Here is a 240,283-nt window from a genome sequence, read left to right as displayed (position 1 = left end):
TGCACGTGTCCGCGGGTTCGGTGAATTTTGGGGATCCCGCGGGGTCCCCGCATTGATGGGCAACGGTCCCGTGCAGGAGCCCCGGGCCCGGCCCGGCCTCCCGGGACACCGCGGGGCCGGGGATCCCCGGCTGAGCCCCGCGGAGCCGGGCGGGAGCGCCGGGAGTGCTCCCCCGGAGAATGAATGATCCCCCCGCAGAGGAGACGGCGTGCGGGGCCAGCGCCGCTCCTCCGGGGATGGAGGGGATGGAGGGAACCGCGGGAGGAGCTGCCCGGGGGCGGGGGTGACCGGACGGGGGGAACGGGTAAAAATGGAAGGGGGGAAATTTGGGGTATCGGGCAGCAACATGATTGTGGATATCGGGCAGCAATATAATTGTGGATATCAGGCACAATACAATTGTGGGTATGGGGCAGCCCGTGAGGGTGGCAGAGCTGGCACAGGGGGCACACGGGAGCTGTGGCTGCCCCAGACGTGGCAGCGCTCGGGGCGGGCTGGGTGAGGCCTGGAGCAGCCGCGAGGGTGGAACTGGAATTGTCCCCGTGCTGGCAGGGCTGGGAGCACAAGATCTTTCAGGTCCATTCCAATCCCTCAGCGCGCTGTGATCCCACGATTAGCTCAGATCAGGCCAAATTATAAACCTTGGGTTTTGTTATCTCACAGCAGAGCCCTGCCTAAGTGCTAAATAACGCTGATATTATAATAATTAAGTTATTAAATAAACATTTCCCAACTGTTGCTCCCAGACCTCTGGGCAATCAAAGGATATTGTTTAATTGAATGATGTGATCATTGCTCTGCTGGCAATGATGCAAGGGAAACACGGGGACAGCTCTGTCAGGATGGTGAAAAGCTGCAGGAACACTGCTCACCCAAATGTCATTGCTGAAATAAAACCATGGGACTTGCTGGTTGTATTTATACTTATATTTTTATATCCTCATATTTGTATATTTATATATGTATTTATATTTAGCTTATATTATTATTTTCATTTATACATTTATATATATAAATATACAAATATAAATACATAAATATATAAATATATTTAATTTTGTAGTTATATTGATATTTCTATATTTTTATATATCATATATACTTATATTTATAATTTTTATATTTTTATAATTTTAATTTTTGCATTGATATTTCTATATTTTTATATATCTTACATATATTTAGATTTATATTTTACATTTTATATTTTTGTCTTTATATGTTTATAACTTTATTTTGTATTTGTTTCTATATTTTGATATTTCATATATATTTAGATTTATATTTTCTATTTATATTTTAATATGTAAATGTTTGAGATAATTTTTGAATATATTTATATTTATATTTATATTTATATTTATATTTATATTTATATTTATATTTATATTTATATTTATATTTATTTAGCCCCACTTGCTGAAACTCCAGCAGCACCTCCAGCCACGCTCAGCACCGAAACCAGGGCTCTTCAAAGGGCTCTGTTATTTAATGTGTCACTAACCTGTGTTTTGCCAGCACCTCCTGGGAAAAAAAAAATAAAATAATGTGCTGGGTGGAGGTGCTTCATAAGAGGGTGACTCAAAGCAGCACCTGAAGGATTTGTCTGTGCCCAGCAGAAACCCTGGGCTGGCTTTGGGGGTTCCAGGAGCTCTGGGTGTTCCCAAGCAGGGCCAGGATTCCATCCCAAACCCCTTTTCCTGCCCAGGAATGTTCTCCTGCTCTGGGCCACCCTGCAGAGCCACAGAAACACCCAGAAAAGGCAAAAATTGGCTCAAACTGGCCAGAATGGGGGCAGAGTTTGGGGCAGCACTTGCCAGGGTGGGTTCATCCAGATCTGGGAATTTCCATGGCTTGGAACCACCTGGGGATGGGATGGGATGGGATGGGATGGGATGGGATGGGATGGGATGGGATGGGGATGGGGATGGGTCTCAAGGTCCCTTCCAACCCAAACCCTGCAGGATTTTTTGGATTTCCCTGGGTTTGGCACCTCGCTGGTGCTGCTGGAAGGAACCGGGGGATTGCAGAGCCCCATGGTCAGCAGCTGGGAAAATCCAGCTCAGTTTTGGTTTCATTCTTTTATCATTTTTCCCCTTCCCTTTAATTTTCTATCATTTTTTATCATTCTTTGTTATCATTTTTTCCCTTGAGGAAGCAGGAAAGCACCCGAGGGGGGATAAACCAGGCAAGGAAGGGTTTGGCTCCTGCCTCGTGATCTTGCAGCTCCCTGGATCCACCAGCACCCATCCCAAGGTCATTAAATCTAATTAGTCCTTTACCTAATGAGCTCCAGCCCCTCCCTGGGATGGCCAGGGTCCCCCTGTGCTGTGGCTTCACTGAATCCCCCTGAATTAATGAGAGACATTAATTAACCCTGGCAGGGGGAGATGGGAATGGCCGCCCAGGCCCTGTGGCACAGCTGGGGATGTTCCTGCAGGGGATTCCTGCAGGGGATTCCTGGTTCCTGCCAGGAGAGGGGAGAAATAAGGGAGCCCTGATGAGCCCTTTCCTATTGGGACAGGCAGGAAAAGGGCTCTGGAAAGGGAAATGGGGCCGGTTCTGAGGGCAGGGACTCCATGGCCACCCTGATGATGCCAACCATAATAACAACACACTTTGTTTGTTTGATTGATTGATTGATTGATTGATTGATGGGTTTGCTTCCAGCTGCTTCACCCAAACTCGGGGTGCAACAGAGATTGGGGTATCCAGGCCCTTGGATTTGGTTTTGCACTCTTTTTTTTTTTTTGGTTTTGCACTCATTTTCTTCTCCCTTTAGCAGCACCCTGCACTCCCCAGCCTTGGTGACTGTTTTCAGGGCTGCTCTCTAAAAATGGCTCTGATTTTTAATGTGAATGTTCCTGAGGTTGGCTGCATCCTTTGAGGCTCTGTTAGTCTAGCAGTCATGGAAAGTTATTTTTTCCTTGGTAAAGTCACCATTTTCCAGTCAAACTGAGTGTTCTGGGATGACTTTAAGATACTTGCATCCCCATGTGTCTGTTTAGCCCAGAAATGGGTTTTACACCTTTAAGACTGGTTCTGAGAGCTTTTCAGAAACTGCATTTGCCCCCCACATCCCCCCGTGCAGCACAGACAGACAGCAGGACAGAGCTCTCCTTTGCTTTCAGCTGGTTTTAGTTTGCTGAGGCAGAGAAGTTCCCTGGACTGTGGTTTTTCTTTTTCTTTGGACCTTTTGAACCTGCTCTGCACTGAACACCCCAAAGAGCACGGGGAGCTCTCCCCTGTGGCCACGCTGGGTCTGGAGGGACTGACAAGAGACTGATAAGAGACTGAGTGAGCTGAGCTACAGCCCATGGAGGGGCTTTCTGAGTTTGCCATCTCTTCAGAGCAGTGAGAGGTTCTATTGTTTAATACTGTCCATTTTTCATGCTGGTGAATGCTTTGCCTGTTAAATAAAAAGGTTTTTTTTCCACTCTTCTCCAAGGAAATCTTTTCCCCAACCAGCTGGAGGAGGGGCAGCTTGAATCTGCTTTTCTAGAGGAACCCCTTGGAGGTTTTCCCTCAGATTTGCCCTAAACCAGGACACCAACCCCAACCCACCCCAGGGTGCTGCTCCCGGGGCTGGTGGCATCACTGGGGGTTGGTTTGTGTGTTTGCACAAAGCCCCCTCTGAAACAAGAAAAATTCCTCTGGTTCAACACCCACACAACTCCCCAGGCCCCCAAAATGCCCCTCAGTGACTGCAGGGGCTCCTGCTGGACTGGGATTTCCTCATCATTTTCTCATTTCTCACATCAGGTGAGGCTGCAGCCCCTGACCCTCCCTCAGGCCTCAGCCCTGTGGGACTGCCTGAAAACAGAGCCAGACAAAATGAAGGCAAATTATTTATTTATTTATTTATTTATTTATTTATTTATTTATTTAAGGGGTTTCAGGTACATCTCAGGAAGCCCCAGGGGCTGCACCCAAAACTGGACCATGGCTCACTCATGGGTTTTCACACTTTGATAACTTTGGTCCATTTGCATGTTGGGGGTTAATCCTCCAATTACAGCTTCAGCTAATGAAGCCATTCACCCCAAGTTTGCTCCCCCAGCTCCCTTTTGTTGAATCTCTGGGGGCCTGAGGCAGTGAGGTGTCCTTGCCTGCCAGGTCTGGAGAGGAATTGTTGTGTCTGCCCCAAACAGGAGAACAGCAGCTGGCACTGCGGGTGGGCTTTGGAGTTACACACTGAAGAACCCAGGATTATATTACAAATTACAAATTGCAAATACAAATAATAAAAAATGTATTAAATGAATCTATGAAATGCTGAGGCATCAGCTCCACCTCAGTCCTGCTGACACCCAGCAGGGCCCGGGATGCACCCGGGGCTGGGGTGGCTCCCCTGGGGCTCTCACCCCGCACCTTTCCTGGCTCAGGGCGTTTGTTTGTCTGAAAGCAGCAGAATCTTTAACAGTCCATCCCAAAATGGTTGGGTTTTACCACAGAGCCCGTGATGGGGCACGAGCATCAGCAGTGGGCTGTCACAGACATCTTTTATGGAAAATCCTTTCCTTAGGATTTTTTTCTCCTGAGAAGCTGAGAGGCCTCAGGAACAAAATGTAACCAATGGTTATCTGCTGCTGTGGAATGCAACAGGTGCATCTGGGATTGGGCTCATGTGGTTGTTTCTAATTAATGGCCAATCACAGCCCAGCTGGCTCAGACTCTCTGCCCGAGACCAAAGCTTTTGTTATGATTCTTTCTTTTTTTATTCTTAGCTGGCCTTCTGATGAAATCCTTTCTTCTATTCTTTTAGTATAGTTTAAATTTAATATATATCATAAAATACTAAATCAAGCCTTCTGAAACATGGAGTCAGATCCTGGTCTCTTCCCTCATCCTCAAACCCCTGTGACACGGTCACAGCGGGTGCCATCAGTCCCATCCCGGCCGCGATTTTGGCAGCTCCGGTGGGAAGGGGGGCAGGAGCTGCCCTGCCCTGCCCGGGCACGCTGGGCAGAGCCGGGCACAGCCCCGGAGCCTCCGAGGTGACTCAGCGGCACCGAAACGCCCGCGGTGCCACCAGGGCCGGGCCCTCCGGGTGTCACCGGCCGGGAAGGGTGACCCGGGCCAGCCCCGGGTGGCTCCGTTCAGGGAACCTTTGGATGGTGCCGGGAATCTCCAGCCGGGCTCGGAGGCGCTTGCGGCGCTGCTGCCGGCAGAGCGTGGGAGGGATGAGCTCCACAGGGCAGCAGCTTCTCCTCCCCGCACCTTTCTGCCTTTAAAGGAGGTTTCTCCTCCCCAAGCCGTGTTTGCTCCCCGGCTTTGTCCCCTCCCTGTCCCGGCAGCTCAGGGGACAAAGGAGCCGCTGCCGAAACCCGGCACCTCCTCCCAATGTCACTGTAGGACACGAAACAACACGACGCGCACACAGCGCTGTCCTCAAGGCAAAAAAGAGAAGTTTATTTTTTGACTCTAACATTTATAGATTTCTGAAAGTGACAGTGGATTGGAGGGTGACAGTGCCACCTCTCCAATGACACTGGACAATCTAACAGTCTATCAAATTTCTCTTCTTCCATAAAAGAATGCAAAACAATGAGTTATTCACAGAAAGTGTGTGAGAAAGCTCGTTACAATAATGTGAACATCAGAAGGCTTAGAAAATCTTAAAAACCCAGGGCGACAGGTTCGTTCCTGCAGTCACAAAAACCTCATTTACCCGCATTTGGGGGTTTGTGGGCGTCAGCAGCACCAACCAGAGCCAGCCCGAGGAGCGAGGATGCTCCTGCACAGCCCCGACTCGGGGATGCGCGGGAGGGACCGGGCCCAGCCCGGCCGGGCTGATCTCCTCCATGGAGAGGCGTCAATATTTTGCAAACAAAGCCGCAGCCGCGGGTGCAGCCCCGGAGGGCGGAGGAGATGAAGGTGCCGAGCGGAGCATCCGCGCTCGGGGCACGCCGCGATTTCCCTGGAGACGGCGGCAGCGCTCGCTGCTTCCTTAGGAACCAAACATTTCATCCGCCTTGAGTAGGGCGGCAAATATGCGGGACGGGCCCGGACAGGCGGCCCAGGGGTGCCCCGGGGCGGGATCGCTCCGGCAGCGGCTCCGGGCCCATCCCGGGATGCGCTGCGGGATCCGGGCGCGCCCACGCGCGGCGCTGCCATCCCCAAATGCTCCAACTCCTCGTTCTGCAGGAGCACGGCCTGATTAACTCAGCTGCAGGATGATTTCAAATTAACAGAATAAATGATTCCTGTCTCGTTGTTGCCCCAAACTTTGCTGGGTTGAGCGGCATCCAAAGCTCCGAGCACTGAGGGGGGTTAGGTTGAATTGGGATTTATTTTTTATTTTTAACTCCCTGTCGAAGCCTCTCCTCCAGAAGCCATTGGCTGGTTCTTTTCCTTGCTTGCACCGTGGGGAGTTTTAGCCTGACAGGTTCTGCAGGACACGGGGAGAAGAAAAACTTCCCGGTGGGAGCTGTGAGGGATCTGGGCGTGATCGGGAATGCGGGGCTGGGACTGCCCGGGCATCCCCCGGTACCTCCCTCCTGTCCCCTCCTGTCCCCCGGCAGGGACAGTGGGGCTGCTCTGGGGAGGGGACACCCGGGGCACCCACAGGGACACGGGGACATCACACCTGGGGCACCCACAGGGACACTGTGACACACAGGGACAATTCACAAACGGGATTTATCCCGAGGGGGGACAGCACACCTGGGGCACTCATAGGGACACCAGGACGTTTTACCTGGGGCACCCACAGGGACACGGGGACCTGTCTGTGGGAGGGGACAGCACACCTGGAGCACCCACAGTGACACCGGGGGTTGTCCTGAGGGGGAACATCTCATTTGGGGCACTCGCAGGGCCACTGGGACCTGGCCGGGGGAGGGGACATCTCCCCTGGGGCACCCACAGGGACACCGGGGTTTGTCCTGAGTGAGGACAGCACACCTGGAGCACTCACAGCGACACTGTGACACACAGGGACAATTCACAAACACCGGGATTTATCCCGAGGGGGGACATCTCCCCTGGGGCACCCACAGGGACACGGGGCCATCTCCCCTGGAGCTCTCGGGTTTCCCCCGGGCCCGGGGATGCTGTGCCCGTCCCCGCGGTGTCCCTGCCGTGAGTCGCGGGGCTTTGGAGCGGTTCCCTCCCGCCTCTCCCAGCTCCCCGCGCTGGTTCCGCTCGAAGCTGCTGAGAGCAGCAGAGGTGGCTGCAGGAAGGGCCGGGCAGTGAGCTGGGCTCCTGTGCCACCCTCGGTGCCTGATGTCACCCCTGGCATTGGGCTGGCTGCCATCAAACGTTAGCGGTAATTACAGGATGCTGCTGGGTTCGCTCATTAAATGGGATTAAAAAGAGCGGCCGGGAGAAGCCGCAGCGATGGAGCCGCGGGGTGTCCCAAACACGGACCCTGCGCTGGGAAACTCAAACTCCTCCAGGCCGGGACACAGCCCCAGAGCCAGCGGGGCTGAGCACGGGATGCACCCGGGGCTGTCCCTGGGGCCGAGCCCCAGAGGGCTCCAGGCTCCACCCTGAGCCCTTTCCCATCCCAATCCCCATCCCAATCTCCTGTCCCAGCCCTGACTCTGCCCAGGGCAGGTGCTGAGCGTGGCTGAGGCGCTGCTGGAACCACACCTGGGAAAGAACCAGCGGGGCTGTGATTAATGACAGTAATTATCGGGTTATCTTCGTTAGGGCAGGGATCTCTCCCTCTGAGGCACTCGAGCCCGAGCCCTTTAATGAGAGGGTGGCCCTGGCTGCCCTGCCCTCCTCCTCCTCCCCCAAATCCAAACATCTCCTTTGTCCCTCCTGCAGCCCCACGGCAGGGAAAGGTGGGAAAGGAGTCAGACCCAACATCCCTGGCAGGAGCAGCCAAGACTAAACATGGTGATCTTGATGTTTGTTTATTTTTAAAGCTCAGCCTCTCTCCATATGTCAAAGCTGAACTTAAACCACAAACACCTGAATTTTTCCAACTTCTACTCAATATTTGCCCTGTTTAATGTCACACACCCACTGGAGAAGGGCTGTAGGGAGTGGCAGAACAATTTCAGCATATTGCCCCTGTGGGGTGGGCTGGAGGGGATGCAGCAACCCCAGGAGAGGCAGAGCTGGGCTCTCTCACCATTCCCACCTCTCCTGCAGCTCCAGGGACATTTGTGGGTCCCCCGGGGCCTGGAGGGCTGCACCAGCCTTGGCTGGGCTCTCCCACAGCCCCATGATTCACCCACTCAGGGTTTGAGTTTCCCAAGGGAAGGGACCAGGCTGAGTCAGGCTGAGGAGTGCCAGGGTGGGGATTCCTTTCCTCCTTTCCAGAAGGAAAACTCTGATTTTTGGAGCATTGTGAGGTCCTGATGCTCCCAGAGGGAAGGGAAGGGGCAGGAGAGCTCTGCAGCATCCAAGAGTGAGGATCAGGGAGCAGGAATGCTCTGATCCCTCCTGGGCTCTGTGGCAGCAGTGGGAGAAAATCCCTGTGGGACAGGAGGGAGGTTGCAATTCCCACTCCACACCTGGGACCTGCAGGAACAGCACTGAGCACGGGAGGATCCTGCTCAAGAAAGGCTCAACAAGCACCAGGAAAACAAAATCTTCCCAGAGGCACATCCAGACCTCCTCACACACCCCAAAACCTCTTTGGGTTAATGCCTGAAGGTCCCCAACCTGCCTGGGGTTAAAGCACAGCATGGGGGCTTCCCCTCCATGTGTCCTTTGTACCATTTGATGGAGAATTTTCCCTAAAAGCATCTTCTCCTGCTGAGCCATTCCCCTTTGGGAGAGGAGGGGGATCCCAGGCTTTGGATAAAGGGTGGAGCTGGTTCCTCCCCAGCTGCTGATGTGAAGGCTTGGGATCAATCCTGCAAAGATGTCTGCAAATAGGGATTTAACCATTATTTTTTTCCCTCCTGGAAAGAAGGGAGTAACCATTCCTGGAGGCTCAGGTGGCTGCCCCTGGCTTTTCCCATCAACTTGGAGAGCCAGGGGCGACGTCCCGGAGGTGATTTTGTCCTCAATGCACCCAAGACCCTTTTCCAGCCCTCCTGGTGAGCTCAGAGCTTGTTTTTCCCTGGATCCTTGATCCCTCACACCTGAGCTGTGACTCACCCCCACCTGGATGGGAACGTGGCCGTGCAGCAAACGAGTCAAGGCCAATCCTGATTTTCTTACCAGGGAACAGAAACGTGACCAGGGGTGGCTCCTACCCAGCCTCAGGACATCCCTGGGTGCTTTGGGAGCCTCCTGGGGCTGCGGGGCAGCTCCAAACCTGCCTGGTCACACCAGGAGTGAATTCAGGAGCCTGGACTTGGTGGCTTTGAGCTCCTTTCTGTCACTCGGTGCCTGGAGGGTCCCTGGGCTGTGACCTGAGCAGGATCCAGCCCTGGGCTGGCCCAAAGGCCGGGAGGGAGCCCTGCAGGATTCCCCCTGCAGGATTCCCTGTGTGCACCCAGGGCCTGCAGGCTCCTGCAGCATGGCCAGGTCATCAACCCTGCAGAACCTGGAGGAAAATGCGGGGTTCCATCCAGCTCTGGGGCACTGCAGCCCCAGGATGTCCCCACCACGTCCCTCAAGGCTCCACCACGGTCTTGCCATGTCCTGGAAGGTGCCACAGACTCAGGTCCAGGGAGGAAATTCCTTTTCCTCCACTGGGAAAAGTCCAGGGAATGCTCTGTGGCACTGGAGCACTGCAGCTGGCTGTGTTTATGGGCAGCAGCTCCAGCCCTGCTCATCTGAAAACATTTCTGGGGAATTGCAGAGACAAAGCAGGAGAGTTTGGTGGGCAGAGGAGCAGGGAAGGGCCCTGAGCTGAGCTGGGAAAGGGAATTCCAGGGCAGGAGCAGCACAGAACAGCCAGGGCAGGTCAGGGCTCTGTGGCACCTGCAGCAGCTGGGGGGGCAGCAGGTCCCTGCTCTCCCCAGGTTTAATTAGTCCCCACATTAATTAAATCCTGGAGCCCAACCCAGTGCAGGGATGTCAGAAATCCCTGACTGTGGGGAGCTCCTGCCCACAGTCAGGTTCAAAGCAATCCCACAGCTCACCCAGCCTCTCCTGCATCACAAAGGGCTTCTTTCCCCCAAATAATGTCTTTGGCAAATAAATTAATTTTTTTTGGAGAGGGGGTTGACTCTGTTGTTCAGCTCATGGTTCAGCTCATCACTTTGAGTAACTTCATCCATTTTGAGGCATCTCCCCTCAGTCTTCTCATTCTTAATTTAAGTAACAAACTCCCCTAAGTCTTTGCTGACCTCCCAGCCCCAGCCCAGGGATTTTGGAGCCTGGAGCTCTTTGCTTTGTGCAGCACTGAGAACTTTGGAGCCTCTCTGTGTGGCCTGGACCAGCTGAACTTTCCAAAGCACTTCCCTTTTGTTCTTGTCCCTCCCCACCTCTGCTGGGGTCGTTATTGTCACCCTCAGTCCCTCCCAGGCCCATCTGCTCCCCAGCACTGTCAGGATGCTCCCACCTTCTCTTCAGCCCCGGCTTGTCCCTAAACCACAGCCCTGGGCAGGGAGCCACTGCTTGCAGCTCCTTTATTATCCAAAATCCATCTCTGGGCCTCTGCAGAGCACCCAGGACAGCTCTGGGGAGCTGCTGCAAGAAGTTTCAAAGCTCCCTCTGAGGTGCCACCTCCTCAGTGTCCCTGATGCTGAGCAGGGCCCAGGCTGTGCTGCTGGCAGCCCCGAGGATCTGCCCCAGCTGAGGGGGGGAGCCCAAGGTTCCCCTGCCAGGAGCCCCAGCAGCTCCTGAATCTGCTTTGACAGGAGATCAGGGCCAGCACAAGTGGGGCACAGCAGAATTCCCAGCGGGATTCCCAGCATCATTCCCAGCAGCATTCCCAGCAGGATTCCCAGGAGCATTCCCAGCATCATTCCCAGCAGGATTCCCAGCAGCATTCCCAGCAGAATTCCCAGCAGGATTCCCAGCAGGATTCCCAGAAGGATTCCCAGCATCATTCCCAGCATCATTCCCAGCAGCATTCCCAGCAGGATTCCCAGCAGCATTCCCAGCAGCATTCCCAGCAGAATTCCCAGCATCATTCCCAGCAGGATTCCCAGCAGCATTCCCAGCTCAGCTGTGCTGCCCAAGGGAACCAGGCTGCCCTGGCAGGGCTGGGGGCACCCCCAGGCTGTGGCTGCAGGGCACCAGAGCTGCTTTGGCCAGCAAAGGCCCTGAGCAGGGCAGGGAGGCAGCCCTGGTGCTCCTGCAGCTCCCACACCTTCCCCAGCCCTGGCCACAAATGGCAAAGCCAGAACACGGTGGGGGCTCAGCCCTGGCCCTGCTGAGAGCCTTGAGCAGCACAGCCCCACAGCCCTGGGGCAGCTCTGGCAGGGCTGGGGGGTTTGGCACTGCCCAGGCTGCCCCAGTGACTCTGCAGCCACCCTGAGCAGCCCAGCTGCAGCTTGGAGCAGGTTCTGTTGGCTCTGCAGGGCTCCCACGGAGCTGTGCCTGCTCTCTGATGGGGTTCCAGGGCAGCAGAGGTGCAGGGTTGCTGCTCCAAGGAGCCAACTCCAGAGCAGCCCCTCCTGCACCTCCCAGGGCCAGGCAGAGGCACCAGCCCAGCCCAGCCCCTGTGGGGCACCCAGCAAAACCCCCGGGGCAGGTCCTGCCCAGCCCAGCCCCTGTGGGGCACCCAGCAAAGCCCCCGGGGCAGGTCCTGCCCAGCCCAGCCCCTGTGGGGCACCCAGCAAAGCCCCCGGGGCAGGTCCTGCCCAGCCCCTCCCCAGCAGCAGCTGCAGCTGCCAGGAGTGACCCCAGCCCAGAGGTGAGAACACAAACACTGCACCTTCACCCTCTGCTAATTGCCAATCCAGCACTAACACCAGGCACCAAAGGGCTGGGGAGTTATTCAGCCTCTCAATTATTATTATTATTATTATTGTTATTTCTGGGCTGGGACTGTGCTGGGGAATTCAAGTTCAAACAGAGACGAGGAAGCCAGGGAAGCTTTATTAGATTCCAGCCTCACCAGGTGTCAGCAGAACTGAGCCAGGGGAGGCTCCAGCATGCACAGGTGGGGAGCAGGGCTGGGGCAGAGCTGGGCTGGGCATGCAGGGGGGCAGTGCAGGGCCCTGGGGCTGCCCTGGCTGGAGCTGAAGGGTTCCCAGAGAAGAGGGGACAGGGATGGGAGCAGCCCCCAGAGAGGGGACATCCATCAGAGGCACAGAGAGCTCGGGATCCAGCCTGGGAGGGAGCCAGGACAGGCCCTGGACACTCCATGGAGGGGACACAGAGCTGGGGACGGGAGGGGAAAGGAGGGGACGGGAGGTTTGGGAAGGGATGGGAAGGGAAGGGAAGGGATGGGATGGGATGGGATGGGATGGGATGGGAAGGGAAGGGATGGGATGGGAAGGGAAGGGATGGGATGGGATGGGATGGGATGGGATGGGGATGGGATGGGATGGGAAGGGAAGGGAAGGGATGGGGATGGGATGGGATGGGAAGGGAAGGGAAGGGATGGGATGGGATGGGAAGGGAAGGGAAGGGAAGGGAAGGGATGGGATGGGATGTTGTCCTTGCAGACCCCTGAGGCCCCAGCCCCACACAGACCCTGTCAGGGCAGCAGGCAGTGCCCAGCTGCTCCCTGGGGCTCCCTGAGCAGGCCCAGGGCTGGAGAGAGCAGCAGCTCTGGAGGGAAATGTGAGGACACCTCGGCACTGAGGCTCCTGCCTGGTTCAAGCACTAGTCAGGCCCAGCTTACCCATTTGTTCTGTTTATTTAACTTCAAAGAGGTGCACACTAAAGCATTAGGATTTACTGGTTTGGATTCCTCTCTGTACAAGTTCTTTCAAACAGCTTGAATGCACAAGGCTTTACAGATAGAAGCGCTGAAACACAAATTTCTAAATTTCAAATCACTCCATGAAGAAAAATTGTAGAAAATAAAAAACAAAACAAAACAAAAACAAAACAAAAAAAAAAAGGAAAACAAAACAAAAAATATTCCAACAAAAAACTGCAGCACTCCTTGGGAAAGGGACAGACTGCACGAGGAGGGACACAGAGGGGTGGAAGGCAAGCAGTGGAGGCTCTGCCCAAAGCTTCTCCGTGCTGGCAGCTCAGGGGATGGAGTTCAGGAGGTCCTTGAGGAAGCTGTCGGGATCATTGATTTCTGACAAGAGTCCTTTGAACAGAAGAAGGCAAGAGAGAAGAATCAGCCCCTGTTTGTCCTGCCCAGGGGGATTTGTGCTGGGCCATGTGTGAGCCACTGACAGCTGCAGGGTTATTTTAGGGCTGGACACGAGCAGGGCAAACCCTGCTGGGTGCACGTGCAGGAGGGACTGAAATGTGAATTTAATCAAACACTAAATCCACACGGAGCTGCTCCTGGGCTCCCCAGCTCTGCTCCCTGTGCTGGGCAGTGAGAGACTGGCCTGGGGCAGATTTTGAGAGAGGAAAGAGCAGTTCCAGCTTCCCTGCAGGTTTTCAGCATCTCCTGACTCCTGGAGGTACCAAAATCCTCAGGGAGCAGCTCTGGCTGCACCCACCTGCTGCAGGTCCCATCTGCTCACCAGCCCTCAACCACAGACCCCACAAACCACCCTCCAGCTGTGCTACAGATGTTTCACAGGGCAGGGGGGAGGTTTTCCTGCCTGGGGCTGCTCAGGTGTGTGTCCCAGCAGTCTGGGGCCAGCCCAGGCTGGGCAGTGCTGAGCCCTCCTCTCCCTGTCCCCTCCCCAGGAGCTGCAGCAGTGTCAGGAATGCTGCTGGCTCCAGTCACCAGCTGCACAAGGCAGCCTATAAAAGGGCAAGCAAACACTCACCAGCCACATCCAAAAACTCAGAAAACGTTTCCACTGGCATGAATTCCTCCTGGAAGGTTTTCAGGGCCTTGTCTGCAGCCTCGTGGATTGGCATGTCGTTGTGTCGGATGAACTCAGCCAGAGAGAAGGACCAGCCTCCCTCTGTGTTACTGGTAGGCACCTTCTGACAGGGGACAAACACACCAAATCAGGCCAAAAAGAATGATTTAATAATGATTTAATTTAAAAAAAATTACTGCAAACCCTGGTGCCTTCTCCCATTGCTCCTGGATTTCCATCCCTGCCTCCTGCAAACAACCAAGAGAGGAAGGAATTCCCTGACTGCAGCTTCATGATCCTTTTTTGCAGGATGAAACAAGGTCCCAGGCATTCTCTCACCCTGAGCACTGAACCCTCTCTGGAAGCTGCAGGTTTCTTTCTGCCCCTGGCTCCTTCCTCACCCAACAATTTCCCTGGCACAGCCTGGAATGTCCTTCCTTCCATCAACAATGAGCAGGAAAAGTCAGCAAATACACAACACAAGAGTGCTGCCAGCTGGAGAAGTCTCTCAATTCTTCAGCTACTGCAAGGGCTGCAATGAGCACAGGCAGCTTCTTGTGGCCTTTCTGCTTTTACAAGGGGCAGAAGAAAAAAAGAAGGAAAAATCCTTCCCTGTGAGGGTGGGCAGGCCCTGGCACAGGTGCCCAGAGCAGCTGGGGCTGCCCCTGCATCCCTGGCAGTGCCCAAGGCCAGGCTGGATGGGGCTGGGACAGTGGAAGGTGTCCCTGCCATGGCAGGGGTGGAATGGGATGAGCTTTAAGGCCCCTCCACACCCAAACCATCCTGGGATCCTGTGAAGTTTCATTTCCAAGGACCTTGGAGAGAGGGGTTTCAAATTTTGATTTCTATTTCAAACTCATGGCATGGCTCAGGTAGGAAAGCTGAAGTGGGGCTGAGCTGGAGGTGCTGCAGAGGACCTGCAGTGCTCTCCTTACCTTGAACATGTTGTAGATGAGATCCACGAGGGCCCAGAAGAGCAGCCCCGAGCGGTACGTGGCGTATTCCTTCACCGCCTTGTCTGCCAGTCTGGGGAGGGAACGCAGGCTCACTTAATCCCTCTGCCATGGTGGGGAACCCAGGGCATCCCTCTGGCTGCCCTGGAGGACTCCAGACCCTGGCAGGGGCTCAGAGGCCTTGGCATGGAGTCAAAGACACCTTTGATTTTAACCCATGGAAACAATTCCCAACTTTGTACAAAGATGTACAAGCCACAAGAGTTTGAATAGAATGACAGTGAATTTGTCACAGGGTGGAAAAGTAGAATTTTGGGGTTTTTAGAATGGGGTTCAGGAGGTAAGATGGAGGAATCTGGGCATGTCCTGTCCTTCTTCTTCTTCTTGTCCTCCATCTTCTGCTGGGATGGTGGCACTGTTTGGTTGGTTTAGGATAGAGACAGACTGTCTAACATTGGTGATAGGTATTGGAAAATTATTGTAAATAAAGTACACCTAATTCTCAGTATAAAAGGCCAACACCACCCCAAGGTGGTCAGTGTGCCACAAACTGACCTGCTGGACAGATCTCAGCAGGTCAGAGAAAGAATGGAACAGATGAGAGAAAATAAAGAACCTTGAAAAGCAGAGCCGAGGAATCTCGACTTCTTCTTCGAGCATGGGGCTGGGAAAAAAGAGACTTTCCAATACCTTGGGAGCCATTTCAGCAACACCAAACCCGACACCATGGGGCTTTGGAACCCCCTGATGGCAGCAGGAGCAGCCAGGGCCCAGCAGTGACAGCAGGGAGGGCTCTGAGTGGCCTGGCTGGGTGCTCCTGCCCAGGAAACTTTGGGCACCTGGGGCTCTCTGGGCACCCGCTCTGCTCCAGGGCAGCTCTGCAAGCCAAACCTCCTTCCATGGAGGGAAACGAGCACTGAGGGAACTGGAGGGCTGAGACTACCCAGGAAATCAACAGCAGAGTGGGAAAAACAATGCACAGGCCTTGTTTGTGTGTTCACTGCTGGAGAACAGCAGATTCCTGAAGGAAAGACCAAATCCAGGGGGTACCAATGACAGAACAGCTTTGTGCTTCCAACTCATAAAAGCATTTCTGCAAGACTCTGAGGGAAATCTCTTGTCCTTGAAGAAATGGAGGAATTTCCATTTAATACATCCTTGGTTCTTCTCCTGCCAGGAAAGGACTTCTGGAAATGCAGCACCTGGGTTTGGAGCAGTAGGAATGCCCTAAAAGGTGCAGAGCTGTGCTGGGACAGCAGCTCCCAAAGTCTGCAGGATTAATCACAAACAGGTTCTGGCAAGGAGGAACCTCCTGCCAGCAGCTCTCATGGCTTTGGAATTTTTGTGCCTGTGCTCCTCAGGTGCCCCATCACGTGCTGCTTCCTCCTCAACACTCCAGAGCTTTGGAAAAATCAAAACCATTTTTTCTGCACCCAGGACCAGCTCAGCTGCTGCTGCTGTGAGTCAGCAACACAAACAGGGGCTCCCACTGCAACTGCCCCAGACTGGGCTTTTCTGGGGGAAAAAGGAACATTTTGCTGCTCTTATTAAAAGGCTCCACTTGTGTGTCTGTGCCCTTAAAACAGACATCTTAGTAGGTGGCAGCCTGCTCGGGCAGCTCAGCTTAATTATTTAAAGGAAAACCAATTAGTAAAGGTGACTAAATTTCCACGGGATGAAGAGAACTCCGAGCGAGGCTAATTCTGGCCTCCCAAATCCTGCAAGCCAGACTTTTCCTTTCATGTGAATGGGTTTGATCTAATTGCAGTCTGCTCCTTTAATTGAAAACGAAAAGGCCCTTGTGGGTTAGGGCTGGGAGTTACCTTCTGGAGCAGCTGCTCCATGGAGGAGCTGCTGGGTTTCACTCCTGCAGCTGGACAGGGACTGCCAGCACAAAGCCACACACTGGGCAGGCCTGGCTTGCAAAGGGAAGGGAAAACAATCAAAATGGTCTTTTCCTCCTAAATTCCAGAGGAAAGCTACACTAAAAAACATCTACAAGATTTTTTAGCCAGAATTTGTGGTTCAGTAACGATGAGCACTAAATTCAGTTCTTTGGGATCTGTAAATTATATTTACAAAATCCCAGAACTGGGATCCATTCTGGGAATTTCATCTTTGGTTTAAATAGGAAGTGTTACCAAAACAAGGGAGGTGCTGATCATTCCCCCTGGTACCTGTGCTTCCACCCCTCCTGGCAGAGCCAGAAGCCCTTTTTGGCTCAATTCTCCCCAAATCTGTGACCCTGGCTGGCCCAGCTGAGGAGCTGCATGAGCACCTCCCCGTGGGGTGGGATTTGCTGCCTTGGGATGAGGGCATGGAGAGCCCTCCTGCCCTTCCCAGGATTTACAGGAGGTTTCAGATCAGCAGATCCTCAGCTTTTTAAGATGCACTGGGGTCCCTGCAGTGACTCCTGTCCCTTTTTAAGATGCACTGGGGTTCCTGCAGTGGTTCCTGTCCCTTTTTAAGATGCACTGGGGTCCCTGCAGTGGTTCCTGTCCCTTTTTAAGATGCACTGGGGTCCCTGCAGTGACTCCTGTCCCTTTTTAAGATGCACTGGGGTCCCTGCAGTGGTTCCTGTCCCTTTTTAAGATGCACTGGGGTCCCTGCAGTGGTTCCTGTCCCTTTTTAAGATGCACTGGGTTCCCTGCAGTGGTTCCTGTCCCTTTTTAAGATGCACAGGTAGCAGTGAGTCCTTGGGTGTCCCCAGCCTTCATCCCAGAGCTCTGGGAATGGAGCTGCTCCCAGACAACACCCTGAACATGGAATGCTAATTTGAATGCTTTGCATGCAGACATTACCCTGGTGTCAGAGCCAGTGGCTTCCTCTCTGCCTCAGCCTACAAATTCAAGATATTGGCATTTATCTGCAGAGCCTTTCACCATCCATCACCCTCTTCCTGATTTTCCACAAGAATAAATAAGCACAGAGCTTGGAAATCAGAATTGCCACATTGCTGTTCCTGAGAGGCTTTATCAGAGGGAGGCTTTGTGCTCCCTTAGTCTGCAGAGATTAAAGAAAGCCCTTGAATAAACCTTGACATAATTCCTGAGCACTGTTTCTGAGTGTGCTCCCCTGAAATTCCAGACATTGGATGCTTTAGCTGGAAGTTCCTGGCTCTGCCTGTTCCAGTGTGCTTTTATTACAGCACCTGGGGAAGGAACAGAACATCCAGGGAGGTTTAAAAAGCAGCAAACCCACCCCAGGCTTAGCCCTGCCCCCCCTGAGGCTCCAGGACATCCCCTGGGTCTGTCAGAACCCCCAGGAAATGGGAAACAGGAGCCAGGGGAGGCTGAAAGCAGCACAGGGAGCAATGGAGGAGCCCTTTCAGGGCTCTCTGCCTTTTCCAAGAGCACTGGTTCATGCTGGGTTTGTGCAACTACAATGTAATGACTTTATCAAACACCTAATTACTGTCATCAGCATAAAAATGCCCTTTAAGGCGACTTAGAATAATAATGAATTGATTCCTAATTATGACAGCTATTTCAAATCATCCTTTCAGAAACTGGAATTCCCTTTCCCTCTCTGGAAATATTGTGCCTTTGTCAGGCAGGCACAGCCACTTATTCTTGTGCTTCAAGTGCCTGACAGCTGCTATTGATTTTTTTCTTTTTAAAAAGCAATGGCATTTGAGTTCTATTTCTATTTTTCTATTTGAGGGAGGCTGGAGCACTGATCAAAAGGGCCCAGAAGGAGCTTCTTTAGGGAGGCAAACAGGGATGAGGCACAGCTCAGCCAGCTCATGGCTGAGTGCTGAGGTGGGGGAGGAAGAAGGAAAAGCTTCATTTCCATGGATCAGCTGATTGATGCACTCCAGGGAACAGCCAGAATGAAATTCCCTGCTCAGACCAGCCCTGGGGGGCATCTGCAGCCACTCAGGGCCAGGCTGGACAGGGCTGGGAGCAACCTGGACTCTGGGGCTGTCCCTGGGCTCTGGGGGTGTCCCTGGGCTCTGGGGGTGTCCCTGGGCTCTGGGGGTGTCCCTGGGCTCTGCTGGCTGTCCCTGGGCTCTGGGGGTGTCCCTGGGCTGTGCTGGCTGTCCCTGGGCTCTGGGGGTGTCCCTGGGCTCTGCTGGCTGTCCCTGGGCTCTGGGGGTGTCCCTGGGCTCTGGGGCTGTCCCTGGGCTCTGCTGGCTGTCCCTGGGCTCTGCTGGGTGTCCCTGGGCTCTGCTGGGTGTCCCTGGGCTCTGGGGGTGTCCCTGGGCTGTGCTGGCTGTCCCTGGGCTGTGCTGGCTGTCCCTGGGCTCTGGGGCTGTCCCTGGGCTCTGCTGGCTGTCCCTGGGCTCTGCTGGGTGTCCCTGGGCTGTGCTGGCTGTCCCTGGGCTCTGCTGGGTGTCCCTGGGCTCTGCTGGCTGTCCCTGGGCTCTGCTGGCTGTCCCTGGGCTGTGCTGGCTGTCCCTGGGCTCTGGGGGTGTCCCTGGGCTCTGGGGGTGTCCCTGGGCTCTGCTGGGTGTCCCTGGGCTCTGCTGGGTGTCCCTGGGCTCTGCTGGGTGTCCCTGGGCTCTGCTGGCTGTCCCTGGGCTCTGGGGGTGTCCCTGGGCTGTGCTGGCTGTCCCTGGGCTCTGCTGGGTGTCCCTGGGCTCTGCTGGCTGTCCCTGGGCTCTGGGGCTGTCCCTGGGCTCTGCTGGGTGTCCCTGGGCTCTGCTGGCTGTCCCTGGGCTCTGGGGCTGTCCGTGGGCTCTGCTGGCTGTCCCTGGGCTCTGGGGGGTGTCCCTGCCATGGCAGGGGGTGGCACTGGGAGGGTTTTAGGGTCCCTCCCAAGCCAAGGCAGGCTGGGATTGTGCAGCTCCACAACCCTGAGTGCAAAGGTTACTCAGAGGGGCCAACGCCTGGTGTAAACTACACACACTCCATTGGCTGTGAGTGGGGCTGTGAGCAGGTGTGACAGTGACACGAGTGGGGGTGACAGTGACACGAGCAAGTGTAATAGTGACACAAGTGGCTCTGTGACAGTGACAGGAGTGGGTGTGACAGTGGCAGGAATGGGTGTGACAGTGACATGAGTGGGTGTGACAGTGAACCCAGTGGCTCTGTGACAGTGACACAAGCCCTGTGCCAGTGGCCCATGGGGCTCTGTGACAGTGACACAAGTGGGTGTGACAGTGACATAGCAGCTCTGTGACAGTGACAGGAGCAGCTCTGTGACAGTGACACAAGCCCCGTGCCAGTGACCCCAGTGGCTCTGTGCCAGTGACCCCAGTGGCTCTGTGCCAGTGACCCCAGTGGCCCTGTGACAATGCCCCCAGTGGCTCTGTGCCAGTGACCCCAGTGGCTCTGTCTCAGTGACCCCAGTAGCTCTGTGCCAGTGACCCCAGTGGCTCTGTGCCAGTGACCCCAGTGGCTCTGTGCCAGTGACCCCAGTGGCCCTGTGCCAGTGACCCCAGTGGCTCTGTGCCAGTGACCCCAGTGGCTCTGTGCCAGTGACCCCAGTGGCTCTGTGACAGTGGCCCGTGGGGCTCTGTGCCAGTGACCCCAGTGGCTCTGTCTCAGTGACCCCAGTGGCCCTGTGACAATGCCCCCAGTGGCCCTGTGACAATGCCCCCAGTGGCTCTGTGCCAGTGACCCCAGTGGCCCTGTGACAATGCCCCCAGTGGCCCTGTGACAATGCCCCCAGTGGCTCTGTGACAATGCCCCCAGTGGCTCTGTGCCCATACCCAGCCAGGGGAGGCACTGACCTGCTGGCCCCTCCCGGGGACACCACGCGTGCGTGGGCGGTGACGAGCAGCCGGCGCAGGATGTCCCCGCGGATGGCGCGCCAGCGCTCGGGGGGACACACGTGCAGGGCCAGCACGGTGTAGTAGTGGGGCCCGTCCACCTCGAAGGCGCTCTCCACCCACTTCTCGCGGGGCTGCTCCAGGAAGCTCTGCAGGTTCTTCTCCTCCCGCGAGGTCGCCCGGGTCCTGCAACACAGGGGGAGCCTCAGAGGCTGCTCAGCTCCAGGGGCTCAGCCTCTGCCCCCCGGCAGCCCTGGGTGCTGCCCAGGCACCCTGCACAGGCAGCCAGCTGGGCACCCCCAAATTCACACCCTGGCTGAGGATCTGCCCCCCTGGGTACCACCAGCTTTTCCCAAACTCTTCCCCTGGTTAAAGATTTTCTCCCAGTGGGCAGCACCAGCTTCCCCCAAATTCACACCCTGTCTGAGGATTTGCTCCCAGTGGGCACCACCAGCTTCCCCCAAATTCACACCCTGTCTGAGGATTTGCTCCCAGTGGGCACCACCAGCTTCCCCCAAATTCACACCCTGTCTGAGGATTTGCTCCCAATGGACACCACCAGCTTCCCCCAAATTCACACCCTGTCTGAGGATTTGCTCCCAGTGGGCACCACCAGCTTCCCCCAAATTCACACCCTGTCTGAGGATTTGTTCCCAGTGGGCACCACCAGCTTCCCCCAAATTCACACCCTGTCTGAGGATTTGCTCCCAGTGGGCACCACCAGCTTCCCCCAAATTCACACCCTGTCTGAGGATTTGTTCCCAGTGGGCACCACCAGCTTCCCCCAAATTCACACCCTGTCTGAGGATTTGTTCCCAGTGGGCACCACCAGCTTCCCCCAAATTCACACCCTGTCTGAGGATTTGCTCCCAGTGGGCACCACCAGCTTTTCCCAAACTCATCCCTGGCTGAGATCTGCTCCCAGTGAAGCAAACACATTTTCCTTGGAGTTGTGGGTGGCATTAGAGGTTTGACAAACAGCTACTATTGCCCCAGTGGAAGGTAACACCACTGTAGAGGTATTTTTCCCCTTTTTTGAGAAAACATGAGTGGTGCCAACTCCCATGGGACACCACATAGCCACTGCAGCTCCTGCAGCCACACCTGGATCCATTTATAAAATTCCTCTACTGCAAAAGCAACCCCTGGGAACATACAAGCCAAATTCAAAGCCAAAAGACACTGCACATTACTGCCAGCTTATATAAATATTTTATCCTTCTCCTCCTTTCCCTCAGAGCTCCAGTGTCCCAGGAGTCCTGACAGCCCAGAACTGACAGTGGAAAGCACGTGTCACAGGAGACTTTGGGAAGTTGCATCACACTTTGCCACATCTGTGGCTCTACTGCAGCAGCAGAGGCTGCCAGCCAGGTCAGACCTGTGACTCTGAAGTGAGATAAAACTCTCCCTATCAGGCACCAAGCAGCATCCCAGCAGATGAAGCTGTGTGACCTTTTCATCTGCTAAAAGATGCAGCTGGGAGCCAAGTAGTAGCTCTTTATTTTCTCCATTTAATATTAAAAATTCTGTCTGGGAAGTACAGAAGGCTTTTTTCCACGTCTGCCCAGCGGGTTTTGGGCTCTGTGGTGCCAACAGCAACCTAACAAGATGAAACAAATAGTTCCATTTATATGTCTCCCAAAGGATTGGGAAAACAATAGCACAGGGATCTGGAGATAGATATTAAAAACAAAAGAGAAATTGTATTACAGCCAAAACCTTGATTAGTTCCAGGCGGGAAAGTGAGAGGGATTTCACTGCACTGCATTTGGAGTGACCTTGGTGTGTATTTTAATATTTATACCCTCATCTAATTAGTATTACTTACTAATATCTAACTCCTCCAATACAGGATATACATGGGCAGCCCATTTTTGCAGCATCAGAACCAGCTCATGTCTTCCAAAGCATCTGGGTGCCCATGGATGTGGCCACACAGCCTCAGTGCAGTGCCAATACACTGCTGTTTATTGGCAAAAAAATAATAATGGTAACCCCCCCAAAAAATTAAAAATATCAGGAAAATCTGGTGGACCTGAACCCTCCTCCAGGACGTCAAATCTGGAAACCAACCTGTGTTATTTGAACACTGAATAAAATTGTATCAGGGTTAAGTTTTCAACTAACAATTATTTCATCGCAGTGTCTCTTCTGCCTGCTCAGGAGAAAATTAAGCTGGCAGAGTTTCTTTAATGTAATAACCCTGTTGCTCACCCCAGAGGTAATAATTACATCTAGAATGGAAAGAGAAGCTAATTCCCAATTGCTTTTACTCAATAGGTTCCCTGTTATCCGGCATGTCCAGGCTTCACTCCCAACAATGCGAATCCTTAACAACCTACTTAGGGTGCGCAACCCTCCCAAAACTTTATGTGATTTCCCATCTGTGCTGGCCCGTGCAGAGCTGTGGGAGGGTGGGAGGGGTGGCACTGACGTGTTGAGCACGTAGAGCACGGTGTGGATGATGTAGGGGATGAGGTGGATGTTGCTCTCGCGGCCGCCGCCCCCGGTGTCGATGCTGAACGACTGCTCCATGGCGAAGCGCAGGAACAGCAGCTTGATGTCGTGCACGTTCAGCTGGTACGTGGGCTCCCTCTGCCCCGTGCACTCCTGCAGGTACGTGTTGTGGCTGCAAAACACCAGGGGGCTTTCAGAGAGCTCCTCCTGCCACAGCACAGCCCCTCCTGCAGGTTTGTGTTGTGGCTGAAAATCAGCAGGGAGCTTGCAGAGAGCTGCTCCTGCCACAGCACAGCCCAGGAGCACAGCAAGCGTGGCACAGAAACTCACAAAGGCAGCCCTGCTACCTTGGAGTAACCTCCCCAAAGGGAGGCTTTCAGCTCACTCTGGCAAATCCAATTCCATCTGCAGATATCTGTCCACACATCAATACTATTTTCCCATGCCCAGGACCTGGGATACAGCTCCTGGCTGAAATGGTTCCAGGATGTTGCCACTCTTGATTCCACAGAATCACAGAATGGTTTGGGTTGGGAGGAACATTAAAGATTATCCAGTCCCAACCCTTGCCATGGGCAGGGACACCTTCCACTGTCCCAGGTTCAAGTTCTGTCCAACCTGGCTTTGGACACTTCCAGGGATGGGACATCCATAACCTCTCTGGGCATCTTGTGCCAGTGCACATCCCTTCACAGGGAAGACTTTCTTCCCAATATCTGATCTAAACCTACCCCCTGTCAGGTTCCAAACTTCTAATGTGACATTACAAACCCAGCACAAGGTAAAGCAGAATCCTGACATCAGCATCTCCATCTGCTCCAGACAGGTGCCCAAGCACCTCAGTACCATCCATGAGAAGCCTGGAAATCTACACCAGGGAATCCACTGGTGTCAGAAGGTTTCTTTTGTACAGTAGGGGCTCACTGGGCCACAAATGAATCAACACTGCATCTTCAGCTGAGACTGGGGGCTAAGGAGGCTCTGAAATTATTTACATGAAGCCAAGGAGCAAACAGACACCTGCACTTTTTTAGGAGATTCACTCCTGATGGTAGAACCTGAAATGGCTCCGTTTTACCAAGATTCAGCTGCACCACCTCTGATCCCAAGATTTCAGAGGAGTGTGTGGCAAGGATCTGACTCACCCAGATGCAACCACCTGGGGAAGAACCTGCCTGTACTCACCGTGCCAAGCACGTGGCAAAAGCAGATTCTGGCACGTGGGGCCCCCACACTGGCAGGAGCCCATTGCACTTGGTGTTGGCATTTTGCAGGGCTGCGCTCTCCCACTCCTCACGGCCCCGAGCGAGTCTGCACAAAGAGACAGAGCAAGTCAGGAGGATGCAAGCTTTTGTCTAAGGAAACATCCCAAAAATGACAATTCCACAGCTTCTCTCAATGCTGCACCTGGCAGAGTCCAGGCCAGAGCAGTGTTAAAGCAGACCCTGATGGAGAAGCCCTGCAAAGTGATCAACAACCCAGCCCACCCAGAGTCCCACAGTGATCCCAAACCAGCTGGAAAGGCCTCCAGGCCAGGCTGTGGGGCTGTGTGGCTGTGGGCACACGTACCTGACAGCTGCCAGGTGGCAGTCATAGTGCACGATGTTGAAGTGGGACACGGTGCTGTAGCCCTGCTGCTTGCGGGGCTTGTTCTCAAACTCCTCGAGCGCCACGCGCTTGGTGAAGGTGTAAATCCCCAGCACCTTGGTGGGCTGCAAGGACACACAGCTGCCTTAGCAAGCACTCAGCTCTGCACAGGGCACATCTCCTGCTCTTTCCACCCCACAGCTGCCTTAGCAAGCACTCAGCTCTGCACAGGGCACATCTCCTGCTCTTTCCACCTCACAGCTGCCTTAGCAAGCACTCAGCTCTGCACAGGGCACATCTCCTGCTCTTTCCACCCCACAGCTGCCTTAGCAAGCACTCAGCTCTGCACAGGGCACATCTCTGCTCTTTCCACCCCACAGCTGCCTTAGCAAGCACTCAGCTCTGCACAGGACACATCTCTGCTCTTTCCACACCACAGCTGCCTTAGCAAGCACTCAGCTCTGCACAGGGCACATCTCTGCTCTTTCCACACCACAGCTGCCTTAGCAAGCACTCAGCTCTGCACAGGGCACATCTCTGCTCTTTCCACACCACAGCTGCCTTAGCAAGCACTCAGCTCTGCACAGGGCACATCTCTGCTCTTTCCACACCACAGCTGCCTTAGCAAGCTCTGCAACTCATCTCCTGCTCTTTCCACACCACACTGAATTGAACCTCTCCCAGTCCCAACCTTGTGGTATTCACATACTCTTTGAACAGAGAGAGACATAATTCTCCCTCCCAAGATTTTTCCTGGGGAAGGCAGTGAGAAAGCTCAGGGAAAGAAGAAATCAATTCTTATCTTCACTTGCTGCATCTGTTGTTTGGCACATGTGGAATGTGTTATGCAGATTGTTTGCTGAAAAGGGATTTGTTAATTGGACACTGGTGATGGTTGTTTTGACTGATTGACCAATTAGGTCAAAGCTGTGTTGTGACTGTTGGAAAGGGTCACAGGTTTTTGTTTAGTATAGTTCAGTATAGTATTAGTATAGTATGTAGTATAATATAACATAGCTTAATAAAGCACTTGTTCAACCTTCTGAATCACAGAGTCAGGGCATGTTATTCCCCCTTTCAGGGTTCCTTGCATCAATATCGACCTCAAACTTAAACTGGTCCTGTGTTTTTCCAGCTTTCACTTTCCTTTCCCAGCCATCTCTGGAATTACAGATCTGAAGAACCAACCCTGAGACTTCCTGATCTTCCAGTGCCAGCACTTGTGCAACCAGCTACTGGCAAGTCCCCATAGGAGCTGAGGGCTCTGAAAATGTGTTTCCCTTCACCTGGAACTTCAATCTCCTGTCACCATTACCTGGAACTCTCAGCTCCCCCTACCTGGAACTCTTACCTCCCATTACCTGGACCTCTTAGCTCCCATTACCTGGACCTCTTAGCTCCCATGACCTGGAACTTTTAGCTCCCACTATGCAGAACTCTTAGCCCCCAGTACCTGGAACTTGTATCCCTCCCGGCAGATGCAGCAGGTCAGTCCTGGCTCCTCTATCAGCTCCTCCATTTGTTTAAGCAGCGCAGTCTTGGTCACCACCTGGCCCTTCTCATTTGTCTGGAAGAGGGAAAAGCTCAAGCAGGTTAAAAACAATGACAAACCACGCCATGGCCACCACTGGCACTGGAATGCCCATCCCATCTCCCAGCAGCTCTGTTCCCTCCTGGCAGCACCAGGCAAACGGGAGGGCTGGAGCTCTGCAATATCCATCAATAAATCCCTTCACACACTTCCTGCTGAGGCAGCTTGAGCAGGGCAGGAAGGAAAACCCCTGAAGGAGCAGAGCACCCAGCCATTACCGTCATGCCCAGGGTGCCCAGGGCCTTCTGCCTCATGGCCATGGCCATCCTCTTCTTCTCGGCGCGCGTCTCCTTCCGCGCGGCGTCGATCTTCTTGTTCACCTCGGGGTGCTCCCTCAGAGCCTCCAGGAGGTTCTCTGCCAACGTCCCAATGCCTTCATCACTCGACACCTGCTCCAGTTTGTGCAGGTTGGAGATGGAGTCTGTTCCTATTAGCACCTGGGGGGGATGGGAACACAGCACTGCTCAGGAGGAGGGGACTCAGGACAGTGACTGTCCCTGCTAATCCCAGGGCACAGCTGGGCAGAGCACTGAGCTGCAACAACTGCTCCTTCTTTTTAATGCTCCTGGGCCCTAAAACCTGTCTGTAATTCTGGGGCAATTTGCCTCTCCACTGGTCATCACCAGCTCACATGGGGATGTCGGATAAAATGTTTATTTTGTGATAAGACATTGTATTGATGCCTTCAAACACCAACGATCACGTCCTGAGGAGCTTATCAATAATTACCTTCTCTTCACACTGTATGTCAATCTCACACCACACAGCAGGAGGAAATATTCAAATCAGAATCTCAGACTTTTCCAGATGATGCCTGAAGCTGCCCAGCAGAGGCTCAAGGCATCAAGACAAAGACACAGAGTCATGTTCCCAATATTGTCATGTGACACACAAAACTCAGAGGATGCTCTGCAAAGGCAGAACTTGCCCAGGGAATATCTGAAAAGCTTCCACACCTATGCCTACTTTGAGATTTCCAACGGAATCAGTAATTCTTATAAGAATTTCAAATTCTTATAAGAGGTAAGCCCAGGAGAACTGGATTTTCTCTCTGCTTTGTCCCCCAAACAGAATTCTTTTTAGACTAGAACCAAAATCTTCCAGCAGAAAAAAGTTGTGAGCAAAACTGTTCCAACTGTGATGAGGATGGCAAAACAAAACCCAACAAAAATGAGTGTAGAACCAGGTCTTAGAGGAATTTCTGCTCAGCTGCAGCCCCAGAGCAGAGTGCCAGTGCCCTGGGCTCACCTGCGTTGCAGGGTGCTGCGTCGCCAGGCCTCGGAGCAGGCGCAGGATAAAAGGAAGTGCAGGTCGAGATAAGAACCTCTTCCATATGTCTGCATCCAAACTGCATGGAACACAAAAGGCAGCAGCTGAGGGAGTGTCCCAGACAGCAGCATGGCTCCAGGCTGCAGGGAACACTCCCTCCCTCCCTCCCCCGTGTCCCTGCTCAGCTCATTAATGAAGGGACGGTCACACTCCCACTCCCATGCTGTGCACAGCCACAGTGCCAGCTCTGAGCCTGGGGATTTGTGTTCATGAGTTGGCTACCAACAGCAAAAACTCTGTTGCTGTGCAACGGGAGGGAACGGGCAGGAAACACAAGGATTGAGATATCCAAGAAATCAGCTTGGATGGGTATCAAATGGGAAGATTTCAGGGTTTTTAGGTCATCCCTATATGTGCACTGCCTCACCAGACCTCTGCATCACAGCTCTGAATGCTCCTGAATGGGCACTTGTTCATGGATTTCTTGGGAGATTGTGGTGATGGGATGAGGAGGATGTCCAGGGCAGTCACACACATTAACCACACACATTAAAGAGTGACTCTTACTTCTTTGCACTTGGAATGTGCTTTTTCATGTAATCCAGGGCATTCTGTGTAATCCCCTTCTGCAGGATGAGATCTTTCAGCTGATGGCCATTGCTGTTGTTCTTTATTCCTGCTGCTATTTTACAGAAGCAATCCAGGAAAACTTTATCATCTCCACTGTGCTCCTCATCATACCTGAACAAAGAGAAGAGATGGTAACTCTGCCTGTAATTCTAACTGAATGCTGTACCTGCCCCAGCTCAGAGACTCAGAAAAGCTATTCAGGCCCCTGTCATCTCAAAGTACTCTCTGGAGACCTATTCCTCAAGCTAGAGCTCACACTTTTATATCAAAACTAGCTTGAAAGTGAAAGAAGAAATGAAGCTGAAGCCTGGCATTAGACTGGAGCAGCATCAATGAGGAAATGAAGGCAGAGATGTGTCAGTAGAAGCCATTTCAGGTGCTTTTAGCTGAGCTGTGCCAACGTACTTATCAAAGTTACAGTAGGGCTTGAAGCGATCCACCAGGATCTGCATCTTCTCCATCTCCCCGAAGGACAGGTAGGGGATGATGCGCAGCAGCCCCTGCAGCACGCTCAGGTTGGAGCGCACAAAGGTGCTGTTGATCTGGTCCAGCAGCATCACCAGCTGGTCCTTGTCCCCTGTGAGGAGGAGGTTGCCCTGTGAAGCAAAAGCAGCAGGATTTATATTCAATAAATTGACAAGAAAATTCTCACTCTGGGAGCTGGTGGGCTACTCCTCTTGTGAAGGGGTAGTCACTGATAAAAATAAAACTCAGTCTCGTCCCAGAGGTCTCGTGGAATGGCTGCACCAACCCCTCTAGCTGACACCTGGCTTATTCCACGTGCTGTTAAAGCATTTTCCAGCCAAAAGCCTAATAATTCCAACCCAAAGCACACCAGATTCCTGTTCACCCACAGCTTCAAAAGATGAGTGAGAAGCTCTTCTTGTTCTCAGTCTAGATGAGATACAGTTTTATTCTCAATTAGCTGGAAAATCAATCATGTTTTCAACACATACAAAAACACTCCAAAAAACAAGGCCAAGCTGTGTCTTTTCTTGTCTCTCACTGGCCCATGGCCCAAAACAGGCAGGAAAGGATCCAAGCAGTGCCTAACAACCCTCACCCAACCATGCAAGACTCATCCTGACACAGCCTCGCAGTGCTTTTGGTTCAGGGCCCTCCTTGAGCCCTTCCCCAAGGCCTGCTAAGACCTGCCAGAAGTGTAACGAGGGTCAGACTCCATCAGCACTCCCCTCCAGCTCCTGGAGCTCAGCATCCCTGTCAGCAGGGCTGTGCAAGCCCTGAACCCCAGGCAAAGGAGCCACTCACCTTGTCCTCGCTCAGGGGCTCCGCGTTGGATTCATCCAGAATGATCTCCATGATGCTGAGCACCTGCTCTGCCACTGCTGCTCCCCCACTGTCCTTGCTCTCCTGCTCAGCCACCAGAGCCTGCAAGACATGGGGGTGCTCAGAGGAACAGCAGCAGGAACTGGTTTGAGGTGAGAGCACGCAGGGGAACAGCAGCAGTCACTGGTTTGAGGTGGGAGCAGTCCCTGAACAGCAGCAGTCACTGGTTTGAGGTGGGAAGGGGCACTGGAGCACCAGCAGTCACTGGTTTGAGGTGGGAAGGGGCACTGGAACAGCAGCAGTGACTGGTTTGAGGTGGGAGCAGTCCCTGAACACCAGCAGTGACTGGTTTGAGGTGGGAGCAGTCCCTGAACACCAGCAGTCACTGGTTTGAGGTGGGAGCAGTCCCTGAACAGCAGCAGTCACTGTTTTGAGGTGGGAGCAGTCCCTGAACACCAGCAGTCACTGGTTTGAGGTGGGAAGGGGCACTGGAACACCAGCTGGTTTAACTGCCCCCACACTCCCACCCATAAAAGATAAGGAATGTCCAAAGGATAATTTGCAGTGCCAGCACAGCAACATTTCCCATCTCCTGTAGTTGTCACAAGGCAGCAGGGCAGTCAGAAGTAGCTTAAACTCATTGGAATCCATGGAAAAAAAAACTTCTGGAAGTCAAGGTTGTTCTTACCAAGTTGAGAGTCCCCAGCATGACATTCAAAGTGTTCATCTCTGGCTTGACCAGCTGCTGCCGGTTTATTTTCACCTTCACACAGTAACTGAAGAGTTTTAACAGCACCTGCAAAATACAGCAAAGGGATTCTCTGTGGGACTTCACACCGAGGGGGATTTTGCTGAAACTGAAGTAATAGTTTAATACAATAATAGACCTGATATCCAGACTGCTGGGATACAGTACACCCCAGATTTTTACATCTGTATGCATATATGTATATTTATATCTCTTAGCACAGCTTTGGTTTTCAGATATGGCCAAGGGAGAAAACAATTCCTCCAAGAAGACAGGATTTAGTCTTACCAACTTCTCAGGTTCTAGACATTTCAAGTTTTGTAAGGAATTGTTACCCAGAAAGAACAGGAGAGGGAAAGAGCTGCTCCAGCTCAAGGGAGATTGTCTAAACCTCAGGGATGTCTGTGGAATTTTCCTCCCCATAGCTCCTGACCCCGGTGCCAAAGGGAGACTCACGGTTAAGAGGTGCCGGCCCTGTTTGAAGTCCTTGATGCCAGTCAGTCTGTTGAGCATGCACTCCAGGCCTCCACATGGGGCCATCACCCCTGCCATCTTATACACTTCTTCCTCATCCTCCTCCTCATCTGCAGGACAGACACAGCGGTGAGGACAGGAGCAGCCACAGCGGGACACGCTCGTGCAGTGGGAGCAGAAATGGAGAGCAGAGCAGCACACATTTCCCAGCAATGCCAGTCACTTCAGTTGTATTGAATTCAAAAAGAATTAAGAGCAGAGATATGAAGAAGGGCTGGGCAGAATGGTCCCCGTGCCAAGCAAGTGCTCACATCTGAAGCACAGCTTTAAAGCGCTGCTAAAATCCTCCTTCACTCGAGGTGAAGCAGGTAAATGCTGCAAAAGCAACGTCAATCAACTTTAAGCTCACTGCTGTGAGGATAATAATGTCATTGCTCTGCAGCAAACCTCAGATTTCAAATCTAATCCCAGCTTTCAGCAGACAAATGCATTACCAGTGGTGGAGTCGAGGGACTCGATGAATTCCTCCGTGGCATCTCCCAGTAACCCCCGCATGCGGTAAATGATCCTCATGGGCTCCCCCTGCAAGAGCAGAGCTTTTTGTTCATTCTGTCTCTGGGCACTTGGACACAAGCCTGGTTCTGGTTTCAGTGTGTACAGACACTCCAGCCCCAGCTCTCCCTTGTGCTGTTCCACCTGCTGATGGTAGCACGGGGAAATCTTTCACTCCCTCATTCTCCCCTTCCTGAGATGAATTAAAAACAACAGTAGAGCCACCTGCAAAAACATCAGTAACTCATCCCTTGGTCTGCCCAGCTTTTCTTGGCACTGCCAGTTAATTGACAGACTGGTGATAAACAGTCTCTTCCATCTCCTCCAGCTTTCCTTCAGCACCAGTGAAAGATGCAGCCATGGAAAATGGGTTCACCTGCTTTCCATGGCAACCTCTCCTCTGAGGGTATGGCACAGCATACCTGGGAAATACAGGGAACAGGCACAGCCCAGGAAATGAAGCAGGACAGGCTAATTGGATGAAAGCTTTCAAACAGATAAAATCTGCAGTGATGGCAAATGGAAGAGGAGTAAAAGGCAATTTAATGAGCTTTCAGTAAGACAGTACATCACTGATACAGCCAAGAAGCTGTGCTTTTACCCTGAGAAAGGGACACTTTTCCAGATGCATTTCCAGCTGGAAATACTGACAGCATATCACCAAACTTTCCATTTTTAATCCATAGGTCTGAATAAAAAGCAGAAAAGAAAAATCCCAGATTTGGGAGCAGGAGACCTTGCAAGAGAAAACCTGTCAGGGATCGTGCTAAGCCTAATGTGGAATAAGCAGTGCTTAATGTCACAGCAAATACATAAGCACAGGGAAAGCCCCGGGGGGAAGATCTGCTCAAAGGCCACGCTGGCGACCAGCAATTAACACCACAGGGGCCCTGGTAAAACGGCAGATGAACAAAAAAAGCCACTGAGAGACAAGGGAAACAAAAAGGGGCCTGAGGTTGCGTTTCTTGTGAGCCTGTCGCTCCCAGGGAACGGGAGCTGCGGCTCCAGGAGGTGCTCACAAAGGAAGACAGATGAAAGCTGTTCATCCTCAGGAATGCTGAGCAAACTCTGCCTTTCAGCAGCAGAGCTGCTTCCCTCCCGGGAGAGCTGCACGCCCAGCATCCCACGGGAACAGCTCCTCCAGGGGCAGCATGGGGAACATTCCCACCAGCCACTCCATCAGAATTCAAATCAGAACTCACAGATTAACACCAGTGCCTCGTCTCCCTTTCCAAGTTGGTACCTTGTTAAAAAATTATCACTGTCACAAGGTTTGGGCTTGATTTTGCAGTACTGAAGGCTTTGTTCCTGAAATAAAGCTTAATGAGACCCATTTTATCATCATTCACTGCTAACTGGCACTTTGTTTGAATTCTTCCCACAAATGGCTTCAGGAAATGGAGGTTTCAAAGGTGATTTGAGGGCAGGAGGAAATGAGGAATGACCAAGAAATGCTGGGCTAATCATTCTTGTTTTATGATCTCAAGGGCCTCTTGAGAAAATATATTTGTAGTGGGCAAGCTTGAGCCTGATGATCTCAGTGGGAGTTTATTTGAATGGTCACAAGGAAAGAAGGGAAGAGCTTGTTCTGGACCACATCCACCTCTGGAACAAGCTCAGTATGACATGGTGGACTGGACCCTTAAGACTGCTGTGTCCATTTCTTCATGTGAAAAACACACAACACATACAATGAAAAACAAAAAAAGGATGAATCTGCCAAGTGCTTGAGATCCTGATGGAAAACCTGAGAGCAGAAGTGCAAATATGGAGAAGCACTGGATGCTCTGTGCATAAATAACTTGGGTTCACCCCTGAAGCACAGACTGATGGAGCAGTCCGGTGTCCCTGTGTGCACACACACAAAACTTTTGTGTGCAGATGGAGTGTGAAATGTGCTCTGAAAGGCACTGAAACGTTCAGCTCTCCCCAGGGGAACACAGGGAAAGCTGTTCCTCAGGAAGAGTCACGTGTGACACAGGACACAGCTCACCTGGGGCAGTGCTCTGCAATCACTCACGTTGCAGGGCCATGCACAATCTGTCCTAACAGAGCACCAAAAGTTGCTGAGCAGTTACACCCAATAAATTATATGCCAGGAAATAAATCCTGACACGTGTGGTTTTGATTTTTCCCCGGTTTTTTTTTGTTGATGTGAAGGACAGGTGCTCTGTGCTGTTAACCTGTACAAAGGTAACACACACCTCGTTTGTGGGACACCACACCTTCTTGTAGACCTCAGCCACAGGCAGATCCAGACTGATGATCTTGTTGTTCACCAAAAGCTGAAAGGGAGAGAAGAACAAGTCAAGAACAAGCTCAGGTTGTTACATCACCACCCCAGCAACCACCAGCTGCCCAAAACCAGCATCCCACAGGTCTGTGCAAGCAATCCCCACCTCCAGAAATTCTCACCTCCATCCCGCTGTCATCCTCCAGCAGAGCCACCAGGTCACAGTCCTGGCAGATCTTGTTCTTGATGTCCCTCATGAGGGGCCCGATGCCAGGCTCGTTACTGCTGTAGGGATTCCCTGGCATCCTGCCCTGCAGGAAATCTTCCTGCTGGGGATCTTTCTCCAGAGTGACAAAGAACTCAGTGACTTCATTCTCCTCCTAAAGAGCAGCAGCAGAGACAGAGTGAGTAAGTTTTTCCTTAACCGTGCTCCTATTCCTGCATTTTAATGGGAGAATGTTCCTAAACCTTCAGTCCTTTCCCCCCTGGTGCATCTGCTCTGCATGCCACACTCAGAGGATGGCCAGGATCACTGAGTAACCAAATTCCTCAGGGAACCTGAACCCCCCCAAAGGGATACACTGGGGTACAGGTGTCCACTGGCTAATGGTGAATCATGACTGCAGACACTGCTGCTCCTGGGAAAAAGGAACCAGATCTAGGGCTGCTAGAGGTGTTTGGTGGTGATTCTCCTCCTCTATCACAAGACCCCACCTGGAGCACTGCACACAGCTCTTGTGACCCTCAACAAAAAAAGGACATGAAACTGCTGGAGCCTGTGCAGAGGAGGCCACAGAGTTGCTCAGGGCACTGGAGCACCTCCCCTATGGAGACAGGCTGGGAGAGTTGGGAATGCTCAGCCTGGAGAAGAGAAGGTTGTGTGGAGACCCCACAACACCTTCCAGGGTCTGAAGGGGCTACAGGAAAGCCAGAGAGAGACTTTTCATCAGGAGCTGGAGTGACAGAACAAGGGGAAATTTAGGTCAGATATTGGGAAGAGTGGGCAGACCCTGGCACAGGGTGCCCAGAGAAGCTGTGGCTGCCCCTGGATCCCTGCAAGTGTCCAAGGCTGGGCTGGCCAGGCCTCAGAACATCCTGGGGTCATGGAAGGTGTCACTGCCATGGCAGAGGGTGGGACTGGACAATCTTTAAGGCCCTTCCCAAAGCACTGGAGGCTCTGTGCAGGCAGTGTGCCCCTGCCCCACTCACAGGGTAGATGATGCTGCAGAGCCTCTCAAAGATGAACACTGGGGTCCTGTAGTCATCGAGGCTGTAACGCTTGGCAGTCTCTATGCACACAGCCATGAACGCCTTGGTCTCTGACTCTGTGCCTGCCAAGAAAAGGAAGCTTTGAAATGGACACTGCAGTCAATTTTATAGATTCCACTTTAACTCAGCACATGCAGCAAATCCTTCTGCAGCCAGCCCCACAATTCGGTGCTCTCTCCTTTTGGAATTCACTCTGGGAAAGATGAAAGGTATTTCTTTGGTAGGGTTACTCTGCATGGCTGGGCTGCACTAAAACAGCCCCATAAAAATGAGGAGGCTGAGATTCCTGGAAAATAAGAGGTGACTAGGAATGCTGTTCAACTGCTCTGTGCCAAGAGAAAATACTGGAAGCCATAAACCCCCCTAATTACAGCAGTCATTTAGAGGAGTTGGGTGGCTGTTCTGCTTTTCCATCTTGGTTGATCCCAAGGCTGGATTTATGGAACAGAGGTGGTTTTTACCCGTTGTCATGTCCTCCAGCATCTCCAGCAGCATGTCCTGGGTCTCATCAATCAGCTTTGTCCTCTGCACCACCAGCTTCCTCAGGCACAGGTAGCCATTGAGCACTGTGCCCACCAGGCGGCTCTTGAAGTGCCTTTTGATGGACTCCACCTCCACAAAGGAAGAGAGAAGACCTAGAAAGACACAGAAATTCAGGCAGTGTGGAAACCCAGGGCACTGGGAATATTTCTGAGTCTGCTCTGGGGTGCCCTGACCTCCAGGGCAGCACTGACTCTGACCCTCATTCATGGAGAAAGTTTCCTGGACTTCAAGATAGACTGGAATCCACAAAAGTGTGAAATAGATTCTAGAGAGCAGTGTAGGTGGATCACTGGGTGAGAAATTGAGGTTTTGGATTTTTAGTATGTTGTGGATGGCAGCAAGATGCAGGGCACAGGGTGTTGTCCTGGGTTTCTTCTTCACGCTTCTTCTTCCTCCTTCTCATTTTGTGATTGGGCAGAAAAGTCTGCATTGGGGGCTCCTTGGGATCAGTTATTGGGTTAAAAGGGAAAATAATCCAGGTGTCAGCTCTTAATTGGATAATTTAGTCTTAAAAGACCTTGTAACAATAGATAATTAGCCATTTGTGCCTTGCTGCTGAACTCATGGTTGTGAGACTGTTTTACTGATAAGAAATAATAAACACCTGAGTCCCAACATGAATTACTGTCTCACGTGCCTTCAGTCCAGACCCAGAGAAACCCACAACTGGTACCCTGGCAACTGGGACCCCCACAAGGCAGGTGAAAGAGAATTTGATTTCTAAATTTCATAGCAGCAAACAGAGCACAGTATCATAAAAATGGCTTGTTCCAGCTCCCATCAATCTGGGATTTCCTGTGAACTGGGTGGTTGCAGGCAAAAGCCTTGGCCTGGCTTGTAAATTGTAACATATGAAAAATAGTTTGGGAATGAGGAAAGGGCCTAAGGAGTTTCCTGTGTGCTTGATACAAAATTCTGCACTCTTTGGCATTTTCCTGTCACAAGCTATTCCAAAAGCAGATGATTGCTCCTCTTGTAATACTTCTAATACCTCTGATGATGTGAAATGACTTATCAGTGACATCAGCAAACTGGTCACTCCTACAATAAAGCAAAGAATCAGCAAACACAAGGATTCTTTCCCATGACACACTGATCAACATGCTGCTTCTTGCAAGAAGCCAGGCTTTATGGATTCACCCATTAATGGCTGAAGAATGTGAAAGAGGATACAAAAAACAATGATCTAGTTCATGAGGTATTTCCATTTCCAACACATTTTTGTAAAAGGGTATACACCCTAGAAGATAAAAGAAAAGCTCCCATAGAATAGGGAGGTAAGAACAACAGGTAGGAATAAAGCAGCAGTGTTTACAGTGGTGCCAGGGATTAGGTAATAAAGTGAAATGATGAAGCTTGCCTGGTATGTTACCACAGTTCAGCTAAAAACTCTTACTGACCACAAAAAAATATGGAAAGATCCATTTAGAGATTAAGTGCTAAATCGATGGCAAAAATCCAGTGCTGACAATGGCAACACAGCTGAATGAGATCTCTCTGAAATTCTGCCACAGCTGTTAGAGAACAATGATCACCAGCTCTAACTCTGCTGCAGGCCCACTGAATACCTGTGAGACTCTTCAGGGCATATCCCTGCTGCAAATCCGTGCTGAGAGTTGCTTCCTCCAAGGCCAGCAAACGAGCTATTTCCTGAAAAGAATTAAAATCATTAACAGCCTGTCAGGCCAAGATGGCCCTGCAATGCCAATAACCTTTGGGGTGTCTAACACAGGGTGCAAAGAAATCAGAAACTGAAAGCACAACTGCAACAGCAGGGAGGGAAGGGGGAAAGGAGAGGAAACCTGCCACAAATATCCCTCTCATTTTCTCCCTGCACCTCCCTGCTAGCACTGCTTGGCTCTAGTGGCCCTCCAGGAGCACTCACAGCCACCACTGATATGGAGAGTGCCACCTGCCCCTCTGGAGTGCAGCAGGGACCCCCACAGAAAACTCCCACCACTCTGAACACTGTAAACCCAGAGTGCTGCCTCTCCAAAGGCTGTAATTCCCATTTCTCCAGCAATGGCAGCACACCTGATCCTTCCCTGTCCCTAAGGGTTCTCAGAGCCCAGCCTGGGAGCTGCACAACAGATCCAGTGCCAAGGCAGTGCAGCAATATTGACAATCCCAGAGCAGTTAATTCAAGTGCTGAGGAATTCTCCAGCTGGGGCTAAAACCCCCCCGTGGGCTCCCTCTGTTCAGAGGTACCAGCACTGAAGTGTGAACTTGAGAACCTTGGCAGGGTCAGCAACAGGGCACTGAACAAAGGGATGGAATTTCAAAGGCAAAAAAAGCCAAGCTAACAGGTCATTTCCTGCACACAAATCCATACCTTAGTGATGAGGCTGCCAATGTAGGGCAGAACCCCTCTGGCTGCCAGGTACACCTTCCAGTGGGCAGGTTTGATGAGCTTCTGATACAGGGCCAGGTACTCAGCAGCACATTCACCAGCAATACTCAGCTCATCCAGGTAGCTGGGAAAGAGAAACACAAGCTGATAACCCAAAGAGCTGACATTCCAGCCTAAGGACACTATGGAAAGGAGGAAAAAGCCTCCAGAAATAAATCCATCCATCCATCCATCCATCCATCCATCCATCCATCCATCCATCCATCCATCCCTCCATCCATCCATCCATCCATCCATCCATCCATCCATCCATCCATCCATCCATCCATCCATCCATCCATCCATCCATCCATCCATCCATCCATCCATCCATCCATCCATCCATCATCTCCTAGGCAGTGAGGTGTCCTTGCTAACAGCATCACTGATATTCATTACTTGCTGGCTAAATCAGTATTTGTCCCCAGAAGGAGTTGACTGTGCTATCAGCATGAGCTGGGCTAAGTTATGTCACAGCAGGTGGAACAGAGTTCACTCTGTTATTCTGCCATTGAAGAGGCAGGGGAAGTGTTGGCCACAGAGCTGAACAGCTGATCCTTACTTCTGGAAAAAGTACAGACTGCAAGAGCTCATAGCCAGCAAACCCCAACTCTCCCCAAATCCATACCCTCCCAGCTAATTAAGTTGAAAAATCCAGCTCAAAAAGACCCCTGAACTGCAGGTACACAGTGAGAGGTGTGAGAAAAACTGCAAGAAGGGAGAGATTCTGATGGGAACTGAAGACAAACACTGGTGGAGCTGCCAGGTGTGGCAGCACTGCAATACCTGGTGAGGAGATCCAGGACCTGCTGCTTCCTGCTGGGGATGGTGGCCAGGGCCTCCACGATGGTGCAGGCAGCCTGCCTGGCAGCCTGGGTGGCAGGAGTGAACAGCACCTGGGCCAGGGGCAGGAAAAGCCAGGTCAGACCCATGGGCACAGATGAATTTGTGACAGCTCACAAGAAAGCACAACACAGGGGCTGTTGGGTGACCTGGTGGCAGCGTTTTCTTGTTCTCCCAACACTTGGTTCTGTGACAATTCCTGCTCTGCTCAGCACCAAAGTGTTTAAAGAGTGCACGGACCTGCTGGTCCACACACACAGGAAGCAAAGCTTTGCTCCAGGACCCTCAGAAGTGCAGCCCATCAGGCACAGGAGCACCGTGGCAATCAAAGGTTCAGAGTTTAGGAACCCACAGACTCCCAGATCAACGTTTGGTGCAGCATTTCTAAGGGAGCACAGCTGCAAACCTGACTTGGAATCAGAGGCAGTGAGTGCCAGCCTGCCCAGACACCCCTGCAGAGGAGCTGCAGCAAAGCACCCCCAGTGTGTGCCTGAACCCTGCCCCGGGCTCTCCCCACCTTTACCTGTCTCAGCCAATTGTTGTGTCTCAGCTTGAGATCCAGGGGACAAGTTCTCTTCCCACGGCGACTCATGAACTGCTTCCACTTCCAGACGTATTTTTCTGACAAGTAGAGCTGGTGAAGCTCAGCTTTGCTGGGAGTTTTCCCGTTGGCATCTGCACCTGCAGTGTTGAGCAGAGCCCAAGAGAACTGTCAGCAGTCATGAGCTGCAAACTGCCAGAGTAGTTTTGTGTTCCTACTGGAACTCTCCAAACTCCAGCTGGGAACTGAGTGCTTCCCATCTCCTCCTGCTGCCATTTTCACTCCTGTGGAGCCATGCTCAGTTCCAAGCCTCATGCAAATCCCAGAGCCTCTCTCAAGGAATCCCATCAGCTTTCCAGCTGGCTGCTATCAATTTAAATAAGCAACAAGTTTCATTTTTTACAGTCCCTGATTCTCTTTGGGCACAGAGCATTTTCTGTTTAAGGTTTGAGGCACACAGCCCAGAAAAGTCAGTGCTACAACTCTAAGGACTAAATGTGAGGATGGAATCAGATGTCACAGAAGGACAGAAGCCAACACAACTCCACAGAAGCACATTCCTTATTAAATGTGGGGACACACATGTTCCTGCACAGAACTGCAGCAGGTCACAGGCACAGGGGTTACCTCTGGCAGGGAGGCACTTCTTCCAAGCTTCATATGATGCCTTGGGGTCCCTCTTGAGCCACAGCTGAGCCTGTGCATGGATTTCATTGCTGTAAGGCTTCACAGTGGTGAGAGCATCCATGGGCACATCCTAACAAATCAAAAAGCTCTGTGATTCTTCAGAAAGCCACAGTCTGCTCCCAAAGAGCAACCCCTGGGGCTGGGCCATGAAGAGGCAAATGCAGCTCTTGGACAGCAGGAGGGTAATAGAGTGTCTGTTAATGGGGAACTAAGAGAGATATTCCAGTTCCTACTGAAATATCAGTAAACCCATCTCTGACATCCATCTGTGATTATCAGACAGGCAGATCAAAGCAGAAAAATACCTTCTCTCCTATAAATCTAATCCTAAATGAAAATCAACAGCAATCAATCAATATATTTTAATGAGAACTGTAGCTCTGTATTTAAAAATCTGAGTCAAAAGTACTTAATTCTTTCAAATTTAGGTACCTGATTCTACAAAGCTGCTGAAAGCCTAAAGCCTGCCCAAAATAACCAAGCTGTGGCTTTGAAGTAGCTCTTTCCCTATACCTCAGATCTGAGGGGACCCTCAACAGTTGTGGTCAAAGTCACCAAAAGCCAGTGAAAAACAGAAAGGAGTCATCTGTAATTTGCAGTGTGTAATGATCAGAGTCACAGGGCTTGTGCTTCCCTAGGAACAGAGACCAGGAAAATCGAGTCCTGGCTTCCTCACACACTAATTCCTCACTGAGATCAGCGTGCCAGACTTCAATCAGCAAATTCTCAACGTTTTGCTCAGCCTGAAGGCAGTACCTTGTTTTTCTTGCTGGTTGGAGCAGGTGGCTTGATGAGCTTCTGGAGGATGCGCAGGCACATGAGGGTGATGTTTTCAACAACCACCGGGGTCTTGATGTTCACTGCCATCAGGAAGAGGCTGAGAGCTGAAAGCAGACAGGGCTGTTCATTATCCTGGGAGAGCTGCAGACAGGACACACCTGCACAGCTCTGGGCAGCACCTGAAGTGGGTTCAGAGGTGGAAATGCTGCCCTTGCCGGCCCTGCACTCACCGCAGCGCAGGCGCAGCTCCCAGCAGCTGTCCTCCTTGGAGATGGAGTCTGTCAGCAGCAGCATCTCGTACTGGAGGCTGCTCGCCTGCAACACACACAGCTCCAGTCCTGGGGTGCCCCACTCCCTTCCCAGCTTTAATCAACTCAGGTTCAAAACACATGGATCTAGGTTAGCTTAAGCCCATGCACACCTGGGGGGACGTGACCGGCTGGAGAGGTACAAGCAAAGCCAAGGCAGGGAACTGCCTGAGGAAGCTTCAGCAGGGACCTGCACACAAAATTTTGTGCTTTACTCTGACATTTATGTCATTTCCTGTGGAAACCCAGGGCACTGGGAATATTTCTGAGTCTGCTCTGGGGTGCCCTGACCCCCAGGGCAGCACTGACTCTGACCCTCATTCATGGAGAAAGTTTCCTGGACTTCAAGATAGACTGGAATCCACAAAAGTGTGAAATAGATTATAGAGAGTAGTGCAGGTGGATCACTGGGTGAGAAATTGAGGTTTTGGGATTTTTAGCATGTTGTGGATGGCAGCAAGATGCAGGGCACAGGGTGTTGTCCTCACACTTCTTATTCCTCCTTCTCCATGGGTTTGGGTGGCATTTTGTAATTGGGCAGAAAAGTCCCCATTGGGGGCTCCTTGGGATCAGTTATTGGAGTAAAAGGGAAAATAATCTAGGTATCAGTTCTTAATTGGATAATTTAGTCTTAAAAGACCTTGGAACAAGAGATTGTTGGCCATTTTGTGCTTTCTAATGAAAAGCTGCCCAACTCACAGTAGTGAGACTGTTTTACTGATAAGAAATAATAAACACTTGAGTCCCAACATGAACTACTGTCTCAAGACTTCAATCCAGACCCAGAAAAAACAACGACTGGTGCCCCCACAATTTCCTATCGAAACTCAAACTTTTTTTTTACAAACAGACCATAAGAGAGAAGATGCAATGATTAGAACACACCAGCAATGCAGAGGGGCAGAACAAAGAAATAGGAAAACACTGGAGTCTCTCACCAAGTCTGGATTTGCCCTGTGTCCCTTCAGAGCTGCAGAAACCTTCCCAATGATTAAATCATTCATTTGCTGTGTGGCCTCTGGATTGTCCCTGATTCCAGGAGGAAAAAGACAACACTGTTATGCTCTGCTTGTACCAAATGCCAAAAGCTCCTGGGATTTCAGCTCAGCTGGTAACAAGTGCACAGGGAGGTGGGGGTTACACTTTGCTGGTGCACAACAGACCCATGGCAGGGGTGGGACTCTGAGGTCCCTTCCAACCCAGACCACTTTGTGATTCTAAGGTAACTCCCTATGAGGCTTTCTCCTCCTGAGGGGCCTCTCCTGATGCCTTTTTAGGACTACCCTAAAATAGAGGCCAGACAAAATGAAGGGAATAAAAAGTATTTACTGAAGGGCCCTCAGGTACATCTTGGGCAGAGGAAGCCCCCCAGGAGCTGCACCCAAAAATGGCTCACGGGTTTTCACACTTTGATAACTTTGGTCCATTTGCATGTTGGGGGTTAATCCTCCAATTACAGCTTCAGCTAATGAAGCCATTCACCCCAAGTTTGCTCCCCCAGCTCCCTTTTGTTGAATCTCTGGGGGCCTGAGGCAGTGAGGTGTCCTTGACTGCCAGGCCTGGAGAGGAATTGTTGTGTCTGCCCCAAACGGGAGAACAGCAGCTGGCACTGCGGGTGGGCTTTGGAGTTACACACTGAAGAACCCAGGATTATATTACAAATTACAAATTGCAAATACAAATAATAAAAAATATATTAAATGAATCTATGAAATCCTGAGGCAGTGAGGTGTTCTTGTGTCACAGACACATTTTATGAAAAATCCTTTCCTTAGGATTTTTTCTCCTGAGGAGCTGAGAGGCCTCAGGAACAAAATGTACCCAATGGTTATCTGCTGCTGTGGAATGCAACAGGTGCATCTGGGATTGGGCTCATGTGGTTGTTTCTAATTAATGGCCAATCACAGCCCAGCTGGCTCGGACTCTCTGTCCGAGACACAAACCTTTGTTATCATTCTTTCTTTTTCTATTCTTAGCCGGCCTTCTGATGAAACCCTTTCTTCTGTTCTTTTAGTATAGTTTAAATATAATATATATCATAAAATAATAAATCAAGCCTTCTGAAACACAGAGTCAGATCCTGGTCTCTCCCCTCATCCTCAGACCCCTGTGACACGGTCACATCCTTGCCTGCCAGGCCTGGGGAGGAATTGCTGTGTGGGAGAACAGCAGCTGGCACTGCGTGTGGGGTTTGGGGTTCTACACTGAAGAACTGCAGGGTTATATTACAAGTTACAAAAACAAATAATAAAAAATATATTAAATGAATATATGAGGCAGTGAGGTGTCCTTGCCTGCCAGACCTGGAGAGGAATTGCTGTGTGGGAGAACAGCAGCTGGCACTGCGTGTGGGGTTTGGCGTTTTACACTGAAGAACTGCAGGGTCACCAATACATGGAAAACCCAAAAGCTGAGGCCCTCAGGCACCACTCCCAGGATGATGCTGCCCAGAGCAGCTCTCACCTGGTCAGGAGGCACATGAGCTGCCGCACCTCCTCGCGCATGGCGGCCGCGCCCCGGCGCAGGTTGTAGTCGAAGAGCTCCCGGATGAGCCCCTGTGCCACCAGGATGTGGCGGATGGCGCCGTTGGTGGCCAGGGCCCGCAGCAGGGTGATGCAGTGCTCGGTGACGGCCGAGGCGCAGCCGTAGCACTTGGTGGACGAGGTGTGGCCGCAGCCCAGCACGGACAGGGCCCGGTACTGGCTGGCCGTGAACGTGGGCAGCGCCGAGCTCCGCGAGGACTTGGTGGCCGCCTCGCGCTGCTGCAGGTCGTACTCCAGCAGCTCCTTCCGAGAGGCAAACACTTTCTGGGAACACACAGGAGCAACTGTGAGCCAGCACAATGCCACCCCCAGACACAGGTCATCTTCACTGAGTATTTCAGGGAGAAAGATTTTGGAGAGGAATGAGGGATTTGTCTTTACAAGCAAGCTGGTAGATAAAACCAGCACTGAGAAATCAAAGAAACAATGAGAAGGATTCCACTGATTGAAAAAAGATATTTGCCTTTACAAATAAACTTTATCCAATGAAATTGGATGTTGAAAACAATGGGGAAACCCCCTAAATTCCATAAGAATTAAAATTAAAAGGGAGGGTTATACACTAGAAGGAAATCTTGGCTATCAGGCATTCTGGGAAGTCTGAACCTCTCAAGTACCTCAGTCAATGGGGAAAGAGAGAAGGGAAATGTGGCTGGGAAATTGGGATAAAAGGGAGACTGCATCCTCCAAAAACTGGAGGGACCCCAGGGAAATGCCCCATGGCCTCTCTCTTTATTCAAATAAAGCCCAAAAGGACTCCTCTGTCTCCTTTTTGGACATAAACCTCTGGTGTTTGTGGATTAATTTTCCTGACATTTTCAATGAGTATTTCAGGGAGAAAGATTTTGGAGAGGAATGAGGGATTTGTCTTTACAAGCAAGCTGGTAGATAAAACCAGCACTGAGAAATCAAAGAAACAATGAGAAGGATGCCACTGATTGGAAAAAAAGATATTTGCTTTTACAAATAAACTTTATCCAATGAAATTGGATGTTGAAAACAATGGGGAAACCCCCTAAATTCCATAAGAATTAAAATTAAAAGGGAGGGTTATACACTAGAAGGAAATCTTGGCTATCAGGCATTCTGGGAAGTCTGAACCTCTCAAGTACCTCAGCCAATGGGGAAAGAGAGAAGGGAAATGTGGCTGGGAAATTGGGATAAAAGGGAGACTGCATCCTCCAAAAACTGGATAGACCCCAGGGGAATGCCCCATGGCCTCTCTCTTTATTCAAATTAAGCCCAAAAGGACTCCTCTGTCTCCTTTTTGGACATAAACCTCTGGTGTTTGTGGATTAATTTTCCTGACATTTTCACTGAGTATTTCAGGGAGAAAGATTTTGGAGAGGAATGAGGGATTTGTCTTTACAAGCAAGCTGGTAGATAAAACCAGCACTGAGAAATCAAAGAAACAATGAGAAGGATGCCACTGATTGGAAAAAAAGATATTTGCTTTTACAAATAAACTTTATCCAATGAAATTGGATGTTGAAAACAATGGGGAAACCCCCTAAATTCCATAAGAATTAAAATTAAAAGGGAGGGTTATACACTAGAAGGAAATCTTGGCTATCAGGCATTCTGGGAAGTCTGAACCTCTCAAGTACCTCAGCCAATGGGGAAAGAGAGAAGGGAAATGTGGCTGGGAAATTGGGATAAAAGGGAGACTGCATCCTCCAAAAACTGGAGGGACCCCAGGGAAATGCCCCATGGCCTCTCTCTTTATTCAAATAAAGCCCAAAAGGACTCCTCTGTCTCCTTTTTGGACATAAACCTCTGGTGTTTGTGGATTAATTTTCCTGACATTTTCAATGAGTATTTCAGGGAGAAAGATTTTGGAGAGGAATGAGGGATTTGTCTTTACAAGCAAGCTGGTAGATAAAACCAGCACTGAGAAATCAAAGAAACAACGAGAAGGATGCCACTGATTGGAAAAAAAGATATTTGCTTTTACAAATAAACTTTATCCAATGAAATTGGATATTGGAAGATAAAGAAACAATGGGGAAAACTCCTAAATTCCGTAAGAATTAAAATTAAAAGGGAGGGTTATACACTAGAAGGAAATCTTGGCTACCAGGCATTCTGGGAAGTCTGTACCTCTCAAGTACCTCAGAAATGGGGAAAGAGAGAAGGGAAATGGGATAAAAGGGAGGCTGCATTCTCCAAAAATTGGGGAGACCTAAGGGAAATGCCCCACGGCCTCTCCCTTTATTCAAATAAAGCCAAGAAGGACTCCTCTGTTTCCTTTTTGGACATAAACCTCTGGTGTTTGTGGATTATTTTCCTGACATTTTTAACCAAGTGTTTCCAAACTTGAAATCCTTCATGGCAACAGCAGACTTGGGAAATCCATGAGGAATATCAGCCTAACTCTCATTTACAACAGAATTCACAGAATCACCAGGTTGGAAGAGACCTTAAAGATCATGGAGTCCAACCCAGCCCCAACACCTCAACTAAACCTCAACCAAACCAATACCACATCCAGGCTTTGTTAAAAACATCCAGGGATGGGGACTCCACCACCTCCCCAGGTGGCCATTCCAGAACTTTATCACTTTATCCTCCCTGCTGTTTAAACCACATGCAATGTAACACTGGAAATGTGACAAATCTGTAGTATTAAGTACTATGAATACTGTCAGAGTAAGTCAGAGTAATTTATTCTTTATAGAAAGAGCCAAATATATTTAATATGCTTAAATATCACAGCCAAAAGGACATTCATGATGTAGCAGGTTTTCCAGTGTTTATGTGACTTGTGGAGCACAAATAAACATATTTAATTTATAAAACACTTCTGTAGGTCACCCTTCAGACTGGTGTGTTTTCAAACACTTGGATGCATGCAAAAATTCAATTCTCTTTAATTAACCATCTGTTCAGTCTCCTGCTCTTCATGATGTAGCTGCTGAGAAAACCAGTTTCACAAGCTAGCTGAAAATTTAGTAATTAACACATAGCTTTTAGAAATTATTATTATTTCCCTGAAAATATGCAGCTGATCACCTGCTGTTAATGATATCATTAAATGAAGAATGGCAACATCTTGGGGTTTTTTTCCCTAATAAACACCTGGCCCAAATCCAAACCAAAGCACGTTGTACCTGGATGATTTTGGAAAGTTCATCGAAGGAGTTCTTGCAGTCCCCACAGTACTCCTGGGCCAACTGCAGGATGTACCTGTTCACACTGGCTGAGGTAGAACTGATCCCTCCACTGCTGCCAGACTCATCCTGGAACGGGGAAAGCAAAGAGGAATCAAGGGAGGCAATCACAAAAATAACAACAGCAGAGCAGCACCCGAGGCAAGGACTGCCTTGGGCACAGCCCAGGCCAGCGTGTGCCCAGCCTGAGCTCTGTGCCAGCTGCACCTGGCCCTGCTCACCTGGGGCTTCTCAGGGGCTGCCTCGTTCACTTTGCACAGGAGGCTCTCCAGCTGCGGCCGGTGTCCCATCAGCTGGTGATACACCCTGTCAGCCTTGTCCAGCAGAGTGTTGATGTTTGTCACTGCCTGCCCAGGGAAAAGGAAAGCAAACTCTTATTTCCTTTTCAGAACCACAACCACCAAGCTCCAAATCTTCTCTTTTGCTTTTCTTTGGGGGGGTGAAATCACTGAATTGTGACCCTGCAGCCTGGTTCTGCCCTGAGAAGCACTGTGGTGACACTAATGAGCACACCCTGTGACACTACACTGAGCACACTGATCCTTTGGGACAGGACACAGAGTGCACAGGGCTCTTTGTTCATTAGCAGGGGCTCCTCAGGTGGGATGGGAAGCCAACAGAATAACCCAAACCCATCCCCTTCTACAGCAAGGCAAGGAGATGCAGCCAGTTCATTTGTGAGGCACTGAATGATGCCTTTTGAAGAATTACTTGTCTGGTGGAGCAAGACACAAACCCAGAATGCATCAATCAGTGAGGAGCCTTGAAGGAAGCCTGATTTTGACAGGGGATGAAGCCCTGATTTTGACTGGAGATGGAGCCCTGATTTTGACAGTGGATGGAGCCCTGATTTTGACTGGAGATGGAGCCCTGATTTTGACAGTGGATGGAGCCCTGATTTTGACAGGGGATGAAGCCCTGATTTTGACAGGGGATGGAGCCCTGATTTTGACAGGGGATGGAGCCCTGATTTTGACTGGAGATGGAGCCCTGATTTTGACAGGGGATGGAGCCCTGATTTTGACAGGGGATGGAGCCCTGCAGTGCCCACAGTGGCCCAGAGCCCCAGGAGCTCCTGCCAGCCCCACCTTCTTGCGATCCTCCTCGTTCTCGATGGGGTCCACGGCGCAGCAGGGCTTGGCGTAGAGCATGAAGTCGAAGCGGGCGTATTTACAGAAGCCACAGGCATTGCACAGGAAGGGATCCTTCTCATCATAATTGATGGATCTGCAAGGAAGGCAGCAGCTCAAAACCTGCAGCTCAAGGCAATGGAACAAACTGGACAGGCTCAAGTAAAAGAGATGGGTGACTTAAAACACCTCGGTGACCAGACTGCCCTGGCGAAGGGAAATACTTGAGAATCAAAACCTACAGATCAGGCAACAAAGAAAGTTCTCCCAGCAGTGCCACGTTATGGCTGGAAAAAGCAGGAAGAGAAATTGTTCCTAACAATTCCACTTTAATGACAGTAATTCCCAGTCAGGCTGGGGCACTGTGTCCTTTAGGAGAACACAGGTGAAGGAACTGTTCTGGTTTGTAGGGTTTGGCCTTTGCACTGGGATTGACTGCACTTCTCCCCACTGCAGAGCAGGGCAGCAGACAGAACTGATTTATAGCTCCCAGAGCTCCAGAAGGGATGTGGAAACCTTTCCACACACCAGCAATCACCAGGAAAGAGCCTGCAAAACACCGCGAATCCCATGGGAATTAGAGAGGAATAGGGACAACAATAAGGGGAAAGAGATACCAGATAAGGAGACAAAAGTGACAAAAGAGAAGGATTTCTAAGGCTGTAGCAGAAGTGTGAATAGCACACAGTAAATTACCCCTGAGCCTGCTCTGAATGAGGAGAGCACAACAAAAGCCATGAATAGAACTGTGTGTCCAGCCCAGCCAGGGATCCTGGGGGAAGCCCTGCAATCCCCCAGCTGAACTCCAGCCTCCAGCCCAGGCAGGCCAAAAATAACCTGCTCTGGGGAATTCTGTGCTGTGAACTTCGAGGGCTGGATGTGAAACTTCAGCTGGCTGAGAATTGTGCTCCCAGGCTCCCTTTGTTAGCCTGCATTACATTAAATCCCTGTAAGCCTGTTTTATACTTCCCCACTAATTTGATTGTGTGCTTGTATTAACCAGAAAGGGGGATTTCCATGGCAGGGGGTGTGGGGCACCCGGGAGGGCTCTGGGGGACACTCACACCTGCACTGGGGCACTGCTACACACGAGGGACACACAGTGACACCCACAGAGCTGCACTTGGGGCACTGGTAGATGTTCGGGGGACACAGAGACTCTGGGGACACCCACAGTGACACTGGGGACACCCACAGACCTGCATTTGTGGCACTGTTACATGTTCTGGGGACACACAGTGACACTGGGGGCACACACAGTGACACTCAATGACCCTGACCTGCACCTGTGGCACTGGTAGACGTTCTGGGGACACACACAGTGACCCTGGGGACACACACAGTGACCCTGACCTGCACTTGTGGCACTGGAAGATGTTCTGGGCACACACACAGTGACTCTGGGGACACACTCAGTGACAATGGGGACACCCACAGACCTGCACTTGTGGCACTGTTACATGTTCTGGGGACACTGGGGACACACAGTGACAGTGGGGGCACACACAGTGACACTCAATGACCCTGACCTGCACCTGTGGCACTGGTAGATGCTCTGGGGACACACACAGTGACACACAGTGACACACAGTGACACACAGACCTGCACTTGTGGCACTGGTAGACGCTCTGGGCACACACACAGTGACTCTGGGCACACACTCAGTGACACACAGTGACACAGTGACACTCAGTGACCCTGACCTGCACTTGTGGCACTGGTAGACGCTCTGGGCACACACAGTGACACAGTGACACACAGAGTGACACAGTGACACTCAGTGACACACAGTGACACTCAATGACCCTGACCTGCACTTGTGGCACTGGTAGATGCTCTGGGAGCACACACAGTGACACTCAGTGACACACAGTGACACTCAGTGACACACAGTGACACAGTGACACTCAGTGACACACAGACCTGCACTTGTGGCACTGGTAGACGCTCTGGGCACACACAGTGACACTCAGTGACACACAGTGACACTCAGTGACCCTGACCTGCACTTGTGGCACTGGTAGACGCTCTGGGCACACACACAGTGACACAGTGACACTCAGTGACACACAGTGACACACAGACCTGCACTTGTGGCACTGGTAGACGCTCGGGGCACACACACAGTGACACAGTGACACACAGTGACACACAGTGACACACAGTGACACTCAGTGACACACAGACCTGCACTTGTGGCACTGGTAGACGCTCTGGGCACACACACAGTGACACACAGTGACACACAGTGACACTCAGTGACACACAGACCTGCACTTGTGGCACTGGTAGACGCTCGGGGCACACACACAGTGACACAGTGACACACAGTGACACTCAGTGACACACAGTGACACACAGTGACACTCAGTGACACACAGACCTGCACTTGTGGCACTGGTAGACGTTCTCGCCGCAGTTGCCGCACACGCCGGGGTTGGCGGGCACTGAGGCGCTGCAGCGCGGGCACTGCAGGGTCTCGGTGGAGGCCTGGTAGTTCTCGTAGAAGTCGGCGAACTCGATCATCAGGTTGGAGGCCACGATGGGCAGGGGCAGATCGATCTTCACCTCCGTCTGCCCCGGGGTCAGCTGCACCTTCTTGGCCTTGTGCCAGCGAGCCGGCCTGCAGGAGGGGGAAGGGAAGGGACCCAAAGGAAAGGAAGGGAAAGGAAAAAAAAGAAAGGAAAGGAAGGTTTTCCAGAGGGAAGGTCCCTCCCCACCCACGTGTGAGGAAAAGCAAAATGCAACCGTCTCGGCTCCAAATCTCCTTTAACTGGGATGAATGGAGAGCAGTTCTAGGATTCGTTTCCTTAGCTTCTGTATTGACATGATATGTAGCCAGAAATACATTTTAAGCCTTTATCCTCTTCATAGAGAGAGACTGTTTGGGATTAAAGAGCTGTTGATGCCTCATGGAAAAACTTTAATTCTACAGACATTTTCTAGGGATTTTCACCTCCATTTTTTTATTAGTAAGGACATTTGCATGAAAACAGGATATTTATTTCTTAAAGATCTCATCTGCTCCCACTGCTTATTCTCAACCTGAAGTCAGAATCCTCTCTTTGTGACATCATAATCCTCTCCACAGCAGCCACTTGTGATGTCACAGAGGATTAAGACTTCAAATAAGCAATAAGCAGCGGGCACAGATTAATCCCTAAGCCAAAGAGATCTGATTCTGGTGAGAACATCTCAAGAAGTAAGAAGGGGAAGCACATAAGCAGGACTGGCTCCAGACTGAGCAGTGTGTTGAAAAGGAGCCATTTCTGGTAGGTAAAGCAGAGCTGAGAGTGAGACCATCCAACTTCTAATTTTAATTCTACTCTATGGCTTCAAAGAAACAATGTTAATGCTTTCAGCATTCCTGGACATGCTGCAAAGTCCAAATCCCTTTTGGAGTCAAACTACCCATGAAGTGCTCGCAGTATTACTGCTGGTTCCCACACAATTAAGTCAGGTGCTTAAAAGCGAGCCTGGACAAAATCAGAATGCACAAGTTTTATATACATTCTTCAAGCTTCAGAGGAAATCTGGATCTTTGCTTCAACAACTGTAGGGGATTCAGAACAATCCCACCCAATGTAGGCTGAGAGTGATGAGTAATAGTCTAAGGAGGAACCTTGGGGAAAAACAAGAAGCCAAGGGAACGAATCTGATTCAGAGACTGCACACAAAACTTGATGAACATACTTGTTCTTCAGCTCCACGATGGCCTGCACGGTCCTGTTGTTGTAGTAGAGGTTGATGGTTCTCACCATCTTGGTTCGTTTCAGGTCCCCAATCTTCACTGTCACCTTGCTGATGGTGTGGCTGCCAATGAGCTTCACCACCTGCTGCGTGGTCGTGTAGCGTGTGTCCACTTTGATGGACGAGAGCTTGATGTACTGGGGAGACAAAGCAAGGACACACTGCCTGTCTGAGGGCACCCCAAAACCTCAGGGGCACAGCAAACCCAGGACTGGGATCCCTGCTCTACTGGGGAGACAAAGCAAGGACACACTGCCTGTCTGAGGGCACCCCAAAACCTCAGGGGCACAGCAAACCCAGGACTGGGATCCCTGCTCTACTGGGGAGACAAAGCAAGGACACACTGCCTGTCTGAGGGCACCCCAAAACCTCAGGGGCACAGCAAACCCAGGACTGGGATCCCTGCTCTACTGGGGAGACAAAGCAAGGACACACTGCCTGTCTGAGGGCACCCCAAAACCTCAGGGGCACAGGAAACCACACCTGGAAAGGGTTGGGATCCCCACCACTGGAAAGGATTTAATACCTGCAGTTAGTGCTGGTGCCATGCAGAGCAGCTGGAGCTGTGGCAGGAGGGTTTAGGCTGGATATCAGGGCAACGTTCTTCCCCCAGAGGGTGTTGGCACTGCCCAGGCTCCCCAGGGAATGGGCACAGCCCTGAGGCTGCCAGAGCTCCAGGAGTGTTTGGACATCGCTCTCACGGATGCCCAGCATGGGATTGTAGGGATGTTTGTGCAAAGCCAGGGTTGGATTTGATCCTTGTGGGCCCCTTCCAACCCAGGATATTCCACGGCTGTGTGATTCCAGGGTTACTTACACAGAAAGGCACCTCAGGGTTGTTGCAGACAAGGCAAGGATCACTCTCCAGGTAGTAGCCATCAAATTCCACGAGCCCAGACAATGTGCTGGAATGAGGGAACAACACTCACAAATGGACTTGGGCATTTGCTGCTCTAAACCCAGGCCATTCAATCAGAATCACTTTAATTTCCCCCATTTCCCAGTCCCAGTGTGTAACAGAACTGTTACAATGTAAATCACACTGGAAATAACAGCTTTTAACTAAGCACTTTTACTGTAATTATCAATGGCCAAGGTGGGACCAAGAACATAACCCTCAAAACTGCAAATCTCTATTCTCCAGCTGGGCCTAAGATTTTATAACATTTACTGACAGTGAAAGCAGAAGAGCTGAAGCCAAGCTCTGCTGGTAGGGCACAATGTCAGGTGTGCATCTGGCAGAAAGGATTCTGCTGCTCTCCCAAGCCCAGCAGGCACAAACCTCAGCAGGGCCCATCCCCACCACCTTCCCTGGGTCCTCCCCATGGATGGAGCTGAGCTGGAAAGCCCTGCATGACCTGGATCAAAGACTCACTTGTAGATGTTGGAGTTGGGGTGGTTGGTGAGAATGTGGTTTTGGGTCCGGAGGATCTCCACGGCCTTTTGGGAATATTCCTTCAGCTGAAATAAAACCAGGCAAAGTCAGTCTTCAAAACAATGCTTTTATTGCTACACAGACACAAACATCCTCATCTTGTGGTGTTCCAGGTGCCCCAAAAGAAGTACACACCACACCCACAGGAATTTATGTGTTTAAATCATTACCCAGGACTGTAACTGATCCTAAAATTTGAGATTTACACAGTAAAGCTGTGTAAATTTACACAGTAAGTGCTGTTTGTCAGTCAATCCCTGAAAATGCCTGCCAAGATTTGTACAGCAATCCACACTCTTTAAACATACTCATGCAAGTATCAATGGGTCTAAATTATTTGTTCTCAATCCCACTGATCCCCTACAAGAGGCCACAACTTCCTTTGTTCAAAAATCATGGTTACAAAAGATTTCTAGGACTTGCAATATCAAAAATCTATAAACTGGAGCTGCCAGATCCACAAAAGCCTCCTGTGGGAAAGAGATATTTTTCTCAATAAATAAAAAACTCACCAGCACAATTTTACCCCCAAAACAATAAAACAAAAACCCACACTTCCAAATTCTTTAGGGTTCTGCTTTTTTTCAACATTGAAGTTCTAATAAGATGAAAAATTTCCAGCAGAAGCTCTTGTGACAGAAAATCTGTGCCAGCTGTATCATAAATGAGCACCTGGGATGCTGTACCTCCCTTCTGCAATGTCACTGTACCTTTTTCTCAGTCTGTTGTGTTTTCAGGGAGAAGTATCCCAGGAGATCTACAAACTGGGCAGCCTTTCTTCCATAGGCTGGGAGCTCTGGCCAGATGGACCACATGAGATCCAGCAGTAACTCCTGCTGGGACTTGTTGGAGTTCCTGTTGGGTGGATTACAGACAATCAGGGTTCTTGTGCAGAAGGAGAACATAAGCTCCAGCCCACCAAAGTGGGAAACCATCATCTTGCAGAGCTCACAGAGCTAAATCCCACCATCCCTTGAACCCATCTGTTTTCCAGCACTCCAAAACAAAAGCAGCTGTCCTGCAACAACTGAACAGAGCTCTGAAGGAGTCCGGCCCCCTAAAGCACTCCTTTCCCCACACAGCTCCCTACTTTTCATGGTGGGAGTCTGGGATCTGCCCCAGAAATTCACTTTGCCCACAAACAGCTGCTCATGGTCATGACAGGGGTCAGATTTTGCAGGCAGAAAGAAAGTGCTCCTTGCAGGCGACAACTGAGATTGATCATGGGTAAGTCACAACTTCCACCTCCAGCCCCAGTAACTGCAAAGCACGAGGGCAATTCCAGAGGGGCCCAACACCTGCAGGCTCCAGCATCCTTCAGGGAGAGGCTCTGGCCCTGGGGCAGCCCCAGGCTCACCTGTAGATGTGCAGGGCCAGGCAGTGGGCCTGCCACCTCACTGAGGAGGAGTTGGATTCCAGCAGGAAGCAGCGCAGGAACTGGATGAGGGTCTCCTTGTCAGCAAACTTGTTCAGCTGGTTCACCAGGGCCGTGCACAGCTGGTCCTCCTGGCTGCCTGAACCCTCACCTAGGGACACAGGGAAGGCTTTAGGGGGAAGATAAATGCAGCACCTCACAGGCAGGCCACTCTCCTATTTCAAAGAGTCAGGATAATGGGGACAAATGATAATGTTTCAGGTAACAAGAAAGTTTAATATTCCTGTCTTTTTCAAAACTATAACCCAGCACTCCTGACTAAAAGGAAAAAAAACTGCAGGAAAACTTGCCAGTGAGGACGTGAGAAATGTGCTACACATCCTGATAAAAAGAAAGGACTGACCATGAGGCAATGAAAAGACTCACAGAGAACCATCTGATGGTGAAAGCCAAAGCGGCTCCTTGAAGAAAAGCCAAGAGAGAATTTATGCCCGTGACTTTTATAGGGAAGCTTAATTACTTTCCCAGGACTGTGGATATTCATTAAGCAGCAGCCCTGGCTCCAGCAGAGCTTCCAAGGCAGCCAGAGGAAACAAGTCTGAACACAATCACTGCAGAGCACAGCTAACTGGGTGTGCATCCCCAGGATTTGTTTTAATCCTCATGAGCCTTTCAGCCTCCTACAACCCAGGACAGGCAAGTTAAGTGGAAGCTGCTTCATCACTAGATTAGGTAACACCATTAGACAACTTCAAACCCACTCAAGGCAATAAACACAGTGGGTTTGGGATGTCCTCAGCACGTGGCTTCAGCCCAACTCCCAGGACACACTGCTTCACCTGAGTCCCCTCTGCACACAGGAAAACTGCTCCTCTCCCCTGATTGTGGCTGTGGGTGCCCTTGCCACGAGCCATGACCCTTTCCCAACAGCAGGATTTATCATCCAGCTCTTTCTGAACAAAGTAAGAAAGGCTGTGAGGAGCAGACTTGCTCCCTAAAACCACAGGACAGGGCCCAGCTGCCCCTCACCCTCTCGCTCCTTCTCCTTTTCCTCCTTCTTGCTCTTTTTGGTGGAGGATTTGCTCTGCGCTGCCGCCTGCCCGGAGCCTGATGCTGCAGGAGCAGAGCTGGAAGAGGTGCTGGAAGCTCCAGAGGATGAAGCCACAGACAGCACTTTGCTGCCACACAGAGCACAAGACAACAGCTGCAGGAGAACTGGGGACACTCCTTCGTCTACCAGGAAGCTGACTTGGAGCAGGAAATAGAGAACCGCTGTGGAGGAAAGGGGAAAATGTTTGAATCACACAATCATGGAATATCCTGAGCTGGAAAAGGCCCACAGAGATTGAATCCAACCCAGGTCCTGCACAGACACCCCAACAATCCCACCCTGGGCATCCCTGGGAGCATTGTCCAAATGCTCCTGGAGCTCTGGCAGCCTCAGGGCTGTGCCCATCCCCTGGGGAGCCTGGGCAGTGCCAGCACCCTCTGGGGAAGAACCTTTCCCTGATATTCAACCTAACCCTGCCCTGACACAGCTCCATGCCACTAAAGCCTGAATTAAAAAAGAAAAGAAAGAAACAAAAAGGAAAAAAAAAAAAACCCAGCCTAAACCAAAAGCTTTTGTACACAAGAACCAAGCTCCCAGAACTGTCCTGTCCCTGGACCATGGAAGCCTAACACTGGGGTACACCAGGCACAGTGGCTCATCCCAAATTACTCTCTGGCACAATGGCAGCACAGGCAAGAGAACACAGATCTCCTGTTCCTCTAAGTTATCCATTACACCACATTTTGCTCTTTAGCCAAGGACCAGATGCAATTAGGGCACTGGGATAATGAGTACTGGAAACAGTTCAGTCCTATCAAAACCCTCATCTGTGCTGAGCTTCCCCATGTGAGCCATCTCAATCCCAACCACGACACCACTGCTCCCCCAAACCCTGTGAGACAGAACTCACAGTCATCCTTGATGCAGAATTTCTGCCAGTTCACCGTTCTCTGCGTGGCAATCTCTGCACAAGCCTTCAAATGTTCCATCTGCAGGCACAAAGGGATGGGATCAGAGCACATCAGCGCCCCTGTCCCACCAACGCCACCCCGAGGCCCTTTCCCTGCTGCTGCCCGTACCAGGGAGATCAGGGTGTCATACTGCAGGGCAGAGCCTGAGCTGGCTGTCACCACACTGGCCCTCAGGAAGATGCCCTGCTCCTCCAGGAGCTTCTTGATGCCGCGCACGTGCGAGTCCAGCGTGTGCAGGTCCCGCAGCTGCCGGTACTTGTCCTTGGAGCCGCAGATGAACAGCAGCAGCTTGCGCACCTGGCGGCGCACGAACGGCGTCTGCTGGATCATCAGGTACTGCAGGGGGAAGCCAGGGCACAGTGAGCTCACCAGGGACACAGTGACCACCAAAAATGAGGGTATTCTTCCAAAAGGTAAACAGATAGGAGATGAGTTCACCCAGCTTTAATTCTGTAAGTCCAGAATAGACACTGCACAGCAGCACTGCACCACTTCCTGGAAACCATCCCTTGTCATCTCCAACCTCAAATAAACACCCAACCAAGGCTAATTAAGAAATCCTAACTCATACTTGTGTAAATGTAAGATAACTTGTTATGTAAAGTAGGAAGCAAACTGAGAACACAAACACCAAATATCTCCCTGGTTTCTTTTTTAAGGCCCAAGTACCAACAGCTGAGCATGATGTTACATTTTTCCATCTCACAGCAGGTTTTCTCCCTAAGCTTTGTGGCAGCAACCACTGAGTTTCAAGAAATAACAGCAACCTCATTTTTCATGTATGTTTTCCTACAGATTCCTGTTCAACAGGAATGCACAAAGCCAACAGTTCACCTTCTTTCAAGGGGATTAAAAATACAAGATGGAGCTGAGATCAGCTCTGCAAAAGCTCATCTCTCCCATGAAAGAAATCATTATTGGAGTTTTCTTGTGGAAATCTGCAGGTGTATCAAGTTCTTGCTTACCTCAGACAAAAAGTAGAACCAGGAGTGATCAAAGATGGGTGGGGGGATGCGGGAGTTGGTGTCTGCAATCTTCTTGATCTGGTAGGGCAGGCGCAGCACCATCTCTGTCAGGAGCTGAGTGTAGGCCTCAAAAACGTCTGCAGCATGACCCTGGCAGCAAGAGAAATCCCTCAGGCTCTGAGCACACCCTGTGTGGTGCCATGATGAATGACAGGGTGCTTTCGCTGATTTTTTAAAAACAAGGGATTTCTGCCCCTTTGCAGCCCAAAGAATGCTCCCAAATGATGGAATAAGAACCTGCACAAGGCCTTGAACTGGATGGCAGCTGTGAGGATGCCCTAAGCTAGTCTGGAGTAATAAAGCAGTTCAACTCAGGAGCTTTCAGCTTAGGAGACATTCTTACATTTAATGAGGCTTTTTGCACTGCACCTGTACAAACACCAAACCATGGCATAATGGCACCACGGCAGTGGAACAAGCCTGGGAATTACTGTGGAAATTCCCATCCACCACTCCACTTCCTTGGTATCCTAAGTTCAGGAATTCTGCCTGCCAAGCACAGGGAGTCATGGGCTGGAGCAGCTTCCCTTCAGGATGATTAACAATTCCTCCAGGAAGAGCTCCACAGAACTCCTGGGTTAGGAGTGCACCAAGGGATGCAGGGAGAGATGGGAGAGGAGCTGGGCTGCCCTGTGAGAACTCGGAGCACTCCCAGTTGTAACTTTGTACTACAAGATGGATTTTGGTTGGTCTTCTAGGGGCAAACTCCTGGTGCAGGGCTGCTTTCCCAGCTCTGTGCAGCCTCCCCTCAGTGCAGGCCCTGCACAGCTGCCAGCACAGGGCAGGACTCACCTTCACGTACTGGCGGAGGAAGAAGGGGCTCATGTCAGGGGGAGAGGAGGTGGTGTGAGGCTTCAGCAGCTGGCTGGTGGCCACAGGCTCCTCATCGTTCTGCTGGCTCTTCCAGTACTCCAGCAGGGACTTGAGCACGTGCAGACAGTAATCAACAGCACCAGAGCTCAGCAGGGCAGCTGCTGTGGCACTGGAGATCAGGGAGGAAGCCTGGAACACAGGGAAGGAGCTGGATCAGGAACACACCTGGGAACCTGCAGTGGGGAGAGCTGGGGCAGCCCTGAGCAGCTGCTGACAGTGTGGGCAAGAGAGCAGGTCTGGATGAAACTTTGCAGGCAGCTTTTAAGTTTGGGGTTTGTTTGAGGTTGGGGTTTTTTGGTTTATTTTGTGTTTATGAAAAGCAACTCAAATATTTACAGAGACTCTTTTGAACAAGTGCTTAGTAAAGGAAAACAAATAAAATCTCCTCTTAAGTCTAATCTCCCCTCGACACATGTGCCAGAGGCCACTCTGCTGTGGATTAGACGACTAGGGCTTTCTTCCCTTCTTTTTTTCCCCCTTCTTTTCTTTTTTTTTGTTTTTAAGTTGGGATTTCTATTTGTTTATCTGGGATTTGGCCAGCTGGGCGTGAATCCTGGTAGAGAAAGAGTCCCTGTTGCAGCTGCCGCTCACAGGCTCTGCTCCACCCAGGTATTGCTCCACCTGCATTCTGCAAGACGAGGAGCTTTGATTTCTGTGGGAAGCTCAAGTGAGTAACAAAGGCTGGAGAAAAAGCTACTGTAAATAAAACTATTAAAGCAGCCCTGTAAATCCAAACAAACCCCACAGCTCATAAGCTCATTAAAATTTGATGCAGTTCAGACTAAATTTTTTAACCTCTATGCTTTTTTATTAATCTCCTTCCCACCACACATACTGCTTTTTATGCCTTATTACTGCACCTTTTAGCAACAAATATCTAAGGAATCCTCTTAGCGACTTTTACGTTGACACAGCAGCATATTGCTTTCCAATAATCACATTACAAATCCTCTTTAACCCCTTCAGCACTGGTGAGATGCAAGGGGAAAATCTGCCAGACCGTTTTAAGTACCATCATTAATGTGCTGCCCTGAGCTCAGTCTGGAACCATGCACAAAACAAGAGCATCCAATTGTCTTTACACGGCTGCTTCCTCCAGCCCTAGTTTCAGAACTCTTTTTCCACAAGAGCTCAGTAACACTACAGGTTCCCTATAAATTTTTCCAAAGCACTCTCAAGGATGTTTCAGTTTTACACCTGTTATTTCAGTTAGCAGCTTTGTTTTTGATGAACAAAAGCCCCCCAAGCACATCATGGAATCCCAGAATGGTTTGGGTTGAAAGGGACCTCTAAGTTCATCCTATTCCACCCTCTGCCATGGGCAGGGACACCTTCCACTGTCCCACATGGCTCCAAGCCCTGTCCAACCTGGCCTCAGACACTTGCAGGGATCCAGGGGCAGCCACAGCTTCTCTGGGCAATCTCCACCCTTACAGGTGTGGGATCTCAGCACATCGTTCCCGATGTCCAGAGATGCCAGGAGAACCCTTGGGGGGTCTGGAAAATCATGGAATGTTGCCAAGAGTGTTTGGTGGCTTGATTTTGATCCATCCACAGAAGTAACAAGAGTTTGAGGACAAGAGAATCACTTTAGAGTAAAAGGTGTAAAAGAGACACATTTAGAGGGTGAAATATAGACTTTAAGGTTTTTGGTACAGGGGGGTTATGGAGACAAGATGGAGGGATCAGGGCGTGTCTCGTCCTTCTTCTTCCTTCTTCTTGTCCTCCATCTCCTGTGGTGATGTTGGCACTTGGGGATTGGTTTATGGTGAGGGTGCACTTGTTAACGTGGGTGAAAAGCATTGGAAAATAAAGGTAAATATTATGTACGTAGATTTTAGTATAAAAAGACATGACCGCCCCGTGGGTGGTCAGAGAGTGCCTGTGACTGCTTGCAGATCAGACCTCTGTTGGGCAGACAGAAAATTTTGTAGATAAGAAATAATAAACAATCCAAAGACTGAAAAGCTGAAGAGTCCAGACTCGTCCTTTGAAACGCGTGCCACCCAAGAACCACACTACCCGTGTCGGGGCAGAGACAGACAGCCGAACCCGACACACAGGGAAGGATTTCTTCCCAATATTTGATCTAAATTTTCCCTCTTTCAGTCTGACCCTTTCCCCCTTGTCCTGTCACTCCAGCTCCTGATGAAAAGTCTCCCTCTGGCTTTCCTGTAGCCCCTTCAGACTCTGGAAGGTGTTGTGGGGTCTCCACACAACCCTCTCCAGGCTGAGCATTCCCAACTCTCCCAGCCTGTCTCCATAGGGGAGGTGCTCCAGTGCCCTCCATGGCCTCCTCTGCACTTGCTCCAACAATTCCCTGAGTTCTCATGTTGAGAACCCCAGAACTGTGAGCAGTGCTCCAGGTGGGATCTTGTGAGAGCTGAGTAAAGGGGGAGAAAATCATCCCCTGACAAAGCAATTTGGAGAATGTACCTCACAAATGGAAGTCTTGGATCCTGACTTGGTCCTGGACATGAAGACACTGAGCAGCCTCATCACCACCAAGTGCACCTCGTTCACAGGGGAGCGCTCGTTCTTCTTGGACACATCCTGCAGGAAAAGACACATCCTGCTGCTCAATCCAGAGCTGAGCAGTGTCCCAAGCCTCTCAAGTTCAGTGCTCTGATCCTCAGGAAGCATTCCTAATTTAAGCTCAAAGAGTAAGACTGAAAAAAGCAGCACAAATGCCTCAACAGAAGGGTAGGCAGTGGCCTGGCTGCCAGAGAACATTCCCACACAAATGAAAAGCTACATATGTCAATCATGCATTTACTGATCATGGCTCTTCTCAGAGTTTAATTCCAGCAAAACAAATTTTCATTCTGGCTCACTTGTGGATGTCAGACCCAGGAAACAGTGGGAGTCCCACTCATGTCATTTTCTACCTTACATGAAAGGAGGCAAGAGGAATAAACTGCCTGACCACATCCACACAGCAATGCTTCTGTGATTTAATTCCTCCAAGGAAAAAAACCTTATCTAGAAGGAGCAAATTCAGAGCATGAGCCCACACTGCACTTTACCTTTTTGTCCATGCCCAGCTCTGCAATCAGCTGGGATAGAAGGTTATCCAAAGCTCCCTTGTCTTTCTCATCCTCCCCATCCAGGTCTGTTGTGAGCATCAGAATAACCTGGGAAAAGCAGTCAGAGAACTATTAGAGGGCAGGTTCCACATTATCAAGATAACTATTTATCTTTCACAAAACAGCACTGATTTTTATCTTGATTTATATGTGTTCTTTCCCAAATCCAGCCTGTGCCTCACATCCTAATATGAACATTCAGCATAAACCCACAAGACCTTCCCAAACACAGTGGAGCTCAAGGATTGGAGCCCTCAGGCTCCTCAGTCAGCTGTAAAGTCACACTGAGAAAGGGCACAAGTCCAGCAAAAACCTGTGGGTAAGGAATGCTTTGCAACAGATGGACTCACACTGTGACTGGGCAGGAAGGAGAAAAGCAATGCAAATAGAAATCAGTGACTGAACTGTTTGATTTGGGTTAAACTCTGAGCCCTCCTCACTCACCTGCATGTAAGGGATGGCCCGGACCCCCCCCACGTTCCTCAGCTGGGGGAGGTTCTGCAGCAGCCTCTCCAGCAGCATCAGCCTGACCATGTGCAGCCTGGGGATTCAATAATCAGCAATCAGACACAGCCCAGAACACACCACACCCAGCAGGGTCTCCAGGAGAGCACTGCAATCTGCCCCAGAAACCCTAAGGCATCAAATCCTCTCAGGGAGGACAGGACTTGCTCAGACTTCACAGGGGAGTGAAGCCAAAGATGCAGAGCACCCCTGACAATGGAGCCCCACTGCCCAGGCCTGGCCACCTGGGGACTGCAACTGCATGGGAACATCCTGCAAATCAGCTCTGGAGAAGGGACTGAGCACCTGCTCCCACACAATGAAAAGTGCCCATATTCCCAAAGGACACTTCCACATGCTTTTGTCCTAACAGTGAATTTCACAGGCTCCCAAGATTTCAGTGATTCCATGTTAACTAGACTCATGCAGCATTTTTTCATCACTTCCTAGAGGGCAGCAGTTTTGTGGGACACCCCCTGGGTGTGTTTATCACACCACATGATGATTGCACAGAGGGAGCTCTGCCCAGGCTCCCCACAGAACGGGCACAGCCCTGAGCCTTGCCAGAGCTCCAGGAGCGTTTGGACAACATTGGGATGCAGAGGGTGGGATTGTTGGGATGTCTGTGCAGGGCCAGGGGTTGGACTGGATGACATTTGTGGGTCCCTTGCACCTCAGGACACTTCATGATTTTGTAATGGCAGTTTGTTCTAGTCTGTGTTTCTGACTTTCCACTTTGGTTACCCAGCAGTCACAAATCCCACTCCTGGCACTGCAGCCCCTTCCTCTGCAACCTTCCCCCAGAGCACAGCTGTTCTTCCTCAGGAGAAAACAAAGTCTCTTGCCTGTTGCTGGTGTGGACGTCCCCCTCTGCCTCCCCTTCCCCCTCGGAGCCCTCTCCCTCCTGCTGGCCCGTGGTGGTGCTGATGGCTCCCGTGCTGGAGCTGACGCTGCCCGGCCCCGCCGCGTGGCCCTCGGCCGCCGTGTCCCCGTAGGCGCTGCTCCGGCCGGACACTGGGGAGGACAGGAGAGCAGGGAAACACACAAAACATCAGCAACTCAACAGGGAAACACACAAAACCTCAGCAACCCAACAGGGAAACACACAAAACATCAGCAACTCAACAGGGAAACACACAAAACATCAGCAACTCAACAGGGAAACACACCCTCAGCAACTCAACATTCTTTGGAATGAATCGTGGTTCAAAGGAGATGCTGGCTTTGGTTCTCTTCTGAAAGCCACAGAGAGGGTGAAGATGCTTTTGTAGAAATCTTTTCTTTGCCACCCTCATCTTTGTAGCCCAAACTGGTCCCACAGCAGTAATTCAAACTCAGTCAGACAATGCTTGGATGGGCAGAGTGGGCAATCAGATAATTTTTTTAATAAGAGTCTGTGATTATTTTACCTGGGTATCAGTTCCAAACTAAAAAGAGAGTAATTAATCCTATCTCATTCAAACTTAACCAGCAGCAGAGTGAATTGTCTCAGTCTTGCTCTAGGCATTCTGAGAGGCAAGGGCTCTGGGGAGACCTTGCTGTGGCCTCCCATACCTTATGGAGTACTGGGTACTCATGGTACTTATGAAAAGCAGGGAGAGGGACCTGTTATATGGGCAGAGAGTGACAGGACCAGGGGCAGTGGCTTTAAGCTGAACAAGGGCAGGATTAGATGAGATATTAGGGAGAAATTCTTTACTCAGAGGGTGATGAAGCCCTGGCACAGGCTGCCCAGAGGACCTGGGGCTGCCCGATCCCTGCAAGTGTCCAAGGCCAGGTTGGACAGGGCTTGGAGCAAGCTGGGATCGTGGAAAGTGTCCCTGCCTTGGGGTCAGTACAGGATAATCTTTAAGGTCCCTTCCCACCCAAACCATTCTGGGATTCAATGATTCTCTTATTACAGCCCAGCAAAATCTGCTGCAGATTCCACACTTGAAGAGAACCACAAAAGGCAGACAACATCCCATCACAAAAGGCAGACAACATCCCATCTGTGGGCACTGGGGCAAAACCCACGAAATGACAGATGGCAGCAACCACTGGGAACTGAGATTCTCTCTGTGTCAGGGATCACCCACATGCTCCCATGGTGGGCAAGGCTGTGGCAGCAGGGAGGGAGCAGGGGGTGCAGCAGCAGTGCAGGAGGGGCTGCAGCAGGGAGGGAGCAGGGGGTGCAACAGGGGTGCAGCAGGGGCTGCAGCAGGGAAAGACCAGGGAAGGAGCAGGGGCTGCAGCAGGGGCTGCAGCAGGAGGTGCAGCAGGGAGGGAGCAGGGGGTGCAGCAGGGGATGAAGCAGGGAAGGAGCAGGGATGCAGGAGGGAGGGTGCAGCACAAAGGGTGCAGCAGGGAAGGAGCAGGGGCTGCAATAGGGCTACAATAGGGCTGCAATAGGGCTGCAATAGGGCTGCAATAGGGCTGCAATAGGGCTACAATAGGGCTACAATAGGGCTGCAATAGGCCTGCAATAGGCCTGCAATAGGCCTGCAATAGGCCTGCAATAGGGCTGCAATAGGGCTGCAATAGGGCTGCAATAGGGCTGCAATAGGGCTGCAAGAGGGCTGCAAGAGGGCTGCAATAGGGCTGCAATAGGGCTGCAATAGGGCTGCAATAGGGCTGCAATAGGCCTGCAATAGGCCTGCAATAGGCCTGCAATAGGCCTGCAATAGGCCTGCAGCAGGGCTCACTCACCGCTGTGCTCCCCGGCCACCGAGTCCACGGCGCTGCCGCCGCTCTCCGAGCCCACGCTGCCCCCGTGCTCCGCGGGTGACGTCCGCAGCGTGGAGCCGTCCGTGGCCGCCGTGCTGCCCTCGTCGTCAGAGGCTGGAGCTAAGAGAATAAAGAGAGCTGTTACAAGTAAAAACACTGCCTGGGAACAACTGCAAACGACGCTCTCGCTACCAGGGAAAGGCTGCAGGGACTGGGTTTGGGGTTTGGGGATGGCTCCAAAGGGAAAGGGAGCTTGGGGTGAGCAGCAGGAGAGTTAAAGCAGTGTAGGGGAGATATCCCGAGAGGAAAGCTTCTCTGTCAAATACACAGGCATGCACAGTTACTTAAAGAACCACGTCTGGTTGTTTATAAATGCAAGGGAAATACAGCACATGCTTTGTTTTGTCTGCTTTAGTTAAGGAGAGGAAATAACTTCCTCAGAAGTCTACAGTGAGAGTCAATCAAAGCAGGAAAAAGCTGTAAGTACACTCTCAAATATACAAGAAGCCAATAGTAATAACTGACTCTTCCAAACCATATTTGCAGACCAATTTTAAGGCATTACTTAGGTCAGAATGTGAAAAAGAAGCTGCCTTGCAGTGAACAGTTACCTGATGCTGTTGTGTCCGAGAGTGTTCCAGCGTCGAGAGAGGAGGAGCTGGGAGCTTGGCCTGACAGTCCCAAGCTCTGCAGCCCAAGGGCACTGCTGCTGCTCCCTGCAAGCAGAGAACAACTTATGAGCATCCTTCTTTGAGAGAATAAGTTAACTCTGACATTTTCTGTACATTTCATAGTTCTGCTATCTTTGCTTCACTGGTGATGACACCAACAGCTTTGCCTCATTTCTTTCCCAGTTTTCCCAGTTTCCATTCCCTTTTGCCTGCCAACAGTGCCCACATCTGACCTTGCTGATCTTGTTGCAGGCTCAGGGCAATAGCCAACTCCACCATTGTCTCATCATCTGCATCTGGAGGGATATCCAGCATCGGAGGGAATCCCTCTGCTCCAGCCAGGAGAGCCTCCAGAGGAGAAGGATTCCCATTATTCACGTTCTCAGAAGTCTCCAGAACCATGGATTCGGACTATGGAGAGGAAGCACAGTGAGAGCTTTCCCCAGACCACCATCACTAAGGGAGCACTGCAAGGTTCATCAGAACTAAATTAACTCAAGTCCTAGCACACTTCAAGGGCTCCAAGGAGAAGCTCTGGACTCACCACCATCTCAAAGTCCCCGTGATCCACCTCGCTCTGCTCCTGGCTCTCCTGTCGGATGTGCTCTCCATTTGCTATCCCAGAGCTCTGCAGCTTGTCTTCTGCATCGTCGTCATCATCATCATCCTTATCTCCTGAGTGGCAAAGCAGGAGTTCATAAATGCACAGCTCCTCATCCCATCCCAAACCAGGCTGCTAATGCTGGGAAAAAACCCAAACTGCCCTCAGTTACCAAGAGACTCCTGACACCTACTCGGTGTCAACTTGACTCCTGACACCTCCTGACAATTTGCTTCAATACTGAGAAACCTCTCTTGGATACAGCTCTGATAATTTTGACCTGCACACATCTTTGACTGATTTTTTAGAACCTGAAAACATGCATAGAAATATAACTCTAGATTACTACTCTCTAGATAGAATGATCAGATTTCCCTGTCACTGAAAGGAGAATATCTCAGAGAGATCTCCTTTGTGAATCCCAAAATATCAACCTAAAGGTGAGAGTTTACTAAATAAAAAGGCATTTAGGGGGCAAGGGAGAGCAAAAGAAAGGAAAAAAGGCTGATTTTAGTCTTTTTCAGTCTCAGTTTCTAACCAGACCAGTTTATTTCCCTGTCCTTTGTGACCAGTCCAGAAGGCCATGCTGGCTGAAGCAGGGCTGCCCTGGCGTACCCATGGGGGTGTTGCTGCGGGGGGACGATGGCAGGGTCACGTGGCGCCGCTTGTTCCGGGGTCTCAGCACCCTGATCAAAGCTTGCTTGCAGGAAAAGCTCACTGCTGGGTCCTGCAGGGGGAACAGTTCATCATGACACTCCTTCAGCTCTACGTCCTTTTTCACAGCATTTGGGATGATGGCTAAAAATGCACTTGTGACTCTCGTCAGTCATGGTTCATGTAGGACATGAGTCACCTCCCACAAAGCAACACTTGTAATTCCACATGCAGCACATGACAAACATTACCAGAACACAAGGAGAGGGAGAATTCTCCTCCATTCACTTCTGGCTGGGTGGTTTTGGCTGTATTTTGTGTCTGTACTATGTATTTGCATTCTGCCCACATTTAATTTTTTCCCCACTATAGAATCATAGAAGCATTTAGGTTGAAAAAGCTCTCTGAGATCAAGCCCAACCATAAACCCAACACTGCCAATCCCCCTAACCCATGTCCCCAAGTGGCACATCTACACTTTTAAATCCCTCCAGGGGTGGGGACTCAACCACTGCTCTGGGCAGCCTGTGGCAGGCTGGAACACCCCTTCCACAAAGAAATGTTTCCAGATGCCCAACCTAAACCTCCCCTGGTGCAACTGGAGGCTGAGGCAGAGAAGAACAAGGTGACATACTGGGCAAAGTAACATCTGCATGTAGATCTTGGATGCAGTATGGATACAGTCCAGCTCACACGTGCAGTATCCATGGATAATATCCACCAAAGCATTGACTGTGGCTTCAACGTGAGTGAGACCTAGCAGGAATAAAAGCAGGACTGAAATCAGCTCTCTCTGTATTTCAGCACAGAGTGAGGCACTGCAGGAAGCATCTTTTGTTTGCAGACTTCAAGGCACAATGTTAACAGCACAAATACATTGATATTCAATCCAGACTGAGCCAGCCTTGTCTGTCTGATGGAATATTGTGAACTCCATACACCAGCACCGCTGAATATCCTCTAACAGCACCCACAAAGACAAATGTGGGTAAATCAATCATCAGTCCCTTCTTCCTGGCACAATACACGTGTCCCTGAACAAAAGCTTTGATCAGAATCTGCAGCCCCACATCACAAAGCCCTCAGTGCAACACCAGCATTGGAAAGTCATGTTCTCTGCTTACAAACTTAAAACAGGCCCCTTCAGAAGCCACAGGCTTGCCAATACAAAGGAAGAGCTCTCCCACCTGGCAGGCAGGCAGGGGCCAGGAAGGCGTTTTTGGGTTTTGATGCATGGAGCTTCCAGAAGTGGTTCACCAGCTGGGTAATGAAGGTGCAGCCCTCTCCTTCCACGTGTTTCTGGGCCTCCTGCCCTTCTTCACTCTCTGCACAGATTAAAAAACACCTCTCAGAAACATGCAGGGGAAAACCTTAATGAGGGTAACACCAAGTTTATTTGAAATGGCTTTGATGTTCTCATCAGCAGGATATCACACACCTACCAAATGTGTCAAATACAGTCTCTGCCACTCTGAACCCAACACCCCAGCACAGCTTCAATTATCACAACAGAAACTTAGAGAAAATTACAGACTTATCTACCTGTTTCCAGCTGTGGCAGCTTTGATTCTGTGTAGTGGACCAGATTGTTGGGTCTCATAATAGCAATGGACCGAGCAGTGATGACCAGCCTCTGGAACACCTCAGGATCGAGGTCCTTTCCTTCTTTGGTAGAGGAAGTCAAATATTGAATGGCTTTGCTTAGCAGTGCTTGATCCTGTAGAGTGAGAGATAGCACAGGCAAAGAAAAACAACTGATTGCAGCATGAGAAAGCAGCTGAAGCACAACCACAGGACAGATCCTGGGGAAATCCAGCACTCCTCATCTAAGGAAGGGCAACCAATGCTAAAAGGTCACAGAATCACACAACCCTGGTGAAACACAGCAGCCAGCAGGGCAGGCAGCAGGAGCTAAAGGGAGATGAGACAAGAGGATTGTGCTGTGTGGAGGAAGGGCTCTCTAGGGCTCTGCTGCACCTCAGCCATGACCTGGCAGGTTCCAGGAGCCCCAAATCCATGCCCTGGGCAGTACCTTGTGGTTGTGGTAGGCTGAACGGCTGGTGTGCAGGCTGGCCAGCAGGCTCTTGGTCTGCTGCTGCACGCTGGAAGGGGCTGGCATGGACAGCAGCACTGTAGCCAGTTCCTGAGCTGCAATCTTATTCTTCTCCTAAGGACAGACAAACCCCATTATTCAGTATATTTACCATCACTCAGTGTACCTACAGCTCCCTTCCCTCAATACCCTTTTGATAGCCTCCCTCCATTTACTATTGACATTTAGGGAACACTTCACATGTCTACACAAGAAAAGTCCTTTTGAGATTTATGGGCTCCCACCCTGCTGTTTCTGTAAACGAGGTCACTCCGAAGCACAAAAAGCCCACCAGCGCTAAATGCAAATGCCAATTGTCATTCTAAACTAGTTTCAAACGCTTTTGGCTAAGGCAACTTTCAGATCAGTGCTCTGAGCAAAAGGGATGCGGCTCTGCTCCTATCAGGCCCCCGGGGCCGCAGGAGGTAGTGCTGAGCTGGCCCCTCCTCCCCCGGCTCCAAAGCTCAGGAATGTATTCAGAAAGTTACTTGCCTTCTCGTTGACTGGTCCCACAGCAAAGCAGCTTTCCAGCGCTTCTAAAGAACTCACAACTAGCCTGGAGGGAGAGAGGAAAGCAGGCTTGAGTACAGCAACCCTTCTCTCTCCTTAGCACTTTGCTTTATGCAGGCTACAGTCATGAGTAGCTCAGAGACAGCTAACGAATGCCAAGTACAAAATCAAAGCATGATAAAACCTGCCACAGGCACCATGCATATCATTTCATTGTGTTACAGACCAGAGTTAAACCTGGCTCACGCTCACAGACAAACTTAGGACTGCTTTAATAATCCACAGCTGAAAGACAGGGGCTTTTCTCTCCCAAAGAGGATAAAACATTTCCTTACGCAGCCTGCAGCAGGGATAACTTGGATTGTCTTGACAGTCCCAATTCACCATGGCCCCCAGACGTACAGATGACTGCAGATCAAGGCTGGCTATGACACATGGGAAAAAGCGGAACCGACTTTGCTCAGGGAGCAACGTTCTACTCGCTTGCTATTTTCACACAGGTTGCTCTTTCCAATTTGGAGTTTCAGCACAAAATATTCCAGAGGAAAATTAACTCAGAGCACTGGGTGTGACCCCAAGCGAGGGATGCTGAGGTTCAGGCAGGCTGGGAAAACACTTGTCCCGAGGGAAAACCTGATTTACAAGTGGCAGCAAAGTCCCTGTAGCAGCACTCCATGCCCCCAGGTGGAACTACCTGAAATGCCATCTGACACACCAGAAGGAGCAGGAAGATACAGGAAAAAGCAGGGAAGAGAGAGCATTAAGGGGAAAAATAGCAGTGTAGGATTGGAAGGTAGAAGGAACAATTGTCTGGTCTGGTGGTGATAAAGAACATCCCCCTCCCCACAGCCACCCTCATAAAGCTTGGAGGGAACAGAAGTGGGATAAAAAGGCACAAGGAAGGAACAAAGCAGAGAGGAGTCTGTCAAATAAGCAACAGTTATGCTGTGTACAGCAAAAAATCTGCAAACCACCTCATCTTTACATTTGCTAAACCATCTGCCATGCAATGACCAGAATGTAAAGAAGCAAATGTCACTTGGAAAACAAAAAAACCCCAGTCACCAAAAGCCACACCATGTGTTCTGTCTCTGACACACACTCATTCGTGCAGAGAAAAGGATGCCATACTAACCGGTCCAGGGTGGTTAGGGACTCAGTGTCAGAACTTTGGGGGAGCAAAGAAAAAGGAAAAAAAAAATAAAAATGTGTAAAGCTCACAGAAAAACTCCCTAGAACACATTCTAAGCAAAAGGCAAATTAAATGGGGAAATCAGGAAGCCGGGGAGCGTCAGTCTAAGCAGGGTCTCTACCTGGGCAGCACACACTGGTCTGGAGCAAAACAAAGACAGAGATGAGCCAGGGCACCTCACACAGAGAAGCCAAGCACCACTTAAAGCATCACCCAGGCTTAAATTTGAGTGCAGACACCACATTTGGATAGAAAAGCTGCCTCCTGCCTGCCATCAGCTGTTCCTACTCCAGAGAACCCTTCAGAAGGGAACACCAAATAGGAAGAATATTTTTTTTACATCTGAATTTTTAGAATATAATCCCACTGCTCTGAAAAACCAGAGAGCATGTCTGTGCTGAGAGGGACATCTTGTGGGGATGTCACAGCAGAGGAGGGAAGGAAAGGGAAAATAAACACAGGAAAAAAATCCCATGAACTATTAGACAAAATAGTAAAGGACGGCTGAACAGGTCCTTCAACTGGGCCTAAGTGGCACTTCAAGCCCTGAGCCTCTACCAGAGAATTTCAGTCAGACAAACTTAACCACCACTTCCTCACAGCTGAGTAGTGATTGTTTCCTCTGAAATGGTCATTTTTCAGCAGTACCACTTCCTCTTTGCTAAACCATCTGCCATGCAATGACCAGAATGTAAAGAAGTAAATGTCACTGCTTTGATTTGAGCTGTTTCCCTCCTTTCCTTGCTGCTTTTACAACCCTTATGATAGAGATTGTATGAGTTCAAAGGAAAACACAGCATGGACATCAGAAAGAAAGAAAGAAAGAACACAAGTTCTGTTTATTCACTAAATTTACGTCCAGGTCACCCTTGGGGTTTGGCTCTCAGCAGGGATATGGGGGAAAACCCAACACCTTCCCCAGCACAACAGCTCAGCCTGAGGCACGTGGGCTACAAGGCAAGTTGTGGGAGCCACAAGGCTAAAGCAGGGTCACACACAAAGCCCTCCTCAAAACTGAGCTCAACTTCAGAGAGGCCTGACCTTTGTGAGCTCCAGAGACCAAAAAGGGGCCAACTTGAAATGAGAGAATGTACCAGGGCAGCAGGAATTGCTTTGAGCTCCTCGAGACTGCTGAAATATGAACTAGGCAGCACAAGCAAGCACACAGATCTACCCATCTACTGCACCAGATCAACCAAGAGCCACCACAAACCCTCCTACCAAGATAATCAACCCCTGTTTTCAGCTGTTGCTGTGTAAGGCAGTGAGAACAACTCATTAATACCCTCCAGTTCTCCAAGTCAGGAAAAGCACCCAAGTGCCCACCACAACAACAACAACCCATTTCCAAGGAGAAATAAGGGAAAGACTGTGGAAATACCTCTCCAGGACAGTCCCACTGGCAGCAGCAGGGGCAGCTGACTCGGCGTCCCCAGTGCCGTTCCCCTGGTTGAGGTTGGGGGGACACACGTTGCTCACGGAAGCAGACGGGAAGTCCTCGGGGGGCTCGTCAGGCCAGCCAAACTGCTCCTTGGTTTTGCCATAAATTTTTATGGAATCCATCATGGTGACTCCAGCAGGATCCACAGAAGCCCCAACTGTAGCGATGAGAGAAATTTCTTAAAAACTCTGAGAATTGTTGCTTTTGGATACAAACCAGCCTCGTTTCACAGGACCAGGACAGCAATTACACTGCCATTAACACACAGCCACTGACAGTTGTCACAGACACATTTTATGAAAAATCCTTTCCTTAGGATTTTTTCTCCTGAGAAGCTGAGAGGCCTCAGGAACAAAATGTAACCAATGGTCATCTGCTGCTGTGGAATGCAACAGGTGCATCTGGGATTGGGCTCATGTGATTGTTTCTAATTAATGGCCAATCACAGTCAGCTGGCTCGGACTCTCGGTCCCAAGACACAAGCCTTTGTTATTCCTTTCTTTTCTATTCTTAGCCAGCCTTCTGATGAAATTCTTTCTTCTACTCTTTTAGTATAGTGTTAATATAATATGTATCATAAAATATTAAATCAAGCCTTCTGAAACATGGAGTCAGATCCTGGTCTCTTCCCTCATCCTAAGACCCCTGAGAACACCATCACAGACACTGCCATCTCCTTTGCAAGGCCACTTTCCTTCTCTCACCTCAGCACAAAATCATTGAGCTGAACTACAGAACGTTCACTCACAGCAGCAAGAAACTGGGCCATAAATAAAATTCCCAAATGCTCAGAGTTCCCCCCTCAGACCGTGTTTGCAGTCAGGGCAAACGAATGGACTGTGGCAACTGCCAGCTGTGAGGTGAAGCAGCTTCATCCACCCAAAGCAGCCCAGCAGCTGGGCAGAGCAAGCAGGGCAGCCAGCCTTACTGAAGATGGTGAGTTTCTTGTCAGCCTGCAGGGCCTCCTCGCGGGTGAAGGGGAAGTCGAACCAGCGGGCGCGGGTCATGTTGAGCTGCATGGTGCGGCCGAAGATCTCCAGGTAGGAGGGGGCTCGCTCGATGGCCTGCGTGCCGATCTGGATGCGCATGCCCGTCATCACCATGGTGCTGTTGTTGTTGGTCACTTCAATGGTGAAACCCCCAGGCTGCAGAGAACAAACCACAGCTCAAAAACGCCCTCTGAAGCCAAGGACACTGTGCAGAGGTGCCTCCACTGTTTACTGAATTACACAATCAGAGAATCACAGAATGACTAGGTTGGAAGAGACCTTCAAGATCATCAAGTCCAACCCATGCCCTAAACACCTTAACTAAACCCTGGCACCAAGTGCCACATCCAGTCTTTTTCTAGACACATCCAGGGATGGTGACTCCACCACCTCCCCAGGCAAACTATTCCAATATTTTATCACTTTCTGTGAAATACTTCTTCCTAACTTCCAACCTGTATTTCCCCAACACAGCTGTGTCCTCTGGTTCTGCTAGTTCCTGGAGGAAGAGACCAACCCCACCTGAGCACAGGCACCTTTCAGGAGCTGTAGAGAGTGATAAAGTCACCTCTGAGTCTCTTTTCTCCAGGCTGAGCACCCCCAGGTCCCTCAGTTGTTCCTCACAGGGTTTGTGTTCCCAGCCCCTCTCCAGCCCCTTTGCCTCCTCTGGATGTGTCTCAATGTCCTTCCCAAACTGAGGGCCCAGAACTGCACACAGTGCTCAAGGTGTGGCCTCACCAGTGCCAAGTACAGGGGCAGAATGAGCTCCCTGCTCCTGCTGGCCACACCATTCCTGATACAGGCCAGAAGCCATTTGCCTTCTTGGCCACCAGGGCACACTGCTGGCTTGTGTTCAGTCTGTTGTCAACCAGTACCCCCAGGTACAGTACATGTGCGGGGTCATTTGAACACAGCAGACTCCTTAAGGCAAGGCATGGTGACAACATGAACAGTAATGTCACCCACAAGCCCAAAGAGTCCCCAGACTGCCCCACTCACCTTTGTGTTGGCCACGTACATGCCCGTGGAATTGAGCCGGTGCTTTATCTGCTGGGCATTGTACACCTGCAGCAGGTCATTGCCCCCGAACTCCACGTCTGTCAGCTGCTGGTTGTGCTCAAAGAAGTCAATGGGGAAGTTCACCTGGCTGGATGTGCGAGTTGCTAAAAGGGGAAAGAGATCTTTATGACAAAAGATGTTCTAAACAGGGAAAGCTGTGGTAAAAAACCTGCAGAAACAACTCGCCTCCTTTGGAAAGTATTTCTGTATGCATCTGTTGTATTTTTTACTACTGAAACTTATGAAGAAGAAGGTGAAAAAGAAGGACTAGTCTCTGTCTTAAAACTTCTATCTTGTTTTCATATATTACTATATTTTAAAATTTCAAACTCTAAGTTTTCTATTATGTGATACTATACGCTTTTATTTAAACTATGCACTAATAATCTTAGTTTTTTTATTTAATTTTGGAGGCCTTCTCTACAGCTTCAGGTCAAATGTAGTGTTCTTTTGAGGGTCAATGCCTATCAGTGCAGAAAGCCTAAAATTCTCAATAACCAGGGTTCCAACATCCATCTATGGAAACATTTTATCCACTTAGCCAGTACTTATGTAATTGTCAGAATGAGTGTTGTAAGTATTTAGATGATGTAGATCAATCATTACATCTCCATTAGTGTCCTGGATTGCAAGGTAAGTGTGTATTCTATTTGCCATCTGTTAGAGGTGGGGCAGTTCTGCTCATTGGGCAGTTTTCTTTATCTCTCCCACAGCCAATCCTCCCTCCAGGAGATCTCTGCTGTCCATGGCCACTGAGTGTCCCTGCAGGGCTGATCCAATTCCATCATCCCATGGGGAGATGCTGCACCCAGGGGAGGAGCCAAGCATTCCTACCTGGGTACAATCTGAGATTTGGGACACCAGGGCAGCCTTTGCCCACTGCATTCCCAGAGGAGCAGCCTTCTTCTCCACTGTATTCACAGAGGAAGACCAGGCCCATCTAATCTTCAGAGGAACCAGGCCCATCTAATCTAATCTAATCTAATCTAATCTAATCTAATCTAATCTAATCTAATCTAATCTAATCTAATCTAATCTAACCACTGAATCTTCAGAGGAAGACTACACCCTTCTACAGGATCCCTGCTCCAACAGAACCACAGCTGGCACTGCAGGAGGGCTGAGCCACCATTGAATGGGACTGCTGCCACCATCCTGACCCACAGGGGGTCAGGTCCTTTCTGACTCTGTCAGTGGTGGTTTGTGTTACTGCATTGTTTATTTTATTCTTTTTTATTTTCTTCCCTAATAAAGAACGGTTCTTCCTGCTCCTATACCTTTGCTTGAGAGCCCTTTAATTTCAAATTTATAACAATTCAGAGGGAGGGGTTCACATTTTCCATTTCAGGGGAGGCTCCTGCCTTCCTTAGCACACACCTGTTTTTTCAATCCAAGACACATTTTGGTGCCTTGATCCTGTTCTATTAACAGGAGAGAACTGCCACACCTCTAGCAGATGGCAGACAGAACACACACTTATCCACAGTCCAGGACAGCGAGTGACAAAGGTGACGTGAGGAGCCCTTACTGATGGCGGCTGCCTTGCGCTTGCGCACGGGTTTCATGATGCTGATGACGCTGCTGGGCTGCAGAGAGGGCTGCAGCCAGTAGGACGTGTTCTCCACGTTGGCCATGTAGATCCTCAGGCTGCCATCCTCACACAGCAGGATCATGGTGGTCCTCTGCTGCTCGTTGCAGGCCGTGTGACGGATGGCCACCATGTCCTGGATCTGCAAAGCAAGGCGAGGCAAGGGCTTGGCAACTCTCGCTTGGAGGAACAAACTCTTTGTATCAGAAAAGCTGCCAAGACTGGAGATCTGGTTGACAGAACAACAAGAAACCAAATGTTAAGAGTCAGAAACACAGGGAACCCTGACTAACCTTTGCTTTGGCTGGCAAGGTCTTAATCTCCTGGATGAGGAAGGTGTCTGGCTTCACCATCACCACCAGTGGGACACCCGTGGTCTGCTGGACACAGCACACCAGGCCAGGGTGGTTCATCACCTCAGACCACTGACACAGGGCTGGAGAAGTCTTACTGCCACCGTTGGAACTGCAAGAGACAAAGGGCACAATGACATTCACCTAAGGAGCAGCACAAGGAAAACTACACGAATTTCATTGTGCTCAAATCAGTTAAAACTTTGTCCTGAGCAGGGGTTCAAGCACTGCATCAATGAATAGTGTCTGGTTTACAGGTGAGCAACCTAAAACAGTCACCACAGTGGGCAGAAACCACAAGCATCCCAGTCCTCAGCTCTGATCCCTACCCTGCAAAGTCAAGGAAAATCTGGCTTAGTGTTGCATTTTATGCCCCAAATCAAGGAGGCAATTTTTAAATGGCTTTCAGCAATGTTTTTATCTGAATGGATGAACAGTTTCATGTTTCAACACACCCAGCAGCAATAAGCAAAGACCAGTGCAGGAGAATAAGTGTCTGCTCACTGGAAAAAGTGGAAACAGAGCTGTTGCAGTGTGGTTTCCTGTCTCACCTATCCTATCCCCCTCAGGTGTGCCAACCTTTCCCCCTCCCCCTTTGCCCTCCTGCCTAGGAGCTTCCCATCAATCTTAAACCTTCCAGCAAGGCGTCCTGTGATTGGCAGATGCCCCCCAGGCCTGGGCTCATTGGTTTGTCCCAGCGTCCACATCCCCTGGCCCTTCCCCTGCTCACACCTGGTTGGCCCTCACCTGTCCGTCCCCTCCCCCTGTCCCCGGGGCTTAAAAAGGACACGAGACCATGTGGTCGGGGTCTCTGCTGTGGGTCGGTCTCTGCCGTGGTTCTGTCTCTGTCTGTCTGGAGCTGTTACCACATTCAGAAATCTACCATGCTACAATAAACTCTGGATCTAAGCTCCACGGCAGAACCCGCTTCTTTTCTCTTCACTGTTGTCTGAACCTTTTCCACCAAAGGTAAACTGAGTTCCTATTTTGCCTGGACTTGTTCTGAGCGCCCAGCTGCAGCACCCAGCCGGCCAAAGGCATCTCTGGGGTGAAAAACGCCACAGCTGCCGCCTTTGGTCCAGCAGCGAGGCCAGACGAAGCCAGGCAGGACACACCCCGAAACATTGGGTGTCGAATATTTAATACAGAGCTGCAAAAAGACTAAGCCAAACTCAACTGGAGTTTAGGAGCTCTTGGAACCTGACCTCCTTCAGAGCCCACTCGTGCCAGTGGCTTTGTGTCAGGCCAGTGAAGAGCCTGTGGCCTGAGTGCCCAGCACTGTGTAGCAGAACACACAATAAAACTGTCTTTTTCTTGCCACATTCATAGAGTAAGAGATTGGTTTCCCTCAAGGGAGTCTGAAAATCAGCCTTAACATGCACAATGCACAAGGTCCACTGCAGCAGTGGTGCTGAAAGGAAACAAAGGCTCCCTCCTCGGCCGCCTGGGTGAGGGCGGATAATCCCATTGGTTCCAGCGGCTGCACCTCGGGCAGCTCACTCTGGGCAGCTCCCCTGCTCTGCAGACACCTTTCTGCTCTGAAATCCTGCTGGGAGGACAAAATGCATGCGTGGCCCACTGCTGAAACAGCCAGCTTTGGTTTCTAATTATCCTGCAGCCGGGATATCATGGAATTCCTGACCCACAAGGATCATCCAAGTCCATTAGGACACAAGGACCATGAAAAGTAGCAAGAAATATCAGCCAACAGGGAATTTTCACCACACAGTTTGGCCCTTCAGAACTGGGTTGTTTAATAATAAGCAATATTTATTACAAAAAGAAGGCAATAAAAATGCAGGGAGTGTCCCCCAGGATCCTCACCTCTTGATGTTAATTGGGAAGAGCCGCTGCACTTCCAGGCTGGCCCGGCTGATGGTGGCTGCAAAGGATTTGCCTTGGCAGTAGCTGAAGAACAACATCTGCAGCACGTGGGAGTAATAGACTGACACCCCCCCTCCTGCCACCTGGCCATTGCTGTCCTGGGGGATCCAGAGAAATGCCAACATTTAACATAAACACAAATATCCCCACACACTCTGTCAGGCTGTTAAATTTGCGATGGAATTATTCCCAAAGCCGCCCCTCCTCCCCAGCAGTGAGAGAACAGAGCCCTACATGACAATTTTCTAAGCTGAACTCCTGGGTGAACTCATCCATCAGACACTTCAAAGGCTCTGGGAGGGGATGCTGAGCCTGCACACCCGGAGGCTGTAGGTAACACCCAGAGCTGCTGCAGCTGTGAGCCTCAGCTCTGTGTGACAGTGTCACATGGAGCATCCCCTGGATGCCCAGCTCATAAAAGACCTTCCTGAGAGCCTCCTTCTCATCTATTCCTGTTTTGAAGCAGGCTAGGGCAAAAACACTGGAGAGATTTGAAAGGTCATCCTCAAGAGAAGAAACAAAGGCTGACTGCAGCTTTCCAGCCTCAGCCATGGTGATTTATCCCTTCTGCTCCTGCACCTTTGGAGTGCCTTGCTCTGAGAACAGCACTGCTCTGAAGCCATCTCCCTGCTGAGAAATCCTGCTGGGCATGACTTCAGAGCCAGCCATGGAAAACATGCTCCATTTTCTAGATGAAAGGATCAAGGGGTTTAATTTTCACCCCCACCTCCTTTTACTGTAAGGATATTTCTCTCTTTAGAGGAATGAGAAAGCTCCTTGATCTAGATCAGGGGGCTTAAAAGGAGAAGGAAAAAAAGAAAGAAACTTCTGCCTTCAAATGGAAGATGCAAAAAAAGAGAGAAAGGGAAGTCACCAGCACCTTCAGGTCCTCGTGGTTGACTTCAAGCACATTGGTGACATAGAAGGGCCCGTGCTGGGCACTGCTGGCCTCCTCCATGAGCTGTGTGTAGATGTAGCCAGCAGAGGACATGATCACAATGATGTTCTTCCCCTCCTCGTTGAACAGGAAAGTGACATCCCTGATTTTGGAACTCGGTAGGAGGAAGTAGAAAGTTGGACTCAGGGCATCTACTGAGAGGTCATAAATCTGTGGGAAGAACATAGGAAATAATTAACCACAATGATTATCAAGGCAGTAATTAACTGCTACGATACAAAACAGTGCAAATGAGCAAGAGCTGAGATGAGGGAATCCCCATGAGATTGGGGATTTTACAGTTACAGTTTGGGGCTTTTTTCCTCTTCAAGTTCTTTGGGTTTGCTTTTCCTTGCAAGAAATATCCCAAATTTATATTTCCAATTCATTTCTAAGAATTTTACCACATTCTCCCACATGCAACTCCCCGAGGATCCAGACTCTGGTGCCTGCCAGAAGCTGTATAATCAACAGCTCATGGCCAGACATACCTTCACAAAGTCTGCAGTGACAATGGCCAGCTCTGTTTGGGATCCTGGCAGCCACACGGCTTTGATGATGAAATTCCCAGTGGCCAGTTGAGGATGAAGCACCAAATGATCAGAGACTGAGCCAGAGCTGCTGAATGTTAACACATGGCAATCCTGGAGTAATGGAGAAAATTGGTTAAATATTAAAACAAAGTCTTCACAAATATTTGAAGCCAAGAATGGACTTAAAAGTCAGCATTTCTCTTACGGCAAAGAATGATTCAGAGAATTTAAATCTCAATTTCCTGCACTGAAGATAAATGACATGAAGATTTGAAAAGAAAAAGCTACAGAGAGCACAGCTTTTTTTCTCAGCTAAGTAACACATATGTAGATTCTGCACTGGGAAAGCTGAATCTAAATTTGGGGGAATACAAAAAAGAGGAGTCCTTGCCAAAGAACACTAATTGTTACAGACTAGTTTTAACACACTAAGTTTGAGTGTGTTTTCTTTAAAGACAAGAGCCAAACACTGGCTCTTGTCTTAAAAGAAAACCAGCTTAAATACATTAAGAAATACTATTTCAAGGCACTGTCTCATTCATTATATTGTTCATCCAGGTCCTGCTTCTTTTACCTTATCTCTCTAGCAGGAAAGTGCATCAGGAGCTGAATTAGTGACAGAACTTTGGAGGCAGCTCCGTGCTAACTCCTCAGAGGAAACAAACACAGCTGGCTTTCAGCTGATGTTTGCAGCTCCTTGGAAAAGGGTTTGGCAGGCACTCACCTTCAGCCCACACACAGCCAGGTAGTCCTCCTTGCAGGGATTCCCAGTCAGGCTCAGCACAGTGAACGGGACGGGCGCCGATGCCAGGCGGGTGAGGGTCAGCTTCCTTTTGCTGGAGTCAGCTTGTTTCAGCAGGGCTGAGAGCTGGAGCACTGTGATCTGCACCACAGAATGAGCTCAGTTATCTGACTGTAACTGGGGGGAGTCAGGCATTTCAGTTCCAGATCCCAGTTACAGAACCAGAACCACAGTCTGAGCTTGGTTATCTGACTGTAACTGGGGGGAGTCAGGCATTTCAGTTCCAGATCCCAGTTACAGAACCAGAACTACAGACTGAGCTTGGTTATCTGACTGTAACTGGGGGGAGTCAGGCATTTCAGTTCCAGATCCCACAGTTACAGAACCAGAACCACAGTCTGAGCTTGGTTATCTGACTGTAACTGGGGGGAGTCAGGCATTTCAGTTCCAGATCCCAGTTACAGAACCAGAACTACAGTCTGAGCTTGGTTATCTGACTGTAACTGGGGGGAGTCAGGCATTTCAGTTCCAGATCCCAGTTACAGAACCAGAACCACAGTCTGAGCTTGGTTATCTGACTGTAACTGGGGGGAGTCAGGCATTTCAGTTCCAGATCCCAGTTACAGAACCAGAACTACAGTCTGAGCTTGGTTATCTGACTGTAACTGGGGGGAGTCAGGCTGGATTTCAGTTCCAGATCCCACAGTTATTCAGTTGATCCTGAATCAAACCACAGAATCATCAAGGCTGGAAGAGATCCATGAGATCACTGAGTCCAACCATCACCCCAGCACCACCATAATCACCCCTAAACCACATCCCCAAGTGCCATGTCCAGACACCTCCTGAACAATTCCAGAGTTGGTGACTCTACCACCTCTCTGTGGAACCTATTCCAATGTCTAACCAACCACTCCTGCAGACAAATTTTTGTTTATAGTAACTAATTGGAACCTCCCTTGGTGCACCTTAAGGTCATTTCCTCTTGTCCTTTCACTGAATCATGGACACCCACCTGACTCCAGCCTCCTCTCAGGTGGCTGCAGTGAGGTGGGTGATGGCAGTGAGCTGTTCTCACTGGTCCTGCTGCAGGAACTCTTTTTCCCTAACAGTGTTTCCTACGAGAGGTTCTCCATAGCTACACAACACTTCACACCAGATCTCAAGATGGGCAGAATAAACCACAGCCCTGCCTTTTCCTCAGCACTGTTCCCTGTCCCCAGGGAACACAGTGGCTCCAGCACTGTTCCCCCTCCCTTGGGAACCCACTGGCTCCAAGCACTGTTCCACTTCCCTTGAGAACCCCAGATTCCAGCACTGTTCCCTTTCCCTGAGAACCAGCAGCTCCAGCATTGCTCCACTTCCCTCAGGAATCTTGGGATGCAGCACTTTTCCATTTCCCTGGAAACCCAGCGCTGTTCCATTTCCCTGAGAGCCCAGTGGCTCCAGCACTGCTCCATTTCCCTGAGAGCCCAGTGGCTCCAGCACTGCTCCATTTCCCCTGGGAGCCCAGCAGCTCCAGCACTGCCCCATTTCCCTGAGAGCCCAGCAGCTCCAGCACTGCTCCATTTCCCCTGGGAGCCCAGCAGCTCCAGCACTGCTCCATTTCCCCTGAGAGCCCAGCAGCTCCAGCACTGCCCCACTTCCCTGGGAGCGCAGTGGCTCCAGCACTGCCCCACTTCCCTGGGAGCCCAGCAGCTCCAGCACTGCTCCATTTCCCTGAGAGCCCAGTGGCTCCAGCACTGCTCCATTTCCCTGAGAGCCCAGCAGCTCCAGCACTGCTCCATTTCCCTGAGAGCCCAGCAGCTCCAGCACTGCTCCATTTCCCTGAGAGCCCAGTGGCTCCAGCACTGTTCCCCTTCCCCCAGGAGGATCCAGGGCTCTGCTGGGGCTCACCTTCCCCTTCTCGTGGCTGACAGCCAGGTGCTGGCGGCGGCCGTGGGGCGAGGACAGCACGCACATGGCCACACGCCGCAGCACGTGCGCGCTGATCAGCTGCCGGATGGTCTGGCCCTGGTCCCCGCTGTAGTTCATGCGCACGTTCTCAAAGGCGCCTTCCTGCGAGCCCAGGGTGGGGACCTGAGCCAGGGAAAGCATCCAGAGGGTGTCACTGCAATGTCTCTGTTTCAAAGCCACTCCCCCCATCCACACTCTGTTAATTCCTTTTGTTCATACCATCAGCTGATCAGTCATTTCTACGGATTTGTCCAAAGTGTGGAGCTCGCTGAGAGCCTGCTGGGCACGGCTGCTGCTCCCCATGGCTGAGGCCTGCTGGAAGTTGACCTGGATGGCATCCATCAGGAAATTCAGCATCTCCAGCACCAAAGGTGCAAAGGAAAAGTTGGCCTACAAGAAACAGATCAGGCAAATGAGATGCTCCTGATGGGAGCTGCATACAAACTGCTTTTTAAAGCCTGACACCCCTTTTTGACCCTCTCATCTCAGCTTACAGCTAACTCAGCCTGCCCAAGATCCTCACAATAACCCATCTCTGTTTAGCAGCTGACAATTTTACCTGGGACTGCAGCTCCTCTCGACAGCCCTCCACGTTTCTGCACAGGCTGCTCTTCTTGGGCTTCTCCTCATCAGGGCCCTTGCCCTCGCTGATGGTGACCTTGGCCTTCTCAGCTGGGGACGTGCTCGCGTGGCGGATGACGCTCTCGGGCACGCGGGGCTCGCTCTGGAAGGCTGATTCCTTCATGGTAGAGCTCATCCCACTGCTGGGAGTTCTCTTCACCAACGCCTGGGAACGACAGAGTAACACTAAAATCCCAAACCAGGCTGAACCTGGCTACTGATGAAGTGAACACAGATTGCAAGAGAAGCAATTTGAGCAGAGTTCTAAAGAAATAACATCCTGCACGTGACTCTCCACCCAAGGATTAAGAATTTTCCATATTTAAGATATAATTATTTCATTTGCTGCTAGTGGAAAACACAGGAAAAGGTGTTCTTTGCTGTGCAGCAAATTTTTTAAAGGCAGGTGGAATCCCAGGAGTCACTAGGACACAGATTTACCAATGCTCTTATTTGGTGCAAAAAAAATTAATTTCCAGGCAAGCTATAAATTCTGAGGGTTCATTATAAAGTCAAAGCCTTCAAGTCTTAGCACTCCTGCATACACAAATCCTGACATAACTTACTGCAGAACAGAAAATTGCAAAGGACTTGAAAATCTGAAGACATAAAGAATTTACCAGGCAGCTGCCATCCTCCTTGGCTCCACAGTCACAGAAGAAGGACCCGTACTTGGCGTAAGAAATCTCATGATCCTTGTGACAAACTTTAGCACAAACCGTGCAAACACCAACCCCATCAACCATCTTGCAAGTGTGACAGTGGTACCTGCCCAAAATAAGCCAGGTGAGTTTTGACAGGCAGTGCCCTGAGGCTCACAAACTACACTGGTTTCCTTCCCAATGGCCAGAAATACCAGGCTGAAACTCTGAACACAAGCTTGAGATTCTTACCAGTGTTGATTCATGAATTCTTTCTGTGTGATGGTGAAGGTACAGAGCTTGTTACAGAGAGAATCTTCATCCTATCCAGAAGAAAATTGTTTTAGGAAGGTGTCATAACTGCAGTTACAGTGAAGTACATGTACAGAATAAATTCCCAAGAAACCAAAGGTACATTTTAACAGCAAATTTTAGCAACACTGCTCTAGAAGGCAGCTGGTATCAAACCACATGGAGAGAGGAGATGGTGACACACTGTAGTAACGTGAAATAGTTAACATGACAAAGAAACAGTAACAAAAATATTGATACAAAGAATAGAGAAAGTATCCTAACAGCTTTTGTTCACCACCCAACAGAACTTAAAGTATTAATCAAAGTTGCTTGCTGATACAAAAACTAGTAACTGCCAGCCAACCAGTAGGAACAAACCCATTTTATTCTATTTCTTCCTTTTAATTAAAAACAAATATATAATATTCATAAAAATTATTAAAATAAATATATAATTTTTTTAAAATAAATATTAAATTTTTGTTGACATCACAAAGTCAACACATCTAGTCAGGAACGAGAGATCCTCTCCTCCAGACCTGACATGTAGGGTCCTTCACTCAGTGAACACAAAATCTCAACTGATAAACTGAGTGATGTGGGAGGTGTAAAATAAGCCCTCCTGTCGTTTGCAGCATGCACTGTGCCTGCTGCCTACCGAGTCCTCAGCCTGGGAGTCCTCCTCCTCCACGGCCAGCTCCTCCACCCAGTCCGAGTCCACCTCGATGGCGCGCTCCTCGCCGTCCACTGACAGGTGGCTGGGGCCCTGCCCGCTGCTCTGGCTCAGGGCGTTGGTGACATCGGCCAGGTAGGACACGATGTGGCACGTGCACTCCAGGATTGTCACGTGCTGGGGAGCAGAAGGCAAGGAAAATCAGAGCCCCAGAGCTCACAGCCCACAACAGCTGCTACAGGGCACAAACACAGGACAGATAACCCCTGGCCAAATTGCTATAAAATTCCCACCAGGTTTTGTCCCACCAAACCAGGACAGCTGAACTCGTGCCTGGGAGTCATTCCTGCAAGTGCAGCACCAGCACAAGCCTTACCTTCCCTTGCATGACGTTAGCATTCATTTTCTCTACCACGTTCTTTTGAGACAGATATTTCTTGCTGCAACACAGAACACTGGGAATTACTACAGAATGGTTCAGGATGGAAGGGATCCTAAAGCCCATCTCATCCCACCCCTGCCATGGGTAGGGACACCTTCCACTATCCCAGGCTGGACCAAGCCCCATCCAACTGGCCTGGAACACTTCCTGGGATGGGGAGTCCAAAGCCCCTCACTCCAGCTGACAGCCTTTGGGAAGTAGAAACTCAGTCCTGACCAACTGCTTCAAGCATTCAGTTTGCTTTAGATTAACAACAGGGAATGCATAATTGCAGTAACTAAGCCATCCAGAGTAAAGAAAAAAAACCATGATTGTTTGGAAAACATGGATCTGCCTCCCTCAGACACTTTGTATCCCAAACAAGAAACAATAAACTAAGAGAGAAGGGATTATCTGTAAACACAAATTTCCGTCCCTGAAAAACCAGAAAATAAATTAAAAACCTCCCACAAATGAAGCATCAGCAGTGCAGAGTTCACTCTTACCATCTGCCCAGCCAGTCCACAGCAGCACCATGAAGCTGGAGGTGTCCTGCCCCTTGTCCTGCACTGGCCAAAGTTGCCATGACGACCATCAGCTCAGGAAAGCCCGTGCCATCCCCATTGGCCAACATCTCCGTTGCCATTGGAATCAGAGTGCTGAGCAGAACAGTGCACACGCCTTCCCCCACTTGGCTGAGCAAAAACAGGAGAGTTTCACACAGATACCACAAAGAACCAGCAGCAACTCACACGAGATCGTTCTAGAGAGCAAGAGGAACGCGGAGCACACACAAGACAGGACTGGGCTGTGCTTTACCTGTTCTCCCGGACAATGTAGGTGGTCAGGAGCTGCAGCAGCTGCCTGTTCTCCTGCACCACGTCCAGCTGGTCCGAGTCCTTGGGTGGGGACATGGTCATCCTGGTCAGCCAGGCCTGCAGCCTCACGGGCTCCACACAGGCCAGCTGGGCCAGGGAGCCGCAGAGGCGCAGCAGGCTGGGGTTGGGGCTCTTCTCAGCTGGGGGGAAAGTTACTGTCAGTGACAGATGCTCCAAGGAACACGTGTGGAAATGGCTTTCCTTGAAAGCATGAAGCTGTGATCCCACTCCCTCCCACAGATTTTCTTCCAAGCACCTCCAATCTCAGGCAATACAAGAACAGTGTGAAGTGGAAAAGGCAGGAGGGAGGGGATCCTACTGGCACTTACTCAGCTGGAAGAGCTTGGTGAAGAATTTCAGCACCCTGTTACAGAACTTGGCTGAGAGGTTCTCGTTGGCCGTCGCCATCATGATCTGCACCAGCTCTCCACTGTACAGAGGGGAGATTTAAATCAGCTTTGTAAAGAGCAGCCCATTCCCCTTTCCCACTGGCTCCACTTCTCCCCACCCTCACGTTTCAGACTGGCAGGAGTTTGTGTTAACACTGCTCAGCAGCCAAAACACAGAAACCTTTCAGGCAAACAGCAAACCCAGCTCAGACCAAAACTCATAAATGGGCTCCTTAATAGTATTTCAGTGTTCTCTAAATATCCAGTCACAGAAGGGCCTGAACTGGCTCCAAAACAGATTTTCTTGCTTATCTTTCCCTTCCATACTAACAATGTACAGCCACCAGGCTGCTTTTATTCTAAACTGTTCAACAGGTAGAGAGAAAAACCAGGCAATGGTCAGTTTTGTGATGGAGAAAGCTTTCCTCTTGCTCACCTCAGAGCACTGTGGTTGTGCTAGGCTGTTTCTATCACAGCTGTTCTAGCTGTTCTAGGCTGCTGCCAGCACAATCTATCTTTATGATTCTAAGTCAGGCTACCCCCCCTCCCCTACCCTTAAAATTATCAACCTGTGGCCCCACAGAAGCACCGAGAGAATCTGGGATTTTGCAGCTTGGAGCAGCATCTCTCAGAAACCTGCTCTGGCAGAACAATCATCCTGCAAGATTCCCCACTGATCTTTACTGTGAGGCCACGCTGAGTATTTGATTTGGACAAAGATCCAGGTCCTCTCCCCCTCAAGAGTCTCTTCCCACCCTCCTGAACTGCCTGAAGGATAGCCTGGCTCTACAGAGTCTCTATTTTCCTGCACAATGGCATTAACATCACCTTGGTGTCTACACTGACAAGCTAACAGAACAAAGATGAGAAATGAAGTCCTTGGAATACAACTTCCATGGTGACTTCACCTTTCTGAAAAGAATTCCTCCATGGCTTTTCTGGCCTGGCTGCTCTCCAGCTGTTTCTCCAGATGCTGCAAACATTCCTCCAAGATGGACTCATCCAGGCCACTGAGGATTACAAGAGGAATAGATAAGGATCAAATACATGAGGATGAAATAAGAACATCTAGAAACAATTTCAACAATCACAACAGTTCTGAGAGGCCAGAAGTGATCTATTTGCCATTACAGTTCCAGTAATTTTTCCTAATTGAAAGCAGCTCTTCTTCCAACAGACAGGAGAAAAACAATTGATGAACAACTTTACATAAACACCAACAAATCCACCAAGTTAGAACAAAGGGACCCATGATGCTGTAAGGCAAGTCCCAGCCAGAAACCTAAAATAACCCAGAACTTCCAGACACCTCTCACACAAATTCCTATAAAGACCTGCTCCTTTTACACTTTAAGTCTCTTCTACTGTTACTCCTCTCCATTCTCTCTTGCTCTCACCCCCACTCCACAATTCTGGTAATGTGAAAGAAATATCTCATATTTATAGTATACAAGTACAGAAGTTTTCAACAGATAAAAATAAGCCGATTTTTTCTGTTCCAGAAGCATGCCTGCTGTAGCCAATCTGTGCACACAGCTTTGTTACCTGTTTGGGTCAGAGTGATGGGCCAGTATGTTATAGCACCCTGTGATCAACTTCTCATAAACACGTGCAAGGAACTCATCGGAGTCTGCCGGGCCCAAGATCCTTTCCAGGGAGTTGCTGCTGATTTCTGCCACACTCTCTGTGCTGGTCTCCAGAAGGAGGGGCAGCAGGGAATGGATCACCTGGGGTGGGTTGGGATCATCTGACCAGCTTGAAAAGAAAAGGACACAAGTTAATTCTTTGCATGATGTATCCCAGACATCCCTACTGGAAACCAGAATTCACATTAAGTGAGGCACAACTCCGGAGGGAAGTCAGTGATTAAATCCTTTTTGGAAAGGTGGGATAAAAACACTGGCCCAGCCATTTTCCCCCTTAGAAAAAAAATCACCCTTTGGAAAAATCACCCTTTGAAATTCTACATGTTACTTTTGCATATATACAGTTACAGCATCTGCCTAGACAGTCCCACTATCACATATGGTGGCTTTGGGGCTTGTCTGCAGTGTCAATGGCTACTTTTTGGTTTCAGAGTACTTTAGACCAAGTCCCTGGAAAAAAAATGGCATTTCACTTTTCCTTAAACATTAAAAACTTCACACAAGTGAATGATAACAAAACACAAATGAATTAGTTAGATCCTATTGTGTCAGTTTATATCCCCCTTTCTTCAAGTCCATATTTGACAAAAAGGTTGCCCTCAGGGAGCTGGACTTTTGGAGATACCAAGGAAACAGAAAGCCTGACTGTCATTCATTTGGTATTTGGAACTGTGAACTGCAAGGTTTAGGTCAGAAGCAGCACCAGGTCAGTAAGTGCTGCACAGACACAGCCCTGGAGCACACAGAGCAAAGCACCCAGCAGTGTGTGGAACACACAGGGTAACACAAGGCCTGACTTACATGATGAGATCCCCGGTGAGCCTGACCAGGGACAGCAGGGTGTGCTTGAGGGAGGCTGCCAGGGGCAGGCTCTGGCTGCAGAGGGTGCCCAGGTGGGCAGCCTGCACGGCGCTGATGTAGCTTTCTGCAGGGATGGTGTCGTTGGCAAAGGCGTTGCGCTGGGGAGGGACACACACACACACACATCAGAGCCCTGGACCTGGGACAGAGGCACACACTGCCCCCATTCACAGCAATGCCTGCAGCTGCACTCACACCACAGCAGGCCCTGAGGCTGGACTCACCCATGAACCAATGTTGGGGAACTCGTTGGTGTGGATGTTGTTCCAGGATTCACACAGGGTCTGCACAGCTGATGGCAAGTTCTGGACAAGGGTTGGACCTGCAGTTACACAGAACAATCAGGCACTGAATAAATTCAAAAGTCTACAAGTAAAAATCATCCCTAAGTGTTTAAGAGCATCCCAGCTTTTTCACTTCATTAAAACTGCAGAAAACATGGCACAAATACCAATTCACAGAAGTCTTCAGCATATCAATATTTCATAGTTCCCCTTGTTATTCTATGCCACAAGCTCCAATATGGTTACAAAAACATTTCACTGATCCAGAGGAGCTCACAAGAAAATGATCCTTTCAAGGTTTGCCCAGCTGTTTCAGCTGGTAGGATACTGAAGAGACTTTGCAGTGTGCTGCTGGCAGCACAACTCACTGGCTTGAACAGTGCTGGAGATCACTTTGAAATCGGGTACTGGAAGCACTGTGGGAAGATTCCCCCCCAGGGAGGCACCCTGAGCCCTCACCCAGAGCGTTGGACTTGCAGCGGCCGGAGCCGATGGCCAGCACGGCGGCGTAGCCCCGCAGCTTCTCCTCGCAGGCTCTGCCGTCCGAGGCCGCCTCCTCCGAGAGGCTCCGCAGCAGGTAGGACCTGCAGGGAGGGAGGGGATTCACCTCAGCTCTGCAGCTCACAGCTGAGTGTGTCCATGGAGTGACAGATAAAACACAAACTTCTCAAGTTCTGCCCCACACTTCATCTCACACCACTAAGGGACTTCTGGGCTTTTATCCCCTCTAAGCTACTTACCAGGAGAAGTGCCCAAAAAGAAAAAGCTGATTTACTTTTGCTTTCTTCTACACAGTTTTTTAACGAGAGTTGAGAAGAATTTAGATTTTTTTAATCTAAGAATTAACCCCCCTTCTCTTTCTTGATGGTCTGACAGCCTCAGTACTATGCCAGAGAAATAACCTTAAGTAGCACTATCCTAGAGGGTGGTTTTATCTTTGGAGGAAAAGCTGGTTTTGCAAACTTGCAAGGAAGCCTTGGAAGATCAGACAAGGAGGCTACTCAGAAACAACCAAGTCCCATGCATGGCTTGAGAAGCTACTTGCTATTCTTCTTTTAAAGCAATGGACCCTCTAGAGGACACAAAGTAATTACTCCAGACTATAAAACTCCCAGGCACTTCTAAGAAAACAACACACAAAATGCAGAGGAAGCTCAAAGCACAGCCGGAAATTGTATTCCTGCTGGAAATCCCAAGGACTGTACCTGGTAAAAGTAGCATAAGTGTCAATGAGCTGCAGTGTAGCAGGGAGGAGGTTCTTGGTTATCTCTGAGGACTTCTGGGGATCAGTTTCTGCAGCTGACTTGGAAAAGTGCTCATCTAGAGAAACCTGGATCTTGGAGATGGCAGCATCAAGGGTGTAAATGGATTGTAAACTGGGGACTTCGTGCAGCTGGAGAATGGTTGTGCAGTCAACAGCACAGAAAGAAGAGATCTGCAAACACAGAAGACAGAACAGTCAGTGCAGATCATCCCACAGAAACAGGAGTTTGCATGTCCAGCTGCACTCCCACAGCTCACCTGTCGAGCAAAGTATTCCTCTGCTATTTCCACGTCGTACTTCACTGAGATGCACTTGCTGGAGGTCAGTTCAATAAGAGGAGCAGCATGCTCAGCCTTCATGCCCTGCTTGATAAGGTGATCCTACAAATGCCAAAACCCAGATCCATCACACCTGAACAGTGCTCAGCAATGAACCAGTTTAGAAAAGACAGGCACAAGTGCCCCCAAACAAATCCCACGTGCAGTCAGCAGGGAGGGACTGACACTGTCACTGTCACTGTCACCACCCCACACCCATGGAGCTGAGGCTGCACCTTGATCCACACGACGTAGGACGGGATCTGCAGGCGGGAGGACCAGCGCAGGGTGTGCAGGAGGTCACAGTCACTCATCTCAGGGGTGTTCATGGCCAAATGGTGCATGTAGCTTCTGGAGGGAGGCAAAATCCCCAGAATCCGCCACAGGATCAGGAAGTAGTACTGAAGGGCACAGGCTTCCTAAACAGAGCAACAGTTGGAAAAATTAGTACAGAAAGATTGCAGTCTGCAGCATTACAGCTAATGAAATATCTCCTCAGGGACCCCACACTCCTGCAGATGTGCCAAATCAGATGAACACATTCTGGACTGAGTTTCTGTCATATTAAACAATAAAATATGCAACACAGGAGTGAGAAAAGAAAAAGGAAAAATTATACACTTTTCTCCTGTTCAATCATGCTCTAGCCACATCTCCTGGAATTACCATGGACTTACAGCAAGTCTGAAGCACATTATGAATTAAAAGCTCAAGAGATGTGCAGTCATCACAAACACTATGGTTAGCTATGAGATTTTTAAGTTCCTCATTACTCCAAGCACAGTCCAAAATACTCCAGTTAAATACTTTGCATGAAAATACTACATTTGAAAACTCATTATTCCTCAACACAGGCAGCATGAGAGTCTTACCAGTGCAGTGACATTTTTGTTCTCCCTCCTCCTGAGTGTATCAAACTGGGAGCCAGCAGCCAGTAATGAGGTGAGGGCTGCATAGAGCTCATCGTACTTTGTAGCCCTGGAGAAAAGGACCTCACATACCTGCAGGAGATGGGAAATCAGGACCCTGCTTTGCAAAGCTCTTTAAGCATTCAGAATACCCACAGCCCAAAAGCTTCAAAATAAACTTCAGAGAGAGGTTCTGTTGGGACTGAGGATCAATGGACTGGGGATAAGGAGCAGGCAGGAGAGACAGCCCATAACCCTGATGGCAACAAAACCCAAGGAGAACCTGGAGCAAAGTGATGAGAAAACAACTCTAATGTGTCTTTGTCCGAATCCCAAGCATTCCTGCAAGTACTAGAACAGCTCTTCACAGACTTAGCACAGTGACTGCCCTGACATCCAACTAGGGGTAAGAAGGAATCCCATGTTATCTTACATGGCCACTTTTCTCCACTTAGTGAAAGATTCCTGGTTCCTCTTTTTAATCAAGTCTTTCCTTTTTGGCTGTTTTCCCTGGCACTTGGCACACCCCCATGGCCCTCCAGAAAGTCCCCACCAGCAGCACCATACCGTGCTATCCAGACGGTTCAGATCATCCTCAGAAGCTTCTGGAGACAGGATGCAGTAGAACCTGGGCTGTGGAGCAGAGTCTGGAATGTGAGAACAAAAAATAACCTTCCAAGTGGCAATTTAAACAGGCCACATGGTGTTATATCCTCACTCATCCCCACAACCTTGTGCACTGTATGAGCCCTGGCAGATCCCAAACCATGACACATTAGAGGTGCTCTAAGCTGTGGGACAGGCAGCCAAAGCTTTCCTGCTCCTACAATCCTGGCAAAATAAACACACTCTTATTTTTAATTACTTGTTGCATACTCCTAGGAGAGAACAACTTTGAATTTTGTTTAATAAAACAATTCTTGCATTATTAGATGTAGTTTTACCTATTGTAACTATGGCCATTAAAAGAAGGAAAAGATGCCCAAACCAAGGCACAGAAAAGGCTCTCATTTATTTATAAAAGCAAATCTTGCAATAAAAAATTCCTTACATTTTTTTCTTACCTGATGAACAGTGTTTGGTCCAGTTTTCTTCCACTTCTTTAAAGCCATGATAAAGTGGGACAGATGTTCGTCTGCTGCTGTCCTGGGATCCACTCACCCAGCCAATGGGTGGAGTCAGCAAATTATATTGTACCTGAATTAAAAAAAAACCAAACAAAACCAACCCATGGCATCCTTGTCACTGAGGGGTGGGGGGAAAGTATCACCCCACAGGGAAAGAAACACAACATAGAAACAGTCCTACTCAAACCACAATATTCCACTCTTCTGGGGGAAGCCCTGGACCCTCCCTGATGGTTTTTACTCTGGACTGAGCAGTTTAAATCCATGGCCAAGCTTCCACAGTTGGAAAATCCAGGCACAAAGCATCATATTGTCCCATTAATGAGAACAGTGACAAAAACCTCCACGGTCAAACACTAAATCAAGGAAGTACAAAAGGTATTCATGAAAGAAACAGCCAAATACTCGAGATTTTAAAGATATGGTGGGACAATCATCCTGTCCTTGCTAGGATTTATTAAGACACCAGCCACACCAGGAATTTACACTCCAACTGAACCTGCTGCTAGGAACCAGCCATAATTAATCATTCCTTGGAACTCTGAGGTTTGGTAACAACATCAAAACTGATTTACTCACAAGGGTCATGGAGGGAACACATCACATTACAGATTCCTGCTGGGTGACCAATTCAATACCCAGCTGTCAAAGCCTTACCTGCTCAAACAGGTACACGGGGGCCTTGGAATACTGGTGCAGCAGGTAGTCAAACACCAGCAGCAGCCGTGCCACAATGAGAGGCACAGAACACTGCTGGGTCTCCATGTTTGCTGTCAGCTCCACGATGGTCTGGATACAGAGCATCATGATGGATCTGCGGCCCCTCTCTGAGAAATTGTGGAAAATGAGCAGCAGCAGCTGGAGATGCTCCACATTCAGATCTTCTGTGTCACTGGGGAGAGTCCCCTGCAAGGCGTTCTGCTTCAGGGTGCCCACAAACCTGGCAACAGGAGAGGAAGTCTGCCAAGTTTAGATCCCTCTTTAAAATCTCTTTAACTAGAAATAATTTTATTTTTCTGCTTACTGTTCTAATAGTGGCAATTTCACAAATGTTCACTACATTATGTATTGGAATGAGACTGTGTGAGCAGTAAAACCTACAGAAATGAAATCAGTGGCAAATATATTTAGTGGAGAACAGGAACAATCATTCAAATGGAGAAGGGGTGACTCAAACCTGTTCATTAGAGCTTTAAACCAACTAAACCCTATCAGTGAAAGCCAGGTAATGGCAGAGGGGAGCAATCTCAGCACCATCCTATGAGGACCTATCAGAAACCTGCTGAAAAATAAAGAGATCCTCCTTCCCTTTTTACAGCCAGCCTTGCTGCAATTCAGCCTCCTCCCCTCTAACTCCTGAGTGCAGGAATCATTTCCTGGGCTCTGGGTGAAGGATTCCCCAGCACAGCAGGCTGACCCTCTACTCCCCCCAGGGATCCCAGATCAGTGAACACACTTGGAATGCTGGGGCCAGAGAATTCTCACTTGAAAATAAACGAGAGAGGTAAGAGATGACTGATTTCCAACTTTACATGAAATGATCTCACCTTTCCCAGACTTTAAGGCACTCTGGAACATCAGGATCTCCCTGGGCAGTGGCTTTATGCTGCCAAATCAGGAGGAGTCGGGACAGCACAGACAGACTTTGAGGGTGGATGTAGAGAGGCCACGGACCTTCAGAAAAAGGGGCAACTCCCAGCTGCTGGAGAAGTGTGTTCTGGAACAAAACAGGCTTGTTGGAAAGAGGCAAGTCCTGTCTGATGCTTTCATTAATGATAAGTATGATCTGAGCATACATTGACAGTAAACAGCAGGGCTCTCAGCTCTGCTCACACAGCAATGCCTCTCCTGGCTCAGACACAGGGCAGAGCTCTGAGAGACACCCAAAGCTGGCACTTCACCACCTAAACACAACAAAGTCTCAACACCAAGGCAGAAAAGATGGCATTAATGAGTTTTTCTCATTCACTGCAATATCAGAGCAGGAGAGACTATGCTACTGTGTTCAGTATCTGTGCATCTGCAAGAACAGCCCTTTGGCTGATCACAGCAATATTTACTTCTTTTCAAACGTAATAAAAAGGCAGATGGATGAAAAGTCCAACTGCTTTTAAAAATTAACAAACAACAGAGTGGTTTTTAATACAGTAGAAAACAGCCCACAAAGTATAGGAGTTGAATTCAGTGATGGGTGAAGTGGATTCATAACCTCCAAGACAGGGTTAAGTCAGGGGTCAGCCCATGACCCAGCAAAGAAACCTAAAGGCTACAAAGTCAGGACACGAAAGCAAAAGGATTAAGTTGATTCTCTCCTGAGAAATTCCAAGGCCTTTTGGCACGAGTCCTGACATCAGAGCAAATCTGTAGGGATGTCTCTTGATAAACTCATGCATAGAGGCAACTCTCCAAGACAAAATACACAAACTCATTTCCTTCTCAGCTTTCATCACCTTCAAAGTCCAATGGATTAGTCTGAATTCTAAATGTTAAGTTTACACTGTGCAGGATGTTTTGTGCTGGATGACTGCAAAGGTCATTCAAATCATGGGACTCAAGATATTCCAACCTGTTTTTGCAGAATATATTCAAGGCCAAATGGAACAACCAACACACTACTCAAGGTGTGGAGAACCCATACAGAGGCATAAACAGACACCAACACTTCTTCATTTTATTTATGCATTCAATCCCAGCTCACCTGCAGGGCAGGGGACTGAAGATCTGAGGTCACCAAGGAATGGTTGAAGTGATACAGAGCAGCAGCAAACTCCTCATCTGATGTGCCTGTAAGACAGAGATCCAGAGCCCTTACTACCTTTGCTCTCCAGTACTTAAAACTTTGACTTGAAACTAAAAAAAAGAGACACCTCTGGGCTATACCAGAGCTAGGTTTGCTCCCTCACCCTTCAGGCCATCCTTGTCCACCTCCTTGATGATGCTCGCCAGCGTGGCCATGTGCTGCTCCGACAGGGACACGCTCAGGTAGTTGCGAATGAAGTTATTCCTGGAGTTCAGCATAGAAGAAGTGATAAAGTTCAAAATGTTTGAAGCTAGGCTCAAAAACTGAAAAGAAAAGAGAAACACACTATAGAAACAACAAAAGCAGAGGGACAACATTAAACAAAAACTAAACCACCAGCAAAATAAATCAAGTCCCTTAAACCTCATCCCCCTAAAGTGGAGGAAAGGTGCACTCATAGCAATCCAACTCCCTGCACTGTGGTCTGCACCAGGACTGATTCCAGAACTCTCTGAGAAGGTTGGAGGCCTCCAACTTCTCCACTGCAGTTCTTATTTTTGTCTTTACCCAACAGAGTTGGAGCTAAAAGCATTCCATCAGCAAGTCACTCACTTGCAGCTCAGCCCCCATTTTCCCTCTCCCTCTGTAACCCAAACAGATACAATCTCCAGCCTCTGCTTCCCTGGCAGCAAAACTCCTGAGACACTCCAGAGGAGAGGGAGAGGGAGAGGGAGAGGGAGAAGGAGAGGGAGAGGGAGAGGGATCCTTCTCCACAGTCACAACGCTCCCTGATTCCCCTGAGCAGTGCAGAAGCCCCTGCTGTTTCCAGCCCAGCAGTGCCTGGCAGTGTCAGGGTGCCACAGCAGCCCAGCAGTCCCTGGCAGGAGCAGGGTGCCACAGCAGCCCAGCAGTCCCTGGCAGTGTCAGGGTGCCACAGCAGCCCAGCAGTGCCTGGCAGTGTCAGGGTGCCACAGCAGCCCAGCAGTCCCTGGCAGTGTCAGGGTGCCACAGCAGCCCAGCAGTGCCTGGCAGTGTCAGGGTGCCACAGCAGCCCAGCAGTGCCTGGCAGTGTCAGGGTGCCACAGCAGCCCAGCAGTGCCTGGCAGTGTCAGGGTGCCACAGCAGCCCAGCAGTGCCTGGCAGTGTCAGGGTGCCACAGCAGCCCAGCAGTCCCTGGCAGTGTCAGGGTGCCACAGCAGCCCAGCAGTGCCTGGCAGTGTCAGGGTGCCACAGCAGCCCAGCAGTGCCTGGCAGTGTCAGGGTGCCACAGCAGCCCAGCAGTGCCTGGCAGTGTCAGGGTGCCACAGCAGCCCAGCAGTCCCTGGCAGTGTCAGGGTGCCACAGCAGCCCAGCAGTGTCAGGGTGCCAGAGCAGCCCAGCAGTCCCTGGCAGTGTCAGGGTGCCACAGCAGCCCAGCAGTCCCTGGCAGTGTCAGGGTGCCACAGCAGCCCAGCAGTGCCTCTCCCAGCCCCCCCAGCCCGGCTCTGGCCGTACCAGCTCGGGGTCCTTGCGGCTGGCCAAGATGTTCCCGTTCTCCCCAGCACTCTGCTTGTTGGGGCTCTTCACCCTTGGTGAGCTCTCCAGAGGAGGGGGTGGAGGGGGTGGTGGTGGGGCCACTTTCTCCTTGCTGGGAGAGATTGTCTCTTCAAACCATTGTCCCAGGATTGGCTCACTGTCATCATCTAGCACACAGGGCAATAACAACAAACCCATACTGTTAAAAGCAAACACCTCACAAAACTACCCAGCCTGAGAAAGGCCTAAAACAGAATTTCACTGAGCAGCCTTAAGGTGTCTGCTAGCTTCATTTCTTCTGTCCAAATCACAAGGCAAAGCCCTTTCACAGAGGTCCAGCAGGAATTTACACAATGAAATTATTTCCACTCTCCTCTTAAGCAAATACTGTCAAATCCCAGCCACTCAGGCTTCAGTTTACACAAAAGAGTGCAGTCAGCACTACTCCTGCCACACAGACCTTACAAACTGCTCTGTATTCTCAGTGTTACAAGTCATAGTCTGAGAAGGCAACAGCACAGTAGCCAGATTTCCATCAAATGTGAAAAGCAGTGTAAAATCCTGAGCTGCTGCAAACTCTCCTACCTTGGCTGCTGTCCTCCTCAGTGCTGCTGAAATCATCCTCATAGTAAGTGTTGGAGTCAGTGGAGGCACTGGCATCGCTGCTCATGGAGCCCTTCCTCTGGCGCTGTAGGACACAGGCCTAAAGAACAGCACAACCAGGAAAATTCTGGGATTATAAAATACAGTCATTTGAAAATAAGAGTAACTTCATCATGCCTTTTAATTGTCTTCTAGCAAATTTGTCTCAACCAGTTTATTAACAGCTTTTCAAGGTTTACATTGTACTAAAAAATACACAGGATGGTTGAAAATAAACAATCTACACCAAGCTGGTAAGCAACACTTGAAGTAACAGTTCCAATACAAAATCATCTGTTACCAATGCAGCCTTTTCATCTTCCCACTAAAATCTCAAGTACCACTGAACTTACAAAAAAGTGCATTTCCATTAGCACAAGTTTGTCAAATTTACATTTCTGAAAAGAGGAAAGAGAAAGGCCCTGGCTGACAACCTTTGAAAGAAGAATTGTATGTTCTCAGCACAGCCCCAGTTTGTTAAGTGCTGACCATCTGGAGTGGCTCAGCTCCAGAAGTTCTCTAGCTGTGTGCCAGTTCCTACCTTTCTGTAGGAAGTGGAGAGCAGAGTCAGCAGCAGATTAGTGAGTGGCACAGAGTCTATGAGCCGCTGGATCCTCTGGATGGACGTGCTCTGAGCCATGATATCCAGCACTGCTGGAGGGCCGTCGCTCTCCCAGCCCTGGAGGACGGAATTTCAAATTGAATTGAAAGAAAAAGGAATTGGTAGGAGAATTCCAAGTGTGCATCAGTGGAGAAGGCAGAATGTCTCAGGACATTGCCTGTGCTACCTGCATACCTTGTGCAACGCCTCCACCTGCAGATCTTGGAAAAGAGATGACAGCAATTTGATGGCATGATTTGCCAGCACCACTGACAGCACCCCAAACCCTTGATGCCTGCAGAAACAGAAAGGACAGAATATCATTTCAGGGGGAAAATAATAAACAAATAAATATTCAATAAAGTGACTGCTTTGCTAAACTGGAGACAACAACTTCTCTTCTTTCCAAGACTCGGGACTTGAATTGCAAATAGAGATAAAATTTCACAAGACCAACAAGACCCTGCAGTAGCTGCTTGCTGGGGCTGGTCAGACCCCTGGCCAGTGCTCCCTGCAGGGGTGTCACATACCCTTTCCCAGGTCCCAGCTTGGGAGACCCCACGCCCTCCTTAGTGCGAGCAATGATGTCTCTGACGCGAAGAGCAGCCAAGGGATCCTTCTCCTTCCCCTTATCAGCCAAGGCCGTAGGGCTGAGGTTCAAGATGAGGAAGAGGCTGTTCAGCAAACACCAAGCCCCGAGCAGCTGGAAGTTCTGATAATGCTATCGTGCCCAAAGTCATGGGGAAGCGGGGAGAAAAAAAGCACCAAAAAGACAAAACACCATCAATCCAAATGCCAAAGGACACCGTGCAAAAAGGGTGAAAAAGGTACTGAGATGGAAATCTTACCTCCCCCCCTGCACGGCGTGAATTGCTGATGGCTTGTCCAATCATTTCATAGATTTCAAGCTACAAATAAAGCCAAAACCATAGTAAGGCACCCCACCAGACAGCAACAAAAATAAAAACTCCAAATGCAATTGTATCCCTTTAACTCCTTTACCAGCAATGGCTATATCCCAAAATCATAGCTGTGTATCGCAATGCAAATAAACACAAATTCCGTGCTCTTCACTTGCTGAGGAGGAAAGCAATGAACACCCTGAGGTTTACTTACACATTTCTGTACAATAGTAGCAGCATCATTTTCATAATCTTCTTCTTTGGAGCTCGTTGACCCGGTTCGTACCTGCTGGGTGCTGCCCACGTGCAGGATGGCCATGCAGGTGGCCACGCTCACACCTCAGGGAAAACAAGTGCAGGGGACATTCTTAGGAAGAGCCAGTCTTGGGACAAAATGCTCCTATTTAGCACATTAAGACACGTGTATTGAACATGTCCATCAACTTGATGGAGCTGGGAATGCTCGGTATTACAGCAAAAGATTAAAAAATCTTTAGTACCCTCCAAAGAGTGAAGTTTTCCACTACAGAAACACATGGGAGCAGTTAAAGGAGGTAATGTTTTACCATGTAATTCAATACCATTTTTAAGACAATCTTTAGACTTGAGTGCCACAGTTCCTTAAAGTCTCCCCCATACCAATTAAACACTCAGGATTCTGGTGTGCTTAAACCACTCCTGGGAAACAAGGCTGATTTGGAGCTATGACAAATTAAGCTGAAGCCTAAAGTAAAAATGTATTATGCTCTGAATATAATAAGAAAGAGCAGAAATTACAGGCTGTTAAGAAAATGTTGAGTCAGTCTTTCTTAGATACTGACAGGAACAGTCATTCTTTCAGTCATTTCTTAGATACTGACAGGAACAGTGGCAGAACATATCAGTAACAGCTTCAATATTAACCCGATCATCACACTGCACTGCAGAGCTTCAGATTCATGAGAAATAAAGGCTACTTGTGGGCTGAGCCTCGAACACGCAGGTCACAAAGCACAGCCAAAAGCTCCAAAAAACTACTGGAGATCCACTCACCTGCATAGAGACAGCTAAGAGCAAGAACAGTCACATCCTGAAGACGTGTGGGCGTCAGGGGCTCCAGCACGGGCAGGGACAGCGTATCCAGAGCCATGGTGACATCGATCACCAGCGAGTGGAACCTGCGGGCAGGACACGGGGTGAGCCCTGGGCAGACACAGGGAGCTCCCCCTGGCACGAGGGGACACCCCAGGCAGGTGGCACTGACCCGTTGCGCACGGCCGTGGCGTCGGCCACGGTGGCCGGCATGATGAAGAAGGAGTTGGCGGACACGGCGTCCTGGAAGCGGTTGATGTAGCGCAGGAAGTAGGGCAGGTTCAGGCACACGCGCAGCAGCTTCTCGGAGCCACCTGCCAAGCACAGCAGCGGGGCTGTGTCACTGCTTCAGGCAGCCCTAAGGGCCCTCAGTCATTGACTTAATTGCTCTTGGTGGTGAGGAAATGCCATCGGAGGTGAGGGAACAGGATAAAGAGTGCTTTACAGCAGCAGCTGCTGCTGAAGTTTGCAGCCCACACTTGTAAACGGGGGTCACCAACCTCTATGTCCACGTTACAGGACACACCAGGTGCAGCTGGTGGGACTTGATGACCCAAAGATCTCTTCCAACACTAACAATCTTGTGATTCTAATCCACATCTACTCAACAATCCATCCCATGAGGTATTTCATACTGTCCACCTAATTTACCCCTCCAAACACAAGTACACTGAGCTCATCTCTGCAATAAAAACTCCATTCCAGCCACAACCTCCCTTGGTGATTGACCAGGCAACTCAGGGAGCCCTTTAGGTCACAGAGTTTATTCCCACTCAGAGCTGTGAGATGTAACACTGGAGAGACACTTTTCCAGTCCTTTTTTGGCCCCAAGCTAGAAAGCTGATTCTCACCAAGTTCTTGCAGGCTGGCCACATTCTGAGCAATGAATATGCTCTTGGTCTTTGTTGCAGAGGTTTGATCTGTGGCAGCTTGATCCTCGCTCTCTCCTTCCACCTAAAGCAAGGACATACTAAATGTATTATGGAAGCACTAAAAATACACAGTATTTCTCTAAGTAAGTAATCTTAATTTCTCTAAGTATTTCTCTAAGTCTCTGATACAGATCAAGGTGTATCAGCAGCACAACTCCTAACAGCCATGGATGTCACTGAATGCTGCATTCCATGAGGAAACAAATCCAGTATTGCCAATGCAGCACAAACAGTATTTGGTTGTTTGCCACTTATCCCATGCAAGCAGGATTTATGTACTTAAAGAAGGTTCTCTTTACACCTGTATTGAAAAGTACCACTTAGAGCCCTCTGTCCTCCCCTGCACTGCATCAATAATGTTGAAACTCAGACTGTTTCTGGTTTAGAGGTTTTTTACCTGTGTCTCTGTTGTGATTGATGGTGATGATGAGACTCTGGGGTTAAAGACTGATGTCAATTGGTTGAGGAAGTTCATCTGCACTTCCTTCTGTCTCAGCTCTGGGCTCACTGGGGAGGCCAATTCCTTCTGGTCCTCAACTGCAGGGAAAACAACAACCCCCATTTCAGAGAGCAAACCTCAGATTTTCTGGGCCAAACTCCAGTGCTGCAGTGAAACACACACAGCTGAAGTCCCTCCCTACCATCAGAGAGGGTTTTGACAGTCTGAGGCAGCTTAGCTGATTTCATCATCGCTGTGAAGGTGATGATTTCTGTGCGGTCCAGGCGGCTGCAGCCCGTGCACAGCCCCTTGATCAGCAGAATGAGGTGTTTCTACAGAAAACAGAGACATCAAGTACCATTTAAACTCTCTCAAGTCCAATCCCTCCTCCATATCGTTTACTCTAAGCAGATGGATTAAGAGTAATGCAACTTCAGCTGGTGAGGCCACTGCAACAGCCCTGAGCTGTTCTCCCACTCTGATCTCCCCCAAGGATGGAGACACATCCCTGACTGCAGGTAATCCAGGTCACTGACACTGCCTGTGCTTCCCATGGAAAACACCTGGAAAAGCTCTCTCTGCTGTGACACACGACATTACAGAACACTCCTCACTGGCCTTCCCTCTTTCAAATATATTTAAGCTTTCCACAAGACAGAAATACAAGCAGGCAAGAAAACATCTTTAAAAACTCAACATATAGCTGTGACCCAGGCTGTTGCACAAAACCAAACCAGAGTGCAGGAAACAAACTGAATTAACCAAGGCTTCAGGTCACCTTTATTTCGAGTTGTGAGTGAGCTTTGATTCTGACTATAGAATGCAAAGGGGCAGGAATCAGAGTCTATCAAAGTGTACACCTTATTTTAAGAGCTTCATTAATTTTGCTTTATGCATTCAACATTAGAGCAGGTATTTCAGAATTGGAGCCCAATGTCCATCTCACACTGAGGCTGGCCCAGAGGTCCAAACCTGTCTCACCTGTGAAACAGCACATGCTTCGTCTGGGTTCTCAAGGCGCAGCAGGGAGAATTCAATCAGGACTTTACAGGCAGCTGCCACTGACTGCAGCTGGTTCCTGGGTACTGAAAAAAGCACATCCTTGGACTCACAGTAAGTTTTAAACCAGCCCAGTGTAATAAGCTCCCAATGGTGTCAATAAAGCAGGATGCTCTGCAGTGTGGGTACACACTCAGTCTCTCCTGCCTAACACAGATGCAATACAAACTCAGTCTCATTACAATGTAACCCAAGAAATGTCAGCAAAGTGAGGATAATTCCTTCTGCCAGACAGGGGAATTCAGACAGATAAGGCAGTTTCCCCAGCAACATTATTTAATGCTGACAGAAGCTCTGAAGAACATGAAACAAGTTCACAAAGCCCATTTTTTTTGTTGAAATTGCTAAATTGTCAGCCAAAATAACAGAAAATATTTTGAGTCACAATGTTTTGATCATTAACTCCAACACAGTAACGTAACTACAGAAGCCCTGAACAGTTTGGGTTGGAAGGGACCTTAAATCCCATCCTGTCCCACTCCTGCCATGGCCAGGGACCCCTTCCACTTGATCAGGTTGCTCCAAGCCCCATCCCACCTGGCCTTGGACATTTTCAGGGATGGCAGTGTTCCAACTGCTGAAGGATAATCTAAAAATCCTGAACACTGATTTAAACACTTGACCAAAAATTCAATCAGGTCAATGAGTAAGCAGCCAAAAAGGCAACGCTGTCCAGGAGTTGGTGGCCAAACACTCCCATCAACAAGCTTCCCTCTCCATCAGAGCTGACATTTCATGGTACAAAAGCCAGCAATGCTGGCCCTAAAGTCTGATTCAGCAAGAGGGCAAAAAACAAACATAAAAATCAACAGTTCTGATTTACTTTTACTGCATCCAGTCATTCCACAGGAGCAATAGAAGCAAAGGAACACTTACTGAGGCCACACACAGTAGTGATGTAGTGTGTGGAAAGTGCAACGAAGGAGGAGTAGAAAGGCTCATACTGCTTGTCATGGTGCAGGATCTCAGATTCACTGCAAGGGAGAAGGGGACAGAGGTCAGCCAGACCCACCCAGCACCCCAAAGTGCCCCATGACAGGGACAAGGCAAGGTGACAGCTCTGGGAACACAACCCTCATCTCCCCAGGGCTGAGTCCTCCAGCAGCAGCCACATCATGGCATCAGCACCACTGCCCACACAGGAAGTGTAAGGAAATATTGTGCTGCCAGTGTTTCTCCTCCACAGCACCAACAGGTCAGGCTCTACCAGCCACACTCCCTGCCAGAGGCCCATTAACCTTTAAGTTGTTCTAAACTCAGCTGCCCAGAGAGCTGGGCTGTGTGTTCTGCTAAGGCTGGCAGGATCTGCCAGGCCTGGAGCACGGGCATTCCCCTCCCGGCACGGCACCAACTGGAGCCTGCGCAGGGCTGCAGATCAGAGGGATCAAAGCAGAACACAGCACCCACAGGCACAGCACCCACAGGCACAGCACCCACAGGCACAGCACCTGGGAGGGTCTGGGCAGGTAAGGCAGAGTTCCTGAGGTTTCTCAGCTACACTCCCTGGCCTCAGAGATCAGCCTTCTATGGCAGAGGTGACACCTTAAAGGTGTCCCACCACATCCCACCTGCACAGACACGGAGAACACAAACTGCTCTGCCTCCTCACCTTCTTTTTGCTCTTGTTTTTCCTATGACAAGACTAAGGGATGTGCATATTTGCCTCCTAATAAACCAATTTACTTTCTTTCACGTTTTCATGCAGTGAAACAAGCAAGCTGGAAGAACAGACTATCAGACTCAGCTTCACTCTGCCTCTCCAAACCCAGCCAGGCTCCTCCAGCTCTGGGCCAGAGGTGACTGCTGGAGGGCAGGTGGGGAGCAGAGGGCAGCAGCCCATGGCACAGGCTGTACCCAGCTCCAGCCACGATTTCACCATTCCCTGCTGACCTGAACAAAGCCCAGTTTATGCCCAGTCACCTTCCCTTTCTGCACCCTAAGCCATCGTTTCCAGCTGTAACAGGAGGTGCAGCTAGAACAGAAACAACTCTGAAACAGAACCATTTCTTCACTACAACAAGCAGAAATAAATACTTGTCAGCTTTGTAGCTTGATTTCCTAGGTCTGAGTTTTTATTTAGTCTGCCTAAAAAGCTGAAATACAAATAGAAAAATAGAAAATTAAGAGAGGTTTTACTGGAATATATTCAACAGCATCACACGACCGAGTTCCAACACCTCAGGCCTCAGCTCACCCTCCCTGCCAGAACTGCTCTGTGAGGAAGGAGCCCAGGGACTGAACATGCAAAGCAGCCTCTGCTCTCTCCTTTTCACACATTCATTCTGCTCACCCTCCTCTCAGGCCCAACTCCAAGCCAGCAGCAGTAGATGTATGTAAGCATTGTTAGGAGAACAAATGAGAACAATTTGGGAATAACAGAGTACAGGAGAGGCTGACAGCTCCTAAATTACTGCATAGGTCAAGCTGTGCACCACACAGTGCCCAGAGGGTGTAAAGAACACAGAGGTGCAGAATCCAGCACCAGATAGGGATTGAGCAATGGGAGGTTTGAGTTAAACACACTGTGGATGTTATGATAATGCAAAGTAGAAGGCAGCAGTCAAGTCATTGTCAATCCTTGCAAATAACCATGGACAGAAGATAACAGCTCAATCTGGGATGTGCTGGAGCGTTATTCTGAGCACACAGTGAGCTTTAATAATGACTCTTCAGCCTCTGGACTGTGCTTTATTGCTTGGAGGGGTTTTGCTTCCCAGGGAAGCTCACTGCTCAGGCTGGGAGAAATCTCAGTGGCACTGTACACATTGATGAGCACCAAACCCCAGCTCCTGCCTCAGCTCTGCCCCCAGTCCTGACAGCCCCACACAGAGCCTGGCCCAGCCCCACACACAGCCTGGCCCAGCCCCACACACAGCCTGGCCCCATTCCTGACAGCCCCACACACAGTCTGTCCCCAGCCCCACACACAGCCTGGCCCAGCCCCACACAGAGCCTGGCCCCAGCCCCACACACAGCCTGGCCCAGCCCCACACACAGCCTGGCCCCATTCCTGACAGCCCCACACACAGCCTGTCCCCAGCCCCACAGTCTGTCCCCAGCCCCACACACAGCCTGTCCCCAGCCCCACACACAGCCTGGCCCAGCCCCACACACAGCCTGGCCCCAGCCCCACACACAGCCTGGCCCAGCCCCACACACAGCCTGGCCCAGCCCCACACACAGCCTGGCCCCAGCCCCACACACAGCCTGGCCCCATTCCTGACAGCCCCACACACAGCCTGGCCCCAGTTCTGACAGCCCCACACACAGCCTGGCCCCAGCCCCACACACAGCCTGGCCCCAGCCCCACACACAGCCTGGCCCCATTCCTGACAGTCCCACACACAGCCTGTCCCCAGCCCCACACACAGCCTGGCCTCGGGGCAGTGGGCACAAAGCAGCCTCCTCCTCCTCAGGAAGGCCCTGCTCCAGGTGAGTTCCCCCTGTGGAAACCCCTTCCCCAAAACCAGCCTGGACAGACTTCACAGACCGGGAGTTCCCCTCCACTGCACATTTCCAAGCCAGCATTTCCATCATTTATGTCAAGTAAGGGCCTAACTTCTGTCACCTGCTAACAGAGGAATACTGGTAACCTGACGATGCTTAAACTTACAAATGAAATACCAGAGTAGTTAAAAAATGAGTTTACTGTTTATTTTGAAAAGGGTAATACTGGTGATTTCCCTGTCACTGCACCAAGTTTATTTAAGGGGAAATCCAGCCACTTTGGGTTTGGCTGACACCATCAAGAGCTGAACAACTGCCTCCTAAAAATAACTTAAAGACATAAAAGATTTTCTGTGAGAAATCTAAAGATAGATTCTTGTTCAGCACAGAAAGGCACAGCTCCAGACACGAACAAGTTGTATTTATTCCTTTGTCATTTAGCACACCACATCAAGGCATGAAACAAAAAATACCATCCTGCAAGAGCCCAAATCCTGCCAGACCACCAGACACACAACTCCAACCCCAGGCAGAGCTGCTTGGAGGCAACAAATTACTGTCTCAAGTGGAAAACAGAGCCAAGGTTGCCTCTAAAGGAGGAAACAGCCCTCTCCCAGAACTCAAGTGGATCCACTCCAGTGTCCCTGGGATACTCTGATGGAACTCTCCACTAATGAACTTTAGGCACAGGACAGCAGAGCTGCTGAGGGACAAGTGACACTGGAATGGTCCCTAAAACAAAGAATGACCAAAGAACAGCCCAAACCCATCGACACCGAGGGTGCAGCTCCCGGGGGAACAACTGCTCTGTGTGCAGGCACAGAACTCCTCCAATTCACTCTCTGAACCTGAAGCATCATCCACTGCACACTCAGCCATTGTACATTAAACAAAACACCTCAAGGCATTATTTCACCACCTTCCTCAGTGCACTGGTTATTTTATGTTTTCTAACAACTTATTGTGGCCGGGGTTATATCTCTGTAACTGAGCATGATGCTGCAGCATTCACATATCATGTTTTAGATCATAAAACAAACTGTAAGTTGAATTAAGTAGCTGCAGTGGGTACTCTTATGCACTGACTCCAATCTGTGTGATTAAGAGAAGGCAGACTTGATTTGGTTCTGCTTTATTTCGACTTAAAATAGGAGAAGCACTGCAGTGGAAAAGACTTAGAGGGAAGTCTGGTCACCTCCGAGCCCGGTGAGACAACACTTCCTACGGCCCAACCGGGCAAACCGTGACACGCCTGGACAAAAGCAAAACCACAAGAACAGTCCCGAAGCCTCTCGGCGGGCGCCTGTCCGAGGTGCTGCGGCCGGGCGAGCACCCTCAGCCCGTTATGGGGCCCGAGGGCACCTCCGAGAGCTCCGGCCCCGGGACAGCGGGAGGAGCCGGGGACGGAGCTCGGGGCTTTGCCCGGGCAGCCGCAGCCCCGCCGGGCACCGACCCCGGCCCCGGGCCCCTCACACCGGCCGGGCCCCGCCTCAGCCGCCCCTCAGCCGCTCCCGCAGCGGCACCCCCGGCGCTGCCCCTGAGCGGGCGACGCCGAAGGGCGGCAGCCCCCGCCCGCCCTCGCTCACCTCTCGATGACCGAGGCGAGCAGCTGCGGCAGCTCCTTCATGTCGAAGGCCGAGTAGGACGCGGAGAGCAGCGGCCGCACGGCCACGTCCCAGCCGGGCCCGGCCGCGGCCCCCGCGCCGCCCGCCGCCATCTTGGGCTGCGCTGGGCCGGGGGCCGCGGCGCGCACAGCGCCCCCTGCCGGCGGGGCGGCGACCGCGCAACGTCGCGCCGCCCCATTGGCCCGCGGCGCGGGCGCGTGCGCACTGCGTGAGTCAGCAACTTTTGGCGCGCGGCGCGTGCGCGGCGCGGGGAAGGCGGGGCGGGGCTCCGCGCATGCGCTGTGCGCGCGCCCCGCCCCCGCGGTTGCCCCGGGACCGGGAGGGCTCGGAGCGGGCCGAGGAATCATGCAAAAACATCAAAAACACCGAACAGCGGAAAAAAACCGCTTCAAGAGTCCCCCAGAACATTTAAATAAGAAAACAATTTCCCCCTCACGTAAATACCAAAAAAATCCCCGCTTAAACAGTCAAAAATCCCTACTTAAGTAGCTCGAAACCCACCGAAATAGCCCCATTAAATCACTTAAACACCCCAAAACCCACCTCAATGGTCCCCAAAAAAACACTTCAACAGCCCCCCAAGACCCACCTGAATATCCCCAAAATCCACCTAAATAGCCCCCAACCTCCACCTAAACAGCCCTGCAAAATGACCTAAGTAACGCCTAAAAAACACCTAAATATCCCCCCAAACCCACTCAAAGAGCCGCAAATGCCCACTTAAATAACGCCCGAGCCCCTTAAATATGCCCCCACCCCCTCAAATAGCCCAAGAAACACTTCAGCAGCCCAAACCCACTCCCTGCTCCGCAGCTTTATTTTGGGATCTGGACACTGAGGGGTGTGGGGGACACGGCCACTCCCGGGGGACAAACTCGATGTCAAACTGGACCTTAACAATTCAAACCCACAGTGCTCAGAGCCTTGAGCGCGATGGAAACGCTGGGAGGCTCCTCCCCCACCTTGACCACAGCTCTGAACACAAAAAAAAAAAATGCAGGAAAATTTAGAAACAAATGGGAAGGAACTGATGTTGTCATAATAAATAAAGAACACGGAGAGGCTTTAGGTTCAAAATCCTCCCCTCGCTCTGCAGCTTCGTCAGTGGCTCCACGAGGCCGCTTCCCACTGCCAGACACCCAAATCCCAACATTTTTCCTACAGAAATCACCCAAGGTCTCTTCCTCACAGCTGGAGCAACCCTCTTTTCTCTGCCAGATGTGGGGCACAGCTGGCACAGCCAACAACCCTTCCATTCTGCCAGATGTGGGGCACAGCTGGCACAGCCAACAATCCTTCCATTCTGCCAGATGTGGGGCACAGCTGGCAGCAAGGGGGAGCCCAGGATGAGCAGGACACACATCCTCAGGGTTCCCTTCACCAACACCAGGGAGACACTGATGGAGGGGCTTTAAGGGAGGTTTGGGAGCTTCTTTTTCAGTCAGACCAGACTAAAACAGTCTCTATTTTTCATCTCTTCCGTTTCTCCTCGCAGGACACACGTGGGCAGTGCGGGTTTTGTTCCTCCAGCAGCTTTTCCTCACAAATATCTTCCAGCCCAATGGAATAGAGGCCTGTGGATCCATCCCTGGGTGGGGGCTGGGATCCCAGTCCAGCTGCTCTCCAGGCTGGGCCTCCCTCAGCGCCAGGCCCTGTTCAGCAGCTTCACCTGGGCCAGTCTCTTGGTGATCATGGTGGCAAAGACCAGCCCGAAGAGCACGCTGCTGATCAGCACGTAGTCATAGTCATCCTTGAGCACATCAAACTGCTTGGAGGGGTACACCCGGGTCTGGAAGATGTCCAGCCCGTAGGCTACAACCTGCAGGGGGGAGATCAGGAGCTGGGGGTGCAGCTTGGAGCATAAAACCCCAAAATGATCCCCTCAGGGTGACAGTTTGAATGGGAAGGAGTGATGGTTACACTGGCAGCACTTGTTATGGGAGTTACAGAATTCAGGTCCACCCCCAAATTGCACCTCCCCTCCCCCCTGCACTCACCAAGCAGGTGGACTCGAGGCCAGAGGGGGCTGTGTAAATGCCCCTCATCCTGGAGATGGTCTGGTTGTAGTTGATGAACCTCTCGGCGTGGATCTGCACGTCTGGTGAGTACGGGATCAGGTTCTCCTCCCTGCAAGGTACCAGGAGACATCAAACCCCAGGCAGGCAGCACACAGCAGATGCCACCAGTGTCTCCTGATTATCAAAAGCTACCCTAAAGCAGCAAATCTGGGAGCTTTTCCCAGTGCAGGTTCATCATTGCTGCAGGATGAAAATCAAATGTATCAGCTGGGTCAGGTTAAGTTTTACAAGTAAGTGTAATTCTAGAAAATCCATTTCCTCTGAATGCTGCTCCCTGAGAACACAGACACCAGGCTGGTTCAACCACTGACCTGCTGTAATACACACAAATGCATCCCATCATCACAGACTGGGGACAGAAACACACATTCCTTCAGGTTGGGAAAGACCTCGAAGGTCAAGTCCAACCTCTGACCTGAAGGAGCTGCCCTTCATTCTGTGCCAAGACTCCTCTGAGTCCAGGCAGGACAGGTTGTTCCTCTTCACACAAAATCCAGCCCTCTGCAGAGCCCAGAAGAAAGGTTCTCATCCCTCCCTACCTGCTCTGCTCCGTGGGGATCTCCGGGCGCCGAGGGTCCAGCAGAGCCTTGGGAAGGGACAGGATGGCCCCAGAGGGAAGCCCAACTGTGCATTAAAGGAAAAGCATCTCAAAAATCACAGAATGCCAGAAAAGCCAGGGTTGGAAGGGCCTTCTGGAGATCACCCAGTCCAACTCCCCTGCCCAGGCAGGGTCACCAGGAGCAGGTGACTCAGGAATGCATCCAGGTGGGTTTGGAACGTCTCCAGACCCTCCCTGGGCACCTGTGCCACTGCTCTGCCACCCTCAAGGAAAAGTTCTTCCTCGTGTTGGGGTGAAACTCACTGGGTTTTTGGTTCATGGCCATTGCTGCTCTGGGCACCACTGGAAAGAGTCTGGCACCTCATGGCCATTCCTGACAACATTTTCTGACAGCCAACACAGACACACTCCTGGTGCTTATCCCTGCACTTGCAGGAGTCCAGCACAACCCCCAGACATGACTTTTTGGCAGCAAAGCGCATTTTGTTGGATTTCAGAGCTCCCCTTTCCCCGAGCAGGCACTCACCGAGCAGGTGGCGGCTGGTGATGCCCCTCTCAGTGATGGTGGCCTCCATGGCACTGATGGCAGAGGGGAAAATGTAGGATTGCTGGAGGACCTGGGGCAGGATGGGGCGGTCCAGGGAGCTGAAGGCTGTGGCATTGTACTGCTCTGTGCCCTCGTAGAGCTCCAGCACCGTGAACTCGTTGCGCCGGGCCTTGGTGTTCCAGTACTGGTACTGCAAGCAGGAGTTCCAGGAGGATCAGGGAATATCCAATAATCACAGAGGGTGCTCACTAAACTGCCTCCATGCCAAAAAGATTTTTGCTTTTTATACCTTTTCTATATATTTGTAGCTCTGTAGATTGCTATTATATAGTTACATGGCTTGTTAAGTCACTGTAGCACCTTCCTACCCCTCCCTTAGACTTTAGAACAATAAGCAAACCTTGCTGGAATCTTATGTAGTCTTTGCTATATAGTGAACCAAGGACATCTCATTTTCTCCATCACAGACATAATAAATGGGGAGCCAGAAGCTAGGGGGGGCTTCAGTGGGAGCAGAATTGAAAGGGGGGATTACTTGATTCTTCTAACTGGATGATTTCTTTAGGTATGCTAATTTGTTAAACTTACAAAACTGCCAGAGTCTGCCATTACATGTGTATTTTGCCATATTTGCACCATGAAGGACCTTCATTACAGGTCACTGCTTTTTATCACCTTAATATAGTCCAGCATGTGACTTTAGGGGCATCCCCAAAGAAGCAGCAGCTTACCACCACCCAGTTCTCAGAGTGCACCATGTGCACGGGCCCCTTGGCCTTTTTCTGCACAGAGGAGTGGATGATCCTGCCCGTGACCCCATCCATGAGGTAGATCCCGATGAAGGTGCGCTCGTGGTGCGTGTCCGTGCTCTCGGTCACCACGGCCAGCAGGTTGGGGTTCAGGGACTGGGGATGAAGGAGAAACAGCTGAGACCCCCTGTCAGTGCCACAGACACCTCCTTCCTTCTCTTCATCTGGCACTGGGCATTAGCATAAATCACCTCAAGAAATCAAGCTGCTATTTCCACAGTTTCAGACTTTGACTGACTTAACTGCTGCATTAAAACATCAAAGTGAGCGTTCTTCCACAGAGACACTGGTGCTCAGAAAGAAAAACTGGCACCACAGGGCAGCTCATCCCAATGTAGGGAATGGTACTGGGATCTTCCCATGGCACAAACCCTCAACAACAAGCCAGCAGAGAGCTCAGCAGCACCTTGTAGAGGACGCTGCGGTCGCCCATCACGCGGCCCTGGGAGTGCACGTGCTCGTTGGACCTCTTCCCCTTGACAGCCACAATCCTCTGCACCTCCGTGGGGATGGCCACCTCCCAGCTCTCCTCTGTGCTCAGGTCCTGCAGGGAAAAAGCATGTGGGAGCTTGGATCTCATCTTCCAAGGACACCATCTCCACAAGCAGGATGCAGATGCCCTTGCTTTGGGGTTTCCCAAGTTCCTTCGGCGCGGTTTGAGGCTGAAGGTTCAGCTGAGCAAAGCTCCATGAAGGGAACTGAGACCTGCCATTATCCACTGGGCATTCAGGGAAGTGCAATGGGCCTTCCATACCTTTTTCAGCCTAAATCCAGAGAGTTTTCCTTGCTCAGCATCAACTAGGTAAAAATAGATGGAATGGGCTATTTCTTCTAACTGGCGAAGGACATTTTTAGTGGCTGGGAAAGGTGTAACCTGGAAAAGAAAAATTAGGTTAGAAACAACTGATACAGACAAAAAACCCACCCCAGAATGAACCAGAAGGATTATTTCTAACATGTTTATCAAGATAAGGTCTGTCTTACCAGAATAACCTCATAGTTTTGTGTGAAATGTGGCTCAATGGCATTTTTTCCATCTTGTTCCAAAAGGGAGGGGAATAATTAACCAGAATGTAAAGAAAACTGCCTCCAGGCAAAGCACTTTACCTTGTACTCATCATCAATCAGGAGCAGCACTTTGGCATAGTCTTGGTCCATAATAGGCAGAAGCAAAGTCTGGAGAATGGGACGTTTCAGAACAGGAGGAGCTACTTGGCTTCTCTTCCCAAAGATGGGGTTAAACACGTACAGAAAACTCATCTTGGTTTCCTGAAAAACAGGGTAAGTTTTGCCTCTTTTTAAGTCCAAAAAAAGGGTGGTTTTTTAACTGTTGCTTGCTAGTGTTGATTATTCATACCCTGTGTTCAGCTACTCCATCCTGAAAATATTCTGTTTGGAAATACACATTTGTCCAAACATTTATCCTGCATTTGTCTACAACAACCACAATCATACTTAGGCTTCCGTGTCTGCTTCCCTCCAGATCTTTCTCCCCTGCCATCCCCTCATCAGTGACAAGCAGATGATGCCCAAGAATGATGCCAGGTTTTATTGCCCTGTCCAAGGGCAGATTTCTGTGCCCATGGAGGGGCAGGAAAGGGCCTCACCTTGTCCTTGACAAGCAGAGTGCACTGTGGAGGGTGGGGGAAATGGGCTGTTGTTCTCTGCACCATCAGCTTGAAGGAGGAGCCTGGTCTCACATTCCTGAGGTATTGCTTCCATAGGATGGTGCCAGAACTGCTCTCAATGCCAAAAAGCTGAGGAAAAACACATGGGAAACACAGGAAAGCCAAAGTTTAGGAAACACCTCTCCCATTCAAGCACTACATCCCTCTCTGTTATACCCCAAAGAAAGCTGAGCCTTAGTCTCCCTTTAGATCCACCACAAACATCCCGTGCATCTCCTCATTATTTCTGCCCAAGCCTGGCTAAAAACAGGGCTGAGAATTCAGAGCTGAGACTCTTTGCTCCAGCCTGGAAACAGATTCCTGCCCTGGCCTCCTCACCTTGCCCGAGGCAGTGACCATCACCATCATTTTCTGGAGGTTGAACTCGTCTCTGGCCAAATTGTCAATGTTAATCTCATTTTTAATCTGGCTCCGGGGCTTCCTGGCATCATAGAACATCTTCCAGAGATGGGCAGTCCAGGCTTGCAGCAGGATGAGCTGGGATGAGAGTCTTTTCAAGAACATTCCCAGCAAACCATCTGCAAGGGGCACCACAGTGAGAGCAGGAGGGAAAACACACCCATCCCACCCCAGAGCTGAAACTGTGCTGTCAAACGCTGCCATGCACAAACCTGGGCTGGCTCCTTGCCTCCCCCTCTGCAGTAAGTTACAGTTGCCATTTCTGTCACAGACTCTGGCATTTACCAACCTTTCCCACTCTACACTCATTCCAAAATATGCCCTGATCAACTGAAAGCAAACCTTCATGCAGAGGATTTTGTGTTCCTTCTCACTGTGCCCACCTACAGCTCCCCCACCTCTACAGAAATCCCTCAGAGCAATTAAAAATCCTTAATTCTGCCCAATCAGGGTTTGTATTCAAATTCTTAAAGTAACCAAAACACCAGATTTCAACTCTGTTTCAGCCCCTGAGGAGAGCAAGCAGAGGGGAGCAGTGGCACCAGAAGCTTTGGGCAGGAGCAGAGCACACTCCATGCAGGATGGGGTTACCTTGGATGGCTGCATCCAGGACAGCAAGGAAAGACAAAACAAAGCAAAAAAAAAAAAGCTATTGGAAATGAATCTTCCAGAAAGAGCCACAGAAAACATTCAGGAGACATGGCCCAAATCCCTCCTGCTGCTGCTGATTGGTTTTTTTAATGTAACAATGCAATGTATTCATGTCATCTGGATGGGATTTCCAAAGTTTAGACAGAAAAGGGTTTCTTTCTGCTCAATTTAATTGGCATCAGTAGAGATTTAAATTAATCTCTCAGCTCAGAGTAAACAAAAAACAATAAACACATTTATTTAGGAAGGAAAACAAACTCACAGAGGTAATTCTGTTAAACTCACCTGCTTTTTTTCCAAATTCTCCCTCCAGCTCAGCCTGTGCACCTGTCAGAGGCAGATCCACCATCTCCAAGCTTACCACCTCTGCCAGTGACTCCTCTCTACTCCACACAACTTTTCCTGGAAAGAAATAAGAGCAGAATATTGGAAAAATCAACTTAATATTTGAGAACTAACTCACTCAATATAAGAGTATCTTTCAGCACAACCCTGAAATGCAATCACCTCTAAATAAAATGCAAAACAGTGTATAAATATCTACTATAATTAACTTAATTATTTCATAAAAGACAAATACTTCATGCAACAGGAGCCACTTCTGGGAAGAAAACCTCAGGATCAGTAAAAGCAATCGGGTGCTTTAAAAGGGATCCAGTCATTGAGTCTATTTAAAACAAGAGATTCACAGTGTGAACCCCTGGATTCCTTTAGAGCCCCACAAATTCCTGTTGCTGAGATGGGACTTTCAACCCTTTCTGCAAATTAACATTTTTGCCACGAGGACCTTATCTGAAAATCTTTGAGGGAGATCCACACCAGAACTTACACTCTCATCCTACAAAAAAAGTTTTGAAATTTGCAGAAAAGCCCTGAAATCCAAAGGCTCTGCCCACACAAAGCAGGGCAGAATTGTTTGTCCAGGTGAGGGTGAAAGTCTCCTGTGTCTTTTGTGGGACTCAGGAGAGTTAAAATTAATTTCTTCAGTTTCCAAGGAAAGTGATGATAAAATACAATCCTTGAGGACACAGAATTTTGTCCTGGTGACTGTTACAAAGGGAGGAAGCTGGGTTTGGAAGTCACCTGGCTGCTGGAGGAACATGAGCATGTGGTCCTCTGTCTGCACCAAGGCTCGATAGCCCACGGAGTCATCCTTCTTCAGGAAAACTTGGATGTACAGCTGGGAAAAAAAAAAAAACAAACCAAACCAAAAAAGGCAAGGAAAACAGCAAGATTAATGATCACATCATCTCCTTGAAGACAGCAGAAATCAGGTGAAACCAGAGCAAAGTGATGCTGGAATCCCTGGAATGCTTTTCCTTGGCTGCCAAAGCAGGGAAGGGGGAGCACTGCAGGGACTGAAATAACCCCTCCCTGCTCACCTGCTGAGGCTTGGCCCCTCCTTGCTCCAGGGTAAAGGTGATTGTGGTGTCCAACAGTCTTTGCCCAGTCTCAACCAGGTAGAGGTTTATGTTATAAGTTTGATTGGAGCAGGTTAAGGAATCCTGTAGCAATGGGCAGAAAACAAGGGTTACACCCACACCACACCAAATCCTGCAGCAGCATTCCATGCCCTGCAAAAAACTGGGGCTTTAAGATATTTTTAGGCTGTATTTTTAGGTTGTACAGCTGGTGTAAGACCTCTGTCATTCTGCTCCTGCAGGTGAAGGAATAAAATGGACTGACAAGAACTTGGGAACAAGAGCAGCCCGTACCTGCCTGCGGGCATCCTCCAGAGTGCTGCCAGCTTGGAGCCCATCAGAGCTTCCAGGTTTCTGAAGTGAGGATGAGAGGAGATGTAACATGGCTTCAGACACCAGTAAAGGATAAAAAAATTAAGTTTTCAGCTGCCTGACAAATCTCAGCTTGCCTGTGATATCAGGCAGGAAACAGTTCTGTTCTGTTCTATTTTGTTTCTGATAAAAATGAATGTTTGATATCCCCAAGAACTGAAGTCCTCTGTGGATCAGGAAAGCCAATACTTGTCACATGCCCACCTTCCTGAAACAGGATATTCACTGAGCTGGACATAACCAAGCCCTGCTTGTGTTATCACTGAAACTTATCAAATCCTCCTCTTCCTCAAGGGGCTCCCCATCCTGGGCCTGTGAAACCCCAGTGGGCTGGTCCCAGAGGACAGGAATTGTGCTCACCAGTTCACTCCTGCAGGTCAGCACAGCAGCCACTGTCTTCTCCCCAGTTGTTGCAAAACTCACTAGAGCTGCCTGGAAAAGGAAAAACAATAGCAAGAAATCATTAAAAAAAAAAAAGCCCTCAAGAAACCCCTAAACCTCACTAAAAAGTACTCGTGAAGTAAATAAAACCACAGTGAAATTGAAAGCAGGTGAACTGTCACAGCCAAATTTTAAACTGTGCTGTTTCTCCCAGCTCAAAACCAGGAAAAATCCTACATCTCATAAAGATGGGAGCAGTTACCTGCTACAGATTTTTGAGCCATGCTGCCCAGAGTTACTGAGAGTTGTAGAAGCTGCCAGCTGGCCCAGCAGGGTGAAGGATGTTCAGGTGCACCTGGCCCATCTCTCACCTGCTGGAAGTCCCGGAGGTGGCTGAGCAGCCCCTGCTTGTACTGCAGCAGGGAGAAGTGACTTGGGGACAGCTGCAGGAAGAACTGAGTCCGTGAGGCACTGGTCACACTGGGCTGAGTGGCCAAGATCCTGGCCTGGAAGTCATCTGCAAACTCCAGCTCCAGGGACTGCAGGGGAGACAAGCACATGTGCTGGGCAGTCATCCTGCAGTGGGACCAACAGCTGCCTCCCCTCAGCAGCAGCCAGAGATCCCCTGAGTCAGGGGACAGAGCAGGAGCAGGGAAGGCTGAGGCTCCATTGGAGCAAAGCTCAGAAGACATCAATCCAGAAGGAAGAGCAGACAAAAAGCTTTCCCACCCTTCCCTCAATTTACAGAGCGTGACCCCCCCCATCTCCAGTCACCCCCCAGCTCACCAACAGACTGGGGAGATGTCACCATAACAGGTCAGAACAGGTAATGAGTGACAGAGACTCTCAAGACATTCACAGAAGACTAATTCACTTTATTAAGAAAGCCAGTGCTTTTTATACCCTATACAGGTGGACCTGATTGGTCCATTAATTAAAACAACATCACCACTGGCTGATTAAGAAGCCACCCTTTGGTAAACAAAGGTTTGGGCAATACAGCTTATTACAAACAGCAGGTGCAATTGTTTAGAATTCTCTCTCTCCAGCTCCCTCCTGTTTCCCAGGCCAATCCTGGGTAAACTTATTCAGCTTTCTCTCTCTCTGACCAGGCTGCCACCACAGGGAACCAGTTCCAGCTGGAACCAGACCAGCTGGGTCAGGAATGACAGGAGTGCTCACCTGCAGGGGGATGTTCCTCATGTCCTGCTCCGTGTCCAGGGCACAGACGTGCAGCGAGCGCGTGGCCGTGTCCACGCACACCAGCACAGCCTCCCCCACCACGGCACAGGGGCCCTGCAGGCCCCCCAGCCACGGGGCTGCCACCCTCACCTGCAGAGAGACACAGCCAGCTCAGCAGCACTCAGCCTGCACTGCACCCACGGGCACACAAAGGCAAGTTAAGTCAGTTATTTTTAGCCACAGCTGACAAAAACTACCTGTCAGCCTGAGGGTTATGGATAATCTTGGCTAACAGCTGCCAGCCTGGCTCAGTTTGGCTTCCAGGGCATTCAGCCATGAAATCCCTGGTGTGGAGGCAATGCCTCGGGGAAAGGGAGGGTTCTCTGTGGCACAACAATTCATTTCTCTGCCCACCACACCACAGGGTTGGAAGTGCATTTGTTCCCATCAAATCCAGTATTCTGGCTCCCCTACCTGTCTTGTGATTTCCCCATCCTCTACACTGAAGGTCAGCACACTCAGGTGGCTCTGGGGAACGATGCCAACCACGTAGATCACCCCGGTGCCACGGGAGTACAGCAGCTCGTACTGAGTGCTCTCACTGCAAGACAGGCATGAAGCATCAGCCTCTCACTCACACTGCAGTCTGCAGCAGCACAAGGCAGGTGCAGCCCCGTGCCAGGGGCTCACACCTCTCCTTAGAGGTGTTCTCACCTTTCAGGCAGCTGTTCCACCCACTTCTGGTGCCCGTTGGACAGGTAGTGCAGAGACAGGGCCGCCTTCTTCAGCACTGCCACGTACTTCACTGCCTCAGGGAGCCCCACCAGGGCAGCCCCCTGGAAACTGAGCACAGGTACCAGCAATTAGGGAATTCTTTTCCTAGGCTGAGGGAGCTGGGAAGGGGCTCAGCCTGGAGCAAAGGAGGCTCAGGGGGCCCTTGTGGCTCTGCACAGCTCCTGCCAGGAGGGCACAGCCGGGGGGGGTCGGGCTGTGCTCCAGGGAACAGGGACAGGAGCAGAGGGAACGGCCTCAGGCTGGGCCAGGGCAGCTCAGGGTGGACATCAGCAGGAATTTCCCCATGGAAAGGGTGCTCAGGCCTTGGAACTGCCAAGGGAGGTTTGGAGTCCCCATCCCTGGAGGTGTCTAAGGAAGGCCTGGATGTGGCACTCAGTGCTCTGGGCTGGGGACAAGGTGGGGATTGGTCACAGCTTGGACTCCATGATCTGGGAGGGCTTTTCCAACCTCAGTGATTCTTTGCAAGGTTCAGGCATTCACAAAGAATTCACCTAAAATTTGTTCTGGAACCTTTACATCTGACTAATCTTTCTCTACAGTGCAAACCCAGACTGAGTCCATGACCTGTTTTTTCCTTCCCAGAGCAGCCCTCCAAGGAGAACAAACCCTGCAGACAGGAACTCCCACCTGCCAGTGTCCAGGGAGGTCTCCCAGTTCAAGCCCCCAATGTTGGTCTCCCAGGAGCGCAGAATCCGCCCAGTGTTGGACACGGTGATGGCATCTGGAGAGGAGGGGAGGGGACAAACACAGCGCTGGCACCCAGCACAGGCCAGCAAAGGGATGGGCTCTGCACACCCAGCCTGTGCTCCAGGAGCCCTGCCAGCCCTGCCACGTGCCCCTGTGAGAAACAGCCACTCACTTTACAGAAATTTAGAAAGGTTTATCAAAAATACAACAGAAGGCTGAATAGAGAAAATGTTACAGTGCTGGGAGCAGAGCATTTTCCCCACCACGTGCTCACCCACACAATGGGGGTTTGGCCTTTTAACCCTATAGCCTTTCCCAAAGTTCTGTCCATCAACTCCTTCCTCACTGTCCAGTGGTGGAGATCACGTCCTCAAATCCTGACTGGAGCTCAGGTGTTCCATAGTGACAACTCCCCCAAATGTCCCAACCCGGCTGTCCTTGATAACCACACGAGGGGGTAAAAGTATAAATCTATAAAACTTTTCTTAGCGTGGACACACGTTATTTGTCTGTTAATTGTGAGCGTCAATCAGGGCATTACTCATCTGTCACAGCCTTACCCTGCCCGTGGATCAGCATTGCATCGATGGCTCCTTCCGGGGTGCCCTTGTCCACATGGCGCCACACTGCGAGAGACAGAGCAAGGGAGGGCATTTGTGCCCGCAAAGGCGTTCCTGCGGTACTAACAGGGGTTAAACCCGGGCTGCTCACGGAGCCAGCCCTCAGACAGGGCTCCGAGCCGCCGGCCGAGCCCTCCCGCCCGCCGGGGCCGCACAGCAGCGTTAAACACCGGCACCCGCAGGGACCCTCCGAGTTAAACCAGCGGCAGCCCTCAGTGACCCTCAAAGCGGCCACTCACGGATTTCGCCGCTCCGCGAGTTCAGGGCGGCCACCACGTTCTCCTCCGTAGCCACAACGAGCTTCTTCGAGCCCTGCGAGGCCTCCAAGGAGGCGAACTTGAGCTTCCCCACGTACTGCTGCCTCCTGCGAGAGGGAACGGCAGCGCCGCTGAAATGGAACCGGGGCCTATCCGCGGGAAGGGGGAACCAACCCGGCGGGACCCCGGCGCTCACCAGTCGAACTTGCCCACTTGGTCCTCGTAGACGGCGGCGGCCCAAGGCAGCAGGAGCAGGACGGGCAGCAGGGCCCGGACCGGCAGCGGCCCCGCCGCCATGACAGCGGCCCCGGCGCCCGGGGGGCCTTCTGTACCGCGGGGCCGCCCTCGCCGCCGCCTGCGCGGGGAAAGGGCGTCAGCACCGCGGGGAGCGGGCAGGCAGCGCGCGGGACAGCCCCGGCCGCTCCCGGCAGGCCGCGCGCGGAGCGGGGGCCTCGGAGCACGGCGGAGCCATGCCCAAGTCCAAGCGGGACCGCAAAGGTGGGAGCGGGGCTGGAGCGAGCCCCGGGCACCCCGATGGGCACATCCCTCTATACCGCCGGTCCTGTCCCATGCCCTACTCCTGCCCCCTCCTCCGTCGCTTTCTCATTTCTCGATCCCATCCCTCATCGCCCCCATCCCTCTCCCCACCGCCTTCACCATCCCCTTCCCTACTCCTGCCCCCTTTTCCGTTGTTTTCTCATTTCTCGGCCCCATCCATCACCCCCTTCCCTCTTACCGTCCCCTTCCCTTGTCCTTTACCCGATCCCTATCTCCTTGCCCATCTCCGTTCCCTTCTCCATCACCATCCCCTCCCGGTCCCCTCTCCCATCCTCCATTACCCCCTCCATTCCCTCTCCCATCCTCCATTCCCCCGTCCATTCCCCCTCCCATCTTTCATTCCCTCTCCCATCCTCCATTCCCCCTCCCATCTTTCATTCCCTCTCCCATCCTCCATTCCCCCCTCCCTCCCCACCGCTCCCTGACTCTCTCTCCCTCCTCTCCCCGCAGTGTCCCTGACGCGGACGCCCCGCAAGGGGCTGGAAGCCAAGCAGGCGCTGATCGCCGAGGTGAGTCTGGCCCCGAGCCCTCTCCCCTGTCCCCTCCCCCTGTCCTGCCCGTTCCCCCCGTGCCCGTCCCGGTAACGGCTCCCCCGCAGCTGCGGCGCTGTGTGGACACCTACAAGTACATCTTCGTCTTCTCCGTGGCCAACATGAGGAACAACAAGCTGAAGGATGTGAGGAACGCCTGGAAGCACAGCAGGTGGGCAGGGGGTGCTGCGGGGTGGGGGTGCCCAAGGGGGGGGCTCCAGGGCTGACATCTTTCTCCTTCTCCTCCTCCTCCTCCTGGGCAGGATCTTCTTCGGGAAGAACAAGGTGATGATGGTGGCGCTGGGCCGGGAGCCGAGCAGCGAGTACAAGGAGAACCTGCACAAGGTACCTGCTGGGCTTCCTCTGGGTGTCCCAAAGCTTCACCTGGTGCATTCCACATCCTGGAATCACATCCCAGGGTCACTGTTCTGTGGGAGTGTTAACTGAGTCCATCCATGTCCTGCCACGAGAGCTCTGTTGGGTGCAGCAGTGCAGGACTGAGCCCCTGCAGGTGAGTCCCTGCTGCTCCCCAGTCCTCATGGCTGCTCCTTTCTTTCAGGTCAGCAAACACCTGAGAGGGGAGGTCGGGCTGCTCTTCACCAACCGCACCAGGGACGAGGTGGATGAGTGAGTACCAGCCTGGCACAGCCTTTTTGTTGCCACAAGACCCAAACAGGCCCTGCTGCTTCCCTTAGAGCAGGGATGGTCTCATGGGCCTTTGTCAGCCCCTCCTGTGACAGCAGAAATCATGGAAGGGTTTGGGCTGGGAGGGACCTTCAAGCCCATCTCATTCCACCCCCTTGGGCATTCCAGGGATCCAGGGGCAGCCAAAACCTCCCTAAGCAGGACCAGATCCTGGGGAGGCCGTGCCCCAGTCCCTGTCTGAGCCCAGGGCTGTTCCTGCCCCAGCTGAAGCTCCTGTTGCCCTGCTCTGTCCCAGGTGGTTCTCCAGGTTCCGGGAGCTGGACTTTGCCCGTGCTGGGAACAAGGCTCCCTACGGGGTCAGCCTGGACACGGGGCCCCTGGAGCAGTTCCCCCACTCCATGGAGCCGCAGCTGCGGCAGCTGGGGCTGCCCACGGCGCTGAAGAAAGGTACAGCAGGGCCAGGCTGGGGTTTGCTGTGCAGCTGGGATCCCTGAGGGACAGTGCTACACACAGAGCAGCATTTGGGGCTGGAGGAAACTGAGGGACACCTTTGTCCTTGTGGGCTGGGGCTAGAACTCCTTCTGTCCTGGTGCTGTTGTTCCCAAAGTCGTGTCAGAGGCTGAGTAAAGCCCCCAGATTTCTGCAGCATGCCTTCCCTTTCCAGTGGAAACAGCTCAAAACCCACTCAGGAACCAGGTGTGGGGTTTTGGAGCTGATCTCACCCCTCTCCTTGGGGTGCTCTGATGCTGCATGGGAAGGTGTCAGCTCCAAGGGGTGGTGTTGGAGGGAGTGCTGGCTCTGCCCCACGTTCCAGGGGAGCCCCCAGTGCCTGGGATCCCACTTCCAGGGGTTTTGCTCTGCAGGGGTGGTGACGCTGCTGTCGGATTATGAAGTGTGCAAGGAAGGGGATGTTCTCACCCCAGAACAGGCCCGTGTGCTGGTGAGTAACACAGCAGCCCTGCTTCCTGACACAAAAGAATTCATTAACACATCTCCTAAAACTCAGCAGCAATTATTTTGGTTCTTGCTTTACTCCACTTCCCACCTGGAAGCAGACTTTACTGTTTTGCTAGACTGGGCACAGAGACAGTAAAGCAGGAATGATGGATTTGTGTCCTCTCCTAGAAACTCTTTGGCTATGAGATGGCAGAATTTAAAGTCACCATGAAGTTTCTGTGGAATTCTGAGACGGGAGACTTCCAGAAGCTCGTGGGAGATACCACAGAGGTGGAGGAAGAGGAGGATGATGATGATGACAGCAATGAGGACTAACAGCTTGGACACTAGACAGTTCTATTTTAGGGACAAAAACAGGAGGATATTTCCATTCCCTGGGTACACCTGGACTGGGATGATCTTTATAGAAAATGACCTACCTATGCATTTTTATATTTATATAAATATCTATGTGAAACTTCAGATGGTTGCTGCTGTTGCTCTTTTTTAGTGATGGTGGATCCTGGGATCTGAGGAAATGCCAGCTCAAACATGAAAACTGGGCAGGAAGGGCGTAAATGTAATGGAATTTTGATAGAGCACAAAGGGAAAGATGCTGAGGGTTTGTTATTCTGACACAGAAGAAGATATTCAGCTCAACCCTTGGAATTTTGCCTTATCCCTGCAAGTGTCCAAGGCCAGGCTGGATGGGGCTTGGAGCACCCTGGGATAGTGGAAGGTGTCCCTGCCTGTGGTAGGGGGTGGAACAAATGAGATTTAAGGACTGTCCAACTCAAACCATCCTGATATTCTGTGATTCCAAGTCCCAAGTGCCGCCAAAGAGATGACAGGTTCCAGACACAGGTCAGAGATGGGCTCTGCACTAGAAAGAGATTTTATTCTTCTATGTAATTATTTAAGATTTCACATTAAAGCAGAACAGGGGCCTTCACCTCATCAAGGTGTTCATTTTCCTGATCAGCTGCATCCTGAATCAGGGGCTGTGCTGGGGGAGCTGAGGGGCTGCGAGGGAGGATAAGGCACGGGTGTGGATCCTACAAAGCTTCACTGATTCAGGAAAAACCTGCAGCCCTCCAGCCGTGGATGGGAGGGCAGGGTGGGCAGCACCTCTCCCCAGTCTGCAGAGCCTGGGCTGGGTGTGCCAGCCTTCCCTCCCTAGCGGAAGTAGTTGGGGCAGTCGTGGGCACTCAGGTTCCAGGCCTCGTCGAACGCCTGCACCACGGCTGGCAGCAGGGGACCCTCCTCGCTGTAGTTGAGGTTCTGTTCCAGCTGCTCCATGTTGGACATCCCAATGATCACTGCATCTCCAAGAGAACCCTGGGAACAGATGGGAGGTGTTGCTGATCCCAAAAGAAAGTTCATTTCCTGTTGTAGTGCATTTTTATATTTTGTAATACTTTGAAGTAGTTTTGTTTTGTATTCCCATATTTTTCCCAAATGGTTTATCCCAGACTGTACTCCCCTCCCTTTACCTGTGTTATCCCTCTCCTGGGATGAGATCATCCCCAAACCCCCACCCTGGCTCTCTGTCAATCACTCAGCATCCCATCCCTCCATCCAGAAGTTTCAGTCCAAGTCATCGAGTGATTGGCCAGGGGTCAGCCCCCCAAGCCTTGCCCCATACGCTGTCCTATATGTCCATCCCCCAGTACCCATCCCTTAGAGTTACTTATTGGTTGGTAAAATGTTATCTACTTTTGGTTTCCACCTCCCTTTAAATGTGACCTTGGCACATCTCCCGGGGCTCTGGGCAGGAGGCCCCTGAGGTGCAGGAGCTCCTTTGGGACTCCTAGAATAAAACCTTGGATTAACCCCTGCTAAGAGTCGGCCCTTTCTCTTCTACCGCTGTCTCTGGTGTCTCTTCTGCAGCAAAGGCGACCAGCCCAGGTGCCCTCAGTACCCTCGGGGCACACACAGAGAGTGTCTGCCCCCAGCCCAGGTGCCCTCAGCACCCTCGGGGCACAGAGAGTGTCTCCCCCCAGCCCAGGTGCCCTCAGCACCCTCGGGGCACAGAGAGTGTCTCCCCCCAGCCCAGGTGCCCTCAGCACCCTCGGGGCACAGAGAGTGTCTCCTTGCCAGCCCAGGTGCCCTCAGCACCCTCGGGGCACAGAGAGTGTCTCCCTGCCAGCCCAGGTGCCCTCAGCACCCTCGGGGCACAGAGGGTGTCTCCCCCCAGCCCAGGTGCCCTCAGCACCCTCGGGGCACAGAGAGTGTCTGCCCCCAGCCCAGGTGCCCTCAGCACCCTCGGGGCACACACAGAGAGTGTCTCCCTGCCAGCCCAGGTGCCCTCAGCACCCTCGGGGCACAGAGAGTGTCTCCCCCCAGCCCAGGTGCCCTCAGCACCCTCGGGGCACACACAGAGGGTGTCTCCCCCCAGCCCAGGTGCCCTCAGCACCCTCGGGGCACAGAGAGTGTCTCCCTGCTGTCGGCCGTGTCGGGGCTGCCCTCCCCGGTGTCTGCCGACTCGGGACTGGCCCAGGGTTCCTGAGAGGCTCCCAGAGAGACAGAGACAATTTCCCGTGCCACTGCGGGCCAAACAAAGCGTTTCTTTCCACTAAAGAACATCCAGGAATTAAGCAACTGACACCACAAATTCTGCTCACTAGGCCAGGACATTCCCAAGGCACCCCAAATCCTTAGAAGCTGCCAAATCCTACTTTATGATGGGCTCCAGGAACATTTGGGGAACATCAGGAATTCTAAGCATTAGTTTCCTAGTCCAGTGAAAGTTGAGTCCTCTCCTTGCAGGGAAGCCAAGACCCCTAAAATCTTCCACTTGAAGCTTCCAGTTCTGACCACATGGGAAAAGGCAGAGCTGCCTCACTGCCACGGCTGGGCAGAGTCTGTACAGCAATATTCCCTTTGGAATGCCACAATCCCACAGGATTAAAAGACACCTACGCTGAAATTTCCCTGTTTGTGAGTGCTGGCAGCAGTGCCCAGTCAAGCTCTCACCTGCAGTTTGGAGTGGTTGTAGAGCCAGCGCAGAGCAGCAGACGTCAGGCTGGGTGCAGTGGAGCCATAAGCCTCTTTCAGAGCTTTTTCTACCAGTGCAATTCCCTCAAAATTGTGTTTTTTCCAGTACCTGCCAAAAAACCCATTGTAATTGCCCTTGGGACCTCTAGTCAGTGGTACATCTATATTCCAATCAAAAGGCTTTCAGGAAGCCTCACACAACTCTGTAGCCTCTGAGGACTTCTGCAGTCTCCCTTGGGAGCTGTGAGGAAGCTGAGCCTAAAAACCACCCTGCAGAGCTCAGTCACACACCACAGCCCCAACCACGTGTGCTGACATAACCCCAAGCTTTGGTCAATTCTGCTTCCTCTCAGCTGACTATTAGAGTGGTTTTTTTTCATGCAGCCATTCCTGCTTGTCTGTCAGCTCAGGACATACCTGTCCCTGTAAGCCTGAGCCCAGTCATTCCCAAAAAATCTCCCGGTGGGCTGGCGCGTGTCTTTGTCCTCGTACTTGTACTTGCCGGTCAGCAGCCCCCCTGGGAGGGAAGGGAGCAGCAGGTTTGGGGATGGGCTGGCTCTGCAGAGCCCCCATTCCTCAGAGCGTTGTCCCAAGCCTTGTCCCTGTACCTGCCAGCGGGTTGTAGGCGTAGAAGCGCAGCCCGAAGTGCCTGAGGCAGGGGAACAGCTCGGCCTCCACCTGGCGCGTGGTCGCGTTGTACATTCCCTGCACGGGGTGGGAGACAGCCTCACACAGAGCTCAGGGCACAGCAGCTGCCTCTTCCCACCCTTCCCTGGCAATACCCATCCCAGAGAGCAGCCTCAGGTCACACAAGGTGATGATTTGCTTGGGAACAGACTCGCCGAAGGACTGCCAGTAACTGAAGTTCCATGGCAGGGGAGTCGCTGGCTCCAGCAATGAACACTCTGAGCTGTTTCTGAGCAGTGACCTCGCTCAGCTTCCTGGACTTCCTCACTGAAAGGGTGCTCAGGCCTTGAAGGGGCTGCCCAGGGAGGTGTTGGAGTCCCCATCCCTGGAGCTGTCAAAGGAAGGCCTGGACGTGGCACTCAGAGCTCTGGGCTGGGTGACAAGGTGGGCACTGGGCACAGCTGGGACTGGAGGTTTTTTCCAACCTCAGTGAGTCTGTGACTTCCCAGACTAACTGCAGCAGATTCCTTCTGTGTTTATGTGGCACACTGGGGCTGGATTTGGGGAGCCCAAATCCAAGCTTCCCCCCTCCCTCACCTGGTACACAGTTGGCATCACCCAGTTGTTGTACTTGCAGATGGTGCAGATTTCTGCCACCTCCCACGCAGCGTAGTTTGACAGGCCAAGCTCTTTAAACTTCCCCTGCAGAGGAATAAAAGGGAATTCACTTCCAGTGTTTCAAAGTTCATCTGGACCCAGACAGCACAAGATGGGTAGAGTGAAAAGGACAGTCACCAAATTTTAGTCCAGAAGGGTTAATTCCTGTCCACCTTTTCTGACAGACTATGAATTATTAAGACGTGACAAAAATATTCCCCATTTTCTGTTCATTTGGAATTCACACCTTCTAGTTTAAATGATATAACCAGGTAAACGAAACTCAGGAATTCTTTACCCATTACTAGCAGTAATCTTAACCCAGACTGTTAACAGGGCTGGAAGCAAAGTCCAGATGTTCCAAGAGCTCTTGGGAACAAAGTGCACCACGTGAGCACACAAAGAGCAGTGGCTGCTCAGCTCTGCCCTGGGCTCTGTCTCCGCAGAGCTGCACAAACCCAGCGCTGCAGATGGGCACAACAAGCAGCCCTGGTTTAAACAAAGCAGTGGGGAGGAGGGAATCAAGGACTGCCCAGGCCTGGACTCTGCACTTCACCTCTTTGTGCAGCTCGTTGCAGGCACGCAGGGTTTCCTCCACCGGGGTGCCGTGGTCAGGAGCGTGGAGGTAGAAGAGCTCCACACTCGTCCTCTGCAGCCTCTCCAGGGACGTGTCCAGCTGGGAGCGCACACTCTCCGGCTTCAGCGTCTTCCCATCCCACGGGTTGGCCTTGGTGGCCAGTTCCACTGGCAGAGAGAGGAGGAATGAGCAATGAGGTTTCCACCTTGAGGAGGGGAGTGGGGACAAGTGATATAAGTGTTTGAGGTGTTTCAGGGAAGGTGCCTTTGCTCAGGAATCCCATCAGCCTGGCAGAGGGGGCTCTTCTGTGCAGGGACTGAGGGTCTGCCCCAGGCAGGGGAGGTCTGCTCCTCAAGGTTTTGGGATTCAGCACTAGCACAGGGGTCCCTTCCCCTCAGGCATGGCATCAGCAGGGAAAACTCTTGTCCTAAGGGGATGGGCCTGGGGCAAGTCCATTTTCCTTGAGGAGGGAGTCATCCTGGCAGAGAAGATCCCTGTCCTCAGGGAATGGACTCTGGGGACCGCCCTTGTCCCTGGGAACGGCCTCAGACTGGCAGGGATGACCCCTCTCTTTCTCCTTCCCCAGGGAAGTGCCATCTCCTCAGGGCGGACATCAGCCTAACAGGGAAGACCCTGCTCCTCAGGGAAAGAGTCCTGGGCAAGTCTTGCTTCCTCAAGGACAGTGTCAGCCTGGCAGAAGAGCTGAGCCCCTCTCCTCAGGGACGACCCTGCTCAAGGGAGGACCCTCTCCTCAGGGCACAGCTCCCAGCAAGTCCCCTCTCCTCAGGGCAATCCTTGTTCAGGAAAGACTCCTCTTCTCACAGAAGGAGTCCAGGCCAAGTCCCTTCTCCTCAAGGACAGTGTCAGCCTGGCAGAAGAGCTGAGCCCCTCTCCTCAGGGACGACCATGCTCAAGGGAGAATCCTCTCCTCAGGGCACGGTTCCCAGCATTTCTCTCCTCGGGGAAATCCCTTCTCCTCAGGAAAGACCCCTCTCCTCACAGAAGGAGTCCTGGCCAAGTCCCTTCTCCTCAAGGACAGTGTCAGCCTGGCAAAGCGGCCCCTTCTCCTTAGGGCAGCCCCTCTCCCCCGAGGGCAGCCCGCCCTCCGCCGCCCTACCGGGCTCGGTGCCGCCGGCCAGCAGCGCGCCCAGGATGCGCTCGGACTCGCCGCCTGCGTACATGAAGGCGGTGTCGACGAGGCGGTATCGGCGGCGCAGGAAGGCGCGGAGCATCTCGGCGCTCGCCTCGGGCCCGGCTCGCCGCCCCATCTCCATAGCGCCCAGCACCACGGCGGGCCGGGCCCCGCCGCCCGCCACCGCCGCCATTGCCGCCCGCGCCGCCATCGCGCCTGCGCGGCCCCGCCCCGCCCGGCCCCTCACACGGCGGGGCCGAGCCCGGGCACACCGAGCTCGGGAGAAAACAGCGACTTCGGGAAAGGCAGGGCTGGGAACCCGCGGGGAGCGGGGGGAAAAGCAGCGACTCTGTGAAAAGGCTCGCTGATTTCATGCCGTGAAAAATTGCCGGTGTCCGGCAACTTCCTGAGAAAGCGGCAGAGGAGCGGCGGGTTTGGGACAGCGTTAAAGGAAACCCGGCAGGGTTTGAGAGAGCAGCGAAGGAAACTGGGCAGGGTCTGGGACAGCGGCGAAGGAAACCCGGCGGGTGTCTGAGGAGTTGTGGATTCGCAAAGAACAACAGCCCAAGTTTCAAAAAGAGCGAGTTTTCAAGGAAAAATACAGTTCCGAACCGCGTCGGTGAGGAGGCGAGTGCCGGGTGCTGCGAGGACAGGTTGGGTTGATTTCGGCTTCTTTTATTTATTCTCCCCCCACTTTTTTTTCACTGTTCCTTTTTTTCTGCTTCTTTTATTTTTTTTTCCCCGCTTCCATTTCCTTTTTTTTTTTTTTCCCTTCCCCCCCTTCTTTTCCTCCTTTTTCCCCCTTCTCTTTCTTCTTTCTTTCTTCTTCTTTCATTTCTTCTGTTTCTCCTTTGAGGCCAGACGCTGCCAGGCTGGCAGCAAACCCAATAAAAGTGAATTATCCACTAACGATGCATTTTTGCAACATAAGCCAGTACCCGGAACATCCCCAGACCTGTCCCTCCCACAGATCTTTCGTTCCCCATTGTTATTAAATTTTCTCTGTGTTATTCCGGCAGTTCCATGGCTGCGCGGCGCTGGAGGGGTCTCCCCTCTGGGAATCTCTCTGATTGTCCCAACGGCTCCCGCTGGATCATGGATGTGTTCCATGAGTGTGCCCAGGACAGCCGGGATGTCGCCAGCATCGTCCTGGGGCTGGGCTCCATCGGCTGCTTCATCGCCGCAGCCTTCCCGTGAGTACCGCTCCCGAATCCCCGGGGACCGCTCCCGAATCCCCGAATACCGCTCCCGAATTTATGGGGACCGCTCCCGAATTTATGGGGACCGCTCCCGAACCCCTGGGTGCCGCTCCCAAATCCCTGAGTACCGCTCCCGAATTTATGGGGAACCGCTCCCGAACCCCTGGGTGCCGCTCCCAAATCCCAGAGTGCCGCTCCCGAATCCCCGAGTACTGCTCCAGAATTCTGGGGGCCGCTCTCAAATCCCTGGATAAAGCTCCCGAACCCCCGGGTGCCGCTCCTGAACCCCCGGGGACCGTTCCAGAATCCCTGGAGACCGCTCCCGAATTTATGTGGACCGCTCCCAAATCCCTGGGTATGGCTCCCAAATTCCAGGGTACCGCTCCCAAATCCCCGAGTATCGCCCCCTCATCCCAGGCAGCCCTTCCCGCGGGATGGCAGACACCCTCTGGCAAGCACAAGGTGCCAGAATCAGGAAATCCCCGCGGCACAAGCAGCGAGGGCTCGGCAGATCTCGGCAGGGTGAGGGGAGCGGGCAGCGCAGCCCCAGAGCCCGGTGGTGGCCGCGGTGTTGTCGCCGTGCTCGCTAGCCGGGAATGTCCCACGTCAGGCACGTGCAGGGCCGGCAGGACAGGTCACACTGCAGAAGGAATGTCCCGTCCCCAGGAGCCCTGGGGCACTTGGAAGTGCTGACACAGGGGTGGCAGAGAGGCACACGAGGAGTCACGGCTCTTTCGCAACCAGAGGGGAGGATCCTGCAGCTGGGATCATCCTCCCTGGGACCATCCTCCTGCTCCTCCCACAGGGCACGCGGTGAGGCCGGTGGGGCTCAGGAGTTCTGCCTGGGGCCAGGGGAGCGTGGGGCCTTGCTTTTCCTCCCGTGACTGCTTTGGGACCCACAGAATGCTGGGGATGGCTCCCAGGTAGCGCTGAAGGCGCTGAGGTGATGTTTGCTCCCCTGCCCAATGCCCTGCAGGCAGTTCTACCAGGCCTGCAGAACGGGCATCATGGACCAGGCTCTCTCCATCTATTTCCTGCTGGGATGGCTGGGCGGAGACCTCCTCAACCTCATCGGCTCCTTCCTGGCTGATCAGCTGCCCCTGCAGGTACCGGGCCGGCTCTCAAACAGCCCAGCTCCAGGGAGGAGGGAGGGGCTGGCAGCTGCTTTATCCAGCACTGGGAGCCCGAGAGCCAAACTGCCTGGGATGCTCCCTCTTTGCCCCCTAGAAATCCTCCCCTCTCCCATCCTGGGATTGCTCCCTTTTCCCCTTGGGTGTGGTCCATTCTCTCCCAGGGATGCTCCCTCCATCCTCCCCAGGGATGCTCCCTCCTCCCTCCCAGGGATGATCCCTTCTTCCTCCCTGGGGATCCCCCCCCCCCCCTCCATCCTCCCTGGGGATGCCCCCTCCATCCTCCCCGGGGATGCTCCCTTCTTCCCCTCTTGGTGTTTTCCCTTCTCTCCCAGGGGTGCTCCCTTCTTCACCCTGGAGTTACTCCTCTCCCTCCCTCTGGGGCTGTTCCCTTCTCCACCCCAGGACACCCTTCTCTCCCAGGGCTGCTCCCTTCACCCCAGGACACTCCCCTCTCCCCCAGGGACCCCGGGAGGGCAGGGAGCAGCCCTGTGGGAGCCCCCCAGGTCCCCGTGGGTGTCCCCAGCATTCCCCTCCCCACAGGTGTACACAGCCATTTACTACGTGCTGGCAGACCTGGCCATGCTCTCCCTCTACTGCTACTACCGGGTGAAGAACGGGGGCAGAGCCTGTGAGTTGGGGCACGGGGGGGCCTCTGCTGCCCTGGGCACTGGGAGGAGAGGGGAGGGATTCCAGGGCACTCTGGGACCCAGGGAGATTCCAGGCACTGTTAGTAGATGATGCCTCTTGTTGCTTGCTGGGTTGGTGGTTTGGTTTTGTTTCTTTTTCCCTTGGATAATTTGAGCCCCTAGGAGAGCCAAAGCCAACAAACAGCTACAGGCTGGGCCTGGGGCTTCTGCAGGCCCTGCAACCCCCACCCCCCCACGGTGTCCAGGCTGAAAACAATCCCCCCATGAGCCTCAGGGGGCACAGAAACAAATAAATATCCCACAGTTACGTGGTGACTCCACCTCAGAGCTGGGACTCGCAGAACTCCTGACTCGGGCAGTGCTGCAAGGGAAAGGGGGAAGTTTTCCTGCTGTCTTGGGGCCAAAACTTGACAGGGAAGTTCCTGTCTGTCCAACTGGAGTGAAAAGGGAACCTGAACAGCTCTTGCAGGGTTTAAACAGACAGAGAAAACAGAAAATCCCCTTTCCAGCACTGCTGAACCCCAAACAGGCTCCTTGGGACTGGGGTGATTGTTTAACTTAGAAAAGACATGTAAAGTTATTGCCAATTGGTATTTGCCCCATCAGATCCATGGTTTTGTTAAGTTGGAGAGCTTGCTTACTGAATATAATCACTAAAAATTACTGAAAAATAGTAAATTACTACTAACAAATAAGCCACAGCAGGGCTTGCTCTGGCAGGGATTTGAGAGCGACTTAAGACAGTGAAATCTTCTAGTGGGGATGATTCTATAGAGCCCTGAACCCAAAGAAACCAAGATAGGAGCAGTTTCCTCCCTGATAAGGCACAAATTGGGCACATCAGTGGCAGATAAATCACAGCAGCCACTGCCCCATCCCTTGGTGAGATAAGGGACAGTTCAGAGGTTGCTCAGTCCCTTGGTGAGATAAGGGAGAGCTTGGAGGTTTCTTCACCCCAGAGGGTCCTGGCGGCCCCGGGGCTGTTGGGGTTGCTGGGCTCTTCCTGATCAGGCTCTGTCTGCCTCTCTGCAGTCCCTGCTCCCATCAATGCAGCCTTTGTGTTCCTCTCCGTGGGGTCCCTGTCCAGCCTCTCCCTCCTGGGCAGTGCCAGCGCTGAGGCTCCAGGGGCTTTCAAAGGGAGGTCTCTGCTGTCAGCTCCTGGGGATGAGCTTGGACCAAAGGTGAGCCAGTTCCTGAATCTGGGAGATGGGAGAGAGCTCTGGGTGGGGATGCCCTGCTGGATGCTGTGATCCCAAAAATCCACCCTGGACCCCACCACGTGTTCTGGGGTTAGGGGCTGTTCCCCTTTTAGGGCCAAATTGTTCTCCAGGAGACTGTTAGAGTCTAGGAAGATGGCACAGGAGAGTGAACTTTTTCAAAGATTCCTCCAAAATTCAGGAACAGTTTGCTGCAGGATTTCAGACATTTCAGGGCATTTTCACTTCACATTTCAAGCACTTCTATGGCTCTGCTCAAGAGTCAGCAAACCTCACATTTCCCACATCTCTGTTTGCAAACAGACTTTTATCTCAGGTGGCTGAATAGGATGGACAAAAAATGTGGTTCCTGTGTTCAGGGAATTTGTAAGACTTCTCCCCTTTAATTCTTTTTCCAATTATCCACATTTATATATATTACTGAAAATCAAACAAGCAAGAAAGTGCAGCAAGGTAACTCAGTTGGCTGAACTGAAAGTAGGTTTGTAGAATAGTTTTGCTCTGGCAATAGAAAAGGACCTCTGAGCAAAGTAAACCCAGTTCCCGTTATAACAGCCTGAGTGGGTATTTTCCCGTGGCAAGGTGAAATGTTAATTACCAGCTGTAATTATCAGCGGGCTGTCAGAGGAGGGCAGCGGGCACACGCGGGGTGGGTGTGGCCGTGCTGGGGCTCTGAGCACGGGGGCTGGCCCTGTCCCCGGCCCTGCCTTGCAGCCGTTCTCCAGGACTGAAATCATTGGATTCACCATCGGCTCCGTGTCCTCCGTGCTCTACCTGTGCTCCCGGGTGCCCCAGATCTGCACCAACGTGAGTGCCCAGCCTGGCACCCCGGGGCTCCTCACCTGGCACTCCCTGGGGGCTGGGGAGTCTCCTTTCTCCCCTGGAGGGTTCTCTTTTCTCCCCTGGAGGGTTCTCCTTTCTCCCCTGGAGGGTTCTCCTTTTTCCTCTCTGCACAGAGGTCCCAGGCCCCATCTCTGATCATTCCATAAGGGACTACTTCTCTGTATTTATTTTTCTCTCCTCCCTTTAACCTACCAATATTTTCAGGGTGGGGCTTTCATTTTGTCTGATTTACAAGCCAAAGGGGAACTAAAAGACTCCCAGCACTGAGTCACCACTTCTCTTTCTTAACGCTGGGGGTGAGCATGATTAATATCATGATTAAATTAATAGTTGTGGAGAGATTTAGGAGAGCTGCACCCAAGCTCCTCTCCTCTCCCTCTTTTCCCAGTACAAGAGGAAATCCACCAGTGGGGTCTCCTACTCTCTCTTTGCCCTGGTGATGCTGGGGAATTCCCTCTATGGGCTCAGTGTCCTCCTGAAGAACCCGGAGCCAGGCCAGGCCCAAGGTGACTACATCCTGCACCACCTGCCCTGGCTGGTGGGCAGCCTGGGAGTGCTGGCCCTGGACGTGGCTGTATCCTTTCCCCAGGGCTGGGATCCATCCTGCCAGGGCTGGGAGGGCTGGCCAGGAGGGTGGGGTGCTGCTGCTATCTGGGGGATCTGTGCTGCTGCTCTGGCTGGGAAAGGCTCAGCCCCTGCTTTGCACCGAGCTCCCTGGCCTGCTCCCACCTCTCCTGGCACAATCTCGGGGTGCTGACCCCCAGTGCATGCCCAGCTCCCCCTGTGAGTGTGCAGAGCCTTGACCTCTCCCCAGATCTCCTTCCAGTTCCTGGCCTACAGGAAAGGACGGCCTGGCAGCCTCGAGGAGAGGGGTGCTCTCCTGGGGGAGCCAGATGAGAGCCCAGAGAGCTGACAGAGGGACCTGCCCTGCAGGGAGAGGAGGAGGAGGAGGATGCACATGAGCAAGGTGGCCTCAGGGCTGGCCACACCAGCCCCTCCATCCTGGTGGCTCCTGGCAGAAGAGGCCCTGAGCCCGTGGGTGACACGTTGTGCTGCCAAGGCAGTGGCAGAGGATGCTGCTGGGACGCCTGGTGCCTCTTTGATAGCAATGATGCTTTCAGGATCAAAGGGAATTTTTGGATACCTCAGCTGCTCTTCGCTGCTCCGGTGCCCCACAGCTGAGCCTGGTCACTGCTGTGTCTGCCAAGGGTGATCTGGAACTTCCTTGGTGCTGAAAAACGTGGGGAGAGCCTGAGTGGGGAGGGCACAGGGAGACTGACCTGCCACAGACACAACCCTGTGGCCTCACAGCTCCTTCAGGGGGACACACAGGGCTGGATCCAGTGGGGAAGGAGCAGCAGAACCCAAGTGTTCAGTCCACACCTGTTTTAATTAGCATGGCTCACCCATCTATAAAACACATCTTTCCCCACCTGCCTCCCTTGGTTTCATTTTGCTGCTTTACTTGGCAGCTCCTGCCTCTTTCCTAATGAGTCTCACAGTCCCATTCTCTGATTTCTTGTTTTTTGCCTCACCCATGTTTTAATTGCATGGATTCCTTGGGGAAGTTGCTCCATTGCTGTTCCCCAGCAGAAGAGCAGAGCTGCTCACTCTGGTTTTCAGTTCCTGCCCCCTATCCTTAATGAATTTATCCTCATTCTGACAAATTTATCTTCAATCTGACGCATTTATCCTCAGTCTGATGAATTTATCCTCAGTCTGATGATTTTATCTTTAACCTGTTGAGTTTATCAGCAACACTGATGAGTTTCTCCCCCCCTGGGACCCTGAGCTCAGCACAGTGCTCCTCCAGCAGGGAAGGTCAGGAAGCAGGGCTGGGCTGGGAGGAGCTGTGTCCCCAGCAGGAGAGAGTGGAGCTGGAGCCAGGCTCCCTCCGTGGGCTGAGCTCTTCCTGCTGGGGATGAGCAGCTCAGTGTCCCTGGGAAAATGAGGACCCAAAGCTTGGAGACCCTTCAGGAAATGATCACAGCTTGGCCTTGTGAAAACAAGAGCTTTCCTTTTCCTGCAGTTCCTATCAGCTCTTCTTTTGCTTCCCTTTCCCCTCTCCAGTTCCCTTCCTGATTCCCCACATTGTGTCCCTTTTGGCTTTATCATTAATTTATGATTGCTCAGCCAGTCCGGGGCATTTGTCCTTCCCAAGGAAGTTACTCTGCCTTGTCCTCACCCTGAGGACACCAATCCATGGATCTCACATTAAATGGGATTCCAAGTGCTCAGTGCCCCCCAAGCTGCAGCACCAGGTTCATGGAAACACAAACTGGGCCAGGTCTTGGACTGACCCAGCTGTCTTCAGAAAGGAAATGTAGCTTTCAGTCTCTCTGAGCCACTTGACCCAAGTGAGTGAATTTTTACTGGGTTAATTCACAGCTCCTGGGGATGAGCTTGGACCAAAGGTGAGCCAGTTCCTGAATCTGGGAGATGGGAGAGAGCTCTGGGTGGGGATGTCCTGCTGGATGCTGTGATCCCAAAAATCCACCCTGGACCCCACCACGTGTTCTGGGGTTAGGGGCTGTTCCCCTTTTAGGGCCAAATTGTTCTCCAGGAGACTGTTAGAGTCTAGGAAGATGGCACAGGAGAGTGAACTTTTTCAAAGATTCCTCCAAAATTCAGGAACAGTTTGCTGCAGGATTTCAGACATTTCAGGGCATTTTCACTTCACATTTCAAGCACTTCTATGGCTCTGCTCAAGAGTCAGCAAACCTCACATTTCCCACATCTCTGTTTGCAAACAGACTTTTATCTCAGGTGGCTGAATAGGATGGACAAAAAATGTGGTTCCTGTGTTCAGGGAATTTGTAAGACTTCTCCCCTTTAATTCTTTTTCCAATTATCCATATTTATATATATTACTGAAAATCAAAGCAAGAAAGTGCAGCAAGGTAACTCAGTTGGCTGAACTGAAAGTAGGTTTGTAGAATAGTTTTGCTCTGGCCATAAAAAAAAATTCACAATTCTGCCCCTCCAGATTCACTGGCAAAGGAGCTCCTCACCTCATCCTGCAGCAGCATTTCCTGTCCTGTAGAACATTTCATATCGTGTTTTAATCCAAACCATGAGCCAATCTCTCATCTCTGCCACTCACAACACTGAATAATTGTCACATATGGACTTTTCCTAAAGCTGGACAAAGAACCTCTGCCATAAGGAGGAAAGAGTGTGTGTATACACATATTTCTATATATAAATGTATCACAGAGTCTGTCCCCACAGTGCACCTGAAGCAGGGTTAGGTTCAAAGCTGATTTCCTCTGACTTTCCCTGGGCTGGGCAGGATGGAGCAAGGGCAGCAGCTGCACCCAGAGCTCACCCCCCAGCCAGCTCAGGGTGCCTGGGATTCCTGAGGCTCTCCCTGAGGTTCCCATCCCTCCCAGGCACTGCTGCAGCCCTGTCCCTGTGTTCAGGATCTTGCAGAGGCAAATGTTAAAGCAGAAAAGGCCAGGCAGGAACAACCCTCCCTGAGGGAGAGGGTAACTGGGAACCTCAGCAGGAGTCTCCCCCTCCCAGAGCTCACAGAAACATCTCCAGCTTCAGGAAAGGTTCGTGTTGGGACAGAACTGACAAATCCCAGTGTTCCCTGGGGGATCCCAGCCTTCCCCACCCCGTGTCCCACAGGAGCTGCTGCAGGCTCTGGGTGAGCCCTGGCCACGTGCAGGAGGCTGGTGGGCACAGGTCATGGTACAAAAGCAAATTGCAGCACATTAATTAATCCCTGTTAATGCCAACAGCCCCCACTGGCAGAGGCTCACACAGGGCAGCTCCCAGAGCCAGGAGGAGCCCAGCAGATCTTTCTGTGCTTCCCCAGCATTAGGCTTGGTACAACCACAGCCTGCAGCAGGCAGGGAACCCAAAGCTGTGCCAGGTCCCTCTGCCCCCCAAGGGCTCAGGAGGGGACGGTGGGGGAGGTCACAGTGACACAGGGAGGAGCTTTGGGGTCAGCAGGGATGGGAGGGAGGAAGCAGCCACCCCAGCACAGCCCCTCTGCCCAGGGCTAAACACAGGAGCCCCCAGGCTGCTTCCAGCACAGCTGGGCAGACCCTTCTCCCCTGGGCACACCTGCATGTGCATGTGCTGGGTGCCTGGAGCACCAATCCCAGCACCTTGGAAGGGCAGCAGAATGAACAACCCAGGGCCAAGGAGCAGAGGGACATCACAGCCCCTTCCAGACAAACATTTCTGGATGTGGGACAAAAAGCAAACCCCAAGTAACCCTGCAAGGAAGGAAAGAGAAACAAGGAGGACACGATCACACAAACATCTTCCTGGGATTTTTTTTTGTTGTTTTTATTGTTTTAGTCTTTTTTTTTCCTTTTCTTTTTTTCCATTTTTTAGTATGGAGGCTCAAGTATCAGATGTAGATTCAATTTAAGCTTTACAAAAAAAAAAACAAAAAATCAAAACAAAAACCCCTTTTGCATTCCATAAAAATTGACAGAAAAGCGCCTTGGAACCAGGCTATAGAAGAGCAGAACTTTCAGCAGGTCTTGAAATCACCATCTCCTGCACATCTGGGTTACTCAGTATTGTACAACCCCCAGGAACACCCTCTCTTCCCTCCCTCCCTCCCTCCAGCCAGCCCCTGTGCCCAGCCCCCAAACATACGTGGAATAGATTATTTTTCTTTTTTTTTTTTTTGTTTTTCCAGTTCTTCCTCTTTCACACACCACAGTATTTAATAAATTTTTGTTTTACATTTTTTACACCAATGTAACAAAAGGCAGGAGGGGTGAGGGAGGAAAAGACAAACAATGATCTGTGGTGATGCATATAAACGGGGGAGGGTGGGAAAGGGGGGAGGAGAAAAAAAATAATACATGGACTTCTACAGGAACATAGCCTAAGGTCTTAATAGTAAAATGTGGTGCAAAGTAGGCCTCAGAGACTGAAAAAGTTTGTACAGCTTTATTCATGGGAGAGGATGGCGCTGCATGGAGAGTATTGGATGCAAATCGTGATGTGACCAACAGAAAAGGGCAGGGATGATTCTCTAGGAAAGGAATCTAACGAGTGCATGGCATGGCTGGTTAGCACTGACAGGACTTTAACTTTGCTGCTTCCTCTTCAAAGCCTCCACCAGGTCGTTTTTAAGAGCTTCTTGTTTTGATTTGTCTGCAAAAGTCTGCACAGACCTGTGGGGAAGAAGGAAAGGGGGGTCAGAGGCAGCGCAGGGCAGGGCAGGGCAGGGCTGGGAGTCAGGAGGAAGGAGAAGCCCCTGAGCCCAGGCTCAGCTCTGCCTGCTGGAGCCCAGGAAGCAGAAGTGAAGTGACCACTCAGTGAGAACACAAAGCCAAACTCACTCTGGCAAGGAAGGCACCAAAGGCTTCCCCAGCAGCTCCGCTCAGCCCCGGCTGCAGGGAGAGTCCCAAGGTTTCTGTTACAGACTGCAGAGCCCAGCATCCCACAGCCAGGGGGGTTACAGCTCCTGCCCCTGCTCCTGCTGCTGCCCCAGATCCAGAGAAAACCCAGCCCCACCCAGAGAAGGGCCGGGCTGGGGAGCTCTGACCCTTCTGTTCACCCAGGGTCACCTCAGAACCCCCTCCAGCCTCTGCACCAGTGGAAATGGCAGCTGGAGGTTCTGCTCTCAAATTTGCCTTTTTTGTACCTTCCCTAAGGAATGAGTGATCAAAGCAGCTGAAGAACAGAGACACTGTCACAAGGTTATTGCAGGGATTCCCTCTGCCTGAGAGTACAGAGGAAAAGCTCCACCTGTCAGGAATCACCTGGGATCACTGCCCTGGGAGATGCCTGTGGAGGAAGCTCTGATTTCAATAAGACAATAAGAAATTTCCACTTTTAAAAAGGCCCCTCTTAAATAAATTGATAGAATGGGTTCTATCCAGGACCAAACTTCTCCAGAGTGGCTACCACAGAGCAGGTAGGATTCAGCTGGGTAGAGTTTCTCCCCACCTAAACCACATTTCACGGCCTTTACAGCACCTGGGAGAGTGGAAGATCTCCCTGCCCATGGCAGGGGGTTGGAACTGGATGAGTTTCAAGGGCCCTTCCAACCCAAACCAGCCTGGGATTCTGTGATTCAGAGCAACCTCATTTTCCCTGGTTGCTGTCTCCTGTAAGCAAGGCTGCTCTTTGTGGTGGTGATTTTCCAACCATTTTTGTAACAGTATTTCCATTCTCTTGTCTCTGGAGACTTCTGCTGCTTTAATAAAAACATATACATTTATATTTGCATTTGTCACAGGCTGAAGAAGTGGTTCTTGGCCACTATCAACAAGTAGTGAGTTTCCCCCTTCGTCAGCTGAAGTGTTTGAAACAACGTCTGGAACTGGTTAGGAAGGGAGTGGAAGGTTAAGGAGGCTCAGGGTTAGTCACTGCCCTGACACTCGGAGCTCCAGAGCAACGAGCACAGCACCAGAGCCCTCTGGAGGCTGTGCAGAGCACGAGCAGGGGAGGCTGGCCACGTCTGAGTGAGCCTGAGCAGGACTGAGGCCCCAGCTCCAGGGAAGCTCAAACTCCAGCAGGCTCACGGGGAAGGTGTGAGGTGAGCACACCTTTACTCTCAAGTCATGGAAGAACCAGAATCTTTTTTTTTTCCAAACTGTGACACTCCCAGGATTTCATTCTGCAGGGAGTACACTGGGATTCCAGGGAATTTCTTCATGAAGTGGAATTCCACGGGTGTACAGAACTGCTGGTGCCCAAGGGACAGAGTGCTGGGGCTGCTGGATGGAATCAGCCCAATCCCACAGCACTCCACGTGCTCCTTTCCTGCTCCCAAGCCAGAGTGCAAAGTGGTAAATCCTGCCCCAGTTCCGAGCATGAGGATTCCATGAGGGAGGAGAAAACACAAAACAAGAACCCCAGCACTGAGCCAGCCCCAGGAGGCTGGGCTGGCTGCTCCCTGTGGGATTAGGGGTTAGTTCTTCCCGTTACCATGCAGGGGCTGGGCTGGTGAGTCCTGGTTTAGTGCTGGCTCACACCTCACAGGCAGCAGGGGTACCTGGACTGGTTTAGTTATCAGGCTGGATGTAGATCTGGCGCTGGGTCAACACTTGAGAAAGTTCCCTCTGCAACTGCTTATACTTTTGGTTGTCAGGAATAGCATCGATAGATCTACAGAGAGCAGTGGGAAACCGGGGAGCAAACAGGGAAAAGAACAGTCAGAAGAACTTGGTACCACAGAGCTGGGGCTCTGGGGAGCTCCAGGGACGAGAAGGGGACACACACAGGAGAGAAGGAGCAGGGACAGGCTGGAGGAGCCAGGGGCTCAGGGTGGTTCCTGCACACAGGGCCAGGACTCTGAGGGATGGGGACAGAGCAGAGATCCAACCACAGCAGCTCAAGGCAACGTTCACAAGAGAAAGGCTCAATTACAGATTACCTCTGATGTAATTAAAGCTTCCTGCCTAAACCCTGCTCAGCACAAAGGAAACTGAGGCTGGTTTGACCTGGGCTTGGGGCAGAACCCAGAACCCCTCCCACAGCTCCTGCTGCTCCCTCTGCCCATACAGCAGCACCAGTATTGAATTAACACCATTTTTCTCTCTTCTTCCACATCTCAGTGAGTGAGGGAAGAGCAGAGCATTTATTTGTGCCCTTTGGTTATTCTACATTACCACACTGTGCTGGGAGGTCTCTCTGTACTTTAAAATGAAGTGATTTGGCATCACAGTGATTTCCTCTGTGAGCATAAGAATTACCAGCTTGGGATCTCCATGTCCAATTCCTGTCCAGGAATGAGCAGGGGCTGAATAGCACAGTACAGTTTCCCCACAGAAAGGCACAGGGAATTTAATCTCTTCTCATACACTGTATTTTGACCAGTGGTGTTGAGAGAAAGACAGAATTTAAAACAAAATCTAAATACCACAAACCACTCCTGTCATGACTTAATTCTGGGAATATTTTTAAGGACAGTAGAAAGAGAAGACAGAATTTAAGGACTGTGAATAAAACAAATGAAAAATAATCCAAAAATACAAGTGTTAGTTGGGCTGTTTTACTCCTGGTGAGGAAACAAGGGATTAAAACATTGCTTCAGATTTCTGCCACAGAAGAGTTCCCTGAACTCCACACAACAAAAATTGTCCCACAGCACAGGGAGGGGAAAACCAAGCAGCTCAAGGCTGGGGTGGCACTGCAGGGATGCAAAGGGTCCCTTACCTCAGCCCATTGACGATGTCCTTTGTCTTTCCAAAATAAATCTCATTCAGTGTACTTCTGATTTTGTTTTCCATGTCCTGGAAAAGAAAGCAGCACAGCAGCTCTTCAGTGCCCTCACTGTGTGCAGGGATGTGCAGCACCAGGGCCACTCTGAGCACAGCCCCTGGAGCACTGCCTGCACTCAGAGCCCACAGACCCCTGGGCCCAGCCCCTGCTCCCATCCCAGCACTGGGGCTTTGTCAAATTCCCTGAAAAATCCCTTCCCCAGGATTCTTCTCCTGGGAAGCTGAGGAGCCTCAGAGAAAAAGGAAAATAATATAATCTGATTGCTTCTCCTGTGTTTTGCTGCTTTGGAATGTGGTTGGAGATTGTTTATCCAACAGGTGCCTGTTTGATTGGTGTCATGTGAATTGTTCTGAGTTAATGACAGTCACAGCCAGCTGTGTCAGGACTGGCAGCAGTCACGAGTTTTCATGATCATTCTTTGTAACTTTCTGTCTGTATCCTTTCTCTATTATTTAGTATAGTTTTAGCAATATAATATAATATAATATAATATAATATAATATAATATAATATAATATAATATAATATAATATAATATAATATAATATAATATAATATAATATAATATAATATAATATAATATAATATAATATAATATAATATAATATAATATAATATAATATAATATAATATAACATAACAGCCTTCTAAGAACATGGAGTCAGATTTCTCAATTCCTCCTTGGTCCTGGGGACGCAGCAAACACCTCAGGCCTTTGTTCCTGCTCTCCCCTCGCAGCCCATCTCCCCAGCTATGGGCGCTCTGTGCACCACGAGAGGGCAGCGTCTCTCCAGCTCTGCACAGAGGGAGCTGCACCAGCCCAACCTTCCCGTGCAGCTCCCGGGCCTGCACGGCTCCAGGAGCCCAGCCAGTCCTGCAGGACAACCAAGAGCCAGAGCTCTGGGCTCAGGGGTGACTTTGAATCCTTGACTTGTTCTTTACAGCTGCACAACAGAGCTGAGAGAGATCTTGTAACAAAGCAGCTTTTTTTCATTGCTTTCACTCCAGCAAACAACTTTTAAAAGGGATCACAAAAGAAGCAGCTGCCTTTCTTTAATTTCCCAGTTCCCTAAAGATGCATCAGAGTTGAGAATTTTCTCCTTTCTTGGCTCTAACAATGAAGAAAATCTGGGACACTTTCAGTCAGGACAGTGCAGTGAAGCAGCAAAGTGGTGCTGCACCTTTTGAGCAGCTGCACTCCTTGTGCTGAGCTTCCAGGGCTGAGAGCTGCCACCAAACCCAACACCAAACCCAGCTCCAGGGGGTTTCATGAACACTTGATCCACACTGAACTTTCAGTCCAAGGGACAGTGCTGTAGCAACCTGACTCGAAATAATTCTCCCCAGAAGTGGCTGCAAAAGCAAACCTGAGGGTAGGGAGTTGTTCCTTGGTGCTCAGGAAGGGAGCACCCATTTTCTCCCCACTGCAGGGCTGAGCAGGAGACAAGGGGCAGAGGGTGGCTTTGTACCCAGACAGCTGGGAGGGATGGAAGGAGGTGGAAGGACCACACACCCAGCAAGAACAGGAATCCCTAAGTTATTTGTAAAGAAAAATGCAACAAAATTCCAAGGAATGGGAGCAACTGCGGGCAGCAGAAGCTGCACTCACCTCTACCAAGCGGCCGATGTTGGCTATGTGTGGGGAGGAGTCACTCACAGTCTCATCCTTCTCCATCTGCAAAGGAAAGCACAGATCCATCCATCTCAGGGAGCTGGGGGCAGGGCAGGGCCCAGCAGGGCTGGGAGAGGGGCAGTCACCACCTCCCCCATGTGCAAACACAGGAGAAGGTGCTGAGAAACCCCCAGCACTCCCCACAGGACAGGCTGGCAGGGGAGATGTGGTGGAATAAAAAGCCAGGAATGGCAAGAGCCCCTCTGCAGACAGGCCCCACAAGAGCCACCCCCTCCCAGCACAGAGCAGCCAAGTGTCCTTTGCAGGAGAAATTCAGAGCTGGAACAACTCAGGGGTGCAGTGACAGCACAGCCCCAGTGCAGAACCTGGACAGGACTCAGCTCCTGAGCCAGCTCAGCTCCTCCAGCCCAGCCCCAGAGCTGGGAGCTGCAGCACTCCCTGGATTCCATCTGGCTGTGCCTGATGGAGCACCCAGCCCTGGCCCTCCATGGCCTGTGTGCTGTGGGGGCACCAGTTCTGGGTTTCCCTGGCTCTGGGTTGAAGACACTTGAGATGATAGTTCATGTTCAGAGCCATGTGTTTATTATTTCTTATCAGTAAAACAGTCTCACTGCTGTGAGTTGGGCAGCTTTTCATTAGAAGGCACAAAATGGCCAACAATCTCTTGTTCCAAGGTCTTCTATGACTAAATTATCCAATTAAGAGCTGACACCTGGATTATTTTCCCTTTTAACCCAATAACTGATCCCAAGGAGCCCCCAATGCAGACTTTTCTGCCCAATCACAAAATGCCACCCAAACCCATGGAGAAGGAGGAAGAAGAAGCATGAAGAAGAAACCCAGGACAGCACCCTGTGCCCTCCATCTTGCTGCCATCCACAACATACTAAAAATCCCAAAACCTCAATTTCTCACCAAGTGATCCACCTACACTGCTCTCTATAATCTATTGCACACTTTTGTGGATTCCAGTCTATCTTGAAGTCTGGGAAACTTTCTCCATGAATGAGGGTCAGAGTCAGTGCTGCCCTGGGGGTCAGGGCACCCCAGAGCAGACTCAGAAATATTCCCAGTGCCCTGGGTTTCCTCAGTGTGCTCAGCAAAGTCCATCCTCCCCAGCTCCTGAGGTGTAACTGTGGCCAGGACACAGCCAAGTGCTCAACTGTGAACATCAGACCCAGGAACCTCAGCAGGATTTGCTGAGACAGCAAGAAAACAAAACTGGGAGACAAATGCAGTGGGAAGAACAGTCTTCAAAGGGTTTCACTAATCCCACTGAATTCTCTCATCCATCTGCTCCTATCCCTCCCTCAGGGCAGAGTTTAAAATCTGGGCCAGCCACAGGTTTGTTCTAATAAGCCAAGGCTGGAACAGGCTTGGGGAAGCGTGTAATTTAGCTGGACCCCTGGAGGCAAGAGATAACCTGGAAGAGGGGGAGAAAGAGCAGCAGGACGTTTCATTTTGCCTTCAGACTGTTTCCATGGAATGGAGACACTGCCTGGAGAAGGGCTCCAGCTGCAGTGCAGGGACAATGCAGACCTGACCTACACAAACACACCCATGGGGAGCTGGAGCCATCAGCAAACTGCCCCAATGTGGGGCAGCTGGGAGCTGGCAGAGGGGCAGGCACTGCCACAGGCTCCCTGCTTGCCTCCTCCACACCTGGACAGGCTCAGCTCTGGTTAAGAAGCAGAATCTGAAAATAGATTTTTTTTTTAATAAAAAAACCCTGTATATTATTACATCTCCATAAAAACTGCTGCCAGAAGGAAAACATTTTTATGTGCTCTGGAAGGCCAGATGTTACAAGAGGCTGTTTAATGGAGTGCAGAGTCAAGATCAGCCATGTCCTACAAACAGTTGGGTTTTGAGTTGTTGGGGTTTTTAAAGGTTCCTTCCTGTGGCTGGCAGTGCTCAGGCTCAGGCAGCAGCAGCACTTCTGCTGCTCAAATAGAGCTGGGTTTGCTCTGAGGGGAAATTCCCACTACAGGCTGAGTTCAGGAGCAGCTCATCCTCCCTCTGGCACTGCCCACTGCCTGCTGGGCTCAGCCAAACCCAGGGGGAGCCCAGGCTGAGCCCAGTCCCAGCTCCTCAGTCCCAGCCCAGTCCCAGCTCCTCAGTCCCAGCTCCTCAGTCCCAGCCCCAGTCCCAGCTCAGTCCCAGCTCCTCAGTCCCAGCTCCTCAGTCCCAGCTCCTCAGTCCCAGCCCAGTCCCAGCTCAGTCCCAGCCCCAGTCCCAGCTCAGTCCCAGCCCCAGTCCCAGCCCAGTCCCAGCCCCAGTCCCAGCCCCAGTCCCAGCTCCTCAGTCCCAGCTCAGTCCCAGCCCCAGTCCCAGCTCCTCAGTCCCAGCTTCTCAGTCCCAGCCCCAGTCCCAGCTCTGTCCCAGCCCAGTCCCAGCTCAGCCCTAGTCCCATCCCAGTCCCAGCCCAGTCCCAGCTCAGTCCCAGCTCCTCAGTCCCAGCCCAGTCCCAGCTCAGCCCCAGCTCCTCAGTCCCAGCTCTGTCCCAGCCCAGTCCCAGCTTCTCAGTCCCAGCCCAGTCCCAGCTCAGCCCTAGTCCCATCCCAGTCCCATCCCAGTCCCAGCCCAGTCCCAGCCCAGCCCAGTCCCAGCCCAGTCCCAGCTCAGTCCTAGTCCCATCCCAGTCCCATCCCAGTCCCATCCCAGTCCCAGCCCAGTCCCATCCCAGTCCCAGCTCAGTCCCAGCTCAGTCCCAGCCCCTGGCTCCCCTCCTGGCTCCCCCAGCCATCTGCTCCAGGCTGACTCACAGGGACACTCACTAATCTCACTCCTCTGGGCCATCTCCAGGGCTCCCTGCTCTCTTGGGATGTTTCCTGCACAGAATAAAGCAGCTGCCTGGGCTTTCTGTAAACATTATTTGGAGGAATAATATAAAGAGGGACATTTAAGCTGGATAAACACTTTGTTTCATCATGAAAGTGTCTGAAAATACCAGCAAAGGTAGAAGGGAACTCATCCTCCATTTTGCTCTGAAAAGCCAACAACACCCACAGCTGCTCTGGCCACGGAGCAAAGTGAAAATCCCTTTAATGAAACACAAACAGCAGTGTGTGCCAAGGGCTCCCAAAGCCACAGGCAGGCTGAAGGCTCCAGGTGGAAAATATGTGGAATTATTTGGATATCAGTAAGGCAAAATTTGGCCTGCCCCTCCAGTATTTATTTCAAACTACAAGCAGTAAGTGAAGGCTGTGATCTCTGCAGGGTTGGAGCCTTGTAGGAATCAGCTGAGAACTGAGCCCACCCCTCCACAGAGATTTGCTCTCAGCAGTGTAACCAAATTTCCCATTCCCTTTGCCAAACTGTCCAGCCAAAACCATGGGCAAACCTGGGCATGCTGCACAACCTTCACCTGCCTCCACTGCTCTGCTCCCTTCTTCTCACCTCTTCCAGAACTGAAATCCACAGGGTCCTCAAAGCCCATCCCACTGCAGCCCTGCCATGGCAGGGACACCTTCCCCTGTCCCAGGTGGCTCTGAACCCTGTCTGGGACACTGCCAGGGATCCAGGGGCAGCCTGAGAGCAGCCAGGGCTTCCCCACCCTCAGGATAGAAAGAGAAGTGAGGCAGAAATAATTCCCTGGACAAGCCCTGGCAGCACATCCCTGCTGTCCCTGCACTACAGAGACTCCAGGGCACTGCAACTGCTGAGGGGGAGCTCAAGGACCACAAGAAGAAACCATTGGTGGAAAAACAAAGTTACAACATCTGGAAGTCGGTGGGATGGGCTTTTCCATGAAAGCTGCCCTTGATGGAAATGGATGAGTCTCCTGATTGCTGAGCACAGGGATTTCCCTGCATGATAAATGGAGAATGGCTCTGCTGGGGTTTCACTGAGCAGCAGCAGATGCCAGGGCAGCTCTTCCTGCAGGCAGGGATTGCTCTGTCTGCACAGCCCAGCCTTCATCCAGCTCTGCAAAACCTTCTGCCCTCGCTAGAGAGTGTTCCAAGTTCAAAAATCAATCTCAGTGCTCCTTTCATCCCAAATCTCAGCCCTCAGGAATCAGCCTCCTCATCATCACCCTCAGGAATGGATTATTTTAGTTCCTCTATTTAGTTCCCCATGAGTTTGCATCCTGCCCTTCCCACGTCTCCCCATGTAAATAAACTCCAGGACTGAGCCAAGCTCCTGCTCAGCACACGCCCCTGGCCAGGGCACAGAGCCAGGGTCCGTGCAGGGGACACCCAGGGGAGGCACCTGCTCCTGCTGCAGAGCCCTTCAGCAAAGCAGGGCTGCCTGTCTGCCAGGAAAGGGGAACCCTTCACATCTCCTGTGCACCAGGGGAACAGGACCCACAGCTGCTCTTCCTCCAATCAAGGGCAGCCTAATGAAAGCCCCGAGTGCGAGCGACACAAGCGGCTCCAAGGTACACACAGGGCCAGGAGCCCCAGAGCTGCCAGGGAACAACATCTGCCAAACATCTGGCCTCAATCAGGAGGGCTGGGAGGTACCTGCAGTCCCCAGAGAACGTGCAAGGTAATTGAAAAGCTGCTGGCACGTTTCATTTCCCTGCTCCCTGCGTCCTCTCTGGCAGTGTTGATGTAGAACAACGTTTATTCCTAAAAATTCCAGCCAAACCCCCTGGGCAAAGGAGAGGCTGTGCCACACAGAGGCACTCTGCAGCCAGGACCTAATGAGCTTCCAGGGTGAAGATGTCACCTCAGCTTTAACTGCCCCAAAGTTTTCAGGGCAGGATTAATCCATGGATCCTGAGTGCCTCGAGCTGGCTAAGAACTGATCTCACTCCCTCCAGGTAAATTCATCCCTGCACACACATGAAGCAATTATGCACACAGGTAAATTGTACAAAGGAGTGGATGTGACAGCACACAGGGGTTTGTGCTGCACACTCCTGTGTGTGTATAAACACCCATTCCTCTACTGGATCAGGACAGGATCTGAAATTCTGTAATTGAACTGATACAGCAAAAGCCTGAAATTCCAAAGTGCACCAGGTCAAGTAAATTAAAGCTACACTAAGATGAGTTTTCAGCTTCCCAAAAGAGGCTGAATCTTCTCTGTCTCCCACTTTCCTTTTTCTGTCCACTCACAAATGTAAAATGTTTGTTTCTTCCTAGAAATAGAGACAACTCATATTGTAGCAGACAAAAAACTGCACTGGGGAAATCAAGGAAAAGTAGTTCAAGGCACTGGAAGAGAGATGTCAACTCCCAGTACATAAAATAAAACAGACACAGGCCAGGGATGTGACCTCTGAGCAGTATCTGCCCAGGAGGGACCAGCACGTGGCCCCAAGGCAGCTGTAGGAACACTCCAAGAGAACCCCACAGTCCTGCAGTGGTTTGGGTTGAAGGATCAAAGCCCATCCAGTGCCACCCCTGCCATGGCAGGGACACATTTCACTGTCCCAGGCTGCTCCAAACCCCATCCAGCCTGGCCTGGGACACCCCCAGGTATCCAGGTGCAGCCACAGCAACAAACACGAGGTCTTGAGAGAGGAAAAAAATCCTTCTCAAAAACTGAGGGCAACATTTAGGAACAGCCCAAGTGGGAGCCTTACAGGAAGGACCCTGGGGATATTCAAGACAGGCAGAGTTTTTCCAAATGGCCTTGACAAAGGCAACAAAACCCCCTGGTTGTGTGGGGTGCAGGGCAACAATCTCACCTGCAGAAAACAGCTATTTCTAGAGCCTCATGCAGCTCCAAGCCCATCTCCACCACGTGGCATTCCCTGAGCTGCTCCTCTCAGGTCAATCCCTCCATCAGCACCCAGCAATGCCCTGTGTGCAGCCACGAGGCCAAAGTGGTTTTGGAGCAATGGCTCTGAGCAGAGCTCCCTGTGCAAGCACTGAGGCTGCTGTGCCATCAGCTGGGAGCCAGGCCATGAGCAACACCTCAGCAGCTTCCTCTCAAACACAAGGACATCTGCTACTCTCATTTAGGATCAAAGGTGGCCAAGTAAATGCTGACTTGACCAAAACTGTGCAAATTTACCATGGACAAAGTTTTTTCAAAACATCACTGATACCTGTCAAAGTGAAACTGTAACAGGCTATTCAAGAGGAAACTAAAACCAACTCTTGGTGGCTCATTTTGCTGCAGGCTGCATAAAAGGCTGATCAAAAAAGGAGAAGTAAAACTTGCAGAGCTTGGGTGATATGGCACACTGGATTCAGAGCCAAGTCCAAGCCCTGCACTCAGTTTAGTTCAGCTGCAGGTGAATTTCAGCTGGGGACAAACAGCTCCTCCTCACCCAGAACAGCTGAAGGCAGTGTGGAGACTGCAGGTAACTGAAAGGTAAAGCTTCTGCAGTTTCCAGTTTCCCAGTGATCTGCAGCATCCAGAACAGACCCAGAACAGCTGAGGGCAGTGTGGAGACTGCAGGTAACTGAAAGGTAAAGCTTCTGCAGTTTCCAGTTTCCCAGTGCTCTGCAGGATCCTGTCCCACCCCAGGCTGGGATGTGGCCCAGGCCCCTGTTTGTGCATCCTCACCCAGCACTGCTCCTGACACTGCACCAGCCCTGCCTTCCTGCACCACATCTGCATCCACTGTTCTGCTGTGAAATGATGACAGGGGCATCAATCTCCCCCTGCAGCTTGGAGAGGGAAAGTCAAAGCAAGCAAGGGCCAGCACTCGGGCCAAGGTGCACTGAGGACAGCCCTTGTGCACAGGCCCTTGTTTGCCTTGGCCCAGCTGCTGCTCAGGGCCATGGCCAGAGTCAAGCCCTTGGCCTGCACTTCACAGCTCCCATTTACAGCATCAGCAGGGCCTGTGATTAAATATTTGTCCGGGTCACCATAACTCGGGTGTAATTACTGCAAAAAGAGTCAAAAAAAGGCTCAAAACTCTCTCCAGATGCCTTTTTCCTTCACTTGCTTTTCCATCAGCTTCTTCAATGTCAACAACATGGGAAGAAAAATCACCCAGGCTGGGGCAAGCTGTGCAAGAGTAACCCAGTTTCAGTCCCTCAGCAATCCCAGACCCTCCTTGGCTTCACCTGGCTCAAACCTGCTCAGAACCAGGAGGTTTTTAACAGAGTCTGCATTGTCCTTTGTATGGAAAGCCCCAGTCTGCCCTGGGAAGGCTCATAAAGGAGTTTCAGCTGCTGCCAATCTCTCCAGTCACTCATGACCTTACAATGTGCCTCCTGTCCTGCAGAGTTTATTACTCTGCTCCAGCCACTGCCTTGCAGAGCCCAGAGCAAGCCCAGCTCATCAGCAGGGAGGAGAAGGCCCTGGCAGGTGGTGGGGCAGCAGCAGCAGCCTCATCCAAGGCAGCCCAGCTGAGCAGATCCTGCCTGTCAGGGACTGCAGCACTGCTGAGATCTGCCAGCCTGGTGAAAACCTTCCTGGTGAAAAGCAGCTCTCAGGAGGCAGACAAAGTCATTAATGCTGGCACAAAACCCCCAGATGTTTAGGACAGATTTATCTTATTGTTCTAGGAGATTTTTTTTAAATCAGTGTTCTGGTACTGCAGGGAGAAAGCACTAAAGGAAGACACCACATAATTGATGTCCTTAACAAAATCTTACTGTCAGTGCAAAATACAGGTTTGTTCTCAGTGGTTTAGCTGGCTTTTAAAAGAGAGTAAGAAAAGAAGTCATCCTGTATTTTTATAACCCTGTTGGAATCTTCCAGTGAGAAAATGGGCAAATCTTACAGATAAAAAAAATCTGCAACACACATGGAAGAACAAAAATTCAGGAATACCAAAAGACACACTGAGACTTACAAGCAAGTCTGAACTCCTGCTGGATGTTTTGTATTTTTAATTGCAAGCCCCAAAGTGTCAAGCACAGTTCAAGGGGCTTTCTGCTGATTACCCACTGCATTCCCCATTTCACTGGGCTGCAGAACAGCAGCAGAAGAGATGTTCATGCAACAGCTCACAAAGCCAAGGCTCTGTGCCTGCCTGGGGCTGCCCAGGAGTGAGGAGGACACAGCCTTACCTGTCTGGTGAGGCTCCCCCCCAGGTTCATGGTACCAGAGCCAGTTTTGTTGGTCTGCAGCCACAGCATCACTGTGGAGGTCAGCTTGTAATGGGCAGTGCGGCCACTGGACTTCTCCTGCAAGTGCAAGGGAACAAAAAGGGCCAGAGGCAGGAGGTTAAAATCCCTCCTAAAGCTAAATGGGGGCTGGCACACCCCACAAGCAACAGGCCAGGTAAGTCTAACCCCACTCACGCAGCACAGCCTCTTACAGACAATTCTAAGTGTGCTCATTCCTCTAATTTTCCAAAGCAAATCTAGGTAGAGCAATTCACTCTCCTAATACCTTGTTTTTATTACCTAATTAGTGATATTTATCTGTAGCTCTTTATGTTAAAAAAACCCCACATCTCGGGATCACATGCACAGAAAGTAACATACTTCCAATTCTTCTGGGATTCTTTTTGATTACAGCCCTGACTTATCTCTATCCAAATTGCTTCGGGGCATTTTCAAAAATTAACAAGGGAAAGAAGTTTACAGCCCTGACACAGTATTGCATTGTTCAGTGGAACACCTGTGCTCCTTAATTGTCTGGAATTAAGTGGGTTTTGTTTTCACTGGGGTGTATCAGCTGCCCCAGAGGCTGTACCTGAACCTCCACCACGTGGATGGAATCCCAGCATCCCTTAATCTTCTTTGATCCATCTCCAGCTTTCTTAATGAGGATCACCCCAGCAAAGCCATGATCCAGATCCCAGAGGTAGACAGAGGAGACTCCACCTTCAAAATACCTGCAGGATGCAACACAAAGGCAAGTTAAAAGCAAGCAGGACCCAAGCCAGAGTCAGATATCAATAATAATAATAATCTTATATAAGCAGAATTTCTAAGTCCTAATACAGATTTGTTTTTTCTTTCAAGACAGCACACTCTCTCAGTTACACACCCAGAAACACAGCACTTCAAATCACTTCATAATGCAGAGACTTTATTGCAAAACAACTGCACATGTCTCTGAAGGAGAATAAAGGTCTGGTGAGAAGCAGAGCTATTTACAGATTTCTACAGGACTTGAGCAAACAATTCCTCTGATTCCAATTACCTACAACAGCTGGTAAAAGCACGAGCTACAAAGTGGGCTGAGAGTAAGGCTTTATTTTACAATCTGGTCGTTTTCCCCCTCTTCTCCCTTGCTATTGGCAAAGTCTGGAAGTTCTTTACAGCAAAGTTCACTAATTAAGACAAAAGGGAGCAAGTAAGTAACTTTATGTTGCTGCCTCAAAAGTCTGTGTGAAGCTGACGTTGATTTACTGCAAAGGGAGCTGAACTGGAACCAGGGATCTCAGAAATGTAGAGATGCTGTTGAGGTTTTGTTATTCCAGCATCAGGTATGGGGAAGAAGAGAAAATAAGCCAGACTGCCTCAATCTCAGGTGTCTTTTGCTGAAAGTTCACTCAGAAAACCAACCAAGCAATGGGATCTGCAGAGCCCCACTCCCTCCAGGTGACACTGGTGCAGATGGAAAATGCACTTCATAAAATAATGGTAAACAACCCATCTGTTGGAAGAAAGGAGTAATTCTGTCTTCTAGAAAACTGGAATTGCAACCACAGCATTTTACCCTTTCCATTCTCAAGTTACCAAAGCCATGAGGAGGATGAAGGAAAAGGGAAGAATAAATATTCCTTCATGGCACACAACTCTCACACTCAGGGGGGACCATGGCACACAAGGATCATGTGAAAGGAGGAGAGGAAACTTCATAAACTTCATCAACAACACGAAATGTTGGTAGTCAGACTTTTCATTGCCTGCAGGAGGGCAAAATCTCATCATGCAAAGGCATGAGGAGGTGCCAGGACTGGCAGCTCCCAGGCAGATCAACCTGTCTGAGTCCTGCCTCTGTCACACACACGTGGCAGTGACCACTCACTCCTTCTGCCACAGAGCAAATCATCCCCCACGGCCAACATGAAAAATCATCAACCCTGCCCACCTTTGTGCTTCCCTCCTTCCTAACCCTGGGCCTTCCAGTTGGGAACGGTGCTTAAAAGGCAATTTACTGCAATTTGGAGTTCCTGGATTACCCCTAAGCAGTGTGGATTAAAGCACACCAACCCCTCCCTTGCCAGCAGTCAGGAGAAAAGACACTGGAAGCGAACTCCAGTGACACTTCCAACACTTCCAGCACATTCCCTGCACCCACAGATCAGCTCATTACCTTGTTCAAGAGGGCAGAGTCACCAAAGAGCCCCAATTCCCTTTAACTGCAGACACCCAAGCCTTTCCCAAACCACTGCTGACCTCAGGAGGGGTAAATCATTTCCTATAAACTCACCACAGCCTTTAATTTCTAACGGGTGGCTCTGCCTCTCCTCACCAAGCCCAGCCCAGGCAGCTCAGGACCCACTGTCCTGGGGCATTGCCAATCACTGATAACACAGCCCTGGAAAGCAAAGCCCAGCCACACTAAAGCCAGGCTTCCAACAGGCAACTTCAACCTAACAAACCAACAAACACCCTCTTTACATCCCCTGGGGAATTCACAAATGGATTTTGGTTAATGCACTTAAATTCCAGTCCTGCAGTGAACCTCAGCTCCAACCTAAGCCACCCTTCCTTCAGCAGTGGGAATCAGAGGCCAGAGAGAAGCAGCTATTGTCCCTTCTCAGAGTCAGATTCTTTAAAAAAATATATATAATATATCCTTTTTCATCTACAGAATCAGTGAATTCACTCAAAATGAGCTGGCAGTCACTGAGAACATTACAGTGTGCACAGACAGTTTCCCCATTACCCACTTTATGACCTTGCTACAAGCATGAAACATTAATTAAGAGAGGGACCGAAACAAGGTTTTGGGAAATTTATTCTTACCTACTGTACTTTGATCCTAATGACACGAAACAGGAAAAAAATAATTTTTATGTGGTTCACCTTTATGAGATTTTACATAAAGGCTTTTGTGGGTATTTTAAGAATGTGCTAAAATGTTGTCTGAAACCACATAAAACCATGTGAAAAACCTCCCGCCAGAACCAACAGTGCACACATGGAAACGCTTTCAGGGCCTTTGGAGATCTAATGAATCAAATATAGAATTAATACTGTTTTAAATACCAACATGCAATTTCAATAAAGCTGCTCTGCCATGGCCAGGCCCAGGAACTGGAGGCTGGAACAACAATGCCAGTGACTGAATCCAAGGCACGCCAGGATATACATTATCCAAAGGCTCCCAAATCCCCTCCTCCTTCATGGGGAGGAATATATTGTATATATATATATACAATATATACTGCCTTTCACCTTCAAACAGCACTGAAGTGGGATTTCTGAACCTCAGAAAGTCACAGTTGGATATGAGGGGAACATTCCTGGCTTTTTAAAATAAAAATAAAGAGGTGCCACAGGCTAATTGGTCCATAATAGAAAAGGGGATGATAGATTGGGAGGAATTTCAATTGACATTGGTGGATTTGGATTTGCTGCAGGAGGGCTGGGCTCCCTCCAAGAATCTCCTTCGCCATGGACTGAAATGCAGCACATACTGAAACGCAAGCAGGAGAGGAACCAGCTTGGAAAAGGCCCCAGGAAGGCACAAACTGGGACCTTCTCTGCTAAAGAAACAGAAGGACAAGGCAGAGCAGAGCCCCAGAGGCACACACAGCAGAGTGCACTGAACACAGCTCCTGCACTGACCATCTCCTGCCTCAGTGTCCTGCTGTGATGCCCCTCCCCTGATCCTCCTGCACAGCTGTGGCTGCAGAAGGCAATCTGTCTTCTTTGGGATCTCAGAATCCTCGAGGCTGGAAAAGCCCTCTGAGGTCATCAAGCCCAACCATCAGCCCAGCACCACCATGTCCAGCACTAACCCACAGCCCCACAGCTTTTCTGAACACTTCCAGGGCTGGTGACTCCACCACTGCCCTGGACATCCTGTTCCAATGCTTTACAACCCCTTCCCTGAATTTTTTTCCTAATATCCAACTTAAATCTCCCCTGGCACAAGCTGGGAGGCCATTTCCTCTTATCCCCTGGAGAAGAGACTGACCCCCACCTGGCTACACTGCCTGTCCCAAAGCAGCCAAGCAACCAGCAGATGCTTTTGGGATGGTCAGGAGGCCTCAAGTAGGAGGAATTCCTATTGTGGTACCTCAGAAACACCCCAAGGGACAAACCATTCTCAAGGGACAGCTTCAGAGCAGAGCAATCACTGCTCTCTGCCTAAGGACACCCATCAGTCCAGGATGTTCCAACCAAGATCAATCAGGCTTTACCTACAGACAAAACTTTGTTACAAAACAATGAAAAATCGGTTTATGGTTGTCATATCCCTTTATTAACAAGGAAAACACTGATATCATAGCTGATAACTATGATAAATGATATCATCGTTGGGTTCAGTTAGAAGGACCTTAAAAGATCATCAAGACCAAGTGACATCCCTGTCCTTGGAGAGGACAGCCAGTGCTCTATCTCTAAATAACATTTCATAAGGCTGTCCAGGAAGGTGACTAAAAGGCAAAAGGCCCAAAGTAATCATTCATTCTCTTTGCAGAATTCAGAACAGCAGTTCACTCAAAATCAATTATAGTTTTAATGTCATGATCAAACACTGAGGTTTTATATCTGTTACTCATCAACCACAGAACTCCTGGAAAAAGCTGTTTTATACAAAAAATGTCACACTTAAGACTGACCTACTTTGCAAATGCAAGAATAAAAGAAAATATTTAAGCTAAGAGTGATCCAAAGCTTTATGAAGTGTTTGAAGTTGAAGCGGGTGGAGACACAGGATGGAAACTTGTCTGAGGAGCAGGAGCTGTACCCATGAAATAGAGGCTGTGGCCAGAACAAAGCTGCAACTTCAAGAGGGATGTGATAGGGGAGGAAATCCCCCAGCTTCCAGCACAGCCTTCAGGGAAGGAGGGCAGATGAATCACTTTGTTTTGGCACTGAGGGACAGCCCAGGAAGGCCCCATGACCCTCCTGATAATGCTCCTCTCCTCCAAGCCTCACCAAAAGGTCCTGGACACTGTGTGGAGAAAATGACTTTCCACCACACAGCAATGAAAAACAAGCTCCGACTTTCAATTACACCTCAGAACCAAATCGTTCATCCATAAAAACATTGGTGTATTTTCCAGTAAGTAGCTGAGAGCCAGAGACAAAAAGTCTGTGGCTTATGGCTCTCCCAACCCCCTGATGCCAAAGCACCAGCACCTGGAACCTCAGCCTGGCTCTGCAAACCTTCCAAAGGCTTGCACAGGGTTTCAAACTGGCTCATTTAAAGCAGAAAAATATATTTTCTTTTATTCCCTAAAGGTCACATAGTTATTTCTTCCAGCTACAGAAGTTCAGCACAGAAAAGGAAAAGTCTCCAACTATTTACATCAACAGACTTCCAAGAAAGCTGGCATTTAAAAATCCTACCCCAAAGGAAAATACTGAGCATTCAGCTCACATGTTTTTACAAGAGTGACAATGACTGAAGTCACAGCGTGAGCAGCTGGTGTCTCACAGCAACCCAAAACATTTCCTAAATGCTGAGGTGAGGAAGCACATTCCAGCTCTCCTGGGAACAGGAGCTGGAGTGCCAAGTGACGTGGCACAACTCCCACCCAGCCCTTCCCCTGTCACCTCCAGCCAGCACAGGAATCACAACAGAAATATGAAGGCAGTGGCAAATTTGAGCAACCCACCTTTCATCAAACCCAAAACACTGCTCAGGTGTTCAACAAATGCCCTGCAACCTCACACCTCAAGGAGGAGGAACAGACTCTTCAGGAGATCAGCTGAACCTCAATAATTGTTGTGAGTGATGAGGCTCAGGATTCTTTAATGAGAGGACAGGCTGGTACCAGGAATGAGCAGGATGTGGCACTGCTGGGAGGCCAGGGGATTTACAGCTCCTCTCTCCTTCCCTGGCCCCAGGAGCACAACTGTGGAGCCCCTCCACAATCCCACCCAGAGATGAAAATGAAGGTGCAATGTCTGTGCACAGCCCAGGGGTTTTGCACCCCACCTGATGAACTCAGCCCAAATTATGCTTGGGGGCTCTGTACAGGTATTTTACAGGAATTCTTTCCAGCATACACAGGTGCAAAAATCCCTGGAGCAAACATACCAATCCACTTAGGTATGTGTAACTTCAATGCCAGTTGTACTTAAAAGCACATCTGGACCACAGTGGGATGACTCAAACTGCTCAGCAGAGCTGTGAAGTGCAGGAACTCTGCAAGGAAGGACAACAGTACCCAAACAATGGGATCCTGAAGGCTCAAAGTCTCCCAGAACTTCCCAGTTTGTGCTTTCTAGCACTTTTCATTACTTAATGGAAAGTGCACTGCTCACGTTTTCCTTCCCATCTGACTGCTCCTGGCAGATGGAAATGAATGACCAAATCCCTCTGGAGAAGTCACCTGGAAACAGCTCCATCAGGCACCTCATGAGCAGGACAAGGGGTCACTCTGGAACGTGTCCAAACCAGGGAGTGCCTCATTAACAGCAGGAAGCTCCCACTGCTTCCAAACCCTTCTCCCATGGCCATCCCTGAAGCACAGACACTGCTTCAGCCACCCCCAGTCTGCCACACTCCACACTCTGCCAGCTGAAATCCAAACGTGGACAGCAGGGGAACAGGCAGCAGAAATCTGCTGTGTTGTGGTTTAAGTTTGGCAAAATCTTTGGAGGCTGCAGATCTCAAAAGATCTCATGTGACATCAATTCATGTAACACAATTCTGTATCAGGCCTGCCACAAGAAGGCTGCTGCTGTTTAAGTTACTCTGTCCTCAAATTCCATCAATAAAGCACTGCACATTTGTGAGGGCACGAGGTAAATTTCCATTTGTATTATTAGAGAGAACCAGTTCAAAAATTCCAGATGACAATAAACTGACAGTTTCAAATTTCATCTCCTTTTTGAATGTAAGTCATTTCTTCCTAGGGATTTACAGCCTTCAGAGAGCAGTGTTTGAGGACAGTGCTGCATCATCAATGCTGACCTCCTAATCCAAGTGTTCAGTTTTTATGTAATTACAGAGAACCGTGGGAACCCAAGGGAAAAACTCCTCCTCCACCCAACGTCTCCGATTCAGAAGATAAGAATGCAGTGTGTGCAGAGCTGCTCCAAAATGGAACTCCCAAAGAAAAAAAATCAGATGAAAAGCAACTGATTTAGTTTTCCAGCATGCCAGTACATTTAATTTTCCCCTCTTTCTAAGAAGATTCTCTAATGTTTATCAACAACCTCAATATTAATTCTGCTCTGAGCTGCCCATGGGCACGCTGAGGAGGGGATCCCAACACTGCTCCATTTTCCATATCCAAATAATTTCCTTGGGAAAACAGCGTGGCTGTAACTGTAAAAGCACACAGACATGAAAGCAGAGAAAATCTTGGTGGTTTAGACCTGTCTTAGGAGATTTCATCTCACCCTTATTAGGCTGGCCCAAGGCAGGAATCTCCCCTGCTGCCCCAGCCCATGGTGCACATCCCCAGGCAGTTTCCTTAGTGCTGGGATGCACAACAAACCCATCTGGATTCAATCTGCAGGGCCCTGGCTGTGCAGGCCCCAGGAACTCCCATGCCCAGGAGAAAGGCAGCACAAAGGGCTGCAGCAGTAATGAGGAACAGGGAGCTGATGGCAATAAAGTCACTTCAAAGCTTTCCAGGGGCTCCCAGCTCAGGCAGCCCAGGTTTGCATCTGAGCACAGGCACAGGGCTCATAAAGGGCTCACAGCTGCAAACCCCTCAGTGAGCTCCAGCCCCATCAACCTGGCCTGGGACACTTCCAGGGGTTGGGCATTCACAGTTTCCTTCTCTGGGCACCCTGTGCCAGGGCAGGCTGTGCTGAAAACCCCCTGGTCACACCTCTGACATCTGTTCTTTACTTGGTGGAGCTGGGGTTCTTCCTGCACAAAGCACAGCAAAGCTGGTCACGGATGCAGCAGTTGCTACAAACCCTGTGAGAAGTGCAGAGTAATTTGTGAGCTGGCCTGAGCTCCTCTGAGAGGCTCTTGGTGTCTGCCAGGGGAGGAGAACTCCAATGGCACCACAGCAGATCTCAGAAACAGCCACAGCCCAAGGACAGCACTAACAGAGGTTTCCATTTTTTCAAGCACACAATCCAAAATAAACCAGGAAAAAGGGTGAAAACAGCTGAAGAAAGTTGAACTATCCAGCAGTTTATGGGACATCTGAACATGCTCAGTAGAGATGATGGCACAAAATGAGACATCCCTGAGCCCAGCAAAGCCAGGCTGTTCCACAAGATTAAACAGAGTAATAAAAATAAAAAATACACTCAGCCCTTAGCACTCTAAAAATGAAAGGGCAAACTCATCTGTCACTGGGACTTCACTGCTGTGCCTGCCCAAACTCTGGCCAAAGGCTCCTCAAGCCCCACATTCCTGAGGCACAGGGCTCAGAATTCCTCCTCCAGAGCAGGGAAAGGCACTGGATGCTCAGCTGGCTGCAAAGAACACCTGGGTTCTATCCACAGGACAGGAATATCCCCACACTGCAAAGAGCACAGCCCTGGCTGCCACCTCAGCATTGCTAACACTATCCAAAACTGGAATCACTATCCTGGACCAGATTCCAATCAAAATTCAATAATAAGAGGATTACACACAACAAAGACATTTCAGAGGTCAATCCTCTCCCAGACCTCCTTCCACTCCTACCAAATTCCTGGTCCAGAGCTCTAATATAACAAACTGTAAATGGATCAACATCAAAACAGAGACAGAAGCAGAAGTTCAAAAGGTTTCATTCTCACTCTGTTGAGGAAACTCAAAATCTTAATCAATACAAACATTTTCCAGCAGCAGAATGATTAAGATGATGTTTTATCTTTTTCTAAAGCTGTTAAAAATCAAAAGACCAATAAATCCAATTTAAGCCATGGAAAAAAGAAGGAAGAGCTTTCTAAATGTATGTCAGTCACTAAACCAGTCCAAAGTTGCCAAAACTCATCCTGTTTGCAGACAGATCAGCAGCATCCTTCCCAGGGGAGGTCTATTTAATCACTTCAGAAATTATTTCTTCCAGACAACAAAGAGCCATTAGATTACTTAATTAAAGGCCTGATTATCTCCAACCCCAAACAAGGGAAGGCAGAATCTAAAATAGGGAGATTTAAGCAGCTGCCCTGGTCCTCATTACGCTTTGATTTCAATCAAGCACACACACGTCAAGCAAAGGGCAATAAATTACAACCATGTGTTGGAAGAAATTATCTTCACCATATTGGAAGTGGAAAGCCAAGGCTCTAAGTGAGTGGTGTAAGATATTAGAGTTCCATCTGGGAATAATAACCTACTGAACACAAACATGCCAGAGCATTAGCTCCAGGCACTGCTGGAGTTAAACCTGGCAGCAGGAGATGGAAAGGGAACAGTTGTTTTTTGGGAAAGTGACATGGATTTTGGTAAAACAGATAACCAAGAAACATGCTTGTTGTTTAACACAGAGGACAGAGAGGGAACTGAAACCTGGTGTAATTCCTCTTTAACCCAAATACCTCCAGAAAGGAAAGGTGGGGAACTCCAGAGATACTAAAGGTAGTCTGCACTAAAACAGACACTTAAGGCCAGTTCAGCACTGGTTCACAGGCACTGAAGGCTCAGCAGAATTGTTCTTCTCCAGTTTAAATGATTTTATTACATGCAATACTACAAGACTTCCCCAATCTCATTTTCACACTACAGTCACTCAGTGGCCATTAAGCTTTTGGGGACAAAATTGAATATTAAGGTCTCTAGCAAGCAAATCTGAGCGGATTATTGCACACAAACTGTTAACAAACCCATACCAGGCTGTTTCCCTCAAAACACCCACGACAGCAGGTGCCAGCCCCTTGGGAAATGGCAAACACAATGCAGTGACTCACTGAACGTAGGTGGAGACTTACCACACCTGATGAAAAGAGAAATCTAAAAAGGAAAGGTGTGTGGGCCAAATGGGATTGACACAAGGAAGAACTGAAGCAATCTGAAGTGCTGGGAGAGGCCTGAGAGGAATCCTGTGAGATATCAGCACTTTCTGTGTAAAAGGTAAAAGGGGAGCTGATCCAGGGGAGGTTGGGACCACAGGGGGAGAGCAGAGTGGGCTGGAGATGTTCCAAAAGGGCCCATTTATCTACAGATGCTGGGATGAGCTGCACCAGGTGTGTTTGGAAGCTCAGGAGGGAAGTGAGCCCTGTGCACAGCAACTGCTGAGAGACCTGGGATTGTTCAGCCTGGAGAGAGGAGGCTCTGGGGTGACCTGAGTGGAGCCTTCCAGGGCCTGAAGGAGCCAACAGGAAAGATGGAGAGAGACCCTGGACAAGAGGGAATGGCTTCCCACTGCCAGAGGGCAGGGTTAGATGGGATATTGGGAAGAAATTCCTGTCTGTGAGGGTGGGTAGGCCCTGGCACAGGGGTGCCCAGAGCAGCTGTGGCTGCCCCTGGATCCCTGGCAGTGCCCAAGGCCAGGCTGGACAGGGCTTGGAGCAAGCTGGGACAGCAGAAGCTGTCTAGCAAGTCTGGACACAAAGGCATGACTTACTCTGAAAAAGCCAGCAGAAACTCTCATTACAGGAATAAAAAGCCTGAACAGTCCAGGAAATTCAGGCAGGCTGGATCTGGTGTTCCATGTGAGTGCTGTGATTAATTCTGTATTCACTGTTACCTCTCTTTCATAAAACAGCAGCTGTGGCTACAGAGGCAGCTCAGGAACATTCTCTGCCCCACAGAGGGACAGAAGAGCCTCTTAAGGGACTGCTGGTGAGGAGCTGATGTGTCAGATTTGAGGCTTCTCCCTCAGCACCATTTTCATCCTCTTCATCTGCAGCCACTGCACTTAAACTGGCATTTTAAAAGAATTTGTAATGTGAAGTATCAATTAGCCTGGTGTCCCCTGTGAAGGATCTGTGTGGGCAGGCAACCTCACCAGAGAGAGCAGAAACAATGAAAGCCTCTGCAGGTCAACTCAAAATGCAGATTTTCTGCACACTGCCTACAGACTGATCCCTGTTCCTGGAGGGTGAACCTGGCAGAGATCTCCCCATCTAACAGTAACCAGAATTTCCACAAAAGACACAGTCCTGAGGGCTGCCAGCATGCTTAGCTCTTTCATTAATCCATCAAGGAGCCCGAAGTATCTCCCAGTGCTGGAAAAGCTCTGCTGTGCCTGGCCCTGGAGCTGGGAAGGACACTGGTTCCTGGCCCAGGATGCCCTGAGCCCTCCCTGCCCACTGCCAGAGCAGTGACATTGCCAGGGCAGTGACACCTCCATGGACCCTGCCTGGCCCAGCCCCACTGCTGGCTCTACAGGCACTGCCAGGGGCAGCTCCCAGCTCCAGCAGCCAGGCAGTGCCATCCCTGCCACCCATGGGGTGACATCCCTACCATTGCCACTGCCACCCATGGGGTGACATCCCTGCCACTGCCACTGCCATCCCTGCCACCCATGGAGTGACATCCCTGCCACTGCCACTGCCATCCCTGCCACCCATGGAGTGACATCCCTGCCACTGCCACTGCCATCCCTGCCACCCATGGAGTGACATCCCTGCCACCCATGGGGTGACATCCCTGCCACCCATGGAGTGACATCCCTGCCACCCATGGGGTGACACCCCTGCCATTGCCACTGCCATCCCTGCCACCCATGGAGTGACATCCCTGCCACCCATGGGGTGACATCCCTGCCACCCATGGGGTGACACCCCTGCCATTGCCACTGCCATCCCTGCCACCCATGGAGTGACATCCCTGCCACCCATGGGGTGACATCCCTGCCACTGCCACTGCCATCCCTGCCACCCATGGAGTGCCATCCCTGCCACTGCCACTGCCATCCCTGCCACCCATGGGGTGATATCCCTGCCACTGCCACTGCCATCCCTGCCACCCATGGAGTGACATCCCTGCCACCCATGGGGTGACATCCCTGCCATTGCCACTGCCCCCCTGCCACCCATGGGGTGCCATCCCTGCCACTGCCACCCCTGCCACCCATGGGGTGACATCCCTGCCAGTGCCAGCCCTGCCCAGGCAGTGACATCCCTGCCATTGCCACTGCCAGCCCTTCCACCAGAGCCCTGCCCAGGCAGTGACACCCCTGCCACTGCCACCCCTGCCACCCATGGGGTGACATCCCTGCCACCCATGGAGTGCCACCCCTGCCACTGCCACCCCTGCCACCCATGGGGTGACATCCCTGCCACCACAGCCCTGCCCAGGGGCAGCTCCAGCAGCTGCTCCATGAGGAATTGCTGCAGCCATTCCCAACCCAACGTGTTGGCAAGAGCAGCACTGAGAGAAGCTGGTATTTGTTTCCACCTCTGAATTTCCACCCTCTGATCTCCAAGTAAAAATTAAGCTTCTGCTGTCAAAACACAAAAATCCAATTGTCTTGTTCAGAAAACTGCAGAGCCCAACTGCAAGAACAAAAGCCTGTTCCTCTCCACACCTCTGTTGGAGGTAAAGAACAAATCCTGATTTTAAGCACAACAAACCCTTCAGGCACTGAGGTTAAGTTTCCTTAACTTTCCAAATTCTTTCCACAAATGCCACAATTTTTTTACACTGTTCAGCCAAACATTAAGCTACCCTTGTCCTCTTTTCCTCCTCCACTTTTGGGATCACAACAGGCACTGAAGGGTTCTGTGCTGGCACCTGTGCCCATGGTCTGGCCTGTCCTCCTGGCTGTGATCCCTCCTGGGTCCCCTCTGACCATTCCTGCCTGTAAAACCTGCACTGACAAACAGAAAGGTGGAATTTGGAACAATCACCTTTCCCTTCCACACAATACATGAAGACTGTTATATAAAGGTACTGCTGTACCCCACGCTGAGCAGGGCTCAGCAGATTCACCTCAGTCAGAAACCTGCCCTGTGCCTTCCTTTCAGCCAATTCAAGCTGTTTAAAGAAGTTTTTGTATCCAGCCATAACTTCATGGTCATCTGAGCAGAGGGGGATTTAAAAAGACAACCTTGGTTCCAAAAACCTCCCCATTTTCATCTCAGGGTATTAAAAATCTTATTGGTCCTGCTCTGTTCTGCATCTGGGGAGTAACTGCAAATTTGGCTTTGCTGAATATGCAAAATTCCTTTCTTCCAGTCAGTTCAGATACCAATAACAACTGTTACTTACAAGAGAAGTTGGAGAGCTATGAAAATAATGCACAAAAAGAAGTAAAGATTTGATACCTGTAACAGAAGTGTGATGTTTTAACACATTTGGACAGGCTGCATTTACACTGAGCCACAGAACCCAGCAAGAAAAGTCCCTTTTAATGTGCTTCTGTCAGCACTGTAATGTGATAAACTATATCTAAGGCTGTGTTTTATCTCCCTTTTCAGGCAACATGAAGCAGCAATGAAGTTTGTTCACTTTGTTCACAGGCTTTAGACACCTCCCTGAGAGTGTGTCCCAATAAAGGACACACTGGTTCATTTTGCTTCCCAACACTCACTTGCTGTGCAGTTTTAGCATCACTTTCCACCCCAGCATTGCTTAGGAGACCACAGAGCCCACAGCTGAACTTGATCACATCCCAAGGATGTGGAGGTAAGTTCAGTGCAGGACCAGCACAGCCCCAATTTACAGAAAATTGTTCAACTGGTAACTCACCCAGACAGTTTCCTCTTGCTGCTTTAAAAAGCCACTGCCTAATCTACATTGAGCCCACACAGGCCCCGTTAATTCCTTTGTTTTACACCTCTTTCATAAGACAGGGCCTGAAACAAGCACCCTGCAGCAGAAGCACATCAATCCCTGCCCAACTGCTGCACTTCAGTGCCTGTCCTTTCACTGGGACATGTGAGAGCTGCTGCTGCACATAGAGATTTTTTTTAAGAGTACAGCCTTGAGGGAATGGAAACTGCAGATGGTTTAAGCCAGAACTTAGAGATCAAAGAGAAGCCAGGTCATGCCAGGACAGAGACAGCATCAATCTGTTCAAGGGGGAAGGGGTGGGAAAGCACCTCAGCACCTGCCTTTGGCACCAGCTGAGAGATTTCATCACGTCTAGCACCACAAACCCAGCACTGCCTCCCCCCAGCCTGCCCCAGGGACACAGACAGACAGACAGACAGGGCTCAGAGGGTAGGACTGACATACAAGTCTCTGTACTGGTCGAAGGCATTGTTGGCTTCCACCTCCAGCTTGCGCAGGCGAGCCGAGGGCATGGCACCGTCCTCCAGGGGGGGGTCGTACTTGTTGCTCCACGGTGACCTGCAGGGACACAAGGGACAGTCACACCAGGGGACAGAAAAACAGACAACAGTGTCTTAGGCTGGAAATGGGGCTGTGTGTTCCATTCCTATCTGTGGGGCAGTTATCTCTGCTCATTGGGCAGTTTTCTTTATCTCTCCCACAGCCAATCCTCCCTCCAGGAGATCTCTGCTGTCCATGGCCACTGAGTGTCCCTGCAGGGCTGATCCAATCCCAGCATCCCATGGGGAGATGCTGCGCCCAGGGGAGGAGCCAAGCATTCCTACCTGGGTACAATCTGAGATTTGGGACACCAGGGCAGCCTTTGCCCAGTGCATTGCCAGAGGAGCAGCTTCTGCTGCCCTGCATGGCCAGAGGGAGCCCAGGCCCATCTGCAGCAGCCCTGGAGCTGCAGAGGAAAATCCCCCCTTGTGCAGGATCCCTGCTCCAGCAGAGCCACAGCTGGCACTGCAGGAGGGCTGAGCCCCCATGGGATGGGGCTGTGCCACCCCCTGACACACAGGGGGACAGGGCCTGTTCTGACTCTGTCCATAGTTTTTTTTTTTATTTGTACTATAACATTTGTATTTTAAATTTTCCTAGTAAAGAGCTGTTATTCCTACTCCCATATCTTTACCTGAGAGTCCCTTAATTTCAAAATTATAATAATTTGGAAGGAGGGGGTTTACATTTTCCATTTCAGGGGAGGCTCCTGCCTTCCTCAGCAGACACCTGGCTTTTCAAACTGAGACAAGGAGACAGAGTCTGCTCACAGCCCCGAGGCTGCCAGAGCTCCCAGGAGGATCTGGACAACACTCCCAGGGATTGTTGGGGTGTCTGTGCGGGGCCAGGAGTTGGCCTGGATGGTCCTTGGGGGTCCCTTCCAGCTCAGGGTATGCCATGGCTCTGAAAGGTTTAATATTGATGGGTCTGAGCTCATCCACAGATGCTGAACTTCCACAAAAACCCAAAAGGTGCCCGGAGCAATCTACCTGTAAGAGCTGCACTCTCCACAGCCATTTCAAACACTGGCAAAAAGGGGACACTGAGCCCTCAAAACTCACCTTGGGGCCATTCCCTGGCTTCAGGTTTTCTATATTAAAAAAAAATTGTGTTTCAATCTGTTCCTTCTTATATATTCAACAACAAGGCTTCAGCTGTTGAACATTAAATATTAAAACCTGTTTTCATGCAAATACAAATCGATTGTGTAGTTTATTTGGGATCTGACAGTATTTCAGCCAAACACTGCTGGCTATGATTAAGGTTCACATTTTCCTCCACTACTCTGCTTTGAAATAAACTCTACCTTCAGCATAACATTGGGAAACCCTTTGAACAGTTTGAAGGATTTAACAGGGTTTGTAAAGCTGCAGGTTTTACTACAATTTCTGCAGGTGTGGAAGAGATTTTTGTGTTCTTAATGAAAGATTTGGTATTAAAAGATTAATGGAACCCTTTGCCCATCTGCTTGAGGCTTTTATAACTCCCATTCTAGAAACCTGCATTTTGCTTTTCATTTCCCCTTGCAGTAACCAACTTCCACATATCACACTGCTGGCTCAAGGAAAAGCACCTCTACCATTTCTCTCCCCTTTCCCCACTCCCTTTTCCAGCCCCTGGCTGCAGCACCAGGTCCCAGTGCTGGCCACAGGGAAAGGTTTTTTCTCTCTGTCACTCATTTCTCAGAAAGGCAGCGGGGTCTGGCACCTGTGTGGTACAAAACACAAAGCCCAGCTTCTGCTTTGCCCCCACAACTCCTGCCAACCACACCTGACAGGAAAGGTGACACCAGGGAAAGTGGAGCTGTTGTGTCACATCCACCCAAGTGATGTTTTCAGGTCATGGTTCTATCTCAGTGCTGTGTCCAGTTCTGGGCGCTCACCACAAGAAGGGCCTGGAGGGGCTGGAGCGTGTCCAGGGCAGGGAATGGAGCTGGGGAAGGGGCTGGAGCCCCAGGAGAGGCTGAGGGAGCTGGGCAGGGGCTCAGCCTGGAGCAAAGGAGGCTCAGGGGGGCCCCTGTGGCTCTGCACAGCTCCTGCCAGGAGGGCACAGCCGGGGGGGTCGGGCTGTGCTCCAGGGAACAGGGACAGGAGCAGAGGGAACGGCCTCAGGCTGGGCCAGGGGAGCTCAGGGTGGACAGCAGCAGGAATTTCCCCATGGAAAGGGGGCTCAGGCCTTGGAACTGCCCAGGGAGGTCTGGAGTGCCCATCCCTGGAGGTGTCCAAGGAAGACCTGGATATTGCACTCAGTGCTCTGAGTTGGGGACTGGTCAAGGTAGGACTAAATGGGTTTGGAGGGTTTTTCCAACCTCAGTAATTCTGGGGTTTTGTGATTTTAAACAGCTGCTTAAAATGTGGTTGCTCTGGAGAGGAGTCACCAGCCACAGGATCCCAGCTGGGTCAGGCTGGAAGGGCCCACAGGGCCTCATCTGGTGCCACCTCCCTGCTCCAGCAGGGCCAGCCCAGGGCACAGGATTGAGTCCAGACGGGTCTGGAACATCCTCAGGGAGGGACCCTCCCAGCCTGTCTGGGCAATGTGTCCCAGAGGGTGTAAAGTTCCTCCTCCTCATGTTCAGGTGGAGCTCCCTGGATCAGTCCCTGCCTGCTCCTCTGGTGCCACTGCTGGGTCCCAGGGAGCAGAGCCTGCTCAGAGCCCTCCCTGCAGGCAGGGACACACAGGGATCAGCTCCCTTCTCAGCTCTTTCTTTATTTCTTTACCTAAAATCTCTGAAATCTGGGACAGATTCACATAAACACCCCCTGGTGCTCCCATCTGCTGCAGAGGGTGAGCAGGGAGCTCCTGCAGAACCACTGGGAGATGCTCCAAGTGCAAACCCCAAAACTCTTCCCCTGGCTGCAGAATGGCACTGGGGGGCAGCCAGAACAGACCCTTCCAGCCAGCAGCTTGTGCCATTTTCATCCCATTCCAGCTGGAGCCAGCAGCAGCTTTACCAACAAAAAAACCCTCCTAACACAGCCCTGTATTTTTTATTTTTGTGGAAATGCACTCACAACACATTTAAACACTTAACTGGAGGCTATTTGAAGAAAGACAGATGGACAAGCACTTAAATTTCAAAAGTCAGACCTCTAATTTCCCCAAAAGAGAATGGTTTGTGTTTCAGCTAACAGGTTTCAGTGTTGTTGGCCCCAAATTCCCCATAAGGATTCCATTTAACAGAGTGATCAAACACACTTCGAGTGGAAATGTATGGACAAAGTCAGGGACCTTGAAGTCTAATATTAAAAAATAAAATTAATAAAAGCTCTGCCTTCACAATGTGGATTCCATGACTGCTTGATATCCTTCACAAACCTTTGTTATTCCAGGAGCATTCACAGAAGTACCTGTGAGACTCCCACAAGCAGGATTTAATAATATGAAGAAAATAAAAATTATCTATTTATGAAGATCCAAGGAGACTCCAAAATCCACCTTTTAGTCTGATCCACATTTGACATGAAGCAAACCAAGTCTGTCTAAACATAAGGAAAGACTAAACTGTGATGGGCTAAGCATTAGGATATTCACTTCCCACAGCTGCTTTTTTTCCAGGTAAATTCCCAGTCAAATTGCAAAGCCACTGGAAAAACCCAGCCCTATAAAACTGGAATCCCATGAGAAAGTCTGAGTACCCAGCCCCACCTCCTCTGCTGAAGGACAGCGAGGCTCAGCTGACCAGGGAATGCTTGGAAATACTTGGATAAAAAGTATTTCTTGCTAAAAGAAATGCAATTAGCAACTTGTCCAATAGGAAGGAAAGGTGTTTAGCTTGGAGAGTGCAGGAATTGGGGATGCAGCACGTGTCAGGCAGGGAATAACATTCCCTGGGACTTCTAATGGAGCGTGTGGCTCTGGAAAATGGCTGTGGAAATATCAAAAGCTTTTAAAAGCCCAGTGAACTCCTCCTAGGCCTTGGCCTAATTGATTAAATTAGTATAAGAGGCACTTCCCAGTAACAAGTGCAGATTTGATGAGGTGAAGCAGTGTCTGGACACAGGCACAGAATGGGATTAACATGCACAGGGCAGAGCTGCTGGGGTTTCAAAGGCTTCTGCTGTGTGCTGAAGGAAAGAATTTACTTCATGAATCAGAGCTGAGACCAATCAATTCCAGAAGGAAGAATCACTTCAATCCAGAATGCCTGAATCCAAAGCCTTGGGAGCAGGATTCTTTCCTGCCAGCAATTAACACATGGTGCCTGTTCTAGAGGAACAAATGAAAGAGCTTTTCTGAAACCTCATTACTTAATAAGTCCCGAAAATTTCAAAGTGATTTTAAAAACCAAATTCCTCCTGCTTCCTTGTAGCTATTTAATACCTTCTCAGAAAGAGATGGAGCAAATTTCAGAGGCAAGAGTGACACTGACCTTAGAGGAGGGGCTGTCATGTGCCCTAATTACCACAGGGTCATTAGTGATTGCACAGTGTCCCATTAGTGTCTAACCAGTGCCTTTTCCAGCTCCCTGTGTCTCTGGTGACTGATGCCCACATCAGCAGCCTGAGCAGGATGCAAAGGGGCTGCAAGAAACATCACAGCTTCAGGGAGAAAGCATCTCTTGAAAGATCCACAAGAAATTCAGGATTTAATTCCCCCTCCTGCATGTGCCAGAGGGGCTGCAGCTGTGGGCACATCTCATGGGGGCAGAAGCTCTGAACTCCTATTTTATCTCCTAATTCAGAACTGATTCAATGAAAGTAGCTGCTAATGTGGATCTAGCCAGCTGGGGCACACAAAATTCATGCAAAATGCTTTTAGAGAAGGCACCAGGCTCTTCTGTGGAAGGTTGGAATAGTTTCTAAATATGAGATTAGTGCCCTAAAGAACATGAGGCACACTCCACCTTGGGGTCCTGCTCACTTGCTGGCCCCCTGCAATAGGTTAGATTTTAAACAACTCTTTAGGATTTACACTCAGCCACAACCCAGAGGCACTGTCAAACTCTGCATCCACTCTCATTCTCCATCTCTTGTTTCTAGGACAAAATGTATCTCAGCATGTTCTCTGTGTAAATCATCCACACACACGTGCTTCACATTAGAGAGGGACCTTCCCTGCACTCACAGCAACTGAACCAATTCATCTCAAATCCTCTGCAAGCTCAGCTGCTTCTGCACTGATGCCTGAGCCAAAGAAAAAAGATTTGTTAAAAAATATTTTCTGAAACTCCACTTTGAAACACAATTCTTCAAACATTCTGGCCAGATGAATGTAAAACACTACATCAAATCTACACAGAGCAAAGTGAGGTTCTTCCTGGAGATAATTCCAAGCACTAAAATGTAAATTATGAAAGGAGAGACAAGTGGAAGCCTGAGAATCATCCCCAGAAGCAGCAGGATGGCTGAGCTGGTAATTCAGGGCAGGAGATGAGTGGGGTCCTTACCTCAGAGCCCAGCACCCTTTGTTAAGGGAAAGAATAAAAGTCACAAAGGTTTCTGGACTGTAAACTCATGATTATTATATTAAATATCTGGAACTCTGCCACTGTCACTACAGCCATTAAGGAAAGTCAGGCAATGTGAGAAAGGGAAGGGATGATTTTAACATAAATGAAAAACTTCATCCTAATGGCAAGGTAGAGGGAAACATATGAAAAGAGAGACTGTGCTCAGTGTGGCAGCCAAAACACTGAAACCTGATTGTACCATTCCAGTATTACAGCCCCTCCTGCTTCAAAATTAATTATAATTATACACAGCTCATAGGGTTCAAGTATTTCTACTGGTTTTGTCTCCAGCCCTCAGAATACATCAGCTATTTTGGTAGATGGGGATTCCTTTTCTTGGGTAAAAACTTGGGCCAAGATTTTCAAACAGAACTAATGACACTGAGTCCAAAGTCAGTCAATTCCTTGTAAAATATGGAGTGAAAGAACCTTTCCCAGCTGGCAAATCCCCCCTGTTTTGTACAAGCTGAAGATGATTTTGTTTAAACCCATGGCTTGCATCATCTCTTTTCTGTCATTATCCATTCCAGAGATTTTATAACTTTGCAATGGTCTAATTTCCTAGCAAGGCCAGTTCTGCTAGAGAATTGACTGGTTTCAATCCAGAATACAGAAAACAAAGAGAAATACATCAGTCACCCCCTTTAGCACGATAACAACAGCACATTTGGGGCTCTAAATCTTTACATGACTGATATTTTTTTGGCTGAAAATAAGAGGGAGAAGGGGCTGCAAGGCCTGCCCATGGATGCCCTTCAGAGAGCAGCAGGCAGCCCCAGCTCTGGGGAACTCACCTGTAGGAGTCCCCATCTCTGTTGTAGTCACACAATAGATAATCCTTCCCCACCACCTTGTCCCGTGCAATCTTCAAGGGCTGATCCACAGAGGAGAGGAGATCTTCACACAGGCTGGGGACCTGCAGGGGGCAGAGAGGGCAACATGTAAAGGTTGGAAGGCACTGGCACCCCAAAGAACAGATTCTGTTATTTACAGCCCACATCAGTCCCAAAGCCAAAACTCTTCAAGAAATCATTTCACTTCCAACACAGCTCTGTGCTCCCACCTCCAGTAATTTCAGGTTTCATGACCAAAGCACTGGTGTGGCCCTGCACACCTCAACACACACACAGACACACAGACAGACACACATACAGACACAGACACATACAGACACACACACACAGACAGACACACATACACACAGACACAGACACACACACAGACAGACACACAGACAGACACACATACACACAGACACACACAGACACACACAGACACAGACAGACACACAGACAGACACACAGACAGACACACAGACACAGACACACACACACACAGACACACACAGACACACAGACACAGACACACACAGACACACACACAGAGACACACACACACACACACAGACACACAGACAGACACACATACACAGACACACGCACAGACACACACAGACACACACACACAGAGACAGACACACACACACAGACACACAGACAGACACATACACAGACACACGCACAGACACACACAGACACACACACACAGAGACAGACACACACAGACACACACAGAAACAGACATACAGACACACACACAGACAGACACACACACACACAGACACACACAGACACACACACACAGACAGACACACAGACACAGACACACAGACACACACACACACACACAGACAGACACACACACACAGACACAGACACACAGACACAGACACACAGACAGACACAGACACACAGACACACACACACACACACAGACAGACACACACACACAGACACACACACAGACACAGACAGACAGACACACACACACACAGACACACAGACACACACACACACACACAGACACACAGACACACACAAACACACAGACACACACACACAGACACACAGATACAGACAGACACACACACACACACAGACACACACACATACACTCCAATTCACTCTGTGCCAAGGCAGCCAGGCAGTGACTGTCCAGGGCTGGTGGATAAAAGTAAATATTTACAGAGCAGTGGGAATGAGGGAGCTGCTGAAGGAATCCCCCATCCCTAGCCTGGAGTGAGCTTTCCCAAGCTCACAGCAGTTTCCAGTAGCCAAGGATGACCGGGCTGGCTAAGGAGAATAAACATGTCTGTGTGTGTGTGTGTGTGCACATGTCAAATCCCACACACCTCCTGCATCCTGCACAGCCCCCCATGGATCCAGGACCAGCTGCCCCCCTGCCCTGCCCCTGGACAAAGACAAGCTGTGCTCCCAGCGTGGCACAGGGCCTGTGACGCCCTGCAGGGACACGAGGCTTCGTGTCCCTGCACACACTTGAAGCCATGTGCAGCCCTGTGCCCCAGCCCAGGGACCACCAGCAACCGTTGCTGCAGCTGCTGGCATCAACCAAGCAGGGCAGGTGTGCTTCCTGCTGGAACACAGCCCAGACCTCACTGCCAGAGAAATGGACTGAAGCAAAATGTCCTTTCCAACAACACAGCAGGACCACAGTGTGACCGTGTCACAGGGGTCTGAGGATGAGGGAAGAGACCAGGATCTGACTCCATGTTTCAGAAGGCTGGATTTATTATTTTATGATATATTATATTAAAACTATACTAAAAGAATAGAAGAAAAGATTTCCTCAGAAGGCTGGCTAAGAATAGAAAAAGAAAGAATCATAACAAAAGCTTTTGTCTCAGACAGAGAGTCTGAGCCAGCTGGCTGTGATTGGCCATTAATTAGAAACAACCACATGAGCCCAATCCCAGATGCACCTGTTGCATTCCACAGCAGCAGATAACCATTGGGTACATTTTGTTCCTGAGGCCTCTCAGCTTCTCGGGAGGAAAAATCCTAAGGAAAGGATTGTTCATAAAATGTGTCTGTGACACCACAGCACAACTGGAAAGTTCTTGAACAGATTGGTAACAATGTGCTAATAAAACAAGAAAGGAATAAGCAGTGTGGAATGTCTTCTACAGATCACTCTGCATCATAGAGATGAAAACCTAACTGAGACTGGAGACAAAAGGCAATCAAGGGCAAAATTAATCATGGAGTGATGAATTCACAACTCATAAGAAATGAAAAGAGGGGGAGGGAGGAATAAAGAAAACATGGAAATGTGCTTTCTTCTCTTCAAGCCATTGATTCAGTGAATGGATTAGCACCATCTCAAAGGAAAGAAGCCTGGAGGAGAAAAACCAAATTTGGGGTGCAACAGCCCTGAAATGATTTTAATGCACTAGACAGGACAGAAGAGATCAAACTGCCTGGAACAAAAACATTCCTAACCCCAAGTACAAGGCAGTACAGAGGATGACAGTCAGAGTGAGCAGAGACACACATAAACCAATGTGACTGTGAAAAATAAAAAAAAAAATCCTAAATGGAAATGACAAAACAAACTGTGGCTGCCTCATCCCTGAAGTGTCCAAGGCCAGGTTGGATCAAACAACTTTGGAGCAACCTGGGATAGTGGAAGGTGTCCCTGCCCATGGCAGGAGTGGCACTGGATGGGCTTTAAGGTCCCTCCCAGTGATCCAACACCTGACCCACACAATCTATCCTTAAACACAAAAAATCAGAGGCAAACCAAGACATGGTTGGTAAAGTGCTGAAAAAGCTGAAATATTCATCTGAGTGTTTTTATTTTAGTCTCTACAGACTGTAACATGGCCATGAATGAGAACTGCAGAGCCCAGGGCAGTTCAGGGCTTAACCCAGCTCGGGGCTCTCAGAGCTCCTCCTTTGGTACCTGTAGGTCTGGCTGAGGAGGCCTCAAACCTACAACACATTTCTGGGTAAACACAAGTGGACAAGCAGCAGCAGCAGCAGCTTTTAGGGAAGTTCCTCCTTTTCCTGAGACCAGACAACCCAACAGGGGCTGATCCAAATCAGCAGTGTGGGCACAAGGCAGGTGAAATGATCAATCTGTGAGCACATCTGGTGGAATCCCCTGTCCCTTCCTTCTCCTCCCCATTAACCATTGATTTTGGGCTGACTCTTCAGGCTGACAGCATCTCAGTCTGCCTGCCTGGCCTCAGAGAGAGCCCAGCCCTGGAGCTGCATGCAGAGGGGACCAGTGGAGCACAGCCCTTGGCCAGCAGCCCCTCAGCACAGGGACGTGCCCAGGGACAGACTCTGCCTCTGAGCTGCCTTTGGGATGAGCAGCAGGGATGGAAACAGAACTGGGGGGAAGTGGCTTTTCCCCAGTCTCTGCTTCCACTCTGGTTCTTTGGGCACAGCCCACACTACACGTGTGGTAAGGGAGCAGGAGAGGCCTCACTGTGCACTCCTCCAACCCCAAATATCCACACAAAGCCTTCTCACAAAAACCCCAACCGAGCCTGAGCTGATTCCCCTGCAGAAAAGCTGAATTCACAGCCCTTATAAAAACCCCTCACAAGTAACTTCTAGATTTAACTTTCTTTTAAGAACAGCACATGCCTGGTGTGGGGTTTCTGCAGGGCTCAGAGCACAATCCCATATTGACTAGAAGGAACTTGTAACCCATTGTTGTTTTAAGATGCAATCTACTGAACTGAACTTATCTGTGGATGATTTGGTAACAAATCTTCGTGAGCAGGGTCTCTTTCCCAATTTCTGAGGGCTGTGGTTATTCCTACAGCCATAACAGTGACTGCATTATATCACACACAAACTAGAATATAATACTGCACTGTATTATAACCCTGCATTGTAAAACAAGCTGTATATCCCATCTCCTTGGTACAGACACTCCACAAGACTTCAGGCAATCTATTTTTTCCCTTCTTGTCTTTCAGAATAAAACACAATAAACCCCACTCATCTAGTTTGGAAATATTAGAGAATTTTGACAGTATTTATAAAAAGAACAGATATTCCAGCTGATGGAACTATTAGTGTAATACTAATTATTGGAAAAGCACCAAAGTGAGGTACAGTTACCCCAAGAATGTTATTTTTATACCATTTATTACATCAACTGTACTTCCTAAGAATGAATTTACAATTTATGCACACTGCCTTTCCTCTTCTACTCTTGAAAATTGCTTACAAGGCAAAGGCAATAATTTGAACAAGGTAATTTGCAGCTTTAAACACTTCAGGTTTATGTTCATGAGACTATGATTCCTTCTGAATTTAGGTCCTTTGGATTCTTTTCCATGTCGAGTGTTGAATCTTATTAAAACATTTAAACTGAATCTTACTAAATCATTTAAATTACTGTTGTGCACATTCAGACTCTTGCAGGATTCAGTTTATCTTCTGATCCCAGCAAAGGCAACTCTGCTTGGAAGGCATCTGATGCTCTGAGTTTTCAACAACAGTGGATTTGTGTTGTTAATTTTTCTTGTTAAGGTTGTTCTGTGTTAACTGAAGAGCCAAAACTCACTCAGGTGCCTGAGCACTTATCTACAGCAGTCATTACATGTGGATTTTTGTCTTCAATTTAGAAACACAAGAATGAAGCCACTCCTCAGTGCAAACTGAAACACCAAAGCAGTGATTTGGTTCCATTTAGCACTGCACTACAAATAAATGTCACTGTGCTGCAAACACTAGAGGATGAGGTTCTTTTATAAGCAAAGACTGGGCTCCCACCTTTGTTCTGACACAATCTCTCCCCACTCCAGGCACTGCAAGGTCACATGCAGAACACAATCTGCACCTTGTATCTCCAGCTAGAGGCCAGCATTAATGTCACCTGGCCCTAGGGCACCCTTGTTCACCAGATCAGCTCTCAGCCATCTCTTCTGGTGGCTCTGGCCACTCAGGGAGTGAGACCACCCTCACTGTAAATTGGCAAGAAAAAAAGGAGATCTGGGGCTCAGCCTGGAATAACAGCATCATTCACAAGGAACAGGGCACAGTGTTTGGGGGATATTTTTTTCCAAGAGATACACAAAGGATGTGTAGTGCAGAGGAAAGAAAACCTGGATGAGAAAGCGAGGGAAACGTGTCGAACAAGGATCCTGTTGTCCTGTGAAACCAAACTCTCCTGCAGAGCTGCCCAGGTATGTGGACAGTGTTTTAATTAAGGCAACTGCTCTTCTATCAAGACAAATAATCACTTGTGCCAAAGTGGAAACCATACCCTTTTTGGAGTAGCTAAGCTCAGTCGTTCCTTCTGGACTCACTTCACGGTTCAAGGAGCTTATTAGCAATTAAACAATTGCTTCTGCATTAGTTTTTAAAGTATTTTTAAACAATATCTAAAAACAAATTCATCCAGGGAAGAGGAGTAATACCTCAGTTCTCCATGTCTGACACACAGCCCCCATCCTTGCTTTGACCACACTGAATTGCATCAAATTCTGCACTTCACACACTCAGGACAATATTTTGGCTGTGTCCCCTCCAGTTGAGCACACCCAGGTGGTTGTTTTCTTCAGCAGCCTTGACTGAAATGTACCACATCTCCCACTGAAACAGGAACATTCCTGGTGTACCAGTCTTAAGAAAGAGTCTTTTTCCATGTTTATTCAGAGGTCAGAGTTACTGACCTCCACAGGAACCTTACGCACTGGAAAACTCTAATAAATGCAGCAAAATTAAAGATTTTTTCCTTAAAGAAGCTGAAGGAACAAGGGGGAATGACTTTAAACTGAAAGAGATTAAGTTTACTTTGGAGATTAGAAAGAAATCCTTCCCTGGCAGGGTGGGCAGGCCCTGGCACAGGTGCCCAGAGCAGCTGGGGCTGCCCCTGGATCCCTGGCAGTGCCCAAGGCCAGGCTGGACAGGGCTGGGAGAAGCCTGGGACAGTGGGAGGTGTCCCTGCCATGGCAGGGGTGGCACTGGGTGATCTTTAAGGACCCCTCCAACCCAAACATCTCTACAATTCTTGGAAGATGAGGCAAACTTCAATTAGCTAAGGAGTCATTCAGATCCATCCTGTTTTGAATCTGCATCTGCAGGAATCTGAACCTGCAGGTATCTGAACATGCCTGTGAGGAGAGCAGTTTTTAACTGAAAGCCCAATCCCACCAGGAAGGTGAGTATTTTTATCACTTGTGAATTTTCAACATTAAAGGAAGTCAGAAGAGCTGCTCCAGTGGTTGGGGAAACCACTCCAAGACACACCAGCCCATGGAAGCTCCCTGGCCCTCTCACAAAATAACCCTTCTGGCACACCTCCAGCTCAGATCCTTCCTCTCATAAAGCATTATTCTCATGGTTCAGAGTCCTTGCACAGCCCCAGAGTTTCCTGTTCCTGCAGAAGCAGGCACAGCCTAGTGAATGTTGTGGGAGCTCAAGAAGGAAGCCTGGCTCCACTCATCTTGGGCCTAAAGCCACCAGTGAAGTCACTCCCACAAATCCCCACAGTGCTAAACCTTAATTGGATCCATCACAGGTCCAAAGGCCACACAACCATGAAGCTTTGTTTATGAAATGACACTTAAATGGACTTTAGTGTTCAGACATAACTGATACTGGAAACAGCTCAGTGTTATTCATGTCCTTGCACTGAATTCCAGCACTGCAAGAACTGGCAAAACCAAAATTAAACCAAATGAGCTTTTCTGGAAAAAAGACAGATATTAACAAGGTTGCAAATTCAGGTTTGTCCAGCTAACTGTGTCATAGCAGACATGCCACATTAATTACAGAATGTTTTAATTCAGCTCAAGGAACTCCATTTAAAAAGGTGAGAACCATTCATAAAACAGGATCCTTGGCTTTCTCCCTGTGCCTTGCAGGATGAAACAGGGCTTTTGCTGGATTCCCCTCCTGAAACAAAGGCAGCCATCTGGCAGGCACAGCCAGAGTGCCCTGGGCTGTGCCTGTGACCTGCAGGTGAAGCTCCTGGATCCTGTTACCAGCCCCAGTCCCAGGAGCCATCACAGGGTATCAGTGTCTTGGGAAGTCCTGAGTGTTTGTGTCAGGGTCCAGCTGGGGCTGGAGACACCCAGCAACAATTTAGGGATATGCAGGACATTCTCTCTGCAGTGAGTATTTCTCTATCCCAGCTTTCCCCTCCATCCTTTAGAGAGGTTAGGGAGGTTTCCATCTTCACACACACGCCCTTCCAATGATATTTAAACAGTTATTTTAAGGGTCTCTAACACCAGCAGTGCAGTGGCAGGAGCCTGGAAGACAAAAAGGCTTAAAAATAGAAAGAATAAGTGATATAAGGCCAGAATTGAAATTCCCTTTTCCAATCTCATGCCAGGAAAGGGGTTGCTAGCACTAAGCCAAGCATCACATTAACAGTTTACATATATTAATTGCTATCTCCAACTACCATCAAGATATTCAGAGGTAATCTTTGCTGGCTGGAAAAGCTCCTGCTTGCAGCCACTCACTAAATGGAAAAACCGGCTCTCAACCACCATACATTTATTTAGAGAGCCAGAGCCCCTTTCTTTAGCCAACAATCCTTGTGTTAGAAACCTGCCTGGCTGCTGGCAGCTCATCCCACAGGTCAGCAAGTCCAGGCAGAACATCAGGTCAAAGACTCAGCTTTGAGCCCACAGGGCTGTCAAAGCACTTCTGCTTCCACCACCTCTTTTTCAGCTTTCACTGACTGGATCTGATTTTTTGTTTAAAACATCTTCCAGCCTCACCAGACGCTCAGCTGGCCATCTGCATCCAATTATTTTATCTCTCCCTGCAACGCTGCACAGTGCTCAGGCTCTTGGACTCCAAACACAAAAAGCTCCAGTCACATTCTCATGTTCTTTATGGTCTGTGCAGCCCAAGCAGTGCAGTTTGCCTGGGGGTAAATTCTGTAGCTTCATATATCTTCAGTGACTGAAGGCATGCAAGCAGATTTGGGACTTGCCTGGAGCTCACATGAAGCAACAGCCTGAACTGTGCTCAAATATTTCAAAATCATCAGTTTATTCATTTTAAGATTCATCACTCCAGGATTTTCTAAAAAGTAACACATTCTACTAAAAACACTTCAGTATTCCCCTGTGATGAGAAAGGAGAGCTGATCACCTCCTAGATCTTTAATTGCAAACAGAGCCTTCAAAAATAACCAGCAAAGTTATGACTGCTGTGTCTATAAAGAGCTCTCACTTCAATTCTTCAATGGCAGCATGACTTGGTTCTGTTCTTCAGGAAAGCTTTCACTTTTGGGAATGACTGCTGCTTCAGTACCAGCTTACAGGGGGAGACAGGGAGAAGCTGTGGCTGTGAGCAACCCTCCCTCCCACCCTCCCTCCCTCTCCTGGCCAGCCTGTCCATCCTGTGAGGACCATTTTCTGTCCCCACTTCATGCCAGGCAGCTGATATCCCTGAGTCAGCCAGATTCTTCATCTAATTTGTATTATACACACCCAGGCAAACATCCAAATGAAACATTCAGCAGGAAATTTGTAATTGCTAAGGGAACCTGCTTAACTCTCACCAAGACTAAGAGTGCATCAACCTCCACACTCCATCAAAGCACCAAGGCAAGCCTGCCACAGATCTGTGATGTGCTGCACATGGCCCATGAGGACAATAAATCCACTTTCCTTCCATCTTTGCCACCTCAGCTCTCAAAGACACATCACTGAAGGTGTCTGAAGAAAATACCCCAAAAGGACTCTGGAGGCTGCAACCCCAGACACCCCTCACGCACCTTGTCCTGGGCTGCCAAGATGTCCCAGCAAGGGACCCTCCATGGCAGCACTGCCCAGAAGCTGATCCTTCTTTGGGATTTCTCCTGGAAAGAAAGAGCCCAGCTAAAAGCACAGAGGGCTGACTTTGTGTACAGCTGACCTTCAGAGAAGGAAGCAGGAGAGCAATTGCCATGGACTGTTCTGACCTTTCAGGGTGAGCTGCTGCCCACCCAGAGTGAGCTCCACCAGCTTCCCTCCCTCACAGCTCCTGACACTCAGAGGGACTCCATGAGCCACACAAAACCTCCCTCAGCTGATCCCAGGACATTTCCAAGCACAGAACACCTCAGAGTCCCTTTCCAGCAGGTTTTGAGAACAGATGTGATCCACAGCAGGGTTCCCTGGGAGCACAGTGAACCAGCAGCTCCTGGACAATGTGAGGCAGTAAGGAGGTGCCACAGCATTTTTGTGACTTAACATCTGAACTAATGCTCCAAGTGCTGTCACTACACACAGAATAATTTAGGTTGGAAAAGACCTTGAAGTTCATCAAGTCCAACCTCTGACCTGGAGCATCCTCACAACAAACCCATTTAAGAGCAGTGCAATCACCTTTCTCTCTCCTCTTCTGGGAACTTCCTTTCAGCTTGGACTTGGCCCACAGGCAGGTGCTTCAAGGCTCACAGTTTCCAGAGGAGCTCCATGGAAAATTATTCCAGTTTAAATTAGTTGTCCTTAAAAAGGCATGTGCCTACAGCAAACTTTGTAGAGATTCAGAAGTCCTCTTGCACATTCTGACAGCCTCTGAGCAGTGTACTTACAAATAATGACTAATTGAACCCCTAGCAGAGCATTCCATGCCAAGGCCCATTTCCAGCACCATGCACAGCTTCTTTCAGGCAGACTTCTGGAGGGCTGTGATTGACAAGGTCTCTAATGAACTCTAATTGAAGCCTCAGCAGTCTGAAAAACCCAACAACAGATGTGGTGAAAGGGCAAACCACAAACTGTTTTGCTAATGAATGAAAAGTGTCTGGGCTGATGAGGGCCAGTGACCCAAAAATTCTCTTTTTCCACCCACCCTTTTACTTCTGTTCAAGTTTGGGCCGTTTCCCTTGTCAGCACAACACTTGGGGGCAGTCATGGACAGCCCTGGACACACTCCATCTCTTCAGTTGGGTACCAAGATGCTCCTGCAGGAGCCACAAGCAGCAGAACATGGATAGAGTAAGAGGGACCTCAGGGAGGGAGCTTAGTGTGGTTATCCTTCCCAGCAAGAACACCAGCCCAGGAGTGATTTTAAACTGCCAGAGGGCAGGGTTAGGTGGGATATTGGGAAGGAATTCCTTCCTGTGAGGGTCTGGCACAGGTGCCCAGAGAAGCTGTGGCTGCCCCTGGATCTCTGGAAGTGTCCAAGGCCAGGCTGGACAGGGCTGGGAGTGAGGTGGTGCCATGGAAGGTGCCCAGGGCAGGGGGTGGGACTGGATGAGCTTTAAGGTCCCTCCCAGCACAAACCATTCTGGGACTCTGGGAAGGAGATGCCTGCTCCTCACTGTCTCAGTTCTGGAAAACTCTCTACATACAATGACATTTCTGGGCCATCTTCTCTCCTTTCAATGGATCTTAAGCAAGCAGCCACCATCAGTCTGGAGATTAAATCCTATGAAAACACCATGGCACACTGAGCTGCAAGTAATACCCTGAGCTTCACCCCAAATACTGACATGAGCCTCTGCTTGCCACCTCCTCCACTGTGGCAGTGGAGTGAGCAAGGAAACCCAGCACAAGGGAGCCTAGAAGTCAGGGTGCCATGTTTTACAGTTCTTCCCCTCAGCTGAATGAACCTGCTCACGCTCATGGAGCATTTGGAGTCTGCCCTTTTTCCTCAAGGAGGTTCTTGCCTGCTAATGGGACAGGCAGCAGAATCAAAATGACAGATGTAAAGGCTGGGGTGAAATTTGCCAAAAAAAGGTGAAAAATCTATTTACTCCAGTCTGGCTCCTGGTGTTTCTGGAGCTGTTACAGGTGGCAGAGCACACACTGCTCTTGTCTAACCAGTGCACACTCCAGGAGCTCAGGCTGAGAGTGGCTGCAGAACAGGTCTATAGGTGTCTCAGCAATAAAGGAGTTGTGCTGGATTTAATAAATTATTTCATCTCAGCCTCAGAGGAGGGGCTGCAATGCCTCATGTGGGGCACACAGACCCTCCTCCAAACAGGCCCCAACCTGGTCTGGTTCATGTTACACTGTGAAAAGGAGCCCAGGGAGTGTGTTGCTGATGGAAAGCATGTAGAGCACTAATGAGCACCATCCAAAAGTAATTCCAGCATTTAGAGGTACCCAGCAATTTTCTGAGTCATTAAAAAACCTCAGATCAATTACACAGTCAAGCTTACCATGGCTGACCAAACAACTCCTTGTTTGGAGTGGTCTGGGAGCTGCTCAGACCCCAATACCCACTCAGTCCTCCCAATTTCATCACAAAACCAACCATGTCACACCAGATCAGATCAGAGATTTAGTTACTTGTGTCCCACCTCCAACCACAGCCACAAAAACAATGCTTTAGGTTGCCAAGGGCTTTGGGGCCACAGATGTAGCCAATTATTAAATGGTTTCAAGAAAGAGAAATAATCCTTTCCTGCAGGGAATAATTCTTTCCTGACCCCCAGAATTCTTACCTGTACCTTGGCTTACATAAGTCAAAGAAATGTTTGATAAATTTAAGTCAGCCACAACTTTTTGACCACAGCTTACCAGCACCAGCTTTAGAAGCACTTCCCAACCAAACCTCTACCTGGTAAGCAGCTGCTCTTCTGCACAAATTTAGAAGCTTAGGTCAGAAATAAGCAATGACAAGAGAATCCAGTCTTCCCACTAGCAGACTCTGTGCAGATTAAATCCATATTTCAGTAACACCTCCAGTTACTCCAGAGGCCACTGTGCCACACTCTGTTTGAAGGGACATTTGGCACTGACCAGGTTATCACAGCCCAAACATGCATCACAGGATGTGCCACTTGTAAGGAGCCTAGAAATCCTTCTTACATCAGTTTTCCTCCCTAGCAGTGTGCAAAGGACAACAAAAAGTTCCAGGGACAAGCAAAAAAAAAATGTATCAGACACAAGATGGTCAGCCAGGTTTGGTTTTTGACACTAGACTGCAGAACATCTGAGAGAGCACAAATTATAAATAGATTTGGGTGTTCTCCAGATGCCCAGACCTTCTCAGCAGTGTCTTTGCAGCCTGTGGGGCAGCACAGCCACTGCACCTCCCAGAGCTCCACAGAGCAGGCTGTTCATCAGGAGATAATACCCAGGTGCAAGGGCCTGCACCCATCTGCACACGCTGTCCCAAATTCCAACAGCAGCCTCCAAGCTGGCACCTGGGCTGAGTTCATTAGGAGAGCTGCTAATGACTGCTCACACTCACTAAGTGTCCCTGCACACACAGCCCAAAACAATCCCTGGATTCCTGACATTGCTTGGCCAATGGCTGTTTGTTCAACCTTGCCCAAAGACAAGGGCACAGACAAATCACCAGACTGTCACTGCCATATTTTCTGAAAAATCCCTTTGCCAGGATTTCTTCTCCTGGGAAGCTGAGGAGCCTCAGAGAAAAATGAAAATAATAATGATCTGATTGCTTCTCCTGTGTTTTGCTGCATTGGAATGTGGTTGGAGATTGTTTTATCCAACAGCTGGTTGGTTGTTTGGTTTCATGTGAATTGTTTTGACATAATGACAATCACAGCCAGCTGTGTCAGGACTCGAAGCAGTCACAAGTTTTCATGATCATTCTTTGTAACTTTCTGTCTGTATCCTTTCTCTATTCTTTAGTATAGTTTTAGTATAGCATAATATAATAAATATAATAAATATAATAATAAATTAGTCTTCTAAGAACATGGAGTCAGATTCTCAATTCCTCCTTCGTCCTGGGGACCCTGAAAATACCACAGCAGACCTTCCAGATGCCCCAGAAGTTCTTACATGCCAGCCCTTTGTCAAGAGGCACTTCCTGGGGCAGCACCCAGTACTCACCAAGTCAATGAGGTCACTGAGATTCTTCTCTATCTGCTGTGGAGGCAGGCGCCTCATCAAATCCAAGGCACAATCCAGCTGCTGGTCACTCTGCAGGAACAAGAAGAGCCCTTGGTCACAAGGTGGACAAGAAACACAACACACAGCTCCCAGCAGCAGCATGCTTTGCATTAATACAGTTAAAATTCACTACATTTGATTGTGGATTATGGACTTGGCAAATTAACACCGTGCAGTTGATAGAAAGGAGGGCAGTCCTTACCTCACCAAACTCCTTCCAATGTTTCTGAAAGTGTTTAATGTGTTGTTTTTCCACACTATCTCAATAATAACCTGGGTTAGGGAACTGAAAGTTCCTTCTCCCAAAGCAGGTTTAACACTTCCTCGTTTGCACTGATCAGCTTGAGATAACCAGCACCCAAGACAAACTCTGTTCCACCACAGAGCTCCCTCTCCCCTGCAGCTTTATCAGAAAACCAGAATGAAACATGCACATAAAGCATTATCCATTATTTCCTTCTTCCTACAAAACACACACCAAGAGCTGCCTGTACCTAAGAAATCAGGGATGCCAGTTATTTATTTAGAGCTAACACAGCAGCTTTCTGCAAAGGGCTCGCTGGAGCTGCTCTCACACCAATTCTCACACAAAGAAACAACCTTAAACTCCACTTCAGTGTCAGAAAATGTGCCCCAGACACTTGAGGAGCTGAACCATGGTCCTGACATAACCTTCAGCTGTCCTTTCCACCAACAGACCCAGACACTTTCCTGCTGACCTAACAACACCCAAAACCTGCACAAGTTCCTTTGATCCCAGGTCAGGTGAAGCACAACCAGTTTGCTCTCACTGCTCCTCCCCTCCTTTTTCTCTTTGCCATTTCCAGCCACCCAAATCCCACGAGCTGAGGTTTAATTTCACCCTCCCGTGTTCTGTCAAGCTCCCAAGGTCTTATTTAAAAACAGCTTCAATACTAACACAGTTCCATTATCACATTATCCAGCACAGCAGCCCCCAGGACAGGGAGAAACAGGAAGCCAAGTTTCCTGCAATGAAGCCAAACCTGAGGAATGAGGGAAGGAGGGAGTTTCATGGACATCCATTAGGAAGCTGTGCATTAGATGGCCATGGGAAGGGAACTCCTCACTTTTAGCTACTGAACTCTCAGAGCCCAAGGACAGAGACTCTGGAGGTGGCCTGTGCCTGCCCAGCTGTGCAGCCAGGCCAGGAGGGATCTCCCTTCCCAGGTACTGTCTGTACCTCCTGCTGCCCCTGCAGCCAGGAAGGAAACCTGGCACATTGCCACAGACACTGTCACAGGGTCCTGCTCCTCACTTGTGATCATGGGGACGCTCAGGGAAGTGCTCTGTCCTCCTCTGCCAGCTGGAATTGTTGCAAAGATAAAAAAGCCTAGGGAAGGATGTTAAAAACCACCACTAAAGCTGCAAGCCCAGAGTAAGTATTTTACAGGGAGGCAAACTGAAAATAAAATACACTGCATGGAGGAGAATGCACACTTGCAGTGTTTATGGATTAACCAAGAGAACCCAGAGTGACCATTTTTACCCAAAATATTCAGTAACAGCTGTAAAAGACACGAGCAGGATTGTTTAAGGCAGAGATCCTCCAAGGGGTTCAGACACAGCTGACATCCACGGCTGTGTGCAATGGAAAAACAAAAATATCCAGGCCCATACAGTGCCTGGTACAGTGCATTTCCCTGGTAGCAGGAGGGAAAAGCAAGGCTGAGCAGCAGGACTCCTCAGCTTCTCACAGAGCATTTAGGTAATTAAACAGCTTGCCAGCAGATCTCCTAAAGCACCAAAATAAAGGCAGGTTCTGCTGCAGTTGTGTCCCTAAATCCATGACTATTCAGCCACTTTAATCCAGCATAAATCCAGCTGGAATGGTCAAAAAGGCAACACGAGCTGACAAATCACAGAGCAAAGTGGTAGCCTGGAGTATGAGAGACATCTGGTACATCCTAGTTCAGAAGTGAACCAGGATCTCCTGGTTCTTTCTCTGCAGGTGAAGATTTCAAAGGCAGCTGTGTGGCCAAACCCAGGCTCTGGCTCAGCCTCTGCCCGGCTGGAGGAGGTGGAGCAGCTGCAGCAGTGACACAGAGGGACAGGCAGCACAGCCCAGGTGCCAGCAGCACCCGGCTCCCTGGGGCCAGGGGGTGAAAATCCCAGCGTGTGCTGCCCCTGCACATGAGAGTGGCACTGGATCAGTGGAGCTGAAACCCCCCAGAGCCTCCCACAGCCGTCAGAGGAAGGGGCTCTGGGGGAGCTCAGGACATGCCAAACCCCACTGCCACTGACACATTTTATGAAAATCCTGTCACGAGGATTTTTCTCCTGAGAAGCCTCAGAAAAGAAATGTAAACAATAATTATCTGATGGCTGTGGAATCACCTGGAGATGATTCACATTGGTCCCATGTAGATTGTTTTTACTTGATGACCAATCATGGTCCAGCTGTGTTGGACTCTCTGGTCAGTCACAAGATTTTATTATTCATTCTTTTCTAACCTTCTGGTGAAATCCTTTCTCTTTCTTTAGTATAGTTTTAGTATGTAATTATAATATAATAGAAATATAATACAATATAATATAATAAAATATAAATATAATAAAATAAAAATATAGAATATTATATATTATCTAATCTAATATAACATAATATATGGTATGGAATATAGTATGGAATAAGGTATGGAATAAGGTATGGAATAAGGTATGGAATAAGGTATGGAATAAAATAATATGGAATAAAATAATATGGAATAAAATAATATGGAATAAAATAATATGGAATAAAATAATATGGAATAAAATAATATGGAATAAAATAATATGGAATAAAATAATATGGAATAAAATAATATGGAATAAAATAATATGGAATAAAATAATATGGAATAAAATAATATGGAATAAAATAATATGGAATAAAATAATATGGAATAAAATAATATGGAATAAAATAATATGGAATAAAATAAAATATAATATGGAATATCATATAATAAGGAATATCATATAATAAGGAATATCATATAATAAGGAATATCATATAATATAATATAATACAATACAATACAATACAATATAATATAATATATCAACCTTCTGAAACATGGAGTCAAGATTCTCATCTCTTCCCTTGTCCTGGAGACCCACAAACACCCCATCTATGTCTCTCAACTTCACCTGTCCTGGATTCCCATTTGTTAATTCTTCTGTAAAATCACATGCTGAAGACCAGGTTTCTTACCAGGCCTCCAGACAAAACACTTCCATGGAATTTTTGCCATTACCCAAGAGAGGCTGCTGCTCTCTGGGCAGGTCTCCCAGGCTGGGCTGCTCCCACAGCCAAGCTCTTTGAGCTTGCAGCACTTCATGAGCTCAGTGTTTACCTGACAGGAGGTCCCTTTCCACCATTCCTGCTCCATCCGGCCCAGAACCTCCTGTGGAGGAGCAGGGAGTTCAGACACAAATTCTAAATGAAATTTTATTACAGCTGAAGTCACTGAAGGATTTAGAGATCACAGCAATCTCAAAAGACTAAAAATATTAGCTTAGATGAAAGCTCTTTAATAAGTTTCCTTTAAAGATGTTTGCCTATCTAGAATCTCCACTTAAGCACCTGTTACAGCATTCCCATGGCACTGCCCCAGGGAAAAAGGTTATGAGGATGTCTGTCCTAGTTATTTTACAGCTTCCTTTGTCTGCACCTCCTCTTCTTTTTGGTCTCTTGGCTGTATTTAGCTTATTTACAAAAGAGAAACCCTCTCACAACAGCCACAGGTCTCTGGTCATCGGGCACTCTGTGTTAAAGCTCAAATCAGAAAAAAACAGCGCTGAAAAATTAATAAAAATAATTGTATAAATGTGCAGTTGTAAAGGGGCACAGCTGGGCACCTTAGTTTTAAAGGCTGAGTATGGGCAGATGTCATTCAGTGCAGAAAACACAAATAAAAAAATCCCAGGTAGTTACTACAGGTATGGAAATCATGAAAAATGAAACAGGCAGCAAGCTGGACTTCCTTTGGACTCCCACCTGCTGTGCCTAAAGCCCAGAGCTCCGTGGGCACAGGACACTGTTGTGCTGGACTCTGCAGCCCTGGCACTGACCAAGGAGCTCTTCTGCACCAGGAGGCACAACCAGAGCCTCCCCAGCCCCAGCAGAAACAGAAACACTTCACTGGAGTGTTCACCTGTTTGCTCTTTCCAACAGACACCAGCACTTGGCTGTGTTACCACAGGTATTCTGCATTTCTAACATATTTTTCCAAGTGCTTTTGACTGCATACATTTACAGAAACCCACAGGCTTCATTGCCAAGTGTGGCAATGGACAGTTCTCCACTGCCAGTTACCTGAGACTTCACCTCTATTCCATCTTCCAGGAGGGCTTACACAGACCTGCAGCTCTCCCCATCCCAAGGCCATTCCACTTGACAGGAGGTAAAAGACTCATTTAAAGCTCCTGGCCTGGCAGTCTGCAGGAATTTGGTCCCTTTATTACAAAGCCCAGAGGACTGAATCTTCCTCCACACCTCTGCTGCGACACTCCTGCCCATCTGAGCCTGTTATTGCTGAACACAAACAGAGCTGGGCAGTGTTTTCAAACAGAAACCCAGGCTGGTTTCACTTCTGGGCTCTATTTCTGTACTAGCCCCACTTGCAACTCCCTGAGCCAAGAGCTGAGACAGCTCAGTGCTACAGCAGTGGGAGCTCCTCCCACTTCAGCCCTTCCTGGGAAATAAAAATAAAAAATAATAATAATAAATTATTATTATTATTATTAGTAGTAGTAGTATATATATTTATTATTATTATTATTATTATTATTATTATTATTATTATTATTATTATTATTATTATTATTATTATTACTATTACCACCACCAAATCTTTTCCACCAGCAGACCCAGCACAACATTTCTGTTCCAGGCACGATGGTGCTCCCAACCTCCTTTTCCATCTCTGCCATCAGCTGAGAACAACTGGGGGACCCAGAAATTACTGCAGGTGAAAACGCCACACCCCTGATGTGACAGATAAACATCTTGGAGACACTTCACACCCAAGTTCCAGTCAAGACCAGCACCTGAAAGGTTACCCAAATTCAAAGTACAAGCAGAATCGCAGTGTTCAGACAGCAAAAATATAAGGTAAAAACCTCAAGAGACACTGCAAGCAGAACATCTGCTCAATGCCATGCAATTCAAAGCAACCACACATCAGATCACTCTGGTCACTGGTCAGTTTACAGGCAAAATATCTCTGTAAATTAATCCAGGGCCAGAAGTACACAACCTGCAAATGACTCTTTTTCCTTCCTTTCAAGCTGCAGACATACTCAAGATTGTAAATCACATATTTCCTGTCAGTTCTCCCAACAGGAATGTCTGACTAATGTTTCAGCTTTGTGGTACTACAACACTAAGTTTTTTTAATTGAAACAGATACCCAGCTTCCCCTCCTGCTTGTCATTTTAATCCCTGCCAACTTCCAGAGCTGCAAGGGCAGAAGATTCCCTTTTCCAATTACACAATAGGATAGCATTACTGCTAGAAGCTGCAGCAAGGCTTGAATTATTGTAACCCTTGGGTAATAAAAAGTACAGTAGTAGTATGTTAGGTTGCAAGGTTCCCTTCTCAACTGTCAGCATTCACTTTTTAGGATATTGGATGGGAACTGTCTGACCTGGGAAAGCCCAGAGAAGTTCTGCACTCATGACATTTCCATCAGCTGCACATATTCCTCGCAATCTGTTTTTCCACATGATTTTCCCTTGACTATTAACCCTCCTCTGGCAGATCCTATCTAAAACCATTTGTAATGGACTCATAAATCACAGCTCTGTGACAGCAAGGTGTGCTGGAAGAAACAGCAATAGCACAGTTAGGAAACAATCAAAGGTAATAAAACCTGAACACAGACTCTGCTGTGGACTGTCATAAAAGGTCAAAGATTATTAAAACACAAGACACTGATGCAGACCTCATTCTCCTTCTCTTCAGCCACTTTTACCTTTGTCTGGTTCTGGTTGGGATGGATGCAGTGGTTTTTATTATCTCCAACACTTCTGAGCACATGGAATGCTCAGAACGAGCTCAGCCCAATTTGCTGTGGTCAAGCCCAAACAGCCCCAAGTGCTGCCACCACTCCTTCCAGGAATACCAAGGGAGAAGGATTAGAGATTAAAATAAAAGCAAGAAGTGATGGATCAGAAGGCTTTAGCAGAGGCTGCTGTGCTCTGGCTCTCCCAGGTCCCCTGTAATCTGTATTTATTTACAGAGCAATTGTACAAAGTCACATCACAGCTTCTGAGTCAGCGAATCCTCCTTGGAGATGTTCTCCTGCACATTATTCACCTCATTCTGCAGTGCTCCAACTTTTGAGTACAGCTGAGCACACAGCAGCACTAGCCTCAATTAATGACTGAACACACTCTCACACCTTGTTCCCTGAGTTCAGGTGTTGGTGTTGTACACACTGCAAACACAGCCAAAAAACCCACAAAAACAAGCAGCTTTTGTCCTCCATTGCTCCAGGAATGGAACTCAGGTGAAATTCAGAGGGACCTCTTTGAAGAGGTTCTCCAGGAACAAGTAGCTCATACATCTGCCCTGAAGCCTCGTGAAGAGGAACTAAAACAATCCATGGGCAGGAGAGAGGCAAGGCAGCTTCACTTTCTTTGGCACCAGGGTGCTGCTGCCACAGGACACTTCTCACCATTTCAGGCTGCCAGCCCCGCCAGGGCAAGTCCTGCACAGATTAAAGGAGCAGCAATGGGCTTCTAGGGCAGCCACCACAGAGATCTCCTCCTCCTCCAGACAAGCTCAAGGATCAGTGTTTTGCCAAATCCTTGGTGATCCCTTTAGCCTCCAGCAGCTCCTCCAAGCATCCCTGCAATCAGCTGGGCCTGATTTCCCTTCCTCATCCCCACCTCCAAACCAGGCCAGTTCTCTGCCCCCAGGACAACTCCAGAACAATTACCAAGGGGGTTCTAATACACTGAAGGCACTCCCTCCCATCTGTGAGCTTCTAAATAATCCAGAGCTGCCTGCAGCCTGATCTCAGGGACCAACCAGTTGTTCAAAACATTTTCCACCCAGGGAGAAGGAACTACAACCCCTGACAGCCTGGAGCAGGGCACTTGTCTGTAATTCCCTAACTGTTCACAAGTAAGGATCAGGCATCTCCAAGAGCCCATTCTGCAGGTGTGGCTGTTTTCTGTAGGTGTTTTCTGAGCAGATGCAGTTCCTGTTAGCACATCTACAGAGGTGCACAGCACACAGGGAAATATTAACATTTCCTTGGCACCTCCTTCCCAGTAAGGATGGCACAAACTTGGGTCTACTCTCCAAACTAATGTATCCCTTTAGTTTATATAAATCCAGGACAAGTCTCCATCACGTGCCCAAGGAAAAGAGCCATCACACACCACCAGAAGAGCAGGATGGAGCAGCACCAAGGCCTTCTGGGAACAGCTTCTCATGCCGACCTTTTGCCAGGATCATTAATGATTTCTGCACTAGCATTTGTCTTCTGGGTAACAGAAACAATGTTTTATTTATTAAACTTGTCATTGAACATGACAATGCAATTTACTGGCTTTCATCTGGTGCCAAGAATTCTCGTGAAGCATAAAGTTTGCAAAAAGTCACTTCCCAGTAAATCGTGGCAGTGAGTGACTATGCAATGTGCTAGCCCCACATGAAAGAGGAAATGGGGCTACAGATAAAACTTGCACAGATTGCAAAAAAAAACCATGCTTAACTTCTAATAAATGGATTAAAGACATTGAAGTTGCCTGTAGAACTGACCAACTTTGCCAACAGGTTTTATGATTAATGTTACTGCACAGTAGGGGATTTTCCCCATTTTAAATCTAGATTTCACAAAAATAACATTTTCTTTGTTAGCTCTAACTACAGATAGGAAATCTTAGCTAAACAAAATGCAAATAACCCATTACAGCACAGCACTGAGAGACAAGAACTTGGCCTGATTTTGCAAACTCTTCCTGAGGCAGCTGCAACACCTGGTTTCACTACCAGGAGGGATGAACACAAATGTGTTTGTGCCCCAAAATGTTTTGAAATCACCCAATGCAGTAGGTCTGAGTCAGTTCACAAGTCTGGTCACCTATTTTTCACACTGTTTTCCTGCCTTCCACTCAAATCTTCTGAGGAAGAGCCCCAGTCCATCCCTAGAGAAGGGCTGCTTAATTTTTACAGGGGTCACTTCTTTCATTTTTTTTAATTGAAACTATAATTACTACAAATACAGCAGCTCTTGAGATTCAGCACTGCCATTTGCCATCCTGACCATCTGCAAACATGTCATTTGTGATGCTTTCTTTTAATCCTGCTAATGCCCAATGACCTTTTCAAATGCTCTTTTCTTCTATGCACTCCTGTTTGCTTCATGTTCCAATCAGGCTGGTCACAAAAGTTTTAGAACTGCTCAAATAAAATGGAGAAGTTTTTTTTGTGCAGAAAGAGCAAAGCTGGGCAAGTTGGTCTTGGCCTGACAGATCCAGGTTCTCCTTCCAGTCAACTGCAACTTAAATTCAGTTTTGTGAGAGATCCCATCAAAAACATTTGAGAAAAACCACACTGCAGAGCAGCAGGGAGCATGCACTGTACCTGAAGGTGACAGCAAACAAACACCCTGTGCTTACTGCCAGCACAACTAACACACTGTCAACATCCCAAACTCAGGATCTGCTCTATCCCAGCTCTCTGTGGAGCCAACAGCTGCCTGGCATTAGGTGCAAACTCAGCACTTTCCAGCTCCTGGAGGCTGCAGCCAGGGTTGTAAATTCAGGAGATAACTCTGGCAAGTAACTGGATGCCTGGCAAGGCAGGCAGAGAGGATCTCTCATTAGCCCTCTTCCCTGAAAGTTCTCCCATTCCTCAAAGGTCAGAAAAGTAGGTTAATATGCCTTCTGCTTGGGTCACACATGACATAGCTCAGTGACTGCCCTGCAGGGCTCCCAGCAGTCCAGTTCTGCCCCCAGGAATTCAAGGTTTAAACCAGGAAGCTCCTGCTTTTGCACACCTATAGCCATAGGAATATCACACCTAACCACATATTCACACCTGCCAGCATTCCTTCCTTTGCTGGAAGTCCCAGACCTGCCCATCCCTGCAGGTTTTTCATGCCTTCCTCATCACTTCTGAGCCCACCTGCCCTGCCCTCCATCACACCTGCACACAGGCAGCCAGCGCCACACAGGCTCTGGGCCATTCCCAGCAGGGCTGACACTTTCTGTGGGAGCAGGCCTCACCTGGCACACCCGTGCCAGCTTCAAGCCCCATCAGGTTCTTCCTTCACTCCCACATGAAGCTCACAGTTATTCCACCTGGCCACTCTGCACCTTACCAAGCTCTGCATTAGCCCTGCCTGGACTCATGGCTGCCTGAAGCTGCTCTTGGCCACCCAGTGGAGCACAATCAATGCTGAGCCAAGATCACACCAAAGCTCTCTCAATGACACCTGGATCTGCAGGGTGGCAGCACCTGGTGGATAAATACAGCTGTAGCCAGCACAATGCAGCTGATATTTTACCTCATTCCTCCATTTCATGCCTCTCTCCTCCCTTGAATTAACACACCAAAAGCCCCATCTCTTGTTTCCTGAGCCTGTCTCAGGTTGCAAGCCCAGGCTGGCAGCCAGGCCCCACTGCCTGGGCCAGCAGAAGCTTTTTAAATCCTGGTATTTACCAAGGCAGAAATGTCCAGGGAAGGCAGGTAACACAACATCACTGTCAAACTCAGCAGTTTGTCTAATGGAAAAGAGAAAAAGTATCACCTAAAGAAACACAAACAGAACTCCCTGAGAGAATAAAGAGTATTTTATTTATGGTGGCTTCAGGCAACCACTAGGCTTCTGTCTTCAGTGCAGTCTCAAACATTTTTCCTTCCACACAAAATCCTCTTACTTAAGTGCTGTTTTCAGCCTTGTTTCAGCTGATGCTGCTAAAACTGTGAGCTCCTGAGTTCTGCTTTCACCCAGGCTCCTAACACACCCACTTTGCAACAAGGACGTGATTGAAATGCCAAGGCAGTGCAGCAGCAAAGGACTGGGCTCCACTCTGCGTGGAGGATGTCCCCTCCAGGGCCAGGGAAGGACAGTCCCCTCCAGGGCCAGGGAAGGACAGTCCAGTCCCCTCCAGAGGACAGGGAAGGACAGTCCTGTCCCCTTAGATCAGGGAGGGACAGTCCAGTCCCCTTCATATCAGGGAGGGACAGTCCAGTCCCCTTCAGAGGACAGGGAGGGACAGTCCAGTCCCCTCCAGGGCCAGGGAAGGACAGTCCCCTTCATATCAGGGAGGGACAGTCCAGTCCCCTTAGATCAGGGAGGGACAGTCCAGTCCCCTTAGATCAGGAAGGACAGTCCAGTCCCCTTAGATCAGGAAGGACAGTCCAGTCCCCTTCAGATCAGGGAGGGACAGTCCAGTCCCCTTCAGATCAGGGAAGGACAGTCCAGTCCCCTTAGATCAGGAAGGACAGTCCAGTCCCCTTCAGATCAGGGAAGGACAGTCCAGTCCCCTCCAGATCAGGGAAGGACAGCCCAGTCCCCTTAGATCAGGGAAGGACAGTCCAGTCCCCTTAGATCAGGGAAGGACAGTCCAGTCCCCTTTAGGCCAGGGAAGGACAGTCCAGTCCCCTTTAGGCCAGGGAAGGACAGTCCAGTCCCCTTAGATCAGGGAAGGACAGTCCAGTCCCCTTTAGGCCAGGGAAGGACAGTCCAGTCCCCTTTAGGCCAGGGAAGGACAGTCCAGTCCCCTTTAGGCCAGGGAAGGACAGTCCAGTCCCCTTAGATCAGGGAAGGACAGTCCAGTCCCCTTTAGGCCAGGGAAGGACAGTCCAGTCCCCTTAGATCAGGGAAGGACAGTCCAGTCCCCTTCAGATCAGGGAAGGACAGTCCAGTCCCCTCCAGGTCAGGGAGGGACAGTCCAGTCCCCTCCAGGTCAGGGAGGGACAGTCCAGTCCCCTCCAGGTCAGGGAGGGACAGTCCAGTCCCCTTAGATCAGGGAGGGACAGTCCAGTCCCCTTAGATCAGGGAAGGACAGTCCAGTCCCCTCCAGGTCAGGGAGGGACAGTCCAGTCCCCTTAGATCAGGGAGGGCCAGGCTCTGCAGCAGGGCTGTGACACCTGCACTCCTGTCCCCAGGGGCTAAACCCAGAGCCAGGGCTCCCAAACCAAGGCTGCACTGAAATAATGCAGGTCCACTGATGAAACAGGAATTAGTGAGGTTTAATTTGCATAGAGCAGGAATAAAGCAGGCAACTTCTGAGCAGGGCAGCCAGATAAGTCAAGTGCCTGCAAATCCATTCCCTAATTCTCCAGGCCAGCTTGGAAGGTGTGGCACCAAGAGCAGCAGCTCAAAGCAAGCTGCATATTTCCTTCTGAAGCCTAAGAGAGGGAGGGAGGGCAAAACAGCAGCACCAGAGAATACAAGGAAAATAATCTAGTGCTTGGTGCCAAGGCTCAGACCACCACTCCAGGAAACACCAGGTATTACCTAATGCAACTAAAGGCATTCTAAATAGAAGATCATTTTGGGCACAAAACTACAGAATAGAGCCTGTTTTCAGTTCCTCACTCAAAACTTCACTGCATCAAAAGCACAGGATAGGACAGGGTTCCACTGCATCTGGCATTCCAGGGGAGAATTACAATGATTTAGCTGAGAAACAAGCAAAGCTCCTTCCTCAAATGAGAAACCCTCTCACATCAACCACCAGAGCTTTAAAACTTCCTCAATACCACATTTCCCCTCATGCCACACCAAGGAAGTCTCAAAAGCAAATGTCTCATCTACCACACAGGCCAGAGCTCCAACTCCCCAGGACAGCCTGTCTGCAGCATCTGTTCCCATCCTGCTTTAGGACACAGGACTAAGAAGGGAATTTTGGCCACTGGATCAGGTCCAGGACCCCTGAATTATTCAGCTCAAGTCACAAGAGTTTCACACCCTCCCAGTGTTTCAGTCACACCTTAACCAGGGTTCCACTGTTCCACTCCAGTGCTTGGTCACTTCTCAGAGGAACCCCTCAGTCACAGACTATTCAATATTTCAGAAGGCATCACACCAAAGATGAAGAAAAAGATCAGTTTATACTCCAGTCTGAAGTGGCCACACCCCCACTGCACTGGCCTGAGCTCCTGATCTTCAAGTTAGAGAAGCTTTTTAATTATCACAACCTATCAGCAAACATAATTTGGGCTAAAGCCCAACTAGAGAGAGCAGGAAGCCTGGGAAAAGCTTGTGTTGGTCAGACATATTAATTACTCCTTCAGGGATGAAGCCTCTGCTGCAAGGAAATTCAAATTTGAAATCCCATGTTTTTAAGTGAGGGTTTTCTTGCCCTTATTCCTGGAAATGGCAAAGGCTTAGGAAGAACTGAAGCATACACAAGCTTTGGGCCTTTCTCCTTGCATTAAGGAGAGACACAAAGATTTATTTGCTTGAGGCTTTTTAAATTCTTCAGGACTCCCAGCATGAATCAGTGGGAAAGCAGGAAATTTTATAATGCACTTTAAAAATCAGTTTATGAATCACTTTAGAAAGTGATTGACTAAAACATATTGATAAAAACAGAAGATCAGCATCTCTTTTGAGTATCTTCTACTTCTGCAATCATCATCTCCTTCACCTGCAAAGAAAGGTTATTAAAGCAGGTTGGACCAAAGCAGGGTAAAACAACAGGGCTGAGCATGGACAGGGCTCTGAGCTGCCTGCTCCAGGGAAGGTGTCTCTGCTCACAGAGGGGGCTGGACCTCATGGCCTTAAAGGTCCTTCCAACCCAAACTATCCTGGGATTCCACAGCCCTAAACTAGGTACAGGCACCCCTCAGAACCTCACATTTCTCCAGTAAAGCTGCTCTCTTCAGGAGGCACTGAAAAGAGTTTTATTTTACCTGAGGTGGGTCAGTCAGAGTGTGAACAAGCTCAAATGGCAGCAAAACACTTCTCTACAAGTTCAGTTTGCAGGGTAAGGAGCTCCTTGGATTTGACCAAACACTCCACAAAGGGCAGGCACAAAGACAAACAGGGGCACTGGCTCTGCCCATCCAGGCTACAGAAGCATCCTGAGCCTGAATTTGAATTTTAAGGCTTTGGGGTGACCTGACTGGGGCTTTCCAGTGCCTGAAGGAGCTGCCAGGAAGGATGGTGACAGAATATGGACAAGAGATGAGGGACAGGACACACGGAATGGCTTCCTACTGCCAGAGGGCAGGGATGGGTGGGGAGGAAGGAACTGTCCCTGGGAGGGTGGGCAGGCCCTGGCACAGGGTGCCCAGAGCAGCACTGGAACTCCTGGAAGCCCAAGGTCCAAGTGCAGGTTGGATGGGGCTTGGAGCAGCCTGGGACAGTGGAAGGGATGCAATGGGATGGGCTTCAAGGTCCCTCCCAGATCAAACCATCCCACATTCTCTGATGCACCAATGGCAAACTGAACCATCAGAGAGCACTGGGGAGTGCTGGCTGATGATGATGAGCACCCCGAGCTCCCCAGCCATCCTTCCCCCAGGGAAGTCAGGGATGGATGGAAAGCAAAGCTGACGGCTGTGGAAGCAGAAATTGAGAAGGGCAGCATTGTCGTTTTTCCAAAGCAAGTAATTTCTCAACTCAACTCCACTAATAAGAACTAAAAATAGTCCCCCAAAAGAGCTGAGATGCACTTTCATTCTGTTTCACCCCCAGATGTGAACCAGTCCCATATCAGTATATACATTTACTATAGGAGGAAATCCTGTTTGAACAACTTCAGCTGCTGAATGCTTTCCCCTGCCCAGTAAACCAGGGGTGAAGCATCACTGCAATGGCAGCACTGCCCCTCCCAGAGAGATCCTGTGACTTGATTATTTTGGGCATTTGCTGTTTAAGATAATATTTAGCTAAGCTCACACACTTGGCTTGCCCAATACAACACAGACTCTACAAAACAGCTGAAGTTGGTGTTTCTCAAAGGCATGAGGTGCAAAGGACTTGCTGTGGGTACTGAAAACATCCCCACACCCCCACAGCACATGGTGGAGGTCCAAAAGGGACACGACCAGGTCACAGATGGGCCCTGATTGCAGACAAACAACTCCTGTCCTGAAAATCTGAGTGACCCTGAGCAGCACACGAGGTTTGTGTTGGTGTCACTGTCACATCACACACCCTGGGCTGTGCTTCACTGCTCCTTATCTGCCTCACAAATCCTAGATGGATGATGCCCAGCCAGCACTACACTAGACAGTCTGAATTTATGGATGATTAAATCATAAATTTTGCTAAAATTGTCCTCTTTTTCCTCAAGAGTTGCATGCCAGAAGAAATCCCTGCTAACATGATCAGGCCAGTTTACATAACCTGGAAATGAAGGGTTTTATTTTTACAAAGAGTAACTGGATTCCATCCATTCATAACCCACAATTCCAGAAATCTCAGCAGATCCACTCTCCCAAGTCCTGCTTTGCCCTGAACAGTGCATTCCATTTATTTTTAGCACAGGAGACACCATCCATCCAGGCAGTTTTCAAGCTTCATGTGTTGCCCTGCCCTGTTTCCCTGAGCACCTGACTGAAATGTGGGCACAGCTCCGAGCTCTCCAAGGAGACAAAGGTTCCCAGCTCTGCTCTACACAAATGTTGGTAACCCTGAGGTACCAGGAAGGTGTTTCACCCAATATCCTGCACCACACCAACTGCTCTCTGCAATGGAAAGGCCATTCCATCCTCTCAATGCTCCACTTCTGGTCTCAGACCACTAAAAGCAAAGATCCTGGAAGAACCCTAAGCACTGGGTTTGCACATGAGTTGAAACTGGAGGCTGCAGGTTCATTCCTGGACTCCACTCAACACTGGAAACCACCACAATAGTGTTGGAAGTTCTGATCCAATTTCTCCTATGCCCAGTGGTCTCCACAACTAAACAGGAAAGAACCAGAAGGCAGCAAAACCTGGTAACACTCAGGAAATTTCCAAAGCATTTGTGCTGTACCTCCTCCAAACAAGTGGCACAGTTACATTTAAACCCTGACTGGATTCTCCTAACAGCACGTTTTTATGTCCCTTCAAAGAAGTTGGTACCACTGCTGTTACTTTCCAGGAAGCCTCCTTGTTTTCTTTGAGCTCTTTTCCTGTGACAATTTTTGCAGTGGTATAAGTCAGGACAGTTTGCTGGAATCCCAGTTTGAGATTCCAAGGCAGGTCCTGCACACACAGATGTCAGTGTGTTAAAATCAGGCCCACAGCTGGAATGAGATGCTCTGTGCTGCCAGAACTCAGGTACAGCACCTGCTCTTGTTTGAACCAACACGGAACAGAACTTTGATCATAACTGTTCTTCACCTTTCACCTGACATTAAAATCTTTATCCTGCATGATACTGGTGGCTCCAGCTCCAGAGAAAGAACATAAGGTATTGCCTCTGAAATTCCTATGGATGAAGGCAAGAAGTAAAGGATTACACTGGTGTGGTTAAACAGCCTTTACACTGCTGTAGAGCCAGGCCCTGGGTTGATCTTTTGTGAGCTAAACACATTTGAACATTGTTCAATTGTCATGCTGGAAAACCTGACTCACAAATCCCCAAGAGCATGAAGTGATGTGATTCCCTCCAAGTGACTCCATGCCTGAGGAGGCTCGGGAAAAGCCCCTGTGCACAGGGCAGGGAGCAGAGCAGGGCCCGGGCCAGCTGCTGGAGGCTGCTCCCTCTGCACAGCACCAAAGGGAAATCGAAAGGGTTCGTGCCCCGGGCTAATCCATTCGGGAACACAGCGAGGTAGATCATTCCACACTGCTGGAGAAACCGGAGCTTCTCCGTGGCAAAGTTAAGCTCGCAGCCCTGTGGAGGAGCAGCACCCAGGGCTGCAGCCCCTCTGCTCTCGGCATTTCACAGCTCCAGGCGAGCCCAGCACACGCAGGCCAGAGGCAGCTCCAGGCGGGGGACACAGCCCGGGCTCGGGCACGGGAGCCACGGCCACGGGCCCGGCGGGGGAGACAGCCCGGGCTCGGGAGCCACGGCCACGGGCCCGACGCTCCTAGCGCCCGGGGCGGCACCGTTCTCCGCCAAAGCGGAAGCATTGCCCGTGTAATTCTACATCCTTCCCCCTGGAAGCACCGCCCGGTACCGGGACCGGAGGTCTGGCAGTGCCCGGGCAGCGGAGCCCCGGGCGAGCCCCCCGCCCCCGGGCCCTGCGGAGCGCCGGGCAGAGCCTCCGCCAGCCCCTCCCGGCAGCGCCCTCAGGCCGGGCCAGCCCTCCCTGCGTCCCGGCAGCACCGCCTGGGCCGTCCCTCCCTCCGTCCCCGGAGGAGGCCGGGCGAGGCCCCCCGGTGCGAGGGGGCGGTGTGGGCGCGGGGCCCGGCGCGGGGAGGCGGTGCGGAAGGGCGGGGACCGCGGGCAGGGGCGCGGGGCCAGCCCGCTCTCACCATGTCGGCTGGGCGGGTGCGCGGGGCGGTAGAACGGCGGCGCCTCCCGGTCCGTCCCTGTCGCTTCGACGCCGCGGCCCGTCCGCTTCCGCCGCCGCCCGGCAGTGAACATCCGGGTCAGCGCCGCCGGCCCCGCCCCCGCTCCGCTCCCCGCCAATCAGCGCGCGGCTCGCCGGCCATCGCCAAGTATGGATGCGCGGCGGCGGGGCGGGAGGGCGGGGCGGAGCGAACCACGCCACCGGCGCGGGGGGGGGGACGCGGCGCACGGCGGCACCAACTGCGGCGCGGGGGTGAGCGCGACGGCCAATCAGAGCCCGAGGCCGGGCCCGGGGGCGGGGCCTGCGGGGGGCGCGCCCGCAGCTCGGGCCCGGCCCTCAGTCGGTCCCGGAGCCTCTGCGCGGGAACCTCGCTCCCTTAAACGCACTTGTTCAAGTTTAAACCAAAGGCAGCACGAGGCAGGCGGGTTGCACGGCAAACGCCGCCCAGAAGAGGTAACGAGTAGCAAACTCGTAACTCTAAAGCTGCGTTTTACACAGGTAAACTGCACTTTACACATGCCTGTAATGCATCTGCTAGGTCTGAAGTGACGTGGAAGAATAAGCAGCCTCCAGCTGCTTAAGGCCAGGGGTAATTATTAATTATTTTTAAAAGGAAATGATAAATTATTTTAAAAGGAATTATTAATTATTTCTAAAAGGAAGTGTTCGGTGTGGGCTGGGAGGTACCTGCTGCAAGCCCGGCAGGTGCTGACACAGCTGGAGGCCTTCAGGGCTCAGGCAGTTGTGCCAGGGATAACGGGATCTCAGATTTGTCAGCGTTCAAAGGGACCTCAGGGGACACCTAACCCAATCCCCCACCAAGGCAGAGTCCCCTGGAGGTGACCTGAAGCAGGATCTCCAGAATCAGGGTATATGTACTAATAAAACATTTCTATTTTGCTCAGAGTGTCCCAAAATAAAGCATTTTTTCCTATTACTGGAGTAATTCCCACTACAGTGATTTCAGGTAAGACATCCCAATTGCAGACTCCTGACCTGTCCTCAATATGGGAATCTCAGAGCTACACCACACAATGATCCCAGGAAATCATTAGGATTCAATAAACACCAACAGTTTCCTCTGCAGCTTCTTTTGGAACAGGTCAGGCTGTGTTTAACCCCAGTTTTATTGCCAGGACCCCAAGAAACCCCAATTGGGCCTCGCTGTGCTGCAGCCTGGGCCCTGGGGAGCCAAAAGCCTTTCCCTGGGTTTGATGTAGGAGCTGGGAATTCCAGCATGGGGTGAAAAAATGGCTTTTCCTTGGGTGTCACAGACTGGGGTGTCATACAGGACTGTCCCTTGGGTGTCACAGGGCAGTCACACAGGGCTGTCCCTTGGGTGTCACAGACAGGGCAGGCACACAGGGCTGTCCCTTGGGTGTCACAGACTGGGGTGTCACACAGGGCTGTCCCTTGAGTGTCACAGACAGGGCAGTCACACAGGGCTGTCCCTTGGGTGTCACAGACAGGGGTGTCACACAGGGCTGTCCCTTGGCTGTCACAGACAGGGCAGTCACACAGAGCTGTCCCTTGGGTGTCACAGACAGGGCAGTCACACAGAGCTGTCCCTTGGCTGTCACAGACACAGGAGTCACACAGAGCTGTCCCTTGGGTGTCACAGACAGGGCAGTCACACAGGGCTGTCCTTGGGTGTCACAGACAGGGCAGTCACACAGAGCTGTCCCTTGGCTGTCACAGACACAGGAGTCACACAGGGCTGTCCCTTGGCTGTCACAGACAGGGCAGTCACACAGGGCTGTCCCTTGGGTGTCACAGACACAGGAGTCACACAGGGCTGTCCCTTGGCTCTCACAGACAGGGCAGTCACACAGAGCTGTCCCTTGGCTGTCACAGACAGGGCAGTCACACAGGGCTGTCCCTTGGCTGTCACAGACAGGGCAGTCACACAGGGCTGTCCCTTGGGTGTCACAGACACAGGAGTCACACAGGGCTGTCCCTTGGCTGTCACAGACAGGGGTGTCACACAGGGCTGTCCCTTGGGTGTCACAGCCAGGGCAGTCACACAGGGCTGTCCCTTGGGTGTCACAGACACAGGAGTCACACAGGGCTGTCCCTTGGCTGCCACAGACAGCCCCAGTTTCCAGGGAAGCGCACAGCTTGGCCCTGGATCGGGTTACAAAGGCAGAGACAGGACTGCAGCACACGGATTTGCACCACAATGGAGCCCATGCAGACAGAACAGCTCTCAGTGGTGGCAGAAACAAAATGAGCCCGGAAGGGTGGAGAGAAAACAGTAGAACGATGTCAGGACAAACAGGAGCTGTATTACTGCACAGAAACACAAACCCACATCAAACTCCATCCAGAGCCAGTACCAAACAACCCCAAAGGTGGGGAATTATCCTTCAACATCTGCGAGAGCAGCCACATGACCTCAGAAGGCTCAAGAGAGTCCAAATTCAGTTCTTTGCCACTACTTCTCAGCCTAAACTCCTTCAATCTGCTTTGTAAGATGAAGCAATCCCGAATGGCTCTGTTTTGCTGCTCCCAGATCCTCCTCCAGTCCTTGCATTCCCTCTGAGCTGCCTCCCAGCAGTAATTAAGAAAAGCAAACCTGTTCATTACAGGCCAAATTATTCATTCTTTTTCCAGGGATCCACACATCTCATGCTCCTCAGGGCTGGGAGGCCAGAACTGATAAATTTGAAAATGCCTGTTCTAAAATTCCCTCTTTCGGTCACAAAATTAATGCAAAGCACTCAATGACAACTCTACTTGTAGCAGCTTTCAGTTTTGAACAGAAACAGCTCCTGGAGCAGCACAGCAATAGCACAATTAGGCAGCCCAGTATATTTCAAACAATTTGAGCTCTAAATGAATGTCAAGGCCAAGAGGATGTTTTTCTTAGTGGAAGAAATACAAGCATCCTGGATTTTGTTCTCCTGCTAATAGGTATAAAGAAGCATAAGCAGCTGCTTTTTGTTTTCCCAAGAATATTTGCATTAAGAAGATCTGCAGATTCATTTTGAAATTGATGTCACATCTTTTTTCAAATGAGGACCAGCTGCTTGCTTTGCTTGTTTATAGCAGGCCATGTTTCAGGGATTTTTTGTTGTTTGTTTATTAAGATGTAGAACCAGACTGCTGCAGTTTGGTGTGGGGAGTGGATCCCAGCAGGCAGAAGGTCCATGACTGTCACCACCATCCCACCTTCCTTTGGGATTTGTGGAGGGGTTGGCACCAAATTCAGGGCTATTCCATCATCCAAGTGCTGTGAGGTGGGTTCCCTGTGCATGGATCACCCACCTACAGGAAAGAGCTCTCCAAAGGGCTCCTGCAGGCTCTGCCCCTCTCTGAAAGGAGGGACTATCAACAAAGGAAGCAAACAATGATGTCAGATGCCATCCTAACGGCCCCACAACATCAGATTCATGTGCAATTAATAACAAGGCTTTTGATCCTGCAATCAGCAGCTCTAAAATCCATGTGCTTTCCCTGTACATTTGATTACATTCGAGGAAGCAAAAGGATAAACACTTATTAGCATTACAAAGTACTTTTCACATTCAGCCAGAACTTCCTGAAGCATTTGTGGTCCAGCACGATGTGGTTTTTATTTTATCCTCCTGCATGTGTGGTGAAATGCTATTTGTTTTGTTTATTCCAGCATTTATCCAGGACCAAGGGTGACTGTGAGAACATGCTGAGGAACAAGGTCTGAGAGAAAACCTTCATGCTTCACTGAATAGTCATTTTTTGTAATAAAGAAAGAAACATCTTTTTTTTTTTTTTTGGTCAGATTGCCCATTTTCTTTCATGGCACTTGAAAGATATGTAAACTTTTATTAGGAGTTCTCATAAATTGAATTTATTGCTGCAAGAGTCTTCCAGCAATGGTAAAGTTTAGCTTGCTGGGTTTTATTAGTCAGAGTCATTAAAACAGCAGCATCACTTGGTTTGAGGCTGAAAACCAAGTGTTTCTTGGAAACTAATATAGGAAAAAGGTACCTACAACACTACCCAATGTCTTGGAATTCTATGTTCAAGCCACAGATAGTTCTCACTATGGAGATCTTTGTACACAGTGTCAAAATAGCACACAAACAATATAAAAGATCCCCATCCTGAATCCAAAGCAGCTTTGCTGAGTGTATTCTTGGAATTGAAAAGTTGTTAGAGTTTCCCCATTTCCTGCATGAACTGATGAGTAACTCCAAATACCAGGTTTAATGAAAAACAACATTTCACCCATTTAGTGTGAGGTTTGAGGCATTCCCCTCCCTGCACTAAGAATGTTGAACCAGACTTTTTTCCACTCCACCAGCACCCAGGCAGATCTGCTCCTTTGCTCAATGGAAAGGATAAACCCAGCAGCAGCCCAAGGTGTCCATGCACTGCAGGACTGCTGGGAGCCCTCTGTTCCAGCACATCCCACTTAGCTGCAGATCCCAGGACACTGTTCATTCCTCTTCTTGCAGCTGCTCCTTTAACTTTGTATTTTCACCTCAGAAAACTTGAGAGACAGAGTCTTTACCAAAGCAAAGAGAGTGTTGAGGGCATTCTTGTCAAACTCGGTCATTAACTAGCAATAATGTCCGGGGCTTTTCATTAAAAAAGAATCAAGGGGAAGCTGATTAAACACAGCAGAAAGAAACAAAACTTTCCATTCCTTACTTTTTCCTTGACACGTTGCACTTCATTTGAAGCCTGCTAATATACCAGCCAAAAGAATTGTAAAGGCCTGCCTGGATTCTTTCTTAATACAATGGTCACAGTTCAGTAGTTAGAATCTGTATGGAATTAGCCAGAGACATGGACGAATGGAAAAACGTAGGAAAAGGCTAAAATCCAGCACTTGTTCATGGGCTTACTCATTAGAAAACCTCATCAATACAGCACAAGTTTTCTCTTTCTACTATTCTAAAAAATGATCACAAAATACTACACAGAAAATAAAGCCATGAAATGTCAGAGCACTGCTTTTGCCTGGAATTTCAGAGCTGGCAAAAACTCAGGTCAGTGTTTCCATGCAAGTGCTCTCCTGCCGAGCTTTTTGGGGCAAACCTCATGTTCACAGCAAAAGCAGCCTAGAGCACAATCAGCACAAGGAGCTGTGCCACATCTTGTCCCATTTCTCCAAGTTCTGCTTCAAGCAGCCACACCTGACAGCTGGAAGCAGCAGCACACACAATCCAGGCAGAGTGGTGTGGAAATGCAGCAGCAGCAGCAGCACACACAATCCAGGCAGAGTGGTGTGGAAATGCAGCAGCAGCACACACAATCCAGGCAGAGTGGTGTGGAAATGCAGCAGCAGCAGCACACACAATCCAGGCAGAGTGGTGTGGAAATGCAGCAGCAGCACACACAATCCAGGCAGAGTGGTGTGGAAATGCAGCAGCAGCACACACAATCCAGGCAGAGTGGTGTGGAAATGCAGCAGCAGCAGCAGCACACACACAATCCAGGCAGAGTGGTGTGGAAATGCAGCAGCAGCAGCACAGAGCGTGCTCATGAACGTGGCTCTGGTCCCCATGCACAGCCTGAGGGTGTGATGGTGCTCACAGGGATCCCAGGACCAGGGAAGAGACCAGGAGCTGACTCCATGTTTCAGAAGGCTTGATTTATTATTTTATGATATATTATATTAAAACTATACTAAAAGAATAGAAGAAAGGAATTCATCAGAAGGCTGGCTAAGAATAGAAAAAGAAAGAATCATAACAAAAGCTTTGGTCTCAGACAGAGAGTCCGAGCCAGCTGGGCTGTGATTGGCCACTAATTAGAAACAACCACATGAGCCCAATCCCAGATGCACCTGTTGCATTCCACAGCAGCAGATAACCATTGGGTACATTTTGTTCCTGAGGCCTCTCAGCTCCTCAGGAGGGAAAATCCTAAGGAAAGGATTTTTCCTAAGAGATGTGTGTGACATGAGGGGTGTTCCACTGCAGCACAGGCTGTCCCTCCTAATGAAGTCAGCTCAGCCTCAGAGCAATGCTCACCCCACAGCATCCAACTGCTGCCCACAGAAAATCAATAAGGACAGCACAGGAGGCTTAATGGAGTTGCTGGCACCTTTCCCACTCCAGGGCAAAGTCCTGCTGAGGAGGGGTTTCTTTCTTCTCAGACTTTTTTTTTGTTGGTGTTGTTGCTCAGAGAGCTAAAAGGTTTTCAAAGAGAGAAAGAAGCATCAGTGTCTGCTGGTGAACGTGGCTTATGTTTGGAGGGAAAACCCAACACATCAGAATGGAGTTTGAGAGCTGGAGGTTCCCACCCAGGTCTGAGCTCTCTGTAACATGAAAGAATTGTTCTGGAAGTACAGGAAACAGGGAGTGGGGGCCCACACTGAGGCTATGTCAACCATTACAAGCAGATAACTCCTACACTGCTGCCTTCCTGTGCAGATCTTGGCAGAAAAATAAATAAAAAATTTATGTGTGGGAGGTGATTCATGTTATTTAAATCTATGGGAGAAGCTGCATGTGTATTCTTTGGAAAAGAGGATACCAAGAGTGTATTAGTATCCAGTGGGGAAATAACACAAGGGATGCTTTAGGAGTCTTTGAAAAAGTAGGATAAGAGGTGATATTCTCATGCTGGGAAAGGTTCAAGGTTTAAAGGAAACTTGCTGGGGACTTTTGAAACAAAAACTCGTCCTGCTCGATGGACAAGCCAGAGGTAACAGTTGAAAGGAAGTCTGCTCTGTTGAAAAGGGTTTGAATTCCAGGTGGTGCAGCTCCAGAGGAGCTCCTCACCTCCAAGTGCAGCAATGGAACCACAGAACCCTTCTGGTTGGAAAAGCCCTCCCAGACAGTCCAGTGCAAGCTGTGACCAATCCCCACCTTGTCCCCAGCCCAGAGCACTGAGTGCCACATCCAGGCCTTCCTTGGACACCTGCAGGGATGGGGGCTCCAAACCTCCCTGGGCAGTTCCAAGGCCTGAGCCCCCTTTCCATGGGGAAATTCCTGCTGTGCCCACCCTGAGCTCCCCTGGCCCAGCCTGAGGCCGTTCCCTCTGCTCCTGTCCCTGTTCCCTGGAGCACAGCCCGGCCCCCCCAGCTGTCCCCTCCTGGCAGGAGCTGTGCAGAGCCACAAGGGCCCCCTGAGCCTCCTTTGCTCCAGGCTGAGCCCCTTCCCAGCTCCCTCAGCCTCTCCTGGGGCTCCAGCCCCTTCCCTGGACATGCTCCACCCCCTCCAGGTCCTTCTTGTGGTGAGGGCCCAGAGCTGGACAGAGCACTGGACATGCTGTCTGCATGGATCTTCCACAGGACACCAAGGAAGCAGCAAATTTGAAGATTAATAATGGTACAAATTCATCTGAGATCCCCAGTCCTGCCTCTGCCTTAACTGATGGCTTTCTGCTGGAAACCCAGCCAGTGTCCAACTCCTATGAGCAGTTCTTAATTCCACACACAACTCAGCCAGGTATTGTTAACAAAACCAGGGATCCAAGGGCTGAACCTGCTTCACCTAGAAGGTGACTTCCACCAGAGAAATACAGGGCTCATTTTGAAGCTTTCTGGCTTCATTTCCTCCATTTATTCATACACTTATTTACTGGAAAGAAAGGAGAGGAGAGCACAAGGGAGGGAAGGAATCCTGGGACAGCACATGCTGGGCTGTAAAATGCAAGGAAGGTTTTTCAAAACCGCATGTTCCAAACATCACCTTGGAGTCCCACAATAATAAATACTTGATATTACACTGCAAGGGCCCAACTGCCAAGTAACTATAGCAATGAAAAGAAAAGCCTGGCTTTGGACACATTCCCTCCTGCCTTAATTTTTCCCTGGGGTGGGGAAGGGGTACAGAGAATGTGCTCTAGATCCTTAATGGATAACATTTTCCAGAGCCCCCTCTGATCACTCAGTGACTCTGGGATTTAAAAGCAGCAGAGTGATTTCTCCAAAGGAAGCTGAACATTCAAAACAATTACCCTGAACTATTCCATCCCCTTGGAAAGGGTTTAATGCACCAGGTCCTGAGGTGAGGCTGTCAGGATCCATTGAGACACAGCAACACAACCCTTTATGAAGTGCCTCACAATGCAGCTGCTCACCAGTGCTTCCTTCATCCCAAAAATCAGCGTTTTCCAGGGAGCCCAGCAGCCTGAAAATGAGTAAGTGTGAAGTGAGACTACACTGGCCTGCACTGAGCATTTGTTTTTGCCAACAGAAGACCACATTTCTGGGTTGGTTTTAAACACTGCCTTCTGGAATTTAATTTTCAGGATGAAAATTAAATAATTATTTTGGAGGCTTCAAGTTATCTTTCCCCTCATGATATTTTCCAGAGCTGTTTGGAAACAGGAGGGTGGAGCTGGCACCGCTGGGGCAGTGGTTTCAGAAAGCACTTCTGGAGCTATTTGGGGAAAAAACTGCTGGATCATGTTGGTATTTTTATAAGTAACTTGATGCGTGGTTCTATTTTGGATACCAACTATGCAGCAATGCAGATTGATTTGAGCAAATTGCAGGGGGAGGAAGAGAGAAAAGGAAGATCCCCTTGCAGAACAAGGGCTGCCTTCTCCAGGGAAAGCTCCTGAACCTCCAGGGGCTCAGTTTAAACAGTGCCTTTTAAGAAAAGTTCTTTAAAAGCCATTTAGATTTTATAAGGAAGAGAAAATAATGGTTAATTGTGATTGTTCTGTGATATGTGAAGGAATTGAACCAAACCAATGAAAAGTAAAACCTTTCCATCCTGACTCTAGATCAAAACCAGTTGTACTTTTAAGATAAATTAAAGACCTATACCAACAATAACTTAATGAAATGTTTGCCAACTTCATTAGTTTCTTCCTTCTGTTTGTGGCTTTAGTCTGTAATTGACTTGCAAAAGAATTTCCAGTTTTATGAAGCAGCAGAGCCTCCTCCACCTCCATAAAGAAAATTGAACTTGAAGAAATCAAAACAAGTAATCACAGCTAAAAATTGCCTCCCAGTGTGAATGGGGACATCAGCACTTGACAAACACTCTGGGGTTTTTTCACAAGGCTTCTAGAGGATGCCTTCCAGGCAGCCTACACACCATTTGCAACACAAGAATTCATTCTAGGAGGTTTGGAGATATCCAGAGTTGTTGCTGGCTCCACAAAGCTGTAGCAGGCTGCAGGATGGGCTGAGGCCCCAGAGGTCATTGGGAACACTTCCCACAACCTCCTCCCCCAAAATTAGGAAATATATAGGTACATATTAGGAAATATATAGGTATTTATACCTATAGAGTGAAATTAAAAAATATAAAAATATAAAAATATACCTAAGAGTGAAATTCTTCCCTGTGAAGGTGCTGAGGCCCTGGCACAGGGTGCCCAGAGCAGCTGTGGCTGCCCCTGGATCCCTGGCAGTGCCCAAGGCCAGGTTGGACAGGGCTGGGAACAGCCTGGGACAGTGGAAGGTGTCCCTGCCATGGCAGGGGGTTGGGACTGGATGAACTTTAATATTCCTCCCAACCCAAACCATTCTGCAATTTTGTGATTCTCATTATCAACCTACTGTGTGGAATAACTTCTTGAATGGGACCGAATGATCTTGCTGAAATTATTTGGCTTCTCTTCTCAAATAAACAAGAATGTGGGGGCCCCAGATCGCTCTTCCTGGGACATTGATAGGGATTGACACCAGCTGTCACACACCTGTATCTCATTTCAGGCCCTGAAGAGCAGCCGAGGCCAGAGAGTAAAAATCCCAGAGTTATTAGGGCTGGAGGGGATTTCTGGAGATCATTCGTTTCAACCTCCCTGCCAAGGCAGGCACACCTGGGGCAGGTGACACAGGAATGCGTCCAGTATCTCCAGCGAGGGAGACTCCCCGCCCTCCCTGAGCCCCTGTCCAGAGCTCTGCCACCCTCCCGGAGCGTTCTTCTCCTGCTGAGGTGACGCAGGAGCTGTGCAGGACGTAGGACAGGGAAAACCTACACGGGAGTGTGTGTCCAGTGCTGTACCCACCGCTGCAGTGAGAAACCCGGCCCTGCAGCACAGCCTGGCTCTTACCATGGATGAGGCGAGAGCCCTGCGGGCAGGGGGGCGGCGGGCGCGGGCCCAACACGGGCGCCTGCGAGGAGGGAGGGATGCTGCCATAGCCTGAGGGAGACGAGGACTAACAAGGACACAGCGGGAGCTCTAGACGGAGAGAGGGAGTCCAGGACGGGCTGGGGACGTGGCGAGCCCGGTCTTACGGGGGCAAATGGCGTTTGGGCCGGATCCTACGGGGAAAAAGGGGATTTTGGGCCGAGCCCAAGGTCGGGCGCGGCGGCCATGACACCCTCCAGTTGGTTACCATGGTAGCGGCAGCGAAATCTCGCGAGATGTGCCGGTGCTGGCGATAGGTGGAGCACCTGATCTCGCGAGAGTTGCGCGGGGGAGGAGGTGAGGGGACGGGCAAGATGGCGTCGGAGGGCGACCTGGGCAGGAAGTGGGACCGGTGTGTGGCAGACTCCGCCGTCAAGCTGGGTAAGGACGGGACGGATACGGCGGAGCGGGAGGGCCCGGGGAAGAGCGGTGGTGGTCCCCCCGGGCTCCCCGAACCTGGGAGAGCGGCCGCCAGCGTGTCCCCGCGGCGCGGGGCCCACTGTCCCCCGCCACCCCAGGTGCGCCTTAGGGCGGTTGTGAGCCCGGGAGGGGCTCGGGGTGTCCGGAGGATCCGCCCTCATGGCTGCCTCCGGCGTCGGATGGAGCCGGCGGCCCCGGGCCTGGCAAGGTGACCTTGGCCGCGGGCTCGGACCCCTGGCGGGCCCGCTCCCAGCCCTGCGCCCCGGCCCGGCCCCGGCTTACCGCGCTCTGGGCGTGTTTGACCTCTGGCTACTCCCTGTGCTGAAGGTAAGAGGTGTCCGCGGGAGATCTGCGATCCGTAGGAAATCTGGGCGGAATGAATGAGCGGCGGGCAGGCACCACCGGCTCCTGGCGTGCCCGACCTCGGCCGCCTTCGGCTTTGCTGCGCCGGTGGGTTTGGATCGGTGCGTGCAGAGCTGCTCACCCCGCTCCGTGTGCGAGGGGCTGCGTTTATTAAAGGCAATAGGCAGCGTGACACGCTGAGGGCTTTGGCACGTGTCACTTAGTACAGCGTGTGGAGTGTGACATTGAGAAGCGCCGTCCCTGTCCCAGCCCTGTGGCTCTGCCTGTTCGTCAAGCAAGGGAACAGTTCTGGTGGTTTTTTTCTGTATTTATTTGTCCTTAAAGTGAGAGTTATGCACGTGCCTCAGTTTTCTGCAGCAAAGCATTGCCGAGGTTTCACTGAGTGCTGTGAGGTGTAGGGGTGGTGGTGGCTGTGGTGGCAGCACCATGCTCACCCTGTGACCGGCTGCAGAGTGACACCAGGCAGAGCTTGTGGCTCCACAAAATGTGTTTACAAAGCCAAATCTTCAAATGCAGTGTGTAGAGCAAGAAATGCAGTGTGTGACACAACATGTCGTTCCATGTTGGTGCAGATGTCTCTTTTAGAGCCATAAATAATATCTGGGAAATGTGAATGTTTATTTCTTGAGGCTGCAGGGGCCTTGTGCTTGAAAGCTGATGAGGAACTCGGGGGTTTTAGTTGCCTAATACTTTTCCATTAGAAAAGATGTTTAATAATTTTAAGTAAACTGAAACTTCCATTGTTTATAACAGACCTTTGAAAAGTGTCAAGTGCTCCAGAGCAGTGTTTTTCCTTATGAAATTCTACTCAGGTTTGTCTGACAAACATATCTGGACATGTTTATGTTTCCATAGCATTGGTTGCTTTATCATAAAATATTAAGTATGCCAAATTATAAACAAGAACTTGTTCCATGCTGCAGCTGTACATGTCAGAATCCTGTACATCCTCTGCCCTGGAGGCTGAAGGAAGTGGATACAGGGTTGATTTCATGGAATCCCAGAGTGGTTTGTGCTGGAAGGGACTTTACAACTCATCTTTTCCCACCCCTGCCATGGCAGGGACACCTTCCACTGTCCCAGGCTGCTCCCAGCCCCAATGTCCAGCCTGGCCTTGGGCACTGCCAGGGATCCAGGGGCTGCCACAGCTGCTCTGGGAAATCCTCACAGGGCCTTACCACCCCCACAGGGAAGAATTTTTTCACATTATCCAACCATATGCTGCCTCTGTCATTGGGAAGCCATTTCCTCTTGTCCTGTCTCTCCAGGCCCTTGCAAACAGTTTCTTTCTCTCTTTTCTGTCAGCTCCCTTCAGGTACTGGAAGGCTGCAATGAGGTCACCCCAAAACCTTCTTTTTTTCCAGGCTGAACAATCCCATTTCTCTCAGCCTGTCCTTCCAGCAGAGCTGCTCCATCCCTCTGATCTTTCTGGTGCCTCCTCTGGACTCTCTCCAGCAGCTCCAGGTCCTTCCAGGGCTGGGGTCTCACCTGAGAGGGGCAGAGGGGCAGAGTCCCCCCTTTCCTGCTGCCCACGCTGGGGGATCCCCCAGGGCTCGGGGAGTTTCTGCCTGGGTCGTGTCCAGCTCTCACCCACAGCACCCCCAGGTCCTCCTCTCTGGGGCTGCTCCTGATCTCTTCATCCCTCAGCCTGGATTGGTCCTGGGGGCTGTCCTGAGCCACCTGCAGGGAAACCTCATGGGATTCCCATGGGCCGCTCCTGGAGCACAGCCCTGTCCTTCAGGTGTGTGCAGCACTCAGCCTGGTGCCTGTCACCTCCTGTCCCCTGCCTGGTGCCTGTCCCCTGCCCTCAGCCTGGTGCCTGTCCCTGCCCTCATCCTGGTGCCTGTCCCTGCCCTCATCCTGGTGCCTGTCACCTCCTGTCCCTGCCCTCATCCTGGTGCCTGTCACCTCCTGTCCCCTGCCTGGTGCCTGTCCCCTGCCCTCAGCCTGGTGCCTGTCACCTCCTGTCCCCTGCCTGGTGCCTGTCCCCTGCCCTCATCCTGGTGCCTGTCCCCTGCCCTCATCCTGGTGCCTGTCCCCTGCCCTCAGCCTGGTGCCTGTCACCTCCTGTCCCCTGCCTGGTGTCTGTCACCTGCACTCCTGGCTCTGCTGTGGACCTTTCATTTGGATTTGGTGTTTTCTTCCAGCCTGAGGGGGCAGCAGAAGAACGAGAACCTGCTTTGCATTGTGCTCTGGGGCTCTGGTCTGAGGATTGCCAGTGTTGGCATCACGAGGATGAGCAGAGATCTCAGTCAAATTCATGTTTTCCATCAGGCTGCCCAAAAGGGTCACCTGTGCTGCATGTCTTTATCTTCCCTCCAAACCCAGTGGGGTGGGCTCAGACATGTGGCTCTCTTCCTGTGTGAGGGCACTTTGCTGCTTTGTGTGCTTTTACAGTTGATCAGTAGCTGAAGCATTTATGCTGGCAACCTCCTGCATGAATTGTGTGCTGACAACACACATTTTTCTGTGGTATCCCAGTGGGAATGATTGTTTTCTCTGCAGGGACATTAAAACTGTGAGTGCTTGGGTTGATTGGTTTTGTAATATTACTGCAAAGTTTGCTGGAGTTTCCAATATAAATTATCAAGGGTGGTTGTTGTACTGGAAAGAAAGAAGGAAAGAAAATAATTTTTTTTACTCAAGGATTTAGTTGTTACATGGGATACAGGGCTTGGTAAACTTTGCCAGACTTTTCCTTTTGGTGGCCACAATTTCCTTCCCAAGTGCTACAGCCAGGGAGATCTCCCCAGCCAATGGCTGGGGAAAAACAAACATTGTGATTAGCCCAGTGTTTCCCATTCCAGACTCTCTAAATAAAGGGAGGCACTGCATTTCTGGAGCTGTGCATGCACAACATTTCCCAGTGTCTGGGAGAGCTGTGCACAGATAACTCCTGTGGATCAGTTTGAGGGCTGGTGGGACATGGGAACAGAAAAGGGTGAGAAGGGGAGGTGAAGCTCCCAGGCTGGCTTTATTAACAAAAATGTGGTTTAAATTCCAGCTGGGGCTGTGCTGCCTGTCCTTAGCCCATCAGGATTCCCTGTGTAAGTCAGGGTTTGTCCTTAGCTCTGTTTGTAGTTGTGCAATACTGTTTTAGTTGGAGACCAGGCTCCTGAAAAAAACTTGATCTCCTGCCACTAAAGCTTCCAAAATAAATATTTATCTTGTGTTGCATCTTTTGAAATGCTGTATTATGTTTTTGAGCTCTTGGTCACTACCTGTGTGGATCTTGTAATTTAGTATGAACTTTTTCCTGTTAGCTCCAAACAGAGGATGTTGTCAGGCGTTGTTAGGACAGGATTTCATTTCAAAGAGTAGTAGGTCAACCTTTTTATGCCTGCTCAGAACATTGAGCCATTGTTAAATGGAGCTTGTGGTCACCTCGTTTTTACTAGCATGATATTTATTTGTTTTGCTAATGATGAGGCTGTATCCAGGTGGTTTTGTTCCTCTTCCATTCCAGAGGCAGTTGTGAGCTCAGTGTTTGTGTGCAGAGGCCTGGCTTGTGCTGTCTTAGCTGACCAGGGGGTTTCTGACAGACAATCCAGGTCCTGCTGGCTCTGGCTTTGCACCATCCTCAGAGCTTTTCACCCAGGCAGTCATTTAAATAATTTAACTTCCTGTTCCTTTTTTTCATTCTGATTTTGATGCAGAAAAGCTGCTTGTTACTTTCTTACAGAAAACCTGTTTGTTTGGCAGGTGGGAGCAGAGACTTGAACTAGCCTGGCTTTCTTTTCCTTCCCAGCTTCCAAACCTTTCTCCATTCCTGTGTCCTCTGCAGCCTCCACAGCCATTTCTTCCTTTTCATCAGTCGAGCAGATGAAGTAAACACTGCCGTGGTCTTCCTCCACCCTGCAGGCTCCAAACCCTGTTCAAAGGCTTGGTTTGTTTGTTTAACTGATTGATAGTTCATGGCTGTTTATTTGGAAGGACAATTACTCACAGAAGATTGACAGAGGTGGTTTTTTTGTTGAAAGGCTGTAATTTTGGACAAATTATTATTATGTGCTGTTTCCAGGGGACAGAGGCAATAGAGAGCAGTGTGGAAGAGAAGGAGGTTTAGGTGCCCTCATGCCTTGGTTTGTTTTGAAGCTGTTGTTGTTTTAAATGAGTTGAAGGCTGTAATGTTCCTGATACTGGAAGATAATCCTAGGGAAGCTGTTTGCTTCTTGACTTGTGTGTGTGAAGTTGCTGTGTTGAAGTTAATTTTTTTTTCAGGAGAGAAATGTTTTGATGTATGTCTGTGATTGACCAAAATTCAGCCTGGAAGCTTGTAAATAACCCAGTGTAGTGATTTCATTTTCCTCTAATCCTCTGTTTTGACATCTGGAAATAAAATGCTTCTAATTTCCATTTAATAGGGATTTTTTTAAGAGAAAAGGGCACTTTGAATTCTGCAACTGTTAACATGATTTCTTCTGCCTTTCATCATCTGGTCTGCTTGAATAGCTGTTCTGTTAATGGCAAGGATGAAATTGTATTGTTTGTGTCATTCCACAGATTGAATATTTCAGAAAGAATCATTGTATGGATTGTAATGTCAGTATTTTTAAATAATCCTTCACATGGTTATGAGTAGGATAAAGTCAGTCTATATAATGATAAAACTTGATTACACTTTCTGAAAACTGGATTAGACTTTGTCTAAATATACAAAAATCCTGAAATTCCTGTTTTGAAGTGTTTTTTTGCTTGGCAGTTGTATCATGACCATCCAGGCTTGGCTACCAGGCCAGAAGGCTTGTTCCCAACTCCTTTGGGGTTTTGTTTTTAATGCTGGAGAACATGGATATGATGTGAGCACCCAGCTGCATTGTTGTGTGAGCTTTGTTGGAACCCCAAGTTATTTTTCCTGGTCTTACAGAAGATCCAGCTCTACTAGTTGTGTCTTGCAGCAGAGCAAGTAGTGTAAATATGAACTGCTCATGGCTCAGGCTGTGCAGGGAGGCAGTACAGACAATAAAAAATGTTTTCCTTGGAAGAGGTGGGCAGTGCTGTTCTGAGAATAGGCTTTTAGTCCAAAATCTAACAGCAATTTTTAGTAATGATGTTAGCAGAGCTCTGAATACAATGTCCATTTACAAATTAGAGGCTGTTATCTTCTGTTGGAAGAAAAAGACAGGAAACTCTTGAGGAACCCAGGTCTCCTCCTAAGTGCATTGTGTCCTGCTGTTCCCTGGCTGGCTCTGGGTGAGCCAGGGAGCTGTGCCCTGTGGGCTGTGCCCCAGCAGGAGAGAGCAGAGCTGTGACAATCCATCTGCAGCTTCTGCACAGCCCAGGCCTCCTGAGCCCCAAACACCCCAACTTCTGAACCTCAGCCTTGGTGCATTGATGAGGGGCATGCAGTGATATCCTGAAGTTTACTCCTTGAGAACTTTCAGCAGTAGGTGGGAACAAGACTTTGCTGGTTTTTTATATCAGGAGCAGTTTTCTGAGAAAATCCTTTCAGGGCTGCTGGCACATCCTTGGTGATAATAAATGAATAGTGAGAGGTTTGAGAAGGATCAGGCTCCTCTTCTGTTCACTCCTGCCAGTGAGACACCCCTGAAACTCTTCTTGCTCTCAGTTGTCTCTGTTTCTGAGCTGGGCCAGCAGACGTCAGTACTGGCAGCCTGTGCTGGGTGGGTGTGGAGCAGCAGCATTGCCAACCCTCACAGCTGGGCTGCAAAAGCCCTGAGAGTGGTGTTTACTCCTGCTAAACCTTTCTTTTCAGCAATGTTACTGTTTTTATTAGCAGAACATGTAATTGCAGTAAGACAAGGTATTCCTGTCAGAGGGGTGCTTTCTGTGTTATGAGAAAATTGCTGATTTCTTATCCAGGAGCTTCTAAAGCAAGCACAGCCCTGATTTGTCTAAAAGCTTGGTGCATCACTGATCACAGAATCCAAAATGGTTTTGGGGTGGGAGGCATCTAAAGCTCATCCAGTCCAACCTGGCCTTGGACACTTCCAGGGATGGGGCAGTCCCAGCTTCTCTGGGAAATCTGTGCCAGGGCCTCCCCACCTTCACAGGGAAGTGGCACTGTGTGAGAGCAGCTTCCACTCCTGTCCCCTTCCCTTTTGAAGGAGGGAGAAAACCTTTGTGCCCTCAGGTCTCACAATTCATTCACCAGGCTGTGCTGTGAGGTTGGAGTTTGTGGTGCAGGTCACTGTGGGCTGATGTTGGAGTTTCTGGTGCAGGGTCACTGTGCTCTGAGGCTGTGATGTTGGAGTTTGTGGTGCAGGGTCACTGTGCTGTGAGGTTGGAGTTTGTGGTGCAGGTCACTGTGGGCTGATGTTGGAGTTTCTGGTGCAGGGTCACTGTGCTCTGAGGTTGGATTTCTGGTGCAGGGTCACTGTGCTGTGATGTTGGATTTCTGGTGCAGGGTCACTATTGTGATGTTGGATTTCTGGTGCAGGGTCACTGTGCTGTGGTGTTGGAGTTTCTGGTGCAGGGTCACTGTGGGGTGATGTTGGATTTCTGGTGCAGGGTCACTGTGGGGTGATGTTGGATTTCTGGTGCAGGGTCACTGTGCTGTGGTGTTGGAGTTTCTGGTGCAGGGTCACTGTGCTGTGATGTTGGAGTTTCTGGTGCAGGGTCACTGTTGTGATGTTGGATTTCTGGTGCAGGGTCACTGTGCTGTGATGTTGGATTTCTGGTGCAGGGTCACTGTTGCGATGTTGGAGTTTCTGGTGCAGGTCACTGTGCTGTGAGGTTGGAGTTTCTGGTGCAGGGTCACTGTGCTGTGGTGTTGGAGTTTCTGGTGCAGGGTCACTGTGCTGTGAGGTTGGAGTTTCTGGTGCAGGGTCACTGTGCTGTGATGTTGGATTTCTGGTGCAGGGTCACTGTGCTGTGGTGTTGGAGTTTCTGGTGCAGGGTCACTGTGCTCTGAGGCTGTGATGTTGGATTTCTGGTGCAGGGTCACTGTGCTCTGAGGCTGTGATGTTGGAGTTTGTGGTGCAGGGTCACTGTTGTGATGTTGGATTTCTGGTGCAGGGTCACTGTGCTGTGATGTTGGATTTCTGGTGCAGGGTCACTGTGCTCTGAGGCTGTGATGTTGGATTTCTGGTGCAGGGTCACTGTGCTCTGAGGCTGTGATGTTGGATTTCTGGTGTCACTGTGGTTCCTTGGGACATCACAGACCTTGGTGCTGCTGCCTGTGCCTCTGCAGCAGTGCTGGTGTTTACCCAGGGTTTGCCTTTGAGCAGCACTTGACCTGACCCTGAGTGCTTAAGGGTGAAAGCAAGCCCTGAAGGCATGTTGGGATTTTTGATTATAATGATATTTGGATGTTAATATTTTGTTATTCCAATTTTTCTCTGTTACTACAGTTAGATGCTAGTATAAAACAAAATTCTCTTTTTTTCTGCTTCTTTCTTGAGTACTTGGTATATAATTTCACTGTGTTTTCTTCTAGTGTCCATGCTCATTTTTCTGTCTGCTCTGCAAACAATCCACACCACAGGGGAGATGGGAATGAAAGCTTCAAAGTTGGTGTTTGAAGAAAATCTGATTCCTGCCACTAAGACCTTGCAAAGAGTCTGCTTGAAATGAATTCTCTCCGTAAATAAGTGAATTCATGGTCTCGGATTTCCAACTGGTGCTAAGTGCTGTCCTGTGAAGGCCCTGGTGTATGAAGGCAGCTTCCCTCCACATTTTTACAAAGCAATTCTTTATGTATCTTGTCAGAGTGGGATTGGAGGCTGAAGCTCTCAGTTTTGTATTAGTGTGTGTGCAATGGCAAAGGAAAAGAACAGCTTTCGTTTTGGAATTAAGTAATTGAAAACCTTCCAGCTGCTATAGTAACAGCAGCACATCTGCCAGATGTCAATGAGCATATTTTAATCCTTCTATTTTAAGTTTCAAGCTATTGAAGCAAAGTACATCTAGGTGTGGCTGTGTTAGTAGCTGCCTCAGCCTGCAGCTACTTGGGTAGCCTAGGAAAGAACCGTGTAGTATCACTGTTGGAGTGACTGCTGATTAAATTTATAGAAAAAGCTTTTCCCAGATGTTCTTACGGGGCAGGAGCCCATCCTGAAGATTTGTGTTTCTCTCTGAGACACTTTTATGATGTCCTGTTGGGCATACAGCGTGTGCTCTCCTGCGTGTTAGATTGATTGGAGGTACTGGGAGGTTTTTCTTGGAAGGTGTAGGAGCCAAAAAAGGAGAAAGAAAAAGTTTTGGTGCCTGGGCTTGCTGCCTAATGCCAATTCCGTGTGGCTGTGCTGCACAGGGGGAGCAGGGCTGAGGTGTCCACACAAGTGTCCTGTCCCCTGTTGACACTGTAAATGAGTTTAGGCTGCAGTGATGAATGTGGGGTGGAAGAGGCTGTTTTTCTAGTTAAACATTTTAAACTGTCAGAGAAGGTGAAAAATGGGTTGTACTCTTTCCTGTGGCCTTTTCCTGCAAAGAGTCTGTCAGGCAAGAAAGGGAGGGAAAATGTGCCTGGCGTGGATCAAGCCCTTTGCTTTTCCATGTTCGTTTGTTTTTATTGTAAGATAAACCTTTCATGTTTCATTGTTATGAAGTTAAAGCCTGGCCTAGAGGTGCTGATCTTTAGGAGGAACAGCTGGAGCATCCCCTGGTCAGGTGGGAGGCTCTTTGAAGCGACATGTTGCCTCTTTAAGAGGAAATGGAGCATGTGAGAACTTAAACCTGTAAAACTCATCAGCAGCTCTGCCATTGTTTATCTCTGCTGTAACTTTATATAGAATTAAAGTGAAATGCATTACTTTGCTCCCGAGGCAAGATGGTTTTGCTCCCCCTTGGTCTTGGAGACACAGGAAATGACCACATAACCACAAATACTTTCTAGTGGAATGAAGATGAGTGACAAACTTCCCACAGAAAGTTTCTTAGCCAGACAGGCTAAGGAATTAAATGTAGCTGAAGGCTCTGGTTTTGAGTTAAAACCAACTCCGAACTGGTCAAGCCAAGTAGAAAAGAGCAGATGCTGTGCATGCAGTGCCTGGTGTGAGGGGCAGAGCTGGTGTTCCTCGTGGCCAGGGCGTTGTGCTCACAGGCTGTGCCTCAGGAAAGGGGTGACCTAGGCTGCCTGGCAGATTAGCAAAGCTCAGGTGCTTTTTTGGCTTTGTTTCTCAAGCTGCCTTCTTGCACAGAAGGCCAGAACCCATTAGCTGTCAGATCTCCTCCTTCACTTCTCTGTAGCATTTCCATTACTTAAAGCAAGGTCTTAGCCATCCTCCTATCAGTTTTTGGTACTCATTGTTGCTGTAGACTCCTTACAGCTGGAATAAAGTGCAGTGATAGCACAAAATTGCACAAAAATGCATTTGCATGAAGAAGAACAATCCTTTCAACTGAGCTGCTTCAGAAAAAGCTTCCTTAAGGCAGAGTAGTTTTCCCTAAGCCAGTCATGCTGGACCACATCTGTTTAACAGTGGTGTTGGTGTGGGGGAAGGCCAAGTTTGTGTTTTAGACTTAGTCTGAATTGCAGTTGACATAAATAATAAATTCTTCACCTTTTAAGTGTATCCTGTAGCTTCCCCCATGGCCAACAGGAAGCAGCATTGATGGCATGTGAGTGCAGCCCTTACAGAGGGGCTGTAATGTCAGAGAACATCTGAAGGAGGTGAAGAGAATACGAGATAATGATAATTTCTGGAAGTAAATGGAAAGCAACTGTATTAATTGTAGCTGCTTCCTTAGTGCAGAGCTGTGTTAATACAAGACAGGAAGCAGTTCAGCACCAGGCTGGTGAGGAGAACGTGGGTTTGACTGGTTTAACATGGAAAATGTGGTGACATTAGAAACTGCCCAGGCTATGCATGGAGATGATGCAGGATTTGTCATCCTGTACATGATTTCTCATTGATTAGCTAAGCTGTTTGGATTGGCAGGGGGATCTTCCCAGGGACAGGAGGTGTAGGACAAGGGTTGCTCCCTCATGGCAGGGCTGCTGAGCTGGGCACTTCAGACAGTCCTGGTGCTGTGTGAGCAGAGAGAATCCCTCCAGCAAATGCTCATCAGCTCTGAGCAGCCCAGAGCAAACCAGCTCAGTAGGGACTGGCAGAGGGTGCAGGCCAGGGCACCAAACAGGATGGGTCCTGGAGGAGAGTAATAATCCTTGGTGGCATAAGCGCTGTGAGAGCCAGCAGCAGCTGCACTGCAGCACAGGAGGGCTCGGCTGGGGCTTGGAGGGTGAGCCCTGAGGGAAGCCTGGTGTCTCCTGCAGGCTGTGGTGAGCATTGCTCAGTGCTCAGCTCTCAACGAGCTGCTCCAAGGAGTCTCTTACTGTCTGAAAGGCACAAACCCCGAGGCTCTGAGCAGACACCTGAGGATCCCAGACTTTCCCTTGGCTGTGCAAATGATTAGGGTGAAGGCCTGACCTTCAGTGCAGCGCTCGGGCTCTGCGGTGTCTGGGGGAGTTATGTCAGCATTGCCTGGCAGGCGGTCAGAGCTCCTCCTGCATGTTTTGTACGCCTGCTCCCCATTGTAATGACCTGGGAAAGTAGTTACCTCTGGCACAAATGACAATCTGTAGTAACATGAAAAGGGTTTTCAAAGCCTTTTCCAGCTCTCAGTAAATACAGAGAGTAAAGTGCTAACAGAGGGTGAAGGTGGGCTGCTTTGCTCAGATCATGTTTGCTTACCTCTGCCCTAATATTCAGGGGCTTATCATCAACAAAAACGTGGGATGCTTAGTTAAGGCACAAGGTGGTGCATCCTAATGCACTGAGGATGTCAAGTATTCTTTGCTAATCTTCTTCTTGTATTGTTCCTCAATACAAACTATCAATTTTCCTTGTATTTTTTACAAGGAAAACATTTTGAAGAGCACAAGGAAACTTAAAAAAAACAAAAACTCAGCATCCTACATGCAAGGAGAGTACAGAATTCCTTGGCATTGTTCTGTACTCAACCCAGTAACTAATGCATTCAACAGGACCATGTGCTTTTAGGAATATAAAAAAAGGATGTATTTTAATTAGCAAACTCATAATATTTAATTTCTTGTATTGAAAGGAGAGAGTTGAAACCTATAACAGGATGTGTTTGCTGCAAAATAAACCTGAAGCTGTTGGTTTGTTTTTTTAATGAGGATGTGCGTGACTGATTTTTTTCTTTTTTCAAACTTCTGTACTTCCTTGCCTTATCTAAAATTCTTCTCTTCAGTGGACATAATTAAAGGTAGAATTTGCCCACTCAGCTGCATGTTTTCACTATGATATTTACTGGGTCCTGAGAGGAGTTTTGCAGACTTGCCTGACATCTTACATAAAATCATTAGCTCACCTTCCAAGGAGATTATTTTTAAATATGCCGAGTTTTTTTAGTGGCGCTGAATAATTTTGTTTCAACTGCTGCAGTTATTTCTATGTATAACATAAGGATGTGAAAAGTCATTCATTCCTAATGTGTTTAAATATGCTCCATAATGAATGTTGGGGATGTGAAAGATAAGCAGCCTGGAGCTTTCTTTGTAAGGTATAGGGTAACACAAAGCTTCAAAGTTCTGCTGCCCTCGGGACACACATTGAAGCACTTAAAGTAGTGAGATAAACGAAATACAATGAGATATTCATCTGCAGAATCTGAAGCTCAAGGACACAATAAGTTTTCATTTCAAATGTTTCTCATTTGCTGACAATGAGCCAAATAAATTTTAATTCCACATTGTAGATGGTGACAGAAATTCAGGAACTTTCCCTAGGATGAGAGTCTGGTTTTTTCCCCAGATATTTCTGATAATGTACTTATTACATATGTTGGGACTCTAATGTGAATTAGCTGCTTACAGTTACTTAAGAAAACAAGAATTGGTTTTTTCAGATTTGTTATGTAAGAACTCTCTGGTTGGGTGTGCTGAAATAACATGTAGCTGGATAGTCATAGTCTGATGTTCCTGAGTTGGAATCAAGACTTACTGTAAAGAACTAAATCATTTTCCATGACTTTGCTTTATCTTTTTCCTCACCCACTGCATTTCTTCTTACAGGTGCTGGATTTGGACTAGGAATTGTTTTCTCAGTCATCTTCTTCAAGAGTAAGTACAGTGCATTAATCTTGGCTGCCTGGCTTCCCACTGTCCCTCTGTTGTAGGTACAGCTAGAAGCCTTTGAGGCATGTAGAAGTTAATCAGCTTGTTAGACCAATTCTTCCATTGTTTGGCCTGTCTTTTCCATTGAAATGGAGTTCCCAAAACTTCCAGCTGTTGTGTAACAAGGTTGTTATCCATGGCACCTCCCTGAGCTCCTCCTGTGCTCAGCTGGAATCCTGGAATGGCAGGAGAGCCTGAGCCAAATCACTGGAGCTGTGTCTAGACATCAGTGTATGCCAGCCTCACCAGGGCTGTAAAACTGATCTTAGTTCTTCAGCTGGGCTTTAAAACAGAATCAGTTTCAGTAACACCTTGAATTCAGACATTCTCTCTGTTAAGTTCTAAACACGTGTTCCTGTTCCTCTTCTTCTTCTGTAGTGGGCTGGTTTGGAGGATTTTCTACATAACAAACAGCTTTCCTTGACTTCACATTTTCCTCTGTGCTTGCCTCTTCCACAGGAAAGACATGGCCTATTGCATTTGGGTCAGGGATGGGGTTAGGAATGGCTTATTCCAATTGTCAACACGACTTCCAGTCTCCATATCTCCTCCATGGTAAATTTGTAAAAGTAAGTATCAACATGTCTGGTTTGGCACTGCCCAACACCAGGTACCCAGGAGAGCCTGGATTACCCTCCCCTGTCACAGCTGGGCAGAGGAGAGAGAAAAAAATTAACAGAAAGTTCATGAGTTGAGATGAGGACCGGGAAAAACACCTCAAGGGCAAAACAAGTTCAACTTTAAGTTGGAAAGTGAATTTATTATTAACAAAATTAGAGGGGGTTAATGAGGAGTAAAATAAGGCCTTGAACACCTTTTTGCCCCCAGCCCCTCTGTCCTTCCCACCCACAGCACAGGGGGACAGGAGGGTGGGGGATCTTGGTCAGTTCATCACCCGAGGTTTTCTTCCCTTGCTCTGGGAGAGGAGTCCTTGCCCTGTGAGACCCTGGGGTCCCTCCCACAGGAGACACTTCCCCATGAACCTCTCCAGAGTGGCTCCATTCTCAGGAGCAGCAGTCCTCCCAGCACTGCTGCAGTGTGGGTCCCTGCCATGGGCAAACACTCCTCCCAGCACTGCTGCAGTGTGGGTCACTCTTCATGGAGTGCAGTCCTGCAAGGACAGGCAGCTCCAGCCTGGCAGCAGGGCCCTCTCCCCATGGGATCTTCCCACTGGAACACAGCCCCCTCCAGGCACCCACCCACTGCAGTGTGGGCACCTCTGCCACGGGCTGGGGGGGATCTCTGCATCCCCAGGGATCCCCATGGGCTCTGGGTGGATCTCTGCATCCCCAGGGATCCCCATGGGCTCTGGGTGGATCTCTGCATCCCCAGGGATCCCCACGGGCTGGGGAGGGGATCTCGGCATCCTCTGGGGATCCCCATGGGCTGGGGGGGGGGGGGGATCTCTGCATCCCCAGGGATCCCCATGGGCTCTGGGTGGATCTCTGCATCCCCAGGGATCCCCATGGGCTCTGGGTGGATCTCTGCATCCCCAGGGATCCCCATGGGCTCTGGGTGGATCTGTGCATCCCCAGGGATCCCCATGGGCTGGGGGGGGGTGTCTCTGCATCCCCCAGGGATCCCCACGGGCTTGGGGGGGGGGGGGGGAAATATCTCTGTATCCCCAGGGGCTGGGGGGGGAAAAATCTCTGCATCCCCTGGGGATCCCCATGGGCTCTGGGTGGATCTCTGCATCCCCTGTGGATCCCCAGGGCCTGCAGGGGCACAGCTGCTCCAGCCTGGCCTCACCATGGCTGCAGAGGAATCTTTGCACCAGCACCTGGAGCAGCTCCTCCCCCTCTTTCTCCACTGGCCTTGGTGTGTCCATGTTGTTTCCCTCCCATGTTCTCACTCCTCCTCTTCTCTGGCTTGAAGAAAAGCTGTGCACCTTTGTTTTGGTTTTCTTCTTAAGTCTTTATCACAGAGGCATTCCCGCATCTCTCATGGCCCAGCCCTGGCCAGCAGAGCCTGTCCCTCTTCAGAGAGGCCCTGGCTGTCAGGGACTGGCTCTGCTGGACAGGGTGGAAGCTTCCAGCAGCTTCTCACAGAAGCCACCTCTGTGCCCCAGCCTGCTACCAAAAGAGAGGCTGTGCAAAACCACCACACAGTGCTAGCTGCCCTTGCTTGGGAACTGCTTTACTGAAGTCACATTCTCCATTTACATGGGTGTTCCTCTGCCTTTTCCAGAGGAGTGCTAGTAGGAGGAAACTTGTGTTGCCAAAGCTGGAATGTTCCCCTGTTCTTGAATATCTGGTGTGTTTAACAGTAGATTTACTAGACTGAATACATGGAATTAATTGAACAGATCCTGCAGGTAGCTTTTCCCACAACCTGAAAACACAATAAAAATACATGTCAGAAAAGCAGAAAAACTAAACTGGTGTTAAGGTTCTTCAGATTTTCAAAGAGATGAGCTGGGAAGGAGCTGAGAGTCATGTCAGGTAGATCTGCCTGTGGAAGCAGATCTTTGATCTTCTGTTGGGTTTTGGGGTTTTTTTCAATATGTAGACAATGATCACTTTTAAGTTTTGTGGCTTGTTTGTCTGCACAGTAATGTAGTAGTTGTACCCTGTAAGCAGTTTTGAAGAGGATAATTTCAATGAGTTCAGTATTAACACTGAAGTAAAATGTTTTAAAATATTTTACCATGCTGAAGTAAACTTTTTAAGAATGGATTAATTAGCAGGAACCATTTGTGCAGTCACAAACTGACTCCATTGGTGTTTTCTTGATTTCTTCATGTGTCAGAGCTGGGGCTGTTCTCATGGTAATTTATTCCTGTGGCACCTGGAAACAAAAGGAATGTGTTTGTGTGTGTGTGTGTGTGTGTGGGTGTGTTTGCATGTGTGTGTTTGTTTGTGTGTTTGTGTGTGTGTGTGTGTGTTTGTGTGTGTGTTTGTGTGTGTGTTTGTGTGTGTGTTTGCGTGTGTGTTTGCGTGTGTGTTTGCGTGTGTGTTTGCGTGTGTGTTTGTGTGTGTGTGTGTTTGTGTGTGTGTGTGTGTTTTGTTTGTGTGTGGGTGTGTGTGTTTGTGTGTGTGTTTGTGTGTGTGTTTGTGTGTGTGTGTTTGTGTGTGTGTGTGTGTTTGTGTGTGTGTGTGTTTGTGTGTGTGTGTTTGTGTGTGTGTGTTTGTGTGTGTGTGTTTGTGTGTGTGTGTTTGTGTGTGTGTGTGTGTGTTTGTGTGTGTGTGTTTGTGTGTGTGTGTGTTTGTGTGTGTGTGTGTTTGTGTGTGGGTGTGTTTGTGTGGGTGTGTTTGTGTGTGGGTGTGTTTGTGTGGGTGTGTTTGTGTTTGTGTGGGTGTGTTTGTGTGGGTGTGTTTGTGTTTGTGTGTGTGTGTGTTTGTGTGTGTGTGTTTGTGTGTGTGTGTTTGTGTGTGTGTGTTTGTGTTTGTGTGTGTGTGTTTGTGTGTGTGGGTGTGTTTGTGTGTGTTTGTGTGTGTGTTTTTGTGTGTGTGTGTTTGTGTGTGTGGGTGTGTTTGTGTGTGTTTGTGTGTGTGTGTTTGTGTGTGTGTGTTTGTGTGTGTGTGTGTTTGTGTGTGTGTGTGTGTGTTTGTGTGTGTGTGTTTGTGTGTGTGTGTGTGTGTTTGTGTGTGTGTGTTTGTGTTTGTGTGTGTGTGTTTGTGTGTGTGGGTGTGTTTGTGTGTGTTTGTGTGTGTGTTTTTGTGTGTGTGTGTTTGTGTGTGTGGGTGTGTTTGTGTGTGTTTGTGTGTGTGTTTTTGTGTGTGTGTGTTTGTGTGTGTGGGTGTGTTTGTGTGTGTTTGTGTGTGTGTGTTTGTGTGTGTGTGTTTGTGTGTGTGTGTGTTTGTGTGTGTGTGTGTGTGTTTGTGTGTGTGTGTTTGTGTGTGTGTGTGTTTGTGTGTGTGTGTGTTTGTGTGTGTGTGTGTTTGTGTGTGTGTGTGTGTGTTTGTGTGTGTGTGTTTGTGTGTGTGGGTGTGTTTGTGTGTGTTTGTGTGTGTTTGTGTGTTTGTGTGTGTGTGTTTGTGTGTGTGTGTTTGTGTGTGTGTGTTTGTGTGTGTGTGTGTGTGTGTGTTTTGTGTGTTTTGTGTGCTGTGTGTGTTGTGTGTGTTTGTGTGTGCGTGTGTGTGCGTTTGAGTGTGTTTTGTGTGTGTGTGTGTGTGTTTTGTGTGTTTCTGTGTGTGTGTCTGTGTGTGTGGGTGTGTTTTGTGTGTGGGTGTGTGTGTTTTTCTGTGTGTGTGTGTTTGTGTGTGTGTTTTGGGTGTTTGTGTGTGGGGGTGTTTGTGTGTTTGTGTGTGTGTTTGTGTGTGTGTGTGTTTGTGTGTGTGTGTTTGTGTGTGTGTGTTTGTGTGTGTGTGTGTGTTTTTGTGTGTGTGTGTTTGTGTGTCTGTGTGTGTTTTTCTGTGTGTGTTTTGTCTGTGTGTTTTTGTGTGTGTGTGTTTGTGTGTGTGTGTTTGGTGTGGTTTTGTGTGTGTGTTTGTGTTTGTGTGTGTGTGTTTGTGTGTGTGTGTTTGTGTGTCTGTGTGTGTTTGTGTGTGTGTGTTTGTGTGTGTGTGTTTGTGTGTGTGTGTGTTTGTGTGTGTGTGTGTGTGTTTGTGTGTGTGTGTTTTGTCTGTGTGTGTTTGTGTGTGTGTGTTTGTGTGTGTGTGTTTGTGTGTGTGTGTTTTTGTGTGTGTGTGTGTGTTTGTGTGTGTGTGTTTGGTGTGGTTTTGTGTGTGTGTTTGTGTGTGCGTGTGTGTGTTTTTCTGTGTGTGTTTTGTGTGTTTGGTGTTTGTGTGTCTGTGTGTTTTGTGTGTTTTGTGTGTGTCTGTGTGTGTCTGTGTGTGTTTGTGTGTGTTTGTGTGTGTGTGTGTTTTTGTGTGTGTGTTTTTGTGTGTGTGTGCTTTGGATCCACAGAGCCATGGCCTGGTTAAATGCTTTCAGTGCCACTGCTGGAGGGGCATCACCAGCACATATTTACAGTTCCTTTAAGTAACTTTAAGACACTTCAGAAAGTATCAAGGTAAAATATTCTGCCAGGGGCTTCTCATGCAGGAGCCAGGGTGCAGAATTCCCTCCTGGATGGCTCCTCTGCCTGCTCAGGAGGCCTGCAGGCATTTCCAGCCTTCTCCTGCTGCTCCTAGAGCTGCAAGTTGAGCCCAGTCCTCCTTGATTTACTTTTATTTTTGCAGATGAGCTTTTTTACTTCTTTTACAGTCCTCCTGTTTTACTTTTTTGCAGATGAGCTTTGGCCAGCCTCCTGCAGCCCCACCAGACATACCTGCTTACAAATATTCTCTCCAGCTGCCTGTTAAAGGGAAACAGTAACAAGATTCTCCAACAAATAAAATCTTTGGAGAGCAATATAGAGAAACTGGCTTGGATGCAGCTGCTCAGCATTGCCAGCTATTGCCCAGAATAAAAACTCTGTAGCTCTTGTGGCTGGATGTGTTAACATTAAAATGTGTTAGTAATGCACACCATCCTGAGGGTGTCCTCCAGTTTATGTCTCCAAAAAAAAGCTGGAGTGACATGACTGTGGCTTCATGTGAGTGCTGAATGACTGCTCACATGTTGTGAGAGAGCCTCTTTCATTCAAGGATGCTGGTTCCTAGGGCTGTTGGGCAGCAGAAAACACTGTCTGGTCACCCTAGGAGGGGATTTCCTTTGGATTAGGGACTAATCTGGAGCAGGGTGGTCCTTGGAAGCATGAGCTAACTGGAAGGACATGCATGGCACAAGACAAACAGTTTCCAGTGCAGTCTCCATGACTTTCTCTGGCACAAAGAGGCTGAGAGAGAGAAAACACAGATGAAGCCATCTAATGGTTAATGTCATTAATTCCCTCCCAAATGTCATGTCATGGGTAATGGCTCCAGGGTTATTACAACAAAATTATTTCATTTCTCTTGCTTAGGAACATGGAAGATATTGTTGCATTATCACTCATCTGTTTTTTTCCCTAGAAAAATTTGCTGTAACTAAACTTTGTAGGATTTCCTTTACAAAACTGAGTTCTGTTCAAATGCTAACTTGCCAAAATGATAGAATCTGCAAGAAAATTGCCTTTATTAGACAGAAATGTGACATGGATTAACTTGGCCAAAATTATTTCTAGTTTTCTGAGCCTGTCAAGTTCACAGGATCACAGGAGAACTCGAGTTGGAAAGGACTTCAGGGAGGTGATGGGGGTTGGCTGTGAGGTCAGACCAGGTAACTCAATTGGGATTGTTGATTCTTCAGGATCAAGTTCTTAATTCTGACTCCTGAGTCAGAATGAGAGAGGACAGAGGACCTTCAAGGTACTGGATAATCAGGAGATGTCACAGTGACTTTGCAGCTGTTGTAACTTGGGTCATCACACTGCCCATCCTTTGGGTTAGACATTCCACCATGAAACCCCAATCCCAGTGCAGGAGCCATTCATCTAGACCAAAAGAATACTTAAAGTGCAGCAGAGTTGTAATTTGTGGTCAGAATATTCTGAGTTTTTTAAGTAATTTGATCAAGTGGTTTTCATGGCGACTTCAGCAGAATTTAAAATCAATGTGTCACAATTATTTTTTCAAGGCTTAAAATGCTATGGCTGTGTATTACACAGCCTAGATGTCTTTGCAGAATGGAAAATATCCTAGTTTTCAGGTTATTTAGCCTGTATTATCACCCAAACCTCACAGGTCCTGTACTTTGATAGGAATGTGGATTTATATTGATGTGCAAGAACACAAGAACACAACTTGCAGCCTTTCCTCTTGCTCTTTGTGGCTTTGATTTCAGTCTGATTTCTCTTCAGCCTGTGAAGAGTTAACTTGACCAATAATGTGGGGTTTGTTGAAGTATCCAGTTTATCAAAATGGAGAATTATGCATGAAAACAGCTGCTTAATTCCTCCATCTACAACCTCTTGCTTTAGCAAAGGGTGAAAATGCTCCCTTACCCTCTGGAAAGGTTACAGAGCTCCGTGACTTGCTTTACATCCTGCAGCACCTTCCATGTCAGGAACCCAAATGGCTTTTTAATAATATAAGCCTTCTTGCTTTACAGGAACAGTGACTAATGGCTAAGACTATCCCAGTGGGAAGGAAGGAGAAATCAATGATTATTCCTCAGGAATACTGAAGTGCCCCTGGAATAAGCCAACATTCTTCAGTAACGATCACCAGTAACTCTTTATACTCCAACAAACTGTTTCTGTCTATGAAACAAAGATCTGTTGCTTGTTTTGTATCGTGTCTGAAAAGTGCAAGGAAGAGCTCTTCTGGGAAATAAATAAAAGAAAAATGGCCTTCTCTGGTGTGTTGACTTTGTATGTGAGTGAGAGAGAGGGAGAATGGAAGGAGAGAACTTCATTTGGAGTATTCAGCAGCTGGGACCACCTGGGCCACTGGGAGAGCTCCTCAGCAAAGCCAGCGTCGTCTGTTCCTCCCCAGGCCTGAGAGCAACCCCCATCCACCATCCAGTTCAAAGAAGCATTCCCACCTCATAAATCACCCTCTAGACCCCTGCTGCTTGTGTCGGTGTTTGGAGAGGAATATAAATACTCCTATGTCCTGTTTGTACAGTTGCCCTTTAAAATTGGGATTTTGTCCTCTCAGAAGAGGCAGAATCCAAACTGTGTGACGGATGCAGCAAGGCCCTGCTGTCTCTTGTAGCTTTGGGTCATGGAGTGACCCCTGTTTGAAACTTCCCAGGACAGTGGGTGAGTTAAACACATCCTTGTGCCATCTGGCTCTCAGCTTACCCTTTAGGCTGATTGTTTTTGCACCCCTCTTCTGTGGGAGAGCAGAGAGGTTTCAGTGTCTGGCAATGGGTCACAACTTCTTAGAGCTTTCATTGCCTTGGCAGGACACTGCTCCAAGCACTCCCTTTACCTCCACCTCAGTCCTTGAGCTGCCTTGTTGGCACATTTTGCTGCTCTTCCCCTGGCTCAGAAGCTTGTCTGCACTGCTTTACTCAGACCATTCTCTAGCTCTGGAGATGACTCTCAAGGATCCCTTGCCTTTGTCCCACACTTGTGTGCTGTCCATGTAGCACAAGGAGTGAGTGCGTGTCTCCAGACATGGCGTAGGTTGGTGCAGAACTTGCCTGCACTGAGAGCCTGTGGTGCTGCTTGGTGAGTGCTGAGAGATGGGAAAGTGACAGAACAACTCCTGTTCTGCACAGCAAATAGGAGAAAGGAAAACAAGTTGTGCGATCGTTGTTTTTTAAACCGTGCCAGGAAAGGAAGGGGATGGACCGAGGGGTAAGCTGGAGTTCAGAGGGCTTGAGAAACTCCTTCTCTTCCAGGCCTGAGGTGTGGGTGCTGCTGCAGCCCTGCATCCCCGCCTCTCCTGGGCACTGCTCTGTGGATCCTGACTCTGAGCAACGTGTTGAGCTGTGCCCAGAGTCAACAGACGCTGAGGAGCTCGCCTGGAGCAAAGGACTTGTGAAATAAAAGAGCTCCAGTGCCAGAGCAGCATTAAGATTGTCAGAGCATGATACCATCCAGGACCATTGCTCCAGCATGTCCTTGTTTTTCCACCTCCTCCCTTGCCGGACTGCATTCATCACTCAGGTCAAAACAGCTTATTGAAAACAGGATATCTTTCTTTCTTCCCAATTTTGAATCATTTTATCCAGCCCCAATTTTTAATTTGAACTATGTACTTTGGAGCCATAGCTCCTCTGTGGTTTGGAATGGGGTTTTATTGAGTTCTCTGTGTGTGTGCTGCAGCCTGGGAAGCCAGTGGGATCTGCTGGAGAGAGGAGCAGCAGCCTGGGCAAGGCCCAGGAGAACCAAAGGCGGTGGCAACACCTCACACAGTGACTGTCAGTGTGCAGAGAGAGCTTCAGCTCCTGCTCTGTCCTTCAGGCTGATGATGAGTTCAATTTTTATTTGGGGTCCCTGGTAATGAGTCATCCTGCCCTTACATGCTCTGCTCCAGCTCAAATGTGACTTCCTAGAGTTAATTCTTACTGTGGGCTGCTCTGGCCTGTGATCAGGTGGTTCTTCTGGCCCTGGAACTCAGAGATATCCGTGGTAGATATCAATTCCCAGTGTGTCCTTTACTGCTAGAGTGAGAACAGTCACAACAAAGGTGATCAACATGGGTGAGTGTGGAAAATATGCACAATTCTAAAAGTGGAATTTAAATTTGTCATTGCTCTTTAAATAGGATAAAAGCTTAACCTTTTGGTTTTCTTCACAGCTGCCTTGCTTCTTGTTGTCTGTGTTGATGTATATATATATATATATATGTATATGCACATATAACTACCATGTGAAGAGTCTGTATTTGTTTTGCTTTATTTAATTAAAGATGTATTATCCTAAACCTATTTTTGGACCTGTCCATGTAAGCTGTGCAAAATATCTTCTTGTGAGGACAGGTCTCCTTTTTCCTTCTGTGGAAGGGGCCTGTACCCTTCCCAGCTGAGGCTGGAGTTTGGTTTCCTGCCTCTTAATTTCTAATTGCATAAATGGAAGGGGGAAAAGTGGAAATTCTAAGTACCAAAAGGCATGTTAAATTTAGTATAATACACTCATCTGGAAACTATCACATTTTTCCTTCTTTCTTAAGCCTGCTGAAATCATTGCTTCATCTGTTGCGTGATTTGGATCGGGACCAAAAAGTGCAAACAAGATAGGGCTGAAAAAGGCAGGTGTCCCTACCCAAAGTTAATGAGACCTTTTAGGAGAGAACTTGTATCCCAATTGTAATTGGAGTATACAGTGAGTAAGGAAACCATATCACTACCCAGGAGAAGGGGAGAAAAAAAAAAAAAGAAGCTGTTTGCTGACTAGAACTGGTTTTGAACGTTTAACAACTCCCCAAGTGCTCGACTGACCACAAATCTGCCTCTTTAACAGCTTGATTAGATGTCTGCTGAGGCTTTGAGATGAATAAACAAGTCACGGAAAAGCAGAGACAGCAGGGAAAAAAATATCAAGCTGCTTTTGTATTGTTTATCCGAGCTGTTCATGTTTGATCAAGATACCGTCATTGCTTTGTGTTCCAATCCTGCCTGGAGCCGTGGCCAAGAGCAGGACCTGGCTGTATGTGGTGCTGTACACACAAATAAAAACCAGCCTCTGCCCTGGAGAATTTACAAACTAAACAGATGGGCTGCAGGGAGGTAGGAGGGTTTGTAATTCCCATTCTAGAGATGGGAGAAGCTGTAGGCAAGCTCAGGGAGAAGTCGTGCAGGGAATGTGGTGTGCAGCCAGACCCTGACTGCAGTCCAGCAGCCCATCCTTCCCAACTGGTTTTTCACATGGTGGTAGAGTCTCAGGGGAAGGCTGCCCCTCACAGACTGGGAGACTCCAGAAGTGTTTGTGCCACCCTTTGCTATTTTCAAATTGCCCCAAATTCTTACTGGCAAATCCCCGAGAATGTCAGGAATGATGTTTTACTGTCCAGAGGCTGATATCTTATGGAATCACTGGTAGGTGTAAACCACTGTGATCCTCAATATTGACTTTGGTGATAATCTGAATCTGATAAGCAGAGAAAATACTGAAATGTATTCCCAGTCCTTTGTGCCTCATGGACAAGGACACCGCTGTGTTATCAGAACATAAATACAATACCAGGAGAAAGTCAATGCCTTAGTAAATCTACCTTAAATATGAATTTAGGCAACAGACTGAGAAAGAGGGAGGATCAAGGAGACAGCAGCATTCCAGTACCATTGAATCATGGAGTGGTTTGGGCTGGAAGAGACCCTAAAGCCCATCCAGTGCCACCCCTGCCATGGCAGGGACACCTCCCACTGTCCCAGGCTGCTCCCAGCCCCATCCAGCCTGGCCTTGGGCACTGCCAGGGACCCAGGGGCAGCCACAGCTGCTCTGGGCACCTGTGCCAGGGCCTGCCCACCCTCACAGGGAAGAATTTCACCCAGTATCCAATTTAAATCTGCTCTCTTCTAGTTTGAAACCATTTCCCTTGTCCTGTCGCTCCAGGCCCATGTCCAAAGTCTCTCTCCAGTAGTGGAAACAGAGCAGTGATGGTGTAACTCAACTCTTCCAGAGAGTTCACAGGGATGGTTCTCCAAAGAAGGAGGAATTGGTTTCCCAGCTGTTTTTCTTGGGTTCCCTCTGAGTTTGGGAGCAATGTAAAAGAAATGACAAAGGTGCTGGTTTGCAAATGCAAATACTGGGTGCACAAGTGGACTGAAGGTGACAGGTTGTTGTGATAGTGATGTGCCACGAGGTACAGGTGATGCTGCAGCTGGAAGGGAGAGGCTTGTGGAGCTGGGGAACCCCTGATCCATGAGTGACCTGCTGGGAAAACCCCATTTTTCAGCAGGTTCTGACCCAGCAAGGCACTGCTGACCCTTCTTTCACTGTGAGCTGGCAGGATTTGGTACCTACCCCCACACCACACACACCCCCAGTAAGAAATAAACTTTCTCCTTGTCTCCCACCCCACTCCTGCCTTTGGAAGTAGGACTGGTGCAAATTTTGGCATGCCAGCTCTGTAGGCAGCTGGATGCAATGTGCAGTGTGTCTGCACTGCTCTGAGAGTCCAGCCTATAGCCCACCCACAGTGAAATACTTAACTGAGACTGAAGCTAAATGGGAGCACAGTTTATGGAAATTCAGCTGTGGATGGCTGTGCTCTTGTGCCTTCTGGCTGTCAGCACTTTGCTGTACAGCACTGCAGGCTGCTGGAGCTGCATTTTCCTCATGGTGCTGGATACCCACCTCCTGGAGCTTATAAAGATGCTTAGAAAGTTGCTGGTGACTAATAAATCACTCTTCATCTCCTGGCTTTATTGGTGGTGCTTGTAAAGCCTCCAGCTCTGCGTTAGGAGTGGATGCCCCTTCCTGGAAAAGGTCATGCCCTGATCAGTTCAAATTCACTTCATAAATCATGCAAAGGAGTGTGTTTCTTTTTAGAGGTTTTAGAGGATATTCTTCCTCCCCCTCAGTGCTGCACTTGAAGTTGTTAGCAGTGATAAACAGCTAAACCCAAACCCATGGCTGCTCCCCTGAGCTCTGCATTCCCTCTGGATTTGGACTGAAGGACCTGGAGCTGCTGGAGAGAGTCCAGAGGAGGCACCCAGGGTACCAGAGGGAGGGAGCAGCTCCACTGTGGGGAAAGGCTGGGATTGTTCAGCTTGGAGAAGAGGAGGCTCCAGGGTGACCTAAGTGTGACCTCCCAGTGCCTGAAGGAGCCAACAGGAAAGATGGAGAGAGACTGTGGGCAAGGGCCTGGAGTGCCAGGACAAGAGGGCAGGGTCAGATGGGATCTTGGGAAGGAATTCTACCCTGTGAGGGTGGGGAGGCAATAGAGCAGGTTGTGTTTGTAATTTTAACTAATTATCCGGAAGTAAATCTGAAAGGGTGGCAGACAAATAACTGCTATTGGTTGGGATGCTGTGTAAGTGAAAAAGAAAGTGGGGCAATGTAGGTTTTGGCCCAGACAAATGTGAAGTTCAGCATCCAGGTGCAACAAACACTGATAATACCTGGAGATGGCACAGCCTGGGGGTTATGGAGCCCTGGGAACTGAAGGGATTGCTGCAAACAGGGAGAGGCACAGTGAGAAGAAGCAAGGGCTGGAGGCTTAGGCTTGAGGCACTGAATTACAGACTGGGATGAGCTGGGAGAGCCTTGGGAGGATTTTCCAACTCCCAAGGTCTTAAATGGAAGTTACTGAGCTCCACCTGGGAGTGACTGGGGGAAATCAAATGACTGGAACACACATGGATCCAGATCTGATGATCCAACTGTGTTTGTTGGCCGTAAATTCTCTGAAACTTGTAAGGCCACAAAGGTTGCCTGCAGAATTCCTGGTTTCTGTCCCGTGGCTTAATCTAAAGGCAGAGTGTTCTTAGCTGGAGGACCCTGCTCGTTAGACACTCCCTGAAGATGTCCCTGCTGTGGACCTCAGAGGGAACACAACCTATTTCTGTGCTGTTCTTGCTGCTTTGTTCCTCAGCTCCTCCCTTTTGGACTGTTTTCCTTGGGTTTGTTTGAGAGAATGGCTGATGGTGTGAGCTCCCCTTGCTCCTTTTTCCAGGCACAGGGCCCATTTTCTGTTTCATTCTCTCTGAAGATGCCATGGTTCCCAAGATAATCTGTCAAGAGATGGCTATTTCATATGTCAAGAAATACATCTTTGGATGATGGATGGAAGCCTGGGGCTGGAGCTGCAGGAGGGTTATTGGGATGGGAGTGGAGGTGCTGGAATGGCTGCAGGGAAAGCCCACGGGGTCCTGCTGTTTGCACCACAGGCTGGGCAGGCAAAGTGACTGCACCGGCTTCTTTTAAGGCCTGAGAAATAATTCCTTTAAATCTTTGGGAGCATCCTAGCAGGCCACATGCTTGTGGGAGGCTCCAGTTTACTATCTGCAGAGTCATGGATTTTATATCCATATTAGGTATAAATAGAGGTAGGCTGGCAGATAGAGGCAAGGTCACTGTGACTCCTCCGAGCACCGGATGAGCCCACGATTCTTTCACTGGGGCTGCACATTTAACTCTTGTCGTGCACTGCAGCAGCCACTGCTGCCAAAATTAAAACCTGAATGATGCAAAGCTGGTCTAACACAGATGTCTCAGCCTGTTCAGGAAAGCTGTGATAAGCTGAGAACTCATGGCCACTTTCATTTTATTCCTCATCAGCTGCAGTTATAGTCTCAAAAATCCCAATCCTGCTCCAGGACAGGAGGAGAGGGAGGCATTAAGCAAATTTCTCAGGGTCACACATTTCTGATGTTATGAACCAGACCCTTTAAATTATGAAAATCACATTATCACTTTAAGAACAGTATTTGAATTTGTATTTTGGAAGGTGGGGGGATTGTGAGCTGAGGGCTTTAATCTGCTAACAAATGCAGATATATTCTTTTTTCTTAGTCATCCTAAGTCTAAACAACACTGACGCTTGCTGTAGCAGGATTTTGAAAAACTGGCACTTTAAGGTCTCTGATTTTGGGTGCTTTTCTTCAAGGCCAGAGACTTTGTTCATGAGGCTGTTCCCATGCAAGAGCAGTGCAATATTGCTCTGTGAGTCACCCCGTTTCAGGCGGGTGCTGGTTTCCTTTCAGTAATGTGCAAAATGTTCCCTGCACACATGTGGATGTTCTAAGCTTGTCCTGCTGGTTGACAGTTTGGAGGAGCTTTGGTGCCAGAAGTGTCTCTGAACACACACAAGCACCTATTGTGACGAGGCCTGAGCTTGGCTGGGGCCTTCAGGCAGTGCTGCAAGAAAAATAATTAATTTAATAAGAGGTTCTGAGTGATTGCAGCAGGGGGAAGTTGTGCAGCAGAGAATAAGATGGTTATCAGAGGGAATTTAACTGGTTGTAATGGAGGTGGAGGAAACTGGTTATTTTTGAAGTAGAAAGGAAAAAAAGCTGTTTGAACTCGTAGGGATGAGGGCACCTGCAAATGAAGCCCAACAGCTCAGAACTGCCCCTGCAGACATGAACTGAATGAGAGGAGGATTGTGCATGGCCTGAGCTGCTGGGGAAGCCAGGGAGGGAGCAGTGAAGGGGCCTGGAGTGTCTGGGAGCGGGGAGTGATTGGGCAAGGTGAAAATGAAGTGATTAAACACACTTGGACTTGCTCAGGGATGGGAGGGGAAGGTTTTTACTGTTGCCCCAGGGCCCCAAAATGCATTGGCACGGCACAGAGAGAAAACACTAACGCCAGTGACCAGGGGAGGGAAGGGGACACTCTGCAGAGTGGAAGGCAGGGCAAGGCAGGGCTGATGGGATTAGAGGAAGCAGCTGGCTGGAGTCGCAGCCTGCAGGAGCTGCATTCCCGGCCCGGGCAGGAGAGGAGCACCCCGCTGCCCAGCCGCATTCCAGGGCACTGCTGAGCCCAGATGTTTGCTAATGGGCCCGATGAAAAACCCTTTTCCTTCACTCCTGAGCGGTCCCTGCCAGCCAGGTCTGTCCCCAGGTCTGGCCCTGCAGCCCAATCCAGCCAGATTCCTCCAGGGCTGCTGCCTTTCCTCTGCTGCACTGGGGAACCAGCACAGAGCTCCAGTCTGGGCTCCTCAACGTGATGGAGGCTCCACACAATTCCTGCCCTGGCTGAACCTTCCCTCCATGGCTCCACACAATTCCTGCCCTGGCTGAGCCTTCCCTCCATGGCTCCACACAATTCCTGCCCTGGCTGAACCTTCCCTCCATGCCTCCACATTCCTGCTGTGGCTGAGCCTTCCCTCCATGGCTCCACACAATTCCTGCCATGGCTGAGCCTTCCCTCCATGGCTCCACAATTCCTGCCATGGCTGAACCTCCCCTCCAGCCTCTCCCTGCATGCTGTGAAGCTCAGGGGGTGCTCTGTGGGTCTGAAGGAGCAGTGGGCGATAAAAACGAGAGCAGGCTCCCGGTACTAAGTGATTTCAGCATTTATTATAATAAAAGAAAGGCCTGAAGCAAGGGGGCCCAGGCCGAGCAGGAGCATTCCCGTGGAGGAATGCTGCAGTGCCGGCGCTGGGGCTGCTCAGCAGCGATGTGCCCGGTGTTCCAGGTGGAGCAGCACAGGTTCACTGGGTCAGATGCCCCTTTTTATCCTGTTTTCTGTCCCTTTGGATTGGTTTCTGTTTGGATCCTTCATTTGCATGAAGGTTTCAGGTGCTCGATTAGCCATTGCAGCTCTGTCCAGGCTGGCTCGTGCTGCACTTTACTGAGGTGTGCTATGGTACCTTGAGTACTGTATTTCCTTTAACTACCATTTTAACCCCTTTTTTACAATATAACAACCGAACTAACAGTACATGCTTAACAATCTATCAACTATTTGACAACAGTTTCGAACCTATTTTTACAGTGGGGGCTGTTGTACCCACGGGCTTTAGGGGAATCTCAGGAAGCAAGAGCTGTGCTTGTAAGGTCAGATTCACCCCTGCCCTGGGTGCTGGGGCTGCACAGATGGGAGGATTTGTGCTTGCAGCACTGAGAGGATGTGGCCCTCACACCCCTCCTGCCACCACTGTCCCTCCCTCCTCCTACCTGAGGTGGAGATGGGAAATCATCCCTCAGCTTTTTTAGTTGTTAAATCTAAAAAACTTTGTGTCTCTCTTCTGGCAGGAGTGCTGCTCCATTCACCCAGGGTGTGTATGCCCTTACACAGCAGTTTGGGGCCCTGGTATCTTGGAGATGTGTTCTTGCTTATTTAGGAACCAAAAAGCTGGAGTTTAACCCCAGCAGGTGATGGTGTGGTGAGAGAATCATGGAATGGAATCCCAGAATGGCTTGGGTTGGCACAGACTTTAAAGATCATCTTGTTCCAGCCCCTGCCAAGGGCAGGGACGCCACTCACACTGAATCAGGCTGCTCCAAGCCCTGTCCAGCCTGGCCTTGACCAATTTGATCCAGCCTCCCTCAGAAGGGAGCTGATAAAGAGTTGCCTTTATTTCAGGGAGCAGCAGTGCAATTCTGCACCCATTTGCACATCAGATGCAGAGGTGAAAGGGGCTGCTCTGGCATGGGTGATCCATGGCCCCCAAGTCCCTCATGGGTCATGCAAGGAAGGGGCTTTATCCCCTGAGAGCCGCCCTTGGACGCCGTGTGGTTTATCTCAGGGATAGTGAACAGAACACCAGTGGGGAGGAGATGGAACTCAGGCCCAGCTGTGGGATATGTGCAGGGCCATTCTCCCCACACTGCAGCCCTTCATGGACACACACACACTCTCTCCCCCCTCATTTCCCACCCACCTTCCCCCCATGTGTTTTCTAGCCTCCCACCCACCGTGGGAGCTTTGGGCTCTGCACTGACACAAATAAAGAAATGGTTTTATTTTTGACTTACACATCCACCCTTTTCATTCTCACGCCCACAGTGCCAGGTCCTGTCCTGACAAGCGGGGAGCCCCTGGCGCTGTGGGCGTTTGTCAGCAGCCCCAAGCAGCAGCAGAGGGTGAGGAGGGACATCCTGGCTTCCTGCTGTGTCCCAGTGCACAAAGCCCTGGTGATCCAGCAACAGGGAAAGGGCTGAGGGGAAGGCATAAGGGGGGGTGTGTGGATGTTTTGGGCACAAAACATCCTGTACACACCTCCTGTGTGTACCTGGTGGAAAACCAGCATGGAATGGGTTGTTTGTGAGGGAGAGAGAGGAGCTGTGTCACCGTGGGAAAACATCACTGTGCTTTGGCTGTTCAGGGGCAGGCAGCAAACCCCCCCAGCCTGAGGGGAGTG

At 49.8% G+C, this 240,283-nt stretch overlaps 7 protein-coding genes across 8 annotated transcripts; 3 read left to right on the top strand and 4 right to left on the bottom strand.

The window, feature by feature from the left end:
- Nucleotides 1-12,648: 12,648 nt before the first annotated feature.
- UBR4 (ubiquitin protein ligase E3 component n-recognin 4) lies at nucleotides 12,649-106,822 on the bottom strand. The gene is made up of 106 exons (XM_066564190.1): nucleotides 106,692-106,822; nucleotides 102,535-102,632; nucleotides 101,581-101,684; nucleotides 100,802-100,931; nucleotides 100,558-100,697; nucleotides 100,080-100,182; nucleotides 99,401-99,542; nucleotides 99,190-99,314; nucleotides 98,372-98,496; nucleotides 98,104-98,163; nucleotides 97,786-97,976; nucleotides 97,451-97,550; nucleotides 97,196-97,333; nucleotides 96,598-96,715; nucleotides 95,992-96,179; nucleotides 94,661-94,820; nucleotides 94,456-94,541; nucleotides 93,305-93,474; nucleotides 92,415-92,697; nucleotides 91,695-91,827; nucleotides 91,198-91,277; nucleotides 90,595-90,723; nucleotides 89,959-90,141; nucleotides 89,663-89,785; nucleotides 89,347-89,576; nucleotides 88,601-88,725; nucleotides 88,082-88,179; nucleotides 87,798-87,955; nucleotides 86,896-87,105; nucleotides 86,259-86,360; nucleotides 85,291-85,391; nucleotides 84,903-85,101; nucleotides 84,590-84,778; nucleotides 84,039-84,102; nucleotides 83,648-83,839; nucleotides 82,948-83,018; nucleotides 82,675-82,822; nucleotides 81,993-82,220; nucleotides 81,653-81,823; nucleotides 81,374-81,556; nucleotides 79,460-79,618; nucleotides 78,694-78,846; nucleotides 78,146-78,373; nucleotides 77,206-77,363; nucleotides 75,322-75,493; nucleotides 74,969-75,170; nucleotides 73,381-73,544; nucleotides 72,321-72,537; nucleotides 71,333-71,549; nucleotides 68,742-68,805; nucleotides 68,190-68,324; nucleotides 67,700-67,874; nucleotides 67,345-67,482; nucleotides 66,792-66,913; nucleotides 66,119-66,230; nucleotides 65,447-65,577; nucleotides 65,136-65,313; nucleotides 64,843-64,947; nucleotides 64,214-64,351; nucleotides 62,371-62,539; nucleotides 61,466-61,562; nucleotides 60,962-61,069; nucleotides 60,372-60,488; nucleotides 57,855-58,064; nucleotides 57,003-57,152; nucleotides 56,146-56,373; nucleotides 55,977-56,055; nucleotides 55,045-55,287; nucleotides 53,998-54,166; nucleotides 53,351-53,495; nucleotides 52,581-52,666; nucleotides 52,023-52,110; nucleotides 51,149-51,342; nucleotides 49,839-50,078; nucleotides 47,413-47,551; nucleotides 46,546-46,671; nucleotides 46,265-46,393; nucleotides 43,075-43,418; nucleotides 41,550-41,640; nucleotides 40,534-40,618; nucleotides 40,280-40,407; nucleotides 39,464-39,593; nucleotides 38,819-38,976; nucleotides 38,239-38,348; nucleotides 37,396-37,537; nucleotides 36,632-36,713; nucleotides 34,982-35,155; nucleotides 34,461-34,582; nucleotides 33,434-33,631; nucleotides 33,223-33,303; nucleotides 30,961-31,048; nucleotides 30,449-30,576; nucleotides 29,933-30,040; nucleotides 29,227-29,346; nucleotides 28,363-28,553; nucleotides 27,895-28,068; nucleotides 27,307-27,406; nucleotides 26,277-26,495; nucleotides 25,921-26,034; nucleotides 24,450-24,592; nucleotides 24,066-24,191; nucleotides 22,858-23,052; nucleotides 20,385-20,609; nucleotides 14,690-14,780; nucleotides 13,716-13,878; nucleotides 12,649-13,075 (listed from the first exon to the last, which is right to left on the bottom strand). Exons 1-106 carry the CDS (start codon nucleotides 106,820-106,822, stop codon nucleotides 13,011-13,013), a joined length of 15,489 nt encoding a protein of 5,162 aa, XP_066420287.1. The 3' UTR covers nucleotides 12,649-13,010.
- A 707-nt stretch (nucleotides 106,823-107,529) lies between these two features.
- EMC1 (ER membrane protein complex subunit 1) lies at nucleotides 107,530-119,488 on the bottom strand. The gene is made up of 23 exons (XM_066563977.1): nucleotides 119,373-119,488; nucleotides 119,159-119,283; nucleotides 118,860-118,925; nucleotides 118,240-118,333; nucleotides 117,532-117,660; nucleotides 117,292-117,418; nucleotides 116,818-116,967; nucleotides 116,007-116,174; nucleotides 115,615-115,686; nucleotides 115,177-115,236; nucleotides 114,844-114,966; nucleotides 114,545-114,641; nucleotides 113,747-113,863; nucleotides 112,730-112,929; nucleotides 112,331-112,480; nucleotides 111,831-111,992; nucleotides 111,478-111,597; nucleotides 111,130-111,267; nucleotides 110,646-110,819; nucleotides 109,894-110,104; nucleotides 109,348-109,432; nucleotides 108,728-108,857; nucleotides 107,530-108,549 (listed from the first exon to the last, which is right to left on the bottom strand). The coding sequence occupies exons 1-23, from the start codon at nucleotides 119,471-119,473 to the stop codon at nucleotides 108,370-108,372; spliced, it is 2,979 nt and encodes a 992-aa protein (XP_066420074.1). The 5' UTR covers nucleotides 119,474-119,488; the 3' UTR covers nucleotides 107,530-108,369.
- A 123-nt stretch (nucleotides 119,489-119,611) lies between these two features.
- MRTO4 (MRT4 homolog, ribosome maturation factor) lies at nucleotides 119,612-122,328 on the top strand. Its single transcript, XM_066564072.1, has 8 exons — nucleotides 119,612-119,674; nucleotides 120,185-120,243; nucleotides 120,333-120,436; nucleotides 120,528-120,609; nucleotides 120,824-120,891; nucleotides 121,205-121,356; nucleotides 121,773-121,849; nucleotides 122,035-122,328. The coding sequence occupies exons 1-8, from the start codon at nucleotides 119,647-119,649 to the stop codon at nucleotides 122,179-122,181; spliced, it is 717 nt and encodes a 238-aa protein (XP_066420169.1). The 5' UTR covers nucleotides 119,612-119,646; the 3' UTR covers nucleotides 122,182-122,328.
- A 382-nt stretch (nucleotides 122,329-122,710) lies between these two features.
- Nucleotides 122,711-128,046, bottom strand: AKR7A2 (aldo-keto reductase family 7 member A2). The gene is made up of 7 exons (XM_066564071.1): nucleotides 127,821-128,046; nucleotides 126,683-126,870; nucleotides 126,067-126,171; nucleotides 125,451-125,547; nucleotides 125,260-125,359; nucleotides 124,822-124,951; nucleotides 122,711-123,183 (listed from the first exon to the last, which is right to left on the bottom strand). Exons 1-7 carry the CDS (start codon nucleotides 128,044-128,046, stop codon nucleotides 123,022-123,024), a joined length of 1,008 nt encoding a protein of 335 aa, XP_066420168.1. The 3' UTR covers nucleotides 122,711-123,021.
- A 339-nt stretch (nucleotides 128,047-128,385) lies between these two features.
- SLC66A1 (solute carrier family 66 member 1) lies at nucleotides 128,386-134,512 on the top strand. The gene is made up of 8 exons (XM_066564064.1): nucleotides 128,386-128,488; nucleotides 128,855-129,028; nucleotides 130,011-130,140; nucleotides 130,708-130,795; nucleotides 131,847-131,995; nucleotides 132,746-132,838; nucleotides 133,263-133,448; nucleotides 133,689-134,512. The coding sequence occupies exons 2-8, from the start codon at nucleotides 128,859-128,861 to the stop codon at nucleotides 133,785-133,787; spliced, it is 915 nt and encodes a 304-aa protein (XP_066420161.1). The 5' UTR covers nucleotides 128,386-128,488; nucleotides 128,855-128,858; the 3' UTR covers nucleotides 133,788-134,512.
- A 2,992-nt stretch (nucleotides 134,513-137,504) lies between these two features.
- On the bottom strand, nucleotides 137,505-200,435 carry CAPZB (capping actin protein of muscle Z-line subunit beta). Of its 2 annotated transcripts, XM_066563986.1 has the most exons (10): nucleotides 200,319-200,435; nucleotides 183,869-183,958; nucleotides 171,075-171,196; nucleotides 164,736-164,849; nucleotides 151,269-151,410; nucleotides 150,638-150,754; nucleotides 142,689-142,754; nucleotides 141,014-141,090; nucleotides 139,851-139,963; nucleotides 137,916-138,021 (listed from the first exon to the last, which is right to left on the bottom strand). In XM_066563986.1, exons 1-9 carry the CDS (start codon nucleotides 200,319-200,321, stop codon nucleotides 139,861-139,863), a joined length of 834 nt encoding a protein of 277 aa, XP_066420083.1. In that variant the 5' UTR covers nucleotides 200,322-200,435; the 3' UTR covers nucleotides 137,916-138,021; nucleotides 139,851-139,860. The 2 variants fall into 2 exon arrangements, with proteins under 2 accessions (XP_066420084.1, XP_066420083.1); XM_066563987.1 differs by lacking the exon at nucleotides 139,851-139,963 and having other exon boundaries at nucleotides 137,505-138,021.
- Nucleotides 200,436-210,652: 10,217 nt separating this feature from the next.
- On the top strand, nucleotides 210,653-230,431 carry MICOS10 (mitochondrial contact site and cristae organizing system subunit 10). The gene is made up of 4 exons (XM_066563898.1): nucleotides 210,653-210,766; nucleotides 223,110-223,157; nucleotides 223,671-223,780; nucleotides 230,187-230,431. The coding sequence occupies exons 1-4, from the start codon at nucleotides 210,700-210,702 to the stop codon at nucleotides 230,193-230,195; spliced, it is 234 nt and encodes a 77-aa protein (XP_066419995.1). The 5' UTR covers nucleotides 210,653-210,699; the 3' UTR covers nucleotides 230,196-230,431.
- Nucleotides 230,432-240,283: the final 9,852 nt, after the last annotated feature.

Source organism: Molothrus aeneus, chromosome 21 (genome assembly GCF_037042795.1).
Source record: "Molothrus aeneus isolate 106 chromosome 21, BPBGC_Maene_1.0, whole genome shotgun sequence".
Classification (NCBI taxonomy): Eukaryota; Metazoa; Chordata; class Aves; order Passeriformes; family Icteridae; genus Molothrus; species Molothrus aeneus.
The sequence above is the reverse complement of the archived record's forward strand: the minus strand, read 5'-3'. Positions and strand labels throughout refer to the sequence as shown.

What these genes read in the sequence shown, in the direction of transcription:
- UBR4 (XM_066564190.1), bottom strand. Translation starts at nt 106,822, where the DNA reads ATGGCGGCGGGCGGCGCGGGGGCCGCGGCCGGGCCCGGCTGGGACGTG. An exon ending in AGGTGGAGGCGTTGCACAAG is followed by an intron (nt 97,334 to 97,450) that starts GTATGCAGGTAG and finishes TCCGTCCTCCAG; the next exon opens with GGCTGGGAGAGCGACGGCCC. An exon ending in GACCAAACACTGTTCATCAG is followed by an intron (nt 91,278 to 91,694) that starts GTAAGAAAAAAA and finishes CTCACATTCCAG; the next exon opens with ACTCTGCTCCACAGCCCAGG.
- EMC1 (XM_066563977.1), bottom strand. Translation starts at nt 119,473, where the DNA reads ATGGCGGCGGGGCCGCTGCCGGTCCGGGCCCTGCTGCCCGTCCTGCTC. An exon ending in ACCTCCCTGGACACTGGCAG is followed by an intron (nt 117,661 to 118,239) that starts GTGGGAGTTCCT and finishes ACCTGTGCTCAG; the next exon opens with TTTCCAGGGGGCTGCCCTGG. An exon ending in ATCCCCACGGAGCAGAGCAG is followed by an intron (nt 108,858 to 109,347) that starts GTAGGGAGGGAT and finishes GGTACCTTGCAG; the next exon opens with GGAGGAGAACCTGATCCCGT.
- MRTO4 (XM_066564072.1), top strand. Translation starts at nt 119,647, where the DNA reads ATGCCCAAGTCCAAGCGGGACCGCAAAG. An exon ending in AGCAGGCGCTGATCGCCGAG is followed by an intron (nt 120,244 to 120,332) that starts GTGAGTCTGGCC and finishes GCTCCCCCGCAG; the next exon opens with CTGCGGCGCTGTGTGGACAC. An exon ending in GCCCACGGCGCTGAAGAAAG is followed by an intron (nt 121,357 to 121,772) that starts GTACAGCAGGGC and finishes TTTGCTCTGCAG; the next exon opens with GGGTGGTGACGCTGCTGTCG.
- AKR7A2 (XM_066564071.1), bottom strand. Translation starts at nt 128,046, where the DNA reads ATGGCGGCGCGGGCGGCAATGGCGGCGGTGGCGGGCGGCGGGGCCCGG. An exon ending in CGCCTACAACCCGCTGGCAG is followed by an intron (nt 125,360 to 125,450) that starts GTACAGGGACAA and finishes CTTCCCTCCCAG; the next exon opens with GGGGGCTGCTGACCGGCAAG. An exon ending in ACAACCACTCCAAACTGCAG is followed by an intron (nt 123,184 to 124,821) that starts GTGAGAGCTTGA and finishes ATCTGTTCCCAG; the next exon opens with GGTTCTCTTGGAGATGCAGT.
- SLC66A1 (XM_066564064.1), top strand. Translation starts at nt 128,859, where the DNA reads ATGGCTGCGCGGCGCTGGAGGGGTCTCCCCTCTGGGAATCTCTCTGAT. An exon ending in GGGATGAGCTTGGACCAAAG is followed by an intron (nt 131,996 to 132,745) that starts GTGAGCCAGTTC and finishes CCTGCCTTGCAG; the next exon opens with CCGTTCTCCAGGACTGAAAT. An exon ending in TGCTGGCCCTGGACGTGGCT is followed by an intron (nt 133,449 to 133,688) that starts GTATCCTTTCCC and finishes ACCTCTCCCCAG; the next exon opens with ATCTCCTTCCAGTTCCTGGC.
- CAPZB (XM_066563986.1), bottom strand. An exon ending in AGAGATGGGGACTCCTACAG is followed by an intron (nt 164,850 to 171,074) that starts GTGAGTTCCCCA and finishes GTGTCCCTGCAG; the next exon opens with GTCACCGTGGAGCAACAAGT. An exon ending in ACATCGGCCGCTTGGTAGAG is followed by an intron (nt 141,091 to 142,688) that starts GTGAGTGCAGCT and finishes TTTCTTTTCCAG; the next exon opens with GACATGGAAAACAAAATCAG.
- MICOS10 (XM_066563898.1), top strand. Translation starts at nt 210,700, where the DNA reads ATGGCGTCGGAGGGCGACCTGGGCAGGAAGTGGGACCGGTGTGTGGCA. An exon ending in AGACTCCGCCGTCAAGCTGG is followed by an intron (nt 210,767 to 223,109) that starts GTAAGGACGGGA and finishes TTCTTCTTACAG; the next exon opens with GTGCTGGATTTGGACTAGGA. An exon ending in CTCAGTCATCTTCTTCAAGA is followed by an intron (nt 223,158 to 223,670) that starts GTAAGTACAGTG and finishes CCTCTTCCACAG; the next exon opens with GAAAGACATGGCCTATTGCA.